General features: G+C 46.2%; 20 protein-coding genes and 2 long non-coding RNA genes across 43 annotated transcripts in view; 12 read left to right on the top strand and 10 right to left on the bottom strand.

Annotated features, from left to right (window-relative positions):
• camkmt (calmodulin-lysine N-methyltransferase) overlaps window positions 1-23,053 on the bottom strand; it is a 48,756-nt gene extending 25,703 nt beyond the window's left edge. Inside the window, exons 1-3 of the mRNA XM_037272768.1 lie at window positions 22,764-23,053; window positions 22,239-22,408; window positions 22,104-22,168 (exon numbers count right to left, since the gene is read on the bottom strand). Coding sequence (XP_037128663.1) covers window positions 22,104-22,168; window positions 22,239-22,408; window positions 22,764-22,859 — 331 coding nt within the window. The 5' untranslated portion in view covers window positions 22,860-23,053. The remainder of the gene's footprint in view (window positions 1-22,103; window positions 22,169-22,238; window positions 22,409-22,763) is intronic.
• Window positions 23,054-23,161: 108 nt separating this feature from the next.
• Window positions 23,162-29,326, top strand: prepl (prolyl endopeptidase like). The gene is made up of 15 exons (XM_037272739.1): window positions 23,162-23,358; window positions 23,456-23,575; window positions 23,655-23,721; window positions 24,066-24,213; window positions 24,294-24,355; window positions 24,424-24,550; window positions 24,637-24,853; window positions 24,953-25,144; window positions 25,211-25,414; window positions 26,309-26,478; window positions 26,539-26,755; window positions 26,860-27,009; window positions 27,327-27,453; window positions 28,131-28,213; window positions 28,670-29,326. Exons 1-15 carry the CDS (start codon window positions 23,203-23,205, stop codon window positions 28,760-28,762), a joined length of 2,133 nt encoding a protein of 710 aa, XP_037128634.1. The 5' UTR covers window positions 23,162-23,202; the 3' UTR covers window positions 28,763-29,326.
• On the bottom strand, window positions 28,786-32,795 carry slc3a1 (solute carrier family 3 member 1). Its single transcript, XM_037272740.1, has 10 exons — window positions 32,321-32,795; window positions 32,066-32,245; window positions 31,852-31,997; window positions 31,605-31,730; window positions 31,185-31,304; window positions 30,202-30,326; window positions 29,928-30,129; window positions 29,685-29,867; window positions 29,359-29,463; window positions 28,786-29,280 (listed from the first exon to the last, which is right to left on the bottom strand). The coding sequence occupies exons 1-10, from the start codon at window positions 32,781-32,783 to the stop codon at window positions 28,849-28,851; spliced, it is 2,082 nt and encodes a 693-aa protein (XP_037128635.1). The 5' UTR covers window positions 32,784-32,795; the 3' UTR covers window positions 28,786-28,848.
• Window positions 32,796-33,532: 737 nt separating this feature from the next.
• On the bottom strand, window positions 33,533-42,481 carry ppm1ba (protein phosphatase, Mg2+/Mn2+ dependent, 1Ba). 5 transcript variants are annotated; one of them, XM_037272756.1, is made up of 7 exons: window positions 42,102-42,481; window positions 39,019-39,947; window positions 38,816-38,933; window positions 38,156-38,270; window positions 36,815-36,872; window positions 36,099-36,115; window positions 33,533-35,565 (listed from the first exon to the last, which is right to left on the bottom strand). In XM_037272756.1, coding segments are annotated over exons 2-7 (1,209 nt in total). In that variant the 5' UTR covers window positions 39,919-39,947; window positions 42,102-42,481; the 3' UTR covers window positions 33,533-35,564. The 5 variants fall into 5 exon arrangements, 4 of the variants coding, with proteins under 4 accessions (XP_037128651.1, XP_037128650.1, XP_037128649.1 ...); XR_005100520.1 differs by having other exon boundaries at window positions 36,099-36,872; XM_037272755.1 differs by having other exon boundaries at window positions 33,533-36,115.
• Window positions 42,482-51,566: 9,085 nt separating this feature from the next.
• On the top strand, window positions 51,567-53,429 carry znhit2 (zinc finger, HIT-type containing 2). Its single transcript, XM_037272750.1, has 2 exons — window positions 51,567-51,619; window positions 51,802-53,429. Exon 2 carries the CDS (start codon window positions 51,834-51,836, stop codon window positions 53,385-53,387), a length of 1,554 nt encoding a protein of 517 aa, XP_037128645.1. The 5' UTR covers window positions 51,567-51,619; window positions 51,802-51,833; the 3' UTR covers window positions 53,388-53,429.
• Window positions 53,430-53,723: 294 nt separating this feature from the next.
• lrpprc (leucine-rich pentatricopeptide repeat containing) lies at window positions 53,724-87,079 on the top strand. Its single transcript, XM_037272735.1, has 38 exons — window positions 53,724-53,936; window positions 54,834-55,036; window positions 55,104-55,226; window positions 55,467-55,588; window positions 55,691-55,749; window positions 56,129-56,215; window positions 56,336-56,462; window positions 56,534-56,678; window positions 56,754-56,911; window positions 56,996-57,101; window positions 57,173-57,280; window positions 61,271-61,389; window positions 61,818-61,908; window positions 63,011-63,080; window positions 64,979-65,006; window positions 65,663-65,720; window positions 66,352-66,458; window positions 66,947-67,024; window positions 67,150-67,221; window positions 67,304-67,417; window positions 67,533-67,663; window positions 67,896-67,981; window positions 70,287-70,494; window positions 73,425-73,549; window positions 74,390-74,496; window positions 76,870-76,938; window positions 77,011-77,101; window positions 77,280-77,422; window positions 78,539-78,662; window positions 79,215-79,341; window positions 80,946-81,034; window positions 81,109-81,313; window positions 82,186-82,313; window positions 82,399-82,514; window positions 84,470-84,544; window positions 84,622-84,706; window positions 85,602-85,744; window positions 86,702-87,079. Exons 1-38 carry the CDS (start codon window positions 53,758-53,760, stop codon window positions 86,771-86,773), a joined length of 4,278 nt encoding a protein of 1,425 aa, XP_037128630.1. The 5' UTR covers window positions 53,724-53,757; the 3' UTR covers window positions 86,774-87,079.
• A 491-nt stretch (window positions 87,080-87,570) lies between these two features.
• abcg8 (ATP-binding cassette, sub-family G (WHITE), member 8) lies at window positions 87,571-91,592 on the bottom strand. The gene is made up of 12 exons (XM_037272741.1): window positions 91,393-91,592; window positions 91,164-91,250; window positions 90,926-91,073; window positions 90,615-90,853; window positions 90,413-90,545; window positions 90,084-90,353; window positions 89,856-90,006; window positions 89,284-89,585; window positions 88,917-88,993; window positions 88,277-88,544; window positions 88,073-88,200; window positions 87,571-87,811 (listed from the first exon to the last, which is right to left on the bottom strand). The coding sequence occupies exons 1-12, from the start codon at window positions 91,435-91,437 to the stop codon at window positions 87,674-87,676; spliced, it is 1,986 nt and encodes a 661-aa protein (XP_037128636.1). The 5' UTR covers window positions 91,438-91,592; the 3' UTR covers window positions 87,571-87,673.
• Window positions 91,591-97,405, top strand: abcg5 (ATP-binding cassette, sub-family G (WHITE), member 5). Its single transcript, XM_037272742.1, has 14 exons — window positions 91,591-91,910; window positions 92,251-92,372; window positions 92,477-92,613; window positions 93,243-93,341; window positions 93,584-93,716; window positions 94,106-94,245; window positions 94,509-94,638; window positions 94,714-94,927; window positions 95,202-95,407; window positions 96,164-96,302; window positions 96,391-96,464; window positions 96,525-96,636; window positions 96,798-96,910; window positions 96,989-97,405. Exons 1-14 carry the CDS (start codon window positions 91,753-91,755, stop codon window positions 97,171-97,173), a joined length of 1,962 nt encoding a protein of 653 aa, XP_037128637.1. The 5' UTR covers window positions 91,591-91,752; the 3' UTR covers window positions 97,174-97,405.
• Window positions 97,406-98,841: 1,436 nt separating this feature from the next.
• On the bottom strand, window positions 98,842-105,297 carry LOC119135267 (transmembrane protein 26-like). The gene is made up of 6 exons (XM_037272767.1): window positions 104,909-105,297; window positions 103,889-103,985; window positions 103,599-103,691; window positions 102,043-102,242; window positions 101,830-101,909; window positions 98,842-99,829 (listed from the first exon to the last, which is right to left on the bottom strand). Exons 1-6 carry the CDS (start codon window positions 105,103-105,105, stop codon window positions 99,534-99,536), a joined length of 963 nt encoding a protein of 320 aa, XP_037128662.1. The 5' UTR covers window positions 105,106-105,297; the 3' UTR covers window positions 98,842-99,533.
• A 3,989-nt stretch (window positions 105,298-109,286) lies between these two features.
• Window positions 109,287-164,763, top strand: arid5b (AT-rich interaction domain 5B). The gene is given in 11 exon segments (XM_037272776.1): window positions 109,287-109,401; window positions 109,688-109,945; window positions 121,678-121,912; window positions 141,247-141,477; window positions 150,206-150,315; window positions 150,891-150,911; window positions 150,914-151,265; window positions 154,438-154,490; window positions 154,950-155,047; window positions 161,062-161,260; window positions 161,793-164,763. Coding segments are annotated over 11 exon segments (3,345 nt in total). The 5' UTR covers window positions 109,287-109,380; the 3' UTR covers window positions 163,560-164,763.
• A 1,857-nt stretch (window positions 164,764-166,620) lies between these two features.
• rtkn2a (rhotekin 2a) lies at window positions 166,621-172,396 on the bottom strand. The gene is made up of 12 exons (XM_037272743.1): window positions 172,216-172,396; window positions 171,549-171,745; window positions 171,104-171,150; window positions 170,953-171,006; window positions 170,772-170,889; window positions 170,375-170,575; window positions 170,000-170,094; window positions 169,472-169,578; window positions 169,260-169,391; window positions 168,544-168,712; window positions 167,801-167,908; window positions 166,621-167,675 (listed from the first exon to the last, which is right to left on the bottom strand). Exons 1-12 carry the CDS (start codon window positions 172,348-172,350, stop codon window positions 167,089-167,091), a joined length of 1,950 nt encoding a protein of 649 aa, XP_037128638.1. The 5' UTR covers window positions 172,351-172,396; the 3' UTR covers window positions 166,621-167,088.
• Window positions 172,397-173,374: 978 nt separating this feature from the next.
• On the top strand, window positions 173,375-192,851 carry cep170aa (centrosomal protein 170Aa). 7 transcript variants are annotated; one of them, XM_037272729.1, is made up of 22 exons: window positions 173,375-173,487; window positions 177,714-177,851; window positions 178,991-179,080; window positions 179,591-179,669; window positions 179,785-179,843; window positions 179,919-180,135; window positions 180,978-181,100; window positions 182,412-182,561; window positions 182,639-182,938; window positions 184,820-185,179; window positions 185,389-185,669; window positions 186,021-186,098; window positions 186,663-186,783; window positions 186,878-188,377; window positions 188,461-188,511; window positions 189,157-189,436; window positions 189,754-189,964; window positions 190,171-190,338; window positions 190,421-190,509; window positions 190,590-190,683; window positions 190,752-190,803; window positions 190,991-192,851. In XM_037272729.1, exons 2-22 carry the CDS (start codon window positions 177,747-177,749, stop codon window positions 191,272-191,274), a joined length of 4,692 nt encoding a protein of 1,563 aa, XP_037128624.1. In that variant the 5' UTR covers window positions 173,375-173,487; window positions 177,714-177,746; the 3' UTR covers window positions 191,275-192,851. The 7 variants fall into 7 exon arrangements, with proteins under 7 accessions (XP_037128624.1, XP_037128625.1, XP_037128626.1 ...); XM_037272730.1 differs by having other exon boundaries at window positions 180,975-181,100; window positions 189,775-189,964; XM_037272731.1 differs by having other exon boundaries at window positions 180,975-181,100; window positions 189,754-189,922.
• Window positions 192,852-193,010: 159 nt separating this feature from the next.
• On the bottom strand, window positions 193,011-194,543 carry hint1 (histidine triad nucleotide binding protein 1). The gene is made up of 3 exons (XM_037272773.1): window positions 194,373-194,543; window positions 193,366-193,470; window positions 193,011-193,267 (listed from the first exon to the last, which is right to left on the bottom strand). Exons 1-3 carry the CDS (start codon window positions 194,481-194,483, stop codon window positions 193,103-193,105), a joined length of 381 nt encoding a protein of 126 aa, XP_037128668.1. The 5' UTR covers window positions 194,484-194,543; the 3' UTR covers window positions 193,011-193,102.
• On the top strand, window positions 194,530-195,419 carry lyrm7 (LYR motif containing 7). Its single transcript, XM_037272774.1, has 5 exons — window positions 194,530-194,668; window positions 194,790-194,862; window positions 195,022-195,092; window positions 195,162-195,243; window positions 195,334-195,419. The coding sequence occupies exons 1-5, from the start codon at window positions 194,651-194,653 to the stop codon at window positions 195,402-195,404; spliced, it is 315 nt and encodes a 104-aa protein (XP_037128669.1). The 5' UTR covers window positions 194,530-194,650; the 3' UTR covers window positions 195,405-195,419.
• Window positions 195,420-195,797: 378 nt separating this feature from the next.
• On the bottom strand, window positions 195,798-199,386 carry LOC119135256 (zinc finger protein OZF-like). Of its 4 annotated transcripts, none has more exons than XM_037272748.1 (4): window positions 199,264-199,386; window positions 198,078-198,187; window positions 197,524-197,909; window positions 195,798-197,478 (listed from the first exon to the last, which is right to left on the bottom strand). In XM_037272748.1, exons 2-4 carry the CDS (start codon window positions 198,178-198,180, stop codon window positions 196,414-196,416), a joined length of 1,554 nt encoding a protein of 517 aa, XP_037128643.1. In that variant the 5' UTR covers window positions 198,181-198,187; window positions 199,264-199,386; the 3' UTR covers window positions 195,798-196,413. The 4 variants fall into 4 exon arrangements, with proteins under 4 accessions (XP_037128643.1, XP_037128644.1, XP_037128641.1 ...); XM_037272749.1 differs by having other exon boundaries at window positions 195,798-197,637; window positions 197,728-197,909; XM_037272746.1 differs by having other exon boundaries at window positions 195,798-197,909.
• On the top strand, window positions 199,213-202,039 carry dync2li1 (dynein, cytoplasmic 2, light intermediate chain 1). Of its 3 annotated transcripts, none has more exons than XM_037272759.1 (13): window positions 199,213-199,241; window positions 199,576-199,705; window positions 199,827-199,861; window positions 199,932-200,001; window positions 200,118-200,206; window positions 200,282-200,480; window positions 200,678-200,746; window positions 200,823-200,900; window positions 200,994-201,073; window positions 201,211-201,281; window positions 201,413-201,510; window positions 201,576-201,668; window positions 201,819-202,039. In XM_037272759.1, exons 1-13 carry the CDS (start codon window positions 199,228-199,230, stop codon window positions 201,879-201,881), a joined length of 1,089 nt encoding a protein of 362 aa, XP_037128654.1. In that variant the 5' UTR covers window positions 199,213-199,227; the 3' UTR covers window positions 201,882-202,039. The 3 variants fall into 3 exon arrangements, with proteins under 3 accessions (XP_037128654.1, XP_037128653.1, XP_037128655.1); XM_037272758.1 differs by lacking the exon at window positions 199,213-199,241 and adding an exon at window positions 199,350-199,501; XM_037272760.1 differs by lacking the exon at window positions 199,213-199,241 and adding an exon at window positions 199,369-199,501 and having other exon boundaries at window positions 199,576-199,694.
• LOC119135279 lies at window positions 200,848-205,457 on the bottom strand. The gene is made up of 2 exons (XR_005100532.1): window positions 205,329-205,457; window positions 200,848-201,118 (listed from the first exon to the last, which is right to left on the bottom strand). It is a non-coding gene; the product is annotated as an uncharacterized LOC119135279 (long non-coding RNA).
• Window positions 205,458-205,561: 104 nt separating this feature from the next.
• LOC119135271 (p53 apoptosis effector related to pmp22) lies at window positions 205,562-210,847 on the top strand. The gene is made up of 3 exons (XM_037272771.1): window positions 205,562-205,912; window positions 207,745-207,885; window positions 209,255-210,847. The coding sequence occupies exons 1-3, from the start codon at window positions 205,705-205,707 to the stop codon at window positions 209,464-209,466; spliced, it is 561 nt and encodes a 186-aa protein (XP_037128666.1). The 5' UTR covers window positions 205,562-205,704; the 3' UTR covers window positions 209,467-210,847.
• A 1,803-nt stretch (window positions 210,848-212,650) lies between these two features.
• tnfaip3 (tumor necrosis factor, alpha-induced protein 3) lies at window positions 212,651-224,384 on the top strand. The gene is made up of 9 exons (XM_037271407.1): window positions 212,651-212,968; window positions 214,650-214,999; window positions 217,680-217,870; window positions 217,966-218,107; window positions 218,689-218,859; window positions 218,983-219,163; window positions 219,287-220,254; window positions 220,533-220,741; window positions 220,822-224,384. The coding sequence occupies exons 2-9, from the start codon at window positions 214,693-214,695 to the stop codon at window positions 221,116-221,118; spliced, it is 2,466 nt and encodes an 821-aa protein (XP_037127302.1). The 5' UTR covers window positions 212,651-212,968; window positions 214,650-214,692; the 3' UTR covers window positions 221,119-224,384.
• Window positions 224,385-225,347: 963 nt separating this feature from the next.
• sdccag8 (SHH signaling and ciliogenesis regulator sdccag8) lies at window positions 225,348-248,021 on the top strand. 2 transcript variants are annotated; one of them, XM_037272484.1, is made up of 17 exons: window positions 225,348-225,539; window positions 226,006-226,185; window positions 226,679-226,746; window positions 226,940-227,011; window positions 227,078-227,191; window positions 227,321-227,395; window positions 227,498-227,562; window positions 227,639-227,839; window positions 228,050-228,188; window positions 228,555-228,707; window positions 228,799-228,933; window positions 229,304-229,420; window positions 229,915-230,057; window positions 238,690-238,817; window positions 240,613-240,721; window positions 241,645-241,776; window positions 242,339-243,784. In XM_037272484.1, the coding sequence occupies exons 1-17, from the start codon at window positions 225,473-225,475 to the stop codon at window positions 242,556-242,558; spliced, it is 2,118 nt and encodes a 705-aa protein (XP_037128379.1). In that variant the 5' UTR covers window positions 225,348-225,472; the 3' UTR covers window positions 242,559-243,784. The 2 variants fall into 2 exon arrangements, with proteins under 2 accessions (XP_037128379.1, XP_037128380.1); XM_037272485.1 differs by lacking the exon at window positions 242,339-243,784 and adding an exon at window positions 247,732-248,021 and having other exon boundaries at window positions 225,350-225,539.
• Window positions 248,022-248,744: 723 nt separating this feature from the next.
• akt3a (v-akt murine thymoma viral oncogene homolog 3a) lies at window positions 248,745-279,061 on the bottom strand. 6 transcript variants are annotated; one of them, XM_037272492.1, is made up of 15 exons: window positions 278,903-279,061; window positions 276,273-276,666; window positions 265,520-265,636; window positions 263,393-263,518; window positions 261,505-261,616; window positions 259,379-259,532; window positions 258,953-259,084; window positions 258,594-258,659; window positions 257,952-258,020; window positions 256,069-256,191; window positions 255,858-255,986; window positions 252,084-252,298; window positions 251,905-251,992; window positions 251,722-251,824; window positions 248,745-251,440 (listed from the first exon to the last, which is right to left on the bottom strand). In XM_037272492.1, exons 2-15 carry the CDS (start codon window positions 276,316-276,318, stop codon window positions 251,355-251,357), a joined length of 1,566 nt encoding a protein of 521 aa, XP_037128387.1. In that variant the 5' UTR covers window positions 276,319-276,666; window positions 278,903-279,061; the 3' UTR covers window positions 248,745-251,354. The 6 variants fall into 6 exon arrangements, with proteins under 6 accessions (XP_037128387.1, XP_037128388.1, XP_037128386.1 ...); XM_037272493.1 differs by having other exon boundaries at window positions 259,388-259,532; window positions 265,520-265,639; window positions 278,903-279,060; XM_037272491.1 differs by lacking the exon at window positions 278,903-279,061 and adding an exon at window positions 278,575-278,770 and having other exon boundaries at window positions 265,520-265,639.
• LOC119135127 lies at window positions 271,980-274,435 on the top strand. The gene is made up of 2 exons (XR_005100494.1): window positions 271,980-272,719; window positions 272,842-274,435. It is a non-coding gene; the product is annotated as an uncharacterized LOC119135127 (long non-coding RNA).
• Window positions 279,062-280,141: the final 1,080 nt, after the last annotated feature.

Here is a 280,141-nt window from a genome sequence, read left to right as displayed (position 1 = left end):
GGAGACGCGCCGAGCAGCTTTGTGGCTCAACAGGCCGACGGCGGATCATTTGGAACGTTTGATCTGCCTATCATCCGCCGCCTCGTCGCTCGGCCCCTCGCCGCCCCATCCCGCATCTCCAAGAGCGTTCCTCTCCGGCTGATTATGCCGTCAATACGCTGCGGATGAGAAGAGCTGACAATTGACCAAGCTGGATCAATATCAGCTAATAAGCATGTCAGCAGAGAGGAGAAAAGAGCAAGGAATCGACTGAGCCCGAACGTGACGGCGGCAGAGAAGGGAAGGGGACGGGAGGCTTTGATCCAATTGGGCTGCCGGGTGTGCCGAGGTGTAAGTGGGATGATTGCTCTGTTATTGCCGGTTTAATGTTAGGCAATCAGAGGCCTAGTGGTGGAGATATCAACAAACATCCATCAAATTGCCCCTTCTTCGTCTTGATACCACCTCCTCCGCCTGACCCCGACAAACAATGCCAGACAACAAAGACGGCAGAGCCACGGCGGCGCCACGGGAAGAAAAAAAGCACAACTTGAATAGGCCGACATGCATTCGCAGCACGAGTCGAGAAAAAACACGCTTGTTTGGGTTTTGTTTGTGTTGCCCGCCGATGCTCTCTTATTTAATTTTCCTGCCTGCGTCCCGCCATGATCCCACCCCCCCTCCCCCACCGCGAGATGAGATGTTGTTGATGCTGATATAATAACACAGGCAGGTGTCGCTCTGCCAATTCCATGTCATTTGGATTTTTTGCGTAAATCACCATGTCGTTTTCTTTTCTTTGCTTTCCTAGAGCCTCTCTCATCTGCGCCGCTCCATTTTGCTTGCCGAACTCCCGGAGCTGTCATTTTCTCTCGCTCAAATTGCCTTCCCCCGTGGTCCCCGAAGCGCCACGATTGCCGGCGTCGGATGGATGCCGATAGAAGAGCAGACAGTCAGGCTAATGCTGCGCAGTATTGGAAGTGGAAGATGAAGCAGCCACGCACGACAAGTGCTGTGACAAACTGCCTCGTTTGACCGACTGACTGAGATCGACACCGCGTTCGCATTTCACTATGCCACCACACTGCAGAGACAGTTAACTCCGAGAAAGCAGCGTAAGATCCACCGTACGTGCGCCACTCAAAGCCAAGGGCGCCTCACGCGTTTCTTCCATCTTAATGAAATACCTCCCCATCACCGCGGCAACTGTGATGATTGACAGGACAGGGGAAAGGTTGCTGGAAAAGGAGAAGGGGAAACAAGTGCGGCGATAGCCTCCGGCAAATGCATCTTGTTAACCCCGGCCGGCGCCCGCACAACAGGAGATAAAGTACAACAATTCCCTCGCAGACGTCAAATAAATAAGCGGCAGAATATTAAAAACAAACAAACAGAGAAATGACTTGCGGAGGAGAATTACACAGGTGCTGATTACATCTGAGCCTTGACCTCTGCAGTCAAGAAGCACACACACACACACACACACACACACACACACACACACACACAAACACACACACGCACACACACACACATGCACACACACACACACACACATTGGTTCATGCCCACCCTCAAGCTCATTTTTGAACTTTGACAAACATCTTCATCTTTACCCATCTCGTTGAAGATGAAACAAGAGGAAACCGGTGAGAAAACAAATGTTTAATGTTGTGAGTCTTCAAAATTGGATTAACTGGCAAAAACACACACACACACAAACACACACTCACAAACATGGTATGTATGAGAGGACTGCACAGGAAGTGTAAACAAAAATGGGGTGTGCGATTAGCAGCGATGGCCGATAAGGTCCGGGCAGCCCCAATTGCGTCGCGCCGACTCGTTGACAGGTTGACGCCGCACGCTCTCATTCATTTGCGGGACTTTGTTTGTCTTTGATTCCGAGTGCAAATTTGACTAAATTTGCTGATGAATTTCCTGTCCAATAGCTTACACGCTTGCACTGCACGGTCATAACCCGAGAGGGCCTATGGAATTTCTTCAGCGGGTTCGCTCAAAGAAGCCGCGTAAGATTGCGCCTCCTGGTGGTAGCTCCAGGCTCTGGCGGAAGAGTCACAGTTAGTAAAGGGCCCATCTCATTGTCCTTTTTCCATGAAGCTGCTGCAGGTTTGCAATGGTAACAAAAGACACACTTGTCATCGATCCGGTAATATGTGGGCGGAGCCCTACTTTTACAATAACTTGGATTGGACGGGGCAGGCAGGCAGGCAGGCCCTAAGTCGGCGTGTCCTCTGTCAGATTGTCTTGCTCACGTCGCAGTGAGCCGAGGGAGTCCAGAAGAAGTGAGCCGGATCAGAAACGTATCGCTGCTGCTCACTCGTCCGAATCGTGCAGCCCGCTATCGCTAAGCCTGCCGGCCCATCCTCCACTTTTTGCGTGCACACACACACACACACACATCCACACACATCCACACACACAAATACACACTGCTTCTAATGACAGCAGTGAGACGGTTAACCGGTGCTGGAGCGGGGCTGCAGTACTTCGGCAGAAGGCTGATTTGGCCGGCCAGTCACAGCTGAAAGGCTTTTATCCCCAACGCTCCAAAGCACTGAGATGGACACACACACACACACGCACACACACACACACATGTGCACTTCAAGTGTTTGTCTGCTCTGAAAATAAGTAAGCGCGACATATAAAGACAACAGCATGACGCTATTTTTAGGAACTCAAGAGTGCTTCGCAGAAACAGCCAAGGTGCCCCCCAAAGTAGCACACGTTGGGTCACACAGGGTCACAAATCCTCAAGAAAGACCCTGTCCCAACTGCAACTCAAACAACAATGCTAATACTATTTCCTCCTACGAATCTGCGCCGGCGTGTCAATTCGACTCAAAAACAAAGAGCGGACTTTGAAATATCAAAGCACGTGCTCAAGCGTTATTATTGGATTTTAGTCGGGACTCGTCCGCACGCGACCTTTTAATCTGCGTGCAGAAAGAAAAACGATTTTGAGAGCGAATGTGGGCAATGCGAGGTGCCACAGTTATATGAACGCTGCTGGCAAGAAGCTTCAACAGTTGTTCAAGCGCTTGAACCATTTTTGGGCCAAAAAAATCAACTAGCTGGACGATTTTACAATAAAATTAGTATTTGCACACAAAATGATGTCGCAACTCCACTCAGCTCATCAGTACAGCACTAATAACCAGCGCCTAGTGGTAGAGTGTCCGCCCTGAGACTGGAAGGTTGTGGGTTCAAACCCCGGCCGGGTCATACCAAAGACTATAAAAATGGGACCCATTGCCTCCCTGCTTGGCACTCAGCATTAAGGGTTGGAATTGGGGGGTTAGATCACCAACTGATTCCCGAGCGCGGCACCGCTGCTGCTCACTGCTCCCCTCTCCCCCAGGGGATGGATTAAAATCACATGGGGATGGGTTAAATGCAGAGGACAAATTTCACCACACCCAGATGTGTGTGTGACGATCATTGGGACTTTAACTTTAATAGCTCCACGATTTCACAATAAAATTTGTATGTGCACACAAAATGATGTCGCAACGCCATTCAGCTCATCAGTACAGCACTAATATCTCCACAGAAGATTTGATTAAGCTTACATACAAGAACAAAAAATGTAGTTGCTGGTCAAAGGAGGACGTACGGTTGTGAGATGCAAGAATATTAATTCGCGGGTTTTCACCCCGGCGTTAAGGAAGACAGCTTTTCCTTTCCGACATTTGCTATTCACATGCGCTCCAGTGGCCTCAAACACAAACATACGCAGCGTTTCTTTCTCCCTGGCCGCTTCCGTCGGGCCACTTATCTGCCTACTGCGGAGAAAATAGAGACAGATAGCGGTGCGCAGATGAGCCCCACTGCCCGTGTGCATGTCCACGTATTCATACTGTACATGTGTGTGCGTTTGCCTCTCCTTTTCCACTTATCCTGACATGCAAACCCCCCGAGTGCCAAGGTGTGAGATGTGAGGAGTGGCGTCCGGCGGCGAGCAGATCTCGGAGGGATTAAGCCGAGGTGGGGTAGATCTGGCCCACCGACTATTGACAAATGCATCGGCGTGTATGATACAGTGTGAGCGCGTGCCACGTTGAGACCGGACCGTTATACGGATCGGGTATGCACTTCATGCTGGGACCTTTCGGTTTGGGGGCTGAGCAGACGCTTGATATTGCCACCAGATGGATTTGGCACTTTTTTTACATTCATTCAATTCCATAAAGTTCCCAGGTGTCTTAGCCTCACATTTTGTTGTTGAAATACAAAAACTGACACACACACACACACAGGTTCTAGACATCCATGTGTCGGAAGACCCATCCCACTTCCGTAAAATTGGAAAACGATGAACGGAAAATAAGCCTTTATCTGATGCTGTATTATGTGTTTGTCTAACATAAATCAGGAAATAAACTACAATCCTAATTTGTTTCCCTTGGACTTGCTTTGCCTGGACACAGAAGACCTTCTGCCACATGGAAGAAGGGCAAATAAATACCTGCTGTCACTTCAGAGACCAAAATTGCATGAAAATGGTCTTTCTGGCAAAATCCAGTTCGCTTTTGTGGAAACAACAAGGGACCAACCCTGATGTGTTACAGGCTAAATTAAATGTTTGTGCAACGCTTATTTATTAGTATCGGGAAAAAGAAATGATTGTTTTCATGTCACGTTTTGCGCGGGAGACAAAGTGGCCAAGCGCCATTATGCCAGGCGAGCATGTCCGCGAGAAAGCGGGACCGCCCCGGGTCAGCCGTCCACCTGTCCAGTCAACCGTCAGTCCAGAGCGTCAAAATAAAGCCATTGAGTCAGGCCCGCACAAAAAAACGTGCATTGAAACGCGCCGGCGGGTAGGCCCGAGTCCATTACGGCGACTGAATAGGCACGCCGAGGCATGAATGGCTGGAGAGGAAAACGGCAAAAATAGGTGCAGGAGAAGCAGCGCGGGGACAGGTGGAGGTTATCTTGCAATAGAGGGACAGAAAGAGGGTATTGTGCAATTTTATCTGGCAGTGGGGGGGGGAGTGGGGCTCATACATGCACAAACACAAGCAGCTTCAGCTCGTGCATTTACCTCGCAAAAGTACTTGAAATGGTGGCGCAAGGTCTCCTTAAAGTCACTTTGACATCACACAAGAGCGCATCGCTAATAATCTCGGCAGCTATTGTTTAACGAGCCCCGTTGGAGAATTCGATTGAGATTCAAAATAACAGCTCAGCACTCGAAGCTTCTTTTGGGAACAATTGTGAGTGGAGTACGCTCGCCACCTCACAGTGCTTGCATTTCGTGTCGGCTCTCGCAAGGCAAAGCATAAAACTTGGTCCGTAAGCAGCTCACACGTCGAAAAATATCAACCCGATTGACTTTATCGAGATGAAAAGCCTCAAAATTGAGGAGAACAATATATAACTGGAACGTGGTGAAAACTTTCCTCCAGCTTACATAAAACATGCGTAAATACAAACAGACAACCTTGTGTAAATTAAGCCCCGAGTTATGAAGGACTTAAAAATAAACTTCCCTTCTCTCACAGTTTACATTTCCCCTCCCTCATTTGCCTCGGCTCCTGCGGGCTGCTAACTCTTCATCTCTGTCATTTTTTTTTTTTTTTTTTTGCATCTCCCGCTCCCACCCCACCGCAGGGCCACTCCAGTCTAAATGGAGTGATTAGTCTAAAGTGGGTGCTGTCATTGAGATCATCCCAAGATACAGTCCGATCGGGAGTGACCCCAGCCGACAGCGGACCAGCTCGGCGCAAGGCGGAAAAGAGAGAGCGGGAGACGCTATTAAACCGAATGTTTGTGACAGCTGGCTCGGGGCTGTGGCAGTGGCGCCGCCGACGCGCAAGCCCGGCATCCAGGCTGCCGCGCCGTACGTGACGAGTGGGAGTTTATGCGAGGTGAAGCCAAGGAACAGCCGGCGCATTAACGGAATAAACGGACACATATGATCGTCAATAAATACAGCAGCTTAGGTAAGGAGGCTTTGGGGTGGCCCACCTGTCTGAGGCACGCACGGCACCGCACGGCACGGCAAACAATCCCAAAAGGCCGCAGAGGGGCTGACAAAAACCATTTCATCACAAAGCTAACCTCATTGACACGTTCATCTGCCACAATAGCTTCCTAATCGCATAATCCTAAGAAATTAGACGCCTTTAAATGATGATTGCACAGCTGCAGGGGAGGGGCGGGAGCATTTGGGCTTTTTGTATTAACGCTTACACTGCGAAACATAAACGAGCCTGTCGGAAGCGAAGCTTTGTATCCAGTTCTCAGTGAACAAAAGGACACTTGACGATCTGAATGAGGACTTCAGCTACCGGCATCACGGCGACGTTCAAGTGGACATGCGGCAAATGAACTGTGTGGAAAAATTCAACAAGCGAGGAATTTTATGGTGACTGGATCCAGAAAACCAAAGTTTGTGTTGCGAGCCCGAAGGCAGTTTCAACAGCCGAGGGCAGATGTAAGGCCAAAAAAGCCCCCCCCTCCCGAAGGATAAAAATGGATAGATTAATCTTCTTAAAATCGGTACAATAAACACAATATTAATCACAGTACCACGTTTAGACGAGGGGGGCACACGTTGAAAAAAAATGTTTTGCCCTTCTCGACCCGAGAATTGATTCTCTCAAAGGCAACTCAAGGATTTCGAACACGTGTTGACGTACACGCGAGCACTCCAACTCGCGCGGCCGGGGTAAAACGAGCCACTTTGCCTGCACTGATTTTTGCACGTATTGTTTGTCAAGTGATAGGAGCACTCGACGAGCACGCCGTGGGATGTGCATTGTGCGCAAACATGCTCCAAAAGCCATCCTGTTTACGCAATTAAAGTGACTCCTCCCCACTTGAGCGGCGCTAATGACAGCGCCGAAATAGCTCCACGCGTGCAACGCCGTCAAACGCAGCGCCACGGCAACACCGCGCCACGGACAATTCGAGTGTTTTGTTATACAGAAAGCCGGCTCGCATTAAGGTCGCGTTACAAACAGCAATCGACCTCGGAGTGTTTGCCCGTGCACGTCGCCGATGCGCGCGCGCGCCTGCAAGCGGACCCTTCAGTTGGACAAGGTGGGATTAAAAGCGCCGAGAGCGACGCTTCAGAGAGCCCATCACGTATGCATTGAAAAGAAGAAGAAGGGGGGGGGAAAAAATCCTCCTCACTGCAATTATTCAAGAGCTGCTGTTGGACAGGAAACGGTGAAGAGCCCGAGTGGAGTGGGAGGAGGATTAAAGCGAGGTGAGCTTGGCGAGGGTCGTCGCGTTGCCAGCTGACCGCCACCGATGAATAATAACGCCGCTGCGACACACCAAATGATGCACAATAGCCGAAAACAGGTGGCAGGGAAGAAAACAAAGACTCGCAGTGAGCATGCGCAAAAAAAATAAAAGTCAGATGCAGAGTTCGAAGTGACGTTGTGATTTTATTCCAAACAAATCCGTTTGTTCGGCCTCGGCGGAGATCTGCGTTTTCATTCTTTACCTCCCATCAAGAGGGTCAAAGGGTACTTTTTAGAGCAAGGAAGTGTTGTCGAGGCACAGCATTGTCAGCACGCGAGCGACAATGCGAGCGGAGAAAACCTTGAATGTATACGAGCCATTCAAAGGCTGGTACGGCGGAGAGAAGAAGCAAGGGACAAAGGTTTCATATCAGAAAATTGACAATCAAAATCAGTTCAGTCGAGATGCGGCACCTTTCACGAGCAAAATGTTTTCCTGCCAAAACGAGAGGCAAAAGGTTTCGTTTGCAGCTTCTATAGCGCCGTCTTTCAAAGAGACGACGATTATCCGGGCGAGTTTGAGGCCAGTTTTATTGGCGTGCCGCATTGTTGCCTCGCTGAGAGGGAATATTGTGCGAGAGAAGGGCGGTGTCACAGGTCGTCGCAACAAATACGTGTGCAAGGATGCACATCTTGAGAACGCGGCCCTCGTTGGAGCAAACATTCTCACGGAATGCGTGCCGGGTCACGCTTGATTTCCAAACACTTTTTGGTTCTTTCAGCGTCAAACATGCGGCTGAATTTTAAATCGGGGAAATATTGTGATGGTTTCGCTTGGAGGCAACTCCAACCGATTCTGACGTTTGAGAACCGCAAAGCTCGGCTCCGTGCTTGGATTAGTGCAGAACTGATGATGAAAAAAGGTCACTTGAGAATGTGAGTTCAATGCTGGATGAACATTCCAACGTGTCCTGCCATGTCGCAAAACACAACCTTTCAAGACCTTGGAAATGGAACAAGCACGCTTGAAGGCCTTTAATGGGGCATCTAAGGAACTTAGGAAGGCGAGTCTGGTACCAGCAGCCTCGCCAATTGCAGCTTGCATAAAAACCTTCAATAGCATGCAATGAACTAGCATGTGGTAAAAATAATTAAATAAAGCATTATCATCCAAATCTAAATTGTCTTGCCGTGGAATCTATCTCCTCAGAAAACCTTAAGGGCCCACCTCAGTGGTGGAAACGTCACTGCAGTCACTCATGGACCAAAATGTTGCTGTGATGTGGCCGTGACATCTCAAATGTCCGCAAAGAAGACTCGCCTGGAAACCTGAACAAATCTTCAGAAGGTCCCTGAAGAAAGAAGAACGTATGGCCCGGCAGCAGAACGTAAGTAACCATCAGGTTTGCTGACTTGTCTCCAGGCCAGCGAGACGGACGGACGGGCCCAGCAGCCTTCCTGACAGGTTCCTCTGTGACCAGACCATCATTACGATTCCTCTCAACTGTCAGTGGCTTTAAACTGTGGCTGTAATTTTTGCCCTGTTTCATCCGAAGATTCGCGTGGCGTCCTTCAAGGGCCACAAAAGCGCTCTTGAGCACAGGCGCGCGATCGAGAAAGCTCTCGCTTGTTAATCAGATTGTTCTTGCTGCGGGCGGGCCTCGCCTCGCAACCCTAAAAGCCTGACTTAGTCCTTGTGAATATTGCATGGCACTAATGTTTGACAGCCTGGCACAGATTGGCAACATATACCGACAGTCGTCTCCTGGGTGAGGCGTGCGATGGCGGGGGAAGGGACGTCACAAGATGACGACGTCTGTTTGCTGACATTCTGGAGAGCCGGTAAAGGAAGCCACAAAGCCGTCGTGCTCAAAGATGTACAGTCTAAATTCCTGTTGTCATTCGACTCCTTTCAAAGTCATAGCGTCAAATCGTGTGCCACCATCTAGTGGTTGCAAGTGGAATTACACCCAAAACAAACATGAGGCAGCACAAAACGAGTTCTAAACTGTAGAAGAATGTTCTCGCTCTGCTTTACGCGAACGGTGAGCCTTCCTAGAGCTTCGCCCTGATTTCTTCATATGTCAAGTGCACAAAGTGGCACACGCTCGTGCTCCAGGGTGTCAACCAAAACGCTTCGTCTTTGGATAAACAGGACAGCGGGATCTTGACAAGGTTAATTTGCAGGCCGCCGAATCAAACAGCTACCCCCGCGCGTACGCGCGGCGGGGGGGGGTCCCTCATCAGCGCAAGGTGCACTTGTTTTATCCACACAAAATCAAGTGATTAGGTGCCGCCGAGACACCTTTGGGGGACGCCAAAACAAGACGATAAGCGTCAGGAAATCACACAAGGCGGCAAATCGCGGATGCGCAAATGCCAGCACGCCGGGAAATCAGCAGCCAATCAGAATAATTTGACTGGGATGATGACAGGTCTGTCTACAGGACAATCTGAAGCCGCTGTCACCCGGAGGGCGTCGTGATCGCCCCGCGCACACACACGCTGGCCTGCCGTTGACATTAGCGTATATGCATCCTCGCTTCTCGCGGCAGCTCGATTGCGACTCCGGCGAGGCGACAGTCAAACAGGTCGGTCGCCTTGGCCGTTTGCGTTTGGGAGAGCTAATGTATAATAGGCCCTCCGAGGGGGGAGGGGCAAGAGCCTTAATTGAGATGGACCGAGGAGGGAGGTGACACAAAGCGATGCTTCCACGAGACGAGAGTGGACTCTAGTGGATGCTGTCACTCACACACACGCACACACAGAAAAAGTGCAGATGGGAAAGACGTGTCACAAAATTAACATTTGATGAACGCGCTAGAGTACAACTGCTGATTTGAGGATATTTACAACGTAAACAATACAGGGGGGAAAAATGAGAATGATATTTTTAAAATGTATTTACACGCACTATAAACTACCTGATGATAAAATGAGGAAAGCGCCTCTTATTTTCAATTAACTCATCTTGAAAAAAGATGAGTTGATTGAAAATATAAGTATGTATTTTTTTAAAATTTAGAATAGAATTAAAATAATTTGAAAAATTTAAAACAGATTACACGCAAAACTACAAGGCAAATAATAAATACAAATGTATAAACAAATGTAAATAACATGACATAAATATCAATAAAATCAAAATAAATGTATCTTAATATACGGTGCAATGTCAAATTAAACTTACTCAACTTTCTATGGTAGCATTTTGTCTATGTTTTGATATTGCTTATAATTAATAATTAGTTGTAATTGTGCTAACATATTTATTTATTTACTTATTTATTTATTTATTTAGCGGGTGTTTACAAATTTACGGTAGCACGTGCTTTGTCAAGTTTTCTGGAATGAATTATGAACAGTTCCGAAAAGCAGTATTTGTAAAGAAATTAATTCAGTCGTGTAAAAGTCACATTTATGGTGGTAAATGTTTTGAAATACATTATTTCTAGAATTTGAACGGGGGGGGGGGGGGGGGGGGGGGCTGACTATTAATATCCACCGAAATGCCTTGGCTGAAATAAAATCTTGCCGAGAACGCTTGCCATTTTTTGTCGTGGCGGAAAAGGCTTACGCTTTGCTCCGAGAGCACTTTGAAGCACTAAGATGCTGTCGAGCAGGAATGTTATTGACGTTTCTACGGCAACCCGGAGCAGAGGATTATGCCGCTGCGGAAAGACAGAAAAGCAGCCACGGAGGGAGAGCCAGAGGAAGGATGACGATCAAGATGCAAGGAGAAGGTAAATGCTCCTCAATCATTCCAAGGTGAGTGCCAAAAGATGGCGGCAAAGCACAACTTTTGTCCAACTGAATGCTATTGAGTGAGTTTTCCAAAAGACGACTTGGACGTTTCATTTGTGGGCCAGCCGCAACATCGCCGGTCCTGCCAGATGTTCTCCGGCCTGGCGAGTCTCTCTCAAACAAAAGCAAAGGGAGACCGAAAGCAAAAGGGCGTGTTCTCTCACTTCCTGTCCCACATCAATCAAATCTACTCCCCAAATGATCATCTGTTTAAAGCAGATTATCTGAGGCAAAGCAATCTATCGAATTACAATAGCACCACTTTATCCACCTCGCCAGACATCATCCCCAGCGTGTGCGCACGTGTGTGTTCCACAGAGCAATGTCCGGCACGTGGTTTGGCCAACGTGCACAAGGACACAAAAAGCAAAGCGTTGTCTCTCGTCAATAGTGTGAGCCAAATCGTTTGCGGTTGATTTTTGAGTGCCCATTTGCATCATCCAATTGTCCGTTTTGTCTCCATACACAGTACATGGATGGCATAGCTATTGTTTTTAGATTGATTGATTTATAAAATATTTTTATTTGCAAAATATATTTTTTAATATTTTTTTTATTTGTGCATTTTATTTTCTACCATATTACTTGTTTAGGTTTGCTAGCTTGGCTTTGCACTGTGTACTACAACAAACTCAAATTTGGCCCACAAATGAAATTAACATGAGGCCCAGCCTGCTTTTCCGAGTCATCACGTACGATCCATGAATCGTAAAATTATTTATTCCCGTTAAAATAAAGAACCCACAACAAAGTGGCGAATGCGGCGTCAAGTCTCAGGTCTCAAAATGGCTTCACGTGCCGGCGCAGGTCCTCGCAGAAAAGGCCGGCAGCTAATCTTGGCTGCAACAACATGACGCGTAAAGCTAGATTAGCCGCGCTGAGACATTAAGACGCGCACGAGACGAGTGTGCGTGCGCATTCGGTGTGAACAAACGAGCTGCCTGCCTTGCGCAGACACCGACTGACGAGTAATTAAAAGAATTTCCGCCGCTGTTGCCAACACCACTTAATAATAAAAATACACAGAGCTGCCCCCCCGCCCCATGTGTGTGTGTGCGTGTGTGTGTGTGCGTGTGTGTGCTCCTCAGCCGTGGGGTCTGCCATGTGCTGCAGGCACTCTCGCTGAACAATCAAAACAGCTCAATTTAGGCTTTATCTGCAGCTCAAGCATGCAAATAGCCATGCAAATAACCACGCACACACACACACATACACAATGAATGAGACAAAAAGGACAAAGTGACGAGAAGAAGGAGAGCAAGAGGATGAGGAGGAGAAGGAAAGCGACATCAGCAGTGCGTGTGCGCAGCTGATGATGGCAGCAGTTTGGAAGGTCGGGTAAGCTCGGCAACACGACAACACATGATCAATATCTTCCGCCTCTTAAACTGACACACACACACACAGGCCGCCTCTTTGCCACCTAGGAATTCTGAGGCCCGGTGGTATTGACTTGGAAATCCATGACGAGAGGTCAATCAATTAAGAGCGTGCGCAAATCACATGGCGAATGCATGGAGGGCGACAACGTCTAATCAAGTGTTCAGTCGCCTTTTTCACTTCACGCTTGTTACGTTCATTAGAGGAGACTTGAAGAGATCCAAAATGGAAGCCAGGTGAGAACCGAGGCCTGATCATGAAGTGGACGGTCAACCGGTGATGACATCACACTGCCAGTGTTGAGTCCGTCTTAAGAAAACGCAAGCTATGGCCTGCCGTCTTCCTCGACATTTGGGGAGTAGCAAACGGCAGCCGCCGTCGTCACCCGAAGGCCGCACGCAGCATTGCAGTCAAAAGGGCGGCCACTTTGCAAACAACTTTACAAAGAAAAAAAGATTTCTGAAGTCTTTTGGCGACGGAGGCCAGAAAGCACGGCAGCTGCGCATTTGGCTCTGATGTAAATTGCAATTTTCATTTCACTCGATTTCAGAGGCGGCGGCAATCTTTTGTCAAGTGCGCCCAATGTTCTCCGTAGCTCGCCTGGTGCCGCGCGACGCTCCCGATTTCATCAGCTCAGCTTGAGTCTTTTCAACAGGACTCTGTGAGAATGTTAATAACAAGGCAAGCGCTGTGGATGACTGGGAGAGGAAGGGGGGAGGGCTCGGGATCCCTTTTCTCATCTGCGGCAGCCACCCGCCGCCAATGCCTTCCCTCACGTGGCTGTTTGTGCCGCTCTTGACAAACGGCGGCGAGGTGGGCGAGTTCGCCCGTTGGCCAACGAGGGCTCGGCGACAAGTGGCCGCAACAATGGCGGCGTACAGTGGTGCTCGGCTGTCAGAGGCGCAAACAATAGCTGGCCTCTCTTCTCCTTTTTGGTAAACAAATCAAACGTGAGCTGGCTCTCAAAATGACACCAAGCACAAAAGGAGCCGACGCTAAAACGATTCGTTATTGTTGGGCTGTCGATCATGTGATCATCAAGGTAACGATGACGAGTCATTGTCGGAATAATGGAACCAAGTAAACAGCACAAAGCGTAATATTGTTTAATTTTTATTGGAACCAAATACACACCGTCCTTGGGTTACCGGGTTAATGTCGATCTACGTGTCAATCCACAAATTTGGGAGAAAAGGAACCTCTACGCAATTAAAACAACGAGGGACTGAGTTGTTGGGAGAATTGTTTGATTTGTTTGCTTTTGTTTCCTAAACACCGACTTTCTGTAGTCTTGCAAAAGCAAGTACAAAACGTCTTCAAAGCGCTCCATCTTTGGAGTTGACTAATCCACGCCGAGGGATACACATTAGCACACATGAAGGCGCGCACAAGCCAGTGGAACACGCAAACACACACAGGCGCGCACACACACACACACACATAATGGCTGCACGAGGCGGGTTGGATGACGGCTTCCTAACAATAGGCAGCGGGCGGAGCAGGCAGGCCGGCTATCTGCCTGTCACACGGCCGCTCAGGAGCCTGTCACCACCAATACATGCAAGCCGCGCCACCCAAAAATGATTATACACACACACACACACACACACACACACACACACACACACACACACACACACACAAACACAAACAGAAGTCATTGTGAGCGCTGCCATTTATGTGAAGAGTGCTCCGTTTTGCAGACTGTGAGTGGAAGTGAATTTGCTTTTTTCAGTCGAGTGCAAGTCAGCTTGGATTAAACAACACTTGATGGCTTATCACAGGCCGCATGTGTGTGTGCGTGCGTGTGTGTTTGTGGGGCGATGTGGCTATGTGATGATGCCCACAGGCGCCTGGGCGCGACTGCGGAAAAGGCGTAGACGGAGCGCTTCTTTCGCCGCTGTCAGGGCCCATCTCGCTCTCACTATTCCATTCAAGGTGTCCTCCTGTGCTCGCTCACTCATCCTCCTTCACTTTGCTTCCGTCTGCACTTTGTTGATGGCGACTATCGCGTCCTCCTTCAGCCCGCCTCGTTCTTTTGGACCAGATATTTGACTTTGGTTGGGTTAGAGGCTGTTTGTTAGTCGGGTTGTTTCAGTTATAGCTGTACATATATAATAGTACAATGTTCAATAATAGTACATATATATAGTAGCGCATATACAAAATCGCATTGCATTGTTTTGAATTAATCTGTCACAAGAGAAGTGTCCACCCACCCAAAAAAAAAATTTAAATTCTTACAGAACATATAGAAGATAATCAGATTTAAGGGGGTTCGCTACCCCCCCCCCCCCCCCCCCCAGAACTGCCACTTTCTCACAGACCAGTAAAGAATCATAATCCTTCAAATCCAATAAATCCCAATGACGTTGTTGGACAGGTATCAGCTGACTATGCGCAAAAAGAGGCAGAGGCAACACCACCTTGTGGCAAATACAAATGCAAAATACGAGTGTAGATGGAGGCCAATATATTAGGGACGCTTCAATCCATGGCAGAGAACTGAAGAAGGTTTGACTGCAGCGTCAGCACAGACAAAGACGGCTGAACAGACAAAGCCCGTCGCCGCACAACAAAAGATGGCAACATGTAAGCGGGATTCTTTCACATCACGTTGGTTGAGTCCAAACACCACCCGCGGCTTTGTTAGCGACACATTCCTTCATGTTATTATATTGCCATTGTTTCGCTGCGCTCTGGGGACTCGTTTTTTTTTCTTAAATACAGTACTCAATAAATCCAGTAAAACAAAGACTGCGTTGTGTGACTAATTAGCCGTCTAATGAGGGAATCACAGAAAATAAAGATAGGAGCATTGTTGGGCCCTGCTGACGAGCACCTTTGGATAGTTTCTTAAGCTGTAATTACTCAATGGCTCCAATTAAATTGCTACTCGCTTTTATGTTGGGCTCAGCAAAGCAACACAATGGGAGTCGCCCGCTGCCGTTTTCTCCCCTCATATCTTGACATAACAATCTGCTTGGATTATTTTGATGAGGTTCTTTTTTTTTTTTTCCAGATGTCAAAATTGATGGAAAAAATCCACTTTGAGAAACCTGAATATTTATGTTCTGCAGTCCACACGGCAACATGTGTCCGGTGTCTTCCCGTTTTAGTTTCACGCTCAATTGCACGCCTGCGTTCACCCCCCACAGGACACTCGGCCATATGGGACAACCATGTCCATATACACTGAACATGACTTTGTTAAAAGAGCTCGGAACCGAGGCCGGCGCTAAGTAGGCCAATGTGGTTCTGGCTGGACTTTGAAGCTCGATGAATCAAAACAAACGGATAGGAACGAATACGGAAGAGATGGATATGGTGAGATAGCAGTCGTTGATCAACTGTAATAATTAGCTGGCCGTGTGTGTGCGTGTGCCCCGGTGTGGCTAATGGTCCCTGGAGGCAGGCCAAGGCCATCAGCAGACAGCAGGCATTAGTGCCCTGCCAGAGTATCGATGGAGGGCCGGGGCTCGACAGCCCCCCCACTGCCGCCGAGCAGCATGGGCATATGCGCAATAGCTGTGTGTCCGTTTGAGTAAGGATTGTGCACAAAATGGCGAGTACATATATAAAAATAAAGAAAAACAGAACAATATCAAATTTTGCTTTGAGAGACAGTTTGCGTTACCTCTGACCCCAGGTTGCGCTACTTGTGGGACAAACTAGCATGTGTGTGCGTATGTGCGTATGTGGCTGGGTAGGGGTGTGGGGCCACGTGTGAAGGATAGCACGTCTGTCATCGATCTCACACACACCAGGCTAGCACTTAACACTTGGACTGTAGCAACTAATATACTCACACCCGCCATTACAGGCCCACTGGAGGCACAGCGTGTGCGTGTGCGTGTGTTAGCTACTAGCAGAGGCATGTCGCTGCTGTTCAGACAGACAGACAGACAAGAGAACACACATAAGAGCGTCATGATCTATATGAGTCTGTTGCAAGCTATTCGTGCTTGACACATTTGAATGCGGCGGCAGCTCGCTGGAGATGCTAACTGCTAGTTTAGCATCAAATGTGTGTCATTGCGGTATGCGAGCAAGACACACTTTGTATCAGCAGGGACACATCCCACTCTTCACCATAAGAGCTGCATTTAGACTCACATTTGTTACGACAACAACTTGAGCACGACGCAACAACTCCAAGACAAGCAAAAGTCACACAACCGTAATGCCGGGTCTTGGCCAAACAATTATTACACCGACTGACTGATGTGTGTCACACACACGTGGGCCAGTGTGGGAGTTGAAGGCAGACTCACAGCGCCCCCCACTGGGGCACGGACCACACACAAACGAACGCAGGTGCGCATTTCCATAAGGGAGCTGAGCTGGGAGGATGCTGATACCTTTCATTTTCATCATTATCACCATCGTCACGGAAACGTGCTCGTGCGCATCGTGGTGTGATTGCACACTTCACGTCAGCCCGTTTACATCCAAGCAAATGTTTTCCCACACACAGTGCAAAGGCCAGGTGATGCCCTCCACGTGCGCACATGTGCCACGGACAGTCTATTACCACACACACACACACACACACACACACACAAAGACACACACACACACACACGACGAAAGAGGTGCAATTAGAGCATCCCACTCCAATTAAGCAGCTCTCTAAACAAATCCGCATTAGGCCCTCCATTGTGGCTGCGCTCAAAAACAGCCACTTGGGAAAACCGCATAAAAGCTTAGAAAGTGTTTCTTCTCCACGATGTGTGTGTGTGTGTGCGTGCGTGCGTGCGTGTTATTAGACTGGCACACTATGCTGTTGTGGCGATTGTAGCGGTGATGGGAAGACTTCAGTGGCAATCAGCGGTGAGTGGCGCAGAGGGCTGCTGAAAGAGGCCAACAGGAGGCAGCAAAGACGAAAAGGGGAAAATGACAAGCTGGAGAATTCAACAGATAATCAACCTGATGGCCATTTGCCTCTCCCACAAAAGTTAGCCAGTCAATTAGCCAGTACGCGCATTGCTTGACTTTGACAAATTGTGCCAGAACTAGCGCAAGTCAAAAAAGAAGGCAAAGAAAGACGCACCTTGCTGGTTGAACAACAGTCTCAAGTAATAAGCTCAAGTCAAATATTTAAAAGCATCTTTTTCCAGGAAACATTTTTTTTGCCAAAAAAGGTAAATAATCGAAAAATCTAAATGCATGTTGCGCCACGGCCTGCTGTGGGTAGATGGAGACAAATACACACACACATATACAGACACACACACACACACACCTGGTCATGCTACCCATGCACAGGGCAGACGTCTTGGTCATTCGGTCTCCTTATTACTCGAGACTATTGTTCAACCAGCGAGGTGGTCTTTCTTTGGCGTCTGCCCTGTACATGGGTAGCATAACCAGGGGTGTGTGCGCGTGTGTATGTGTGTATTTGTTATTCAATCATAATAATGACGATAACTTCTTTGAATGCCCTCACAGAGCAAGTCCATTAATAGCACCGTTCTTAAAAGCTTTCACACCGTTCAGCAGCTTGCATGGCCGCAATCCAAACGAGTCCCAACAGGCCGAGCGCTAGCGCTAGTTAGCAATTAGCGGGCCCACTCGGGGGGCCACTTGAAAATCAGTTAGCCACCCCCCCTCCCTCCTCGGAAGGCCCACGCTAGATCACACTAGCATTTAGCGCAGGCCATTAGCACTTCCGCCTACAGTAGCGCAAGCGGCTGACAGGCAGTCAAGGACACCCGCGGGGGCCGTTCAGCAAAAGAGTTCGGAGCGCTTCGAGATGCAAGTCAAAGCTAGACCGCTCCTGAAACAACTGGTCGTGGGAACGATTCACAATTTACCGTTTGCCAACTCACCTACTGTAGAGTATCTGAAAAGGCCACAGAAAATCTGTTGGCATAGCACGGCACGGCCACGCACACTGTTTATGAAGACGTAGGCCATGCATAACAAGCACTCTGCCTAATTAGAAGCCAACAGGAAGGCGAGCAAGTGTGTGTGTGTGGGGGGGGGCGAGGTTGGCTGACTTAAATGGAGAAAAAGCCAATCATTGTATCCGTCCGGAGGGAGGGCGAGCTTTGCTTTCAAGAGACGCGGGAACCACCTGTTATTATTACTCTTGCTTTTCTCCTCCACCTAATTCCACGCTGAGTGGGCTTTCTATGGGCGAGCTGGAAGAAAAGGAAGGAGACATGCTTGCTGTTAAAGTATGTCCTTGTAATTAGCTGAGTATTAGGGGTGCTCACAATACAACGGCACTGAGAAGGGAAGAGAGGGGAAGGGAAGCCCCCCTTTAATGCTCTACTCATTTCCTGACCTTACTCCCTGTTGCTTGCTGGTAATAGTTTGCGCACACACACACACATTCTCTTCTCTCATGCACTCAACCCATGTATCCTATCAAGTCTAATGGGGATGGTGGAGGGGGGGGGGGCGGAACTCCAGGGCAAAGCTACGCCCAAGAGCTCACCTTCAATCCCTATTGTGCTCAAAGCTGCGTGGTGATTCACTGCAGGGACTTTTTAAGGTTGTGTGCGTGCATGTGTGCATGCATGCGTGCGTGCGTGTGTGGGGTAGCATGGCGTCAGGTTACATTCAGCGCTAAACCGCTAACATCCCCGAGTGTATGAGGACAACGCGGCGGCGACGTGTTTTTGGCCTCCGGTAAGGAGGAGGAAATCAATTACTTTCAATTAAGTCAACTGGGCCAACTGTTTCTCAATGTGCCCTGGAGCCGCCACGGCGCACTCCAGAGCCTCACTTCAAGTGCACAATGGCCGTTTCGTCCAAGTGTGCAACGTGCGCCAAACTGAGCCTTTTATTCTTGAATGACAAACTATTGCTTCCGAAACCTCTTAACTAAAAGTCGTCTTGCCAGACTTCCGTGCAAAACGGATGTCTCTCCTTGCCCTCTTGCAAGGGCATGAGGGCACCTACGCTCAGGACAAAGACGGCTGTTTGGACATAGCAGCTGCGGCGAGTACGGGTCTATTAGAATGCTTTCAGACGGAAAGACAAAACTAAATGAGCATAAAGGCATCAATGGATTACTGTGAGCGATTTCAACATGGCAACATTCATGCGTGTGATCTTTGACTGAAGTCACCCCAAAGCCCCGCTGAGGTCCTCTCCTCCAAAAGCCTCGCAGTGTCAACAAAGCTAACACCCTGCAAAAACACACCTCAGGTGTATTCTTAGTGTGCCGAAACCTCGGGTCCAGACAACTGTTTAGCAAAAACCCCGATCGCTCGCAGGAAATAAGCTCTCAAAAAACACCCAGGACAAATCCCCACCACTCATCACAACAACAAGCTCTCTCCGACGGGGGGTGGAGAAGCCAAGGGGAGACCGAGAGGTCAGAGTTCAAAAAGTTCAATGTGATAAATGCAGTGGAGAAAAAAAAAAACTCCAGCTGCTCACACGTAATGAGCTCCAAATGTAATTGCACATACGGCAGAGAAGTCACCAAGAATTCGAGAACAAGTGACGCATCTTACGGACCCGACCAACAGTTCTGAGTAGTTCTCGTGCCATCCAGTGATCCAGTGCAGTTCAAGTGTCAAGAAAAAAAAACCCACATGGATCGAAATGAATCACTACATTTAACACGCGGTAGCCGAGACAAGTCGGTCGTGTAAACAGTCAAAGCATCGGATATGGCAACTAAAGTGGAATTGAGCCGTCCCACTCGCCGTCGCCTTTGAATGCGACTCTTCGTCCCCTCGCCTATTGTCGCCTAAGACGTCACATATTGTTCGCATACACGCTTGGCGGCAGCGCAAACACAAAAGCGCAGAGGGGAGAGAAAGAGAGAGACCGGGTCATGTCGACAGGGGGTAGCAATTTAAAGCTGAGTCGGCGTTTTAGGGCTAGCGGGCTAATCCGGCCGGGCTTTTTAGTCAGCCATTGAACAGGACAAGGGACCCCTAAGGATGCGGGCTTGTCCACACCTCAGGGGTGAGGGATTAGCGAGATAGCGAGGGAAAGGTGGCCAAGGTACACCAGATGCACTGGCGGATGTGTAACACTTTTACGGGGGTCGAGTGGGGGAGGTAGCATGTCATTGGGAGGGTAGCGCATCAGTTGGTATGTGTGTACTTAGAAGGGATCCTCTCCCATTTGCAGCAGAAACACAAGCAGACCCCAGGGCTGTGACAGGGTCACCTCTGGTCCTTTCAGAGGCTCCTCTCAACCAGTCCTAATTGATCTCACGCATTGCTAGTCCCAAACATGGGATGGAGAGCAGCGGCGGAGGAGGGGGCGGCTCATTGTCTGAGGAACAAGATCTCCACGCAAATGCACACATGGGCAGTTAGGTGTGAGGAGCGTCCTTAGCATGGTGCATTACCTTCAGCGCAATCTAAGGGGGAGTGGCTTCAACATGGCCCCGTAAAAATGGCCCACTCTGCTTTCTCTCGTGGTATGATGCCGCAGAGGCAACCTCCTTTTTCACAGCGAATCCTCAAAGATTGTTGCCATGGAGAGAACATCTCGCCAATCTGCTACTATGCATACACGGACTTCAATTTCAAGTGTTTTGCGCAATAGGGGTGCTCTCAAGCAAATCACTTTTTAAGCTGATCTGTAAATGACTTGACTATAACGACGCGTCCATGCAGAGGTAAAGAAAGACAGGCAAATCACCTCTGCCATGACACCCCCCACCCGCCACGCCCCAGGACTTCCTCCCCCCTGCTCAATAGATGCTCTCATCTCCGGCTGTGCTAATCCACCAGTCGAGTCAGGAACTCACTTACCCATCTGGCCAAGCATGACTCCAGCTGAGAGGAAAGTACAAACACGGGGGAAGACTCCAAGCGAGACGATACTCTAAGAAGTCCCAACAACCGCTATGAGGCAAGGCAACTCTTGTCTTTTTATCCGATGCTAGCGTCTCCTTAGCGAAGTTTAGGCATACAAGAGCGAACTGTTGGTGTCGTCCGCATGGGTGAAGTCGCCTTTGGCCACGACCTTCACCCTTGACCCAGACTCCTGCCGTGCCATCTGTCTGGTGAACGCTAACCTATAATCTTTGACAGGGCATGGCTTTCAAGCGTGGCTGGGCACACATGGAGGCTCTTGATGAATGGATCGCGAGGACGGACGGGGAGGGAGTCTGTCAAGTGAACTTGCCCTTGGACGTCAATGGAAGTTCACCAAGGGTGCACCTTAAAGTACCAGAATTAACCTTCAAACTAGTCTGGATTTTTGTCAGATGCAATTCATACCTCATTCCAGTTCATGTGCTCTGTCTCCACAAGTCCAATTAGATCCACTGACTGGCCAATTCTGTTCCGCAGCTCGTACGTCTGACACGCCTGAACTAAAGAATGCCTCACGACATAAGTGCAGTATTAATCGCAAGTCGCGACACACTTAGACGATAACAGTAAACTAAATTGTAAGTATGAAAATCAAAGTGATTTTTTTCAGAAATGCCAAAAAGGACCCAGGTCTATAAACGGCGCTCTCACTCTTTGCAGTGCTTCTTTGTTTGCATCCAAATCATTCATCCTAACAGTGCACTCAAGCAATAAGAAGCAACTCCTGTCCACTTCCATGTGAAGGGCATTTGAAGGCGAGCACATGATATTCCAAACAACATCAAAGCGTCAATCATTTGCTTAGCTGAACTCAGCATGAGGCTCACTTAGCGTTGGGCTTTGGACAGTGTGTGTCAGGATGGATAATAGCATGTGAGAGCGCAACACACATTGTCAAGTAAGCAAGTCAAAGGGTACTCACAGACATTGCCGGTGTTGTCGAAACTGTTCAGCACTTCGTTAACTCGGAGAGGACCCATGTTGTCCCTAATAAACAAAACCGAAAAGAATGTCAGTGCGCTCACGGTTCAATTGAGATGTACGTTGACATGTGTACCTGAGAAAAGCACTGTACTCTGGAAAAAACACACTCCTGTACTCCACCCACTGCTCCTCTGCGGGGTCACCAGGCGCGGGCCTCGTCCGGTCAAAAAGGTCAAACGTGGCAAACCTACGGACTGACACCTGTTTGACCTCTGGGTTGTCCACCTGCTTCTGACGCAAAACCTGAGGCGGAAGAAAAAGTGAACGCCTTCTTCAAAATGAGCATTTTTAGCTTAGCTGAGAAGCACAATTACAAAGAATAAAACTATTCCAAAAAAAATTCAAAAATGCACGGTAAGTTGCTATAGGTATATAAGCTGTAATATCAGAAATTGAACATTTTATAACAAATGCACTTTTTATTGTTTGTACACTGAGTTTAAATCACACGCATACACACATAAAATAGTGAGCCCAGGTGCAAATGGTCACAATTGATGCACAAGGCAGGGAATTGTTTTCAATTAAGATGTCGACTATAATAATAAAATGTCCTCGTTGAGAGGGAATATGGCAGTGTTTGAAAGGTCGCCATTACCTGTCTGAGGAGGGTCCACCTGGCTCGGGCGACATCTGTATTAACACCGTCGTGAGACGTTTGGGAATTAGCAGCACAAGACTCGTCCTCGTTCATAGTTCTCCTCTCAAAGCGGCGTTGGAACGTTTCTAAATTAAGATGTACGATTGTCAGATAAAGGCAGCGGCGCAGTCATATAAAAAATAGGACTTGTTTATAAAAAATACACCGACGCGAATATACTAAGCTGCATTGGGGGGTCACCTGGTAAAGATTCAGAATCCACACCACTTCCGTACACTTTGCACATTTGAGACATATTAGTAGCTTTCGGAGCAGTCGACCTCGATTTCAATAAAGAAACAAGCTACCCATCAATTCTGGTTTCGATTAGTATTGTCTGGAAGTTTCCCTACTACGTCATCTCCAACCGGCTTTGTTTCAGGAAGCATGTCCGTCGATGAGTTTCCTGCAGGACAGAACGGCGGATAAATTGCAAAATAGTGCAATGGCTCTTCCTGCTGCACAACGTTTAGCTGCACGTTTTGGGACATTGCGCTCACATTTTCTGAATGTTTGTGTCACGAGGCGTGCCCGTTGTCGTTACTATACAAAAGTAAGTGTGGCGCAAAAGTGATGCTGCGTTTAAGGACCACTTGGAAGCTGGAACAAGACCAGCTTTGTTCTATTTTGAAGTTGTTTTCTGTTTTCAGGAAAGATCACTGGACCATCACTGTCGTGATCTCGAGCGCTACAGGGACTTGAAAGCGTGTTTCAAGAGACACCTGAAGGCAACTTACAGAAAGTTCTCAAACATACCGGACCACTCAGCGGTAATCATTGTACCTCACCTGAATGTCTTCCAAGAAAGTTCAACGTATCTCCAATGGCATGTGATCTGTCTTGACACAGGTGTACGGTCGTCACCATGTTTATTTTATGGAAGGAAACGCCATCTACAGAACGGAAAAGAAAAAAGGTATAATATTGACAATTGCAGCCAATTTATGCACAGCATTTTCGGGGGATCAAAAGTATCTACTTTTGTCTGTATTTTATGTATTATAATCTTTTGTCATGATTTAGAAAGACTCAAGTTTGTATTTTCGTTAATCGTTGTGTATTTTTTCTATACCTGTGCTTATGTTTTAGCATTACTGTCAGATGACGCAAGGCGTGTTTTGACTTTTGAGGCTCCAATTAGTAAATCCCCGACATGATTCCTGAAGCGATATCATGACAACGCTGTTAACTGTGACTATTTCACTCACTGATGTGAAATTCAATTCATCTCTATTGCTAATAAAATCAGCATTTTCTCAGGCGAGTCGGAACCAGAGCGAGTTCTCGACCTGGGATGCATCTGTGCGGGTGAGGAGGCACAAGAGTGGACTGTGCAGAGAATACGACTTTCCCCTCACGAGAAGCATCTTGCCGCCACTGTGAAGAAGCACAATACAGAAATAACAAGGTCATTAGCGGAAAGGAGAATACTGACACATTTGTTTGTTGTTCGAACGAATCCATGAGGTCACGTGACATCTAATCCAGGTGCGTGGTCGTGAACCTTGACCAAAGAAACATACTCACACTGGACGACGTCTTCAGCTTTGGTAACCAATTCGAACCGTTTTGATAACGATGGCAACACAAGTATAATGTGATGTTTGTGTCTTGTAAGAATGGGCCACAGATGAGGTGCTGTTTTACACCATCCAGGAAGGTCTGAAGTGCCAAAGTGTATATCGCATGGACCTGACACCAAATTCCAGCAAAATACGCTCTGTGTACGAGGAATCGCAGCCGGAGTGAGTATAAAGACTCCAGCAATTTTGACATTAAGGCTTTTGGTTCTCTTGAGGTAAATTAATATACATTTTTTTTCACACCTCAGTGTTTTTGTAGAGGTGTCCCTCTCGAGAGACGGCCACATGCTGAACATCACCTGCAGCAGCAGGAGCAGCTCTGAGGTGTCGCTCGTGGATGTCTCCGACCCCCATCTGGAGCCCGTCTTGGTTCAGGCGCGCCAGCCGGAGCTGCTGTACCACGTGGAACACTGGAGGCGCAACTTGATCATACTCGCCAACACGGGGCCTGGACAGGAATATCAGGTACCCAATCGATGAAAATGTGGATGATTTGAAGCTTGTGCCTCTGATGCGCGATAAAAGTTTGCAATTTCTCATGATAGTTTTTATTCATAAAAAAAGGTGGTGAAGGCCTCCCTCTCTGAGCCCTCCATGATGTCATGGGACGCCATATTCACCCCGTGTCCCGGCACTGTGCTCAAAGACATGGACGTGGTCGGGGACCACTGCATACTGGTTGCCTTGACGACGAGCAATGAGCTTGAGCTGATCGTCGTGCCGCTTTCCCGACCGAGGGAAGCTTACACCCTGCAGGTAAAAAAAAAAAAAAAAGTGGCGAATATTGGTGACCATGATCCATATGATGACTTACACGTGAAGCTGCCGTCCTGGGCGTGCGCCGTCGACACCGAGCGTCCGGGCCTTGCAGAGCAACGCAGCACACTGCAGCTCCTGATCTCCTCTCCGGTCAGCCCCCCAGTGTCCTACCGTCTTCACCCCGAGGGAGGTTTCCTTTCATCCAACACGGGAGACGGGCCCTCTCGGGAAAATTTTATCACTGCGCGATTGAAGGCCCGCAGCCAGGTACGGATAATTGAAGCCAAAAGCTCACAGTTAAAAATAAAGTTACGTTTTAATGCTCTACTGGAAAAATTCTATAAAGGTTCAGTTACAAACGCATTAAGTACACTTTGAGTTGTTTCTAATATTTTGATTACATCAACATTTCAGTATGACGTATTAAATAATTGTTTTTTTTGTAGTAGCACTTTTATTTGAATTCTATTGTATATTACAGTCAAACCTCAGTTTTCGACCACAAGCCGTTCCAGAAGGCAGTTCGAGAAATGAATCGTTCGAATTCCGAATCTATTTTTCCCATTACAAATAATGGAAAAAAATGTAATCCGTTCCAAGACGGAAAAAAACGGCTTTTCATTTTTTCATTTGCGCATTTTTGTCCGATCGTGCAACTGCACCGCGCTGGTCGCATTATTGTGACAGAGCCGTCGCTGAAATTTAGAAAATATTCTAAAGTCCTGATGTACTTTCCAACATTTTTGTGGACCTCAGTGTGCAGGGAGCTTAATTTGGTCCGATTGCGCAACTGCAGCGCGCCGGGCGCTCACTGTCGCATTGCTTTAAGAGCGTTTTTGTGTTTTCGGATGGCTTTACTGCTCCCACTTGCTTTCTTTGGAGGCATGATTAGGGGTTAATAAAATCCTCAAAGTGACGAAAATACAATAACAATGAACGGAGTCAGTCGGCATCCGGGTCGCGTGGTCAGGTTTTCTCGGGTCCTCTCGGCTCATCTCGCGAAGTTCGACCTCCAAATTTTTGTTCGACAACCGAAGCAAATAAATCTCGAATTTTTCGTTCAAATTCCGATTTGTTCGATAACCGGGACGTTCGAAAACCGAGGTTTGACTGTACTTGGTATTTTTTGTATTATAGTTTTTAAAATTGCCTCCACGGTAGGATGGCACCTTGGTGCCTGTTACACTTTTTCACGCCGGGGCATGTACAAAAGACATGCCTCTGCTGGCGCACGTCTACGGGGCTTACGGCCGGGACGTCGACATGCAATTCTGCCTGGAGAAAAGGTTTCTGCTGGAGCAGGGCTGGGCTCTGGCCTACTGCCATATAAGGTAACATCCACCGGCGTCACCAGTAGTAGAAACGTTCATAAGGACAGACGTGTGGCGCAGAGGCGGAGGAGAGCGCGGGCTGGCGTGGCAGAGGCAAGCTCGCGTCCAGGGAAAGCACAGAGGAGTGGAGGACCTTCAGGCCTGCCTCCATCACCTCTTCTCCTCGGGGGTCTCAAGCCCTCCAATGAGCGCACTCACCGCGCGCAGCGCCGGGGCCGTGCCAGTGGGGGCGCTGTGCAACACACGGCCAAACATGATGCGGGCGGTCGTGCTGCAGGTACGCAAACTTGAGATAGTCGCGCTGTACGGGGGTAGTGGACTCCACACGTCACAGCAATCTTGAATGACTCTTCCATCTGGTATTTCCCCACCATTTGACAGAGTCCTTTCCTGGATGTGCTGGGAACAATGGAGGACCCCAAAATGCCTCTCACGATGGAGGACAGGGAGGAGTGGGGAGACCCCCTGGGAAATCCCCAACATAGGCTCGCCATCGCCTCCTATTGCCCAGTTCACAACATCACTCCTCAGGTGGAGAAGCGCTGATGGGTTTGATTTATTTTTTTATTTTTTCTTGGACTGTACAATCTCTTGATAAGGAGCAAAAGAGAGGTGATGAACTTACTTGTCGAGTAGAGTTGCTAATCCTGCGTCAACGAGTTTCCACAAAGTCCGTGGCACTTGATTAGCGTTCCCGTCTCCTGCCTCTAATTGGTTATTTTTCAGGCAAAAAAAATCAAGATTGGAACTACAAAATGGGACCAGAGAGAGTTGACTGTGTTAACAGACCCGCTTTATGATGCAGTTTGTGTTTTAAAGCAGGTCCTCCTTTCCCAACTCTCTTATAGTGCTACCCGTCCATGCTGCTGACGGCTCAAGCCGACGACAACAGGGCGCCTTTGGCCGGTGTCCTCAAGTACACCGAAAAGCTCAAGGAAGCGGTGCAAAGTCACTTGAGCGTGGCAGCCATATTGGGTACATTCACACACAGAGATGCGACGCTAACGTGGTTATTGAGCCGTTGTGTACTTTGAATAGGGAGTTGTGCTCCTGTCAGAAACGGTTCCGTTCGGCGCCTGTCAGCCGTCCGTCACGTGAGAAATTGAAGTTCACCAGCGTCGTACAGTCAGGGTCACCTTGCAGTCCGGTTTGCGTGCGTGTGCTCGCTAATTGAGCTCATCTCCCCGCAGACAGGCTCTTTCCCCCTCTCGCTTCTAATCGGACCTCATCGCATCGCCCAGCTTCACTTGTTCATACGCCCACAGCGGCGCAAGGCAGGGTGGGTGGGGGTTGGGTTGTCTGTGTACGCGCGCATAATCTCAGCTCTCCGGAGTCTATTTGATAAAGTGCTGATGGCGCGGAGGGCGGGCGGCGGAGGCCCATTAGCATGGTAAAGAGATAGTGTATCAGAGTGGGAGATTAGACGCCACAGACTGGGAGCTGTCAAGGTCAAGACCGCGCTTGTGAAACAGGCGCAACCGCCGAGATGGCGAGGTGGGGGTCAGGGCACCGGGGGGAAAGATCATCTGAATTCAAAGCGGATGGACGAGCACAGCAGAGAGTGAGAGCTGGATAGAAGCTGAGATGGACAACCAGGGAGGAGAAACTTGTTAACATTGGCTTTTGCTTCCTTCCCCTTTACTTTCTTCCAGACCCTGAACCAAATCTAGTTGTGAATATTCAACCTGGAGCCAATCACGTGGGACCAGTTGACTGGGACTCCATGCTGGAGGAGGTAAAAACCAAATTGAGTGGGACAATAGAGGGATGGGCGTCTAACACCAGCCGTATTCTAAGGTGCGGGTACTTGTGGAGGCTGCTGATACCAGCCAACAACACTGAAGGCATGCATACATATCTAGATATATATATACTATATAATACTGTAGAGGTTTGACACATTGGCAAAATCATCATCTGCGACTTGGCTTTTGTTTATCCTTGTGTTAAATGACACATCCATCCACAATGTAAGCACTTTACAAAACGTACCCAAAACATTTTAGCTGTCTTGCCACCTAGAGCAGTCAAACCAACAACCTTCCTGCCCACTTGGACTCACTTCATTTTATTTTCCTTCTGGTTTTTATTTGTGACTGTCCCCACCACTTAGACTTTCATATCTGCTTAGGTTTTCACTGATCTCCAAAAAGGACTAAATGTGACAAACTGTCTTTCCTACCTGACCCAGGAAGCCTTCCAGATTGCGTTTCTCTACAAGGAGTTGGGCATGGAACCTCCTCATCCTCCACGCAGGAGGAAGAGAACAAACTTGTGTGGATGACAGCAGAAGACAAGACAAGAGGCCATGTGACTGCAGGGTTGATTTCTTTTTGCGTCATGCGCATGTGATGAGAAACAATATGCACGTTAGCATGTGTAGAGAATGTCCAAGGCGCTTAAATAACAGGCCTTCTCCGAGATGTAACACTGGCTCGGGTGGTTGGCATTAAAGCGAGCGTGCGCCGAAAACTCAATGGTCAAACCCTCTCCCGCCTCCGTAGCGATCGCCGTCTTGCTGACCGCCTTTCCGTCATTGGCCCGGTCGGTGCTCATCAGAATTCGCATCTGCTCGGGCAGCTCCGCCACCGCCGACAGGTCAGTGACGGCCGAGCTGCGGCCCACGTTGAGCACCAAGAGGAAGGCGCGCTCCATCCCGTCCAGCTCTCGCAGGTAGGCCAAGACATTGCGGTCAGCGTGGACGTGGCAGAACCAGCCCCGTTGGAGGGGCAGCTCCGACTGACGAAGCTCGCTCAGACGGTGGTACTGAAACAGCACCGAGTCTTCGTCTCGCCGCTGGACCTGGACGGCGACGTGCGGCATGGTCGAATCAATGTGCGGTTGATATAAAAAAAGTGATATTGGAGGGGCGCTGCGTACCTCCACGTTGACGTCGCTGTAATTGGGGTGCACGGGCAACCACGTCACATTACTCTTGTCGCTGAAGCCCGCGTTGGCGGCACCGCTCCACTGCATCGGAGAACGCTGAGGAAACAAAACAGACTTGAAGGGACAAGAACCTCCGGAGGTCATACAAAAATGATCAAGTGTGAATATTTGGAGCAACCTTAATTTGAGACTGTCCAACGTATTACTACCGTAAAAGCATTTATTTTATTTGACCTTAAAAGCATTTATTTTCTTCACCACCATTTCAAACGTGTTGGTAATGTACTGTAAAAAAAATACAATGAAATGTGTTTTACCGCACTACGTCCGCTCGCCGGATCATTAATGGCACTCTCGGTCATGTTGATGCTCTCCATGCCGATCTCCTCGCCGTAATATGTGGTCGGCGTACCGGGAAGCGTCAGCAGGAGCATGTTGATGACCCGTGTGTAGTGCCGACCCGCCCTCGAGGCCACACGAGGCGTGTTGTGGTTCCCGACCTGATCCGAGGACAATGGACAGTGAGTGTGGAACAATAGTAATGCAGCGATGCGACTCACCATCCAGTTGGGCCAGCGTCCGATGGGCATGTTGGCCATCCAGAGATGCACCAGATATCTGGCCCACAGGCCACTAGCATTGAGAGGCAAGTCCAGAAAGTACAAGTTGAAGGGCAGGTCGCTCTCTTTCACCAGAGATGTCCCGTAGTACATCATGGTCTTTTCCACCTCTGGCTTATCGTACGACTCGCTCACCATTAACCTAAAGCGCAGACACGACTCAAAATGGAACAGTTGCATTTCCAGTTGAACAGCAATATGGGGGAAACTGTACCTGTATCTGCCCGGTTCCCGGCTGAAGACCTCCATGTGAGCCCTCCACTCCCTCAGCAGATCATGCAGGCCAAGCTGCGTGGTGGTGAAATCGTGGTGGAGGTCCCGCTCGGAAGTCACGGACTCCTGGAATGAAATGGAGCATACTGTCAGCTACTGTGGTGTGTTGCGGAGGGAAGGACAATTGACTTTGCGGTGAGAGGTGCATGCTGGTCACCAGTCAATCCCAGAACACACTTACAAAATGCAGTTTTTATGAGGTAACAAATTACGCAGAGAGCCCAGGCAAGCATGTGGAGAAGATGTCATACTTTCAGACAAATAAATCTGTTTTGTTTTCCCACCTAAAAATCCTACAAGGTAAAGAGCTACACATCGAACCTTGGTAATGTTCCTTCTTTCCTCTTTGGTTCACAACAATTAGTTATTTCTGTTACATATTATAGACTTTATTATTATATTTAGTTTTACTTACTCTGTTATTACACAAATACGTATAATAAAATTCAGGGAAAGGCAGCAGGTAGTCATAAAGATAAAGGTCTTAAAGTTGTGTTGAGATTTTAGCAGGGACAATTTGTAATGTTTTATGTTTGTTTGATGAAGGTCTAGTATCGGATCACAATAAATGCGCGTTGCATGTGCGTGTGTCTGCAAAAAAATAAATCATTAAGGAAACTTGTTTGGGTTCTGCTGAAACCGCAATTGGAACGCTGTAGCTTAATTTGGCTCAGAATAAAGCAGCCTGCTATAAAGTGTGATGATAACAGATAATAGCCCGCCTCTGATTGGCTGGAAGACACACACATACTGCCTGTTGTGTTACACGCCACTGAAGTGCAGCTCAGCTCCAAATTTTCGTGACGTGAGTGAAATCCAGCAGTAGATAATAATAAAGTTTTTAGTGTAGAATAACAATATGCCCCAAAAACTGATTTGTTAGCTGAGAGCCAATGTTCTCACGCAGATGGTGTTCAAACTCACAGGTGGCTTGTCGGGGTCCACCTGGGGTTCGTCCCTCAAATGCGCGGCCTCAAGCAGGTGCTTCACCGCATCCATCCGGAAGCCGTCCACGCCCTTGTCCAGCCAGAATTGGATGATATCCTGTAATTAAAAAAAATGCAGAGGGACAATCTTCACTTGCACTTTGAGCTGCATGAAAGCAGTTAAAAGCCTACAAACTCAAGTTAATGTGTAATATCAAGTGGATGTCTCAGCAGTTGACAAAGGCCGTAAAGTGGTTTTGCCAGGAGAGACCTGGTGGTTTTTGACAATTCATGATGCCAAAAGTTGCTGAAAGTCACGGCAAAAAAAAATGTCTTTACAATATTTTCAAAAGTCCCTCATTATCAAAACGGGGGTCACCCCCACACACATACACGAGAGATTCACACGCCATCTTACAAGCATCTCCTGTCGGACAAGAGGGTTTCTGAAGTTCAGGTCAGGTTGTTCCTTGAGGAACTGGTGCAGGTAACACTGCCCTCGAACAGCATCGTACGTCCACGATGAGTTCCCAAAGACGCTCACCTGCCAAAAGTGGAGCAGGAACATTTAAAGGGACAAGAAAACATTTTGTGATAATGTGCATTGCTAATCTGGCGAACCACGGGTGACTGATGTTTGTAATGGGCCAACTAGACCAGCCTACCCAGTTGTTGGGTTTAGGTCCTGTCGCATTGCAGTCAGCCCACACGTAGTAGTCGTGGTAGTGCGGATCTCTGGCACGACTCAGGTTGAACCAGCGATGCTTGTCACTGGTGTGATTGGGAATAAAGTCCACGATGAGCTTCAAACCTGGGGGGAGCAAACACGGTCACATGCCGCCAAGCGGTCCACCGCCAAGAACTGCTTGATAGCTTCACCTAATTTGTGCATCTCAGCCAAAAGCTCATCAAAGTCCTGCATAGTCCCGAAAAGCGGGTCGACGGCTCGGAAATCTTCCACGTCGTAGCCCGAGTCCTTCATGGGAGAGAGGTAGAAGGTGCTGACCCAAACCGACTTGATGTTCAAGTACTCGAAATGGGCCAACTTCTCCCGAATGCCTGTCGAGGACGAACGTGCCAACGAGACATCAACATCCACACGTCCATCTCGGAATGAAATTGATGGGGACTCACCTTTGAGGTCTCCCACTCCATCCCCGTCGGAGTCCCTGAAGGAGCGGGTGTACACCTGGTAGATGGGGGAGACCTGCCACCAGCTGAGGCAGCGGGGCGACAGCACCACCACGCTGATGGTGAGGGCCACCAGCGTCAGCGTGCAAGCCACTATCAGCCAGAACAGGACCTCTCGCGGGACTCGGTAGCGGGCCTTCGACGAGTAAAGCAGCAGCACCTCCTTGGGCATGCCGGCGTACGGCTTGATTTGCGTGTACTCCTCATCGGGGGGGTCCGCTGCCAACTTGCCTTCTGGCTCCACGGCGCTGATGTCCTCCACGGGCTTGCTACCTTCCACATCCTGGAAGGCCGGATTGCGCTTCGACAGCTCCATGCTCGTCGCTAAACTTGGTTTAGGTGCTCCGTCTTTTATCAGTGTGGAGGTCGGCATGCTTTCCTTTGGTTTTATCTCTCCCACACACATGCGCAGATAGTCCAACCTGAGGAATGTCGGGGCAATAGTTAGAGATTAGCTTGGTCAATCCCTGCAGAAAAAGCTCATGGGAGGTTCTTGGCTTTTACGAATCCAAACTGAGCACTGATATAAAATTATTTTATGGAAGCCTGTTGCTGCCACAACAGGGATAAAAGTTCACGCTACAGCACGTGTCAATAAGACTATTTGATACAGAGCTCTCGATACATGGGTTACAATACGCAAACATTTTCAAGTGGAATGGTTCAATTTGGTTTATTCAGTAGGATTACAAAACCAAACTATTCAAATTGATTGAGAAATTGACGGAGAAAACCCACGCGGGCCCGGGGAGAACATGCAAACTCCACACATGGAGGGCCGGAGGTGGAATCGAACCCGCACCCTCCTAACTGTGAGGCGGACGTGCTACCCAGTGTGTAATTTCTAACAGCAAAAGAAATGGAGTAATTGTGTAAGATCAATGTTGTTCCATTTACCTGTCTCGTGCTTGTCTACTTGCCGTGGCGCCAACTGCGTGGTATGGTCTGTGACATCTGTGCACAGAGAACACAGCAAACAAGCAGCACACACAATTCTTGGCAATAAACTAAAGTCCTACTGGGTTTAAAATTACTTTTTTTTTTTTTTTTATATATATATTCACAGTCAAAATTGTTTTTACAGGACCATTGACAAAGGAGAACAGACCCCCCCCCCCCCCCCCCCCCCAAAACAAAAGGCAAAGGGCTCTTTCAAAGGGTTTAAACAACAAATTTTATTGATGTTTTCGGTCAAAAGTACAGGAGGATGCACTGGAACTTGTAAACTTGACTTCTGTGTTCAGACTAAACAACAAATGGTAACTATGGGCCATCATGTCCAAGATGGCGGCAACGCAAGTGTATTTTGTTACATTACAACAAACAAAGCGGTGGCTGCGCCGCTAGGTTTGAAATTCTTTTTATTAACGTATCCGGTCACAACGTATAGTACACTCGGACTCGGATGACCCGGCGTTGGATTGGCGTTGCGCAACCCAGACCCGCTGCTACTTATAAACCTTTCTTTTAGCATATAGCGTCCAATGTCAAATATGGGGGGGGTTGGTGGTCACATCGCTCGCTGATGAAAACCTTGTAATATTTAAACAAGCATGCATCTTTTGACCACCGGTCATCTCAGGATAATTGAAAGGGATGACGAGTGACTTTGAAAACAACATATCCCGAGATTCACGTCAACACAAATTTGGCGGTGAAAAGAAAGCAACCTGTACAGTACATATTGTGCTTCGTTTGCTTTTGTATTGGCATCATCGCCGCCTAAAACAAAAACTCTTCTAAGGACGAGAACATTTATTTTCACATTGCTCATAAATAACTCTTAGATAGGAAACAAAAACCAGTGCATTGTTAGGTGGGAATTTTTTGTTTTGTTTTTCGTAACTGTCCGTTGAAAAGCATGCGTCTCCAAATTTTGTGAGTTGTCTTCAACAAAGGTGAAAGTGAAAAAGACCACAAAAGTTTGAAATGCATGTTTTTCTTTGGACGACGGCATTACAGCATCTGAGCTCATTTCTGGGAATGTGTCAAGTACTCAAATGTAAAAAGTATTACTCGTTACAAGCAAGTTCTCTAAATGCAGTCTTGGATCCTAGTAAAACTGCTCAATGTCATGAGGTATATGCACCAGAACTTTAATAAAAAAAATTAAAAAAAACCTCTTCAGTTTAAAAAAGCATCCAGGCTTGAACTGGAAGTTCGCATTCAACTAATCAACAGCTTCCCATCAACCGTTTTCAACCTGTCATGTGACCTGCATCGCAGGACAATTAAAACAGGCTTTTAGAAAGTCAACTCATGTTCAACTAATTGTTTGTTTATTGATTTTACAAATCACAAAAGGGAAGTGGCAGCACAAGTGGGATCCAGTGTGTGTCAAAAAGGTGAGACTGGATCTTCCTTTTCGACAGACAGACACACACGCACACACACACAGACACACTCTTTGGAACATTATGGTTTTGGAATACTGAGCACGGCCTTGTGCGTTTGTGTTCTACCACCCAACTAGTGCAGCACGACGTATGCGCAAAGACAGATCACACTCCCGCACAGGTCAGATTCGGCCACAAGACTGGGTTTGAAGAAGAAGCAACTGAAAATATAAATATCTCTGCATATTATTCAGATATAAATTATTCTGGACAGTTTTTCTACATATGGCAACAAAGCGAGTTGGGTCCAATGACGATCAACCAAGTGGCAAGTTGAGGAAGCACGTGCAAAAAAAAAAAAAAAAAAAGGATTCGGCAGCATTTCAAACACACCTGCCCAATTGGGACTGCAGAGGAGGCTTTGAGGTGTGGCGGTCTTTGGACATCGCGGCAAAACAACAAAAAAATGATGAAGTGGCTTTGAGGCAAAACGACGTTGAGTGTTTCAAGCAAGTGGAGAGCATCAGACGAGTCGGGAGAACTCGGAAGCTTTGGAAATGGTTGAGCAACATGTGAGGTTCTCTCGTCTTTTATGGTCCTTGAGAAATGGGGGAAGGGAAGAGCGAGGCAGTTACGCAGCACAAAACAAGTGTGCTTTCTTTTTGCCTCCATCATAATCTTCCCAATTTCAACCACGAGTGAATTCTCAGTGGAGGAAAATGTAAAGAAATAGAAGATAGAGAAAAAAAAATGAAAGTTTCAATCCTGGATCTTTTTTAGTAAGAGTGTCTGTTTTAAGTCCTCCAGGCAGATCAGGAACTTCTACCAGTGACACTCCAAGTTGGCACCGCTCTGAAGGGAGGACAGCCATCCCGCCAAGAGAGAAGGAGGAGGAGGAGGAGGAGGAGGACAGGGTCACATTACGGACAGAGGGAGGAAAAGAGAAAGTGGTTATAATGTAAAGACGCTTCCAGTGAGCACCCTGAACACAAAATAAAAGTGAAAGCAAGCGGGACACAATTTCTATTCTCTCAGGGCTGCGCAAGAACTTGAAGGACTCTTGTTGACAGGAAGTGACGGACAGCAACTACTGCTGCTGTTGCGTGCGGTTGAAGAAGAGCCTGCCATGAGGGCGGGGTGTGGGGGAGGGGGGGGTCGTTGCATGCATGTTTGACATAAGGGGGTCAGTCCATTGTCGACACACAAGGCGCGCCTCCGCATGCTAGCGTCAAGTGGACGCGGAGGGGAGGTGGACAGAAAAGGTGGGCCGGCCCTTCGACATGCCTGCGAGACTACGTGAGGTCGTATGCGTAGAGGTGAGAGCAAATGGCGGGAAAAGAGGAAGTCGAGGGCCAGGCGGTGCGATTATTTAGGTCATCACTTACCAAATGAAACAGGAGGGCTGCGTTAATCAGAGGGTGAAGACAGTTAGACACGCGTTTTCCATCCTGCTATGGCTTCACGTGCACGGCAACTTCAAGCGCCAATTTGCATTTTATTTTTCCGTGGAGGTAATCCACACGTCACTCAACCGGGGATGGGTTAGCCTAGACCAACTTCAAATACTTCTATCAATTTATTTATTTATTGTGTTTCGTGTGCTGCCACTGCACACTGTTGACATTTGTGAAGCTACGGAAACCCAACTCGGGCATCTGCGCACGTGGCTCGTTTCATGTCTTCCACATTTGAAATGGATGAACAAAAGTATTATATTGGTTCTGCAGAAACAAACAAAACTTGTCAGAAGGGCAAAATTGTGGACCATAACATTTAGAAGTCCTTAAGTTTAATGTGGCAAGGGTGCAAATTCAATATTTTGACCTGGTTAGGGGTCCAAAGAGTGACACGTTGCCTGCAAGTATACACCCGGGAACTTAGTCCAATACGGCAACGTGCTCAAAGCCTGAGTATCAAAGAAAAGGTCTTCTGAAACAATGACATTACAATCATGGAGGCGCTGAACAAACAAACTGCTTCAAGCGACAACAGGACACTTGCAAAAACACACTCGGGAACACAGCGCCGCCCTCCGCAGCAATCATTTGGACTTGTCAAATGATGAAGACACAAACTCGTGGATAGCACGGCGGATACTGACCCCTTCTTCTTCTCTGTACGGATTTAGACTGTTGTAGATCGCTTCGATAACGCTTTGTCTGCAAGAAGAACAGTGCAATTAATTCAAACGACGAGCCAAAAGAGACACATTTTGAGTATTATAGTTAACAATTCCATAGAAACATCAAGGGAAGAAACTTTTAGGTTAGGCTCTTCTCAGGCTGCTTGGCAACGTCATTAAGATGTTAAAGGCACCAACAACTTAATTGACTAAGATGGCGTCCCAAAGAGTCTAACCATTGTTATGGAGAATGTCAGTTAATAATAGATTACCGTAATTTTCGGACTATAAGTCGCACCGGAGTATAAGTCGCACCAGCCATAAAATGCCCAAAAATGTGAAAAAAAACATATATAAGTCGCTCCGGAGTATAAGTCGCATTTTGGGGGGCAATTTATTCGACAAAATCCGACACCAAGAACAGACATGAACGAGCAACAACAGGCTAAACGATACGGTATGCTAACGTGACAAACACAAACGAGGAGCTGAGAATGGGCCTGATGTAACATTCAGTTATTTAAAAAAAACTATTACATAAATAACACGTTTATAAAACCATCTGTGTCACTCCAATTCATTAAATCCATCGATCGTCCTTTGTCAACAATGCCGTTTGCCGCGCCGCAGTTCAAATTGTTCCACAGGCCCATACAACGATATATAAACTATATTTTAAATAACTATCACATAAACAACAATATTATCAAACCATTTGTGTCACTCCAAATCATTAAATCCATCAATCAAATTTCTCGTCCTTTATGTCATCCTGGTGACTGAGGACATGTCCAGAGGATATGGCGCTTTAAAGTGTTAATTACTTTATTTGTTTTTTTCTCTCTATTTTTCATGTTTTTAATATGTTCAAGATAAAGATATCAAAGCATGTGAAGTGATCAACTATACTAAAAATAACATGTGAAGTGGTCAACTATACTTGTAAGTAAGTGATGTGTTAATGATCAAGTAAAAATTTGTGATAAAAACCATATACAAGTCGCTCCTGAGTATAAGTCGCCCCCCCACCCAAACTATGAAAAAAACCGCGACTTACAGTCCGAAAATTACGGTACTTGCGCCATCATTTAAAGACAACGCCCCCCCCAAACATTTCTAAAATAAAATAAAAAAATCCTACCTTAACTACTGAAGAATAACAGAATAATCTCAACTGTCCGTTTAAAGAAGACTTAACTCTTTGTAACCAAGCAATTCAAAAGTCACACTTTTCGCATGCTATGTCTCCTTTAAGTGTTGGCGTGTTGAGGTTAGCCCAAAGAGAAAACACCTTCTGGTGGCGGCGAGGGGGGCTCTTACTTGCTGGCAAGGCCTCCCCCTGGCGGCAGAGCCGGCATGCCGCCGTCAGCCGCCAGGTTCCGCATCACCGTCGCCAGGTCGGGAAAGCCCTCGTCGGCCGGCCCCGAAAGCATCGCTGAAAATAACGTGGAGAAAAGACGCACGCACGTCAGTTGACTGTGGTGGCAAGTTGCCAATCAAATGTTCAGCCAAAACATTCCTCTCCCTTTTTCTCTTTTGGGGTCTACCAGCAGGAAACTGCCGAATAAGCCAAAACATTTACATTAGCAAGCAATGCTAAAAGACTTCATTCCACTCCGAGACACCGATAAATCCATTCGGCGAACATCTATATGGATGATTTGACCATAATGTCAAACAGCTGGAGAGGCCTCGTTGCCGCGGAAAAGAGCAAACGAGCAAATTAAAAAGGCTTTATGGCCCTCGAGAGGGACGAGAGACAGAGGAGGCCGACGGGGGAGAGCAGAGAAGACGCTGCATGTCTGAGCGAGGGAGACGAGAAAACCATGTCGGAGGGTCGCGAGGGGGAAGAAAGATGTTTGCTGAAATGGAAAGGGAGGTCACTGGATTGAATGAGGTTTAACTCGGTTGGACAATAGAGGGCCAAAGACTGAAGAAAAAAAAAAAGACGGGGGGGGGGGGGCTTTGGGTCAAGCTCACCTTCCACGCGGGACTCCAGGTAGTGGTTGAGCTCGGCATCTCTGCTCACGGCTTCCGGTGACACTTTGGGAGCGTTGGGCAAACACACCAAGACGACGCTCATGTTATCCCGGCTCCCCTAAGGCAGACGGCGGGAAAGAGTAAACGGGTGTGAGCGCAGTCGGTGCCTTTGTGCCAAGATCTGCCCCCGCCTCCACGCAAACCTTGTGCAGACAGGTGTCCACCACTTCATTGCAAACTCTCTCCAGGTCGTCGGACACCTCCAGGCGGGATTTGACAAACTCGCACAGCTCCTCGTTGGACATGACGTCCCAGATTCCGTCGCAGGCCAGGATGACAAACTGATCCTGCTCGGGTGTCCGAAGCATCTCGACAACATCCGGCTCGGGGCTGACCAGCTGCTCGGTGGGGCCCCGGCCGACCACGCACTTGTAGTCATAGTCCCCCAAGGCCCGGGAGACGGCCAGCGACCCATTCACCCTCTGGATCATGACAGATCCGCCGGCGTTCTGGATACGCTCCCGCTCGCGCGGGTTGCACGGCTTGTGGTCGTGCGTGGAGAAGCACACTTGGGAATTGCGGTACAAGACGGCTCGTGAATCGCCGCAGTTCATGAAAAAGAAATGCTCGGGTGACAGGAGCACACCCACGGCCGTGGAGCCGCTCCGGTCCATGCCGTTGCGCAGGTCCGAGAAGCTGCGCATGTGCTCGTCGATCCTCAGGAAGCCTGCCCGGATGCCTGCCTTCACTGCCTCCACTGAACGGGGGAAGTCAGCCGGAGGGGCGTCGGAGGCGCTCTCCGAGGTGCCCGTCGAGGCGTCCGTCGAGCTCTGCTGCCCCACCACCCCGAAACTGGCGCTGATGATGTGTTCCAGGAGGTGCTTGGAGCAGTAGTTGGCCACCCTGGAGCCCGCGTGGCCGTCGTAGACGGCAAAAAAGGACCAGTCGCTCAGTCCGGGCACGGCCAGTCCCAGCGCGGCAGTGTGGGAGTCTTCCATCTCCACTCGCCAGCCCTGCATGGAGCTCAGCCCGTAGCGGATGCCGTTGCCTTCGCCGTGAGCATTGTGCTTCTCCGTTTTGGGCTTGTCCAGGAAGGCACCCATGACTCTGCTCTGCGGAGACCCGCGGCTGCCTGCAGGAGAGGACACGCAAGACAGTGAAACAACCTGAAGGTGAAACTCAAATTTAACCACGTATGCTACTTAAACGAAATCGGCATTCGTTTTTTAGAAAAGCTCAACTGTACTGACGACTTGCGGGTTTTTGTTCTTCCTCAACTTGGATAGACATTTCAAAGTAGCGCTAACGGCTTTAAAAGCACCGTTCCCAGATTCAGATTGCTTTAGCGACACATTTTTATTTTTTTTTTTAGCAGTTATTTTAACAACACCAAAGAAATAACAGAACACAGCCACGGCGCTAATTACTCTTCATGAGCAGAAACAGATGAGTCACTTTGGTTTACGCTCAAGCTTAAGAGCTTCCCTGGCACCGTTGGTTGCCAGAAATATTCAGTACCGAGCATTGGATTTCTCGTTGCTCCGTTCATTGCGTACCTGCATTAGCTGAATGAACGTCATCGGGTTGCCCAAAGCGAGGGAGACGCTTTGCTTTCTAACTGCGAGACCAGCAACTGTCCAAAAATAAAGCCGTCACTTTTTCACCTCAGTCTCTACTTCCAATATCGACTGAAGAGTTACGTAAGAAGTGTCCCGGCAGTCCGAGCCCAACGTCTCCATAGAAACGCAGGTTGGAGTGGCAGCTGAGAGGGATTACCGTGATTTGTTTCAGGTGGTCGCAGCATGCCGACATGTCGGAGTTGACTCTCGGCTAATCTCGGACAACCGTGCCCTTGTAAGCGCTGCAAGGTGTCATGAAAGGCCCAGCTTTGATTGAAAGTCGGGTGAGCCAGATCGAGAAGGGTCGGTGGATTCAGACGAGCGGGGTCCTTTTAACGAGCTAAGTCAATTTAGCGGTTAGCTGCTGATGGGATGCGCGCCGGCCGGGATCAGCCTGCCAAGCACACGGGCGTTCACTTGCACCAGCTCAGATCTCACTCATGTTTGCCGCCATTAAAAGTACAGTACATTAAAGTGCCGGCAAATTGGACTGGAGCCAGCTTTACATCTCGGCTTCGGCACATGACAAATAATCAAATCAATGTATATATTGAATGCTTTTACAAGCACGGAGAGCTCGCCAAGGATGTCTTAAACCATTCTTGGTTGATGACTCATCAGAAGTTCCATCAGAAGTTGTCAATTTCCTGAAAGAGCAGCACTTTGAACGGACATTGTCAGTCTTCCGTTAGCTCAGCGCTGTCGGAAACGTCAAATGCGGCGAGACGGGAGTCTAGCTGGCCATAGGAAGGGAGCGGCAAATGTGTTGTCCTCTTTTGGACCGGGGTGAGTGGTTAGCGACTGGATACTTCCTGCCTAGATACCCTGTGCACCAGCCATGTTTTTCTCCCAGAATTGCTTTACCGTGCGTGAATAAAATTGGCGGCAACAAGAAAACACTAAGCACAATAACTAAATTGCCTCAATATATGTATTTTAAAAAAATGGGAATCGATCACTAAGTCAAAAAAGTAAAGTAGTATTTGGCAGTTTAACATCACAGGTGTGATGTCCAATATTAGCAGATTCTTTTTTTATATCTGTGATTTACTTTCCCTAAACTTACGTGCCTTTTTCTTTTCTTTTTTAAATCATTCGCATTTGGCAGGACTTTGTTAAAACCACTTATTTGTGGTGTTTCAAAGTCATTTCTTTTCACTCTACAAGGGCTTTGATAGATGATTTCAATGGCCACCATTTCCAGTGGGAGCAGTATTAGAGGTTAGCCAGTTTTGCTGAATTGTCTTGTTGGTAGCTATCAACAAGCCCCCTTTCCTACTCTTGCCTTTGCCACTAATGACGTGAGTTTATAGGGACCACAGACGAAACCAAATGCAAATACATAAAAGGCCTTTTAAGACATGGCCACAGACTTTTACTACGGTTGCATGAATTTCACTTCAACGTGCCAACACTAACATGTATGAAAGAGACTGCCATAATTACTTTAACCACCCAATTTTTGGACAATTCTGTCAAGGGAGCGTTATAATAGGCGTAGCAATGGCTGTGGGCAAAGCTGTTATGATGTCAGGCTAATTAAGCCCTGGCTGAAACTGACACCAATTAAGACGTAGCTAACTTGACAGTTGTCAAATTGTACACAAAAATATTAACGAATGTTGCCTACAGTAATGTCGGGGAGTTTTCCCCGTCCGTGTACTTACTGATAAAGATGTGGGGTGTCTTCGAGTCCTTGTTCGTGTGACTTCGGCGACAGGTTGTGTTTAAGGAGCCGGGCTTGTTGTGATAGGCTTAGCGCTCTTGAAACATTAGCCTCTGTCGTCCATCGGCCGCTAGCCACCTAGCACGTATTGAAAGCTATCCTCTCAGTTTCCCTCTCCACCCGTCTCCGCGTCGGCGTAGGGCTTTCAAAGTCATGTTTGAAAGGAATGTCAGGTGAATGCAGACGAACTATCGGTTGACGGGAAACATAATTATTTGGACGCGACGTAAACTGTAAGCTAATGTTGGCTAAAGCTAAGTTAAATGTATGAAGCAGATGACGTTCTTTTTCAACGTCCAGAGGGGAGGCGTTGCCAGCTGCTTGGGCTGTGTCTCTGATTGCACAAGCACTGATTTGAGCTCGCGTTCTGATTGGCCGGTTGAGATGTCGCTCATTGGTCGTCTGACGTAGATACTGTAAACAAACACTCCACAGCTGGCGTGTTCGGCCGGCTGTCCAATTCATTAGGTACACGTACACAAACTACTGTAGATCAGATAAAAAAACGGTTTAAAAAGATATATTATAATTTTAAGTGGTAAGTCGTTTATATAGCACTTTTTACACTATGGACCCACAGTGTTTCAATATAGCTATAGGACACAGTCTAATCGGCCAATAGGCAAAATACAGGAGCGCAATATTTATTTTTTGACAGCAAATAGGATATACAGCAGGAATCAAACAGAATCAAGCAATATTGTTTATTTGTATATGCAGTATACCTGTATATTTGTGTGTATACAGATAGACAGGCAGGGAGGCACCCTCAATGTAAGGTCCTCATATAATTGTTGGGAATAATAAGCTCCTTTTATTGGACCTCATTGCGCAGGTGTACCTACTGTCGTGGGCAGTGCCTGTGTATAGCTAAATCGTGTTTCCCTAAATGCACATGTGTAAATGTTTCCTGCTGTTGCATTATTTAGATGACAGTATATTCCATTTTCTATTTCAGTCAGCCTGTAATACTTAGAAGATAAGTGAGATCCCTCATCTAAAGCCTTTGGAGCTATTCTCGGTCGACCGGGAAGGAAGGTATAAGTGGATCTCTCTGCGTGAGCGAGATGACTGACAGATAACAAGCGCACATAAAATAATGGTCCGCTCCAGCAATACAGTTATGCTCCCCATCGCGGTCATAAACCTTCACTTATGTGATGCTCAGATCGTTGACTGACATCAGAGTATACGGCCATCATCGGAGCGGATCTTCCTGTTGGCGCCTTTGTGTCTTGTTTGCAACACTAAGTAGAGCGAGCATCAATAATAGAAAACGGCGGTTCACTATATATTATATAGCGTAAATCTTCCAGCAAGTCACAAATGTGCCAGACATTGATTTCACAAATCATAACACAAGAATTTCAAAATAATTACACTGTTGTAGCGGTAACCAATCTGCTCTACTCATTGCGTTGCTTTGCTATAATGAACCGCCGTGTGCAGAAGCAGGCTGCAAAATGGCTGCCAGATCAATTTTCTTAATGATGTTTCTCTAAAACAATCGAGTGGCTCAACAGAGAGTCAAGTGGGGCTTCTTTGTTTATCATCCAGTTTGCCTGTGAGTGCGTGTGTGTGAGGAACACGCCATGGTGAGTCTTCCCTTCCTCCAGGGCCTAATCACCGAGCAATCACGCCGCCTCACCTTGCCCTTTCGCTCTTCAAGTACAAGAGCTCTTGAGAAGCTGATTTCCTGCCTCCTCGGAAGGCTCGCCTTGCTTTTGTCCGCCGAGGAGACGGGTCAAAACAATAATTGTTAACAAATTGTGCCCGCAAACGTACCACGTTCATTTCATTTGCATGCCATTTGTTTTCCTGTATGTATTGTTTTTTTGTTCTTGCTCTATTTGAGGACTCTTAACTGGTATTTTTCTGTGTGAGAGGGCAAATCTTTTATGTCTTGCTTATTTGCTTGAAAAAACAAAAAAAAACAAGGTAACATACATATTAGGGCATGTTATGTGAAGGGGCCAAGCTCCTCCCCCTTAATGGGATTAGAATCATTAACCAACTGTTTACTGAATAGAGGTCACCCCCCCCCTCTCTCTCTCTCTTTCTGTCTGTCTGTCTCTCTCGCTCTCTGATCCCTCATCAACGGGATGGCCTCAAAGTGCCTCAGGGGCGAACATGAATGAAGTGCAGCTGCTGTGTGGATTACTGCCTCTCTTTGCAGGCACGCCAATATTGTCTGTACAAGCGATGACCGACACCTGCACGTATTTACATGTTTGGCCTATCCGGACCGACCCCGCATTAATGACCCACCGACCTTGTATTTGACCCCCATGATATAACCTCATATATAAAGTACTGTTTTCTTCTCTGTAGTGATAACAAAACACCCTCAGCTTCTGTTAGAGAAATGACGGCAATAGCCTTCCTTTACCTACTTTGTCTTGTGCGTCAGCGCTTCTCCTTCCAAGATTTCACGCATCCTGGCAGAGCGTGCAGTGTCTTCAAGCCATCCTATCATAGGCAACCCCATACAGGTTCAAGTGCATTACACTGCTGCTATCAAATACACCGCCATAGAGAGGTCGCCCTGACTTGGTAAATAAACAGTCCTGCTTTCGTGCACCCACTGGGCAGGGGTCACAGGGTGGCCGCTTGCTTGGAAAAGTGGGGCCACACCACCCCCTAGTGTCAATAAACAGTACTGCAACTTGGCTTTTTCTGAGGCAGGAGTGCAGTTTTACTTGCCGTTTTTTGAACCAAGGCCACATTTGATTTTAAAACAGACAGATGAGCAAAGTAAAATATTTATGCAAAATATCAGTTGAAAGTGGGAAATACACAATCAATTTATGAGAATAGAAATTTTAAAATTCAACTATTAAAAGATCAATTAATTGCACAAGACTGTTGATCATTTTAATTTCAGTTAAGACTCTCACTGTACCAAGTGGCTTTTAATGTGTTTATTTTGATTCAAAGTCGAAGAGCGACTCAAGCCGTACTCTGCACAACCTCTTGTGACAGGAACAACCTGAATGGCAAGTCAGATGGCAATAAAGGGCATCGATTGGATGACTGCCCGGGCCCCGTAGGCCAAGGTGACCCGAGGAATACCGGTACAGTACAAGCAATCAGTCCCCAAACGATATCGGGGAGAAGAACGCTTCAGCCGGAAGAAATCCTTTAACCAAGCAAGGACGATCTTCTCCCTGAGCGGGCATGGAGAAGGCCAGCGTGTCTTCCTCTTGCTCGTGGTCTTGCTCTGTTCACTCACGCTTGAGCTGGTGGCGTGACCAGTCATACTCAAGGGAAAGAATGTTTGTTTTGCTTGCTAATGATGTGCTCCTAATGGAATGTTCAAGAGTGACATTCTTTTGCCTTAATAGTCCTTCAAAGTCCTGCTGGGGTCAAAGCTCGTCCATCCACCTATAACCTGGGCGACCAAACTTCCTTTCTGCTCACCTACCTACAGACCTTCTGACACAACTACAGTACTTGCCTATAACTACCGTCCAACCTTCTAATCTACCTACACAGCGACCTACCTGTGTGTGTGTGTGTGTGTGTGTGTGTGTGTGTGTGTGTGTGAGTGTGTGTGTGTGTGTGTGTGTGTGTGTGTGTGTGTGTGTGTGCAACTGTGCGTGTGTTGTGGTGTGAACCCAGTACACTGTAATCTAACTGCAGCTGACAGGCAGGTTTGAGGCCTCTCTCTTGAGTCCATTGTGTGTGTGTGTGTGTGTGTGTGTGTGTGTGTGTGTGTGTGTGTGTGTGTGTGTGTGTTTGTGTGTGTGTGCGTGCGTGCGTGCGTGTGTGTGTCTAATTAGAAGCTTAGTGTGAAAGGCAGCAGGTCTTCCATACACTATGCGCTTGTGCGCATGTCAAGCCAAACGAGCACTCAGTTGTGTTTTTTTTTTCCTCTCGACATACAACACGAGTCCAATACGCAGCCTCGTCACTTATTCATAGCTCCAGGTTTGTGCTCACCCAAAACGATAGCCGCGTCTGACCTGACGGAGACCCGCCATCCTGAAGGAAACAAGCGGGACAGAACGATACAAAACAAATCAATGATGTGATTTCAAATTTGGACTGGCAGTGAGAAAACACAACAAATGAGTCAATCCATAAACATACTTTTAATCTAAAATAACAATGATCATTTTAAATAATGATCTAAAAACAAAAAATGATGCCTTTGTGTGTATGGTATGAACAAGTGTATACACTACTGGGAAAAAGAAGGGAGGGGTGGGGGGAATAGTAGGATGCCAGTTTCTTTACAGCATGTCTGACAGCCATCATATGATCCTGAGACAGCGTGACAGCTGTCTTCACACCCCCTCCTCTTTTACACGCCCACACACGCACACACACACACACACACACGCACGCACACACACACACACACACACACACACACACACACACACACACACACACACACACAGATAGAGCGAATGTTTGTAGCCACACGCGTCGACAGCAGGCCAGAGGATGAAGACGAGAGCGACGGACAGATTGGAGTAGCAGACATAGGTTAGGGACGGAGCGACTTGAGGCCAGACAGGAGACAGATACGCAGATGGACAAGACACCAAAGGGCTGGTGGATGTCAAAAAAGTCAGCTGACAATCAGGAGGATGGAGTCCGAAAGGAAGGCAGAGGAGGTTGTGGAATGCGAATTAAACAAAGATGAACGGGCTCTCTTTCTGAAGTGGATCAAGGTCACAGAGGTCGTCAAAAAGTGCTCTACAAATAAAGCTTGATTGATGGATTGATTGATTTATTGACATAGCTAATTTTACATGGCAAAAAATGTAAAATGCAGGGGCGTCAAACAGGTGGGGAAAATTTCCCAAGGCCCTAAGCATGTGGTGGTGTTGTGGTTCAAGGAGTCAAACATTAAATGTTGTTTTCAATCTGGAAAGTAAGAAAATCTCATTCTTGGTTATGTTATCTTGGGGTCAGCATTATGAGGTAGTGCGTGGACCAATGTCTAATTTCCTCAAAGTTCAAACCTTTGCCCTGACTTATCGCGATAAAGGTGCCAAAGACTTTGAGGGGCAAAAATTATCGAGGCGCCTTCATCGAAGCGCAATGACAGGCGGTGTCCTCTAATAAGACTGGACATTCCACGCCCTGGCGCGCTAGCTGGCATATGATAACTAACAACGTGAGGTCTCACTTTATTGGCGTTAGCATGACGACTAATCATCTGCACTCTTATTTGTTTGGGTTTGGCCGTTGTCATCTGTTCATTCTGTCGTGGCAGATGTGTCGAATGTTTGGGGAGTTTCTGAAGCAACCCCCCCCCCCTACCCCCACCCACCCACACACACCTCTGCTTTGCACTGCGCTTGGAGAGGTTCAGTCTCACTGTAGGCCATTTTCCCAAAGCAGAGGTGATGTGTCCCCATGCACTAGCGTCAAGCTCACAGCCAGGACCGGAGCGCTGTCAAACACGCTAGCGCGCAACCTTTTTGAGGTGATGCTAACGCAGCAAGAGTGTGGGATTACTCCAACCAAAAACAAAAGGCGCGCCCGCCCCTCCTCTCTCCAAAATGCCAAAAGCTCCCCCGTTTCTCCTGAAAATGTGACATAGCTACACCGTGTGATCTTTTCACTTAGGATATGAGAAGTACTCTCCAAAGATGTTCTGCCATATTTCACCTTGCAGTCATTTTCTGTTTCACACCAGGCGCATCAGCTCATGCAGGGTCTGATTTCGTTTTTAAACGGACATATGGACCACATTATCTGAAAATAAGTTTTAAAAAAGTGACAATATGTGCATTTAAATACAAACAAATAATAATTCATCATCATTATATCTGATTAAATTGACACACCGTAGAAGCCGTCCTGATGTGTTACAGCAGACCTCCTACACTGGAGACAGCGCTGAGTCGAGGCAGGGAGCTTTTGGAGCGTGAAAAGGTTGTCCATGCTAATACGCGGACGTGTGTGTTGCCCGATCCGCTGGACATTTCTTCATGACGCACACCCTCTGTGAAAGAGTTCAAGATGAACGGAAGGAACGAGAGGAGGTGGATGACAAACAGGAGGAGACGACAGCGGGAGTAGCCGCTCGTTTGAACCTCCACGGCGTGGAAGGAGCGGGGGCGGTGAGCTGGCCTACTACTTGACAAGCATCACGCTCCGTGTGTGTCAGCATCGCAGTTATTCACCGATATTCAATAGCGCCACCTAGAAAGTTCTATAAAACTCCAGTTTTTAGATATGTACATCTTGAATCAACACAATGACAACTTTCTGTCTTTATGATCATTCGACGCCGCTGTGTAGCGCCACCTACTTGTTTTTGCCTCAAGTATCAGTGGCTGATATCGGCATCCTTCGCGAGTACCCAATACTGATTCTCATTGTTCCTGTGACAGTGACAAAAAGTTATCTTCTTTTTCTATTTTAAAGGTGGATAATAAAAGGTGGCTTCAGATCAAATGGGAAACGGTAGAAAGCTCAATGACATGAAAAATGGAAGTGTTGGGTTTGGGCACAAAATCAGAGTCGGCGCAGAAGCACATCCAGCCTATGTCAAGTCCCAGCAGACGCATAACATATCAAAGCACACTTGTCTGCGGCGTTTCAGCCATTTGGAGCATCAAGCCCGCTCGCCAGAAGCGCGAAGCTGTGATCTTCACACGCGTGACACCTCGGTTCACCGAGGGCCAGTGGGCCCACACGCGGAACCTAACGGCCTTCGCGCAGCCCCGCCGCCATCACATTCTCACTTCCTGATGCGGAAAGACAGACACCGATCCTATGGGACACGGACGCACTTCTCCGCCTTGCTTCCCGCTCCTCGCACGGATGCGGGGAGAGGGAGGGCCGGAGGTTAGCCGGGCGCTCGGAACTGCACCGACATGCTGGTGCTCTCAGGTCGGCTCCGGAGGGAATGCCGCGATGGTGGGAAGGCCGGGGAAGGATGTGAAGAGGGAGACGTGGAAGGCACTCACTCATGAGAAAATGTAGAGGTCACGCTTGTGAAAGAACGACGAGACAGATCATACAGAAGGGCATCTGATTGGTTGCTCTGTATTACATAGGATATTCCTATTAGAAGAAGCAAAGTGGCCTACAAATACAGTTAATGTGTTTACAGTTAAATTTTTATCATTATTTGCTTCTGAGAGCCTCTGAAGAAGAACCTCTTCTTTCCAAACAGCATAATGTGTGACAATTTTATCAAGTGCGTTGCTCGGGTCGGACGTGTTATTCCCAAAGGTTTCACAGGCTGCACCTGTGAAAAGTACAGCTCCTTCTTTGACAACTAACACGTCATTTGTGTTGTCTAACTAGTTACTAATGTGTCTGATGAAGCCGGGGTTCACGCAACCAAAAGGCAAATAAATCTTTGGACACATAAGCGTCAATCCCAACTGGATGATTTGGGCACATTTCTTCAAGGAGCTTCCTTCATCGTCTGCATCTTAAGGTCACCGAGAGGTCAGCGCTTTTTCCACCTGTGTTTCAGCACACCAAAGGCACAAAACACAGGCCGCACATGCGTTCAGACCACTTGTGCTGTTGCTTGTCAATGAAAGGAAAGAGGATGAGGAGGTTGTGCATGCGTGAAGGATCCTGTATTAAGTAAATAATGGATCCGGCTGTTTGAATTATTGACGGCGCGCATTGATGCTTTTGTGCCGGAGGGAGCTGAGACAACATTCCAGAGTTCATTCATGAAAAAAGGGGATAGAAATGGCAGTGAAAGGGGGTCGGTCGACTTCTGCATACTTTCCGCCAAATCAGCACCAGAACTCGGTGCCAAACGGAGGACAGCCCGACACACACACGCACTGTACAGTCTCCCTACTGGGTGCCCTACATACTACCACATTTTTTTCAGCTGACAGGTGACAGAACAGTCCACATCAAGTCTCTTTTGCTGAACACAAACACACACACACACACACATACACACGCACACCCCGCTGCTGTAGAGTAAACAGCAGCAGTCATGCCAAGACTGGACATGCCCAAAAGGCAGAGAGGCTGCTCCCCGTCACCTATCAGCTGGTGGCAGACAGAGGTGTGCGTGTGTGCGTGTGTGCGTGTGTGTGTGTGTGATGGGGGTTGTCTGTCAGTGTTGTGTCTTTGTACAAGCATTGTCAGTGTCTCTCTTTTTTTGTGGGGGCACACTCGGACATAAAAGTCAACATGACCCAGATTACTTTCTGGAAATATACGTATGGAAACGGCTCATTTTAATGTCCTGTCGGAGTGTGTTAAGAGGGGAACATGCGTTCTGATTTTTAACGTGACATATAAAATTTAGGGGTCGAGGGCACAACTTTGGTCTCGACCACACGCAAAACAATTCACATGTAACCTCAATGAAATGTGTTACCATTTGTGGTGGTATCTGCCAGTAACGAACCTTATGCATCCCAGCAAGATGCAACGTCACAGGGCTTGTCAGAGTGAGAGAAAGGAAACTGAAGAAGGCAGCGGTCTGCCCAGGAACGCTGGTACCGCAGCCAGGGGCAGTGTAAGGGGGGGGGATGAAGACAGCACGGCACACGTCAACCTTAGACCCCTTTGTCAAATTCCGTCTTCCGCCCACGGGGTATGTTAGGCATCACAGAGACCCGTTTGCCTGGCGAGGGGTGGACAGCGTGTGACAACTCCCCACCTGCGTGACCTTTACCGCGGTTGACTCCCCCGCAGGAGACCATCACCTTAAAGCAAACAGCCCCATGGGAGATGTGGACACACAGCAGAGTCACAGAGACACATATAAAAATAGACAGGGATAGAAATATGATTTGATTTCAAAGTGTGATCATTAGTTTAAATAAAGAGATCATGGTTTGACATGAACCTCTAATCAACCCCTGATGAGATGCATCCATCCATCCATCCATTTTCTGTACCGCTTAGTCCCCACGGGGGTCGCGGGAGCGCCGGAGCCTATCCCAGCCGTCAACGGGCAGTAGGCGGGGGACATCCTGAACCGGTTGCCAGCCGATCGCAGGGCACACAGAGACAAACAACCACTTGCACTCGCACTCACACCTAGGGACAATCTGGAGTCTTCAATCGGCCTACCAAGCATGTTTTTGGGATGTGGGAGGAAACCGGAGTGCCCGGAGAAAACCCACGCGGGCCCGGGGAGAACATGCAAACTCCACACAGGGAGGGCCGGAGGTGGAATCGAACCCGCACCCTCCTAACTGTGAGGCGGACGTGCTACCCAGTGCGCCACCGAGCCGCCTGATGAGATGCAAATAGTGAAAATCTACAAGTGATCAGCAGCCACACTGCATATATGTTTATAGTTTTCTATATAATTAGTTTGACCACCAAATAAACAACAAAATAACCCACTTTTCCTATTTTGGAACCTTTTTGGAAAGCTATTCTCTGATTTATTTCTGGCAACGCCAGAAAGAACATTTCTTCTTTAAGAATACGTCATCACAATCCAAGATGGCGGCGCGCTGATTCACTGCGACAACACAACCCGGACGTGTTTTGGTGAGTGAAAGATCCAATTTAACTTTCCCAAGTTGGTGTAGAAATTTCATAAATGTCACGCAACGTGTTTGTAACCAACTGAGAAGAACTCGCCGAGCCTACAACTGACGCTAATGATTTTTTATTTTTGTCTGTTATCGAGCACGTGCTACGAATACAAGTCTCCTTTGCTTCCATTGCAGACGCCGAGTTCTCCTGCGCTGATTCGACAATAATGAATCCAATAATGAGACGGACACTTCCTCCTTCAGTGAGGAATCTTCTGACAGACATCGGTCCAAAGGACGAGTGGTCGGATGAAGAAGAGAATGCTTCGGCGGTCAGCAGGGATGGGATCCTGCTCCCCGGCAGAGGAGCTTCTTCTGGACAAGAAGAGTTCATCACTCAGGCTTCAGCTGGTGGGAAGAACTCCAAAGTGTGCATGCTGTGCAAGTGCAAACCTGCGTGCTACACTTGCCCTCGGTGCAACTTGCATTACTGCGGTGTGGCTTGCTACCGCAGCCCGGATCACTCCATGTGTTCAGAGGAGTTCTACAAGGAGTCCGTTCTTGAGGAGTTGGGAAACATAGGGGAGGCAGACCAAGAGGGGAAGAAGAAAATGCATGAGATTCTGCTCAGACTGAGACAAAAAGCCCAAGTTACAAACGGAGGAATGGAAAGCGTGTTAAGAGAAGCCGGAATGGAGCAAGCCGGCAACATTGAGGCTATGGACCTGCTTTCCAGATTAGCTGAGCTTCAGGAATCGGGAGCGGATAGTGCGGGGGAGATGGAGGACATGTTGAGAACACTGGAAGAGATTGGAGGCCAAGAAGACGATGAGGAGCCGGCGGAAAGCGTGACCCGACATCTGTCCGAGCTTGATCTTGACAAGTTCTCCGAAGAGGAGCTGTGGGCGCTCCTTGACAACCGTGAGAAGGAGAAGTTTACTGGTCTGCTGAGGGAGGGCACTCTTGCCGGCTTGATCCCAGTGTGGAGGCCGTGGTGGGAGGAACACGACCAGGTAGGGAAAGCACTAGTGGAGGTACTGGAGGAGGAGGTTCAGAATTCACATCAAAAAGTGAAAAAGACTAAGAGCAAGAATGAAACGGCAAATTCGGTGGTCTCTGGTGTCCCTGCCATTTCTGCTAAGATCCCCAAACTAAGCTCCTTATGTTCCAATCCATCTCCATTGGTCTGCTACAGTGTGATCAACACTCTTTATTGCTATACTTTCACATTGCAGCTCTTCAACGGTGACGCCGATTCGCTCCTGTTTGAATTCTGTGACACGATGCTCACCTTGTCGGAGGCGCTGAGCTCCAGCAAGGTTTTTAACTCTGTCCAAGAGGCCGTACACAGCGGAGAGGCTATCATCTTAGGAGGAGGCTACCTCAACAAACAAGAATCCCGCGCCACCGACTTGGCAGTAGAAGCCACCGCTCACGTCCTGACAGGTAAAGACAAAGATAACGTCGCGGGATACATCCTGGCGGCCTTGAGTCAGCTACGGTCAGCGTTCTCCCAAGCCAGAGCCTCTCTCTCCAAGGGGGGAGAAGAAGGCGCAAGGAGACAGAAATACTTCCTGGCTTCCAAGAAGTGTGAATTCTTTCAAGCCTGGACGCTGGATCATTCGTGTGGCACACGCGGGCTGGCTCTGGAGCTGTGGAACGAGTACGGTCGACGAGAGAGCCGAAGGAAAAATGTGGAAGAAACAAAGACGCTCGTTGAGGAGACCTTTAAAAAAGGAAATAGGAAAAGCAATAGTATGTTGATCCAGGAATTAAAATAAATTTTTTTAAGGAAGTTTGTGATGCAACACATGAATAAACCAGTTGAACCCCTATTTGTTTTCATTTCACAAGAATCATTTTCATGGTTTATGTAATACGTACTAGATTCTAGTTTAATGAGATGGTGAATTGTGAGTTTTATCAAAAGTTATTAAAAAAAATTACATTTCAGAAAATGGATGGATCAAAATATGTCATTATGTACTTTAGTGAATCGTTAAAATATGGGTTGTTAGTTGCTAGTTCTGAAATAAAATAAAATCTCCATACTTTTCAATGGCCCGTTCAAGTTGCGTGCAAAGTCTCGCGGTCCTTTATTTACGCAACACGGAAGTCTCGCTCGTCATTGCTCCCTGCGAAACAGCAAACATGGCCGCGCTCTTGAGATCAGCCCGGTTCCTCAAATTTTCGCCTTCGGGCTTGCTCCAAATCGTGGGGACCGAAAGAATCGGACTGCCACTCAGTCGGTTGTATAGCGGAAGTGTCGGTGTTGGCACGACGGGAATTTTGACCCGACGGACGCGCCCGAGTGTGAGAAACGAGGCCGGGTAAGGCGCTAGCTTGGGTAGCCGCCATCCACGCGCTTTAGCCTGATGCGCAGATGTCATTGAGACTCAATGACAACCATGATTTGTACTTTTACACAAAAATATGTTTTTGTATCGCTGTTATGATAACATTCATTGTCCCTGGTGTTCGCTAGGCGTAATATCAAATAAATAAAAAGGCACACTGTTTGGTAATCAGGTTATAAAGCACATGTCGCAAGCTTTTTGGTCTATTGAAATCATTTTTTGGACTTTTACAATTGCATTGCAGTTATGAACATTGTTTTTAGGTCGTGTATAAAATGATGTATGAGGTTTAAGTTAATCATTTTCACAGAGTCATTATTATTGGTTAATTATTGTAACTTTAGAGTGTAATAGGAAGAGTTTGCATTGCAGCATCTTGCCATTAATCATATCCGACGTTAATGTCGGTTGAAGGGCACTGATGAGATGATCGCAATTATATTCAATTGTCACAATGAGAAGGGGGACGGAGGATAGGTTAAAGTCTCAAATGCGTGGGTCACTGTGTTCAGTGTGGCCTCGTGCCCACCACGTCTGCCTGAATGTACTCAAACATTTACTTACTTGCTGGGAAATGTGTGCCTGTTTGTACCTAACCTTTTATTCTGTTTATGAATGTCTGCATGTACAAGCATATGTTCCATAATTATACCATCTAGTGGAAAAGCATGTCATTATTCTGCTGGTCACTATGCTTCATAGACAGATGAAAGAAAAATGCATTGGTTGTAGTAATAAAAGATTTTGGACTAAGTAAGCTAAATTGAATAATTTTCCATTGCACAACTGACTAGGAAAGGCCATTCACCTAATCTCGACTGAATGTAAATATTGCTTTCCCTGCGTTGCTCTCTTCCTCACCCCTTCCAGTCATGTGTGGCCACATGCAGCGGGATGCGTCCGCAGCTACGCAGTAGCCACGGAGAAGAACGACGAACCCAGCACGGCAGTGCGCTCCAAGCAGGCCCAGCAGTTCGACTGGGCCTTGGCCAAGCTGGACACTTCGGTGAGGAGGACCGGCCGCGTCACCAAGACTTTGCTGCTGCGCATCTTCCACGACATCTGCAGGACAGGTCATTGCCGCTGACAAACACTCCAAATAGAAGGAAGTAGGAGTACAAAGTTGGGGTGTTGTTGCAGGTTACCCAAGTGGTAACCAGGCCCTGCTCCTGCTGCGGAGCTGTGGCTCTCTGCTGCCAGAAATGGGCCTGGAGGAGCGCACAGAGCTGGCTCACCGTGTCTGGGAGAAGCTGAAGGAATTGGGTGAGAGCTCTCACACAATGGCGCTTTTTGCTGATAATTACGGCCTGACCGACGAATGGGCAAGCCAATATATGTCATTTATATTATTTTTGTATTGTAGTTTTTTTTTTTTTATACAACATTCAAACATCCCCCATTGTCCACCAAAAATCGGAATCTTCACCATCCCTAAAAATGAACACATGACATACTGTAGACAAGCTGAATAGCAGCTAATTGTTGTTGTGTCCTCCCCCTTAGGTGCACAATACGACGTGAGTCACTACAACGCCTTGCTGAAGGTGTACCTGCAGAATGACTTCAAGTTCTCGCCCACCGACTTCCTGGCCAAGATGGAGGCCGCCAACGTCCTGCCAAACAGAGTAAGATGAAGAAAGCGTGTAAACAATGAAGATCATCATCATCTGGACCTTTATCTTGCTTCTTGCGCACGGTTCTGTTTGAGTTGTCATTTGTGTTTATAGGTTACCTACCAGAGACTCATCGCAGCCTACTGCCAAAATGGAGACATCGAAGGTGCCAGGTGAGCCTGTGGATATATTTTCTGAGCTTTAAAGGAGACGCATGCACTTGAATTGCATCTATGAAAATAGTGGAGTTCGTGGCTGCACATCAAATGGTGAAGTTCAGTAAACAGGTCAGACTATGGTTAAATGTGCACAAGCGAGCCCTCCTCATTTTTCCCTGGATTGTGACATCACAGTGGGTGAATTAATGTAATAACAAACCCTGACGTTAAACCTCTCCACCCATGATTTGGCAGCGAAACCAAGTGAAGATGTCAAGGTGTCCAAAATGTTTTCATGGTAAAGCCCAAAGTTAAACGCCTTTGTTAAATGCCTTTGTGATTGTTCAAGTTGTTTCTGAATCCCTGATTACGAGTTGTTGTGCTTCATTCCCAGCACCATTTTGGGTTTCATGAAGAGCAAAGACCTTCCCATCACCGAAGCTGTTTTTAACGCGCTGATAACAGGGCACGCGCGAGCAGGGTGAGCGCCGCCGCTTTTGCCCCTGAATCTGTTTCATAAACTTTTTTTGTTGACTTTAAATAGATCTGTCTGTCTCACAACGTTTTATGTCCATGGCTAAAAATGTTTTGTGTGTGGCAGGGACATAGAGAGCGCAAAGAACATCCTGTCCGTCATGCGGGGAGCTGGAATTGAGCCGGGTCCTGACACCTTTGTGTGTCTGCTGAACGCTTACGCCGACAAGGGAGACGCAGACGCCCTGAAGAAGGTTAGCATCTTTATGAAACTCCACCTGGCGTGCTCAAAATGTTTATATCTGTGATGCCTGGTCCACGTCAGACGCTGGAAGAGGCGGAGAGCGCCGACTGCAGTCTGATGGACCGAGATATCATGGAGGTGATCTACACGCTGGCCAAGGCTGGGCACAAGCAGCACGTCCCCGAAATGGTGGAGCGGCTGAGGCACGAGAGGGGCTACGTTCCAGGTGCGACTACACAGTGCACACTCCCGTCTTCCTTTCTGTGAGTTGTTTGTCTTGAAAGCGACACTCGTCTCACAGATGCCATGAACTTGTGCCTGAGCCTCATCACGCAAGGCCACCACGACACGGCTTTCCTCATCCTGAGAACCTTCCCCAGCCTGCAGTCGGACGACGTCACCGCCAACTCACCCAACTTTGGAAATTTCTTCCTGAGGCACTGCATCAACACGAACACGGTGCCTGTTCGAGTTCAAAGAGCATGAATTGAGTTTTGGGTCCATTCCAGTGCTTGTCTTTTGACCAACTGTTTTGAATGACAGCCAATCGAGAAGATTGGCCACTACTGCAAAGAACTGCAGGGCAGCCAGTTGCACACGTCGCCGCTCACCTTCGCTCTGTCATGCGCTCTGGAAGCCAAGAAGACCGGTACGCTACAGCAACGTTGCGCAACGCTAAACCGTGCTCACGGCATGAAGCGCTACTTTCTTCCCTTGCAGATGTGTCTTTGGAGCTGATGAAGATGATGAAAGAACAGAACTTACCCATCAGGCCCCATTACTTCTGGCCCTTGCTGACACAGCCCGTCAAGGACAACAACGCAAACGGTACACACACACGCACACACATTGAAATTGCGATTTTGTAGTAAAAAGCTATCGCTCGTGTTGCACTTGTAAAAGTGAGGCATCGTCTGATCGTAGTATCAGTAGAATTCAACTCCGGGCTGCCGTGAGACCCCAACAATGACAAAAATAGACAGCAAGCTGCCAAGCATCTGGCTGCAGGTCCCATGTGAACAGCGAGCATTTTGTGTTATTTTTGCATGTATTGGGTGGGGGGGGATTATGAGAGGTATTTTGCAGCAGAAAGAGCTTTTAAAAGGAGCGCTTCACCTCAAATATTAATGGCACCCCTCCCCAACTGGGACGGATTTCACCGGACCGGGGCAGCCAAGGGCGAAGAGGTCTGATCCCTCCCCGCGTGAGAGCGTTTGAGCGAGAGGGGATGAAGCAAACACGTGCTCTCTCTGGAGGGCCCGGCCAGGAGATGGCAAAGTTTTTAGACGCGCTCCCAACTTCCCTCTCGCAATCAAGAACACTCTCGACTTTGAGGAAATGTTGTTGAAGGTGAACGTTGAGTAGCTTGATTCCAGCCGGGCCCCCTCATGGCGTCCCAGACTTTACTGCCACCTTCAGGACATTAGATGGCCTTGTGAGTTTATGACTGTTGGATGGATATTTTTTTCTTTTTGAGAGTTTGACTGCTTTAAAATGCCTCTTGGGGAGCCACAACATGGCCACAAACAAATCATGAAGGCAGCACTTTAAAGCAAAAGAATAGTGCCAAGTTTTGACCGTCGTCACGAGGCAGTGGGTCTAAAGTATGGTGATTTATTTATTTATGTTTTTAATTTGAATGAAATTTGAGTGAAATGACTTCACTCTTCTTGATTGTGAGAAAGATTGTCACCGCGTCTTTTAAAATTCCTAATCCTTTGTTCTTTGTGACAGTTTTAATGGCTCGCTGCTTTTGGAGACGCTTGACGCTTTGTGTTTTTGTCCGGGATCAGCTTGAAGGAGAGGAGGAGCGCTGGAATCGTCTCAGTGACAGATAGCCGACATTGTCAGAATTCACCACTCGTTAACGGACTTGCTGTCAAACGCGGCGGCAGCGGCTAGGCTTTTAAGTGCTTTATTTTTGCCCAGTGCCGTCCTCCCCATCCTCTCTTTGGGGTTTTTTAGAGCGATTAATAAATGATGCATTTTCCCGCTGTCAGCTAATTGGCAGGGAGGAAGCGCTCGGTCCCGCGCAGGGTCGGCCCCTCTTGTGCGGTCGAAATGCCTCGTTGATGTGAGGCTTTGGCAGCGGTGGAGAAAAAAAAGGAGGCACGATTTGAAACCGCGCACGCACACAGCGGCCTAACCGCAGCTTCTTAGAACGCAGAGCGGCATCCATTTAGTCGGGACGGTGTAAGACGGAAGCAGGGAAAGTAGAGAAACTGCTCTTTCGCTCACTCGCTGGTCTGCCTTAACCCTCATGAATGATGCAGCCTCTTCCCCTTTGCTCGATCGTGTGCACGTGGACGGAAAGGGAGGGTGGCCTTACAGTGGGGGGTGGGGGGGCCGGGGGTCTTTGCAGGTGATGTGACTGATGCGGAGTGACTTGATTTCATGTAAATGCAAGCGCTCTGAGGGAATTCACTTTGGATTACGCGCCCCACTGTGCACGCCCCATGAAATATTAAGCGCCGTGTCACTTTTTGTCCACAGGTGTCACTAGCGGGCAGAGCTGCGGAATTGGGGGGGGGGGGGGTTGGTGCATTTTGATGAGGTGTGGATTTGGTGGATTTAGCGGAAGCATATGCCGGCCCGCACTGCCCACCTGCCGCCAGCTAGTCATCGCTTGTCAGCACTCGCCAAGTGCTGCACTTTTTATCACTTCTGACACGGTAGCGCAGGGGAAGGAGGGGCGGGGGGTGAGGATACTGCTGAGGAAAGAGTGTGTGTGTGTGGGGGGGGGTGTATTCTGCTCCTGTGTTGTCCCACCAGCACCTGCCTCCCCTTGCGACCTCACCTTGAACCTTCCTAAGCTGTCCATTGAAATTTCCACCAAGCGCTTCAATCTACCGCAGCTCGCAAGAAACGAGGTGCAAATGCTTCCTTATTCTATTTGAGCAGGTTTTATTTTTCCGGAGAAAACTTTAACAAAAATGCGGTGAACATGCCAACTCCACACGGGAAAGCCGAAGCAGGGGTTCAAACACAGAACATTGTGCCTTAATTAATGATCCGGCGCTACTGTTGTTTACCTTGCTGCAAAACAGAGTACCCCCGCGCAAGGGCAGGTTCTCGGGTAAGAAAAGGAGAAGTGACAGGTACTCGCATCCAAGGTCGGGGGTGGAGACGACAGCTACCGGTTGGCTCCACTCCACTCCGCCGTTGCTCTCAGCGCTCAGCGCTTGCTTCTCATCTTTTGACAGTCAACCTGCAGACATGAGGCTGACGATGATATCTTGTGACTGTTGCCTTCCTTAACTCACTACTTTGATACTTCTCGCCCAGATTTGTGTCAGCCTTCACGCTAACCGACCTGGAGAGGACCCCCCCCCGACTCACTTCCAAACCCTGCGCAAAAGTAAAAGTTGTTCAGACAAGGCCCAAAGCTGAGAGTATCACTTGGATGAGATGGAGATGCCACATGATATTGCGCGTTACATTTTGAGTTGAGTTTTTTTTTTCTTTTCTGTCACTCCAGGTCATGTTGTAACTTATTCTTTTGGAGTTATCTCGCTGATGGTCGCTGATGATCAGGTTTCTTGAGTGTCTGCCAACACGGCAAGTGTGAATTACACAACCGAGTAAATCTTTTAAAAAAGGAGAAATTTGCAAGATTGAAATGTCGCCCCACTCGGGGATCCAAACAGCGTCCCGTTAACTTTGCAATGAGCACAATGGCTTGTGTGCAGACTCTTGCCTTTTCCCCCTCGAGCGCCCCGGGTCTCCATTCACTTGTTTTTGTTTCGTCTGCCGCGGTGGAATTGATTCTAGATTATTCAGCAGGAACTGCTTCTCTTTCATAAAAAGAAAAAAGAAAAGCAGCGGGAAAAGCGATTAGAGGGGGGATAAGAATGGACGAGCCGACGGCTGAATGGATGGATAGTCCATTGAGAAGGAGGAAGATTGCTTTTTTTTTCTTGGAGAAAGCGAGGCAAGAGAGAAGAAGATGGATAGCAAGCGGGCTGGGTGAATGAGCGATATGGAGCGAGGGGTATAAATGGACGGAGCTGGCTCAGGTAGCCGTACCTGCTCTGAGGCGGCCACAGGTTTTAATGGCGTGTAAAAGCCTGGCACTCATCTATTATTCAGCTAAAGAGCCAGACTGCCAGGTGAGCACATACGTCCCGCGAGGATACGGAAACGGAGCTCTGCGTACGAGCGTGTTGTGAAACCTGATGGGGAGGGGAGCATAAATACACACGGCATGTTGAAGGGTGCCAACTCAAGCACTTTTAGGTAGTTTTCAGAAGGCCACGTGGGAGGGAGTGCTGGATGTGCTCATACACATGCGGGCTATTTCCGGTGCAAAACCGCACTTAAAGTGAATGTATGGATACGGCGTATGCAAAGTGCTGCCGCTCTCGCTGCCAACTGCATGCGTGTGTGTATACACACACAAACACACACACACTCACACACTTGGGGGCATCTTTGTGTGTGTGTGTGTGTGTGTGTGTGAGAGTGGCTGTTCCATATGCATCTGACTGTTTAGGCCTGACTTCCCCGGGGCAGGACCTCAGGGCTCTGCTGGAGAGCAGGGCAACGCTTGCTAGAGTCCACTCGGACCCAAGTGCGTGTCGATGTATTCCACCCTAGTCCAAGGTGGAGCGGTTGGCATCTACGAGCATTTATCTGGAAAAAAAAGTGTGCTGTTCACTCGAGGGCCAAGAGTGTGTTTGCTCATGGCTTAGCCGCACTTTCCTGCAGCTTCCACAACTCCGGCCTTGCACTTGAGTGGAGGCAGTAAAGTGCAGTAAATGGCTAAAACAAACTGTTTGTCAATAAAGTTCATTTAGGATTTGTGTGTGTGTTTTGAAGGCGTGGTGGAGGTGATGAAGGGCATGCAGGCACTCGACGTCACCCCGGACCTTGACACCATATGTGGCTACATCTATCCCGTCTTCCCCAGCGTTGAAGCAGCTCATCAGGCTCTCACGGTACTTTGGGGGAGGTTGCGCTTGTGATTTTTGAATCTTGGGTGCTTGTGTATGCATTTGGAACACATATTCATGCTTTTGGAACACAACACGCATACGAGAGGCAGAAAAAAATCTGACAAATGTATGTAATATATTTTATATAATATATTTTATTTTGTCTTTTATAACATATTTAGCATTGCACTCATGGAAAAGTAATTTAGTCAACTTACTTTACTATCATACGCTGGTACTTGGATTACGTTACCATTTACATTTTTAACAGGTACCTTGTATTGAATACATTTTTAAAGTACGCCTAACCCTAACCCATCTCCTTTTATTGTTATCCTAACTTTTATGTTAGCCTGTCGATGGCGTTTCACATGATACATTAGCATTAGCTAGTGTCTATATCACAGGACTTGAATGTTGTCATCTTTCAGGATGCAGGCATTTCAATGGAATCGGAGGGTTTCAGAGCTTCAGAGATTCGGTTTTTGGCTGCAAACAACCTGGCTCAACTCTATACCTTGTGTGGGTACACACACACACGTGCTCACACACACATTCTGCCACGTTACGATTCCACCCATTCGAGACAAGCTTGCCCTGCATCTCGAGCGCTCGTCACTGTAAAAACTGCTGCTACGCCTGCGGGCTAATTGGCTAACACACACACAAACACACACACACACACACACACACACACACACACACATGCTCACTCTTTGGCGCTCATCAGACCTTTTAAGAGATTAGTGTGTGTGAATATGTGAAGAGCGAAGGACGAGAGGCGCCTCAACCAAACCTGGGAGCGCCAAGGAAAGGGGGCCCGCTTAAATAATGGATGATATGAGCTGTATTTGTCTTTTACAGGAGCTGGTTTTAGTCTACTTTGCTCATTTTTGCATTTGCTGCTGCTTTTATGTATCTCAAGTTGATTATGACATTAAATAATTAGTGTATAGTAATAGTTTTATTTCCAGATGATTAGTGTCCCACTAACAAGACGTGATATGGGAAGACTTCACATTTGTAGGTTGTTGTCCGCTTTAAAGAAATGGTAAATCCTCATTGAAGGTAAATATTACGCAATGTACACTTTTTAATTTTGTCACAGTCCTACCGGTGAGAAAATAAGTGAATATCCATTGAAAACAACGAAACGGTCAATCATATATTTGACTCCGTAATTTTGTACCATGCACTCAAAACAAGAAATTGAGGGTCATTAAATGGGAAGTCAAGTCAAAAATTCAAAATAAAAATCAACAATTTTCTTTATTTCATTGCGTAACTTCAACATGGATAGCTGTGTTTTCGCTTCAGTGTTTGAACCAATTCGTTGCATATAAATAAATCCCTTTGAGATTTGAAAGCGGGCATCAAAGGAGAGTTAAGCCTAAAATTCAAAATAAAAATCAACAATTTTCTTTATTTCATTGCATAATTTCAACATGGATAGCTGTGTTTTCTCTTAAGTGTTCGAACCAATTCGTTGCATATAAATAAATCCCTTTGAGATTTGAAAGCGGGCATCAAAGGAGAGTTAAGTCGACTTTGAAACAAGTCGACAGTTCGGATGAAACAAACAGCCTTCTGCATTTATTCATCTCTCCTTTCCTCTCTTTTGCAGTGTCGGACCCCTCGCACCCCCCACTGGACCTTGGGCTTTTCCGCGGCAGCCTCATCCAGGGCTTCAGAAAGTGAGTCAATTAACCTGTTGTGTGCGTTGCCCGCGTGTCTCCAGCTTGCGTGTGTTCCTGCATTTCCATATTTTGCCACGCCACTCCCGACTAGTGTTTTAGGGAGGCCTGTAGCGCTATTGGAGGTCACAGCGGCATATGTTTTGCATACCACATGTGCTGCCTATCACACCATCTACAGAGCCTCGCTTTGTGTTAGTGTGTGTGTCCATGGAGTGTATCTGTGTGTGTGTGTATGTGTGTGTGTGTGCAGCTGCAGGGTGAAACGCAGCATACGCACACGGCTGCCTCATGCATATGGAGGCTTCATCCGCTGGCCCTCACCCCAAAGCACCGTGGGAGATATGCAAATAAGCAGATGCCCACCGCTGCCCTTACCCCCGAACCACCCCAACCCCACCCCCCAAATAGCCTGAACTAGCCTTGTGGTCTCCCTCTGTTTCATCCTAGCACGCACGCAAAGCGTCCCAGAGTTAGCCTCAGGACCCCCCAGTCGCACTCGGGGCTTCAATCGAAACGGGGTGTTTATGAATATTTAGCGTTTTAACACTACACAGTTGCACACCAACGGTGCGCCCCTGCCCTCTTTCCGACTGGCCGCCTCCCCTGAGCCAGGCTGGAGGCGAGTCACAGCAAAGTGCTGACTTGTCCGCTAGGACCCAAGCAACAAAAACACATAGAAAAAGCTCAAATGTACAAAGTGGAGCTGAATTTTGTTTTCAGACAGGGTAAAGAAATGTGTCAAAATAGATCAAAGATTAATAAATATTGTTTAAAAGGCCCATAACAAGGTAGCAAACTCAACTTAATTCACAAGTAGAAGTTTCGCAGATAGTAAACAATTCATCATAAAATATGCATAAAGCTGTTTTTTGCTGTCAAGCTAAAATGTAAAGGAACAAGAATTACACATTGCGAATTAAAAACACAGAATGAGAGATGCCATTGACGGCCAAATGAATTACATGGATGCCGCAGGAACAGACATTTGAACACAAATGGTGCAGCAACACATGTCGATCCTCAGAGGCAGCCATTTTCTTTTTTTATCTCTGCCACTTTGCTGAGTCATTTGTGAAACTCATCGTCTATTAAGTCAAGGCACTGCTGTGCGTGCATGTGTCTCTAAGCACTTTATATTAGTTCATTTTTATTTTCAGTCAGTCTCTGTTCCTCACCGCTTCTTCCGTTAAATCACGCACACACTCACCCGTGCACCCCGTGAGCCTCCGCGACAGGGTCATAATTGGACCCGTCACATGGGATGCGCACGTGTGTGTTTTCGTGTGTGCGCGCTTTTGTGATGCGGGGACCTGTCAAAGACAAGGTCAAGGGATAATTTAATCATTAAAGACCTCTCTTCTTCTCTCCGGCTCGCTGACAGCAGCCGAGATGTCACACGCCATCATTTAGCTTGTGTGTGTGTGTGTGTGTGTGCTTTTGTGCCTTGCCATGCTTTTGTCCCGCCGTCTCGTCTCTCTTGTCCTGTGGGCTGGAGGGCGTCAAGTCTTGTCGGCGCCTCGCGTGCGGTGTTTTGTGCCATACTTGTCACTTTTGTCGCCATGGCGATGTGACTGCATGCCTGCATTGTTGCGTGACTCGCGAGCCATCCAGTTAACAAATGGAGTCAATTAAAACATGACTAGTACGTTGCTTTTTAATTGTAGTCACGCCATAATTCCCGTCACAAGACACTTGTTTTCGCTCATTTCCGTTTATCGAGTTGGAAAATTAGTAAGCTTACAAATGTCAAGTCAAAACATCGAAGAACTAATTTTTGGCAAAAAAAAAAAAAAGTTTTTGTGGGCCAAATGGAAACTTGCTAGTTAGTGTGTTTGTGCATGTGCAATGTGTGGAATGGGAGCTGATACCTTGTCCTCTACTGCCCCCTACTGCAGGTCTGATGACACGGAGAATATGGTGAAGGTAAGAGCTCAATGTCACCGTTTATTAGGAAATATGTACACACACACACACACACATGCAAAGCGAAGGAGGATTTGGGGAAAAAAATCATTAAGGATTCAAAGTGAATCCAAGAAAGATGACAATAGCTGCCTATCACTTTACCGAGCCGCTGCTTCAACCGAAGTCACATCTAGTGAGAATATGTGAGATGACAGCGGCCATCTGCTGTCTTTTCCCTGTATTATGCACGCTGCAGAGCACATGCAAATGATTACATGCTGGCTGGCTTGCAACCGCAAAAAAAGTGCGAGTGAAACAATGTTGGTGAATAATATTGTCGTTTTGGTCCTCTAAGAGCTCCTTGACTGCATTGTCAAACAATTTGTCATTCCGTCAAGCATTTGTCGACGATTTCTATTTGTTGTATGCTGGCTCCCTCACTTAATTGAATATGAATGATTCTGACAACATTTTAACTTGAAAGACAGTAAAACACTAGAAATGTGACAGAATAGTAAAAAGAAGCCGTCAAAACTTTAACCTATTCAAGTACTGCAAAAATTTAAGCACAATACATTTGCTATTAATGTTTAAGCATTGGCGTCATGTTTGTTTTCTTTTTTTTTTTTTTGGTGCAATAGAGATCTAACAGCTATTTTTTTGTCTTCTCTCAGATCACCAAGCTCTTTTATGAAGACGAGCGATTCAGCAAAGCGCAAGACAAATCAGCAGGTTAGCCGTCATTGCCGTGCAGCAATCGTTCAATTGACATGAAAATAGTGCGCGTGTGTGGGTGCGCGCGTCTATGTGTGCAACCTCTAGTCTCAGTGGCACTGCTGACTGGGCCACTTCTCGCCATGAAGCCTGTGTCTGTTTATGTCCAAGTGTGTGTGTAAAAAAAATTTTCTTGTCCCCCATTTGCAGAAATGTAGCCTGGCCGCTGACACAGTGCTGAGTCGTTAACGTGTGTGTTGGCAGCGTGCGAAGAGTGTGAAATGTCTGCGCTAAGACGTGTGTTTGTGAGGCGCTAATGTCGCTCTGTCAGTGTGTGTCCTACACTGCTGAAACTGGTGTGTGTGCTGGTGCGGGCCATGGAGATTGTTGTCCGTGTCACATCCCGTTAGACGACATCTGCGAGACTTGCTCTGCTCCGCGTGTGTGCGTCTACGTTGAAGTTAGGCGCGGCTGTCAGCACCGGCCATCGCTCGCCCGCTCACAGCGTGTCCCCAAAGCAGCCTCGGTCAGCAGGACGGTGGCAAACGGGAACGTCGTCTAAACACTCAAATGGACGCGCTGACTGACGTGGTGGCAAATGAAACGTATTCCCGAGACTGCCGCTCACTGTCTTTGTTTGCTTTTCCAGACACGGTCGCTTACTTGCTGTACAATCTGATAGACGGCATGTCGGAGAGCGAAGTGCAAGCACAAGAAGACAAATTGCGGCGTTACTTCAACGAGCTGAAGGAGCGGGTACGCAAACACACACACGAGACAAAAATATCATCAACATATCCAATCATGTACAAATCCTTTGATACATCAGGAAAATATGATGATAAAAATATTGGAAAGAATCCTAAACGAATAGAAAATCCTCTAAAAAGCGCAATCCCGATAGGAAAACCAAAATCCCCACATTTCAAAGTCTGTCAAGATGCTGTGGAGCCAAAGCGCATGCTCATTTGAATTTTGTACTTTACCACTTAAGTTTTTTTTTTCCCCCCCCAGTCCATTTTCGGTTGCCCCAAGAGCAATTGAGTTGGCCTTTTAATTTCCATCCTCATTTAAGCACTAATTCAAATGGGAGCTCCGTGACAGCCCGCAATTGGCGGAGATGAATGAAGGCCATAACCGACTTCTGCGCCGCTTCTTCCATAATGTTCCACTTTTTTGCCCTCCACCGGGCGTGCAATGTCAACATGTTTAGCGCATGTGCCGTGCTTCTCTTTATTTTTCAGAATATCGTCATCCCTTCAAATATCTACAGAGGCATCAGGAACCTGCTGGAGGCTTGCCATGTTCCGGAGCTCATCAAGGTAGCTTACAAAAGATCTACACTTGGTAGAGAGCAATTTATTGAAAGAATTGAAGAGTCTATTTTCAGTATTTTAAGCACTAAAAAGAAATTTGGCCCGACTTTGCATGTTTGTCTTTGTGTCAGGATGTGATCGTGCTGGTGGACCCAAATGAGCGCGTGTCGAACGGCCCGACGTCAACTGCACCCCGCCTGAGTGTATGTAGGACGACGTTTTTTTGTTTTTTTTACCTGCACCTTTGAGGGGAGGTAACCTTTCTATTTGCTTACCGTCCTTCAGGGCCTCGAGGGGAAGGTGTCACTTCTGGAGGCGAAGCTGGCCGAGCTAAAAGCGGAAAACAAACCGCTGGCTTTCACGCTAAAGCAAGTCATCCAGGCTCTCTCGGCAGAGGAGGTGCGCTGCTTTTCTATCGCGTTTGGATGAAATCATGACATTGCACGGTGCAGTGAGGCTCTGCTGCATTTGGAATGTTTGGCCTCTCGTCTGAAGAGCTCTGGCCTCTTTGCAGAACCTGCAGCGGGCCCTGGAGCTGAAGCAGGAACACGAGGACGACATGAGCCTCGGGGCCTACGCTTTCCTCATCAACCTGTGCTGCCGCCACAACAATGTGGAGGAGGCGCTCAACCTCAAGAGGGAAATGTGCGTAGACACGCACAAATTGCGTTCTAACCTGTAGGATGCCATTAAAGTTGAACGTGATCGGTATTAGGAGAGACATTAATGCTAAATCCGAGCCGCTCCAACACGGGGAAGGCTCGGCCGTTTCCTTCAGCCGTCATCCGCTCCCCGCATCTGACAACAACAAGATGGCTTGCGTTACCGTGAGTGGTAGAATACATTAATTTACAATCTCTCTCGCTCTCCTCCACAGGAGTCGCCAGGACTCATCAGTGGGACTTGATGCCAACAAATATATCGCACTTGTCAAGGTGCTCGCCAAGAACGGCCGAGTGGAAGGTAAGCTCGGCGTGTGTTGACATTCAGCGTACTTTCACAATGTCAAGAACTTGGAAATGCCCGTTAATCAATATAATCTTTGATGATGAAAAATACCAAATTATAAGGAAAAATTATAAATATAGTCCGTATATAGCAATCTAAAAAAAAAAAAGGCTCACAAAAATCTGGAAATTCCAAAATATTACACAATATAAAGTACACACTAAAAACCCAGGAAATAAGTAGCTTGAATTTTTTTTTTGGGATCAACACAAAAAAATATATTCACTCACGGTCTTTGTAAGAATGTTAAGAATGAGCCGACCGCAATGCCACAGTGGATTCCCTTCAGCCCACCGAGGAGCCAATTACCATCAGTGTTGCCGCTTTGCTTTTTTTTTTTTGTCTCACAGTGACAGCCAAATGTTTCCCTTGTCTGTCCTTTCTGCTGTCCTCCCTCTTTGCGCTGCCTGTCGACATCCCCCGAGACACACACACATGATCGTGCATAAGTACACGCACCCCTGCATCAGCGAGAAATGAGAGGAGGAAAATTACAGGACTGTGTGTATTTTTGTGGAATTATTGAAATCCGCCTTGATGCTCCTGGCAGATCATGTCCAGCAAAGTGCCTGAGTGGTGCGCGGCGGCGCGCACACACATTTGCATGTGAATCCAAGCAAAAGGCATTCGTTGGCCCCGGACGACACTCGCCATGTCTGCCTTGCGCAGAGGCAGCGCGAGAGCGGTCGCCATTAGCCAGAGTGCGCGCATCGGGCGAGACGCTTGTCACCCGCATTAGCACACTTGGCTAACCTTGATGTTAGCCGAGCACCCCCACCCACCCCGCCGGCGGTCTTCCCAGCTTACGGCGCTCACCGGGCCCCAGATGAAGATCACGTTGGCTGGCGTTTTGTTTTTATCACAGCGCCTCTGTGAGTGGCTTGCGTTGTCTTTTCCTCGAGTTCAACTCATGACTGCTTACTTTTGTTGAGCATGAGTGAAGGTAGTCACCCCCTTCTAAACAAACAAACTACTCCAAGTAGTAAACATCTCACAAAACACGTGCTTCCTCCCTCAGTCATCCATCTCTTTTTGAAGACACCTCTCCATCTCCAATTGTCTCTCTGACCTGCCCTTGGCCTCCGCCGCATCCGTCTTCTCATTCACATAGCGTGCTGTGAGTTGCTACTCTTTGTACCTGCAGTCGAGTCACGGAGCATTAGATGAAGCACTGGGCTGTGATCATCATGTTTGTTTGCCTGTCCTCCCCGTTTCCCGATGCTTGCGAGTGAGTGGTCCGGCTCACTTTGCCGCTGCTCGGCTGAGCTGACTGCTACGCATCCCGGCTCGACGGACGGGTAAAAGCAGTCGTGGGTGCAAGGCGGCTGGAACGGTGGACGGAGCGCTCCATTTGGGCGGATCAACTCCGAGCCATTGGCCTGGCTGATTAGCGGGTGCGTCACGGGGTGATGGAGAGTGTAGGTAGGAGAACTGAGACTTTGGTAGCGGTGCTGGCAGCAATCCACACGTGGTCAGAAAATGAAAGGTGACATCCAAGGGTACACCCGAGGGAATGCCTTGGGTCAATTGCATGAGGAAATCTGTTCCGTTTGATATAAATCTTAGATTCCATGGTGATGGATTTAGTCAGCCGCAACTGCTGGCTAGAATCTTCCCATATATTCTGCGCACGTTCACGTTATGCACTCGGGTCGCGGCGTATAGATTAGTTTCTGTTTTGGAAAGCGGCTGTATCGCTATCAACCCATTAGCGGGTGTTTAAATAGATGCTAAATGCATCTTAATGACTTCGGCTCGCTAACACACACACGCATATGCGCGCATTCACCATTCCACCCCCTCCTGCGTCGGCCAGATGGGCGCCTGGCGAGGTAAATGGCGCCGCATTTCCATGAAAAATGGACGGGTCCTTCATTTCCGTTTAGCGAGGTCTGGTCGAGGCCATGGCCGGCCCTCGGCGCCACGCCGCGTGCCTATAATTTAGCCCGCCTCCACCCCCTCTCCGCTCGGCCTATGCAAAAAGATGGCCCTCGTTGTAGGGGTCCGCTAATTGTAGTCTCGCTTAGAAAAGCGCACGTAGCAATTAGAGCAGAGTTGCTATTATCCAGCCTTGCATTTGCATCCCCCGTTGGGAACAAAATGCTCTTTTAATACGGGTTTGTCGTCCCCACGTGGATTTAGCTAAAAGGCCCTTTTATTGAAACATTTGCTTTCTTTTTTTTCCCCATTTCCCTCGATGTTGGTTGTATGTGGGTCTTTGTTGATCTTTCTGGCAACTTTGCTTCCGCCTCCCATGCAGAGGCCGTGGACATCCTGAAGGAGATGAAGGAGAAGGACGTGATGCTGAACGACAGCCACAACACCATGTTCTTCCACACCCTCAACGCCGCAGTGGCCAAAGGCGGCGCCCCTGTGGTCCAGCGCCTCCAAGACACCATCTTCACGCTGGGACTGGCCAAGCCCAGCGCCAATCTCTGCGCGCCGCTTGTTAGCGCCTACTTGGACAGGTGAGGCTTATCGCCTCTTTGTTTGTGAGCACGTCGCATCCATTTGGCAGCTGTCGGGCCCGTTGTTCATCCCTCCCCGTGATCATAGCCGAGGTGACGTTCCGGTTCGGCGACTCTGACAGAGAGAGGATGTGGAAATTGCTCATTTGTGTGCGTTTGATGTGGTCCCCTCTGCATGTGGCTTTGTTGTTTTGGACTCAGCAGCTGCAACCTCTCCCAGGAGCCCCCTCCCCTTCCCTGCCTGCCCACCCACTGCTATTTTCCCAAGGTGTGCATGTGTGCGTGCGTGGTGTTTGTGGTTATTTGTCAACACAAAGTGCAGATCCGTGTTATCAAACATGGGCCACGGGGGTCACTGGTATTGGCCCGCCTTCTCAACGCCTGTGCGCCATTCACCTCCTCTGTGTGTGTGCTCTGTTTATCAGAGTAGCTTTTAAGTAGATCAACTCATTAGCATGTTAATTATGTACAGAGCACTAATTGCTAGATTTACTCCAGCCACGCCGTTCGGGGTCTCACAAACACACGCTGTGCTCATACTTTGACGCCGCGTTTACCTCGGAAGTCGTACTTTGCGCGCTTTGCAGGTGCTCCCCTGCCGCTGTTTGGTTTTGTCAGAATTTTGGCACAAGCCGTTGCCCGGTTCACTCGTTAATCGCTGCCTGGGCGAGATTAGTGGGCGAATTTACTCTTGGGTCATCAGCAGTAAGCCAAAACAAGCAGGTGCATTCAAAAGTCGTATTGCGCGCCAATTCGACACAAGTACGGTGTGGAACTGGAAATTCACTGAAGCCAATTCAAGGTAAGAAACTTTTGCGAAATTACTGGCGCATGTTCTGTGTAAAATGGTTGCTGATGCACTGTCCGATCGAGTGGCCAACTTTAGACTCGGCTTCCTCTGTTCGTGTGTTGTTTTCATTCCGTCACTCAGCGTAGTTGGGAGGAGGTGGGGGTAGAGCGCCGATACACGAGGACAAAGCCGGCATCCGTCTCTCATCCGCCGCGTCGCCACTTAATGACTTAATGAACACTTGTGCGGCGGATTAGCCCTTGACAGCCCATCATACGCGCCGCACCGTTCGCCTTCTCGCCCGTCCGCCCGCTCCGTATTGTCTGAGCTAACCCACGAGCGGCTGCCGCTGCTTCTCTAAGCGATTAGCCATAAAAATACCAATTGGACGGGGAGATGACGGCACAAGGAAGTGAATAATAATTTTGCAAGTGGTAAATACAGAGCGGAGATGCTTAGAGAAACAAAACAAACTTATTGTCTGGAACCGTTTCTTCCAGATTCCAAACACCGTCATAAAATTTCGTCCACCTGCACAGGCAAGAGTTTGAAGTCATGAATTCGGGCTTCTCAAAGGTCGCGTCCCTTGCGCTCTGTGGCGCTTGCTATTAGCATAGCTAAACGGCCTCCTTGTCCAGGCTGCTGGTGTCATGATCAGCGGCTCATTTGTGTCCTCCAGACATGTCCCGTCCTCCCCCGTAGTAGGACAGTGGCTTGATAACAGGCCTGCCCGTCTTCGTCACACAGCGAAGGAAGGACGGGGCACAATTAGCTTCCTTGTCTAATCCACCAGCGGAGCTCTGCTTATGCTTTCTTTTTTTTTTTCCAGGGCTTAATTGGCTGGAAAGTGGCTGACGTGCAAAGCTGGGGACATTAACGGAGCTGCGCGCGAGTAAATGGCAACGCAAAGTGACATTTAAATTGTAACAGGGGGAAATTATCTATCGTTTGACATCCTTAGCTCTTTTTTTCAGGAGGGGAGGGGGGAAGCGTAATTGCAATGCCAGGCCAAGTGATGGCTCCTTTTTAGATGTCTCGTATAGAATTGAAGTATGATAGTAGGTCGAGCTCTCGAGAAGAGAGAAAAGAAGTGGATAGCAAAAATGTTGACGCCGTATTGTTGGATGGCTCTTTAGTGGCGTTGCTAAATATACCTATCCTCCATCTTCCTCATCAGAAATTTACTAGGCAACACTCGTCGTTTCCTCTCTGGTGTCGCAGAAGGTGAATTCAAGGCCGGAGCTGGTCTGGTCTTTGCTGGGGTTGCTTATGAGACCACACACACACACAGACCCAAATCAACCTTGATCAGTTCCTCCTCACTCAGCATCCTCGCCCTTTCTGCTTTGACCTCTGTGTGATTGACATGGTAATTACCCAATCAAGGGATTGACAGCTGGGCTGTCACAACACCGCCAATTGAAGAGAAGCCGTCTCTTGTGTTGGTTCCCCGTTTCCTCCTTCAACTTGTCTTCGCGTTTGGGCTCTCTCTGTTCCTTTATCAAGCCGTCCGCGTTTCAGCCCTCCGTCAAATCTACTGGCTGCATGCGTGGAACTGAAGATTTTGAAACTGGCCTAAATTTTCATCATGTATGTAGGTTAATCCTGAAATTCGATCCAAAAGCCCTGAAAGTTCTTCACATTTTGAGATTGATTCATATTTTTGCTTTGAAATCTGATCATGCTCCGTTTAACTACCAGTTTTAAGATGGAACATCGAAACAGTATTACATTTTCTTGAGTTTTCTGGTGGAAGTCGTGTCTTGAATTCAGACAAACAAAAGGTGGCGAGGGCGAGAATGGACGTTTGAGTATTCAAGAGGTGAGGTGACGAGGAAACTGTGCTCGCAAGGATAAAAGAAGCGAAAAAGAAGTTGGATATGAGCGCCCAAGCTAAAGACCGGCCCTTTTGTCTGCCACCAGTGAAAGCCTGTCCAGAGACATTACCCCCCCCTTTTTTTACATGATTGTTTGAGAACGATGTATTGGGGCCAAAAGGCCTCATCACCTGCAGTCGTGCTGTCGGCAGCCGGCTCATTGTGCCTGAGCGCGAGGGCGCCGGGTTAACGCTCTGTATTCTCTCCCAACCGATTGCACATGTGACTCACTTGCTCTCTTTTCCTTTGTGTGTTTTGGACAGCGATGACCTGTCGGGAGCTCTCGACGCCGCGCTGGAATGTCAGAAGCGCTACGGCCACCTGCCGCGCCTCCACGACATCATTGTCAGCCTGGTGGAGAAGGGCGACACGGAGCTCCTGCAAAAAGGTCTCAAAAGCAGCGTTCTGTGCCCTTTTCGTGCATCTTCATTGTTCCTGCTAGAGCAAAGGCTGTCGTCCTACCTTTATAAATTGATGCCAATCAATCAAGTCAACGAGACGGCCAACTCTCGCGAGCGATGACAAATGCACAGACACCAGACAAAACAATCACAGCCGCACTCTTTGCTCTTTTGATCTTTTGTAAGGAGTCGGTCCTGCTTTCCATAATTGCGTTAGGTGGCTTTGTAAATGAAAGTCGTTTTTTTTCCCCCCCCTTCTTTTGTCGTCCTGTTTGCTGTGCATGAAATGTGCCGGAGGGGCAAGTGGTTCTGGAGTGCATCTCTTCACCCCCTCCCCAACTACCACCCAAAAAGCCCTCTTATGCGCTCTTGCATCCGCCAAAAACTCCTCCACCCTCACGTGACCTCAAAAAGAGGTGACTGACCCCACCGGAAATGAATGCGATGAAAAGCAGCAGACTTTAAAAAAAAAAAAAAAAACATAAAATGGCTCTTCAAATGTTCTTGACCCGTGTGGGCCTTTTTTGGAGCTGCTCATGTCGCAAAGGGCAGGCCAAACACTGCACGCCGTGAACTATTTGGACTTTTTGTCTGGCTTTTCCCCTCCCGAGTCCATTCAGAGTTTATTTGCGCGGTCCGAATATACAGAATCACGGGTTTTTCCCTTCTATCTCTGCTGAATACGCCGTCAGCTGCAGGCCAGAGATAGTGCGTGAAAAGCCCAGCAGCCGTTTTGCGAGAGGGCTTCATTCAGGCTTTCGTGCCCGCGTGCCAAATAGCAGAAAGAAAATGTCGTCTTTATATTTTTCTCTTCATCCCGCCTGCAGCCATGGACGTGGTGAGCCAAGAGCGCGGAGAGATGACCATGCTCTACGCCCTGTTCTTCGCCTTCTTGCAGACGGGCCGCTACCGCGAAGCTCGCAAGATCATTGAGGTAATCAAGTCCAAAAATACATCAGTTGAACAAATAGACCATTTTAATTCCCAAAATCGGTTTCTCTACTTTATTGCTGTCCCCACTATGACCTAAATATACACGATGAAGCCCGTAGACGAGTGTAAAAGTGAGGCGAGGCGGGCCGATAAGCGGTGAGTGACGCACGGATGAACTGCGTGCTCACAAGCTGGGTATCAGCACAGGGAGATTGACGAATAAACAGATCGGGACATGAGACATCGGAGGGAACAAGGCCACTAGGTTGGCCAAACAGATTGAAGAATGTCCCCCGGCCGCTAAAAGAGGGATTTGGGCCTCTTGAGGATTTCACGACCCTCCCAAGTGCTATCAACGTGTTATTGTGTCTGCGCTGCCCTTATCCGGTTTACAACAGTGCGGCTAAATGCCAACTCTGTGTGTGTGTGTGTGTGTGGGGGGGGGGGGGGGGGGGGCGGGGGAGCAAAGCCCCACTAAAGATTGCAGATGAACACACAAGCTATCAAGCATGTTGGTGTCAGACATGGGTTTGAACTGTCAGATGAGCTCACACGCTTACCATATGTCAGGCTGAAGGTTCATCACAGTCCCTCAGAGGGTATTGCCACATGCAGCACAGTAAATAATACAGTGGCTAGGCTCCGCCCACTTGAAGAGTCACCAGAGGGAGCCGTGTACTGTAGAACCTCGGATTTCGACGCTAATTCGTGACGACTTCTCGGTCCACTTCGATTGACGGGGTGATTAGTGGTTGCATTGTGTTCCCCACAGTCAAGCGCTTCCGGGTTTGAATCTCAGCTCAACTCCACAGGCTCCAGCTCCTCCGCCATGATGCTCTTTATATTTTTTCGTGTAATTTACAAATGAATTAACACACATCGGCACGTACCTACTCGCGATGAGGTTTCCAAATCTCTGGTCAGGCAACCGCACCGCTCTGCTGTCAACGATCTTATCGCTCCTACTCGAGGCGATAATGGAAAGTTGTGTTCCAGTCATTAAAGCAATAAAAGTCAGACGCACGCATAGAAGCACGCAAAAGCGAGCGCAGAGAAGGTGTTAAGTGGCCGTCCCCGTGAGTACCGGCTGGCCGGCCGGCTGGCTGGCCCTCTTTAGGCTGTGTTTGCTATAATTGGCAGCTGATTAATCACAGCTAATTAAATGTAATGATAGAGAAAGGTGGCCAATTTTGTGCTAAATGCTCCTGCTTATGTTGGACATTGTCATGTGGCCTGTTGTGTGTGTGTGTGTGGTCAAGGTTAGGTTGCATTGCTAGAGAGCAGTGAGTCATTACGTGTTAGCGAGACAGGTCCAGCCGTGCTCGTGTGTGTGTGTGCGTGGTTTAAGTGGTCAGGGTGATTAAAGGAATTAAAACATTACAGTGGGAAATGAGATGGTGCTTCACATGTCCTGGACACACATTGTCGCTCCACTTGTTTAGATCCGCAACTAAGACAAGTAAGGACAGGAATAAAATAAATAAATAAAAAGAAAACATGTTGCCTTTTCAAAGTGAATTACAGATTAGGGCTCCGAGGCCTGAGGGATTCCAAACGAAGCGTGTGTGTTTGCATGTGGAGACTGCCAAACAAAATAAAAAGGAATCGGAAGGGAGGAAAAGATGGGAACACTTGCACTGGGCTTTGCTCTCTAAGAAGATTAGAGCGGCTGAGGGAGAGAGTGAGTGCGACACATTTTAATTTGTCCCTTTGGCTGCTTGGGTAAGCGCATAATGCCTCGGCCTGCCTGGGAGGAAGAGAGAGGCGGGAGGGAAGGGGGGGATTTGTAGGAAAAGGCTGGGATTGAAAGAGATTGGCAGAGGGAGCAGCAGTTCAGGATGAAGCCTGCCAGTCTTTTCTTGACGGGGCTCCCGTCAAAAAGGCCAAGCGGGGATTGAGCGCCGTTCATCCCCTCCCTCTTTCAGATCAACTTTCTGGCTCACTTTTTTTTTTTTTCCACCCCGCTGCTCTCAGATTACCACCGAGCGAGAGGGACATTTCGCCATCCTAGTCTTATTGAGATTGTGTGCAGGCCCCAAGAGACGAACGGATGAAATCCTGATCTGTGTTCTTTGCTCATAATCACCTCATCACTCCACGGAGCAGACTAAATCTGCGCTATCAATTTATGTCAACCCGCATTTGACAACCCGTTGCAACATTTCAAGATCGTTTTGACCTGCCGATCCACTCCATAAAAAAGTGGACTCAAAACACGAATCGTAATGTGTGTCACTGTCTAACAAACAAAAATGTATTTTGTATACAAGATCATTGAAATCTTATTTGCTGGCAGCAGGAATGGAATTGCAGTTTGCGACAATGCCTTAACGGAAATTATTCCCAATTTTCTCCCGTTGTGTCGCCCTCCTAGACCCCGGGGCTGAGGGCCAGGCCGGGGCGTCTGCAGTGGTACGCTGACAAATGCATCGGCAACCATCATGTAAGCTCGTCGCCAACGCGCCCGCCGCACCACGCCTCCACAAGACAAAACGCACATTCTCCCTGCGCTTAGATGGAGGCCCTGGAGCAGATGGTGGACATGACCTCCAAGTTGTTTGAGTGCGACCGGGACGAGATGTACAGTTACCTCCTCCGTCTCTGTAGTGAGTCCCTCTTCTGTTGTTTATTTTTTTTGGGTGTGATTGCAACCGTGCTGATTGGGCCCATCAAAGCTGATTGTCAGTTCATTCCAAGTTCTTATGTGCATGATGGCGTCAGTTGATCGGACGAGTGTCTTGATTGCCCTCAAATGGAGTTGTCGCATTGCCGCCCCTCTACCAGAGGAGACCAACGACTGGCAGAAGGCCGAGGCCGTGTGGACCAAGATCCAGGAGGAGAACGTCATTCCCCGTGAGAGGACGCTGCGACTGCTGGCCGATGTCCTCAAGAGCAATGGCCAGGAAGTGCCCTTTGAGGTGCCCGAGGTAACGAAATAGCCCACGCATCCGGCTAACTGTTATTGCCAAGAATAACAGCCGGAAGGCTCCTGGTGGGGAAAGGAGTCGATGGAGCAGAGAAATCTTGACACTCCCAAGAGCACTGCAGTAACTTAAAAACGCCTGAGGTCCAATACCACACTAAAGCAGCCAAGTCCGACACTCATTTCAAAGGCAAAAGGAAACAAACAAGCCGAGCATCTCTATCGCCACATTCCCGTGCACGTCGCCATCACTCCAGTGTCAAGCCGTGTAGTTGAATAATTAGCAGCCGGCAAACTGGATCACTTAAAGAGCATGTTGACCTCGCCCCCTCTTGTATATATCAAGAGAGCCCCTTAAAATACGGCAGGGTAGCAGGGAGGGGTTGAAACCCTCTTATCAAGTGCTCTGTGTGCCCCCGCCACGCTCCACTTTTTTAAGCCTCTGTTCATTACATGAAGCAGAGCAAACAGGATTGCGCTGTGGTCAATCAGAGCGGCTGGATGCTGAAAGGAATTACAGTTGCCCCCGTGTGTGTGTGTGTGTGTGTGTGTGTTTGTTTGTGTGTGTGTGTGCAAATCTCTAATTAAGCCAGCAGTTAAATGCCACCATATGGCTTGCCCACTTGCTCTTGTATGTGCATGAAATCTGTCTTAAAAGACCAAATTAAGACGATTTGGGACAACAACCCGAGCCAGGGGAGGCTTTACCATTTGCTGAATATTTCTCCTCTTCCTCCTTGTGCACCAAGCTTTGACGAGACAAGAAGTGATCGCTGTTGCCCCAGGCAATGAACTAGGTGACCCAAGGGGCTCTCTGAGTTGACGTCCCCGCTCCCCGCACTTTTAACATGTACGCGTCTCTTTGACCCCCCACCCCCTAGTCTCTCCCCTCTGGTGCCAGCCCTAATTTGCCCCCAGCCAATACAGCTTAACCCCCTCCCCTCGCTGCTACACGGGTGAGCAAGCATCGGGGGGCCCTGGCCTGGCCTGGCCTGGCCACCCCACATCACACACACACACTATGTGCAGCAACTTGTTAGAGCCAGGAGAGCGTTTGCAGTGTTGTGATGGAAACATCAGCCTGGGTTTGAGATGGTGTGTGTGTGTTTGTGTCTTACAGACTTGGTTCCAACAAGCCGCCAACACACAGCAGGTCAAAGCAGAAGCGGCCCCCAGAAGTGTGGAAAGTGACGCCCAGTATCAAATGCGACTTCTGGCCCTCTGCAAGAAGGATAAAGCCAACGGTAAGACGCTGGAGGTCGAGACTTAATGAAGCCCGGAAGTTACTTTGATCCCAATGAGAGTGAAAATGGAAGGCTTTGCTTCATGACCAATTTCTTGAGATTTGATGACTGTTAATGGGAGAATGCTGGGTAGGCAAAAAAAAAAAAAAAAAGAAGTCTTAATAGGTCACTGTTTCTCAAATAGGTACGTGAGGCCACAACAGCACAAGCCATGCAATTCTAAAAAAAACAAATTTAACTTATTGAAGGTCTCAAAACTTTTAACCCCTCGCATTTTCAAGAAAGTCAAGAAGTTCAAACACGGTAGAAAAGTTCAAGTCAAAACTCTTGAGTAGATTCAATACAAATGTACAAAATTCAGATGGCCAATTCCTGCCTAATTTTTGTACGAAAAAAACGTTAATTGTTGCTTATTTAATGTACACTCAACAAAATTATGCCAAGTCAGAATCTTGAAATATAACACACTGTAGTTAAATTACATAATCAAATAGATGTTGAGGACTGAGTAGTGAGAATTCGCCACAAATCTGCTCTTGCTGTCACCGCCAGAGGCCTACAAACTGTTGATGGAAGCCGACAAACAGGGCGTGGCTTTGGGCCCCGCCTCCTACGACCACGTCATTCGCTCCCTGCTGGCCGGAGGAGCTCTGGAGGACGCCATGGCCGTCAAGGACGTGTAAGTGGCCTCGCCGCAGTGATGTCAAATGTGGCGCTTTCCTTTCTTTGAAGTCACCAAAGAGGTTTTGTTTGTGTTCCGCACAAGTTGTGGGACTTGAGCCAAGCCATTAAATTTTGGTGCACATCCAAGAGACTGTATGCTTATGAATAGGAGATGAGTCTTGATGACAAAATCCCAGCAAGGCCAAATCATCCGTCCAGTACCGTTGTTTGTTTCTTGCAGATTTCTTTCCACATGCAGAATCGAAAGCAGTGTCGCCCTGTCGCCGATATGGCCTATGGGTACTACCAAGCTGCTTTTTTTCCTTCTTTTTTTATTTTTTTATTTAAATCTGTCCTTCAGAGGAAACCAAAGAAGCACTTATCAGCTATTTTTATGGGCCTACATGATTCTTCCTCTCATGTTCTAAGAAATAATGGCAGCGCTTTAAGACCCGCCGGCGAGATAACACAGCTTCGCTCTCGTTGACGGGCTTCCTGGCACCGCGGGAAAGATTGCTTGTATTTTGTCTTATTTGATCCGCGCTCGCGCTGAGGAGCGAAATGAGCTGAGAGCATAGTCGGGCTGGGGAAGATGATAATGGTGAGATAAAAAGAGCTAAGTGGGGGGAAAAAAGAAAAGGCGAGCATGTCGAGATTTAATCGGCAAGGAGGTTAATGAAGACACTATAGGCATTCGTTCTTCTGCGTTTGTTTAGAGGCAATCTGGACAGAATTGAGTAGCGAGGGGGGGAGTCTTCCAGCCAGATTAAGGGATTGAGGCTGTCCTGATGAGGGAGATGATGGAGTCATTGGCTGAAGTGCAAATATGCCTGCAAGGCAAAGCGTGTGTGTGTCTGCGCGTGCGAGAGAGCCTCTTGAGGTGCTCTCACCTGATAAGAGTAATTCCGAGCCCAAGCACAGCGGCCCCGTTCCCGCTGCGGTCCCGGCCGCCGCGTGGCCCCTGGTGTCGCCGTGGCGATAACGACTGCCCGGCCCGATGCTCAATTGAGCGCACGGATTAATCTGCTTGTGGGCCTCTCATCATAAATCAGAGTCTGATTGAGGTTTTGGTGGCACGATGATTTGGCAGAGCCTTCATCTGCAAAACGACACCTGGACCACATACGCCGCTCGGCGCAAAACGTCTCGTTGGCGCTGCCGTCGCTCGAGCCCTTCGTGTCTGTATTATTGTCGTAAGAGGCTCAGACGTGCCCTCCATCATTGAGCTTGCATTCTCTCTACTTTGTCTTCAGGATTAGTTCTGTTGTTTTTTTTTTTCTTTCTAAATGCGATGCCGCCTAATGTTGCAAAGTTCAGAGACACCGCAGAGATATTAACCGGCTCGCTCCGGTTTAGAACAAAAAAAAAAAAGATTTGCTTTCAGTGGCGACAAATCCCTGTCCCTTGTCATGCTGAAAGCCAACGGGCATCTCGGTTTGGTCCACTTAAGAGCGATAAATCTCCATCTGGAGCACAGTTGTCAATATTTATGAGAATGTTGTTCTCGTATCCCGCTAGGGAAGACCTGAAGGTCAAAATGATCTAGTCATCTATGGCAGCTATGTCTTCAGTTCATAGAAATGCTCAAACATTGCAACCTATCCTCATTCTCTATTTTAGCGCCCAGTCTCGGGTGCCCAACTTCCAGCTGAGCGACACTGCCAACAGCTTGCTCGTGGTGACGCACAGCAAGCGCGGCCAGACTAAAGGTAGCGTGGATACGCACAACGCGTACACAAGGTCAAGCAGAACACAACGTGGGGTCTGCTTTCTCACCCCTCAGACGCCATGGAGACGTTCAAGCGGATGCTGCACCAGGACCACGTGCCCTCGCAGCTGGCCGTCACCAGGCTGGTGCAATCCCTCGGCAGCCAAGGTGACGTGGCGGCAATTAGCGAGGTGCAGTCGCTCATGGAGGGTCTCGGCACCAGCCTCAACGTGTCCGCCATGTTGTTCACCAACAACACGGCCCTGGCTCACATCAAGCGGTAAGCCCCGACATTGCGACTTTGAATTCACAAATGGGAGTCTACACGTTGAAAAAGTTCTGCAACTTATTTCGCCAAATGCGGCCCATCACACAAGGAGCAATAGTTTTAGCACGTTAGCGCCAGGCAAGTGCGTGACGAGACTCGTTATGACACACTCTTAGCATAAAAAGCTGACTTAGCAAGCAAGCAGAACGTCCAGAACAAATGGAGACGCGAGCATAATAGGATTATTCATGGCTTCCTTTTAATGTAGTGAAAACAGCCATCCTCCACCGCCCCCTCAAACAACAGCGGACAAAATAGAAAAGGCGTCGCGCATCAAAGTTTCATCACGCCACTTGCCGCATTAGCGCCAAGTCTGCAGCGCGGCAGAAAGTGAAAGAAACAACGAGACGGGCTCACGCCCGGGTGGCCATCGTTTGCGTGGCCCTGTCAGCTTGAACCTTGACCTCGGTGAGCGCCGCCCTGAGCCGCTCTGACACGCGCGGCCCCGCTGCGCCTGAGTCGAGCTGACTGCTTAAGAGCCCGGGTGGGGAAGCCGGAAAGCAGAGAGAACCGCATTTAGCGGGGCCCCCGCTGAATTATTCAGACGGTCCCGGTCGCAACAATCAGGGTGGATATGCTCAGCCACCTCTGGACACTTGCGCACGACGCTGCTGTTAAATATTCATTGCCATGGCGACTGCGGAAGAGGGGGGGGGGGGCACAGTTAAGTGTACTCGCCAGGCCAGGTTGCCAGATTGAGTTGGCCGATATCTGTAGAGCTTTGGATTTTCACGGTTTTGTGCACCAACGATTCACTGAGCTGCAGAAGTTAAGGGAAAAAAAGGCAATATCTTTCTGACGTGAATTCTTGTTTTTGTCCTCAGGGACGATTTGGAGTCAGCCGTTGAGATGCTGGAGGAACTTTACATCAGTCCGGACAGCAAAGGCCACAGCATGGCCTTTGTCTTCCGGAAGGTTTTGGAGGAAAACAATGACAAAGCCGTCGACAAGCGTAAGGCACACGACACCCGAGTGGCGTGCAATTAAAAAAAAAAAAAAAAAAGGGACTTTGACCAAAGGTGCCCGTTGTGTTGCAGTGAGCGCCATGGCTGAGCGGCTTGCCAACCACTTTGCCTGTTATAGACCGGCTTCAGATCTGTTCCTGACCCTTCTGGACTTGGGCAAAGTGGAAGATGCCAAGTTCATGCTTGCTGTAAGTGTTGCCACACGTATATCAAGTGCTATGTAAGCGGAGTACCTCAGGGCTTTTGTCATTCTCTCACCGTCTATGTCCTTTCCTATCATGACTGCCATTCGAACGACGTTATTTTTTAACTTCTTGACTCTTGTGGAGTCCCTCAGGGCTGTGTTCTGGGGCTCCAGTCGTTCGTTCTATTCGAGATCTCTTTCTACACTAGATTTCTAGGCCTCGCCTCCCCGCTTCGACACTCCACAGCCATGTGATGGCAATTAAAATTCACAGCAGAAGCAAAATGGAAAGAGCTAATGTTTTTAGTCCATCACAATTCCTTGGTGCCTCTGTCCAGTCATCAAAGTCTCGCGACGGCCGGATGCATTCAGCCGCCACAGGTTTTGACTAATTTATCCAGCCTTTTGCATTTGCGTCCCACGGCGTCTGCTTCTCCGTGGTCGACCGCCTCAGACTTCTACTTCACTTATTTAGGCGCAGTTCATGCCTTACAGCTCAATGGCTTCGCCGCGAGCTCTGGGAAATGAATATGTAGACGCTAGATGGCCGGAGCAGACGGTGACGGATGGCCGAGAAAGAGTCGATAAACGGGTGCTGAATTGAAGAGACTCACAGCAATTACTTCTCGCTCGCTCGCTTGCCGGAAGATCACCCCGCTCAGGCGTTTGCTTGCATGTGCGACTTAAGTGCCTGCTAATGAAAAGATGTTTCACGGAGCGCTGCACGTCATCACTATTTCAACAGAAATATACTACTTTTTATTTTTTTTTTTTATTATATATGCAACACTTTTTTCCTACAAATTTTACACGTAAAACTCAAGCGGTACATCTTGAAAATGAACGTTAAAATTATCTACTTCATTCAAGAAACTAGAAGGCACTCAAAATGAGGGTGATTTCATCACGTCTGCTCCTATTTTTTTTTTTGCACACATCTATCTGGGGTGCTATTCCTTTTCAATCATTGAACAGCTTCGTCTATCATGATGGGCTTTAATGAGCGCTCTCCCCCTTCATCACTAATTCAACCCAAACTATGGATGAGGTTCCATCCAGACCTTATATGTATCCCTGGACAGAGTTCCGATATGCAGCAGCGTGTGGTTTGACCCTCGATTGCAATTTCTCAACGTAATCATGTTATGTGAATGTTTGCAACAAAAACGGTTGTTTGCAATACAAAAATCCATCTTTACATTTTTAGCTCAATGCACTAAGGCCAATTACAAATTGGAATAGTACATTTTTACTTATTGGTCAGATGCTAACTATTGTAGCGGTGCTCACCGAGAATGGCGTAACGACATAACCTGTGTGAAAGTTTTTCATCCGCCGTCCCTCACGTATAACCTCTTAAGGCCTTGCCGGAGCAAAGCAAGCGCGCCCATCCCATCACACAGTGAAGCAAAAAACTCCGAAAAGCTTTTAAGTAGACGGGCACCACGCACAATACGAGCCTATCAAGAAAGGCGGCGTGCGGCCGCGTGGGGGGCAGGCGGCGAGTCGTTAAGAAGTACAAGCAGGAACATGTGTAAGTGGAGAGGAAGGGTGAGACGTTCCCCCGGAGCAGCTGCAGCTTTTAGGAGCGGTCGGGTCGCGCAGGGGACCGAGGACAAAATGAATAGATAAAGAAATCAAAGGCCAGGGATGGAACCCAAGTGCACCGCGTGGCTCTAATTGCCCGATTGTACTCTCGTTCAGAAGCACATACGCATGCAGACGTGAAATTCACGCAGAGCCGTGTTGTGTAAGAATGTTCGCATTTGACATGTCTCAGGATCCGTTCGGATTAAGAAAGAAGGATTTATGTCACACGTCTCATCTCTGTCCATGCACTTTAAGATTAATCCAAGGCTGGCAACTCAAGGCCTTTATTGATTATTTTGGATTTGTGTTAAAGGCATCACGAGTCTCCTCTTAAACGATATTTCCTTCATTTTCCATCTCTCGCTGCAGAGGGTGAACGCCTTGGCCGAGCAGAAGGAAACACTGGTATCCTTCCTGGCGCAAGTGTCTCGGCGGCCAGGACAGGTTCGGTCCCGTTTTGTTCTTTATTTCTTTTTGTCATTAGCCTGGAAATGGCGCTACCTGTCCCTTTCCGTTTTTAGGTTGGCAAAATCCAGACCCTGCTGAGTCTGATCCCCGACTTTACTGAGAAGGAAGTGCTGTACCCTTACTTAATGAAGTGTCACGGTAAGAGCCGCACCGTGGCGTATTTGTGCCCTATTTATGTTTGACGATATTGATTCATGACAGGGCTCAATGTTTGTAAATGTTTGCTTTAGCGTTATCCCGGTCGGTCCCCAACCCAGACAATAATGGATGTTCATTTAAATGTATGTGTGCCGAAGCACAGTAAAAAGACAAGCTGGGCTTCTTGAAGAACACATGTCGGCTAATGAGTTAGCCGTCCTGCTTAGCCTAGCGTGCTAATCGCTACACGAGCTGCCACTCAGCGCTTCTTTGTCTTACACGCCGAGTGTCCAAAGGCGAGCGGACATGACTATTTCATTAGCATTAGCCAGCTGCTCAAAGGGGCTGTGCGTTAGCGCACTTGCGTTAGCGCACTTGGGTTCCCTCTTCATTTCTCAGTAGACATAACCTGCTTATTTCTTCTTGGAAGGAAAGAAACGGAGGAAGATAAACGCTAAACATTTTTGGACATGACGTTTATTTTGATGCTGCTTATGGGGGACAAAATGAGCCCTTTGCTCGCTGAAGTGATATTTAATGTTGACTCTGATGTGCTTTACGCGGTTCCTCCATGCTTGCGATTCTTTCTCGTACTTAACTCAAGGTTCATAAAGTGCCGCAAATGTGGCTAAAGTGCTTTTGAAGTGCTTGAACTTGGAGCAAGCAAGGTCTGCTAATGGCTTTTGCTTCCAAGTTTCATTGAGAAATAGGTTTTTAATTCATTTTGATATAATACTTGAATTGCGACGACGTTCTTTTTAATTAATATCTCCGCAGCACAAATTTGAGTTGCTTGAAAGCTTGGAAATCCATCTTGAAAGTTGAATTTGACTTTAACAAGGTGTCAAAAGCCTTGTTAAGTAAATGTACGAGTCACGCTTTCTCCAAATGGCAGCCGCGGACAAAGACCTGGCGTCGGCCAAGGCGTTGCACGAGCGCATGCAGGAGGAGGGACTGGTCGTGGATGAGCTGTCACTCAAGCGGCTGGCTGTCTTATATCGTCAGGCGGGAGAAACGGCGCCCTTCCCTGAGCCCTCCGTGAGTCCCGCCGCTGCATCGCAACTCCACAGTCAACACCAAATCATTTGTTGATTAGAAAAAACAAAATACTCGGAAAGAATAATTTCATCCAAGTATTTTTGATTAATTGAATTTGAAATGACATTTACATGTTCAATGAAAATAATCCAAATGCCCATTCACCAAGCTACGTCAATGTAGAAAACAATCTCTTTAAAAATATTGAATTAGCAAAGCAGACAATGAAGTTTGTCTTCAAAACGCACTGAAAAGTTCTGCTTTAAAATGAGCCACGGAGCACTTTGAGCGCAAATGGGACGGCAGCAGAGTGACGACACGGGGCGCCTTTGGTATCAATGAGTGCTGTCTGGCTATTTCTGCTACTTTGGAGCCTTTTAGCACTTGACACATGATGTAAGTAGCTGAGGGCCTATTTTCGGAAACCGCGTTTTGTATATACGTACACTCAGTAGGCTCTCATGAGGCCCCCGGAGGCAGGTGGGCCGGCAGCCCGACTCACCTGTGGGATGAAGGTAAGAGAGGCTCTTGTATTATTCAACATCCGTCAGCAGAGTGAAGTGACGTGCTCGGCCTTCGGGAGGCAGAAAACGGCACGGTCATCCTGGTTTACAAATTTCAGTGCGGGGCATTGATTTGACATTTGCTCACGGAACAAATTAAGTTCAGAAAACTTCCATCCATCCATTCAGCCAAACAAGAACAAAACACATAACCATACCTGGTGTGGCTCAAAACACTGATTAATTAACAAGAGGTCGTCTATGTGTGTGTGTACTTGTGTCAAATCCTTTCTTAGTGTATTAATGGGGATTTAAAGATGAAAGGAGACAACCTGTTTAGAGAGTGGAAGCTATTTAAACGCACCCAGGAGGGCGCACTCACTCGCACGCACGCACGCACGTCACCTGAGTGCCATTTTGGGTTTAATGCCAACCTGTCTGTCTTCCTCCACAGGAGTCATTCAAGTTCTACGCCGACAAATTGAAAGAGAGGACGACAGTCAAAGCTCAACCCCACGACGACTAAAGCCCGAACCCTTTGTCGTCATCCTCCATTTAGATTTCTTTTTTTTTTTTTACTTAATGTAAGTGGTGTTCCGCTATCTTGCCCTCTGCTATCCACATGACTGTGATGACTGTGTACAGAAGTATTTATGCTAATAAATAATGTTAGGAACCCACATGTTGTGTTATCAGTGCTGTGTAGAGGGAGTGAGCGTGCAAAAAAAGACAAATTAGTTGCTCATTTTTATCATATCTAATAACTGGATACCACTTTTCCTTTATGTTTTGTATTTACCATAGTTAATAAAAGCTGATGTCATCATCCTGTGTTTGGAGTATTAGAAATCAAAAATAATTTTGATGATTAAAAATGATCATATGATATTACTGTGAATTGTAACTTGGCATTTAATATGAAATTTTGATTTTCCTACTCAAAATTAGATTTTAAAGTCTAAACATGACTAAAAATAAAAACAGATCAACTACACGATAGTAGTTATTTGACTGAATGCTTTACTATTTTGGCCTAATATGCAATGGATGCATTTACATGTGTCCTCTGCTTACAAAACCAATTTTATACAATATTCAACATACAATCTTTTTATTTTATGGCATTTCCCTTCATTTCTTTACACATATTTTATACTGACACATGCATACAGTACAAGCATTGTTAAGCTTAATAACATGCAAATATTACCCCCCTCCCCTCACCGCCTTCACGTCCACATTCCTGCGGTGCTCTGCTGCCATCCAGCAGCAGACTGCGGTACCCCACAATGACGGAAAAAACAAGGTAATCGTTTCATTTTGCTGTTTTCCATCATAATTGTTGTCTTTATTAAAAGCATTTTTGTGATTATTTTCCACAGGGGGGTCAAACTTTGCTGAGGTGAGGTGATAATGAGGATCACATTCACCAGTCTTGACTGGATTTCTGCTTGATGAATTTGAGGCAGATGTAGTAGAGCACCATGAAGACCAAGCACACGGCCAGCAGCACCAGGTAGCACGAGTACAGAGGGTACTGGTTCATGTTCATCATCTTTACCACCTGAGCACACACACGCACACACGATATTTCTTCCTCACTGTAAAATATTTGCAATTTATGAATGGTAAATTAACACTTGAATTATGATTGCAATGGGAGTTTATTTTACTTTATTTATTCAATAATTGTTGATTATTTTGTTCTCCCATGTTTCAACAATTGTGTCTCTCCTTTACCACGTGCGAGGGCATCACACCATTCATCATCTTTTGTGGTACAATAAATTATTTCTTTGTGCGATTGTAAATGTGTTTGACTTGCATTTATTCCATCCACGTCCAGGGTGAAGTTGCCGACGCTGATGGCGTATCTGTTTCCTCTGAACTGCACGAGCAGAAGCCCCTGGAAGCCCCAACGCATGAAAGAGGCGTGAGAGAGCCACGACGCCACTGCAACACGTGGGAAGCAATTTTACAAATGTCGTCCAACCCGGCCGAGTCGACCCGACACGGTGCGTCGGCTCACCCAGCCACATGTTCTCCAGGCTGATGACAAAGCCCCCTGTCAGGTAGAACACGGTGAAGAGCGAGTTGCCCATGAAGGCGGAGGTCTGCAGAGTAGGCAGCGCTGCGGCCACGAAGAGCGCCATGGCTCGGCTGCAGTAGACCATCAGCCAAACCAGCAGGAAATTGAGCAGGAAGCGCTCCGGGGCCTCATTCAGGCCCGCCAACCAGTAGATGGGCAGCGCGTACACCAGGGTGAACACGCAGTGCTCAGGTAACTCCCCCAACACCTGCAGCCACAAACCAGGCTCATCGAAATCCTGGCATAGTCGACTGCGGGCCCAATGCAAAATCCTTACGGAGCCACCTTTGCTTAGCAATTGATAGCAAAATATTTGAAAGTATCTTGAAAAATATTAAAGACAATCTACGAATTGGTGACTCCACAGGTATCTTGAAAAAGTAACAGTCACTTCAATGATGATATGATTTTGAACGTATCTTCGTTTCTTTACTGATTACTTGATTTTACAAGTTACTTTAGTAGTAAGTCAACGGTATCTCCTTGAGGTTACAATCATGCAACGCTTTAGCGGAGTACAGACACCGTGGAACCAACATGGAGCAAGGCTGCCCCTTTGTGGTGGTTTGATGCGCCATACCTTTGCAAAGAAGTAGGAAGTGACGGAGTACATGCCATCCTCCAGCTCGTGGTAGAGCATGGCCCTCTCTGCGTGACCTACAAAAAAACATTTGCTCAGAACTTGAAACGTGTTCGACTTGCGCTAGCACCGCCTATCAACTAGCTGAGCAACGTGATCTCTCAAAATCATGTCATTCGTGAAGCATTCAGAGATTTGATGATGGACTTTGGTTTCAAGTCGTGCTGGCTGTTTCAGTCATTATCTGTACACATAATCAACTTCATCTTTTGATTGAGCGTCATCATTGTTGATAACGTATATGACTTGCGTCGAATGGCCTTGAACCGTGAACTTAGTCGGGCGTTTGATAGAAAAGAACTCTCACATTTAGCTATGACGTCCAGCACCACAGCAAAGGGCGTGAGCGCTCCAATCATGTAGAGCAGGGCCACACTGTCCTGAATGGACAGAGGCTGCTCTCCAGCGCCGTAGTACAGGAAGCCCACCAGCAGGGACATGAGCAGGGCTTCCAGGCCGTGGACCAGCACGGTGACCAGGTCTCGGTAGTCGTTGTACATGTGGCGCCTGATGAGGATGGCAAACTGCTGGAGGCCCGGTAGTCTGTCTCTCACTTTAGAGATGACGACAACTCGGTCGTCTTCCGTCCTGCCGGGCTGCGAGGAGCTGCTGCAAACCGGGAACCAAAAAATTGATTATTTTAATATTATTTCATGCTGCTATGCTAACATACTGCAACCTAATTGCAAGATAGCAAAAACAGTGGGAAGCAAATTATTTGAAAATTCCCACCCTGAAGTCAGGTACCATTTCCAATCCTTGCTGATCAAATGCTAACATTTAGCATGTTAGCAGTTGCTACATAGCAACTTGTCCCCCTTATTTCTAATAGGAGCAATGAAGGTTGATAAATTGCTAACATGCTAAGTACAAAGCAACCTCTCAGAGTGCATCAGGGCCGTGCCGCTCTTCCACATGTGGTCGTCGGTGTCCCCAACCCGTTCCGAAAACTGCTCCGCCAACATCCGGGCCCGCTCCAGACACTGGGCTTCTCGCTCGGGACTACGGCGGTCTATACTGATCAGGTCCACTAGCGTGCAAAAAAACAACCTTGTCAGATATCTTCTACGTGCGTGGTAACAAGGCGGAGAACCCTTGAGGTCATACCGTAGAAATCGGAAGGATTGCAGTACCGAGGGCACGGGTGGCCCAGCGCTGTGAAGTAGGGCACCATTTCCCGGGCGGCACCGCAGTACACGGCCGAGCCTGACGACAGTAAGACCACCAGGTCGAAGAGCTGGAAGATGTCTGAGCGAGGCTGGTGGACTGACAGCAGAACAAGACGATTCCCCCGGGCCAGGCGGGACAGCGTGATGACCAGGTTGTGGGCCGTGAAGCTGTCCAGACCCGACGTGGGCTCATCCAGAATCAAAATACCTGGAACACGAAATAGTTGGTTTGGGGGTAACTGGAGAGGGTCCAGAGGGTGTTTTAACCTGGGTTCCAGAGGAGTTGGACCGCTATGCTGACCCGCCTCCGCTCCCCCCCAGAAATCCCTCTCACGTAGTCGTTTCCCACCCTGGTGTGGGCACACTGCCTCAGTCGCAGCTCAGCGATGACATCGTCCACCTGAGGAGAGGAACAACTTTTTGGAACCTGACGATCTAATGCAGGCCTTGGTCGACCCGGCGGCGTTACCCTCTGGTCCCGCTGGGCCTGCGTGAAGTGAGTGGGCAGCCTGAGTTTGGCCACAAAGGCGAGCGTCTCGCGCACGGTCAGGTGAGGAAGGAGGCGGTCGTCCTGCCGCACGTGAGCAATGCTCTTCTTTACCAGCTGAGGCGTGTTGGGGCGACCGTTGATCAGAATGTGGCCGGACGTCACGCCGCCGCTCTCGTCTCGACACGTGATGATGTCCAGCAGTGACGTTTTGCCGCAGCCTGCGTCGGCGCGACCGCATGTTGATCACGACTCACTTAAAAGTTGTCTCTGAATCTCTTAAGCGTTTTTACCCGAGCTCCCGATGACAGCTAGCATCTGGCCGCTGCGGACGCGCAGGCTCAGTTTGTTGATGGCCGTCTGCTTGTCACCTTTCACCTCCCACGGCAGCTTGAACTCTGACAGTTTCTCATACCAGGGAATCTGCGCCGCCGTGTCCACCTGGTGTCAACACACACACACACACAAACACACACACACTTGCTTGGAGGCTGCATGCTATGTGCTGGCCGTGTCCAAGTTGTCACCCACCTCATAGTGCAGGTTGTTGACTTCCAGCTGGTTGCAGTCCCCGCTGTACGTGAAGTAGAGGCTGCTGTCCTCCTCTGATGAGAACAACTGATTACAAAAAAGGTACCCTTAGTCCTACTCGCTGCTTCCAAGCCTACTTGAGTTTTGTGTCTTGCTGTCATGACTGAGTCAAATCCATGCAGCAGGTAAACCATTTTTAAAACTTCACAAGCATGAAACGAGAACTGACCTGCGGTGATCCATTAGTGTGAGTCAAGCTACTATTTGTGTCCATGATGACGCAAGACGACACTTGTCGGGTCAGATGGTCATCTCACCCCCGTGCGCACCTCCTCCTCTCTTCTTCTTGATGTTCTTTTTTCCAGCTTTCCTCTGCGTCTCCGTGTCCGCTCCGGGAAAAGTCTCCTATGAAATGATGTGCCGTCACATTAGCTGCTGCGTTCCAGGAGAAGCTGCCCGCCTCCCCGTCCGCTTTATGCGAGTCTGGATCAAAGTTCCCTGAGATAAGGCCACATGCCCCAGTCTCGTGTTTATGGCTCTCTCCTGTTAGTGTGCGGGGAGCTGGAGCTCATGTGGATGCGGGCTGAAGATGAGCGGACAGTACTCGATGAAGCCGGAGAGTCCCGGCCTGGACAGCGAGGTCCAAGAGTCCTTCAAGTTTGTGTCGGAAGTCGAGGAGGACGGCGGAGATGAGACTGCTGAGCCTCGGTGCAGCCTCAGTGCCAGCAATATCACCTACGCAGTCAGGTGGGAGCTTTGGAACCGTAGTCAAGTTCTAATACTGGTTGTCAAAGCCCTGGTGTGAATCCCGTTTTGCCCACAATGGGGTTGTTTGACTCCAGGTCTTGGTCTTGAGTCCTAATCCTTGTTGTAACCCTTGTTTTGCTTGTCTAACTCTGTGTTCACACCCACAACGGCGCAAATGCTGATTCCTAACCACGCACAACTGCAAAAATACCAAAAAAGAAGAAGGAAAAAAATGCGACACATGGGCACAGTTAGGCCTTTTAGGCTTTGTTTTAGACTTGGGCCAGGTTCCAAAATGTGTTGCATTATGTTCCTTGTGTGGACATTTGTTTCTTTGCAGCGAGCGCATCGGCCCCTGGTGGAACCTGCCCTCCTACAGGAAGCGACGAACTCGGCAGATCCTCAACAACGTCTCCTTCCATGTGGACAGCGGGCAGATTATGGGCATCCTGGGTAACTCAGGTAGGCTGCCAGCTGTTGTCTTGTTTTGGCGTCGGGTTCCCTGAAACTGCAACACTTACCCCCGAAGTGTGGCATTTTAGCTTGAGTGTGAGTATTTTGCACAGGTTCCGGAAAGACCACCTTGCTGGACGCCATCTCGGGAAGAATCGGCAACTCCGGAAGCCTGTCGGGTGACGTCTTCGTCAACGGCAGAAAACTGGCGAGAGAAGAGTACCAGGACTGCTTCTCCTACGTGCTGCAGGTGACACCCGCAATGCCAACAATTGTTGCTGTTTGCCTTGGCAAACTCCAGGAAGAAAGTCTTGCAAAAGCTTTGTCAGTACTTGGATAAACTTTTTTTTTTTTTTTTGCTGCTCCGTGGCCTCCTCATGCTCCTAATCCATCAGTGAGAGGTGCTCAAGTGTATCCGAAGCCTGAATTAAAAACAGTGGCTTAAAACAGCCCCTTTCAAATTATCTCCCCGCTGGCTGATAACACGCACATGCACACACATTTGTAGGTCCAGGCTAAGCCTTGCCATTAACTTTGTCTGCTAAGCTGCAGATGAGGAGCTGATATGGGCACCTGATATTCAAGTCATTCGCAGGAGAGACTCTGCCGAGGAATGCAATTGGACGGCGTGTTAATTGAGGTTCAAGCAGTGTCTGCGTGTGTGTCATTGTCAAGTGCGTTTCAGCGTGCGTTGGAAAGTTTCAGTCTTCCCGTGTTTTAACACGCTTGCATCAACACAGTCTTCACCGCGTGTCAACACAGTTGTCACCACACAGCCTTCATAGTCGCTACGTCTTTACTACGCATCAACATAGAGCCAAAAAAAAAAAAGATTGATATGTACGAGAAATATTCAATATGTTTTGTTTGCGCTACCAGAGCGACAACCTCCTGAGTTATCTGACGGTGGAGGAGACTTTGACCTACACGGCCCAACTGGCGCTCAGAAAGCACTCGGCCAAAGACATCCAAAACAAGGTGAGACCCAACATGAGCACATTTTGCATAGGCACATATTATAAAAAATGCTTCTAAAAAAATAAACATATTGCATGTTATTTATTTATTTAATTAACACAAACTTTGTATGATGCAATAAACGTGAATGCATTAAAACACTAAAATGATTTTTTTCAAATATGTCAATAAGCATGAGTAATTTGGTGATACAATTTTAAGTCATCATGATACTCCATTGTTGGTGTGCAACGCCTTTCAAGGTGTCAGCGGTGATGGCCGAGCTGAGTCTGAGCCACGTGGCCCGCAGTGTGATCGGCGGCCGCGTTTTCCCGGGAATCTCCGGAGGCGAGAGGAGGAGGGTCTCCATCGCCGGCCAGCTCCTTCAGGACCCCCGTAAGTCGACGGAGGATGATGGAGGAGAAAGTAACGTCTGCTGGTATCAAACCACCATGAGACCGAGAGTGACAGCTCATGGCTTGTTTTATCAGGTCTGCGCAACTCCGCTGAGGACTGAGGCTCTTGTCCTCATCATTCGGGATAGAATGACTGCACACACACACACACACACACACACACACACACACACAGACACACACGGACCTTGAGGAGTTCCCATTGGCTTCCTCTCCAATCAAGCAGAAAATGAATTAATCTCCGTTTAATTGCACTTTGAGAGACAATCTTTTAATTGTCCTCATTAGACTAATTAAGTCCTAAATAAGTGGGAGCTTATCTGCACTGAGTTTTCAAGTTTTAAGCGAGCACGATGTCCTCATCGGCAGGAGTGATCCTATTGGACGAGCCCACCACGGGGCTGGACAGCATGACGGCCAATCAGATCGTGGTACTGTTGGCCCAGCTGGCCCGCAGGAACCGTATCGTGATCGTCACCATCCACCAGCCTCGCTCCGAACTCTTCACGGTAAAAACACACTTGGCAAACGATTGCCAAGTTAATGGGAGAGGATTTCAATATCGAGGTTGCACGTTTGATTCCCTGCTCCCGCAAATATTAGTCCCATTTTGATTCATTCATAAGCCTTTAAGAGGTGGGGCCTGCTAGGATGGCGATGGCATCCCACTCACTTAGTACTCCAGCAGTTTGCCTGATGTGGCTGCCACTATGATTTATTATCATTTGGACTTGGAGGAGGTCATTTTCTTGGTTGTGTTTTGTTTTTGCAGGTGTTCAGCAGGATTGCACTGATGAGTCGTGGCGAGTTAGTTTTCTGCGGCCAACCTGACCAGATGGTGGACTTCTTCAGCTGCTGCGGGTACGAGTGTCCAGAATACTGCAACCCCTTCGACATCTACGGTACGCGTCCCACTCGGCGGCACGAGTCCAAAAAGCGAATGCCCCATCCGTGACGTGCCGCCCCTTCCGAAACAGTGGACTTGACGTCGGTGGACACGCGCAACAGCGAGCGCGAGGCGGCCACCTTCGGCCGCATGCGCGACATCACCTGCTCCTACCAAAAGTCGGCCATCTTCGGGTGCATGCTGGCCAGGACGCAGGAGAGCCTGGGCGCCCGCTGCAAGACCGCCATCCCCTTCAAGAGCAAAGAGTCTCCCACAGGCTCCGCCAAGCTGACCGTGCTCCTCAGGTCACCCAAATTTGCCTTGTGGGGTCATCACGTCAGCTAAACTAATAAAGATTAGCATGCTATGTTTCACGATTAATTGCAAAAGATTATCTGATTAATTAGTTCAAAAATGTAATCGGCACTAACAATGAAAAGGAATTCATGCAAATTTTAGAAACAATTAAATGTGAACAATAACTATAACTACAAATTTTTATCATAAAATAATTGGCAAAAAATAACTGGTGACAATGTATAATGTTCTTCTTTTTTTTTTTTTTTTATATTTCCTTAGGCGGACCATGCGTAACCTGTCGAGAGACCGAATGGGGGTCCTGATGCGGCTGTCTCAGAACCTGATCTACGGCCTCTTCGTGGCCTTCTTTGTCACGCGTTTGGACGACGACGTGGCGAAAGGCGCCGTGCAGGACCGCATCGGCATCATCTACCAGTGCGTCGGCGCCTCGCCCTACACCGGGATGCTCAACGCCGTTGCTCTCTGTGAGTAACGCCCCCAGAACAACATCCCTGGCCGTGACTTTTGTCACTTGTTCCTAGACAGAGTCTGAATCGAGCTCCATCCCTGATTCAGAAGCTGTGATTTTATGAATGCTGCTCTTGACGCTTTCTGAGCAGATGAGAGGCGTAACTTGAGATCAGCGACCACCCTCAGTTCCTTCCAATTAAGCTACAAACCGCCACTTGCTATACGGAAATGTTTCTCCACTGGCCGTTATCTGCGTGTGCGTTACGTGAGACGGTGTGCGCGCTACACAAAGTTCATTTTTTATGACAGGACGCGTGAACTGAAGTAACCTCAAATGTTCATGTCACAACACTGGGAAAGACACCTAGTCAGCGCTTTTTTAACACAATTTCAAAAGGCAAAAGTTACGTATTGTTAAAATAATGGCCTACATCCTTTTGTTTGTCAAAATGAGCCAATTACAGTAGTGATTGCCTTATATTTATTAATCATTTCATTTCAGGGGTTGAATTGATTGATCGGTTGAATGAAATCTTTTGTCAAAATATGACCAAGGCCAGAGTTTCCTGTGCTGGTGTCTGATCAATCCGATAAGAGTCAATAAAAGATGCTTTATAAACACCTAAACGGCCTGAGGAGAAGGGGGTGGACATGACACTGACCTTGGATCAGTGAGATAACAAGTGCCAGCACGGTCAATGACCCTTGTGTATAATAATAATTATAAGAATAATAATGAGAAGAAGGTGATGATCCGACGACGTTTGCAGTTCCCGCCCTGCGAGCCATCGGCGACCAGGAGAGTCAGGATGGCTTGTACAGCAAGTGGCAGATGTTTCTGGCCTATGTGTTCCACATCCTGCCCTTCAGCGTCGTCAGCGTGCTCATCTTCACCTCCTTTCTTTACTGGTACGCCATGTTGCTCGCTTCGCTCACTCCAAGAAAAAGACGCTCTATCGCCACCACTACGGGTTGCCGAATCCTTTTTTATTTTCAGGACGGTGGGAATGCACGCGGAGATATGGCGCTTCGCCTGCTTCACAGCGGTCGTGACGGTCCCTCACATCACAGGTGCTCAGGGCTCGGCTCGAGCGCGTTGTAACTTTGCCCTCATTGTTGTGCGTCTTCCAGGTGAACTGCTGACGGTGGTCCTGCTAGGGGTGGTCCAGGACCCCAACATGGTCAACACTGGAGTGGCCCTGCTCAACATCGCCGGGATCCTACTGGGCTCCGGATTCCTACGGTTGATAGTTACAATATGTTTGCTTCAAGCTTTCAAGCTTGGTTTCGTGTGTGTTTAGTTTAGATTAGTTTTGTTTTTTTAATTTGTGAGAGAGGTTTTTCTGGGGTAGATGAATTTATTTTCAGTCTGTGCAAATGTTGAGATACTATTGGTGTGAACAGAAGCACGGCGCAGATGCCGACGGTGTTCCAGTGGCTGAGCTACCTGACGTTCCAGAAGTACAGCTGCGAGCTGCTGATTGTCACTGAGTTCCACGGGCTTCACTTTACCTGCAGTAAGCTCCAGTTTGACATTTAACCCCAGTGGATGTCTCGCTCGCTCACGTGAAGTGGCGCTGCCCGTTTGTCTGCAGACAACTCCAGTTTTCTGCCGGGACGCTGCCTGATCACGCAGGGTGACCAAATTGTGGACGAAGGCTACCCTGGCGCCGTGGGGCGCTACACGCTTGACTTTGTGCTGCTCTACTCCTTCCTGCCCGCCCTCCTACTGCTGGGCATGGTCACATTCAAGATCCGAGACAGACTGGTGCTCCATTGACGTCGCTCGGCCACACCTGCTGAGCTTAATGCAACAATGCAGCCTACAAAAATAGTAGCATTCATGATTGATCAATTTTGACAGACTATATCAATAAGTGGTATTATAAGCAACGTAAGCTGTATGTACTGTCAAGAATTATTTGATGCCTGTTCATTATCCATATTCAAGGTCGAGTGCCCAAATGTTTTTTTAACAAAACTCAATCATTAAACGGAATATTTTTACCTAACACACTCACCATGTTTTTTAAATATGATTGCAGTAAACGATGGTTTGCAACCACAGCTCATTTATGTATTTACTTTAGTACTGTTTAACAAATTTGTGCTGTACTCAGTTTGATGTAATTTCTCTGTCAATCACTAGATGGCAGCAAACTTTTATCCTAGCTGTGGGGTTGCCCATCACCTAGCTTCGTCCTGGCATAAAACACGCACTAATATTACACACTGATAACTGTTTTTTGCACACTAGACGTCAGTAACCGTGGCTTTGACTTTATGACGTCATCAGACAAAAGTAAGGGATTAAGGAAAAGTGCCATTAAACTTAAGAATTTAACTTTCCAAAGAGGCCACATCTTTAAATAAATCGTACCGATGTCGCGTTTTGAAAATTCTTGCGATAACAACAAGAAGCCACTGGTGCATTCTGGGACGTGTAGTATCTGCGGTGTGTATATTTCCGTGGTTGCCTTGGCAACAAGAGTAAGCGGTATCTCATCACCTCGTGCCAAATAGCCTCAATGAGACTGTTAAGGGAACCATTAAACGTGTATTTCAACACCATCTGTCTTGAAATGACCTCTTAATGAGTAGAAGCCAATGAATTGTTTCACGTTCACGAAGGGTCATCATAACGTTGCAGCTGTCGTGGTGCATTCTGGGAGGTCTATTACCTGCTGCCATCGATCGTTTTTAATTAAATTTAATCTTCAGGGTCCAATACAATTATTCCGTATCTTTACTTTTTAGTAACAAAAAAATAATAATGATCAGTATTACAGTTTTCTTGACGGGGACCCTCTGATGGCATTTTGGCGGGTATTTGAGGTCAGAGTTTAAAAGTCAAGGCTTTTGTCACTTGGGATGGTCGCCAACAGCATGAGCTTGCCACAGTATGTATTAACGTTTTTTTTTTTTTAGCAACGTTAAGTTACCAAATTGTAAAGCTAATCAGGTGGTAATTATTGTCTTGTATAGTGTATACAATGTAATTATGTGCTCATAAAACTGTGAGGTATTGGCTCCCTATTCTAAAGAGCAGATTATGTGTAACGTCCACAGTGAGGCGATATTTGTCTGTTTTTGTACTGGAACTGACACTGACGTAATACAGTATCTCACAAAAGTGAGTACACTCCTCTCATTTCCGGAATGTTTTAATTATGTCTTCTCATGGGACAACACTGAAGAAATGACACTTTGATCCAATGTTAAGTAGTCACTGTAGAGCTTGGATAGCAAAGTAAATGTATTGTTACTTCAAAGTAAAAATGTCATGCTGGAAGGACTCATGTACAATCATAACAATTACTGTCATAACAGTAAGACTCAAATTTTGCTCATTCAAAGTTAAAACAACAACAATTAAACAAACAATAACACAAATGGAATGAAATGAATGTACATTTTTTTCTCAGAATAAATGCAGTAGATGATCTACTATGAATCACTTTCGGGAGATTTTTATTGTGCTATTTGTCTTTTTATAGCAGATATAAAAACAACCAATGCTTGACAATTGTGTTACTGTCTTGCTAAAAACAGGAATGAACCATCTGAGTCAGCATTAGATGAAATACTTTAATTAACCGGTGTTTACGCATGAGTATGATCTGTTTCACCTTCCTGACTGAGTTCAAACGCTTGGTCCAATCTCCCAAGGCCGTCAGCACTGACAAGACGCTTTCCCATGTCTTCTGACCTTCATGCTCAGACTGCAAGAATTGGAACGGAAAGTCTTATCTTATCAGGGCTTGACGACTATTTTTATTTTGCTTTTTCTGTTGTGCTGACACACTTTCAGAAGGATCCAGAAACCAACAGACACTCCTTTTTTTTCCTGTCCCGCTTCCTCTTTTCCAGTTGGTCTGCTGGTGTCTTCAGTTTTCACACCACCCCGGTTACTCCAGTCCAATCCTCGATGAGAATTTATCAATCTGTCCTAGTTTAGCAACAGAAGGATTAAGCATGGAGATTGAATGTGGCGTCAAATGCAGGAACATGGTTGAAAAGAGTTTCCGGGGAAGTGACTTTGAGAGACTCATGAAGACAACGCAAAAGTATTACCGTCCAATCAATACAGTCAAGAATCACTTGGTTTCCCTTTTGCCCTGGAGATTTGATTCCACCTAATTACGGGATGGTAGTGCCCAGGCCACTGCCACTCCGAGAAGGTCTGAAGTCCTGGCAGATGACGGCCAGCCTGTACACGTTCAAAATGACCACCAGGAAGTTCTTGATGGCGAAGAAGACCAGCATTTGGTGGAAGACGTCGAAGAAGGTCATGACAGTGAGTCGCACCATCAGGAAGGGGCCGTCGTGGATAAACAAGGCCTCCACAATACTCCAGATGTCCGTGCTGTGTTTGGTCAGAAGGGAAGCCTCTCGTACATCCTGCTCGTCCACCGAGTCTGACTTGGAGTTCACCACTGTTGGAAACAAGCAAGAAAAGTGTTTTAAATGTTAGCAGTTTTCGCCACCAGAGGGCAGTACAAATACAGCTTTCGTGTAATATTGTCATTGAGTAGGTCAAACTCATCTTTTATTAAATACAGCCAAACACTACTCAATTAACTTAACATGGCCATTTGTTTTTTGGAATGTAGGAGGGAACAGGAGAACCAGACTAAAATCCACACTGGTAGAAAGAGAACTCCACAAAAGGAAGGCCGTGTCCCGGATTTCAACCCACAACCTCTGAACTATGAGGCGGATGGACAGCACCTCAAGTGAGTGAGCGTTTTTACTCTACATCATCAGATTGTTTATTTTGATGCTTTAAAGTTTACATTGGGTACATCCAACCTTGAGTTTACTCACTTGATATCAAATAAGCATCAGATTTTATTCCCAATTCAAAAAAGGCGAGATTCTGATCTGAAGATATGAGCCCAGGAGCTTTTTTTTTTTCCTGTTAATGGCCTCATGAAACTCAAAAGTGCCTTTTTAATGGTTGCTAGCTCGAACAACACTTATGTTGAAATCATTAAAGTGTAATTATCCAATTTATCCATTAACACCACTTTGCAAATTCGCTCATGAAAACGCCGCCCAGCTGGTATGAAGAGGGAATTTTCATAAACCTAGGTAACTATTTGCTGTGCATTCAAAGGTGAAGCACCGAAGCATGTTTATAAACATGTTGCACAACGTTTTCTGTGTTAACAAGCTGCACAAACACAAAAGCCGCACCCTAACAAGTAGGACACGAGATAAACAACACAAAGAGCACCATTGAGTGTTTCGTCTAAGAGCTCTAAAGCGCCACATAAATATTAGGATCAAAGCTCCCTTGAAAGCACGTTATTAAAAGCATCTTAGATCATGACAATGTTTAACTTTACTATTTGTTTCATGACATTTTGCTGCTTTTGATCATGGTCTACTTTTCTTTCGAAAAGGGGAAGTCAGCTCCAAATTATCTGCGTCGTAAAATGTTCTGTGCGGCCCACACAGTGTTCTGATGAATGCTTCGTTTGTGGAATATGAATTAAAGTTTTCTGAAGCTTAGCCCTGATTGGTTGAGACCTGAGACCCGGCAACTGTGATGTCATTTTCACTCGACAGCAGATGGCAAAATGGCCGATTCCAATGGCGGTTCTGCATTATTAACAGCAAGTCAAGATGAGGTTTTTTTTTTTTTTTTTTTTCCAGAAATCACCTGTCTCTGCTTTTGGATGATTCTGACTTTTCTTTTTATGTGATGAGTATGTACACTACCATTCAAAAGTTTGGGGTCACAAAATTGTTTGGGTGACCCCAAACTTTTGAACGGTAGTGTAAATATTATTATAATAAAATATTATGAATTAAATATTATAAATTATATCTTATATTTGTATAAGATTATATATAATCTATGAATATAAATATACATATATATTATAAGATTTTTTACACAGAAGATTATATATATAATCTATAAATAATTATCTAAATAAATATATACACTACCGTTCAAAAGTTTGGGGTCACCCAAACAATTTTATGACCCCAAACTTTTGAACGGTAGTGTAGCTCAACAACCATAAATGTTTTGCATTCGGACTCAGCGCTAGGGATAAAATGAGCGCTGGTTTTCAACTTTTTCCTTATGTCAACAGCGGTGGGGGCAGTGACCGCAGGTCCTTGGTGCAAACATTCAACTGCCACTTTACGGCAAGGTGCCAACAAACACTAGTCGTGCGCCACTTTGTAGACAGAGGCACTTACAGTGACGTACGGGTGTTAAATTGGTGACCTCATGACTGAGCTCTGGTTTGGTTCTCTGCCAGTGAGAAACCAAACTGCTCTTTGAAGATCTGCAAGTTGACTCAAACCCGGGACTGGCATCAACTGCAGTGCCCACCCTACACCGGCACCAGCTCAATGTGAAAGGAGCGTCGATGTCTGTGTTATTAGTAGGAGATTTTTGTTGTTGTTTACTCACCAGCCAAATGTAAAGGAAACTGCAACATGCTCCACGTCCATACAGCTAAGATGATATAGACCAACTGAGGACTGTTCTCTCTGGAAAAGACAACACACAGCGAGAAATTTGTCTTTTGGTACTTGGTGCTGGTCATTTTCAATTGTACTTGTACTGATAAGCAGCAAAGCACCAGCGTAGGCCCGATGAGCAAACATGATAAGAGCCACCCACTTGACATCTGACAGCGTCTCACTCGTGAATTCAAGGATGTCCGCCGCCGTTCCGACAAAGATCAGAAGGAGCTGGGAGAGTTCGTCCCTGGTGACGCCGCCCCCCAGGGGCAGGAGCCACTTTCCCACGATGAGGAGAATGAGCAGGATCTGATGAAGAGCGAGGATCCACTCATTGGAGCACAACGCCTGGTTGATGTTCTGAAAAACCCAGAATTGATAAGAGGGAAAAAAAAAGGTTATTTCTTCGTTAATGGACATCTGGATGTGTTTACGCTTGGCTCGGACTGTTGTAGAATGCAGCTAACTGGGTTCGTGCGCTGTTACGAGACTCTGCTGGATGTTATTGAAGCCTACCCCCACCCTGAAAAGAAAAAGGGACCAAACATATGGTTTCTTTTTGGGGATAAAAGCTTTCAGAGGTGTATCCATGACTCACGGGGTACATGGGTGTAGTGGCAATCTCGCAATTGCTCCAATATTTACTTTTAAAATGTTCCCGTGTTGCAGTATCAATTTGATTATCTGGGCTAATAAAACAAAAGCGGATACATTTATCTGACTGGATTGTTTTCTTTGTGGAGTTCTCCAGAGATCGCTTCTAAGACCACACAAAATTTGGATTTTTGTCTTCAGATACAGTACAAGAAATCTTTTGTTTAACAGCATGCTCTGGTGTATAATATTGCACTTTCTGTCCACTAGTGGCTTAATTGCGGCGTTCAACCTTTCCTGACTTTTCCCAACGGATTCCGGCCAATGCTCTTGAGAAGGCTCTTTGTCTCACCCCTTCCAACAGTCGGTTGCGCCTGCGACTTTGAGACGTCTGCTGCTGCATGCATTACGTCAACACTCGCATCTTTGTGCAATGTTCCTCGTGTGTTTATTCTCTCCACACTGCGAACCCAATTTGTCTGAGATTCTAAAACTTCAATGCTCCTCGATCTCGCGTCAAGTCAGTGACTGTGTAATTAGCTAAAGATTTAGCTGTATTTTTTTTTTCTTTGGACTCAGGACTGATGATGTGTCAGCATGTTGTTGACTGTCTGTGTTAGTCTGACACAAAGTTGGGGGTGGCAGTGGCTCAGTCGGGAAGGTCTTGGCTCAAAGAATTTGGTTTCGGGACCAAAAGGTGGCTGCTTCTGCACTCTTAGTCCAGCATTGTGCTTTTATGGGTCAAGAGACTTGAGTCTTTTGAAACTTCACTTTACCAGCTTGTAAACATACACGTGTCTTTGTTCCCTTATTTCTGATGGTGTAAACGTACGGCAAATTGAAATCCACAGTATATGGTCAGTTTGGTTTACAAAATGCCAAAATTCTAAATGATTCAAAAAGTGAATGGGTGCACATAACTTTTTGGGGAACACTGACTCATGACACCAATCATGTACTAAAGAGTCTCATGATAAATCGGCTTTATTTTGGGCTACCGTCACTCCTCTGCATCCTGACATTGCTGAGTAGTTTCCCCCCCCAAAATAATCTTGACTGTGTCACTCATTGCACAGCACAACTCTGCAGGCTGATAAAACACGATCGTGAAGTCCTCTTTACCTCAAGGTAGTTCTGGTACGTGAGGTTTTCCCCCGTGGTCTCGTTCAGGGTGATCACTCGTTTCACGTTCTCCCACGAGTCGAGCTTCTTGCACTGCGACAGGGCATATTCTCCATTAAGACCTTCCTAAAGTACATCTTGTAGCAAATACACTTAGCAGCACTTTTATCGGCATTGCACTTAGAAACCTAAAAGTAGTCAAAGATTCAATTAAAATACTACAAGATATTTTATCCCGTCTGAAAGCTGATGTCAAACAAAGTAATTTGTGATAATTGTGAGATCTCCACCTGAGGGTCGCCGGCTTTGTCCTGCTGGTAGTGGAGCTCCAGGATCCAAATGGAGGGGATGATACTGATCAGAAAGAGAAAGATGGGAGGGGAAAACCTGAAAGAGAGTACGCAAAAACATCATGAGAAGGCACAGCGGTAACAGATGATGTCATGCAAATAAACCTTCAGCCACCATTTGAGATTCTTTCAAAGTTGCTTTCTTAGGATTTGTTGCAGATACAGTCAAGCAAATTCAAGGTTTCCTTCAGTGTTCCCGAGGATCAAAATAAAGCGTTTTGTTCATCCTGTCTTGGAATAGCTCAGGAGAAATTGCTCCAGGAAAAAGTCTTTCAAGTTCTCCTCTCCTGTTCCTAATATTTTGCTTTCCTCATTCAGCTACAAGAGGCTTTTAATGTCAATCATAAGAAAGAAGTGTCTATTTTTGGCATCCAAATATTTCATCTCTTACTTTTTGGGTATGTTTACTGAACAAATAGACTGAGTTCCTGCAAGGCTTTTTCCTGCATATATGTGGATGTCAGAGGAAGTCACAGCAGCTTGAAAAGTAGTTTGTTCCACCCAATCCCTTCCGTAGAGCTTCTACGCCATCCTAACGAGTCGCCTTGCCCCAGAAATTAGAAGGCTTACATACATCCAATCCATTTCTTTTCTGCTGTGGCTCAACTGATTTGAAGCTTTACATTTCTCAAAAGTGTTATGCTTGTCTGTCATAAATGTGGGAGCGAAATTTCTTAATAAAAATGTACAAAACTGAAATTTATCTCGGCTGGCCAGGAACTCTCCTAGAAAAGCTCCCGGCCTAATTATATATTTTTAAATAAACATCCGTGTTCATGTCCTGTTTCTCAACATCATGCTTTCATACATTGATAGACTCAACCCCCCCCCCCCCCCCCCCCCCCATTTCAGGACAGGGGGGACCACCCTGTCCTCATTGTCCCGTTAAACAATAGCAGCAGCCTGACAGAAGATTGAAGTGGGAATAGAAAAAGTGCCTCGAATGCGCTTCTTTTTTACCATTTGTAATCTTGACCTTTCCTCCTCTTCAGCGTGACGATCATCTCCAGCAGCAGCGGCACGAAGAGCAGCGTGAGCAGCCAGAAAATGTTGTCCCCCTTCACCCACGTCACCCGCCACACACCCGCCAGCGACACGAAGAGAAAGAGCGCCCTGGTCACAATGGCGCACGTAAACTTCAACACGCTCAGCATCATCTTTTTCCTTCGCCCCTCCTCGAGCCGGTACCGTGCACACACTCCTGACTGACAAACTCGACATGCACGATGAAGTTTGTGGCACTCGCACACACGCAAAAAAAAAAAAGAAAAGTGGGCTCAAAGCTGAAGCTCCACCCCCGAGTGGGAGTGAGAATGGGGGCTGCTGCATGAATCCACTCGCTTTAGAATAAAAGCTTGCCGAGTTGATGTTGAGGATTTATTTATTCATAGATGGCAGTTTAGGGACTCCGTTTGCTAAAGGGTGGCGTCCACAAGATGGCGCCAAAGATTTCTGCATGCTACTGTAAATGCTGCAGCAGCAACTGTAATGCTGAGTCAGTCATGATGGGTCACTTAAATACTGGAGGGGGCCACAAGGTGTCATCAATGCTACTAGGCGGCCACGCACATTCTAACCAGATGCACGACAAAAAATGCAACTTTAAATATAGACAAAATACATGCATGCGTGCTGTCATATTTTTCATACAGCTACCTTCAGGAATAATTGAAATAGAATAATGTTTTGGTTGTCAAGTATTTTACACCAAGTGCCACCTAAAAAATACTTTGCTACCAACATCATGACCAGCATTAAAACGTAGTAGGCTTGTTAATAGTAGTAGCAGGCTGTCTCATTTCTAAGTAGTGCGTATTTAATATTATTGAAAGCCATCGTAACATTTAGCACAATTTTAATTTATACACTGTACTGTAGGGAAAAAACATTACATTATGCTCAAGGGTTATTTAGGCAGTAACTCTTGTGCATACCACTAGAGGGAGCCAGCGTGGTTCTCTCAGTTTATACCGTGCAGCATGAAAATGACCTGCTTCTACTGCGTGTTATGTCATTTCCTCATTTACACGAAAACACATGAAATTGGTTACGTGTGCCTGTATTTTCAAAAAATATTCTCGTTTAGTTTGCATGAACCAATCAGCCCTTACATTGTCTCAGCAGTCACATTAAAACCTTATGAGTCATTTTAATCACATATCTCATTATCTCGTTTATGCAGGAAGTCACTCGCCACCCAGGGGCGCACAATGCTCATGCTGACTTGTATTGAAATAAGCGGGCCCAGCCAGGCTGCCAATGGTGGTGAGGGGAAGCCACAGGCCGGCCCGTGACCTCGGAGGGCAGGCAGACCTTTCCTGTCTTTGTTCCAATATGTCCGTCATCATCATGCTAATTTATGTTTCTCTCTCTGTTCTGTGCTACAAAGAGAGTCGGTGGCAACAATAGTGGAAAAAAGTTCAGTTTCTGTGTGACGAGGCGGATGATGATGTACTGTCTTGTTGTCCCAACAGGGGGCGCTCAACACCACGCAATGAAGTGGCGTAACCTCCCACGGATGTTCCAGACAAAAAAAGCTCAGGTTCCAAGTGGATCGATCCCAAGTGCCTGTTTATTTTGGGTGAGCACAAGTCACATTTTCCAAAAATGTGCCTTCTTTCTTTCTCTCTTTTTTTGCTTTCTTGAACATGAGGGACAACCACATCAAATAGTTTTCAATGAGTGTTTTGACTTTTTTTTTTTTTCTTCTTAATAGTTGCTGGGGTCAAAAGTGAAGCAGGTGCCCCAATAAGCGCGCACACATTCCCCATGCGCTTGTTCCCAAAACGCCGGGCCGGGTGTATGCAGTCACACATGTCAGGCATTTGCATTGTGAGAAATTGCACTCGAAATGGGTAACACATGACTCACTCTCTCTCTCTCTCTTTCTTTTTTTCTCATCTCTGTGTCGACAGCTGCAAGCGGCCAAGCGCTTATTAGACAAATATGATTCAGAGCAGCCAGGCAGCGAGGCTCATCAAAGCTTTCCCCGTGTGGAATCTCTGACAATAATGAGATTTGCTGTAAAACAATATTGCGTTACCTTCATTTTCCTTTCTATCGTTCCCGACCTTAAAGCTGGAAAACCGCTGCGAATTCTGCATTAGCAATCAAAACAAGAGGCTATTATGCGGCACTGAGCTTCACCCCCCCCCCCTTCCTAAACTCCCTCCACCTCCTCCTCTTAGCTCATGTTGCCTGTGCAGTAAACAGCCCACAGATGTTTTACATTGATATGAACAAGTTTTCATTTGTGCCCGGCAGAAGAAGCGCAGGGATTAACCTCGCCGCGCACGCCAATTTGGTCCCAAACAGCGAGCGACTTTTTGCATAAGGTCATTTTAGTTGTCTGAACCTGCCGTCGCCATAGCAACCCAGAGTGATGACTAAATTGCCTTATAAAAGGAGATAAATCGTTAATGTGCAGAGGAGATTACTTCTGCGATGCAGCCACTGAGTCATATTTGAAAAAAAAAGGATCGTTTTGATTCTCGCTCATTTCAACAATTCATTGTGATGTCTTTATGTGGCAGATGTGTTTTTGCTTTTCTCCTCTTTTCCCTCCATCTTCACAATCCAGGTTCCAACGAGTGTTGAATTTTTAGGGTTCCGTGTTAGGACTAGGCCTTATTGTGTCTTCAGTATATGAAAAAAAACACCAACATTTTTATTAATCTGTCCGACCCAATAAGCGTCTTTTATTGATGTTTCATTTGCTGCTCCTTTTTTTTTCAACAGACCAACCCCGCAAATCTATCAAAATAGAACAGCACAATAAAAGCAGGCTTGTTAGCAATGTATGAGCCTGAGGTAGGAGTCCCATGTGTGGTTGCATTTAAAGGCCGCTACTTTCACATTCACTTGGCAGGGGTTGTAGCTCCCTTTCCTCTTTCAAAATTCCCATACAACCCCCCCGCCCCCGGCGCACTTTGTCGTCAATATCCGCATAGAGATTTTCGACGCGTGACACGCGGAAAACGCTGGCGATAAGAACTGGAATGGTGCCATCGATTTAAGCAAGGGGGGACCTCATTATGGAGGCCGCCATTCAATTTGATGAAACCTCATTGATTAAAGCTGCTATGATGGCAGTGAGGGAAATCAAGAGCAGATAACGCAAAAAGGACGCACGCTCGGCAAGAATAGCAACATTGTTGTCCCACATATTTTACTACCCTCGTCTTCAACCACTGCTGCCAACTAACAAGTCGTTAGCCTAATTGTGTCAATGCCTAAGTCATTTATCCATCTATTCACCTATCTATCTGTCCATCCATTTGTCTATCCATCTTTGTATATAATCTGCCTGCCTAATTTGTCTGTCTGTCTGATCCACTCCTGCAAGTTACGTGAAGTGGGATGAAAAAAAACAACGTGTTGCATAATCCACATTGCCAGTGGCATGTATGTGCGTGTATGCGCGCACATCTCAGCGTGCGTGTAAATGACTTGTAAAGAAACGGCGCCGCCCCGTGGACACAGTAGTTAGCGCACGAATAAACATCAGCCAATACAGCATCCCGACTGATAAACATAATGTTCTCTCTTTATATAGATAGCTATATAGATACATATATAGATAAATAGATCGTAGATTAAACACGAGAAATTAGTAATAACAACCTCGTATATTTATATGGATGGACGGATCGGACTGGGAAATAGGTCTGATAAATTTTCATACGAGTTTTATTAGTCACCCAAGAGGTTGTTTAAGGTTTTCTGACTGACACAAATTGCTGTAAACATAAAGCTGTTTATTTCCTGCTAGGACAATTAAATCAAACTGGTTGCATTGGTGGGAAAAAAGCAAAGAAAAGGCGGAACATCACGAGTCTCTCATTGCCTTTTGAGGAACCATTTGATGGGCCTATTAACTTTGATGTAACATTGTTTCTTGTCGGCAGCCTGTGTGTGTATGTGTGCGTGTGTGTGTGTGTGTGTGCGCGTGTGTCATTATGTGAGAAATGGGCTTTCATACTCACTCGTTTTTACACCAGTCCTGGAAGGCACATACACAGGGGGCGCTTCAAAAAAGCCTACAATCGACGCCACTTAAGCTTTTCGAGGCGGATAAATTACGGTGGGTCATACGTAGTACTAATAAGCAGAGTAATATTAGAATTGGTAGGATGTATAATCAAATGTCTCGATTCGGCCGTGATATCGCGACTAAACTGCTTTTTAGGTTAATAGCGGGGATACAAAATAATGTTAACTCGCAAAGACACACTATGCAATAAGCCAGACATGTAAAACACGTCGAAACACATCACATGAACTCGAAACGACACATTTAAAATGGCTGTTTAAAGTCCAACGGATGCTATCTTGAAGTGGCTCACTGTGTGTACCTTCCAGGACCTGCGGCGATCCATTCAAGCCAGCAAGTTTGGAGAGCGTGTTGACTTGAATCAATTCAGAACGTCGCGATGGAGCCGAACTCACTCAAGGTAATAAAACCGCCGCCGCGAAGCCCTTCTGCTTTCCACCTCGCTTTTTACCTTAGCCCCCACCGCGTCTTTCCGCGAGGCTGTCCCGCGTCCGAAACGGCCGACCGCCGCCAAACTTTGACATTTATCGTACGTTCGGCGTCGGTCGCATCCGCATCCGTCCATTTAACGGCTATTAATAGCTTAGCATGCGGCCAAAATAAACACAAGACGAGCGTGAGTGACATGTTTGTTGAGCCACTCGTTGTATTCGCCTGTGTTCTTATTGTGTGTGTTTTCTCCACAGTGGGTGGGCTCGTCTTGCGGCTTACACGGACCGTATATTTTCTACAAAGCCTTCAAATTCGCGAGCCGGGACGCCGAGGCTCGGATCCTTTCGCTTGGGGACTTTTTCTTGGTGCGCTGCAAGCCGGACGAGCCCGTGTGCGTTGCCGAGCTGCAGCTTCTCTGGGAGGAGAGGACGAGCAGGCAACTTTTGTCCAGCTCAAAACTTTATTTCCTACCAGAGGACACTCCCCAGGGACGCGACGTCTCCCACGGAGAGGTAAGGGGGCGAATATATTTATTCATCAGCGGCTTTAATTGTTTCCACCGCCCCCCTCCTTCTCTCCCCTCCCTCCGTGCTTCATTCCGATCCCTGGCATATTTAGTGCATTAATTAGTTGACGTGACGATGTGTGCTTTGCTGTTTTTTCCTCGCCATTGTGCTGCGTGTGCACTTGCCTAGCGTTCGACGTGGGAATAAAACCCGTATTGCGCTCGGAAAGCATGCATAATGCATTGTTGTGGACGTTCGGTAGGCGGAAATTGCACAATAGATGAGAATGCGCTGCATGGTTTGCAGATGGTGTGGATACGTGTAAGCGACCGATGTACAGCTATGGTTTGGAATTTGTACGTAAGTCCGAACGAGTCTTCACGGTCACTAAGCAATGCGTGCAAAGTCAACGTACGTAGCGTAACGCAGGACGCCGACGTGGTAAACAAACGACTCCCCGTTTGTAACGTTGAACTTTACGTCTTATGTCGGGACCTTCGTAACAGAGGACCCCCGCCTCCCCTCTAGTGTTCTTTGGCACCATTCGTAACATTAAACATATGTGTCGTTTATTGGAATATTGACGTTGTATACTGAGGACACTTGGACTGTACAAAAGGGCAATTGTTCACTAAACAGTAGCTTTTCAGATTCACGTGTTATTTGTTTATTTATTTATTTATTTCTCGTCATTTTTTTTTTAAACAAACGACATCTTTATTTTGAAAATGTACCAATAAGTGCAAGTTTAAAAAGAAAAGGTTCCAAGGGTCAGCCGCACCGCCTATAAAGTTGAATGAAATTTTTAACAATTCAATAACTCCCTGAAGTTTTAGGAAGTACACAATGTTAATATTTTACACAATCTTGTTTAAAGTCCAAATACTAAGCGCAGCATCGCTTACTAAGTTAACCGAAAGTGAAAGTATCTAAATGTAAATGTTTTATCTTAACATGTGAAAACAAGGAGCCTGTCATTCAAAACTAAGATGCAACTACATTACTTATGCTTAATGTAACTATATTTGAAAAAAGTACAATAGCCACAGGAGAAACTATTAATCCCAGACCAACAACCAGCCATCCATCTCAATATCGAACATGCTTTCTGGTATCGGACATTGCCCGAGTCACTGGTAAAAACGTTTGATTTTTGGGTCAAATCTTCTGCCAAAATAAAAACTAATCTATTTAACAAGAAACAATGTTGGCACACTCAATTAGCTTTATTGGGCCACCAAAAATGACAGAGCGGGCCAGATATGGGCCTCGGGTTTGGCACCTGTCGAGTGTATTTGGCCAGCTGAAACAATTTGCGTTGGCACAATGTCAAAACATTGATGTTGGACCTCGTAAAACAATCCCTCCCCACCTCTGTACTGTACTGATGTTTTTGTTTTGGCTCTCATATTGCAACGGCACTTTAATGGACCTCTTCAGCATGCACATTCTTCATTCCCTCCTTCTTCGCTGATTCTCTTGTCTTGTTTATGTGCAGGAGCGTTGCACAAAGAAAGCCGTGTTTGTACTCGAAGTCTTCCGCTCAAGGTTTACTTGCATTCTTTCCTCTTGAGTAATAAGCGCGCCTATCACGTTTCCCTTTCATGAGAAACATGGCTATTTATGGCCCCCGACGCAGCTTACACAAGCCATCATCTTTGTCGCTCCGATGCCTATTATGAGCCGTGGGTATCAGCTCCACCAGAACAAGCTCACATTCCTCCCCTCCAAATGTCTTCTTGGCCTTTAACACGCTGCAATTATTTCGGAATCTCTTAAAGGCACGCTTGTGCAATATTAGCGCATTGAAAGCTGAAAGGTCCAACGCAGACATTTTCACCCGCCCTCAATAGGGAATTATGGAAATAATCTTTTCCACGGTCAGGCTGCCCCCATAGCGCCTTTCTTATGTGTACAGGCAAGTGTGAAAAGAATCAACTACTGTTTAGAGTTAAATGGAAAATCCAGCCGCAATTTTTGTCGCCATCATGGAGAATTATTATTTTTTTTGTATCAGCTGGAAGAGCCCGGCTAGTGAATAGAAAATCGATGAAATAGCTAAGGTTGCTTGTAAAAGAATTCACTGTTTTAAATGTAATGTTTATAGTGAAATAATTAAGCTAAATACCTGAAAGTTATTTGGATAGAATACGTTTATTTGACCCTTTTCATTTATTTACACGCAATGAATTTAAGTGCCTGACAAAAAAAAGACATTTCAATTCACCAGTTTTTGAAGAAAAATGGTGACTTTAGAGCAGGGGTCACCAACCTTTCTTAAACCGAGAGCTACTTCCTGGGTACTGATTAAGGCAAAGGGCTACCAGTTTGACACACACTTCTGAAATAGCCAATTTGCTCAATTTAGCTTTCACTATGTGTTATTATTGTCATTTCCAGTTCACATGTGTGATTTTAACAAGAATAGCAAAAATACAGTCAAACCTCGGTTTTCGACCACAATCCGTTCCAGAAGGCGGTTCGAGAAGCGAATCGGTCGAATTCCGTATCTATTTTTCCCATTACAAATAATGTAAAAAATTTTAGTCCGTTCCCAGACTAAAAAAAAACGCCTTTTATTTATTTATTTATTTATTTATTTATTTTTAGCATTTTTTCATTTGCGCATTATTGTCTGGTCGCTCAACTGCAGCGCACCGCCGAACGCGCAACCGTAGCGCGTCGCCCACCGCGCAACTGCACCACGCTGGTCGCATTATTGTGATAGAGCCGTCGCTGAAATTTAGAAAATATTTTTAAAGTCCTGATGTACTTTCCAAACTTTAAGTGGACCTAAGTGCGCAGGGAGCTTAATTTTGTCCGATCGCGCAACTGCAGCGCGTCGCCGACCGCGCAACCGTAGCGCGTCGCCGACCGCGCAACTGAACTGCGTCACCGACCGCGCAACTGCACCGCGCTGGTCACATTATTGTGACAGAGCCGTCGCTGAAATTTAGAAAATATTTTTAAAGTCCTGATGTACTTTCTAAAATTGAAGTGGACCTCAGTGCGCAGGGAGCTTAATTTAGTCCGATCGCGCAACTGCAGCGCGCCGGGCGCTCACTGTCGCATTGCTTTAAGAGCGTCTTTGTGTTTTCGGATGGCTTTACTGCTCCCACTTGCTTTCTTTGGAGGGACGATTAAGGGGTCCTCAAAGTAACGAAAATACAATAACAACGGAGTCAGTCGGCATCCGCGCCGCGCGGTCGGGTTTTCTCAGGTCCTCCCGGCTCATCTCGCGAGGTTCGACCTCCGAATTTTGTTCGTCAACCGTAGCAAAAAAATCTCGATTTTTTTTTTTGTTCGAATTCCGATTTGTTCGAGAACCGGGACGTTCGAAAACCGAGGTTTGACTTTAAAATAAATAGATGCAGCTCACTGACAAGTGCCGCTATTTCAGCTAATTTTAGAACAGTCCTGCGGGCGACTCATGTGGTCCTCACGGGCGACCTGGTGCCCGCGGGCACCGTGTTGGTGACCCCTGATTTAGAGCAACAAAAAAATACAATAAAAATAAAATAGAGATTTTAAATATTACCATGTTGTAATAATTAAGTCAAAGTACGGCAAGAACAACATTAAAAATATCACATTGCGAAAATAAAATTTTAGGTTTCTGAAGCAATGCGTGGTGACGTTTGGAACTGTGACAAGAACAACATCTCATCTATGAACAAAGCAAACCTTTTTCTGGCAATCCTTTAGATTGCATCCATTCCATTTCCTGCTGTACAAAAAACACAAATGACTGCACGTCTCTGGCATGACACATTTCCCCTGATTTGTGTCGTGTATATTAAGCTTAGCTTACATTCCTCTCTGTGTGCGTATGTCCGTAAACTATCTTATCAGCCCAGCCAGCAAATTTGATGTGAACCCAACAAAAGAGAAAAGAGTTCTCCTCTTTGAGGGGAAAAATGATGATGGGGCATTAAAAAAAAGACGATATGATACCAAAAAGCAATTTCCTCCCTCCTCTCGCTTTGCATGAATTATGCAGCATCTTGCATCACATGGCCTTAAAGCTTTGAAGAGCATTTTTGCGTGGGTGGGTGTTGGGGGGGGGGGGGTGCGTTCGAGTGCATCCAGCGAATGGGAGCTCTTTACTGTCCACCGTGTTACAACACAAAGAGGAAGTGGACCGGAGCCGACAAGCTGCGGAGGCCTTGGCGACCTTCGCCAAACGCCGACTTTGCCCCGTGATGCTAATCTGAGTCAGCGGCGAGCGTTTACAGATGCAACGTGTAATCCCAAAAACAAACATGAGCTGGGAGCGGAGGGGCGGGGGAGAGGGACGGCTGTTGAAATTTGCCACTGTGGGAAAATGTCAACACGGCAAGGGGGAATTACATTTTCAGCTATTTGAAAGCTCACATTACTCACCTTTTGGTGTTTATGAGGGGTGATCGTGGCTCAAAATTGACGAAAATGAAAAGTTGTCAAAAGTAAATGGACGTTCTCTGAAAAAAAACTAGTTAAAAAATGTAATATTGCAATAATAAGGCTTTCATTGTTAGGGTCCGACTATTCATCGCTCGGCATCTATTTGTGCGCATTTCCACCGTTTGTGGGCCGACGAGGTCCCTATCGTAAACTCGTTCACTCTAAAGTCATACGAGTATGAGGAACAGAAAAAAGTTGTACTTTTAATAATAGAAAATAAATATTCAAACTTGGTGTGGGATAATCTCACCGTTCTACTACAAAAAATGAAGTAAATGCATTAAGTTGCCAGTTGCCGAGAAATTAATTGTTGTATTTGAAAAATATGTCATGATTTACGCGATTTGGAAAAGAAAACTTGGTTTTCTTCTCAGTGTGCCCGTGTGGGAAAATGTAAGGACGTCAGTAGGAGGACTGACATTTTTAGTGTCCTCACGAGGGTTCGATTAATGGCCGACGAGTCGCTTACCCGTGTAAATCTGTAACTCGAAGCCGTCTGACATTCGCCCGCTGACCCCCGCGCGGATAGCAACTTGACAACGTTGCGTCTCACAGGAAGTGTGCTACATTTTTATTATTATTTTTTTTGATTGGCCTGTAATGAGCGCAATGAATGTGGCGCATGATGACAATGTAGCCACTTAGAATTCCATTTGTGTCATTTTGCACAGCAGACACATTTCAGATTTCAAAAGCTGCTGGCTTTGTTGCTTGTTGAATCACAAAGATTATTTTTATAATATGGCGAGGGAGGGGGGTGAAATGAGGAAATATTACAAGAATTGTGAGCATGCCATATTGTTGACGTATGTCATAAAATGGTCGGGTCAAAAAAGACATCTTGAATACAGATGAGATGTTGTTTTCAAAGTAACAGTTTGCTTTTGCGAGAATATAATGTCATGCTCGATCAGGGGGGAAAATGTCCTAATTTGATTGAAAAGTGAAACTTTGGGGTACCACATTAGTCTAAAAACAACTTGCTTTTGTCATGTGTCAATATTTGAACGAGGCTGTCATCAAGTGCAAGTGTTTCGGACAAATGTTTGTTTCTATTAGCACAGACCAAACAGCAGCAGCAGTGATGGTGGATGACAACTTGACTTTCATAAAATTTATGATGCCTTCTTATCAGCGTGGCCTCAATTTTCACTTTGTACGCCAACCACTAACGTCTTTAATACGAGCTCACCATAAAGTCCACTATGGGGGCGGGGGGTGTTATTCTTGTAATTCTTCATTGTATGCCGGGGGCCCAGCCAGCCTTGTTTTCCAGCCCCCCTACCCGCCACCACCAGCTGAGCCCCCCCTCCCGCCCTTTAAACAGCCTTTTGTGCCAAGCCGCTGGGCCGTTATGAGCAACCCTCGGTCGGGGCCCCTCCACGCAGGCGTTAACTGACGTGCACGCTCTTGCTAACGCAGCGCTAACCCAAGAGTGTCATTGCCCACGCAACTCCTTTACAACATCTTCCCAAATCAAGTCCAATTCAATTTGACCTTTGCTTATCGGCGTGACCCCGACGACTGAGAATCCCCACACGCAGAATGAAAATCGAGTGGCCGGCTAATAGTAAAAATAATTGATGCCCGTTATAATTGCATTGAAAAAGAAACAAAACATGGATTATTTTAACCCCAAATATTTTGGAACAATTGGGGATATACCTAAATATAATTTTTGAATTTTCATGAATAATACTTCATCAGTATTCATCCTTTCATGCATTTTTCTCCTTTGTCCAGAAACAATTTCAAGTTCTCAATGACAATGCAGATATTTAGATGTTTTTTGTTTTTGTTTTTTTAATTATAACCCCCCTCCCCCCAGCTCGGCCAATATTTCTGCATCGCATTATGTTAATGCACTTTCATAATCACCTTTGATTCCTTGTGACCTCTCGCTTCCTCCCAGCTGACGCTCACTCGCTTGCTTATATTGATTGTCGTGCCAAACGTTATGGCGCTATTCCACACACACGTGTCCCACACTGTATTTGTAGCAAAATGAGATTGTTTTCATTTGCTGCTCTTTTGATTTTTTTTTTTTTTCTTTTCCGAAAGGAGGGGGGGAGTAGGGAATAAAAGGAGCCCTGAATGGCTAATTCAGGCATGTGGGAAGCACTGGCTGAGCTAAGTGGCTTAGCCGTGCGGCATTTTGATGGATTGCGCGTTGAATGGGCGAGTGTAAATGTGAACCTCGGCGACGGCGCTTCCTCGTCCTGTGTGCAATTTACAAATTGCAAATTCCTCGTTGGCACAACAATGGCTGGAATTGAGGAGGTGGTACTGGTGCCTGCCCGCATAGCTAGTCATTAACTTGCAACACTTCCCTCAAGTGAATTCCTTGCCATTGCTGAAATAGCGTGTCAATTATTACCAGCTTTTTAGAATGGTGTCAGCAAAACGAAACAAAAAAAACGATGCCCAGTTTTCCTTGAAAAGACGATGGAAATAACTATGAATTCCTCCACTTTAGCAGCGTTCAACAAATTTTCATTCATTTTACCGAATAAATTTGTAAACTTAGAGGAAGAGTAATTACCAGGACAAAGTGATAATTTGAGGAGTTTTCGTTTCGTTTATTTCAAACATGGAAATAAAGTAAGATTACTGTACACAAATGAAAAGACAAAATACATGCATATACATATATATATATATATATATATATATATATATATATATATATATATATACACATAAACTAAAAGAGTAGCAATCAAGATATAACCACAAAGGAAACCATAAATCATATTCACATGCCTGAAAAGGAGTGGGAAGAAGTATAATTTATTTAATCCCACCCCCTTTTAATAATCCCTAAATACCCAGCCATAAATCATTTTGCCTCACTTATCCTAACAAAATACTAAATTACGAAATTATCTTCCACCTGCTGATCGCTAGAACACTAAACATATACCTACACAATATTAATACATACATATATCTCACACACAAACATTTAACATACATACATACCTCAAATACAACACAAAGATACCTGAATGATAAAAATAAACAAAATAAAAAACAAAAAACAGCATGAACAAAACAATGACAGACAAACAAAAACCAACAAAGAAACGTAAATAAATAAATACTAAGCACCCCGTGATACTCAAACACCCTCATGTCTGTACCTTGTAAAAATAATTTCTTCTTTATATCTTTTTTTAAACTGATTGAGTTTTAAATTTAAAAATAATCTATTATTTAGGGGCGATCAAATATTGTGGTTGCATTCGGCTTTCCTTTGTGTGAAGCTTTGGGCCCCGTTGTTGTCTCTCTTGGAAGCAGGATGTCAAACTGCAGGCTACAAAGCTGCAAAGATTCCAAAAGTGGCTGACCAAGCACTTTTGTTATTTTTTTTGTTTTTGTTTTTTTTGCAGCATCACCCTACAACTTCTGACACCTCACACACAAGCCTTTGAAAACTTGTTTGCTTTTGAAAACGACCTCATGGTATCTGTGGTGAAAGATGAGATCAAGCGGCATTTGAGTTACGCTTTGACAAGAGCGAGGGTCTGATTTGATAAGAATTCAATCGTCGTATGCCAAGAAAACAAGTCGATTGCGTAAAGTCCCAAGTTGATGTGAAGTAAATCGAGGACGTGGTAATAATCCTGGCTCTTCTCTTTTTTTTTAATTTATTTATTAATTCCCAGTAAAGTTTGTTTTGGGCTAGTCGGGCCAAGGTCAGTCATGTGGAGGAGGAGATAGATAATGAACTCGTATTGTGTTTCATACTCTCTCGCTCTGTCTCGCGCTACCCCCCCCCCCCCCCCACCCCCTCATTGTCGGTGTCACCATGTCCATTACTCAATTACTAATCTCCTCTGGCCTGCTAAATTCCTGAGCTGACCTCTCAGAAGTTCAGCAGGCTGAAACCTTTGCAGCGTGACAGCACCTCTGTGTGTGTGTGCGTGTGCGTGTGTGTGTGTGTGTGTGAAAGACGCCCACTCAGTGAGAGCCCCCAAAAGGCCCCTTCTGTGAATGTATTGTACTGTAGGCAGTAGCTGGCAATTAGTAGAATGCCTTATAGTCAAAGTGGACTTGTACCTTGACTTGCTGTTTTACTTAAAAAATGTCATCTGTTTGTGTGATGTAACTCACGGTATTTTCTGTGTGGCAGTTATTTTCCCTCCCTTTGAAATATTTCGAGGTGTCGCGTCATTTCTGAGGCGGGGATTTCAAGTCGGGCTATTCCGGAGAGTTTAATTCCAACGAAATGGCAGGCACCGGGAGGGTTTATTCATTTATTTACTGATTTATTTATTGATTTGATGAGATTTTTTAAAATCTATGCTTGAACAGCAAATGTCTGTTCAGTCCACTCCGAGTACATTATGCCCCATCAAAGCAATCAGGTTCCTGAGTAATGTTATGTTGCTGCAGTATTAACATGAATTATTCATGGCAGAAAGAACGCAGGCACAAAGTAAAGTCCGGCTAGTGCATCGGTGTCAAACCCGAGGCCCGGGGGCCAAATCCGGCCCGCAACATCATTTTATGTGGCCTGTGAAGGCAAATTATGTTTTCATGTTTCTTGCAAATTGTCTTCACTTTTAAAAACACTGAGACGAGATTGTCATGATTTTTTGTTACAGACCACTCCTTTAAATGAAATTGAAAAATAGTTGAAGAAAGAATTTACGCTTGAGCTTTACTGCCATGCAGGAAGCAAGCATTTGCATTTTGGAAGCTACTAAATATGGTTCCTTGCTCTGTTGCGCAATCTGTTGCTTTAAAGTCTTGTTGTTGTTCTTTTCGAGAATGTGCCTCGTCAATGATTTTCTGGAGCGTGACCAGGCATGCCTAACATTTATTTTCCAAATAAATCCTCTCTCTTTAAGATTTTATGCGACAGTAAATGCAGTTTCTTTTTGTTTTTGCGCTGATTTACAATGTCATCACAATGCCGCAGATGGTGAAAGTAATAAATTGTCCAGTTTTTTTTCCCCCCAAGTTCTGGCATTTTATTAGGGCGCCGCGGACTTGAGGCGTACAGTAACTTGACTCGCTGGTGGCTTTTTGGTGTCACTACTCTCTTACAGTCCAACTTCCTGACTACATCTCACACTTCATCGAAAAAAACGACAGCAAAAGTAATGGCGAGATTGACCTTCTTTTTCCAGATGGATTCTGTTGAGTTATGCACACTTGTGCAATTTGGCGAGAAAGCACAATTCACATCAGCACAAAGCCATGAGATGGTGAGACGAAAGTGTAAATTTGACAAGGAAATAATCTTTAGAGAAAAAGAATTGTAATTTGAAGATGCATTTGGCAAGCTCATTGTGATTATGAATCATCACCGCTACTCGAGCACAAAACAGCGAGATGTGTTAACACCGCTGCAACAACAGGATGATGATGATGAATATCCATGGAATGCAATATAGCAGAAATATACTATACGCTCCAACGTGCTTTTTAATTACACTGCCGTTTGGATGTTCAGAGTGAGTTATTATGACGCCGCCTGGCATCAAACTTGCTGATTTTGAGCACATGAAGCGGCTTTTGGCCGCGGGGCTGAATGCTATTTACTGCTAGCGACACGTTATTGCAACGGTCTTTTTTTCCCTCCGTCGGTTTGTCATCGCAAGGAAAAGTTGCTTACAGCCACCCGCCACCACTTGACAGCTCCAGACAGCTCATTATAAGATGAGCGAAAGAGGGGGAAAAAAAAAGCCCTGTTTGATGTTTTTACTTAGCGAGCGAGCGAGGGAGGCACAGCAGCTCTATCAAGCGTCCCTCGCAGGCCTTTTTTTTTCTATATAAGGCAATACCGGCTCGAAAACTGGCCGGGATTTGATACGGCCGCGCTGCGCAGCTTAATGTGAGAACTGAATATGGGTAATTGTTTGGACAGAGCACTCCGGGAGAACGCCGGGAAGTTTGTTTTGACAATGTGTTCTTTTTGCTTTTACGGAAATGTGACTGAAATGGAGAAGAGGGAGGGGAAGGAAGACAAAATGAGAGGTTTACATTTTTTTGCTCTAAACTCATCATTATCTGCTTTGGAAAGGCAACATGCTGCTCTTTGGAGTTTGCAAGTGTACCTAAACAAGTGTCCACTAAGTGCTGATGTGAAATTACTCACTCGGCACTGCTGAGAGTCTCAACTCTCGTGCTGTCCAAAGAACAACAACAACAATGACGTGACTAGTCTTTAGACAATCCTAATTTTGGCCATTGGTAAGCGTCCATCTTAAATGTGGCAGTACTTGAGTCCACATAATGTATTTGACGCACATTGGCCATAAATGGGTAAATTAAGCAGTGTTTTATGGAGCTGCGTTGACCTCCTGCTCGTATATCCCCGCTACCAGATTCGTCTTTTATAACTCAAATATATGATCCGTGTGTTTTTATTACATTATCCGTGGATATGACAACAGGGCATTGCTTGAGTTGAGAGATTGAGAGATTTGCTAGCTCAAGAAGGAAAAATGAAATTCGCCGCCATGGCCATAAAAGTGAATTGAGCCGCATTCATTCAGTTGCAGCTCGTACGTACGACAAAGGGCTCGAGCTTGTATATACTTTTGTGGTTATTATATTGTCATTGCTTTTGCCTAGCAGCCTCAATGGCTGTGATTCGTGTTGCCTGTCTGCAACCCCCCCCCCAGCACATCTGTCCTCCAGATTTTGGGTAATAGCTGTCTTCCGGTGCACTCTTTTGTCAGGAACAAGCGCGCCTGCCATTATTAGGCCTTCAAAAGAAACTGCACTACTTTGAATTATTAAACCAAATCAAACGGATTTGAGTCCTCACATCACGTCCACTTCTCATGCTGCGTATGAAACGCATCCCGCCAGGCATTTTGATATTCTTGTACAATGATTTGCAAACCGTTTAAACCAAGCACCGGAATAAATAAAAGAAAAACTCAGCGCCCTCCCCAAGTAATCACCAATCATACCCAACATGATACAAAACAGCTAAGCAGAGGTTATATTCCTAAAATGATTTTAAGTCTTCTAAGCCACTGCAATATTGTGCAGTTAAAACATGAATGCTATAGGACAATAAAAAAATTGTACTCATTGAATTCAATTCAAATGCATTCCACAGGAAAGTTCAGTACAAAGCGCTGTACCACTATGAACGTTATAAAAAAAAAAAAAATAATAATGTCAACGTTGTCCTTAGAAACAGTTTAATACAATTCAGCTGTACTTACCAAATGAATAAATATAAATCAAAGCAACTGTCAAATTATGCACATTTAGTTGTTAGAAGCCGCATAATTGCTTAAATGGCTTTTTTGTTTTTCCGCTCTAAGCACGAGGTGATCGCCGTGTCAGAGAAGGTGATCGTGCGTCTCCAGGACCTGGTCAAGTGGACGCTGCCAGACTTCTCGGGATGGGCCCACGGCCTGAAGGCGGAGCCCCTCAAGGCCTCGGTGCTCCGCGAGTTGGGTACCAACGGGCGCCGCGAGGCACTCCACCGCTACCGCGAGAGCACGCTCACCAGCGGACTCAACTTCAAGGATGTCCAGCGGGAGCGGGTACGACTCGGTGAGTGAACACTTGATGAAATCTTCAGTAGCATTTCATTGCTTTAATCAGGATGTGAACTTGCCATCTATATGATCTGTCTATTTGCACGTATTGCGGTTAAAAAAGCCCAAGTGGCTAATTGCTGCTAGTGCTAACAAGTAAGGGAAAGGGAATAAACACTATTTTGTGGTTATTCTTGTGTAATTGTACCAAAATGATTTTTCTATGCTATCAGAGGCTATAATAATGCTAAAAGTGCAACTCCGTTTCTAACTTTATTGTTTGTTTGTGATTATGTTTTAAGGTTGCCATTTTGGTGTTATTTAGTAAGTTTATTGTTATCTGGAAAGGGTACACGGCCACATTTTGTGATTCTACTTGGGATGATGTCAAGCAGCAAAGCTTACTAAACTCTGGTTGATTAGTGGATTGTTTGGAAGCATTTGGCAACTGTTAATCACACACGATGAGACACTTCTTGTCCTTTGGCTAAACTTTTGTTCTATAGTAGATTAATTGACAAGTGTTCTCATTGCGTGAAGCTATGCCAGCGATATGATAGCATTTTTCAGGACAATTCTACCAGCTTGTTGTCATGTAAGTCCCTGAGACCGTTTAGGAGTGGTGGCAGCGTGCCTCCTACCTACTCCTCATCCGCCCTATATTTTGTGCTCGAATGACCACGCGTGCGTTCATCGTGTCCACAATCGGATGTCACGCAGCGTTTCATCAATCAAAGCGCAACATAAAGCCTCGGCGACTCACGTTGAGAGGAAGCAATTTGCTCTAACAATGTAATCATTGCAAAGGACATGACATGTTGCAGTTAAGTAAATATACCCTGTCGTCATTTGGCCGGAATGGCACATCAAGCTCACCAAAACCGTTAAAAACACCATCAGTGCGTTACTCAGTGTATCCATCTTTGGCCATCCCATTAAAATCCATATCTCTGCTTTCATAATCCTTTGATGATTTTTAAATAGCTTCTTGAAAAACAAGGCTCTCTAACGGCTCTATTGATGAATTCCAAGGAGAACGCGCACGCCTCTCGGCGTGTGTTTAATGTCTACTGCGCTAATGCCCTTGATTGCTCCACATTGCTCTCATCTCAAATGCAAAAATAAAAATAAAAAATACCAAGAAGCAGGGCAGAATCAATAAGGGATGCTTTGTTGCAAAAAAAATCAATCCAGTTTAGATGTGTTTGTGAGCGCGGGATTTCTGGCATTTGAGAAAAGAACCGCATCGAGATACATTTGTGTCTCTGCTACATCCAAGTGTCAATATGACTGCAGTCTCTCTGGTGATGAAACTTGTTGTAAATCTTTATCCTTAATTTTGACCCCAAAATGTCAGATCTTCTATGAAGACATTGTCATTTTTTTTATTTTGCAGGAAAATGCTTTTTACATCTCCTTTAATCAAATAGTAGTTAGAGTTAAATGAAGCGCTCTGCCCTTGATCCATATCAAGAATCTCAGTTTGCAATGTCAAGAGATGCTTTTTTTGATGACCTACATTCAGATACGCTTGTAAATCATTTGTGTATAAAATCTCAAGAGACCCGTTCCGATGACACCAATTTAAGACTCTTGGATGCTTGAACATTTGTTTGTTGCCTCCAGCTTTGTAAGTGAGTCAGATTAAAAAAAAAAAAACACACTCACACATAAAGCGTTTGCATTGAAATATAACATTTAGGCCGCCGAAGAGGTCCAATGAAATATTGATGCTGTAAGAGCAGGAGTGTGTTGACCATGGCGACGTTTGACGACATCACCGACGATGATATACGGTGGTGGCTCAGCGTTATTACCTGAATGATGCATTTGCTGTTTATTATTCTCCACGAGAGGAACGAGATTGTCCCCCCCCCGCCACCCCCGCCACAGGATACTGCAGCGATATACCACCGCTCGCTCTGGCTGGGTTACAACTATCCCGCCGTTAAAAAGCAATAATGCCTGCCATTGTTGTTGAGGGAAAACGTTTTTTTCCCCCCTAACTTTCCCTGGCAAGCTGCCAGTGGGGACTTAAGTGAGCTGTTCTGTAGTTATATAGCAATGTTCAGTGCATGTAAAAAAAAAAACAACACGGTTTAACTAACACGCATGTGACATGTAAAACGCCTCCTCCGCCTTCTCTCTCAGTAAGAGCAGAAATGGTGCGATTCATTCTCGGGAGCGGGTGACTTTTAAACCTGCGAGGCGGATAATTGATTGGCGGCGTGATTCTGAAATTCAGCTTTGAATTCACAAGCGACGGGCTTAAAATAGACCCTGGCATCACCAGTGTAGCCATTATGTGGCAAATGATAGCTTTCATGTGGGATTTGCTTGCAAACCCGACATGGGTTTGAATAAATCAACTGAAATGGGGCACCAGAGGTGGCTAACAAAAGATAGCGTAGCCGCATTCATCGTATTAGCTAGGTGATTCCCAACCTTTGTTGAGCCCAGGCACATTTACATGAGAGAAATGGCAGAGTACCAAAACAAATTGTACACACACTATTCGATTGCAAGTTTCATTCCTTTTGGGACCAAACTTAATGTCATCGTATGTCAAATCAAAATTTCCCAGTGAAAAGAAGTGAAATGTCAATAATCCAAAAACAGCACCCTCATTTTTGTAACCTGTTTTTAATAAAGAACACAAAATAACAGTAATTAAAATGTAACTGAAAGAAATCGGCATAAACTGCCACCACTTTGTGTATATAAAACTTTGACTTTATTTAAAACTTTATTTGCCAAGTGTATTTTGTTGCATCTGCTTGAATGAGCCCTTGAAAAGAGCCAAGTACAATCCTCCAACAAGATGAAAAGAGTAAATGCTGCAGCGCTTACATCATCCACAATGCCGACTCGTTTAATCAAGTAATGCAAAATGACCCCCCCCCCCCCTCCCCTCGTCTTTCAGTTGACGTTGTATCGGAGTGCGCATTAAGGTTTCTTTTTACAGTGCAATCCGCCGGGGATGGCTTACCAGGCAAGTTTACATTCTGCCCCTTTATTTCTCCCCAGAGAACTGGCCTGATTCGCTCTTTTTTTCTTCCTTCCTTCTTTTTATTGCCGCCTGCCGAAATTGCTTTCTATTCGTATAGAGTGCAAGGCGGAACCTCAAGGAAGTTGTATCTGCTGAGACAGGCTGGCTGGCTGGCTGCCTGCCTGCCTGGCTGGCTAAAAAACTCAAAACAAAAACAAATAATGATAAAATGAGCTGCGGCCCTTTATGATACTTATAAGGTCTAAATATTTGGCCATGATTCGATACAATGTCGAAGAAAAATATTCGTAGTAAAAATGACTATTTTATACACGAGTTAATTGTAAATTATATGCGATAGTCATTTCTTTGAAGAGAAAAATGCTACTTTGCTGCTCTCATGTCCACGTTGACACCATGTAATTCACAGAAAAATGAATATTTTCATGATATTTTATGTTCCCACCCAAGGTAATATGAGTGAGCTATTATCATTCAAGGATGGAAGCGTTCCATGTTTGGGCAGCATCCGGTCCGAGATGGATGCATTCAATGCCTGCCCGTCCGCTAACTGTAGCGGCTCGCGACTTAACACCGCTTTGCATAATTGATGCTTTTGGTGCATTACGTTAATGTAGCACGCGGCTGCTTGTGCGCACGGGGACTTCTTCCATTAAAGAGGTAATTTCGGGTGAATTGAACTCAAGGACGTGCGCCGAGCTAATAACACTTAAAATGGCTGACCTTCGCGTTAGATGTAGGATTAAATGATGGATGCTCGCTGTCACGTACGGTGCATATGTTCCCTTTGTACAAATTGGAATGGAAAAATGGAAAAAGACAGAGATTTTTGGGATGACCAAACATTGTCTTTGTTATTAAAAAAAAAAAAAAAAAAAGAGAACCAAAAGCATCATTTGCAGGCATTTTTCCTGCTGCGGATGTCTCGGCCATCTGCTCCGGGCATAATAACATAGCAGATTGCTACACTGTTTCGACCTCATATGGGCAGCGACTCCATCTCGCTCGCTGTAGTTTCGCAATTTTTTCAATCCAACTATCTCAGCATGAATTTACTTAGCGGGGCCTTTGATTGACTGCGGGCGTAACTGGGCCAGTAACATAAAATACAAATGCGCATACGCCTGAAAAAGAAATGGAGGCAAATGAAAATGATCAGCAAACGGCGTCGACTAAACTGGCTGCCTTAATCAGCTCGTTGCTTGGAGCGATGTGGTACAGGAAGCGCGTCGTTACCCGTGTGGGCGGCAAGATGTACAGTAGATGTTTCCTTTTGCTTTTGAAACGGTTCTGTATGTTTTTTCAGAACAAAGACTTTTGTAAGATAAAAAAGTAAGGAACCACTGCTACAAAACAGTAAGTCGTGATTATTGTGGCTTTTGCGGTTTCCCATCCCGTCATATGCAGTTTTCTCAGGATTCCCCAGTGGAAATGTTGCATATGGAAATGATTCCCAAAACAGCTTTTTTAAGCACTATGACTTTATTTGGACACATTCGTGTTGCAGGAGAGCCACAACTCTGTGAGAAAAGATGGGGGGGAACAAAAACCCCAGCGCCATCTGCCCCATTCTTTCCATATAGAATAATAAAATGTCACAATTTCAAGCTTGTAATTTACCACGTTGGGAAAGGGAGGAATCATGACTTGGTTTGCTCACGAGTACAGAAGACTAATTGAGTATGAAGGCCCACAGTGATATCACCACATTCCATTTTTTTTCTTCAATGTTTTATCTGATCTGTGCGCCAGATGCACACACTTACACAAACGCGCACACATTGGCGCGGATATCCCAACAATATTTCAGTCGGAACGTTTCAATTTGATGCGGAGGCCAGATTGTGTCAGAGCGTTCGCACCGGTCGGCAATGGCGATAAGCTCGCCGGGCAGATGCCATCCTCTGTCTCGACGACAACGGCGACACCATATTTGCGAGCTTTTCGGGTCGTTATCGTGTGCGGACCGAGGAAGTAGCAAGGAGAAAAAAGATACGCAAGCAAGAGTAATGCTTTGTTGTGACGGAAACGCACTGTTCGTGAGCATCCGTACGCCACAAAAGCCAAAATCCAACCAAGATTAAAGAGCTCATATCGAACCATAATTTGCTTGTCTGCAGCCATGTTTCTTCCTAAAAATATAAACAAGGCATCATCACATTCAACAGCACCGCAAGCTCACTCACACTGGAGCTGCTGTCGGCCACAGCTCACAAGCAGATGCTCACCCACAGGCCACCCCACCAGGCCCCGCCTCTTAAAGGCACGTGCGCGGACACACGCGTACAATCCGTTTTATGTTAAGACTTTTGTTTACTTTGTGGGTTCAGATACTGTACAGCAGTGTTTTTCAACCGGGGTGCCGCGGCACACTGGTGTGCCGCAAAATATTGTCAGGGGTGCCGTGGGAAATTCTCCAATTTGTGCACCTGTGCGGTGTAGCGCCCGGCAGAGTAATCATATCTTCCATATCAGAAGGTGGCAGCAGCAGGTAGCGATTTGCCTCGTGCTTGCAGACGAGAAAATTGGTGTCGCGTGGATGCAGCGGCAGGTATATGGGATGCCCATGCAGGTAGCATTGACAGCGACGTTGTCATTGTGGAAAGCGAGACGAGTCGATAGTGACAGTGATGGAGAGGTTTTTGAAGAGAAGAAATGCTGACACTGTACTCAGCACACACTGGTGTGCCGTGAGAGACGTTCAGCTGTGCCGTGGGATTGTCCAATATTAATTACGAAGCGCATTGTAAACAGGATCGCCAAACCACTGGTCAGTTCGCGCAAGGCCTGGTCAGCCACTTGCTAATCGTGCATGCGTGGAGAATCTTGAGATTTCATATTGTGTCGGTCTGATTGTATTGCATCGGCACATATTCAGTTTATGTGTGTGTGTTGCTGTGTGCTTTTGCTAACAGTGACAGACACTATGACGGTTGTGGTGCGTTTGTGGTCCAATGGAAATCAGAGCATGCAGTTCAACCGGAGAACCTGGATTGGTTATTTTTCACATACATAAAATAAACAGTCAAGTCGAGACACCTCGACTGTGATAGCCACTCAGCTGCTGTCAGAACAGCAGAGCGTCTTTAAAAGTGACTTTGTTCTTATTGTTGCAATATTTATAGACCTAGTCTAAAACAGTAAACAAAATCACGTTGATTCTTTTATTTGAATCACAATCACTTTAAATAGTTTATTTCTCACACCGTCTAAAACCTTTTTAAAAAACTGTCACTTTTATTTAAAAAAAGGAATACAATTTAAAGAATATTTAGTATTTATTTCTATTGAATTATTCGACTCTCCATACATATATAGGAATAGGACTTTACGTCTTTCGTTGTAATATAACTGATTTTTATATAGGAGCTTAACAGATTTTTGTTGGCGGTGTGCCGCGAGATTTTTTCCAATGAAAAGGTGTGCCGTGAATGAAAAAAGGTTGGGAAACACTGCTGTACACTGTGTCAATAAAAATATTGATCATGTACCTTGCCGTCATTGATGTTACTGAGAGGCTGCCATTATCGCATGGCAGCATCTTCATTAGAATGTGGAGGAGAATCACAGGCTTCCCCCCTCCCCCACCCCTCTCATATCATTAATTCCGTTTTGACTGCTGGCCGGAAGCCAGCGAATTCTAAATCTGTAAGCAGTAAATTGTGTGCCGAGGTGGAAAAATCTATTAGATGTATGAGCATGCCTCGAATTTGAATATGGGTGGAGGGAGGGGGGCGGTAGAGGCGATAGAGCGAAAGAGATGTTTCCTCGCGTCCTAATCGCATTCAGCGTCGGCGCACTGCGACGTCAGTTAATAATTTGTGTTATTTTATTTCTGGAATGTGCCATAATGTGTTTTTCCACGGAAGATGAGGGAGGGAGGGGAGGGAGAGGGGCGGTTAAACAATGAGCGCGGGTGGCCTCGGAGGAAATGAAAAGCTCCGTCTCTCCATTAAGCCAGGCGAGGCCTCAAACAGCAGTTGTGCATCTCTCGTCTCTCCATTAGTCGGGTCTGAAACGACGCAGCGAGAGAGCGAAAGCCAGAGATGCTTATTGACGTGACCTCTGCCAAGGCTTCTTAAATAGACACTGGCCTCGATGATACACTTGTCTGCCGCTTGTGTGAATCCGCAACACATTCATACACTTTTTTTTTCCCTGATATTTGCAAGGAACATATTTATTTTTTCTACTCATTGCACAAATTGCCTGCCATTTTAGCTCTCACTCACACGCGCGGTCAAGTCTTTTCAGCGCTGTCAGAATGATCGTCCTTCCGAGTATGATGGCAGCATGAATATTTCAGCGGGCGACCGGCGCTTTCGATCCGTGCGATGTTTGGCATTCTGCGGGAGCCTGCCGATTTTGCTCGCTAAGACGGCGCAGATTGTACGCTTAATAACTCTGCATCTTTTATGAGCTCGCTCAGTCCATCTGCTTTGCGGGATTCCTGGGCCAGAGGCGACGAGAAGGACTCGCCGTGCTAATTGGCGCAAACGTGCGCAACAACGGATGCTCTCGTTTAAGTCATCGAACTGCGGTGGATTTATTTTGTGCAGATTTTATTTTGGTGCACCTGGCAATTTTAGAATATCTGATGTCTAACAGCATTCTGACTATGAAGTGCTCAGGAAACAACCCCCGAATCCGACTTTGATTGATCTTAATTTAAACATGCAGACCCTCCTTTTCTTTTTTTGTGGTGACTTAATGTCTCTCAGATGAATATCCGCTGCCAACGGATATTCTGTCTGAAATCCGCCCGACAACTGGTAGTGATTTCGCATACGGAGGCATAATAATCAAGTGAGAAGTGACATGAATCGCTAACAACATGAATCATCATTAGCATTTGGCTCGGGCTTCTGAGGAGAGCGCTTTGTTGTGTGCATCATCTGACGGCAAGAACTAAAAAAAAAAAAAGAAAAAGAAAAAAAACAATAGTATGGGATTGATTTACTGGAACATAAAGTCCACCTGCGCAACAGCACATTTAATCAAGTGAGTGAGGCGAGTGAGTTAGCTTTTTTTCCCCCCCTCTTTTCTTCAGCCGCTTTCATTTGAGTCATGGCTGAGGAGGACAGAAAGGGGCGGGGTGGGGTCTGCTGGGGAGGCGGGTGCTGGGGAGACTGGCTCAATGCCTTCTCGTCTGCCAATTGCTCCTCGGCCCAGTACATAACACGGAAATGGACTGACAGGTTGAGAAATCGGATCTTGCTGATGTATTGCCAATTGCCCTCTCCGGACGGCTCCGGCTGTCGGAATTTCGCGGAATACGACAAAATAAACAAGGTAATAACACTTTTTGAATTTGAATGTGAGACCTCATTTTTTGACAAACTCCTGCTTGGAGATGAGCCCAAAAAAGAGTGCCAATCCAAAGCAGGTATAGAGGACAGATGGCTAACGCTAACTTGTCAAGCTTATTTGCTGAAGTTATTGTGGGCGGAGCATCCCGCGCAAGTCACCAGCAACACTTGCACTTTAGTTTGAGTGAATTTGAATCAGATGCTGTATTAGCTCTGTATCCTTGACTGCTCCGAGTAACTCGTGTGGGCTCCACATCCTCCCCTGATCCCAACCCTATTGAGAACCAAAGGCTCTGAGGGTGGCAGGCCCCTTTCATACAGCAGCTCTGTTTTGACATTCAAACACAAACAAACTCACAAGCATAAAGGATCTTTTCAGTTAAAGTAACTTTTGATATCAGATGATGCGACCTCCTAAATGCTGACAATTCAACATCTTTTCAGCATTTACAACCCATCAAATGTTTTGAAATTATGTTGCGTGTAATAATTTGAACTAAGTTCATTTTGTTTTTACTTATTAATCACTTCACTGGTTCTTTTATCTCAAACAAATTATTCATCAGAGAAGGCGGAAGGAAGTACAAGCCGAAACATGTCAGGTAATGCAACCTAAAATAATTTGTTTGAGATAAAAGAACCAGTGAAGTGAGTAATAATTTGAAGTTTTAATTTTTGACAACTTTGAGAGGTTTGCTCAAAATCATGTACTAATTCTGCCTCATTTGCCTCGACTATTCAGCAAAAGCAGATAAAGATGTCATTTCCATAATCATTTGGAATGCAGTGTAATCTCATTTGAATCGGGAGCAGAGTGTGAACACACACACTCACAAATTACACAAGTCTGCTTTATCAACGCTGCCGCCACAATTAGCCTCAAAGCAAGAACATCCATGACCTTGTCTTCTGGAAAATGAGCACTGCCTTACTGGTCCAATGTCAATGTTGTGCAGTCCTCCAGTGCGGACTCTTACACATTCACAGGCGTGATATTGACTGGCCACCCTTTGGCTATTTATAGCCTGAATGTTGTTAGTCACTTAAATGTTGTAAAGAGACTGAGATCAACCGGAGTCAACTTCCTTGTTTGGCATGCACAAACTTGGCCAATAAAGCTGATTCTGATTCTGAAGACTTTGTCTGCATCCAGTTGCTACACAAACGAGTAGCGCAAAATGCAAGCTTTCCAAATGATTTAAAATGTAGCCCAAAAATCTCCTGAACCCATTGCGGGTCTGTATTCATATTCCCAGATTTTTCTTCAGTTCTCTGTATTGTCCTGCCACTTGTTTTTTTGGGGTGGAATTTCACTGTTGACCACTAGATGGTGGCCTTCCATGTAGGTTGACTGTGTAATTTAGACTAAAGAACATTGAAAACAGGAAGTAGAATATTATAGCTCAGAGGCTAGTGTGGAATGTAACTCCCACTTTAGTGGTGGTGGGCTGGGGGTATTACCACCAATAATGATACTCTTTTCTCCAGGCTCAAGTTTGCTATGTGTTTTACTGGTTACCGTGCCAAAAGAATTACAAATCAGTTGAGCCAAAACAATGAAGGCAGTGCAATGAGGCGCAGTTGAAAAGCAGGTCGTTCAGGCCCCCCCCCTCCCTCCTCCTTCTCAAGTGCCGACGTGTAATAGCCACACAAAGATACGCTATCATTTATATTTCTGGAATTTACTTTTGAATGCAAGACGGCGCGTGAACGGGAAAATTGACGAGCTGTGTTAAAGGCGTATTGTTGTGTAAAGTCGGCCCATTTGCCGTAGCGCGCTGCCAAGTCCTCCAGCTAAATAAACACACTTTAAATTGAGTGTTGCCGCTGAATGTCATTATGGAAAATGCTTCTCGTTGGGTTCACATTACAGCTTGTTTGTTTCCGCGCAAAACAGAGGGAGAGGCGCTTACATTCGTCATGGCGCTCTAATAGTCCACTTCGTATCAAACTGAGAATTGCTATGCTGCATTCAAATATTAAGTAAGGATAACAGCGCTTGTCTAGATACTCCGACATTTATTACTACTTGAAAAAAATTAATAAACGCAAATGGGAAATGCTTGCAAAAATGAAACTGTTCAGTCATTATTTTAAAAATTTGTGTTTTAAAAATTCACAACATTTGGAGTTACATGCAACCAAGTTTGTTTTCTTTGTATGTATTGTTTATTATCAAAATATCAACACAATTAAGAAATGAACAATTAACAATGGTCATTTCCTCTCAAAATTAGATGTTTTGTTTTAATGATGCAGATATGGCAGCTTGTGATATCAGAGCCATCTGATTGGATGCTTGGATCATGCTAGAAACTCCCCAAGATTCCACCCATGACATCATGGAAGATCTTCTTCAGGAAAATATCGAACATTTCCGACCCGTCGGGTTGCCAACCCAACTCCAAACCGGCGACTGAAGCATTTTCACTTTTTTAGCATTTCCCACAAATCATAAAGCAAATTCCTCGCCCTCTCGCTTTCTCATTCCAGTTAACGCTGGGAAAGAAGCCAGTCTCATAGCCTCAAGTGTTATTCTTCCTCCTGTTTTTTTTTTTCTCCTTGTCATGTTTCCTCTCGCGCGCCCGTCGAAATAGGCCTGCGCTGGTAATGAGGGGGGCCCCCTCTTCGAGGTAACACACACGGCAACTTTGATCTCCGATGGCATGTCGTTCCTCATCTGACCTAATTCCTAACCTCCCGATAAGAGATTCTTTCTCTTAACAGTACTCGAATGGGAACTTGCTGTCCTGTTGAACAAGCGTTTTCAAGGCGAACATGTCTGATATTCTGGTTGGGGGGGAGGCAAGAGATAATTTGCCAAGCCGAGCGGGGAATCTCCTCGCCATGCTGACAAGCTTCCGAGATGTCCGATCACAGCTGCTCAATTGAGTTTGTGCGCGACAAATGAGAGATCCGATATCGTCACCTGCACGGAAAGACGAGGACAGACTGTCTCCTTGAGGGGTGTTTGTACAAGACCAACCAAAGTTTGAAGGGGAACTCAAGAAGTGTTTTCTTTGCAGCAAAATATTCAATGTGCCCCCACTAGTCTAAATACGCTCTTGTTATTAATATCGCATTTCTGGAATAGGAATGAAGTTTAATAATTCATCCGTGTCAGAGCATTGCCCTTTCGTCCTATAGAGCTGTTGACTGAAAGTAATGCCGTCGGGCTCGCATTGCAAAAATCGCATCACGATGTTTGCGCTACTTGTTGCCGTCTGCTACCTGTTATCAGAGTCCAATCAGGGGTCGACCGATTAATCGTCCGGCACATCCGATTGGCCGACATTTGCGTTTTGAAATGGGTAAGACATGTTTCTTGTGAGTTCTTCCCCTGACGTTTTTTTTGCGAGGCTGTCAGGATACATAGCAGCGAAAATGATAATTATGTGCATATTTGAAACATTACACGTTAAATATGTTGAAAGTAAAGTAGATTTTGTAGGATTTGTTTCATTCTTGACTTAGCGTATTTGAAAAAGTGCCAAATATGTCAAACGTGTGAGTGCCGATGTAGCGCCCTCTGTGGGATGTGGGCGGTCTGCTCCGAAAGCGTCGCTCAAGAAAGTTAATTACAGTTTGCGCCCTGTGGTATTTTAGCACATATTCAGGCCAGCTTGTTTTTACTCTGGCACAAGTGAGCGTGCTATAAGCGGATTGACCCCTTCCAAACTCAGCAGTCGTTCTGCCCCAGCCAGGAGGCGACAAAAAAAAACACATGGTCCTCGCCATTACTACACAAAAGCCGACAACAAAGAAGCGATTTCATCCCCCTTGAGCTTGTCCAAAACAACATCTCTTCCGCTGACGCAGCTGTGTTTTCATTTTAGGTTTTCTTTTTCCCCTCCCTGCCAAAAAAAGAAGCTATTTCTGTTTTGATTTTTAATTTATTCTTCCTTGTATCTGACAGGCGAAGAAGCCTTGCTGAATAACTCCTGTGTGTATTACAGGGCCTATTAAATGCAAACTTTTCAATGTGGCAATCAATAAGACGAGGCGGCGTTGGGCTGGCCCAGCGCCAGACACATTAGAGCCAGCGCCAGCGCCGGTTGCTAGGGAGCCCAGCCCGCTCGGGGGAAAGAATGTTTAATGTAATAGAATCACATAAATCAACTGGAGGAAAAGTACTCGTGTCTTTTCTTCCTTTCTCCTCTGCTGACATGCAACCTTTCATGCCTGTGTTTTTCCTCTGCCATCAAATCAAGTTCAATTTTCTTCATTTGCCGCAATCAAACATTATAGATTATTTCTTGTTTGTTCTTGTTCTACTCCCTGTGCTGAAACAAACGGGATAACTTTAGCGCTATGCTGTAATTAAGAACAGGAACCTACATGCGTGGAGGGCTCTTGCTGCCTCGCTTAAACACACTCGTTATCGGCATGAGTGCATTTTTGCATGTCTGGTGGCGCATCACGTTCAATAGAAGCCCCCCCACCCCCTCCCCCCACCCACAGATGCTGGCGCCTTAATTCACACAAATGTGTGTGGAGTGTTAATAATGACCACTTTTGGCTTCAGTTAAAAATAAAATGGGGAACGGAAATCAACAACATGCAGGAATTGAATTTGTTTTAAATAACCCAATAAAAATACGCACCTTTGCCGTCACTTGTTACTTCTTTCCTATTATTCAAATCACAGAACACCCTTTCCCCATTGAAATGTTCTCTACAACTGTACAAATGTCCATTGTACAAATAATCCGTTCTAGAACACAAATGATTGTTTCAAATCCATAAAAGTCACCTTGTACAAACCGAAAACTTTTGATGTTGTTTAATTTCTCACACGCACGCACACACACGTTTGAGAGACTCCGCTAATTTGTAAGTCAATCTTCCATACTATGTCCCCTTTAACAAATTTGAGAAACCTTCGGGCTCCTGGCAACGAGACAAGGGAGGAGGGCAAAAGTCTTTACGAGTAGAGGGAAGCATAACGTACGACACGTCAAGGCGCATTGCGGGAGCTTACGGATGACAGGCTTTTTTTTTTTTAAGCTTGACCCGCACTAACCTGCACTAAAAACGGAGGGCTGAGGGGACACCCGAGGCTTCTGCTGCCTCAGCTTTGCCGCCGCCATCGTAAACCTGTCCCGGACAAGCGCAAACGTGTTACAGCTTCTTTTTCCTGACAATTTGTTTGTCACTAGGATGACACAAAAACTCCTTTTAAAATGTACAAATGTTTTTTTTTTTTAATTATGATTATTTTATTGGGGTGGCTCGGTGGGGCACTGGTTAGCACGTCCGCCTTACAGTTAGGAGGGTGCCGGTTCGATTCCACCTCCGACCCTCCCTGTGTGGAGTTTGCATGTTCTCCCCGAGCCCGCGTGGGTTTCCTCCGGGCACTCCGGTTTCCTCCCACATCCCAAAAAACATGCTTGGTAGGCCGATTAAACACTCCAATTTGCCTCTATGTGTGAGTGCGAGTGCGGATGGTTGTTCGTCTCTGTGTGCCCTGCGATTGGCCGGCAACCAGTTCAGGGTGTCCCCCGCCTACTGCCCGATGACAGCTGGGATAGGCTCCAGCATGCCCGCGATCCCCGTGGGGACAAAGCGGTACAGAAAATGGTTGGATGGATGGATTATTTTATTGAATTTAATTTATAGTTCATGATTGTTTTGGCAATAGTAAACCTGCGTACAAATATCTAACTCTACCTCTTGAGCTTGTTTTTTGTTGAGTTCCCACTGCTTGTTTTGAACATAAATATAGTTAAATAAATCTGTTATTTGCACAGAATTAACGGGTGTAAAGGTACAAACTTGTTTCATTTTCCTGGAAAAAAAAATCTATGATATATTGTTTTCTAACATACAACAAAACCACTCGCTGGCGTGTCATTACAGCCCTTGCACAAATATTGAAGCGCTGCATTGACGGGGCTCTGCAAATAGCCATTTCAAAATTCCACCCACGAGGAACTAACATTAGCATAATAATAGTCAGACGTTTTGTCTTGTCAGTTCTTTGAAGGTCGACTTAAATAAAAAGTCTCTTAAACTCGTCTGAGCGAGCGGGATGCGTTAAGACCACGTCGACTTGGCAGCCTGAGCAACCAAGCAGCGCTTGTTTTGCTCGCCAACCATTGCAGCGCTGGCGTAAGGAGGTCAAATCAATCGATGACAGGCACATCAGGGAGGAAAAATAGCTTTCGACACAGCCTGCAGCATAGAATAACCCCACGGGATAATAGGAGAGAGACACACACAAGCTCAAATTTGGGAGTATAATCGGTTTGCGAAAAGACATTCGAACAGTTGGTCACAATAAGAGTTTGATCAGAAGAGAGAAAATTTGGGCCCAGTTCTCATTGTGTGGTATCAAGCTGCAGGGATTCACCAGCTCGCAAACCCCAAAAACCCGCAGTATGGATGAGACGTTGTTTTAAAGCATTGTGACAGGCGCAGCGTTTGATGGCGCTCTGCTTCCTTGTCATCGGCCTGACAACATATTGGGCCGCGTTATATCGCTTTTCAAAGAAACATCTTGATTCTTCTCACTAACACTTCTGAATGCGTCAAAAAAGGCTTTTCCCTTCCAAAACAAATACGTGTTGTTTTTTCTCTTATGGGGTGGCAAGGTCAAGGAAATGAGAACACCGTGACAGCAACCAATTGATCCACGCTCCCTCATTCGTACAATGCACGCAGACTGACTTGTGTGGTCGACAACAAACTAACAAACTAAGTTGGACTACTTGTCCAAAGCATTTACAACTGATGGCTTAACTACTTCATTAATTACATAAATTTAGATTGGTCACCATTTTTTATGTGACAACATTGTTTTACTTCACATCTTGTACCTACACAATGAATTTGTCCAGTTAGCCATGCAGTGTCAAGTTCGGCTAGCCGGGACACCTCTTGACTAACTGGGTCTATCTGGTAATCCTCATTCTGCTCTGACAATTCAGTCTTACTAAATTAATCTCAAGGCCTGATTCATGCTTACATAAGTTTCTTTTGATCAAACATTTGACATTAGCGTATTTACCACGCCGCTTGGTCACATTCCATTGAAACAGCATAGCGCCTCTCATTAGCCACATTAGCTTCTACGAGACAGAACGTTAGCGCACATTTCGAGCTTATGTAATTGGCAGCATGACATAAAAGCGGCACGCTCATAAACACAACTAAATGAGCCCGTCATAGCTTATGGAACATACAAGACATATTCGAGCATGTAAAGATGTTAGGTAATCACATTGAAGTCCAGTCTGCAATCAAAGCAAACGTTTCTGCTCTTCTTTTAAGCATGCAATGACCAATTTTTCCTCATAATCAAAACCTCCTGAAAGTCATTAGCTACAGACGTCAGTATGTTGTGGCAGAAGTACACAATTCAATCAAACCGTAGTGCTTTGGTGTGTAACTGATTTATTTAAAAAACAAGTCCCTTTGGCGTGGTCCCAAAGAAAGTTACGTTATGTGAAAGCAAACGAGTCCCGTCTCGATTGTGCTAGCAATTCAAACGTGACCCTCTCGTGTCACACTGGCAGACGTGCTTTTTTTCTCTCCTCTCCTGAAGTCGCAATCGGGATCGCTGGACAAATCGCATTGGAACAATATGGCTCGAAAGTGCCAACAACAAAATGAGTGAAAGCGATGCATGCGGCTGCTGTGATTTGCATTCACGCCATCTTCAAAATATTCTCCTGGTGGTTCCTCTCGAAGATTGCTAAAGAAAAAAAAATACTTTGCCCTCTTTGTTTCTTTGGTATGCCACAAACACGCTTGGGTCAGTGCGACCCACTGCGTGTTTAACCACAAGAATAAAGCAATCGTTTTGAAGTATTTGTTTTGTGGGGAAAAGAAAAATCCCAGAAAAAAACCCAAGTCTATTAATGGGACAATTGGGCCCTTCTTTTAAGCCTCTTATGTCACTGCCGGGTCATCAGTTCTGTACCAGATCAAATTGACCTGTTTTAAACTCTTGAAAGATGTCAACTGAATCATCTTGCGGGTCAGATTGGCTTGGATAACAAATGTAACAAAATATGTTTGAAACCAAATATTTCTTTTTGTTCTTTTGGATGAGAAACATCCAAGTATCCTTTGGTTGACATGTTTTTCCAAAAATTGTTCCTGTCAGTGATCTCGCCCGCTTTCCATTTAGCCTCCTCTCATAATATCGAACACGTGTGTGACTCAGCGTCCTCCTCCTCCTCCTCCTCCTCTCCCTCACACGTATGGACACGACATGGCGACATAATTTCTGCCTTTTTGGCTTTGCAGTCATCAAAAGCGGACCAAAGGAAAGGATGGAGGGGGTGCATCTGTCAGCATGCAAGTAGAAAAGAGAGGCCCAGGGGCCGGTAATGACAATTTCTCCTACGAAGGCGTCGTTACATAAGCAATGAAATAAATTCATTAAATTTGCATGAGTCATAGCTTGTACAATCTGGCATGAGACAAAATGTACCAGAACGTTGGGCTAATTGAGAGCGACTCGGCGCTGTAAACAAAACAGCATCAATCAGAGAGTGTGTGCCGTCAATAAATAACAATACTGACGTGCCTGTGTGCGTACAAGTGTGTGCGTCACACAAAAAAAGCCCAATGTGTGTTGCTTATGCACGCGCACAATTTCTTTAAGCACATTTGAATATTTTTAATATCTATTTTAATAGGAGCTCCTCACACAGGGATCCTCAGCGTGTACAGTTAAGCCTCCAAATTATTCATAACCTCCCCAAAGTGAATTTTCATTGCTGGGACTTGCCATAGGAAAGCGACAGAAAGCGCTCGGAGGTATTCATGCAAAATGTTCGTCCTCTTCATTGTTGGAAATGATTTCCAGCCTGGGAAATGTGGAGCGAAGGCAATCTTTTGCGCCAAAGAAAAAATCTTTGAGCAATCTAGAGAAGTTGTCACAAACATTGGGCTTGTAATTTGGGGTTGAACTTTGTATGGCTGACGTCAGGCCCAATCCTTCTACCCCCAAAATCTGAGCTGTTAGTACCCCGATGGCAGCGCCGTTTACAAGGTCATGTTGGCAAAATAGGCCGCGACCAATTAGAACGCTTAGAGAAACACGTGGGGCTTTTAATTGGGGAAGGTCACGCCGGAAGAACAAAGAGGGAAATTTCAAAAGTGCGCACAAATGCGCGGGCCTCGGCAAATGCCTTTGTATGCTTATTAAAGCCCTGCGGCGCGCTCTGCAAATTGAATGTAATCAAGTGCAATGCGGGACAAAGAGAGCGAGCGAGAGAGAGAGAGAGAGAGAGAAACACACACACAATCCAAATGGTGACATTTGAAAACAAAGCAGCTGTCGTACCTGCGAGCAAAAACTGTGTCAGAAGCGCAATATGTGAGGCTTAGACGATGCATGTTTGCAATAATGCGCCATAAATCCGCCTTCTGCGCGGTGTCATTGCAAATTGGAACATGATTTAAACAAAGCTTCATTTAGACAAAAGTAGTCATTTGCCACGCACTTATGGCAACCCTAGCCAATTTGTACGACTGGCTTTTAAGGCGGGCTGTCAGTTAAGAGTTTTGCTTGTGGCGGTTGTCATGCAAGTAGGCAGAAAGGCACGGATGCATCTGCTGCAAATGTCCAAAAACCAACAAAAAAAATTTCAGTCACATGTTCATCAGCCTTCTAACATTAAGAAAGACTCGGCTGCCGAAATACAAGTCTGCCGCGGAAATCCCCCCCTGAATGTCATGTCCAAGGGCGACATATATTTATATATAAAAGCGGGGCCGGGTGCCGGTGAATTATTCATATTTGCGTTCCCGAGCGCCCGCCTCGACCTCGCCAAGCCACTCGTCGGGCTTTTGCACGCTGGGGCAAAACGAGCAGAGCAAGCCTTAAAACCGACAAACAATTGGACCTGCATTTGTACGCATATTTGGTGCGTTCTGATCCTATGCCAGCATTTTAACAAAAGCAACAGAGTATGTTTTTTAAAAGACCCTTGTCCTTATTTTCAACACGTGCTGATGGATTCCATTATGTAGGAAACGTCCATTTAACGTTTGCATGCTAATGACATGCGTGTTGGCCGGGCAACGCAGATACAGCTAAGCATGTAATTATATATTTAAATATACATATATTCACATGTGATCCGATTTTAATTATATTTGCATTTGTCGTGTGGGCGTTTCGAGATGAGTTCTTTCATGGTGAGGCGTAAAGCGTCCTTTCTCATTAGCATTAGCGGTGTGACTAATAATGCGCATGCATGGCGAGGCACAAAAGGGAACAGAGTAAAAAAAAAAAAATGCTGGACTAAATACACCACACGCATGAATCTCTTTTTTTGACTGAAATCCACTTTGTGCTTCCTCGCACCATTATCGTGTTTTCATCGTGCCGGATTCTATTTCACAGAAAATGACTCAAGCGGCACACCTTGCGTGTCTGCTGTTCTTTCATTAATGGCGCGTTCATAGTAGGTCACAGACGCTTTGGATGATAGTCTTGGTCAGATTGGGTTCAAATCTCTTAATTTTGGCTATGGTGACAAGGTTGGCACTTTTTATCTCGTCTAAATGGCAACGCCTTCGTTGATGGAGCCTGTCAGTCAGTTGTTATATGCGCTGCAATATTTGTGTGACTCGTATCTTTTTTTTTCTTTTTTTTTTATCCAGGCCATATGGTGATAAATTTGAATTGAAGGACTTGAACCGTGTCGTGTCAAGTCGGCCCAAGTTTCAATGACTCATATTGAAAATGAACACTTTTCTTCATACTGGATGGCCATTTGTGTGTTTAAATCATTAAGGCAGAAACATTTTTTTCTTCAGTTGGAAAAAAAACATAATTTGGTGTTGGATTTTCTTTCTCCCCATAATTTCAAACACTTTCCAGATGTCTTTGTGGCTTACGTCACAACACCCCAAGGAGCAGAAATTACAGCACACTTTACACCAGGATGTAGCAAATATTGCAGATCACAGGTCGTACTAAGAATGTGAAAGTACAGAGGACTACGGATTCGAACCTGAGCCTGCCCACTGCGAGCCGGACCTGCTAACCCTTTTTACTCGTTTGTGTAGGTCAGGAAGAGGACGGCAGGAAGGTGCTGGTCCTGAGCTACCCGCAGTACTGCCGCTACCGCTCGGTGCTGGCGCGTCTGCGGGAGCAGCCCGGCTCGCTTCTGCTCAACCACACGGTGCTGGCGCTGGGCGGCATCGCGACGCTGGGCGCCCACACGCGCATCCTCTACTGCCGCGACACCTTTGAGCATCCCACGCTGCTGCTTAACGAAAGCGTCTGCGACCACTATGGTGAGTTGGTGCTGGACACGCACTCTCAAACTTTGCTCATTGTTCCAAAGACTTTGACAAATTTTCTTTAAATTTCCAATTTATTATTAAATTTGTAATTATTTTCTATATTTATTATTATTACTAAACACGTATTTGTATTTCCTTTTAATTCTGTAAACATTTCAGTGTAAGTTATAATTCACACAAGTGAGGCTTCGGATGTATTTCATCTGAAAGGCAAGGGGGCGGGCGGGGTGAGCAGCGACCTCCATTTGAACAGCCTCACCTATCCTAAAGCGTTGTGCTCTGGAATTTTTCGGAGTGCCGGAACATGTCTGAACTTCTGCACGCAGTAACAATTTGATTGTGTGATTCGTGGCTGCACGAGGGCACTTTCAAAATAACAGCTTCAGCTCCTGTAAAGTCACCGCTGTGTAGCAATCGCATGTGACGTCAAACTGAAATACTAGATGGAAGTGGAAATTTTGGTTATGTTGAACATTTTTGAAGTTGGAATGATTTGAATCAGTGGAGAATTGTGGAACGTGAGGGCAGTTTATTAAATTTCTCCATAATTTGGCTTATTTTTTCAAGGCAAATATGTTTTTGGAACAGCCAACATCCCGTGGCCGCTGTTTGGCTCGATGCCGCTAAAGCTGTATTTCCAGCCGCCGTTTTTTTTTTCTTCTAACCTCCAATGCGCACGCCATCTATATTTTCTTTAGTCACTTGTTTGTGCTTGACAAGCAACACAATTTCCATCAGGCTGCCAAGGGCCCCCGAGGGCATCCGGCTTATTATTTTAAGCACATTTGTGAGCTTTGCACAATCACAAGCCGCCATTTCCTGGCTCTGTATCTGCGTTTATACGGATAAATACCAGCGCCGGCGTAATGGCGTCCAGCTGTGACATAATCAACTTTTCTCTTTTCTGCAGCAAGGCTTGTGCGCGTCAGCTGGTCAGCCAGATGAAACAAAAAAAAAAAAAAAAAAGCGCAATGTGAAATACAGTCAACAGAAGAAAGAAAGACGATGCGATTGAGTTTATTCCTGGCGGGCTCGCTTTTAGATTCATCACAGTGGCGCAGGAGGTGTACAGGCGACGCATTGATTATATAAGCGATGGCGGTGGCGGCTCACTCTTGATTTCTATTTACACGCCGTGATTCATTCCCATTTGTCAAAGTGAATTTGGAGCGATCATCCGAGTGCTACTGCGGTGTTAAACGCTCGCCGCTGTAGCTAGCGTACTGTAGCGTGTTGGCGCTGGAGGGGTGATGCGAGGGCTGCTCATCAGGCTTTTTATCCGACATGATCTGCTCTTCAGGCTTTTAAAGCACTCGAAGCGGGAAGTCCTGAGAGCCACCACGCAAACACACACACAGACACACACACACGAGATTGTTTGAAAAGTGACTTGTTTCAAGCCTGTGTTTTCCAACCATTGTTAAGCAAAGCGTGTTCTGGTTCTGTCTTTGTGTGTTGGACTGCAACTGCAACTTGTTTGCTGGATCTTTGTGCACAAGACCGCTTGCTGCTAATGTGCCTTTTCCGAGGAAGTGACTTTCTTCCATCCAGGCTTAAAGAGCTTTGCGCTTGAGTTTGCCTCCTTCGGCTCCCTCCCAAAGTCCAGTCAATTTCCTAAATTTAAGTGCGAATGCTTGTTTTGTGGACAAGAACTCTGGCAGGCATCCAATCGAAGGTGTACCCACTTCTGATGCCCAAAGTCATCTGGGATAGCTCTTGGCCAGCTTGACAGTCAGTGGAGGCCCAGTGTATTTTATTTTTTCGCAATCTCACCCCTTGCACTTGAGGACACGAGTGACAGTTATTGTTTATAATGTATAATTCTAAGCACACATTCTTTGCCTGCTTGAATTTGACAGCACCCGCGCTGGCTCACGCCGGAGGGCAAGTTTTCAATTGGGTGGTCGTGTGTGGGAAAAGAAAAGTGGCGTAAAGGCTATGTTGCAACAACAGAAATAGGTGGAGTGGGCCTGGTGTGCGCCAAGCTTAAGTGCAGAAATACTGGAGTAAAAAAGACAAAGCAACTGTCAGTTAAGTACTGTGCGATAGTATTTTTTTTTTTTTATGTCGTCATCTGCGGAAGTTGTAAAGGCAACCAGCATGTTTTGACAAAGTACAGATGTTAGTTTTCAATTGTAGGGAGTACAAGTAAAAAGTTGTTGGAAATATAGTCAAATGTTTGAAATATCAGCTAAAGAAAATGAAATCAACAAAGTATTTGTAGTACGCGGCCAAGGGACGGTGCGGTCAGTGGAGGCAAATGGAAAGCATTTCAAGCACGCATGCGGCGGAGACCGCCTGGATTTTGCTTGTCGCCGACTCTCAGGGGAAATATTATGAGCTAGACTTTTCCCCATTCTCCCACCTCCTTCAATTCCTGGAGTTGTGCTGACCCTTCGTTCCCCTCTTGTGTCAGAAACCCAACTCTCCTGCGGGCTTAAGTCAACACATGCGAGCCAGGCAATCACAACCAGGAGGGGAGGGGAAGAGAAGAGGGGAGTACAACTTGCCGTTGTACGTAAGCTCTAATATAGTTGTCGGCGGCCGCATACAACTTCTATATTTCAAATGTGTTTGTTTGTTGGAAAACTCTGTCATCGCCGCTCGGCTTTTATTAAGCAGGGATCTCCGGTCTAATCTTTGCACGGGGGGTGGGGTGAGCGTAAAGGCCTTTTATTGCCTTAAAGATTAATATTGTCGCCATTCGCTGGATGAAAAACAACCTGCGCACGCTTTGGCTTCATAAATCTTCCTGCACTAGAATGTGCCAGGAGGAGGCGAAGGGGAAAAAACACACAGAAATGGGCCATGTTTCACTCTGTGAGATCACCCCCCCCTCTTAGAAAAACCCCAAAACAAAACATTGACTCCTGCTCAACATGAACTTGCAGGATGATGTCACTCTTTCCATCCACAACATGAGCCGTGAAATGAAATCTGCGAGTTTGTCGGCGGATCGGATTCTTGCAACTGCGTCGGAAGATTTTATTTTGCATCAACGGTCATTGAACGAGCCGCCATTGCCAAAACGACAACAAACGTGTCATTGTGTTTCCTCTTCAGCAAACAATTATGAGTGCACTCGTGGCCAAAATTTGTTGGCAGTGACTCATGTTTTGTGTTTCCGCTCACTTTTCTGCTTCATTTTTCATGTTTGGGTTTCACTTTGTTCTATTATCAAAATGTAACAAGCTACATTTAAATGAGGCTATATTGGGTCAGTGTAAAAATAGTGACTGCAAGAATATTAGAAAATGAATAGAAAGGATTGAAAATGCCACAAGGAAACATTAGTTAAACATAGAATATTAATTTCTGTTTTATTTTTTTTTTAAATGTAAAATATTCAAATATGGCGGGCCAATATTAGAAAATGAATAGAAAGGATTGAAAATGCCACAAGGAAACATTAGTTAAACATAGAATATTAATTTATGTTTTATTTATTTTTTAAATGTAAAATATTCAAATATAATTAACACATTTTCAACCCCTCCTAAACACTCGTCAGCCATTTCACTTAAAAACAATGTTCGGTTTGCACCGTGAGCCGTTTCTAATATTTTGCACCTCGGTGTGCTCAATATCCTTTCATCACTACAGCTGTGCGATGATCATCTTTGTCATCAGTGTAGACGACACTATCGAATGTAAGACACCTTCTGTTATGTCCTGACGTCATCGCTGTCACATGTTGTTGCAGCTGTGGCCTCCCTCGTGGTGTCTTCACGGACTCTCTGGAAGCAAAAGTTCTGGCACGCGGCACTGTCACTTTCGCTCAAATCTTAATAAACATTTTTTACGTGTCCGATTTGGAGTGGCGTCCACTTAAACAGAAACAAAATGCGTATGTGGTGACTTGAGACGGACGCAATTGTTGGTGGTGATATGAAAAAGAGATAACTATTGGTCATGAGAGTCTGAAATTTTGAAAAACAAGCTAACAGAAAATGATTAAAAAAAAAAAAACATTCTCAGAAAGTTCCTTCCGAAAGGGCCAAATCATGAGACAGAAGAAGAGTCAACTTCAAAACGTCAAGTCTTCCTGGATTCCGACACACACGTTCCGCAATGTTCACCGTGTTTGTCATGGAGTAACCCATACAACTTCCAAGAATTAAAAAAAAAAAAAGATGATCAGCAGGCCTACTTAAAATCAGGGTTCTTGGCGACGTGATTCTTTCACATACAGTTTTTGAGGTCACATTTGCCTCATATTTAAATTTAATAAAAAAACAATTTGGCATGCTCGATCACAATTTTTCATGGCCTTTAGCAATTCCTGTAAAAGGAAACGGGGCGAGTCTTCCTTTTGCAATAATCAAAGTGACGCAATCTCCCAAATAACCCCCTGCCCGCCTTTCTTGAAGATAAATACCAGACGAGCCTGTAGCAGCTTGAAGTGACTGACTCACTAAAGACGAGCTTGCGGCGTGCAGGTGGAGGCTCGCTCTCTCGCAGGTACTTCCGGCGTCGCCGTCCGACGTGTTTTACATGACAGCGGAAAAATCACTCCCGGTGTTTTACGGCTTTTTAAGAAGTGCTCGCAAACGCGCCAGTCATTACAAGATGAGCTTGTTTTGCCGTAAAAAAAAATGGCTCCTTTCTAATGAATTATAAATAAGCTCCCCTACAGAGTCCAATAAATTGGCGCGTAAAGAGACAAACATGATGACGGGAGATGCTGTGGCCTATTTTATGGAGCCAATGATTGTTATTTATAGGCGCCGCCGCTTCAGCCTTTTCCCGCAATGATGGCGTCGCCGTGATTGGGCTCATTGGGTCGCCTCCATCCCATCAAGCGTAACTAGAGCGTGATCTATTAGAATACGTACATATGTTTTATTGATGTGTTTATCCCACCATTCATTTATTTATAGGTCGATGCTGAGATTTCTCTCCCCCCTCCCCTCTCTCTTTCTCCTCCAGTAATGAATAGGATAAGCCTTGAAGCTTATCCACCGCTCCCTTTCATAGCTCCCCCTTCCCCTCCCCTCTCTCTCGGAAAGCCAAATTGAAATCTTTCCTTCCAGCTCGCAGTCCTAGTGAGCGAGCGAGCGTTCGCCGCAGTCTGTCGGCATCAATGATGTGCGAGCGCTTTTGAAGGTGATCCCGTTTTAGCAAATGCCGCGCGTTACGCAACGTTTTAACGCTGCCGGAGTTTGTTTATTCTTGTCAGGAGCTCCTCGGCTGACACCTTCACATATTTACTTGTTGTTGTTGAGCAGCAGATGTAGCAATAAATAAAAGTCCTCTAATATTAGGGCAATGCGGTAACAATAGAAGCGGTGAAAACGTGACAAAACTCATCCGTTTATGACGGAGTTACATTCCTACACCGGTTATGCAACACAAATATGTAAATTGGAACGCTTTGCAGTCTACTTTGTAAGTTTGCTGGTTTGTTAGCTTGCTGTTAAAATAAGTTTTAGGTTAAATAAAAGAGTGATCTTTATCACTATGAAAATAAACTCTCTTTGACGAAGCATTCGTTGCAGAAATCTTTTTTGCTGGTATCCCGTGAGATGCGAGTTTTGTTTGCTTTATGAGATGTTTTATTTTTTCCAGGACCTCTGGGTTTAATGCCATATTGTAGCACTTTTTTTCAGCGCTCTGTTGTCCCAATTCCATTGGAAATAATCTTTTGTCATGTTTCCTAGCTTGAGCCTTCACAAGACACCCCCCCCCCCCCCCCACACACACACACACACATGCACACACTCACGGAGCGCCAATGAATCAGATGAGAATGATTTTTTAATCCTTGGCAATAATAAACTTCTTTGAGGGGCTTAATTGGCTCTTCCTGGAACAGCAGAGTTTTGCTTCATTTGCAGTGATGAAAGCATAATGTTGCCTCTCTCTCGCTCTCTCTCTCGCTCCCCCCGGCCCATTGGGAGCACACACAACAGCGCACAACTAATGAATTAAGAACACAACTCCTTTTTTCATCGTTTGTTTTTTTCATTATTTTCTCTGGCTCGCCTTCCCAAATGACTTTCCCTAATAAGGCAGAGAAATTCACGCTGAAGCGCTGTCTGCTAAATTGCTTTCATTTGATCTGCTGTGTGTGCGTGTGTGTGTGTATGTGTGTGTGTTTTCCTGAACTCCTAAATTTTATTTTGAAATTTTAGTTGGCTAGCTAGTTGTCCAGCTAGAAGGATGCTAGCTAGTATGTTTAGTTATTAAGTTTAATCATTAAGTTATTTAGTAGCAACGGAGAGGGGAGAGGGGTGCCATGGCAACAGCTGTGACGCTCTTGTCCTCGTTACAAGCTAGCACATCATCAACATGAAGTGGAAGCGGTTATTTTTGGCTCAAGTTGGCAATTTGCATGGCATGTGTGACGAGGGCGAATTTGGATGCAAAGGCGTCTGGTGTGTTTGTAACGGCGGTCGATGCCGAGCGTGAGTGGGAAGAACCACTGAGTCACAACAAGTGTGGGAGACAGCGTGCAGATGAGAGGACTATTTACTCCTCTTCATAGACCAGCATGGAAGGGCCATTAGGCACGCCTGCACAAGACTTAATCATCCTCATCATAATTTGAATTTAATTTTGGACACTCTTCACACCAATATTCATATTATTATTATTGTTTGATCATCATAGTTATAGTAATTGATAGCAGTCAAGTCGGCTATATTTATATATTGCATTTCATCCACCAGGCTAACTGATTGCTGGGATGTGGGCTCATCACCATGGCAATGGTGGCAATGGTTGCCTTCTGACGCTGATTGATAATTGTCAGCTGACAGAATGTTTGCGATAATAGCGTGTGAATACAACCGTGCGTAGTAATGAGCTGCTAGTGTGTGTGTGTGTGGGGGGGGGGGGGGGGGGCTGCCCCGCCTTTTCCTAATCACAAATACGACTGCAATTCCCACAGCCCGTACACTAAAGACAAATAGATGTGCAAAATACGCTTCAAATTGATGTCTTTTTCCTGACATGAAAATGTGAGAAATAATCCCGATGAAGACAAATAAGCAGGCATTATTTTTTCCTCTCTCGAATGCTACACAACCAAGTCAGAAAATAATGTGAGCATAATGGCCGACGCAGCTGGCACTAAAGTCAAGAAGGCATTGTTATGATGCAGCGTGTTTGAGTACGTAATGCTCATGTTTGGGAGCCATCTTGATATATTCACAGCAGACTTCCAGAAATGGGAGTTGTTATTTTTGTGTGTCAATCAAATAAAAAAACATTTAATTTTAGTATCCAAGTGTGACTAGGCAGTTAGGTGATTAGTTAGTTGGCTAAAATCACTCAGATAGTTGGCTACTCACGTAGCTAGCTTGTTAGCAAGCATCTCCAAACCAACCAACATGATGACCACACTCTTGTTTTTGTGCTATTTTGTGTTTGTTTTAAATTATATCCCAATGTACCTTTTATAACCTGTTGTAAAACACCTTTTTGTGGGCGCGTCCCATTTCATTGACAAATCTCCATGAACCTTATCGACTGAGCTGAGTCACTCGTATGTTTTACAATGTAAATAAACACGCACAAAGGCAATCTTCCAGTTGCTTTCATAACATATATGTGGGTCACTTGTTCGTTAGCTGTGCTTTAAGGCCACCTGCTTGAAAGCATGTCGTCAAACATGCGCTCGGAAACTGAAATATTAGCGAGGTGAGCATATAGTAGGCATAAAATCTGTCAGTGCTCAAACATTTTCGTGTTTCTGGTGGTGTGTGTTAATTTTGGCAAATCTCCAGAATGTTGCTGAGAGGCGATGAAACGGCCACCTCAGTAAATCCCTTTCGCTGTTTGACGGCGACACTCGTACGTTGCGGTTTTACTGCGAAATTCTTCGCGCTCGTGTTTCTGTGTTCACCTTTGGCCCGTTTGGCTCACGGCGGCCACACGGATTGTTTGTCAAAAGCGACAGGCAGGTTTACAATTGTGTTGAACAAGTACAGCTGGCGGGGTGTGTCGCAAACGCCGGGTCACAGTGTTACGACACCGCCGCCACCTTTGGCAAAACATGACAAAAGGCCTCAGTTTACTACGCCGTTACACACCTACACTGTTAATGGAACAGAAATGTGCGAATTGGAATGCTTCGTAGCATGTTTTATTTTGGTTATTGCGCCTTTTTACGGATTTTTTCTGGCTTCTGATAGGTCGGACATGTCCTCCTTGGCAGTGTCACACATGAACATGTAATAAGTCATCGTCTTGTGGTCAGGTCAGTGAGGCATAAAAAGCGCAGACGGAGACATAGGAAGTGGTGAGTGTGCAAAACAAATTCTGCTTCTGCCGTTTAGTGGTAGATGTCAACAACCCTTTGAAGGAAAATAAAACATCCGGTGGCAGGAAAAAAAAAACCCCATCTCGAGGTGCTTTAAAACCTTTGCTATGTTCCTGGCGCGCTCTTAATGTGGGTGTGAATCAATAGGACGGCCGCTGGCCTTACGTAACCCAGCACTTGTTGGCCACACAACACGGCGGCCTCGTTTTTGGAGTTGTTGTTGTATAGCTCAATCAATGCCTCGCTCGCCGTGTTACGTGGCGTAATTGTGCGCTTACGTGGTGCGTGGCGGGGGAAGAAAATGGGGACAGGCCCGCTTACGCAATGCGGGTCAATGGGGGTTAAGACACACACCGTCATAAGGCACAATTACGCATTTTATATGTTCATGACGCAACTTATGACTGAGAGACTTTTGAGGTTGAACCCTTGATGTGGTCTTTTTGTCCTCAGCTCCCAACTTAAAGGGGCGTCCCCGCAAGAAAAAGTTGTCCATCTCACAGAGGAGGGACTCCGCGGGCTGTGCGCTGGTCACGGCTCAGGACCCCAAGGTAGACGCACCACTTTTCATCTCATTTCAATGCACGCATCATTATGACATTCAGAAACACAAGAAACGACGTTTGTGTGTGTTTTTTTCCTCTTCCGCCGTTATCCTGCCGACCTTGAGCGGTTAAATTGATAGCAGCAATGGTGTCTATCCAGCTAATCTGCGCTTCATCTGCGCTGGCCCAAAATCGGTGCGGAGGAAAACACCGCATGAAAATACAACAAAGAAATTAAGCGACTCGTTTTTAAGGGTCACCTCGTCACAATGGCCGTGGATCGGATATAAAATATATAATTTTTTTATTTTAACAAAAAAATAAATAAATTCTACATTTTTGTATTATTTGTAGTAGATTTATTTTTAATTTTCTTTATTAAATGCATTTTTTTATTTGGTCAATATGTTTATGCTGCCAAATATTTTTAAAAAATAACCACATTTTCAGTGTATGGTTTACAAAATAGTATATTATATTACTAATATTTTTTTATTACTTATAATAAATCAATTAAAATTACCAACATTGTTCATTGTTTGACATAATAACTCCCGAACTTGCGACCTGACCGCTGTCCTTGTCGCCCTTTTAGATTAAAGCGAGCTGTCGAGCATTAGCCAATGGCAAGTTGAGCTCCGTCAATCTTAGCTCCGCCCCCAAACACAAAGCCGGCGGCGGCCTCGGCAGGAAGGCGCCGCCCGAGGAGAAGGAGCAACCGAAGGAAATGGTGGAGGAGAGGAGTGAGAAGGAAGAGGTTAGGGATTCGTCCTCCTCGCTGGAGGACGATGAGGAGGAAGCGGCGGCGGCGGCCGACATGGCGGCGGCTGACATGGCGGCGGCGGAGGCGATGGCCTCAAGTGAGGAGAATCGAGAGGACGAGCAGGCCTTCCTGGTGGAGCTCTACAAGTACATGAAGAAGAGGGACACACCCATCGAGAGGATCCCCTTCTTGGGGTTCAAACAGAGTGAGTCACTCACGTGCTTGTATTGGTTGCTTCACTTCATCACCTCATCGTACTCCATTTCTTGATTGCTCCTGGCATTTTTTTCATTTTATTTGTCAGATGGTTACTTGACGTCCTCTTCCCCTTTCTTTACTTTACTTCACTTCCATACTGAACGTTAGCTCCAAAATACAGTATTCACAAAAACGTTACCCAGGTCACAAACATTTTTGTTGTAGCAAAGGAGGCCCACTTCATTTTCAAGGTGAGACGAAGCGGCGGCCGCAGTTCACCTTGGTACGACAGTCACGAGTCGAAAGACTCAAAAGCGCTCGATTCGGTGCACGCCTCACGAAACGAATGCAAATGTGGTACGAAAGCTGACAAAGGAGGCGAGGAGCTCTCTCTGGAGCCTCCCCATCAAACGGCCCGCAAAACAAACGCGAGACTGTTGCCACCCGCATGATGGACCAAAATATAGATTAGACGTCTTCTCATCAGCGCCACATGTACGCCTCGTCGTCTTTGTGTTCTTCCGACGCTGTTAGAGGACGTTCGCCAGATGAGTCGAGTTGCATTTAGAGGGCGGTAACGACTGCATTTGTACCAAAAAAAAAAATATCTTTGTGACACTCAAAGTGGAGTTTGACAAAAAAAACTGGAGTTATTTCCAGGTTGAGGACGTTTGTTCAAGTTTGAACTGGCATCCAAGTTTGATGATCGGCTCTGTAGAAAGAAGCCTGATATTGTTCCCGATCTTGAGCACAAGATTTGGCCACCAGTCGGATTGTCAAGTGAGATGATCTTTTCTGATTAATGCTGCCAATCTTTGTGTGGTTTCAGAGTTACACGTTGAGGTTTTGAAGCAAAGGAATCCCATGTCAATGAATGCCAATGATTACGTCGCAACCTTTGTAGCCACAATCTTCCCTCTAGACGCGCGCCGCAAAGACGTGCAGCTGCCGCTGATCACAAGAAACTATTGCTTGTATGGAAGCGAGCTCGGCGACAGATGGCTGAGTGATGTCGGCCTTGTTGGCGTCTTCCCCGTCCGTGATTTACCTCCAAAGAATCCCAACGCGCATCGTTTGTCATTCCGCCTCGTCCGCGCTAAAGTCAACCGTTGCTATGTTATTTTAAAAAAAAAATAATTTCGCGTCTACGGGTCTCTCGCGCATTCGGAAATGCATTCAACATGTCGGCCGCTGATCTCTTATTTTCCAGCGCAGCGAGACGAGAACGAATTCCGTCTATTTGAGACTTGATGGCTGCCGTCGCATCTTTTTTTGTTCTTGAGCTTTTGAAATGGTTTTGTTTTGTCCTTCAAAACTGATCATCATGTCGGGCTTTCATTTTCATCATTTTCATTCATTTTATGAATGAAAGGTGAGATTCAGCAACAGGTGCAATTTTGTTCATAAACTTCATTGCTATAAATGAAGACTGCTACCCTATATCGGGCGATCGCACCGCCAACACGGGTACCAATTTGTGTTGCCCCGACGACGCATTGTGTTGCTGTTTAATTGGCGAGGGAATCAAGAGAAGCGATTGCTAATGACGCGACACCAAAGAGAGACGCGTGTGCCTTGACACACACAGCAGATGGAGCCGACCGTGGGTCCAACGTGGTCATTACAGATGCTGCATAACAAGCTGCTTAAAGAATCCATCATGCAGTCAGTCGCACAAGACAATATGATGACGGAAACGTTCCAGTCAGCCTTTGTTATTCCAACCGGCGCGGCGACAAGGAAAGAAGGAAGAAAAAAAATCAATGCTGTCAAAGGCGTAGATAGGAAAATGTCATTTTGACAAATGCAAGGCTTTTTGTAAGCACAGATTGAATTTTGATGGATTTCTCCTCCCAGCGAAGCCTCAGTTTTTTCATCGTGATACTCAATTTTTTGGGGCAGGGGGTGTATTTATTGGCTCCACAAATAAAAATGTTAAGTGGTGTTATTGTTGCAGCGAGCAAATACAAATATTTAGTGGAGAAATTGTGGCCGAATTTTTTCAAAGACAAGCCACCATTGAGGCCATTTTTAGACATGTTGCGCAATACTTGTAATGTGATATCACGCATTAGCTTGTTTGTGCTTGCAAATCAATCATGTTCCAAACAGGAAAGAGGCCAGACCAGAATGGCCAAGCACTTTTAGCAGCAGCCTTTCAGAAGTCCTGTTTTGTTTTCTTTAGTGCATTATTTTGTTCTACAAACTGCCATTCCAACTTGTGTAAAATGTAAATACAAACGTAATATGATGATTTACAAAACATTCACTCTGAAAATTCCCTGAAAGCACTTTGACTTCAATTTCAGTTGACACTCGGGGGCGCTGCAGCATAAAACATGAAACAGGAAAACTTTCGCCAAATAAAATTTTGATCAGAGAATGGCGGCCACAATATTTGAATTGATAATTGACTTGAATAACTGATCACACACACTTTGATGTCCTCTCAGCGCATGGTACGCATCGCGCTCAGGCTCCAATATTGCTGCTTTTCATTTGGCCCGAGCAGGAATATGTCATCCGCACATTCCTTCGGCGTGTTCCAATAAAGTCAACACCCATCATGCGCGCGGCCGCTTCTTCTACTTTCTCGCTTGGCCTCGTTTCAAAGGGAAATCTCCCCCTGCAATTAGATCCAGACAGCGCACGGCATCATTTGACTTGATTTGACAAGTTGAAAGGAAAGCGGCACACACAATCAAGTCGACGAGCGGCGGGAAGTAAAAGCATTGTTCTGGCCTTAAATTGCCCACATGGTTACAAGTTTCGTAAGTTTTTTTTTTTTCTTCCCGCAGTGTTAACAGTCTTAGAAGTGAAAGAAGGTTAAATGCATTCAAATGAGGGGAAAAAAAAGGCTGTAAAACTGCCATCTTGTTTGGAATATTCTTCCGTTTGGCTTTGAAGAATGTTCATTTTTTTGTCAAGGTCATAGAAACGTGAATCACGACAAAAGTCTTAATATTTTATGAAGCTATTTAAATGTGAAACGTTTAAATATGAGACGTATAACATGACACCTTGAATATATAACGAGAACCTTTTTTTTTTTTTTTTTACCGAATTATTGTCCTTTCTACATTTAGTGATGTTGAGATTCTCTGTTTTTGTGGAACTTCATCTCCCCGCTTTGCTGACTTGTCCTTGTTTGTCTGCCTCCCCCCCAACCCCGTCCGCAGTCAACCTTTGGACCATGTTCGAGGCCGCTCAGAAGCTAGGAGGATACGAGCTGGTAAGTGCTCACATATGTGCTTGTAGACTCACCCCTAGCCAAGCCCGCATTTCATGATATGACGCAAACGTTTACACACACTACAACTTGAATGCGATATTGAACTTTTTTTGTTTCCTCTGGCATGGCAGCAATTTGCTTCATACATGGAAAACTTTTTTAAACTGCCTTGTTTTATTGGCACCGGTCCCCACACGGAGCGACGTGACTTTTTAAATGATGTGTACGTAATTTAATAATTCCAAATGATTTCATCAGCCCCCAAACCGCGGCCCCGGACCGCAATTCATGCAGCACTACCTACCAAGTGCATGTGCGTGTTATGTAATAAGAATTGGAGCCCATCGGGGAAAAAGTGACATGATGAGATGAGGAGTTGCCGATCGAATGAGTCAGCAATTCCCCGTGCGCTGATCGTATTTTCCTCCTGACATGATGATGTCACGTGTGGCCCCACAGATCACCGTCCGCAGGCAGTGGAAGCACGTGTACGACGAACTAGGCGGCAACCCCAGCAGCACCAGCGCCGCCACCTGCACGCGCCGCCACTACGAGAGGTGAGTTGGCAAAGTACCCCGTGCAAGTCCGCCATCGATGTTCATCTCATCACACCATTAAGACATTGCAGCATCTCCTCCTACTCATCATCAGAGATGCTATTACAAAATTAAAACAAGCATATGGGCATGAGCCGGAGGGAGGGCGTGCGCGCACACGCTCACTTGCGCAAGGTTAAAGAAAAGCAAGTTCCCAACAAAGTGATGCCAGGGTCACCCATGAGGCAGTCGGTCGTCTTGCCCTCCAGCGAACACTAAGTGTTGTTGCGTCAACACAACGTAAACGTGAACAGAAACACACACCTGTCAGTAATACCATATGGGGTTAGGCGGGGGCGGGGGGAGTGTGAAGATCACACAGTCAAGAGTGAGTTTATTAGGAAATGTCAGACTGCTGCTTAAACAGAAGAAGCGAAGGAAGGGAAAAAGTTCATTTGGGACTGTGCTTTATGCAACTTGGCCTTTTATTTGGCAAAATCTGGATTTTTTTTAAGGGATTTTGTCAGGAATTAATTTATCGTTTGGTGGTGAAATAACTTGAAAGCATTTGATTTGGGGAATAGTTGTCAGAGTTTTGTTCCCTGACAACTTTATTTGACCCGTTCCCAAACTGTACTGCACTGGAAAGTTTTGCCATTGTGCTTCTGAGGTCACGGACGACATCTGGGAAGAAAATACGGCTGAATCGATACAAAGCTATAACATCGGCAAGATGCGCTCGCTCTCTGCTCGGAGGGCAATTAGCCGCCTTGTATTAGCTGAGCAAACGTTGCGGGCGGCGTGATGAATGAGGTTGTTTGCCGGCGTGGCCGAGCGCACGTTTGCTCCCCGGAGGTGTCTTTCGTTCCACCTTTCATCATTGGTCAACGCACAAAAGATGAGTCAGCTGCACAAAGCAACAATTTTGCGCTGCATAAAATTTCACCCAACTATGTTATAGGTAGACCAAATATTAATTCCACAATTGAAATTAGTTTCCAGGTGTTTTAATAACATTTCTATGATATGCTTTAAAGTACCCTGCAAATTGCTTGAAAATTGCAATCTGCAGAAACGCAGAAGGGTCTGGCGAATTGAAGCTTTTTGCTAATAGATTGACTTGTCCGCTCAATTTGACACTTGATGGGCACTCGAGAGAACCCATCGTTTGTAGACGTCCATCTGACATCACATCTGCCCTTTGACACCAGTCAATTGTTTGAACTAGTTCCCGACACGGCCAACGACGTAATGAGCATACTTACGCTGTCCGTCCGTAATGGCGGTAACGTACGAGCTGAACAGCAGATAACCTCGACTAATTGTACCTTAACACCCCCCCACACACACACACACACACACTTGTTCATTAGAAACTAAATCAATAAGTCGAGCGTCTGCTGCAGCGGCTGGCGAGGCTTTAATGATATTTATTCAGAAAAAAAAAAAAAACACTTGTACGAGACGGGCCGTCAGGCGGGGCTGCGGCACTCGGAATTAAAAATGAGGTCATGAAAAAGATGGCATCAATAACCTTGAAATAGACTGGCCTTTTTTCTGCGTGTGTGTGTGCGCGCGCGCGCCTCCACCGCCTGTGATACAGGTCAGCGCCTTTTAACAGCTCCTACATTTTTAATCTCTCGCTCTCTTTCTCCCTCTCTCGTGTCATTGGGCGGAGATGCGGTGTTGCCGTAGCGACGCGCAAAGCCAACGCAAGTAATTTATTTATTTCAAAAGCGGTGCAAGGTCAAACAAAACAAACAGCTGAGTGTATCAAATGTTTTCCGATATGCTGATTTTTTTTATTGACTGAGTCCTTGGTGTAGGGATGTAGCAAAAGCATCGCTCTTTGCGGGCCAAACTATATTTGAGCCTCACGCTGGGAATCGTAACAGAGGGTACAGTGTGTGTGCGTGTATGTGTGCCTGCCTGCAAGTGCAGATGTTATTCAGCACTATCTTGCACTTGTCAGCATCTCTTTGCTTCGTCCTTGCCGTACTGCAGATCCATCAGTTTGTGTGTGTGCGCGTGTGTGTTTCTTGCAGGAAAAGCGTATTAGAGGCAATTTTACTTGCCATTTTGGTTCTGTCAGCCAGCGGCGAGGCGGAGAAAGACACAGCCAGGCAAGACGTGATTTAATGGCTGTCGTCGCTTAAAGTAACACCGCGTAATAGTTTGACCTGAAAAAGCAGCAGCTTCAGCATTACGGCGCACGTTGGGCAACCGACCTTCGTGACCTGAAATAACCCGCCACCGCGTTAGCAGCCGTGGTGACATCGCTTTCAGATTTTGTTTCATTCACGAGACGTTGGTCATATTTTTACAAGATATATTTTGTCTTGAAATAATAAAAAAGAAAAAGGCTAATAATCATTTTAGAAACTACAATAAAACCGAAGACGGCAAATTTGCAGATGCAGCAACAGATGGCGAAGCAATTGCTTGCTTATCACCGCCCAGTCAAGTTGATTCAACTTAACAGCACAGTTGGGGCTTTTTAAAAATCATCCTCATGTTCCTAAACAACAAGATTGGCTCGTTTCCCTCATGTGTGGAAAAAAAACGCCTCAACCAAAGTTCAACCAACGCATTGCTCCCCGCCAAGATTAATAAATCGTTGGGCGTAGCTAATGGAATTAATGACGTTCTGTCACACATATGCTGCATGTCTGCATTTTTTTTTTGGGAGGGGAGGGCATGTGGTGAGGAGGCCATTTTGAAATTGCTTAGTTTCTTATTGTCAGGACAAAAAAATATAATAGTTACATCAATTATAAATTACTATAATACATTATTATATAAATAGAAATGACATCTTCAAGAATTTAGGAGCGTGTTCAGCACCACTTGCGGCTTTTCACGTCATTATTACACGAGACTTGGCAAGCTCGCGTCCACCTGCCACAGTGGAGGAGCGGCGGCTAATGAGAGCAGGGGGGAGGATGGAACAGTAGAGGTCATTTTAAATCTGCTGTTTTCAGATGTGACAAAGGGCTTAGGTTTTTTTCTACATTCTTTGGCTGCCCTCTGCTTTTAAGTGCATGAATGAGGGTCACCTCGAGTGGTTTGGCTTTGAGACAAAAAGTAGCTTTGAGGCATGCATCCAAAGCAGAGAGAGAGAAGGGGGGGGGGCTGTATTTCATGGGCTCCCGGGCCTGTAAAATACAATAAAACAAATCATTTTCTCTGTTCCTAATCTGTGTTGGCTCCGCTCGCCCTTTAAATTGTCCTCTTTTTCTTTTCTTTTTTTAGTCTCCCTCCTTTCTTTTTTTGTCTGTTCCTGTGATCTTAACGCGCAGCAGCGGCTAAAATTAATTTGGGGCGCAGATGGCGGCAGGAGGTTGTGCAAGTGGAACAGCCTGCGGGCTTTTTCCACAAATTTGGTGACTTCGGGCCTCCGTTTGTTGGATTCTGACACGCCGCCGCTTGTTCCTGTAAAACCAAACGCAAAGCAGGGCAGCACATTGCTGGTAAAGTTGCCTTGTTTTTGCCAACTGCTGTGTGTATATGTGTGTGTGTGTGTGTGTGTCTGTGTGTGTCTGTGTGTGTCTGTGTGTGATTTATTAAGATCAGGCCGACATGCATAATATCCTTTTATCAGCGCTCATCTCGTTCCCAGATTAGCTCGCGCCTGATATTTCTATATTTATTCAACATTTAGAGCTCCCCCCTCTCTCAAGCGACCCCCCTCCTCTGCGCCGCATGTATTAGTCACTTGTTATCGACGCGGAAAAAGCGGGCGCTCAAACAAGAAGCGGCTGATAAATTGGCATGAGAGGAAGTTAAGTGTTTATTGACCTCATAAAAATGTTGCTGGTGCTGCCTTAATGAAATTCTCCACTGCCGGCAAACCGCCCCCTGCCCCCCACCTCACCCCTCCCTCGCCTGGCAGCCACCCGAGCCCCTACAAAAGCAAGATGCGCCTCCATGTGGCCCCTGGTGCTTACGACACCTTTTTATTTTCCTGTTTTATGGCTGGAGAAGTCCTCCAAGGAAGTAGTTAGTTGCTACATTAAAATAAATGGAGAAAAAAACCCAACAATCAATCCTGTACTCACCTTTAACTTTGTTGACGTGTTGCCAAGGGCAAGTTAGTAACTTTCCGCTTCTGTAACCGCTCAGACAAGTGCAAAGAAGAATTTAACCACTACAATGAATGAAAATGTTCAAAAGTAATCGTCACTGCGACTGTTGACAAAAGATTGGTGAGATAATGTTGACATCATGCTTCTTTAAATGTCATGAAAAACAGGAAGTGAAGCACATTATCACAATGTGGAAAAACCAAATTGCGTACTCACCTTTATCTTGATGACCTATTTTCACAGGCGAGTTGATTCTACGACTCTGTAACTGTCAGACGAGTTTCAAGAAGAAATTGGTCCCAATTGGAAATTGTAAAAAATAACAAATTGTGTTCTCAGCCTTGCTGTTGACCTTTTAACCATCGAGCAAATCTAAAATAAGGTTAACATCTGAAAAAGAAGCAAAGGTGTACTCACCTTGACCTGGAATGAGCCAATTGGAAGCAGCCATCCAAGACGCCAAGCTTTTTTGGGGCACGTGGTCAAAAGTTGGACAATCTTTTTGAGGGCTACTTTGTGTTTAGGTTTGAACACAAAAAATCCTTCCCACAATGTTGGGAACTTCCTGCCACACACTTCGTGGGGGCTTTTTTCTGACCAGAATAGCTTGTTAGGCTTTTCCATTTGCAAGTATTTATACACAAGAAGCCAGTCATTTCTCTCTTAGCTCGTACATAATCCCCCCCACCGATCCCATTCTGACATTCCTTCACAGTTGAGCCGGCCGGCATCATTCTCACACACAAATACTTAGAGTACAAATGCGTGTGTGTTGTTTTCTGCCGTGGTTGCTGCTCTTCGTGAAGGTGTCATTATGCCTTCCAATGAGTCGCATTTAATGGTACATTTCCTTTCTTGGCCGGCGGCTTGCCAGTTCAGCTGGAGGAAATGTTGTTTGGCTGCCTTTTTTTTCTTTCCTTGTTCAAAGAGCGAAATAACACAACAAAAAAATTCCCACATTGCCTCTTGAAGTCTTTTGGAGGATTTTTATGAGGAGCAAGCAAAACATCTCTTCCGGACTGCAAAAGTATGTTGTGGGTGTTAAAAATAAAAAAGCGGTAGAAAATAATAGATATATCTTTTCAATTGAAATAATATGGTCCTGCTTTTTCTGCCTCTTTTTCATGGCCTCAAAACATCTCTCAAGTTGCGACTTTGCGCACGAGCCCTAGTTAAAGTTACAACTTGACTGTGAACTCTTGGAATGTCGGGATGAGGACTAGCAGAGCCCCGCAATGTTCCCACTGGCTTCACGTGGCCTTTGTTGGCTGCGAGCATCTGCATGTAATGCCGTCAGCTGTGCTGCTGCGGTTCAAGCGCACACACGCACACACCAGCTGAAGTGATGAATCATATTGCCAATGGTAAATTTCCCAAAATTTGCTACGGTGTAATCATGGCCAGGAAAAGCCCAGCATTTATTCTTCTCCTCTCAAGGTTCAAATAATAAGCGGTGTGATGTGTCTCAGCAGGAGCTAACACACACACACACCACACACACACACACACACGCACACTTGTCTGGCATTCATGTGTGAGTGGATTTCCCCTAACATTGTGTCATGACAATAGGATTAGTTATTGCATGCCAAGTATGAAATTTAGAGCCAACACCGCCCTCCAAAGCATGTTTTGTTTTTATAGGATCTATAATTACGTTACTGTCTTAATATTATGATGAGTCCATATCGTGCTTTTTTTCCCCACAACCACATCAATCCACATAATTTTATTTTATTTTTTTACACATGCAAGACTGCTGCTCGTACTCAGTTTTTCTTCTCTCCACTTAGCGGCTATAAAACTGCAATTTTCCCTTCGTGTGACTAATCAAGGTTTATTCTGTTGAACAATAGAGTTTGCGCGCAACAAGACACTGAACATGTCCAAAGTTGCCATTGTGTTGGCCAAGCCTTCTGTGACATAACAGCGTGGACAACCCTCTTGCAGGCTTCTCCTCCCGTACGAGAGGCATCTGAAAGGAGAGCAGGACAAGCCCCTCCCCCTGGCCAAACCCCGCAGCCAGGAGAAGCCGCCGTCAACCAAGGCCAAAGGCGTCGGGGCCAAGAAAGCCAAGGGCCCGAGCACTGCCAAGCAGGCGGCCAAGAAGGAGTGCGGCGAGGCGGCCAAGGACCAGCAACAATCACAGGTTGGTGGCCACCGTCTTCCACCATCTTGACATGCACGCATACATTTTGAGGAGCGACTTTAAGGTTGCAAGATTTTCAAGGCCAACTTAAAGTTAAAGTTAAGTTAAAGTCCCAATGATCGTCACACACACATCTGGGTGTGGTGAAATTTGTCCTCTGCATTTAACCCATCCCCGTGTGATTTTAATCCATCCCCTGGGGGAGAGGGGAGCAGTGAGCAGCAGCGGTGCCGCGCTCGGGAATCAGTTGGTGATCTGGCCCCCCAATTCCAACCCTTAATGCTGAGTGCCAAGCAGGGAGGCAATGGGTCCCATTTTTATAGTCTTTGGTATGACCCGGCCGGGGTTTGAACCCACAACCTTCCAGTCTCAGGGCGGACACTCTACCACTAGGCCACTGAACTTGGTCTACTTTATGACATATTAATTCAGGTCATGTTTTTTTAGAGGCGAGACGATTAATCGACAATGAATCCAATGAATCGATAATTAATCTTGATCCTCTAATCATTTCGATGCATGCCATTTGCAGGATTCCAAGGTGAAAGGGGAAGCGGCCACAAAGCTGGAAGGGCCCGCTGCGGAGGAAGCCATCGTCATCGAGGAGGAGGAGGAGCTTCACGTGACGCTGAAGAAAGAGGAATCGTTGGCCGACAAAGAGGCCGACTCGGGCAGAGCGCCGTTCGCCTTGTGCTCCCAGCCTGAGTGGAGGCAGATCGGCGAGGCCCTTCAAGCCGCCAAGACCGAAGTCCACCCGGTCGCCAAAAGCACCTACCTGCCTCACCGCTGGGACCAAAACAAACCCGTCGGACACGTGGCGCTGCCCGAGTCCTCCTTGGAGAGCCACGGCGGGAGGGTGGGCAAGGTCTTACCCATTTGTAAACAGGAGAGGCAGTCCATAGACTTGAGCGCAGATCCCTTCCCGGAGAAGGAAGATTACGGGGTGATTCGGAAGGAGAGTCCCGTGCAGATGGGCGCCTACTGCAAAGGCGGCCAAGGCGTCATGTCTCCTCTGGCCAAAAAGAAGCTCCTTTCACAAGTGTGCGAGTCCGTGTCCTTCTCGTATGCGTCGTCTCTCCAGCCGTGTCTCGCAACTGAGAGAGACGCGGACAAGAGGGAAGGCGAGGACGAAAGTCAGAGGCGGCACGTGTCCGACAGCGTCCCGGAGGCGACGCCAATGTTCCGGCCGTCCGTCATTCAGCATGCGCAGAGCATCAAGCCGCCACAAGAGAGGAGCAGCGGCCATATCCTGCAGCCTCACGTCAGTGCCCCGTGGCAGCCGTATCTCCCCAGGACTCTGGACCGGGACGCTACTGAGAACACCTCGGACAAACTCCTCCCGGCTGCCCGCAGCTTTGCCGCGGACCGCTACTCGTCGCCGCACCTGCACAGTCTGTACAGGCAAACGGAGAGCTGCCTGACTCAGGACAGGATGGCCGCATACGCTAACGGGGAGCGACGGGGTGGGCAGGCTTTTGTTTGCGGAGGCCCGGAGCAGGAAGGCCTGGCTTACAGGTCGCAATACAGCGACGACGCGCAAACCCGAGGCGAGAGCAGAGAGCCCGAGGACGAGCCCAGAGATTTCACCGTGTCCAAACCGCTCTCTCAGCGGGTGTCCGCCTTCTCCAAAGCCTCCTTCTGCGGCCTCCCCTACCCCGTCGTGCACCAGGGCTTGGACTCTCACCCCAAGGCGTGCCGAGTTCCCCCCATGACTGTCTCGCCTCCCAAGCAAGACCCGTCGCCACCCTTTCCCAGTCCCAAATCCTCATCCGACTCGTCCCTCAACAGCCCTGTGCGGCCCGGTAAACGGACCCTCGGGGAACCGCCGGAGGGCGAGGAGTTGGCAGAGAGGAAGGTCCGCGTGGTGACGCCCATTCATCCGGCGGCCACCATCCGCCGCAGCGACCCGGAGGAGCTGAAAGCCGCCGAGCCGGCCCACGCCGTCCACCTCAACAACCGGCTCCCCGAGGGCCACCCCGCCTACCCACTGCCTCACGCCGCGGCCCTCTACGCCAGCATGTACCCGCCCGGCAGCCTGGTGGCGCAGGACGCCCTCCAGCAGCACCCGGGCCTGCAGTACCTGAAGAGCCAGTCGGCCGTGTCCCCCCTCGTGCCCCCCTTAGCCTTCCACTCCATGCTGCTCCACAGGCAGCTTTTCGCCTCTGCCCCCAGCCCACACCACTTCTTCAGACATCCGGGCGGAACGGCCCTCTATGGGGACCTGCTGCACCACCTGTACCCGCTCTCCACCTTGCCCCCGCCGCAGCTCTCCTCGGTACACCCCAGCACTAGACTGTGAGGGACGCCCGGCTTGCCCCGGCCCCGCTTTTTTCCCTTGCCAAGCAAAGACAGCGGCTCAGTCGTCAGATGGGCCCGGATGGAAGGCTGGTGACTGATTGTAAAACTCTTCTGCGAGACAGACTAAAAATTCAATTTTTTCTGTATTAGTTGATACATTTCATATCCTTTGCACTGTTCTGTATGTTATCACCACTTACTGTATCTTTTTGTTTGTACCCTTATTTGCACAATTCTGACGTGGATGTGCTCCCTTTTGTCGGCGGGAGTCAGCGGGCAGTCGCGCCGTTTTTGTTTACTGCGTCCGAGGGCTAAAACCGTGTGGCTTCAAACACTACAGCAGCAGGCACCTGCGTACCCACCACTCGCCAAAATGTATCGGCACCGTCGTCACTGGCGTTCAGTGGCTCCGCTTTTTTGACGCAGTGGAGTGCACTGACAAATGTAACCTGTAGAGGTGCTGTGGGACAGAACATGTCCAAATCCATTTCACGTGAATGAATGTGGTTTTGGGATTGGAGATCTTTTTTTCAATAATCCATCAAGCATCTTGGGACTGTAGCGGCCCGTCGCACGAGCGTAATGAAGCAGTCGCCCGCTGCAGAACGCTCGCCCCATTTCACTGCCTTTATTATTCATGACTTGAAAATGAGTTCTTACAGTCCAAACACGCTGAAAAAAAATATCCGCTGTATGATTTTTCTTTTTAAGTAAGAATGTGGTCACTTAGAACGCTTTGAAAATATTTGTGCCTTTTTCCCGTCTGGCGATCTTGTTCGTAGCACTAAATGTTGGGAGGTAGCAGGCATTTGGAATGAGTTATTTTTCTCTCGAGAATGATTGATGAGGTGCAAAGTTTGTTTAGAAATCTCTTTCTGCTTGTGATTACCTGTGCTGAGATCCATCTTTTTTTTTTTTTTAGTGACAGGTGCTCATATACACTTTAAAGGGGACATAAAGAAAATAATACACTAATTGACATCATGTTACTGGACCAGCAAAATGCTCCACGAATTGGCAACTATGTGCTACTAGTTAACATCAAGCACTTCACAAGCAGTACTAGTAGCGTGCAGATGTCAACTAGTGCTGAGCTGTGTTACTTGTGAGTAGAAAAAACATACCAGTACACTGTCCTGAAACAATATTGAATATGTTCATGTTGCTTTCCCTGAGCAACGAGCACTGTCTTATCTGAGGGGGGGGGGGGAAATCAATACACGGGATCAATTTGACCTTTTTCCTTCTCTTCTATCTTCGTCATCTCCTCATGGGTGAGTGTGCGTGCACGTGTGTGTTTGTGTGTCCGTGTAAATAAAAATAAATAGCACTGTAGATAGCGCACCGCGCTCACGCGAGAGTGGTGGTTATCCTATTCAAACTGTTATAACCTGTAAATAGCATCAAAGGCAGTATACTATATCTGTAAGTATGAGTGAAAGAGAAAAAAAGTACACACATCTAGCCTCTAACGAAACACTATGTTTTGGAATTAAGGATTAGTTGTTATTTTATGTTCACTTTTATCTTTTTTTTGGTGCATCCTCAAAAAGTGTGTTTTGATACAGTAGCCATGTGTTTACCAATCAGCCAGCTGGCAGAGACAAAAAAATTAGACTTTTTTTTAATGCTATGACCTGTATATTTAATTAAAATATTTTACTATCTAAAAAGGTCTGCGTGTGTGTGTTGATGCTCAGGTGTGAATAGGCTGCATTCATGATTCTTAATTGCGTGGCCTGTGAGACAGACTTTTTTTTGTCAAATTTAGTGTCCAACTAGTGTGCTGCCGTCTCGTGGTCAACATTGTAATTACACCCAAAATAAACAGGCGTCAGAACAAATACGTTCTGACAAGGACAGAAAGAAAATCCACCAAGTCAGTATGACATTAATTCTCGTGTTTACTGATTCAGCTGGGCAAAATTCCACTGATGGTGATGTCAAAGCAGAAATTCAGGACATTGTCCGGAAAGCTGCTAATATAGTCAATCGATCAATACAACTAAAGCAGAAATAAGAGAATCAGCTGCTCGGCCAAAATCCCTAAAGATACGTGACAAACTTGAAAACACGCACCCACATACGTAATCGGATAAATTTGCCTGAGCTCAAAGTCCCATGATTGTTCTTTTGCAAGTCAGATGTTGCTTTGAGGGATGTCAAACTAATTGAAGTGATTCCATTCATAAAAAGGGCATAAAATAAAAAAAATTATATTGCCACGACCGCGGATGAACTCTTGTTTATGTGGCCGATCCGTCTAATGAATAATTGCCAACGCGTACTCTGCAAAGCGAGCGTTATATGCAACACAACAGGACTATTAAATTGCACTCGCGCTCCTCCCGAGCTCAACACCCACTAGCAATCTGTTTTCGCTCCTTTCAAGGCTTTTGCGAACTCCTCTCACGCACACTCAAAGGTATTCATCACATTAGCTTCACATTCATTCGGTCTTGGATCAGTATTTGCTGCCTTTTTGCCTGCTTGGATAAAATACCACACAAAGTAATAAAATACCAAATAATTTTACTTTTTCTATTTAGCAAGATTAATCATAGTTAGTAATAATACAGATTTGAAATGAAAATCATTTACCGTTTTTTCCATGTATAATGCGTAAAATTTAACTAATTTATTGTCCTAAAATCTGGGGTGTGCATTATACATGGGTACAATTTTTTTTTTTTTATCCGGATATCATACGGAGGCTGCATTACAGATGCGCTTTCTTCTCTGCTGTTCACTTCAAACACGCTCCATACGAACACAATGCTCTCATATCAGACGCTTGCTCGATCACCTGCTCGTTTGCTGTCACAATGTACCCTACACAAATCCGAAACATTTCTTCGCTATCGAGTTTGCTAGCGCATGCGCAGTGATACTGACCGGCAGAATAACATCCGGTTGTTCCCAAAGATGATCTTTTTTCTGAAATAATTTTACGTTTACGGACTTAAGTAGGAGTCAAAATTTGGGTGCGTATTATACATGGGTACAGGCTTTTTTCCAGCATCAACATGCCATTTTTAGGGTGCGTATTATACATGGGGGCGCATTATACATGAAAAAAAACGGTACTATTATTAAGAAATTAATGAATGAAAAAGAAAATTACTACAGTGGACCCCCACATACTTGCAGCTCGGATTTATTCATCTATTTGCTGATTTTATTCATCTTTTTTGGGTGGGGTGCCTACCCTTTTTCCTGTTTTTATTGAGTTTGTCCATATATTTTTGGAGGGGGGGTAAAAATGATTTTCAATGCATTTATAGTGGCCATCAATCCTATACAAATGTTGGCTATTCACAGTAGCTGGGGTCCACTGCATTTCTATTCCTCTATTAAAAATGAAATGTGGCCCCGTCTTGAGCACAAAAGTTTGCACACCCATGCTGGGGCTAGTAAGTAGTGTCATGTTTGTGTGAAATGTCTCCCTTCAGTCATCTCTTTCACAGTAGAGAATGTCAAATGTCATCCCACTCATCTGTATTCATTTCAATTTCGTGTTCCGTGTTGTCTTAGAAGTTCATCTTCTCTCGGCAGGACTTCCTCAGATTGCTCCTCAGTGCGGGACCATCATCGCCTTGTCTGTCGACCTGAGCGAAAGCGAGCGGCGCGTTCTTGCGGCTCAGTGCTGGAGCGCCCCCGCTATATTTGTTGTTGTGCTGCTGCAGCTGCTGGATGATGGCGGAAAATTTGGCATCCAGAGACGGCCTTCCCGTTTTGGATTTGACCCGCGAAGTGTTTTCCTTCTGCGGGTGCGAGAGAGGAGGACGAGGAGGTCTGTCAGGGCGAGGAGCGTGACAAGGAGGCGGAGCATCGGGGGTGGCGGGAGGAAGCGGGGCACGCCGTTTCTTGCCACTATTGGGCGTGGAGTTGGAGCAAGGCTTGGGGCTTGAATACGGCATGCAGCTTTGACTTGGTGAGAGAACTTTAGTAGCTGCCGTCTCCTGCAATACAAGTGAGCGGGAGCCGCCGAAAAGAGCCGACCAATTGGGAGGCTCTCTGGCTTCCTGCTGACCAATCAGGAAGTGGCCGTCAGTCTCCTGAATCTTGTTGTGGATGATGTCAGTGATGCTCTCAATCTTGGCTGGAGAATTGATGCCTGCAAGGACCACATACGGTGAAGCCTTGAGAAATGGAGGTTGTGAGGAGATTTTTCCAATTTTTGCTCACTTTAAAAGAGCTAATTGTCAATTAATCGGTCTTTCTATACGGCACAAAACTCACTCAGTTCGTTGTAAACAGAGTCGGCTTGCTTAGTGAGGAAGAGGGATGGTTTCCGTGGCGACGCCGCCTCGATTTTCATGAGCTGCTCGCAGCAGTGCAGCCACTGACCTGCAGAGGACAACAACTTGACTCTTCCAACAAATGGACATGGACACACTCAACAAAATGATCCCACCCACAGTTGGTTTTCTTTTTACATCAAACATAGTGAATAGTGTAAAAATGGAACTGTTTGCATGGGTTATGAAGCAAGCACACTTTGCCTCTTATTTAGAGAACTGCTAACGAGTATTTCTGTTCTTTTTGTTTCCTCAAATTATGTTATTGGCAGGTCAAACTGAAGTTTGATGAAGTGCTACTCAAAGAACTACAAACATGGCGGGAGCATTACGGGAGCCCGTCAGGACATAATGGCACACATCAGCAGTAGCAGGCTTACGCTTCCCTCCAACTTGAAAAACAAACCTCGCCCGAACAGCCGGTAAGATTATGTCACCAAACACTCTTGTTCAATTCAAATTTAGTGTTGGTGCTAGCTTAGCCACAGGCTTCTTGTTTTTTCATTACCATACGTGCTAATCGTTTGTAGTGTCTGCCTGAGCAGATGAAATGTAATGAAATTGTCATATGTGAAATAGGTGGTGATTACATTGCACTTTAATCTTCTCATTTGACAAATTTGAAAATGCAAATACACCATTACCCTCCCAATATTCGGGGTTGACTGCAAGTGGAGGACTCACTCTGATCAAAGAGGTGCTGATGCAGCGCTTCCTGCCACTGGTCCAGTTGCTCGCTGGTGTCTGCTGTGAAGACTTGAGTCTGGTTTTCCTCTGGCCAAGGGTTGATGATGGACAGACTGCGAAACTTCTTCCCTCCCGACTCCTTTCCCATCACCTGGATGCGAGTGTCCTGCAAGGAAGCACCCAAACAACAGCTTCTTTGGGCACGAAAAGTCGACGAGTAGCTAGCAAACTTTGGAGCTGACTCGAAGCGATTTGATTTTGTTGAGGAGCCGCACACATGGCTCTTACGGCCCACTTATAACAGAAGACTGCTTTTCCATCTGCTTTTGAAGAAACATTTTTACGATCTCCAGACTTTCGAACCTCTTTCATGAACTTGAAAAAAAAAGTCACTCTGCCATCCAAAGATCCCGTTTTGACTCTGCTCAAAGTAAAGCGTAAATGACAGCCTGACACGCAGCATGAAAACAGCACATTGTGTGTGGCAAATGTTCACTAGAAGAGGAAGCAGGTGCAAGTCCTTCAAGCACCTCTAAGTAAATCAACGTTGAATGATTTTTATTCATTCCTAATTGTGCCATCTTGCCCCTCTCTCCCTCATTGCCGAGCGCACCGTTTTAGTGGCAATGCGGCATTGTCATTTTTAATCAACAAGCTTAAGCGAGCGTGAAATGAAGAGAGGCGTGTCCGATTGCGAAGGTGACTGGCCCCACCTTGTTGACGGCCAGCTGCAGCGCCGGCTGCAATTTGGCGTCCGCCTCCTCCGGGCTGAAGTAGCAACACAAGGTGGCGGCGCTCAGCACGCAGTAGAGGCTGCAGCGGCGCTCCAGGCCCTCTACGCTTTGCTACCGGGACACACATGTCAGTTACATCGTTTTGACTTTGACCAGCTCTGGCTTGGAAGAACAAATGCAGTAGACGTTACCTTGTGGTCGAGATAGCCGGCCATCACGATTTGCGTCATACACGCAGGCTGGGCCACCAAGCGGCAGCACAAGTTGCCGTAAAGTGGAAGCCAGGACGAACAATCAGCTGACAGGGAGGAAAGCAGCCCAAAACTCTTGACATTAGGTTTACATTTAACAGATGAAGGCAATGTATGTGAGCTATAAGAGGCAGAGCTACAATCATTTGCTGTCAATATTTTTTGCTTCAAAACTAGAATACTTGTCAAACCACATTTGCGATGCCCGCAACCATGTCTAGCCTCTTCTGTGTTTTTACCAGAGTAATTGATGGGATAATCAATTCTACATATATTTCTCAGTGAATTCCCCCAAGGAGATGATATTTTTATCTGTAGCTACAACTGGACTCATAAGCGCATAACACTAGAAGGGAAAATATTTGCATTATTGGTTTAAAAAAAAAAAAAAAAAGAAGAAGTTGTGCCTGACAAAGTCAGAATACATAAAATAGTCTGCAAACCCCCAGATGTGTTTGGATTTCTTACAATTTTGGAGGACCACCAGCGAATGGGACTGGAAGGTGCCTTCAGCCTCAGGCAGTCTCATGGTGGAGTAGGCCAGCAGATTGAACGTGGCTCCTCTGGAACAAGAACACACAATACAGAGCACTTCACTATACAAGCACAGTGTGCTACAGACTTCAAAAAGTGCATTCAAAGGCATCTCCCCTCTATTATTCTTATTTTTGTGACAAATCCCCCTTGTGATCACATTAAATCAACGTCCCATTTCAGCACTCACTTGGTGTTGAAAAACTTACAAGGAGACATGACAAAGGCTGCATGGTTCAGCCAGTGGCGATGTGGGCTGCTCACACACAAAAAAAACAAAAAAACAAAAAAACACGAACGACAACATACGGCGGCAGCGGGTTGTGCTGGAGGAAGGTGTCGGGGTCTGGAGTATCCAGCAGAGGGCAGAGTTTCTTCCCGGCGGTCTTCCCCAAGGAATTCCGCAGCTTCTTTGCCAGCTTCTTCGGTGTGTTGACCAGGGTGAGCTCGTCCTCCGCAGCGCAGCTCCACAGCTCCACCCGCAGCTTAAAATCGGGAACTGCATCTTTGCTGCCATATTTGGAAACGCGTGATCGATATTATCATTATTAAAGATCATAGAGATCTTAAACCGCACCGCATTTGGGAATCACTGTTGCATGACTCAAGCAAATGATGCAAAATATGTACGGAGATAGAATATTAAAAGAATAATTGGTAATAAAACAAAACGTCCATTTGTATGTGGCGTGCAGCAGGTGCTTACAAGATGGCGACTTCTTCAAAGCAGACGTCCGTAATGGATCTGTCCACCACTGCCATCTTGGTGTCAAATACCTGGCAGCCCATCTGCATCACGCAGAAGATGGCCACCCGCCGTGAGCCTATAAAAATACAAGGTTAAGAATAAAAAGGGAGTAATGACAATCTTAGAAGGAGAAACTCACTTCCTCTGTTGTTGAAGTGGTCCTCATCCTTCCACATCAATGGAATACGAAGCCCTGCAACAGAGCAAAGTGGCAACTTCTGAATTGAGTGGCTCATCTTTAGCTTTTTCTCAGTTCTGAGGCATGACAAAAGAACAAGATGGCAACTCACCAGACAGAGCAATTGTTCCTCTACATGGCACACGCTCCTCTGACTTGCTGCAACAATCACAGTTTGAAAATGATATTTACAATCGTTGCAACAAAACAGCTCAGTGAGTGAAGAGTAAGTTGGAAAAGGGGGCGAGTTCAACTTAAGGGAGTAGAAAAAAAATACACCAGTTAATTGTTCATTCTGCTTCTTGTTAACCAAGATGAAATGTAGTACATTACAAATTAATATTTTATTACAAAATATAGATTATGAATAAATGTAAATATGTATGTAATTGCTGCTGAATGTGTGCTATTTTGCTATGTAACTATTTCATTTTTAAGCTTTTTATCCTAATTAAAATGACAAATATGAAAAGGTCCACGTGAAATCTGAACCCCAATATTGACCTATAATCCCCCATATTTCAAAATTAATGTTTGAGTGGATTTTGACACATTACCTGCTGACTTCTGTCAAATTGTGCCCTTCCTTTGTCGTCTGCATGTGACCTATGTAGGCCTTGATCCTGGCGTTGCAGGTCAACAGGTTCCTGGAGGCGCTGAGGATCTGTTCTCTCTTACTGCAGGCCTGCAGCAGCTTGTAGGCTCCCTCTCGCATCCGCACCTCAAAGTCCAGCTTCTCTTGAAGGTTTGTGTTCTTGCAGGAGAATTGTTTACACATTAGATGGGAAGAGATGGCTTCTCTTTGAATGTTGTTCATTGTGCAGAACATCATTCTGAGAGCTTTTCTCACTTTTGTCAAACTAAACAAGGTAACCAAAAACATTTGTAATAACTCGCATTGCAGTTTATAGCATGCATATTGTACTAACTTGTTTGATATGAATAGTACGAGGTTAAAGTTGCCATATTTTTGCATTTCTGTGTCCATTTTACATTGGCCATTTTGTTACAAAACACGACTATCAAACATAAAGCTACGAGTATTAAGCAAACTAAATTCGAAGTTATTTGAGGTTTTAGGAGTTATTTCATGTAATAGCAATGTCGTTAGCAAGCTATTATCTTTTCCTTTTTTACGGTGTGTTTGGATCCAATCGGGCGTCAACCGAGTTGTCAACTTGACTCAACGCAAACAGCAGAATCTGGGCAAGACTGTATTCTTACCTCCGTTTGCTGGAATAATGCACTCTTTCGTATTTTCTTCCTTTTTATCTCCATGGCCACGGCAGAGCTACCAGAGATGGCGATGCTTGAGTTCTTGTTTCGTTTAGAATTTTGAAAATCCCGCTGGTCGTCCATGTTTTATTATTTTTTTTTCATTCGCTGCTTGGAGAGCGCGTGCACGTGTCTGCTCCAACTTCAAATAAATGGGGATGTTCGATTTGTTAATAATGTCAACCGGCATTAAATAATTTTATCAAACAAAAGTATTTCTTTCAATATATAAACAGGATGACACGGTTAATTTCAGCTACTAATAGTTAGCTGTTAATATTATAATATATTAATATAATACATAAGTTTTTGTATTCACATATTGCATTTGTTGATTCGTAATATAGGTGTCGACGCAATCATCATGATAATTATATATATGTACTGTAATGAAGACACGGGTGTGCAAGTAGTTTGGTAACACTTTTGTAAAACAGTGTACTATCAAACAAAATATCCAAAAAGAGGTATTCATTGTGATTTATTGAATATAACAAACCACTCCGCCCTCGGGCCGGCACGTACATGATTTTACACCAAGCGCCGTTGCACTGACAATAGGCTACGTCACCGCGTCACCTTGAAACAAAGCAGACGTGATTTGAGTTTCACTTTTTGACATGTCACTTTGGATATACTCAATAGCAACAATTTTTTGCAAAATTAAAATGTCATGTTTTAATTGCATTGTTCATTATAATGTTTAGTGGATAGCTCCTGATATGTTATCTGTTTTTGTTATTTTGATGAAAATAGAAAATAGAGATATTTATTTGGGGCCTGCAAGTCGCAGTTGGATTACCATAGAGCAAATGACAAGGGGATTTGAGACGTGACCAATGCGACCAGGAAACCCGCCCACTCGGTGTTGGTTAACGGAACTTCTGGCCAAGTTGGAAGCGTCCACGACTGTAGTGTCGACACAAGCGCTTGGGAGGGCGATGGAAAATCAGTATCAAGACGAACGTAATGTACAGAAAACTACAAAAGTCATGTTTTCACAATAAAACAGAACAATCGTGAACCAAATGGGCTACGATGACCGGATCCTTTGTGCTGTTTCACTCATGTCTTTTTTAATTTGAAACGCCAAACCGGAATGTGTCGAAACTGGTCGACATCTCCAAGACGACCCTGTGTGGCTGCTGCCGGCTAACCAGCGGCAGCGAGTAGGAACCGCGGGAGAGAAGGCCGGAGCCAGACGTTACTGCGGCAGCAACGGTAGGGCTGGGCTCCATCCACTCTCGCACTTAAACACATAGCGGGACAGCAAGCCACGTCACGAACGGAAACATCACACTTTTGCTCATTAGATAAAACCAAACCGGCGTCGTATTATTTGGGGGAAGGAGTCGACCAGTGAGGCGCACGTGAAGTTGACGGTAGCAAAAATGAGGAGAGGAGGACAAGGAAAGTCGCCTCGCTGATGCTCATCTCTTGACGTCAGTTGAATTAGCAGGGCTACCACGTCACGGGTTTTCAAGTAATATTTTAACTTAATAGCAGAAATAGAAAATGACGTAAAATGACGGTTTTTATCTTGCTGGGAAAAAAACAAACAATGGGTTGGTTAGCCAAACATGGAGCCCCGTGCGATGGCCGACCCCAGCCGCACTGTTGTGTTGCGTTGTGTCGATGGCGAAACCAAAAGAAAGCATCGCCTCTCACTACTCGTCACATCTTCACGCAAAACGCCGGCTTTTATTTGCATTGAAGATTTGCCGGCGAAAAGTCAGTTCTGGTCACGCGTGGATGCACCAAAAAGACGAGTTCTGTCCAATGGTGCACGCTTTGTCTCATTTGACACGCGATAGCATCTCAAATGTCACATATTATTCTATTATTCTATTAGAATAGGAAGCTACTGTATGATGATACCCCCCTTCTTTCATATGGGGGGGGGGGGGGACTTTGTTTTGATGAAGCAGATGTGAGCTGGAGTGACCCTTCATCTCTGCTCACATTTGCTGTCACTATAACAGAAAAAGTGTGGTTGGTTATGAGGTCTTTGTTGTGCTGTGTTTATTTACCTTGATTTTTTTTTTTTTTTGTAGTGTGATAAAACCACATTGTACATCCCAGAAAAATGCATTGTATGCATTGCATTTCTCTCATCATACTGAGCCGAAATGTTTTTGTACGCATTTATGTTGTTGCTGGTCACTGGCTCCTCCTCCTCAGCTGCAAGATTGTTTGGGCATGCAGCCATAGAATGTTAAGATAATACCATCCACTTCAGTTTTCGTCCCTCTTTCTCCATCCCTCTGCCATTTATTTCTCTTCGTTTCCTCTCTGCAAATGTGGCCTGTGGTAGGCTGGGTGGCTCCCACATAAACTGGATCACTATCACAGTTCTTCCAGCTTTTGTGTGTAAATCTGATCTCAGACCAGTGGAAGTGATTGCTGGGAAGACCAGTAGTAGCCTGAGCTCATGTGTAGAAGTCAGTTTAGCACATTTTGTCACTTCCATGGTCAGAAAATGTTTTCTGTACTGAGTTGAGGACTTTGTTGTTGTGTGGCTTGGCCACAGCCAGCCATTGTGTACCAAAGGAAGTTTAGGAAGTGACTTCTGCTTTCTTCTGTGATTATGTGATGTTTGAGTGTCACGTTACAGCGAGACCCCTAAAATTGAGCGCAATTTGAAAAATGCTTACTGGGCTGAAATCCCCTCTTACTCACACAATGACTGTTTGTAGCTGCAGGTTCCGTTTGACTTTTTGAGGCATAAAAAAAAATGTTGGTTTGACTTCAGAGCGTTCCACTTTGTATGCTAATGTCATTTAGTAGAACCGATGGCATTGATAAGCGTCACCTTGAGTAAAAATAGCAACAGCGGCTCTCACTTTTGCCCGAGTCGAAATGTCCAAGAAGGTCATGTAGCTTTTCCGCGATGATGAACTGGAAAGTCAGTGGTGTCGAATGTTTTCAGCTCCCTCGTTGTGGAACATGATGGGCGTTCCTCCACTTAGTTTTCCTGCATTTAACTACACATCAAAAACACACACACACAAGTGACTCTCACATCTGTCTCTGGGTGTGACAGACGCCTTCCTACTTTGTTTTGTGCTTCAGATATGGATGTCTTATTTGTGCAGCGGTTCTGGTTTCATTCTGATTGTTGTTACGCTGATATAGACGTTTTGCAGTTCCCATAGACGTTTTGCAGTTCCCTGTTTTTTTCTTGTGCTCTGCTGCCGGCTTTCACACCAGCATAGCATCAACTTTGGAGAAGTGATCACATGTTCTGCTTAAGGGCTTGCGTCCTGCTGTCAGATGAGCATTGAGATATTTTGACTGTTGTGTTCGTTGGTGCCAAAATTGGCAGCTTTTTGGGTGACTTGTATTTTTTTTTGTCAGCCCTAACACTTGACCTCAGTAGTAAAGAAAATGTATTGTAGTGGATTGCTGCACAGTTCATAATGTCCATGAAGCTGCATGATATTTCCAAATGTGGGTCATAAGGTGCACAGAGGTCACTGAGCATGTGGGCGCATTGTGTCCGACAGCCTGCAGTGTGTGTTTTTGTGGGTGTGTGTGCCAATAACAATGCAACAAGGGAAACGGGTGCTGGCTAAATAGAGGTGTGCTTGTTTGTTCCTTTCGCCAACTGCTTGTGCGATTCCCTTTTTAGTGCCATATGCTCACGTATGGGACAAGCCCCGCCCACCCTCATGCTACATTAGCAAGCCACAATAACACACATTAACGTACAGAAAGCTACGTCGTCATTGTTTCACAAGGAGCATGCTCCATTTTGTCTGCTGGAAGAGAAGCTATTGATTGTACGGATGCTTTGTTTGTGTGTGTGTTTATCTTCAATGGCCTCAAGTGATGACAATAGAGCCCCCTCTGTCTGTCTGACTGACTGACCACAGATTGTTCAGTCGTTTAGTCTTTACATGCCGCCTTAGTTTTTGGTCTGCGGGCCCTCGGGGTCCAGGCTAGTCTTTTTGTGCTCTCGGAACATCTCAAAGCTCACAAAGACAATGACTTTGTTTGTTGTTACTCATCTTGATCCCAGGTCAGCATTTTCAACACTTTACCTTTGAATTGCTTTTTACTCATGCCTTGAGGCGGCTTCCATCCTTTTGTTGTCACCTGATGAACTTAAACAGACAAAGCACTTTTTCAACCATGCTTGTTCTTGTGCCGCGGACAACCGCGCCCTTCTACGAGGGACGAGTTTGGCGAGTGTGTCCGCGGCGTGAGTCGGTTGGCCTTTCTTCCCCAAACAGCTCCCACTTCAACTATCTGTTCCGCTTACGTTAGTGCGTGTGTGTTATGGGTCAAGCGTGTGAGTCAACCCATCATCATGCTCAGCCAGATGTTGTATCAACTCAACATGCCGCACACCCGGCGGAAGCCGAACGAACGTTGTACTGGCAACAACCTACTAAGTTATTGCAGCAGATAAACTATGTTACAGTGTTGACATGAACGGTTTGCCATTCATTTTTGATTTCAAAAGCTCGACAAGGACGAGTGCCCTCCTCTGCAGGAAGCGCTCTTCTTCCTGACTCCTCCGCACAAAGCACTCTGTCATTTCAGAATAAGCCCACCCTTTCACTCCCCAGGCTGTTTGTGTGTGTGTGTGTGTGTGTGTGCGTGTGTGTGTGTGTCGAGGTCTATGGGTTGGGGAATTCCTGCTAAAAGCATGAGATGGCCATTCCTCTTCATTTACTGCAGCATGACTGTTGCTTGACACTTTTAGAAAATAGAGGCAAAGCGCTACGGCACAACGAATGATGGCGAATATTGTTGATTAAAATTTCTACCCGAGGGATGATTGAGTTGGTGTACTACCAAGTACTTACAAGGTCAAGTAGAGACGCGCTTAATTCCCTCTTTGGCAAACTTTTCTTCCTTTTTGCACGTGCCTATTTCAGTGCCTCCTTCAAAAAGGTGAGAAATGTTTAAGGAGCAAGACCGAAACGAAGATGTAACTCGTGCTCGTTTCGCCATCCAGTCGCAAGTCAAAATTGTTGTACCTTCATCTTGTGACAACGCGGCGGAAAATTCAATGACGAAAATGACCTCTCGTGCTGTGATTTACAGCCAGTCAGACGACTTCAATTCTGCTCACGTTGTTTTCGTCTCTGGCCAGAGCCAGAATAACTTCACTTCACGGGGCTATTGCAACTTGCCAGTCAGCGTGTTTTTGTTTGACCTCCTTTCCAGCTCATGCGAAGGAAGGCGAGCGAGGGCGGTGGTAAGGGTGGGGCGGGGGAGAGCTAACTGTCCTGCTGGGAAGGCCGGCCAACATTCCGACATCACTTCCTCCTCCGACATCTGGTAATGATCAGTGCGAGAGGAGGAGAAAACGTGCCGATGTGTCATAAGATTCAGCCGGGCGTCATATTGCGGCGCTGAGCAACCTCATTCCACCTACCGGCGAGCAGAATGGACACCAGAACGTGTTTTGATGTGATCTCCGTTGACCCCTGTAGGTGTGTAACACAAGCAGCCGCAGCGGTACAGACATGAGCGTCACCTCCTGGTTCCTGGTCAGCAGCGGGGGGACTCGCCACCGGCTGCCCCGCGAGATGATCTTTGTCGGGCGGGACGACTGCGAGCTCATGCTACAGGTGAGGTCAATGTGCACTAAGTGCAAGGAAGTTTCATTTTGTGGCGTGCGTGCTCCACCTGCGTTGGCAAAACATGTTTACATGCACGTTGAGTCAGTGTCCATGTGGCCCTTAGAGACTTTCTTGCCTGCCAGCTTGTGAATACTTGAGGTCATTGCGCTATTAATAGAAAGTGGGGCAGATATTTGGATGACATTTATTTTCTCTTTTGGCTGCAGCACTCTCTGCCTTCTTCATTTGAAAATGGAAATTCACACATTTTGCTCAATGACAGGGGGAGGTGGAGTGTCTGCATTCACATCTTTATCGCACATTTTTCAAAAATCGGTTGAGTAGTTTGTGCAATCTTGCAGAAGCGAGGCCCGTGACAACAGAACCTTTTGGGCAGAGGTAAAAGTAGCTTGTCGAGTTTCTTTTCCCAGATGGTGCGAATGCTGTCACAGTTTGTTTCTGCCATAATCTGTCTTCGTTTCTGATGCAATGCCACGTAAAAAGTTCATCTCACTGTCTAGTGCCCGTTTTTTTTTTTAACATTCATTTGTCTGGAAGCTTTTGCAAATCACGTGACCGCTTCAACCACCCAAACGCATCATCTATTTATTGTGTCACGCAGCAAGTAAATCCGAAAAGACAAGTTAACTGGCTTTAAGCACTGCCATCTTCATGAGCTGCAACTTGGCAGTCATCACCACTGTTTGTGTTCCTGAGCGTGTGGCGCCAAAAATCACATGTGAGGTCAAACAAGCCGCTCAGTCCCTCGCGATCCCCTTTGATCCAGCCTAATCTCGCTAAGGTAATCTGTGTTACGCTCAACCCGCTGGAGGAGCTTCTCAAGGCTTTTGTGTGCATTTCAGCGCTTATCGACACATTTCAATCTCAGGAGAACAGATTAGAGAGGGCAATTCCTTACGCCGTGCCAGCGAGGCGAAGCAAATCTCAAACTGGCCTGAAAGCATTTCTCCATCTGACCCTGACATGCTCGGAGGATTTATACTCGCATTCTTCATACTTTTCGGCAGAAAAGCAGCCTTCAAATAGTTTGTCTGACATGGTTTCCATTCTTCAGTCATGTGAACAGGAAGTGATGAACAGTTTGCACTCGGTGACCTGAATGAAATGTGCCACGTGTTGCTTTACAGTCGCGCAGTGTGGACAAGCAGCACGCCGTCATCAACTACGAGCCTGGTTCAGACCAACACAAGGTCAAGGACCTCGGCAGCCTCAATGGGGTGAGTGCTTCGAACCAAACATGTGGAGGACTTCAGAAAACAAAGGCAGATGACAAATATTCAGGAGAGGTGAACTTTTTTGGTGGTTCACTCATGTGCAGTGATTAACACATGCACACACACACACAAACACTTGGAACGCATACGCAGCAAGTCACTCACATCCTTTGCAGATCTTCAACAGGAAGTCCGAGTCAGAGACGCTTCCCGCTGTGTCACCCACAATTCGCTTGTTTAGATGGATCCAAGGGAACTTTGTGGCTGGTGACTCAGCAGATTGCTCGCAGAGTCCGATTGGGTCATTTTCTGACTGATGCGCTTCCTGCACTGCCGTGCTGAGCACATTGATGTCGGTCTACGGGTATTTTAGCCCGTTGGTTGTGGTATTTAGGGATTGACTTTTCCCTCTAGTTTCCATTTCCAATGACTTTCTGGAATGTAAATAAATCAATAAGGCGATGCAAAATAATGGATTGTCCAGCTCTGATTTTCAGCTTCTTCTCCCCACAGACCTTTGTAAATGATGTCCGCATTCAAGAGCAGATGTACATCACCCTCAAGTTGGAGGACAAACTGAGGTTCGGATACGATATCCTTCACATCCACCCACGGCTTTGCCGTCTCGTTACTGCCGGTGTTCCTCAGGGAAACGTTGCATGCATCTGGTGCGGCTGTCGCGTGTGTTTCCTTAATTTGGCTCTCACATACTAACTGGTTCACGGTGGAGAGAGGCGAGCTCACCGTGCCCGAGGAGGCTCTCAAGGTGAGATGGCAGCACAGCACCAGCTGCTTGAAAGAGTCGTCGCGGTCTTCACCTCCATCCGTCTTCTGTTTGCAGCATGAAAAATTCACCAGTGGCCTCCAGCTGAGCCAGAAGCCGTCCAAAGGTGAAAGCACCACCACCACCAGCAAGTCCCCCCTGAAGACCCCATCAAAGACACAAAAGGCTACCAGTGGCGGCACCCCCAGGCCAAGCCAAACAACCACAGATGGGGTCTCTCCCTGCAAAGAGCCTCCACCCAATACTGCAGACAAGGCTGAAGAAAGAACTGGAGGTGAGAGCAAATGTGGAACAAACAAATTCATTTATCAAAAGAGAAATTTAAGACTTAAGTCTGTATCTTTTGGGTGGATTGTACTGTCCAGTTTTTTACGGAGCCTTTCTTCTTTCAGAAAACTCGCTTTTTCTGGGGGTTTATCTTGGTGGGGGGCGGCTGGGGGTGTTGGAGCTCCCTTGGCAACATGCACTTACTTGGTTTCAAAATGCGTATTTTCCTTCCTAATCACAGACATCGTTCATCGGCAGGGGTCCCCTTTAAGCTCCAGATGTTGAAATAAGGCCACGTGGAGCTTGTGCGTTATTATTCGAGATTAGGCCATCGCGTTTCATCATCATACAAAGCCGCCATATGCCAGCATCACTTTTTATTCGCGATCGTCAGCAATCGCAGATGTGTCCAAACTCCAAAGAATGTACGGAAGTGTATGAAGGCAATTTTCTACGCTTGTGCAAGGCATAGATTTCATTTGCTCCACATATGGCACGCAATTTGCCAGGCAACAGCCATAATTATCCCGCTGTACTGTTCTGCGATTAAGGCTGGACGAGGGGCACATGGGTGAAAAGAAGGTGAAGGACGAGGCTTTGTTTTTACAACGAATCTAATTAGGGACACACTTTGGCTGCTTGTTTTCTTTCACATGATATGTGTTTCAAATAGATGCTCATAAAATGTCTTCTTTTATCCTCAACTGCTAATTCAAGGGGTTATTTTCTTCCACAATTATATCACCCCCCCCCCCCCCCCAAATTTCCTTTGTGGGTGGCCCTATTTAAAGCACAGAGAAGCACATTCCACAGTGTATGCATGAAGTTCGCCTGTGTTGTCTCCAGCAGATGCTGCAGCTCTGCCCCGCGGCACCCCCCTGTACGGCCAGCCGGCGTGGTGGGGCTACGCCGACAACGGCAACTCCCTCAAGCAGGAAAACAAGACGACTGGCAAGAAGCATGAGCTCGCAGGTAGGACGCGTCCACATTTGTAGCCTACGCTCACGTTTAAGTTCACAACTGACATCACAGTCGTTAAAATGCCACATATGGAGCATTAGGAGCAGGACACACCGCCTCGTTATACCCGCCGTTGTTTGTGTCTGAACAGGCAGTACATTTGTGTGCGCATTGGTGATGTACATTCAAGCGCACACAAAGAGACTTTTTCACAGAACGAACTGTATATGTGAGTGTGCGCGCGTGTGTGTGCGGCTGGTCGTCTGACAGCAGGGTCGTGTCAACTGATGCTGTGTAGAGTAACAAGATTAAGGACTGCAGCAATGGTCAAAGAGCTTAGCAATATCAAATCAGTTTGGCCCAGACTGCTTTAGACTGTAGCGTTCTCAAATCTCTCGTCACATCTGGATGGAGACTGGGCCAGGCTCTTCAGCTGCCGGATTGATCGCATTGCCCATCATGCAGATTCCACATGGACTCTAGCTATATTTGGTGGTGTTGATTTTTTTTAAACGAGTCGTGCAGACGAATGGGGTCGGCGACGTCTGCCGTGGACGTAGGTAAGTGTAGCTGACTGTGTTGTGGCGTATTACTGTGGGGGGGAGGAGGTCAAGAAAGATCTTGAGCCCATACTTGTTTGAAAACTGTCAGAACTTGCTCAGTCTTAAGTATGTGTGAGGCCAAATGAAGTGAAGATGGGGAGACAGATTGAGGGCAGATTCTCAGTGTGAATGTGGCTGTGTTTTGTTGTTTTTGTGTGCGTTCTTTTCTTTTTTTCCCCTCAGTGAATAGCCCAAGCTAACAACCCCCTCCTGTGCTTCCTCCCTGTGCATTATACCTTTGCCCGATTGGGTTACACCATAGCACAAGCAGCTCCCCCGTTTCTGCCATCAGACATGCACACACACAGAATTCAAATGGACCTCTCTCAGTCATTAGCTTAGCATGTGCTAATTCTCTTCCGAACTTTCAGCGCACCATAAACGTGCATCACATTTGCCTGACTATTTCTTCTCTTCCATTTCAGTTTGTTTTCTTCTTAGTCACAAAGCTGTAGACTGCTACAAATGCCCCTTGAGGTGAAGCAGATGGCCCTTCTGATTTTGTGAAAGCATCATTTATCATATTTAGGACCCCACTGAGCTTTCCTTTGTTCTTACCAACAAACTGATGTGCTTGGCGAAGCAAATTTGTAACATGTCCACTCGCATATCTTTTACCGTTCGCATAACTTGAGCCAAAAAGGGACAGCAGGCAAAGGCTGCTTTTCTTATCTTGTTACACTTGCTCATGTTTTTAGCTTTTGGGTGGTTTAATCCACAGAGGGCAAAGAAGCTCGTCGTGGAGAGGACTGCCACAACGCAGGCTACACGGACATCCCGACTAAGGAACATCATCGTCACGTGGCCACCAACGGCATCCATGAGATCCCCACCAAGGACACGGAGGGGGCCGGCTCTCCCGGCAGTGCAGGTGACGAAGTCGATGCGGTCATTCGGATTCGACAAATATACAAGTCCATGCTAACCAAAATTGCACGTCATCCACAGCTCAAGGCCACGCCTCCTTCACGATAGAGTTTGACAACCCTTCCCCCGGGAGGGTCACCATCAAAGACCACGTCTCCAAGCTCACGCCCGGCCAGCACAGGTCTCGGGCCAAGAGGAGCGGCAGCGGAGGGGCGGGAAGCAAGGAGCTGAGCACGTTGCAGGCAGCCATGATGGCGTCGGAGAGCAAGGTGGCCGATTGGCTGGCGCAGAACGACCCCACCCTCATCCGCGGAGAGTCCACAGAGGACGACAGCAAGAGCAACAAGAGTGATGTGCCGGTGCATCTCAAAAGGCTGAAAGGTGAGCAACTGCACTCCGCTTCTCGTCCGAGTAACTGCGGAGTGCTCGCTTAATTAAATGGAGGCCAATTTATGATGATGTATAAGGGGGGAGGGTTCGCCTGACAGACAGGCGGCTGATGAAAATGGCTGGAGTGGAAAGTAGGGATGCTCATTTGGCATGGGAAGGGGGGGTGTTGCCGGCGTGTCTCGTCTACTTGGCGATTCCGTCTACAAGATGTCTCAACATTTGGAAGCTGCTCAAGTGGAGGCAGCACACAAACAGTGTGATCGGACTCTTAAAGACGGAGAAGCTTGTTCTGAGAACACTGCTGACTATGGGTGTCAAGGAGGAGGTGGGCGGCAAACGGACCTCCCCGTCATGCTGACCGCTGCATGAAGGCCAGCTCCGATTGGACAAAGACAGCAAGTAGAGCGAGCCAGCCAGCGAGCCAGCTTAGTCGCCCCGGCTGCCATGTGGTGGAGAGAAAGCCCATGATGTAGCCATTGGACAAGGTTTAAGGGGCAAAGAAGCAGCGGATGGCAAGGAACCAAAGAACCAGGACTGCAGCTAAACCGTCACGGATGCGGGAACGTGCAAATGTAAGTCATTCAGGAGCTGATTTAGGGCAGCTGTCAATCATTTCTCACGTGAATGCTGCGTGTGCACAAACTTAACAGAGGCAGGGGAAATGTAAGATTTGACTTAATATTTGTCTAGTAATGATGTGGTGACTCCGAGTACGTATATTTGTTGCTTGTTAGTAAGAAATTTCGATTGTCAGGTGAATGTGAGAATAGCTGAGCAGCAAGTAGCTCAAGGCACGTCTGTTAGATTCACAAAGTGCGAAGGCTCAAATAGTCCTCGTTAACCAAAAATAATTTAAGAGCAGCAGATGAACAGCCACCAATCCAGAAAAAGCAAGTTTGCTACGACAGTTTGCTACTCAGCACCGCAGATGACCTCTGGAGTGCCGGGATGAGCCCACGCACAGCTCAAGTCTTTCTGGGTCAGTCCTGGGAGTGGCTGGTGAGATGTCCGGACACAAGAAAAACATGTTGTCTGACAGCTCATGAAAAACTGCGGTGGTGTCGAATGCTCATTGTGTGTCGGTGTCTGTGTGTATTTGCATGTGTGAGACTCGTGGTGGCAAGCAGTGCAGAGCGCCCCTGTCTCCTAAGTGGCACCTCTGTTCTCAACTAGCAGCTTCTTTGTCTGAGCTGGCGGACAGAAGAATAAAGGCATTTGTTTATCCCACTTGATGCCTTTTAAATTAAAGACACACATTTTTCAAAACGTCTGACATTCTTAGACAATCTAGATGCTAACTCGGCAGATCCTTTTTTGCTCCAACTGTAATGTCCCCCTCCCCTCATCACCGTTTTCTTCTTTGCCTTAAAAGCAGACAGATCCTCTTTTCCTACACCCCCACAAGATTTCTAATTCTCAAATCTCCTTTCAGCACCCCCTCCTCTCTTTTCATCCCCGAAGCTTTTCCTCCCCCCCTTACTGCAACCTCCTCATTGTCATCTTCTTCCCGTGCCCCCCCTTCCCCCAATTCTTTCTTTGAGCCAGGGGGCATGTGCTGGGCCAGCCTGGCACCATGTCCACTATGGCACACCCAAATGGGACATGGCAGGAATGTAAATTATAGAAGAAAAATCTTGGTTTTCAAATGCCAAACAATGTTCTCTTCTACCTCCAGAGGATGTGCTTTGATTGAGTTATAATTATATTTCTAATCGTTTTATTCACGCAAACACACATTTGCACTCCATCGATCCACCACGTGCTTGCAGTTTACGTTTGACTATGAATACAGACCAGGCAATCGCAAACATTTGTCGGCGTGGTGTGAATTAGCATGAGCTGATGTTTACTTGTGACTTGTCATCCTTGTAGGCAGCAAACATGAAGATGGCACGCAGAGCGACTCTGAGAATGGCCTGGGCCTGCGCTTCGCCAGCCGGCGCCACGCCCTCGAGGAGCGTCTAAACGCTGCACACGCCCGCTCTGGGTCAGGAGGAGGAGCGGGCTCAGCCGTCCAGAACGCGGCGAGTGGCTCTCGAGGAGGCGGCGGTCGCACGGCCTTCATGATCGAGTTCTACGACGAGGAGAACCCCCGCAAGCGGCGCTCGTATTCCTTTTCCCAAACTGCGCCGCTGCTGAGCGCAGCCGGCGGCGAGGGGCTGTCTCCGCAGCCCCCCTCTCAGCCCAAGGTGTTTAGCATCTCCACCTCAGCTAGCGCCGCCTTGGACTCAGGTAACGACACAACACAGGCTGTTCCGAGAATTGGACATGATTTGGAATACGCGTGCTGTCCTACAGCTAGCTAAATTCAATCAGTTATAGTTTGCTGCTGCTTTGAGGTGATGCTATGGCATCATTGTTTCATGGCTGCTTTTCTTTGCATGATCTTGTATTGGATCTCCTTCAAAATATCAGACCAATATTGTTTGGATCCCCTCTAGGTAAAGTCCAAGCCCCAATCTCTGCAACAGTGGCTGCGGGCGCCCCCACGGCGGCCCGCGTGCTCCTCAAGCAGAGGTCGGAAGACCCGAGCGTGGGCCGCAGCTCGGTGGGCACGGGGCTGGCGACGGGCAGCCCCACCAGCCCCAGCGAGGACATCTCGAGCACGGGGCGAGCGGCCGCCAGAGAGGCTGGGGACGACCGCAGCGATAACGGGACCTACACCATTGAGCTGGAAAACAGCAACCTGGAGGAAGAGGAGGCCCGGCGCATGATTGACAAGGTAGGGAGGCTATAAAGGAGACACTTGTGCTGAAAAGCCAACGGGTGTGTTACGACACGATGTCGTTTACAAGGAGTGATGTAATTATTGGCTTGTGGAGCCAAAACAGCAAGTGTTCTGTTAATTGCTGTCATCAAGTGGCACTAATTGCAGGGCAGCTCCTGCTACTTTTTGTGACCAGTTGGCTTGATGTGTCCTTGTTGCTATGGTGGCAACTGCCTCTTAACTAAAAGGAATCTTTTGTTGGCCTCCTATTGACATTAGGTGTGTTTGTGGGGGATATCATACAGCCCACTGAGCAAGAATGTGATCTGATTGGCTGAGCATTGAGAGTTAGACGCTTCTTTGTAGGTGTTTGGGCTGCAGCAGAACCAGGACGCAGACCTCCAAGGGGAGGGAAGAGGAAAGGAAACAGCGACAGCAAAAGAGGTAATCATTGTTTTTGCTTGATTGACAGTCTGTTTGTGTGGTGTCGCTTGTGGTCATGCTGAGAACCGCGTCTTGCTGTCATAGCTCACAGCAAACCACACATATTGTTTTGATGCCGCTCTTGTGTTCTCAATGAGCACCTCAAAGACTTCTAGTGGAGCCTAGAAACAGGAGTCGCAGTCCTACCCAAGGCTGGACGGCTCCTCTTCTCGCCAGTCAGTGGGAGTAGACGTTCCCTTCCCAAGAGTGACCCAGATCGGACACACTGCCCTGCAGGCAGTTGCATGGAAAAAGAAAAAGGCCAGTGTGCAGAAGCTGCAGCAAGTCTTTCTGCTTTTCCACGTTTGGCTCTCTTTTTCTGCCCCCTCCCAAGAAGAATACCAAACCATGTCATACTGTGCTTCCACGTACCCCAGAGGTGAAGTTGTGGCAAGAGTAAAGTCTTGTTTACATGAGCTGGGATTTGTGTTCCACTTCAGGCTAACCGTCCGCCCGATTGTGTGCAATCACATATTGCAAGCTCCTCTCCGCATTTTCACTTGACGATCGCTCTTGTCTCAACAGTCGCTTCCGGCGGATTCCAACTGGGTCTCTCAGTGGGCCAGTTTAGCTGCCAACCACACCCGAACCGATCCCGAAGGTTCTGGAGCTGAGACGACGACAACATTCCTGGACAAAGAAAGAGGTATACACCTACGCGGTCACCACACGGGGTACTCGAGTTACACAGCTTGGCTCGGGTCTCACTAAGTGATTGGGTTCACCAATTTTCAACTTAGGATGCGATGCCGCAGCCCTCAACCGAGGCGAATCCGCGTCAAGTCTGACAGACCGCAAGCGCAGGAGCCTCCCCCCTCTCCCCGCGGATGACCGTGCCAAAGCGCCGACCCAGAGGTCTGAGATCGGAGAGAAACAGGACACAGAAGCCCAGGAAAAGGAGAACAAGGGCGACGGGGAATCGCCGCCGCCTCCCATGGAGAACGGCGATGTGAGCGGCCGACGCCAAGCGAGCGCCGCCTCTTCTCCGCGCAAGACCGCCGTGCGAAGCTCTGCTAGTGTGGAGCGCAGGAAGAAAAAGGAGGAGGAGGAGGAGGGCGCCGGGGACAAATCCGGGAAGCCTCTGGTGCGTCAAGGCAGCTTCACCATCGAGAAGCCCAGCGAAAGCGTCCCCGCCGAGCTCATTCCACGCATCAACAGGGGCGGAGCGGGAAGCCGGGAGCGCAGCGACTCTGCGGGAAGCATGGACACGGCCACGCTCCTCAAAGACACCGAGGCCGTCATGGCGTTCCTAGAGGCCAAACTGAGGGACGAAAACAAGCTTGAGCCGAAAACCACTAAAACCAGCAGCAGCATCAGCAGTCAGGTCTCGGGCTACGGCTACCACCCTCGCACCGACTCCATCTCGCCGGAGTCAGACGTGGACACAGCCAGCACCGCCAGTCACGTGGCCGCCGAGGCGAAGGCCAGCAGCGCGCAGAAGCGACGCTCGCTCAGCAGCATGCACCGGGAGAAGAGCGGCGTGAACGCGGCCTCCAAGTCCGCCGTCTCCACCGGTGCGCGGGACCGCTTGGAGAGGAAGGCCAAAAGCAGAACCGCCGACGCAGCTGGTCGGACTGAAGCGCGCCGCTCGGTTCAGCCGTCTGCTTCCAGGGCACGCCAACCCTCCCTCGATCTCACCGACGACGACCAGACTTCTTCCTTCCCCATTTCCGACATCCTCTCGTCGGATCAGGAGACCTACTCCAGCTACGGCTTGGACGGCAAACAGGACGGGAGGTCCGCCAAAAACGCCAGCGCCGGTTCTTCCAAAAGCAACCGGAATCTCCAAACCGCTGCTTCGTCCTCTCTGAGCAAGCCGGCCGCGCTGCCCAAACCACGGCCCACCCGAGCCTCCCTGCTCCGCCGAGCCCGACTGGGTGACACCTCGGACACGGATCTGGCCGACGCTGACCGAGTGTCAGTGGCGTCTGAGGTGTCTACCACAAGCTCCACGTCCAGACCACCATCGGGCCGTGCGGCGTTGTCGCGTCTGGACATGCTGGCGCAGCCGCGTCGCAACCGGGTGGGCTCCATCTCGGCGCGCAGCGACTCGGAGTGCACCGCGGCGCGCGGCTCTGCCGCCGCGTCGCGCCTTTCGGCTGAGACGGCTCTGCGTCTGGGCTTGCGCTCGTCCACGCCCACCGAGAGCAAGCTGACCCCCAGGATGAGGGCCAACAGCGTGTCCAAGCTGAACGAGGCCAGAACCAAGACGGCTACGACTGGCTACTGCTCTCCCACAGGTGAGCAAGTGAAACAGACCTTTGTTGTCTCGGCCTGTTGTCGTTGTGTTGTGACAATGTTCACGCTGGTTTTCATCGTCCAGAGCGCTCTCATCCAGAGCCTGGTGCCGCTGACACAGATGGAGAACTTGTTGGTACTGTACTGGCTCTGTAGAATCCAGTTAGGAGTGTGTGTGTTTGCGTGTGTGCACACGTGTCCAAGACCTGGGTTGCATCCACAGAAACAGCTTCTGAAACAACCTTTCAAGAGAAATGTAGAAGAAACTTGTGAGCAATAGTTGACCAGTGAGAAGAATTTTTGGATTGCCATTTTGTGTCCAGATGCTGACCCAGGTCTTGCAATGTGTTGCAGTGAGTTGTCCTTGTAATCCATGACTCAAAACTGTGATGACGACTCAAATGCTCGACTGAACGTTGAAGTAAAAATAGTAATTGGGTTTGGAACATGGCTCCCCCTTGCCACAGAGTGTTCATGTCTCATCACGTCATGGTGCAGGAAGCTGCATTCATGCAGTTTTTTGCTGTTGCCGGACTTATTTTTTGCTGCAATGTGTGATTATTTTGTATTTAATAACACGTTGCTTCACTCGATTTTTATTTATTTATTTATTTTTTTTCCTTCCCGAAGAGGAAATAATACATACTCGAGTAGGATCCTAGTTGTGCAGATGCGTAACACTCTGACAGCTGACTTATTTCTTAACTTGCCAAAGAGGTCTTATTTTGGGGCGATAAATTGCCGTAAGTGAAACTAAAGCGTCCTGTTTGCGCCTTCCCAGTGTCCAGCAGCAACCGGTGGAGACGCCTGCCGCCCGAGTACGCATCCACCTCGGAGGAAGAGTTTGGCTCAGCCCGTCACGCTTCTAAGTACGGAGGGCGCCCCCACACACGGCCGCATCACCCCACACCCCCCCGCGGTTCCCGACCCGGTGCCACTGCGACACCTGCCTCGGGCTCCGGCACGCTGCCCGGGGTGGGCACAGCGGTGCTGAAACACCGCATGAAGGAGCAGGACGAGTACATCAGAGACTGGACGGCGCACAGTGAGGAGATAGCCAGGTATTGAGTCACTCCGATCATGCTCAAAAAGTAGGGCTGAGCCATTTGGAGAAATCTCATTGCTTTATTTTTATTTCCTTCAATATTGCAATTAAATGTTAGGACTTTTTTCAAGGTTACCTTTCAATGTACTTTTTTCACGCATAAAAAACAACGAATCAGTCTGCATCACACAAAACTATTTTGATGTTCTAGATTAAAGGGCTAATGAAGGATGGGATGTAGATTTGAATTGGATGAATTGTTCAGCCCTACTGAAATGTGACTGCCGCATGTTTTTGGTCATGTTCTAAATCGCCTTGTCTGATGGTTAACAGGTTGTTCCCATGTGTGCGCAGGATCAGCCAGGACCTGGCTAAGGACCTGGCCACCTTGGCGCGCGAGATCCACGACGTGGCGGGCAAGATCGATTCTGTCAGCTCGTCCGACACACCGCCCAGCACGGCCGCCACCACCCCGAGCTCAGCCGTCGACACGCGCCAAGAGGTAGGCCCGGCGCGGCCCGACTTGCAGGAGAGCATGAGACAGGTGCCCGCTCCATTTGCTCTTCTTCTCGCTTTGCCTGCTATGCTGTGCCTGTCACGTCACATTCACGTATAAAAACCTTTTGACACCATTTCGCACAACTTGAAATTTGATTTGCCCTTTTATGGGTCACATTTTTGTATTTGTCTACTAATCTACAGTTTTTTGTTTTTTCATCTAAATTTGTTTTCTGTTCTTCACTTTGCCAGCTCGTCGACCGCGTTTTTGACGAGAGCCTGAAATTCCGCAAGATCCCTCCCGTCATTGAGGGCGCCAAGACGCCGGAGATCAACGGCAAGCCGGTGGAGCTCCGCCCCCGGGCCCCCGATGGCCACGAGCCTCGGGCGCTCAGGAGACGCACGTGGAACCGAGAGGAGGTGAGCACATGCACGCATGCAGCGCCACCATGAGGCAGACACGCTGGGCACGTTGACGCATTGCATTCTTTTGTCCTTCTAGGCAGTTTTGGACAGCCTTTTGATCCATTCAGTCGCTCAGCTGTCCACCAAGATCAAACAGTCAACTGATAAAACCGCTGGAAAAATCCGGTTAGTATACCCTCATTATTGTTAAAATTCATGAAGCATGGTCGATTCCATTTCATCTTGATGCTGCTGTCACTGTCCAGGATATTGTTTAAGGATCAGAACAGGAACTGGGAGGATATCGACAGGAAACTGAAATCCGAAAGCGACATCCCGCTCTTGACGTCCTCCAACAAGGTACTCGAGCATCTTCAACTTTTTTAACTTATCTGAGTGCAGTATTTGAGTGATTGCTCATTTTGCAGGAGATCTCCTCCGTGTTACTTGAGCTCAGAAGAGTCGAGAAGCAGCTGGAAGGTGAATAACACGCTTGGACTTCTCACATGCTCTTGACAACATGCCACCTCTTGCTGTCATGCGTCCATTTTATGCGCTCACTCAAGTTGAAAATGTCCACATGAATGTTGCATGTCACGTACCGAATATTATGTCCTGCACTTGGTCATAAGCCAGTTCACACTCATTGTGTGTGCGTGTGTCCCAGTGATCAATCTGATGCTGGACCCGGACGGCACGTTGGACGCGGCAGCCAGCCCCATCTCGCCCACCAAGCCTCAGGTTGCCAAACCGGCGGCCCAGTCCTCCGCCGGCGCGGGTCCCCAGCATCTCCCGGCTAAAGAGCTGCTACCCGAAATCCGTCCGGTGTCCGGAGAGCCCGCCAGGCTTCCGTCGTCCGACGGCTCCGTAGGTCTCGGTTCAGCCTCTGTCGGCGCGCTGCCTTTCACTCGCATGCGGCCCAGCGGCAAGGAGGCCCTTGTACAGAAGTGAGACAAAATCGTCCAGCTATTGTTCGTTTAAATAAGTTACAATTGGCAATCGAAAAGCAATAAAAAAATCTGTTTGAGTTTTACTAAGATTTGCCACTTGATCCTGATCATTTTTTTAAAAAAAAGTTAAAATCCTGTAAATTAAAGAAAAAAAGCAGACAGAAAACCTGCCAGTTTAAATACGAAGGTTTTTCCATTTTTGTATTTTTGATCTGACAAAAGGGCATTTTAGTTATTTTTTTGATTGTCAACTGAAAACTTAAAAAAAATGAATGATACGATGGAGCCACAAATGAACACGAGCAGTTCATCCGGCACGTGAACAAACACTTTGCCATTAAGGTCTTGCCTTAAAAGCATCGTCCCTCCAACAAGAGTCTCCATCAAACTTCTCAGACCAACAGAATGCATATTTTACAGCCTTTTTTTGCACTTGAGTATTAAAAGCAGCTGCCGCCTTAATGTGACATTGAAAAACAGACACTTTGTACTGGAAATGGTCCCGTTATTTCACAAGTCAACCGATGCAGTTTTATACACAATTCAACACTTGACAGTCCGCCCAATAAGTCTTTCATTTTTGTCAATATATAAATAAACCTTTTACTTGCCCAGTAGTAGCATGTGAAAAACTGAGACTTGTCATCCTACTAGTTACATATTGTGTGTGTGGCTATTTACCATAAAAATCCAAAACAATAGCCACTTACCAAAGTTGATGACTCTAACGTGCAGCTCAGCTCATTAACTTATGTCTTTGCTGCCTTATCTTGATTTGGCCTGTTGGATGCGATGCCATGAAGCTTGTAGCAGCACTTGACGTGTCCTATGATTTGCAATTAGACTTTTTATACTTCAATTTCAATTTTGGAGGAGGAAAAAAAAATGTATTAACTTGCTGTTTTATAATATTTCAATACTGATGTTGTTTTGTAGTCATTTTGTTAATTTGTGTCACTTTGCGCTTTAAGAAGCTGCTGAACATCTCAGCTCCGTCCCTCTTTTTCTGATTGTAGCGTGTGGCTTCATGTTATGTACGTTGTGCTCAAGGAGCCGAGCAAAAATCCTGCGGCTTTGTCCGCGTGTATCCACTAAACGTCTTAAACCACTTCCCCAATGGCTTTTCATCTTCAAAACTCTTGACGTTCAATGGTCGTACTTAGGCTAATGAGATCTGATGCTGAAAGTGAAGAACAAAAGATGTTGGGGAAAGAAATCTTTTGTAAATTGTTTTATTTTTTTGTGCCCCAGGGTTTTACTTTCAAATCCATCCATTTTCTATACCGCTTGTACCCACGGGGGTCGCGGGCGTGGGACACCCTGAACCGGTTGCCAACCAAGGGCAGGGCACATACTATTTTTTTTTTTTTAGATTAAGTAAAACATTTGAAGTTAATATTTGGTACCAGTAGGTTTTCATTTGTTTCCAAGTCTCAGTGTTGTCTGATCAGTTATTTTGTTTGTAAAGAGAAAACAAAGCCAATTTTTATTTATTTTTTAATATTTTGTGGATGTTTTATGTATTTTATATTTGTTCAAACTGCAAATTTACTGTCAATAAATCAAGAGACATCCACTCTTCAATGTTTGGCTTGACTTTTAGATTGTGAAAATGTTGCTCATTGTAGTTTTTTTTGGGGGGGTGGGTTCCTCCCTAGGTCACTTGCATAATCTTTAGTAGAAGACCACCAAAACTGTTGTATGTACAGCTACAAAAAATATATGTTTCAAGAAGACTGAGTTTTGAGTGCTCTCAACCAATTTTATTACCACAGTTAAACAAGCACATTCACTTCAACCACAGGAAAAGACATTGTGGCGCGGAGGTGTCAGCCGGGGGGCCACTTCATGACACGGCCCCCCAAGACGTGAATGTGGATGTGGTAGACCGACTGGCCGCCGTCAGGCCCATCGTTGATGACGATCCTGTAGCCTTTGGCTAAGCCCGCCTGCTCGGCGCACTTCTTGGCCACGATCAGCAAGTGGCCCAGAAGCTGCCAGGGAGGGAGAGAAAGGGGTGAGGGCACTAGTCAAACAACAATACAAGCATTCAATCAAGTCATAACATGCTCTGCATCTAATCCATCCTTACTGCAGCATCACCATCCTCCGCTTTTGACAGCTGGACGATTGGCTTTTTGGGGACCACCAGGATGTGAGTTGGCGCCTGGGGGGAAATGTCAGGAAAGGCCACGCACTGAAACAGAACAAATAAACACAGACGATTTTAATTTATAGAAAACAAAAAACTGTACAGGCGGCTCGGTGGCGCACTGGGTAGCACGTCCGCCTCACAGTTGGGAGGGTGCGGGTTCGATTCCACCTCCGGCCCTCCCTGTGTGGAGTTTGCATGTTCTCCCCGGCCCGCGTGGGTTTTCTCCGGGCACTCCGGTTTCCTCCCACATCCCAAAAAAAAAAACATGCTTGGTAGGCCGATTGAAGACTCCAAATTGTCCCTAGGTGTGAGTGCGAGTGCAAATGGTTGTTTGTCTCTGTGTGCCCTGCGATCGGCTGGCAACCGGTTCAGGGTGTCCCCCGCCTACTGCCCGTTGACGGCTGGGATAGGCTCCAGCACTCCCGCGACCCCCGTGGGGACTAAGCGGTTCAGAAAATGGATGGATGGATGGAAAAAACTGTACATAAATTACATGAAAAATACAAAAAGACTTTTTTATTTTTTTTTTTTAGAAGAAAAAAAAAAAGATTAGATGGGGAAAAATAACTTAGGGAATTTATGAAAATATTTTTGCAGAAAAATAATAGGATAAATAACAACGTTAACACTTGTACATTTTCTTAGTTTTTATTTTCATATCTGAAAATATAAATGCAAACTATTTGACTTAAACAAGGATCAAATGTTCTTAGACGTCTTTGAGCTTCAATTTATATAACATCTGTGTGTGTAAATAATTGTATTAGGCATGCGGTGTATGGTTTTATTGCAGCCATATTTAATACTGAATATTCAGTCGAAAAAATGATCACAGGCAGTTATGAGTGCAGAACCTGCACTAGCATTAGCACTCATTTAGCTTGAGCCTCGCTGCAGTAAAAGTGCAGCGAGTGCGCGTTGGAGCATACTCAATGAAAGCCTACCCGGTCGTCCTCGTAGAGGAGTTTCGCAGGGATTTCTTTGCGTATGATTTTCCCAAATATTGTGTCTCCGCCAGGCTGGGCCACCTGCGCTTTTGCTGTTTCGTCAGCCATGGTCGCAAACTTGGCGCAGTCGCACACTGACTATAGACAAGGGCGGTATCGCTTCTGAGAGGCGGAGCTCGCTGACAGCTGATTGGTTGCTTTCTAACGTCACTGCAAAATTTGCTCTGATTGGTCTTTGACATATCGAAGGCGGAAGTAAACGCCAATAAGTCAAAATGGGTACTCGCGTGAAGGTGAGCAGCAAACCTTAATACAATTAAATACGATTATTTTACCATTTTTGACTTTGCTTAATGCAAGAATGAAGTGGTAGAGGTTTAATTTAGCCAACACGCATGTTTGATGTTCGTGCAGGTCTTACGCGTGTTCAAGTCTTTGCACAGAACGAGGATGGCTGTGTTCAAAGATGACGAGAGAGCACTGACAGGTCAGTTTTTCACTTGTCACTTGATAGCAACACTTAAAAAAAATAGTTGAGTAAAAATAGGAGTGCTGACTTGACTCGATTACGGAAGTGAAAGTAAACTAAAAAAAGACTGCTTTTACAGTAACTATCAGGTATATTAACTTTTTTTCTTTCAAACAGCTGCAAAGTCAAAAATCAACGAGGAGTTCTGTAAAAATAAACATGAATCGTCAGAAGAAAACATTGAGAAGGTAAACAAAGTATAGTAAGCCATTTTGTTGGAGGACTTTTGAGACCATTAAACGTGTGTTCTGTTCCAGATGATCCAAATGGCCTCAGATGTGGAAACAGTCCTACGCCAGGGCGTCCTTCAAATGGAGCACGTTGACAACGGAAGACTCTGTGAGTCCATGTCTTCACACAGTTATAAAATATTGTAGTCTTAGCCTTTTCAAGGATTTTGGGGGTGTTTTATTGGTCCTTTTCTCACAGTGCTTCGACCCAGAGAGGATCTTCTATTAGAAAATGTTCCCTATTGTGACCAGCCCAGAAAAAAGTCATGACAGGACAACTGATAACAAAACAAGGAAAGGGACTCGTACGGAGACATATCTGTCACATTTCATTTGGATCAAGAGCTGCCAAATAAGGTCATGGCCACTACATGGAAAAAAAGTTGTTTTTGCTGGAGGCATCGTTAAGTTAATAGAATAGAATAGATCTTTATTAATGTCATAATTCATTTGTATTGTGCAATTATATTATATTAAATTGATTTTTGTCTGCTTTAATTAGTATTCAACTCTGAGAACCATTGGAGTAAACTATTGACTGATGAAAATACACAAATATTACAGTAGACAAATTGGAAAATTACAAAAGAAATGTAAGAACAAAACCAAAAATCGAAAGAATTTGAAATATTAGCCAAAACCGTCATTAAAAATACACCTACATGATTCCATCGTTCGTCATTGTCTAATATTCGACATAATTCCATATGATTCAATACTTCACATGATTCCACATTGATCAATGTCTTTTGCTATAATTCACTCATTTTATTTCATGATTCCAAGGCATTCCACTTGCTTTCATATTTTGTCATTCAGTATTTCTACACAAATTGCTTAATCTATTTTCATTGCAAAATGAAAAGAATTAATCATTATGCATCTGAGCTTTCTTTTCTCCCTGTAGTTGTCCCACTTCGCTTCAGATATGGTGTGAGGCCCCTTCTTGATTGGCTAGCTTTTTCCAGTGCAGAGAGCAGGGCTAAATCGCCACACAAGAAAAAAAAGTGTCTTGCTTGCTTCTGATTTTTCTTCTTAACAAGTCTTGACAAATATGGGGGCAAAAACCTTAACATGAACATGAAAAGCCGAACAAAACTAAACCCTAAACACTAATAGAAACTAAGCAACTTGCCCTGAATATGAATTAAATTTATTTACTGTTAAATACCTTAACTAAAACCAAAATAACACCAAGTATAACGAAAACAACAAAACTATTATCACCCCGAGGCCAGTTAACTACATCATTATTGATGCAAAAACTCATGAAGTCTACTCAAATAGAAGGTGAAAACTTCACCAATCTGCTCATCTCGCCAACACACGGAATTCTCAATGAAACTATTTGGAAAGTGACTGAGCAGGCAACAGGGTTCTCACCAGTGTGGATTCTTGTAGTATGACTTTTTAAGGACTTCTCCACTGAAAATCTTTTGCCACAAACTAAGCATGAAAAAGGTTTCTCGCCAGTGTGGATTCTTGTATGAATTGTTAGACTTCCCTTGTCAGAGAATTTTTGGCTACAAACTGAGCATGAAAAAGGTTTCTCACCAGTGTGGATTATTGTATGAATTATTAGACTTCCCTTGTCAGTGAATTTTTGGCCACAAACTGAGCATGAAAAAGGTTTCTCGCCAGTGTGGATTCTTGTGTGCACTTTTAGATTTCCACTCTGAGAGAATTTTTTGCCACAAACTGAGCATGGATAAGGTTTCTCGCCAGTGTGGATTCTTGTGTGCTCTTTTAAATGTCCACTTCGAGAGAATTTTTGGCCACAAACTGAGCATGAAAAAGGTTTCTCACCAGTGTGGATTCTTGTATGAATTATTAGACTTCCCTTGTCAGTGAATTTTCGGCCACAAACTGAGCATGAAAAAGGTTTCTCGCCAGTGTGGATTCTTGTGTGCACTTTTAGATTTCCACTCAGAGAGAATCTTTTGCCACAAACTGAGCATGAAAAAGGTTTCTCACCAGTGTGGATTCTTGTATGACTTTTTAAATATTCCCTTTGAGAGAATGTTTTGCCACAATCTGAGCAGGAAAAGTGTTTCTCGCCACCAGTGTGGATTCTTGTGTGCCTTTTTAAATATTCCCTTCGAGAGAATTTTTGGCCAGAATCTGAGCAGGAAACGTTTTCCTTTCTTGGGTGTATTCTCATGTGTTGTTTCAAACCACTGTTATTAGCAAAACGTTTCCCACACTGAGAACATTGCCTGTGTTTGTTTTGAGACTCATCATCATCATCAGCAGGAGCAGGAACATGTGATGACACGTTATCGCTATCTGATGGTGGACCTGCTTGTGATCCTCCACAGTGGTCTTCATCACCTTCTCTGGTCATTTGTTGACTTGAGCTGCAGCTTGGAAGCTCCGCCCGTTTGCTCACCTCATGTTGACCCTCATCTAAACTCTTCAAAGGGACACCAGTCAATGGCATCTTGCAGGCATCTTCCTCCTCTTCCTTTTTAATGTCATAGAAGTCTTCTCCCTCCTCTTTAATGTCGAAGGAGTCCTCTCCCTCCTCTTTAATGTTGCAGGAGTCCTCTCCCTCCTCTTTAATGTCGCAGGAGGCCTCTCCCTCCTCTTTAATGTCGCAGGAGTCCTCTCCCTCCTCTTTATTACAATCCCGCTCCGGCTCTTCCTCCTCTTTTATGGTGCAAAGAAACTTCTGCTCCGTTTGTTCATTGAAGTGCTGGACCTCAATGTCTACATCCTCCTCTTTAATGTGAGTGCGCTCTGGCTCCTGCTGCTTCGGACAAATAGCTTCACTTTCTGCAAAACAAGACAAACACATTAACAATGAAAGTTACAGTTGAAGAGTAACTGGTCAAACCTATACAAGGACTTCGTCAATCTGCCTATGACACATGATTTTGATAGAATTCTACTTCAAATAAACACTGGGAGAGAATTCATAGTAGAAAATAGACATGTACTAACCTGCTCTGCGCAACACAACATAAGGCTGCAGCCATAGATCTTCCAGTCGTTGACGACTACGGTACTTTTCCTCCATATACTCTGCTGTGGTCCTTGCAAACATTTTCACACTGTAATCACAACACTTGTTCAGCGATGTTTGGCTAACAAACAAACAAACAAACGTAAACTCAAAGCGATCCTATACACAAAACGACTTCATGTAGATCGGACCTGTTTTAGCAAACGTGATTATGCGTTATCATCTGGTAGAGTGCATGAAGGCATTAAGATTTAAAATCGGGGGCATGCCTGCAATCAACATTGCTAATACTCAATCTTGAGTAAGTTCCACGGTACAGGCAAGAACCAGCATGTGATGATGGCTCATTTGCGATCGAACATTCGTCGAGGACGCTGTTCAGAGTAGCCTTTGCAGCTACTTGACAAAAGACAGTTGTAAATCGACGATAATGCCAATTATCAAGCTAAATATCATTAAGTTATCCTTGTGGTAGCTACCATGCTAATGGAAGCGGCCCGCACTTCTGTCCTGCAACCAAGGAGTACTACGAATTACACCAATGCGTCGGCGCATGTGTCGAGCTCATAGAGCGGAAACCCCGTGTCGGTGGGCGTATCGCTTTAAAAAAAAAAAAAAAAAAAAAAAAAAAAAAGGTCACGTGACCGAAGGAGCAGCAGTGTCGTCTGTCAAGGAAGCGCGCCAAAGCTCTGTTAAAGGAAGCGCATTGTCAACGGGATGGATCTGCTAAAACAATGACTGATCTTTTGCGGTTCATCCTCGAAGTTATTAAGAATTATGGAGCAGCCCCAAGTCAGATACTGGTAAATCAAAAGACCCACTACACTGCACTCCAGCCTCATCTGTGCCGTGTGAGTGGGTGTTTTCAACGGCGGGAGAAATTGTGTCCAAAAAGCCCAACAGGCTCAATTTCAAAACATTGGGAAAACTTATTGTTTTAAATTAATTAATGTATATACTAGGTCATCAAATCAGTGTCAGTTGAGTCTGTCAACTAGGGTAGCCTGTAGTATTTTTAAGGTCCAGCGGGTGTCAGCATTCAGCGACACAGTTTAGCAATGTATTGAAACGATACACGACGCCTCATAGACCCATCACTATGCGTCGATATGCAACAACAGTGAGATTATGCTTCTCTTTGGGTAATCTTCATTTTATACTTACAGTAGTTTTCAAATAGCATGTGTATGCATATATTTTATGATAATCACCTCTTGGTCTGGTGATTTTCGGCCGTCAGAGGACGACACGGTGAACGGTGATCTTTCTTTGTGGTTTCTCGCCGAAGCGTTAGCGGAAGTTCGTCATCAATGTGCGCCCGTTGTCTTGGCAACGCTTCCGTGTGCCGCAATGTCACTGTTTAGGGACATGTTATCTTTTGACCGATGATGCCAAAAACATGGTAAGGCCAAGTGTTTTCACGATACAACGGAGTGGACATAAAGTGACGCGATGTTTGTTTGTGTCATATACCAGCACCGACAAGTTGTGGGACTTGGCCGCCGCCGAGGTCCAAAGTCGGGAGAGCGATGCTGGAGAGGACGCCGATGGTCGAGGAGAAGCAGTGGGGGAGAGGACCGTCTTTCTCATGGGAAGTAAGGCTGGGGTATGTTTATTTTTTGTTTTTTTTACTGTTGATTTATTTCCTCTGCTTACTTTCCATTTATGTCAAGCCCTGTTTAATTGTGATTGGCGAAATGCAACATGTTTATCTGTCTTTACGACAGGGTAAAACGTCTCTTCTGCTTCGATGCCTGGACAGGCGAGTATTCAAATTGAGTAATTATAAACACATTTAAATAGTCATAGTGCTTACGTGTTATACACAGCAGGGATGAACCAGCTAAGCCCACTCTGGCTCTGGAGTACACGTTTGGCAGGAGAGCCACAGGACATAATACGGTGAGTATTATAGGATAATGTGCCTGCTAGTGTCTGTCAAATCAGAAGTAGCTACTATGTGAAAACCTTTGTTTCCTCTCCGCTGTTACGTGTCCAATGTCACGTAACATGTCCAGCCCAAAGACATAGCCCACCTGTGGGAGCTGGGCGGTGGGACTTCCTTGTCAGATCTCGTGCAGATCCCCATCACTGCTGCTAGCATCAGGTAACTCACATATACAATGCGCAGCTAAATCCACCTGGATGGAGTGTGTTTATTAATTCAATCTATGCCACACAGGTCCCTGTCCATCATCCTGGTGTTGGATCTGTCTGCTCCGTCTACTCTGTGGGCTACGATGGAGACATTGCTGCAGGTGGCGCAGACCCACGTGGAGCAGGCTGCTTCTCAGGCCCGACAAGTTGACAAGAAACGAGCGCAGTCCAAACAATCAGCGACCGCGCTTTTTGCTGCACGTGTCCTGCCCAAGGACTTTCCCGTAAGCACACGCATCTTACAACATGGTTTGTCCTGCAGAAGACTAAGAATGTGAAAAATGGGAAATAGTTGATGGAGATGTGCCTTTTTAAATCTTCAATCCTGTTCAACACTTGGCCTTTCTTTTTTTCCCAAGTTTGTACATACTTTTGCCAGCTATCGATTGAGACACCATGATGATAGTTTTTGCTTGAACAGGACAGAGAGCTGATTAGCCCCTTTCCAGTTCCTCTGCTCATCATCGGCAGCAAGTATGACCTCTTTCAGGTAAAGCACACACAAAAATACTTGGCACCATAAAATGGGATCTAGTCACGGTTTAAAAAAGCTCGTACCTTTGCAGGAATTGGCGTCGGACAAGAGGAAAGTGGTTTGCAAGACGTTGCGTTTTGTTGCTCACTACTACGCCGCCTCGCTTATTGTAAGATGACTCGTCTCACGCACGACGACACATTTGCATCGTTGTCATGTTTCACTTGTCCTTTCTTCTTCTGTGTTTTTTATCGGTTGTCAGTTCAGCAGCATCAAGTCGGAGAGCCTCGTGTCCAAGACCAAAAGCTTCTTCTCCCATCTGGCCTTCAATGCGGACACAGGGTGAACACGGCACACAGAACTCTCTCTCTCTCCATAGTGTCATATCTGTAATAATGAAAAATCAACAAATAAAACGTTATATAAAAATGTAAACATTATTATCATATTCTAGAATTCATTGTGCTGTTTATTTGTAGGAAAACAATGTCATGTGACTCCAGTAAGCCCCTCATCATTCCAGTTGGCTCTGACTCTTTCAGCCAAATCGGTGAGTACAGCGTCCTCCGGTGGCCGATATTAACCACGCACTTCCACATCATCACACCTTATGAAATTGTACTGTCTGCATCTACACGTTGTCGAGCTACATTTGTCTAATTTTACACATAAACGCGATAGGCTCTCCGCCTACAACAGAAATAGACATCACTTCTCTGCACGCCAAGAACCCCAAAGACCTCTGGAAGAAAGTCTACGAGCGCATCTTCCCCCCTGAGGTCAGCTTTCAATATAAGTCATATTCCAGACAATAGTTTGATCCAATTAATTTCCATGTTTTCAGAACACCAGCGAGAAGAAGGAAGAGAAAGATCCAGCCAAGGACCCGCAGTACAGCGAGCCGCAGATTGACGCAATGCGGGCGCAGAAAGACCAGGTAACGGCACTTTCCATTTAAAACAACCACAACAACAAAACACTCCTAAAAATGCTAAAATGTACAAAAAAGTGCAAAGTAATACCCGGATTTAGTTGTATAATAATCTCTGAGTGGATACAACTATAAAAACGTATTTTCTGCCTGCAGGAATTGGAAGAGTACAAGAAGAATGCAGCCAAGTCCTGGAAAGGCCTGCAACTGGACACATAGCAACGCCACTCGAAAAGTGTATTTGTAAATTTCTCAATTTTTTTCCAATAGAAAAATAAACTCATTGGATTTTTACTCTGAGGAATTACTGAGAGGATTAGGTGAAAAATAAATTTAATAGTATAAAAAATGGAAATCATTGTTACATTTTAGTAGTAGAAAGAAGGTAAAACGAGTACAGGAAGTGCTCACTACAAACAAAAAAAATTGCAATTCCTAAAAAAGAGTAACAATTTAAATTTGAGTGAACAGTGCAAACAGATGGCAAGATATTTCTCGGTACCGTTTGTTTATAAACGCGATTCGTGCTCTACATCAGTGTTTCCCAACCACACTGGTGTGCCGTGAGAGATGTTCAGCTGTGCCGTGGGAAATTGTCCAACATTAAATACCGAGCGCATTGTAAACAGGATCGCCAAACCACAGGTCAGTTAGCGCAAGGCCTGGTCAGCCACTTGCTAATCGTGCATGCGTGGCAAATCGGAGAATCCTGAGATTTCATGTTGTGGCATCGGCACATACTCAGTTTATGTGTTGCTGTTAGTGTTGGCTCGTGAGTGAACGATTCGTTCAAAAGAACGATGTTGTTTTCAGTAAACGAGAGTGAACGAATCACCTCCTAAAGTGATTCGTTCTTTTTTCAACCAGTAGGTGCCGGTAATGCGCATTGAAGCTGGTGCCACCTCGCCGTAAAACAAAACGAAGAAGAAAATGACGTAACTTCCCGTTCACGAACGAGTCGTGAATTGCATTTCCCGTTCACAACGAACGGATCTGTGAGTGAACGGATCTGTGAGTGAACGAATCTGTGAGTGAACGAATCTGTGAGTGAACGATTTGCATTTCCAGTTCATCGCGAGAACGGATCAGTGAGGGAACGAATCCTGAGACTTTCCTGTTCGCGAACGAGTCAATGGGTCAACTGTAGGGGTGTAACGATTCATCGATACACATCGATTAATCGATATAATGCTCTACGATTTGTTGGCATCGATGCTAAACATCGATCTATATCGCCCGTTTTTGACCTCGGACATTAGACACGACTTTATTTTGAAATCCAGTTCATTGTTGCTTGCTTCCTCTTTCCGGGAGCAGTGCGCGGCGTGTTGTGTTGTGAGCAGAGCAGGCACGTGAAAGGGGAGCCGACAACTGCGCGGCTCCTGGGCTGGTGCTATGGCTAGTGTCCAAGAAGACGAGGAAATTCGCTCTCCTTTGGGCTTCAAGTCATTCGTTTGGAAGCACTTTGTAATTTCCTAAATAAAGAGTTTGCAGTACGTTGTTGATTTTGCGTATGAATTGTTATAAATCAGGATATTGTTCTATATCGATCGTAGAGCACTATATCGTGATGTATCGTGAATGAATCACAGCAAGCTTTAAGATATCGGCAAATATCGTATCGTGGTTCTTTGTATCGATATGATATCGTATCGTGACAAAACCCGCGATTTACACCCCTAGTATGCATATATACGCCTAAATATTGTTATCCAATATATCTACTGCAATTTCACATTGGATTGCTGGTTTGAAATTTACTTTTATTATTATTTTAATAAACATTTATGTTAAAACTTGTCTGGTGTTTTATTCCTTGTTTTTATATTCGCCAATTAAAACATAAAAATCAGACATTTGGTTAACTGCTTTAAATGACAACATGTGTAGGTACACCTCATCGACACTTCAATAGGTACACTACACGAGGTAAAAAAAAAAAAAAGAATAAATAAATAAAGGGTTAATTGCACAATAAGAACGCATTCATGCATTTGCTCTCACCTGGGATCGAACCACGATCTCACCGAGCAAGAGCCCGCATCACTAACCTGTCAGCTGTTTGAACATGACAGTCTATGGTTGAATGCACTGTTTTGTACTAGTGATGTGCATCACAGGCCAATAGGGAAAAAGCTTTAGTGAAAGTGAAAAGTGCCACACCCTCCCTCACCCCCACGTCCTGATTGGCTGTTTAAGCTGTGACGTCACTTGGACACTCCATTAGGTACACCGCCATTTTCAAGTGTACCTAATAACAGGCCACTTTATTAGGGAAATATCATGGTCAAAGGTCACAGGTGTCAAGCTCTCGTCCTCAGGGCCGCGTTCCAACATGTTTTCCAAGTGACCGTCGTTAAGCGCACCTGCGTGAAAAGTTTTTGGTCACTTTCACGTTCCGCAGGAGCTAAAACTTTTCACGCAGGTGCACTTAACGAGGGAATCACACGGACACTCCATTAGGTACACCGCCATCCCTGCGCCCCGGTTGAAAAAAATCTAGAGCTTTTTCGATTCTTCATTTTCATGCCGTTTTTTTCTTTCGGTCTTGCGCGAATGTGCTTGCGCTATTCTATGTGCGCGATGTTATCCATTCACCGTTTGCCTCCCGGACCCGGATGTTGTTTTAGCGATCAGCGAACGGCGTGGGTGATGTTCGATTTTTTTTCCTGTGGGCGTGCGCCCCTACTGGAAAAATTCCTGGCTACGCCTCTGGATCCGTTGATGCACGTCCTTGCAGTTCACCCATTATCTCGCTCGCGAACGGGAAAGTCAGGATTCGTTCCCTCACTGATCCGTTCACGTGATGAACTGGAAATGCAAATCACTCACTGACTCGTTCACTCCGTTCAGTTGGTGAACGGGAAATGCAATTCACGACTCGTTCGTGAACGGGAAGTTACGTCATTTTCTTCTTCGTTTTGATTTACGGAGTGGTGGCACCAGCTTCAATGCGCATTACCGACACCTACTGGTTGAAGTCATATGAACTGAAAAAAGAACGAATCACTTTAGGAGCCCAAATGGCTTGGATATTTCACCAACGTAAAATATACAGTCAAGTCGAGACACCTCGACTGTGATAGCCATTCAGCCGCTGTCAGAACAGCAGAGCGTCTTTAAAAGTGACTTTGTTCTTAATGTCGCAATATTTTATAGAGCTAGTCTAAAACAGTAAACAAAGCCATATTGATTCTTTTGGATTTTGATCACAATCACTTTCAATAGTTTATTCCTTACACTGTCTAAAACCTTTTTTCAAAATCTGTCACTTTCAATTACAAAAGAAAGACAATTTAAAGAATATTTAGTATTATTTTTATTCAATTATTCGACTCTCCATACATATATAGGAATAGAACTTTACGTCTTTTGTTGTAATATAACTGATTGTAATATAGAGGCTGGTGTAACACTTAACAGATTCTTGTTGGTGGTGTGCCTCGAGATTTTTTCCAATGAAAAGGTGTGCCGTGAATGAAAAAAGGTTGGGAAACACTGCTCTACGTTATTATAATTCAAGACGTAGTATTCAAGCAATGCAGATAAACAGCCAGTAGGTGGCAGCATTGCCCGACGGTGTTTTCGTGCAGCGTTTTGGCCGCCATCGTGCGGTGAAAAGGCGTCACCCCAACAACATTTCATTTTATCTCAGCGCTTCCGCACCTTCCGTTTTCGTTCGGTACAGCTGGTTGCTACTTGGACGTCGACCTCCGAGATTATTTACCACCGCCACCACCCAAGGATCGACCAGTAGCGCTGACATTTTTTTGCGAGGGTGTAACATGACCCATTCCCTTCAACTGAACTGAAGTGGGCTGGGCTTATTTTGCAAGGCAGACAAGTCCAACCCTGTAAGTCCCAAACCAGGTTGACGGCTGCATTGCACACTCGGGTGTGGCTTCCCCCCTCCCTCTCACTCCTCTTTCTCTCACCAAAACACTAAAAAGCCAGGCAGCCAGCGCCGCACACCACCACCAGCAGGCAAGCAGACAAGAGCTTTCGTTTCGTCCTTGCTTCCTTGAGTCCTCCGAAGCTCGCCATGTTCCGCTGCGGAATCGCCTACCCACGCTGCAGGTGGATCGTGCCCCTGCTGCTGCTCTTCGCCATCATCTTCGACATCATCGCCATCGCCGCCACTTCGGGCTGGGTGACGGATGAGGAGGGCAAGACGCACTACGCCAGCATGTGGGAGCAGTACCACGGACGCAACGACAAGTGGGAGGAGGGCAAGTCCCTCATGGAGTTCTGTAAGTGACCCGCAACTACTATACACGAGCGTTAACCGTGGCGACGTGAAAACATCACTTGGAGTCGTCATTCATGCGCACTTCGGTAGAAAATGCAACACCTCGCTGTATTCAGTTCAAACTGAGGATGGGGGGAGGGAGGCTTAAACTTTAGAATTCTCTCCCCCCCCCCTCTTTCCCCTCTCTTATCATATCCTGCCTGGGAACACAAACAGACAAAAACTACAATGCCTGCTTGAGCCCAGACCTCCAAGCAAAGCGACAAGCCTTGGCCTTAAAAAACTAAAAGGAGACCCTAAAAATTAGAACGTCAGGATGGAGCTTCCGCCAAATTACTGACAGTTCAGGTAGTCGTTATGAGGTGTGTCAGAAAGGTTGCAGGATTTTCAAAAGAGATTTTCAAATTCATCCCTTCGATCATAAGCCTCAAGCTCAACAAGCACGTATACAGAGAGAGCCTGTGGTTTTTGTCTTGTTTGTTGTTGTTGCTGCTCATCACCGTGTCAACACACTTGTTTACAATGACCTGATTATCATCCAAAAGGAGTGTGTCAGGCTGGGCTTATGGTATCAGTGCATATTTACAAATTTGAGTGTAGCAAAATGGCCTTTGCCCCCTAGGATCAAAGCAGAAAATGGCTACCATATTTTTACTGTCGAATCAGCGTAAAAAAGTATCAATTGTTTAATTGGTGGATTTTTTTTCCCACCTTCAGTATGTCCTCCTCCAAGAAACTTTCCTCAACTTGCCCTTGGATTGCTCCACTGCTTTGCACCCTTCACCACGACAACACTGCTGTATAACAGAGGACGCTTTTGTCTAGTAGTACCAGCGCCGGTGTGGTCGTTCGACCGTAAATATCACTCCTGACGTCTCAGTGAAGCGCGGGGGGGGGGGGACACGGGCGGCACAGCCCACGTCCCGTTGAGTTGTTTAGACCCACTTCTTCTTTGCTTTACACACACAATTCCCGGATGGCCAATCAATTCTCGTCCGCTGTATCTGATTCTCTAAAGATGACATACATAGCTAAGCTAATTCATGCAAAATAGAATGACAAGCATCTGGAGAAGCTCACATCCTTGTCTGACCCAAACGTTTTTGATTGTCAGCCAAACGGGATCGTTGAGGTTTGAGAGAAGAGCGCCAACCTGTCGAACACGTCCGTTGTGTGTGTCTGTGTGTGCGTGAGTGCGTGTGTGTGTCAGTCATGCCTCAGGCCAGGTAGCTAGGCATCAGATGCACACACACACACACACACACACACACACACACACACACACACACACACACACACACACACAGGTATGAATAATTGAAGGTGTTGGCTGACTCACACGTTAACGACAAAGCGTAGAGAACACAAAAGGCTTGCATGGTATGACTGTGTGGTGCAGAATTTTTCTATGTATACGTATTTTGTAATAGTACAAAAACATCAACAAATTCTGTTTGGTAGCGACATAATAATTAAAAATTGTCAACAAAGCTAAATGTGTACAAAATGCAATGCTTAAAAAAATTGAGTTTAAAAAAAGTCTGTCCTCAAGGAAATGAACACGCAAGCTCCTATAAAGCGTGCGAGGAGGTTGCTGTGGTTGTATTCTGTGGCACTTTTATCTAGAGGGCGTCACGTGGCGCCGCAGAAGGCGAACGTGCTTTTGCGGGCCGCCGCGGACCTTGCTTTATATCGGCTTGGGCTGTAAATCCGCGTCACGGTTATCATCATAATCATTTCAGTCCCACCAAGCAACCACGTTGCATTGTACTGAAGTGAGGCCGCCATCTTTGTTTTTCCTGATCAATGTGTGTTTGTGTGTTGCACGAGCAGCATGGGCGCAGGCAGTGGCCGCCCTGATGATCCTCGGCCTCCTCATCCTCATTGGCGCCTTCATCCTGTCCTGCGTGGCGCTGTGCTGCACGCTCAACGTCACGCTGCTGCCCATCATCGGAGTCATGCTTATTATTGTTGGTAAGAAACACACACGCATGTGCACGTATGAACGTAAATAACCGAATGTGGTTGTGTGTTATGTACTACGTCTAATGGTATAGGAACCACATTGGCCAAACTTAATTTGGGCCTTTACAACATGGTGGCGAATATATTCAGTTTGTTTGTTCATCAACGTTTGAGCCACGTTACCACAGAAACAGCTTTCTACTGTAAAAAGTGGCACTTTTCGACGTATTTCTGCGCTGGGTGCCGTTAACGAGGGCGACCAGAGCATTATGTTTCGTGGACGGTAGAGGCTTTGGCCTGCAAACCGCTGCTCCTCTTTGTTTCCTCGCTCCGATGAACGCTTTACAAAAGGCTTCCCCCGAGCGGTCGTTCACTTGCTCGCTCTTGTTGGGTTTTGCCAGGGAACAAAAGGTCACACAGAGGAGTGAAAGCAGTGAGCAGTAAATGGTGACGTTCTTTCTAAGTTGCTGGGAGGGATCCAGTACCAAAGAAAAAGGGATGAACAACATGATGACGTGTTTTAGGAGGGGAAGTAAGTGAGAGAGCAAAGGAGGGAGCGAGCGAGCCAGGGTAGGGCTCGGCAAAAGTCGGGTGTGTCGACATTGGTGGAATGTTGGAAAGTACTTTTACCCCACGTGGACTTGTTTGTATATGCGATTAGGAAAGAAAGAAAAGATAAGTTTCTGTTTTAAGACTACACGACGATAAAAAAAGAATCAGCCTTCGAGTGCACATTCCCAAGCATGAAACTTTTAGAAAAGGAGCTAATGCGGCATCCAAGTGTGAAATTGAATTTGTACCAAGTACAAAGATGCTTAACACACAAAGTGTTGACTTGTATTCAAGTGACGGCTACCAATCATCCGTCCGTCAGTCAACTTGCCGCTTTTACTGGCACTCGTCATCCATTTTGTGCAGTGATTGTTTTTTGACAGGAAGTGAAGCAGCTGCTTTGCTTATTTTCTGACTCACAAATTTATCAGTGACTCTCGTGTCTGTCCTGGAAGGGAACACCCCAAAATATAAGTGTATAGTCCCCCCCGCCACTTTAGAATTCCTGAGTGTCTGGTTTAAAAAAAAAAAAAAAAAGAAAAAAAAGTATTATTGCATCACAATTCATCACCGAATCGCCTTTTTTCTCGAGTAGACGCAACGGGCGGTGCCAGATTTGATTGCTTAATTGTGACTCAACACTTTGTTGCTGGCGTAGAGTATTTTCCTCCAATAGTGTCTCGCGTTGGTGTGAAAGTATTTTTCTCACACTCTAGTTAGCTCGGCTGTCATCCATCCTCGACCGGAATGAAATATGGTCACGAGTTTCGATCGCCAGCGAAACAAAATGAGAAATGCTAAAAGGAGTGTGGCATTTCCTTTGCAGTGGTGCTGCAGGTGATCGCCCTGATCATCTACCCGGTCAAGTTCAACGAGCTGATATTCGAGGGCCACTATTACTACACGTGGGCGTACGGCTTCGCCTGGGGCGCCACCCTGCTGTGCATCGGCTGTGCCGTGCTCTTCTGCTGCCTTCCCCGCTACGAGGACGAGCTCACCGGCCTGGCCAAGACCAAGTACCTCTACACGTCCGCCTAAAGCTCCCCCTCGACCCCAACTACCAGCAGCATGTCCTCCTCCTCCGTCTTGGAACATGTGTACACTTTTGCTCCAATTCAAGATGGAGGTCGCATCAGCATCGTCAGTAGCAACCGTTTTGTCCCTCAGTGCTTCGACTTACAAAACGTCACCAAAGTGCCTACTCGCTTGTTCAGAACCGTTTGAGCTGAAGAAATTTGATGAATCCAGCTCGCCATGCAATTTGAACTAACAAAAGGGATCAATTGATCTGGAATTTATTGTTCCGAAAAGATTGATGTAAAGTGTTGATCAGGCGCAATTGTTCTAGACTCGATGATCTGGAGCATTCATTCCAGTGCAAGTGACCCAGTGTGATTGATCCGCAGCAATTGATCTAGCTCTCTAACAACAAATGCGATAAAAAATACTTGGTATTTTTTTGGGGCAAATTGCATGCTATTTTTTCATACTTTTAGAAAATAGGATAAAAGGTTTGCCACCCTGCCATTGAAGATTCGGGCAGCAATTTCACACACTGGAATTCTGGTGTTTTCCTTTTTTTTCCTTGCTTTCTTTTCCCCCATTGCATATAAAATGTGGTTTCATGTCATCTCTGCACCTTTTTTTTCCTTGGCATTTGTAATCTTCATTTCGTCATCTTTTTTGCCTGCACGATCTTCATTTGTATTTGTCACAAAGAGGTACGAGGTGGATTAATTTTGCTTCGCATTAGATGCTGTGTGATGTAATAGCGCTAAAATAGAAACTCTTTTGTGATATATCATCTTTTAGAGAAATTAGGATTTTAAAAAGATGTCAGAATGTGTGTAAACCGCTTTGATTGTGATATTAAGTTTTTTTGTTGTTGGTGGTTTAAAGGAAGCAGTAAGTACCCAAATGTGTGTTTTTTTTTCACAAACTATCGTGTTGTGTTTGGGTTTTATTTGAACCAGTAAAGGAGCAAACTAACATAATATAGTATGCAAAACACCAAAATCCATTTGTCTGATGTGCCTTAGCTGCTCAAATGTGAGAACTTTGCATCTAAATAATCCCTGTTTGATTTATTAAGTGTGCAAAACAAAAAAGAGCATATTTTAGTTAGCAATTCATGTAGATAAAAAGATACTATGTGAATCGATACTGACAGACTAAACCAAATGCAAATTATTTGAATATGGGGATGAATCGTGGCAGGTTGCATGTGCGTTGATGAGCAGTAGGAGAAAGACGACTACTGTGCTACTACTGTATTAACGCTCTTTGTCTTTCCGGTGGGTGCGTCACGTGTTTTTATTAACTCTTTGCCTCTTATTGTTCTCCTGCTGTAGTGTCAACTGATTCTCTTTTATTGGTAGTTTTTATTTTTTATGCAATAAACGGTTTCATTTTGACAAAATTGATTTGTTTCTTCAGTGAATTAAAAAAAGTACTCCTCTGTACTTGTCACTATGACTAATAGCGCCGCAGACGACTTTGCTGCCATGCGTCCCGCCTACATAGGTGTGGCATCTGTAAAGCTGACGGTTACAGGGATGAGTTTCAAGAGAAAGTGTGAGGCATGCAATATTCCAGGTAAAGAAAGAAACATTTGTACCGTAGCAGAACCCTAAACACAATTTGTACTATTATAGTAGTTTATTTTAAGACTTATATAGTAATATTTTCATCTTTATTTATTTTAAGACTTATATAGTAATATGTTTATCTTGTGTTTTATTTTATTTGTGTCGTCAAAGATTTTATAACAATTTTATTACAACAGCAGTAAACAGGAATGCTAAGCTAAGTGCTAAACCGCATTACTAGTGGCAGTGAAAATGTGTTGTGTGCAAACAGTTTGCTGAACTTTGTCCTCGACTTGCCAACACGCACGCGGACACACAGCCGTGGTGATAAGCGACCAGTGACTCACAACCACTGGACCCCACCCTGGGAAGGGCCTCCTTGAGGAATCTAACTTGTTCCCAGCCTAGTGTGTGTATGCACGTGTTTGCGTGGGGTTCGCGTCAACATTGACAAGTCCTGTTTTAAAGAAGTGACATTTCCGCCATCTGTTGGCCGGAAGCATGTTGCACTCAACACGAATTAAATCTAATGAGCTTCTTTTCATAAAATAAAATAAAATTCCTTCATAAATATGATGTTCGTTTCTTAATGGACACTGCAGAGTGTGTAATTGATGATTGTAGTACAAAAAATGGCTTGTAAAAGTCATTTAAAAAATTCACCTGTTCAACAATTGGGTCAAGAATGACATTTTAAGTTATTATTCTTATGTTGTAATTCCAATGTGTTTTTGTACGTTTTATTTTTGTTTACAAATGTATTTGATTGATTGATTGATTGATTGAATATTTATTGATCCCCAGGGGTGGGGAAATTCAGGCCCCAGCAGTACCCATACCACAGAGCGGGTATACAAAGACACACAGATGGCATGAGCGCAACTCAATAGGCTCTCATAAGGCTGCCACACAACGGCGCCACAAAGAAAGTCAGAAAGTGCTCAAGATAAAAGCCATCAAAGCAAATCAAAGCTAAAAGACAAAGGAAAAAAAGTAACAGCGGCCAACCAGCACCCCTCAATACAAGAGAACACACCAAAACACACAAAATAGCCTCCACGGGGTCCATAGACAGGTGTAAGGAAAGTCCAGTTCAACGGCGCCCAATGGACCGTGGTCGTGAATCGGTGAAAACATCACAAAGCAGGCAAACGTGTGAGCAGCGTCCTGGGCACCCAGTCGGGGCACGTGCAGATGGTCACCACGGGGCTAGCATGGCGAAAGCCGTTGGTTCCGACGAGCACGAGGGAGCGGACTCCCCACAGGGGTTGCGGCTGCAAGGCCAAGGCGAGGGACCCGGTCATCACTGGCCGGATATATTGTTTATTTATTATTTATTGTTATATGTTTATTTTTGCATTCATGTGTTTGATTTTTTTTTTTTTGCATTATTCATCGTTTGCAGCCTTTCTTACTTGGAGTGTTTTAGTTTTGCAGTTGTTTTGAGTGTATTTTATTTTGCATATGTGTTTTTGCTTTGTTTTCTTTAAAAGAAAATAAATCCTTACAGCATTCCTGCGTTCGCCCATGTCGGCCACCGTACAAGGCAGCTCCGCCTGTGAGCTCCCCCTGGCGGCGCCCAGCGTAACAGCCCCCAAGGGTTGATGAGGGAGGGAGGGGGTGGGGGGAGACTTGACTTGAGTGAGGGAGGGAAGTAAATTGGGTGGACGGAAAGTCCCTGTGTGGAAATCCCCTTGACTTGGGCTTTTTAACCCCCACACTCTTGCTATCTCTTCTTTCATGGTTTAAACGCTATCGTCGGCGTCCACGCGTGTACTCGTGAACGCGGGGACTCGTCAAAGTGCGAGCTCCCCCCCTCACCTCTCCCCTCCCCCCCAAAAAAATCGCCGCGCCGAGAGGAGAAGCTCGAATGGCGCCGAGCGAGAGGATGAGGCTGCCGAGCATCCGGCGGCCTTTGTTGTAGCACCAGCCCTCCGGCGCACGTCGGACAGGTAAGCCCGTCCCAGCGACGCGTCGGCTCGGCTCGCCAGGCGAGTCCGAGGAGGCGGTGGCCATGGAGGGCCTTCTCGAGTCGGTTTTGGAAGCGAGCGGCTCACGACAGCCATTGTTTACAAAGACGTCATCCTCCTCCTGTCAGCGGGCTGTCGCGGAAGCCGTTTAGCCGGGCTACGGTCGTCTCTGCGCGAACGCTTTTGGGGGAAGGGGGGTGGGGGAAGGTTGGACCCTATTGTTGTCGTTGGGGATTACGTCAGCCTCGTTGGCTAGAACAAGTACGAATAATGTGTGTTGTATGTCTGCGTGCACCTGCCACTCGTGGAGAGGTGAAGCATCCGTGGCACAGGTGTCAAACTCAAGGCCCAGGGGCCAAACTGTAGCCTTCGGAAGCGGTGTTTCTTTTTTAAATTGAGACAAGGCACCCACTTTACATTGGAGATATCAAAAAGTACTATAGTAATGATGAGTCTTGACTTACAAGTTGACTGACATTGTGAAATCCGGGCCTGTTTGAACACAAGGCTCTTATTCTGTTGGACGTTTGGCAACAGGTGACAACAGGGTCAGGGGTGTGCAGAAGGGTGGCTGGCACCAGACATGGAGGTGGTGGTGGTGCCAGGTTGACGTAAACTCTCAATCATAGTCTGCTGGTGCAAATATTGGTCAGCTTTTTCTTCTAGAACGTGCATCTGCTTTTGATCAAGGAGTATGAAGCTAAAAAAAAATATTCTACCCTAAAATCGTCTATCCGCAGGCCTTTATATTTTTCACAAACAAATGTTTTAATGAGAATGATGCTGTAGTCAAGACGTATTGAAATGGAGACAAAACTGCAATAAATGGAGTCGGGGTAAAAGTTGTAACTTTGGTAAATGACATTTTAATCTCACAAATAAAATAAAATTCGTAATGTTGCCAGAAGAAAATTGTTATAAAAAGCTCACTGCGGCCTTTGTTGTTGCCGGATGCTCGGCAGCCTCATCCTCTCGCTCGGCGCCGTAAAATATGAACCACTGAGCAGGCTTCTCTGATGACAAGCAAAAAAGTAGTAACAAAATAAAAGTTCTGATAATAATGGGAAGATGAATTATGGCACTTAGATGCAGTGTGAAAATAGCTAATGTTACGTAAAAACGTTTTTTTTAGTGTCAGTGCAGCGTGTGGGAAGTTGCAGATGATGAGTCAAACAAAGTTTGGCAGACTTTTGGACATTTTAGCAACAGGTTTTTGTTTGTCGTCCCGTCAGCGAATTTAAATCTGACGGGATGCCCGACTCGTCACCTGACCCGCGACCGCCAACTTCCTGTGTACTTTTTTGTTGTTGTAATGCTGTTGGCAGCTCATGTGAGTGAAACGTGCGTTTCAATGACCATAAGATGATCACTTCCAGAAAATGTACCTTAAGTGCTTGCGTTGTCATACTTGTCAGCAGAGTGAGCGCATTGTGGGATTACCGCCCCTCAAGCACAGCGGCACACTGGAGCATTGTGTTTACTCAAACCAGAATACAAGGATGTCTTTGTGGATTTTTGTTGATTTAGTGGACTGATGATTGTGTTTGAGGTGCTTTCCCAAGCCAGCTATAAATTAACCGTCCAATAAAAAAATAAAAGAGGGGAATCTCTGGCTGTAGTTTCCTGGCAGACTAACTGACTCCGCCGTCTCCCTCCATTGCAGTTTCCGCCTTCTACCCCCTCGCCCGATCCCGTTCCTCGCCATCATGTCGCAGGGCCAGAACTTCCTCCCCAAGTTCCTTTTTGTGTCCAACCTGCTGAAGGCAGTGAAGATCCGCCAGCGGGTGCCCAACGACGTGTTGAAGCCAGCAGCCAGCGGTGGTCTCATGCACCACCTGCGTGGCATGCACCGCTACACGCTGGAGATGATCGCCATGAACCACTTCCCACAGGCCTTCCGCGAAGTGGTGCAGGCCGCCATCTTGGACCGGGTCATGCAGGCCTCACTGGAGCAGGAGAAGAAGCTCAACTGGTGCCGGGAAGTTAAGAAGATGGTTCCCCTGCGCACCAACGGTAAGAGATGGTCGTTGCTCTTATGGTGCCTTTCCCCCAAATGAACTTCTTTGCGTGTCTTGTCGAGAAATTACTTTCTTTAAGTTTCTGACTGACTGGAATCAGGTTTCGGGTTAGACCTGTTGCTTCTCCGCATAGTCAACCAACTGTTGCTTGGTCTCCATGTCTCGCCATGGATCTCCTCATCCCTAAGAAAATGGCTCGTGTTGCCTTCGATCGGCTAGAAATCCACTGATTCGCCATAGTTGTTGCAAATGTAAATTTCTGAGGGTTTCGTGATAAAGGAGCTCAATGAGAACGCCAGTGAGTCAACTTCATTTCACGTTTGCTGCTGCGGTTACTGCAAGTGACAGCAGCGAGACCTTCTTGGGTTCCACTTTACTCATTTAGTCACCCCGGATAAGGTTTTCGAATGTTGCAGTCATGTTTTGGTCAAAGGCGCGGAACATCCCAGCGCCCGCACACCCGTTCTGAAGCACGATGGGGAAACTCTGTGGTTTCGCACCCTTTTATTTACAACTCGGGGGTCTGCCCCTTCTTTTTCGCCTTGTGCGCAGGAGGGCTATAAATCTGGCAGGCTCCTAAATAGATTTACATGGCCGGGAAGATTTACAGCGTCCCTCGTGCCGTCAGGTGTGTCACAGGGCCTCGTTAAATCAAACGTGACCACGCTCTTTTAGCGCAGTAAACCAAGCGCAGCTGTCAAGCGCCGTACACAGGACTCTATTTTTAGAGCGGTCCTCAAAGTAGTGCAGGGGAATCATTTTCAGAACGGCCTTTGTATATGTTAAAGGGAAGCATCAGATCAGCCCAAAGTGGAGAAGGAGGAAGCAAAAAAAAGAGATTACTTTTATTGCAAGCATCACCATGACTGCATAGATGAGGAACTTGTCCCGTGTGTTGACTCAAAAACGACTGGAGCACACTCGCTCTCACAAGCTCGCTTCCTCATCAGAAAGCACCCTGAAGTTGACAAAACTTTGCCGGTAATAGACACATAGAACGCCCTGGTGCGCAGTGATGATGATATCATCAGAGTGAGACTCACAGTCGCGAACTCCGAAGCACCCAGACGTGACATTCAGCAGAGGACACATTCACACACACATTGAGTGTCTGCTGCTGAGTCACTGGAGCGCCACACAGACACACACACACAACAGAAGTCCATCAATGAAGAGCCAGCTTGAGAAGGTCATAACAATCACGGCTCTTTGCGGCGGCCAATACTAATTTACATTTACCTGCTACTCTAAAAATAGCTCTAACAATTAAAGCTGCAAGCGACGTATCAAATGTCAACGGCATGCTGTGCCCACATTAGAAGGTGTAGCGCTTGACAATTTAGCATGTTTGCACGCTAAGCAATGTCGCTCCTGCCTGGAGTTCACACAATTTTGACGCTTCAGACCAAAATGTCCTACTTCCCACTTGACTTGGCTTTGCATGAAGCACACCTTTATCCGCTCTGCTGCTTGGTGGGTCTCGATGATATGCAATATCGCAGGGGTGGGCAATTAATTTTAGAAAGAGCGCCATGCGAGAAACTGGAACAGTTGTCAAGTGCCCGCCAACATGATGACCTTCATTTTGTTTTATATTAATTTTGCATCTTTCTGTGAAGTATTAATTTGTATAGTTGTTTTTATGTAAAATCCTTTTCAGCTGCTCTTTTGTACTTAGGAGTGTTTTTTATGTATCAGCTACCAACTGATAAAATGAGTGAATGACTGCTCTCACTTTCATTCTGACCATACACACGTTGGTGTGTTTCGCAAACGCACACTCATTCATACTTGATGTGAGTGGCGGTCACAGTGGCGCTTGCTGTTTCAAGATAACGCGCCAGCATTCCTCCCCTCCCCTCCCCTCCCCTGCCCTGCCCTGCCCTGCCCTCTTTTCCTTTCCCCTCCTTCCGCGGAAAGTCCGGGACTGGTTAAGTGCTGCGTTTGACGTGCCGGGATGAACAAGATGAAGAGCACAAGCTGGGAAATTCCTGTGTTTAGTGCGGCAACAAGGCTCTCTGCACAATCTTTCACAATGACAGAAAGACCCAAAGAGGCTCTTTAGTCAGCGCAATAAATTAGTTTGGTTGCACCTTGGAGAGAAAAAAAGTAACACTACAAATAAGGTGCTGCTGTGGGGTAACAAGCTAACGTGGCTCTCGGCTATGGAGCTACCTTGACTCCTCAGCATTTGGTCCAAATGAGAGCTGCTACCATTTTGTTTTGTACTTTTGGCTTGTTTTTTAAAAGATGCTATCTATTTTGCGAGCGTGACAACTGACAACACTTCCTGGGCGATAAGCTTGCAATGGAGATTTATTTATTTTCACATAGTTTCTCATGGTTGACCTCTTAAGGAGAAGCTTTGCTCACTTTGTGCTTTCAGACATGTGAGCGTCATATCATCGCACAATCTAGCCCACAGCGCGGAAAATCCCCACGCTTCTCCTTTCCTTTGTGTGTGTCTGTGTGTGTGTGTGTGCGTTCGTGTGTGTGTGGTTGTGTGTGTGTGTGTGTGTGTGTGTGTGGGTGTGTGGGTGTATCATCTACACGCATTATAGTGTAATTATCTCCAGTCACACGGTGGCTCCAATGCGCCTTCGGCCCAGTTGTCGTTTCTAAACTTTTTGTCTCCGGCTCAAATATAACATGAGATTTGTTTCTTGTTTGTAAAGGAGATGGCAACTGCTTGCTGCACGCTGCCTCCCAGTACATGCTGGGTGTCCAGGACACGGACCTGGTTCTCCGCAAAGCCCTCCACGGAGTTTTGAAAGAGACGGACACTGGCGTCTTTCGGGCGCGTTTCCAGGCCGAGCTTCTGCACTCTCAGGAGTTCACTCAGACGGGCCTCCGGTACACCACCACGGTAAGAAGCGAACTCGCCGTGTTAAAAACACGCGACCTTCATTTAATGTGTTCAGTCAAACAACAAATTGCCTTCATGTGGTGCACGGCTTCCAGAACTGGGAGGACGAGTGGGAGAAGATCGTAAAGATGGCGTCCCCGGTCTCCAGTAGCAACGGCCTCCAGTTTGACTCACTGGAGGACATCCATATCTTCGTCCTGTCCAACATCCTCCGCAGGCCCATCATCGTTATCGCAGGTGCGTGCAACAAACAAGAAGAGTTAACGTGTCTTGCGGAGGATTACCATGACCGAGATTCGACTCTGACATCATTTATGCTATTAGAACGACATGCAACAATTGTTTCAGTCAAAATATTTCATCTCAAATATAGATTAAGACTAAACAATTTCACTCCAAGAAGAAAAATAGATTAATTTACATTACAAGCCAAAGAAATATGTCAAAATAGGAGAACAACAATGCTGAAGTAAGTAGAAATATTATATTATATTTTGGGGAAAAGGTTATATTTTGGTAGTAAAATCTAAATTTACTCTGTCTAAAAAAAGGCAAAATTTTTAGCTGAAATATTTCAATCGTAAAGTTATCAAAATATTTTGAAAGAAGAAAGGAACTGTTGACTTAAAAAACAAATGCTACTTATTGTAGGACATAGCAGAGTTGACTTTCATTATGTTGCCAGAAGAAATGTAATCAGATTAATTGCGAGTGGCTTTTTTTTTGTGTGTGCAAAGACAGCCCAATTTAGCTCGTTCTGAAGTTGTAGCAGGACTCTTTCTGTTCCTTTACTGAAAAGTGCTTTCCTTTACCAACAGACCAGGTGCTGAGGAGCATGAAATCGGGGTCGTCCATCTCGCCCCTCAACGTGGGCGGGATTTATCTCCCGCTGCACTGGCCCCCGGCCGAGTGCTACAAATACCCCATCGTGCTGGGCTATGACTCGCAGCACTTTGCACCCCTCATCACCATTAAAGACAGCGGTCCTGGTAAGCAATTAAGGAACAAATCCGTTGCGTGTTGCTGTCCCCCAATCCTATCTACGTTCCCTATTTTTAAAGGAAAACTTCAATTTTTCAAGTCTGTATTGCCATTCTTTTTTCTTGCCTAAGAAATCCGAGCCGTGCCACTGATCAATCCCGGCCGAGGAGGCTTTGAGGAGCTGAAGGTGCACTTCCTGATGGAGAAGGAGCAGCAAGTAAAGGAGAGGCTCCTCAAAGACTACTTGCTGCTCATCGAGATCCCCGTCATCGGTTTGGGATACGATACCACGCGCATCATCAACGCGGCACGGTACGTTTTATTTAGGGGATGTATAGCTGGGGCGGGGGGGGGGGGGCATGACACACCGTTTGACTTGACTGAGCAAGGTCCTTGGTAGAGGTAATAAGCACGGCGCTGTCTGTGGTCCAAAAGGTTGGATGAGGGCAACTTGCCGGAGGACATGAACCTGATGGAGGACTACCTGCAGCTGGTCAACCACGAGTACCAGCGCTGGCAGGAGGACAAGGAGCAGGCGTGGGCGGCCCAGCCTCAGCGCCCGCCGCCCTTCTCCGTCTCACAGCTCTCGCTCATCGAGATCCGCTGTGCCACGCCACGCTGCACCTTCTACGTGTCGGTGGACACGCAGCCGCACTGCCACGAGTGCTTTGAGAAACGCCAGGCCACCACCGCCGCCTCCACCGGAACCAGGATAGAAGGCCTGGTGCACACCAAGGGCGGCGGCAGCAGCGGCGGCGGCTCGGACAGCAGCGAGGGCAGCTCCAGAGGGGGCCGAAGCAGCAGCCCGCCGTCCTCCTCATCTAGCCGGGTGGTGCTGCTGTCCAGCCCACGCTCGGCCCCTCCGCCCACCGCACCCAGCCTCAGCCTGTACAGCGAAACACACGCCATGAAGTGCAAAAGCCCCGGCTGCCTCTTCACCCTCAGCGTGGAGCACGCCGGACTGTGCGAGCGCTGCTTCAACTCCAGGCAGTACCAGGCGCCGCCTGCGGCCGGAACTGGACCGGACGCCGTTGCCCCTCACGCGCCGCAGGCTCCCGGCTGGAACCAGTGGGGGCCACCCCGCGAGGCGGAGACGGAGCGCTGCGGCATGTGCAGACAGGAAGCCTTTCGGATATTCAACGGGCTGTGTCCGCCCTGCATGCAGAGGCAGCAGGCTCCGGAAGCGGGCGATCCGCAGCCCGGCAAGCCCGGGACCGAGGCCTCGTCTTCGGCCTGGAGCCAGCCGAAGGAGCGGCCGTGCCTCACCCTGACGCCGGGCCACGCCTCCGCCTGGCAAGTACCGCTCGCCCGGCCCTGTAAACGGTCCGGTTGCCAGTTCTTTGGGACGCCGGAGAAGTTGGGCTTCTGCACTATTTGCTACGTAGACTATCAGACCAACCACCGTAAGTTCTTTCATCATTGGTCGTTCCTTCTGTCCATTTTCAGTCGACAATTGAAAATCAGCAAAGTACAAGATAATTTGAATATGAGAAGATGCAGTTTATAAAAAAATCTACAATATTTTTGTCTAGAATAATGCCTAAATAACAAGTAACAATAATATAAATAACAGTAACAGTCACTTTTTATATTTGCCAATTGAAAATGGAATGTTTGAACGTTGCCCATATTCTCATTTGCCTTTCACACCATTCATGAAGTTTGCGCATTTCCGTTCCAGACCTGACACCTCCTCCCCCAGCCCCGACACAGGGCCGGCCCGGCGCGGAGGCCGGCTTCCAGAATGCGGCGCGCTGTCGCGGGCCGGGCTGCGGCGCGCTGGGCAAGGCCATGCTGGAGGGCTACTGCGACAAATGCTACGTCAAAGAGCAAAGCGCACGGCTCAACCAGGTGGCACATCGTACGCCGCACTCCCCTCCCCCTGTCGTGGTAGGTTCCACTTCCTCTGCCTTAGGAAAAAATCTAACAATACGATTGTTTATATTATATTGCACCTTTTGTCCCAATAGCGCGAGCGAACCACCAAACCCCGCTCCACGCAGCAGTCGCAGACTCAGACGCAGACTCAGACGCAGACGCAGTGCCGGCGGAGCGGCTGCAGCAACGTGTCTCCCGGCTGCACGGACCTCTGCCCCGAGTGTCACACACGGGGGGGCCAGGCCCGGGACGCGGGTCGCCGGGCGCAGGCGCCCAAGGAGAAGTCCAAGCAGCGGTGCCGGACGCAAGGCTGCGACCACTACGCCAACCAGGAGAAACAGGGCTACTGCAACGAGTGCGACCACTTCAAACAGATCTACCGCGGATGAACCCCAACGACACTCTCCTACTAACCAACCAACAAACCAACTAACTAGCAAGTGACTAACTAGTAACCTTATGGCCTGAAAATCATCACCCTGCCCCGTAACGCCCTTTCCTCTCCCGTGTAGAATGTGAAGAGAAAGTGCGAGTGTGCACGTGGGGGGATAAGCAAACGTGCGTGCGCGTGTGTGTGTGTGTGTGCGCGCGCGTGTGAGTGCGTGTTTGCGCGCGCACAGTAGACATGGCCTCCACAATACCTCTTTGTGCAATTATGACCATCCGACGAGCTGCGGCCGCACGTGTACAAAATGTATTTCGAGGTACCTGCCCACTCGTGCCGGACGCAATGATTGTACGTCAACCGGAAGCATCCGACTTTTTCATTTTTTTTTTTTTTGATTTGACCGGTGATTCCCAAGATTTCCAGAGAGATGAATGCTCCAAGATATTTGTAGTAAACCAAATTCTGTGAAATTGGATGAAAGCCAAATGTCTTGTGGTGGCACAGTGGTTGGGAATCACCGGTCTAGATCACAGCCAAGGATTTCGAGCCCTCGTCTCTCTGGATGCATTTGTGCTTGTTCGTCTAGCTTCGTGTTTGTTCTCCAGGGTATGAGCGTGAGAGTTGTGACCGATCAAAAAGTTCCCCACCTACCTTGATCCAAATCATTCAATGTTATTGCCAAAAAAAAAAACACAAAAGAAAAGAAGAGATGCTCTTACAATCAATATGTATGATGTGATCACATCTTCCACAAGTTATTTGAGGGAAATCCACCTTTGTAGATGTAACTGCCGCTTTTGCTAAACAATTTCATGGCTGTCCAGACGTACATGGGAATTTTCTCGGAAAAGTATATTTTCCAGCGATTGAGGTTTTGAAAATGCACTTTTTTAAGGAAACGCTGACCAGGGTAGAGACTTGCCAAAAAGTGGCTTGTCTTCTTTGTATGATGTCACATTTCAGAGACAGGCATCTCAATTAATTTACATCTTTCAATTCATCCTTGATTTTCTTTTTGAATGCTTTAAATTTGTCTCCCAGCTCAGTTTCTCAGATCCTCATCTCAATTCAGCTCATTGCTTCAAGACACAGTCATCTTATTTGTGGTATTTGTTTGGTAATCAGGATACGAACAGACCGGTGACAAAATAAATTTTTCTTAGACTGTTCTACGGAATGATAAAAATTAATAGCAAATTTCTTTAAAATCAAATTTTTCCTCACATTCCAACTTTCACTTTTTTTTTTTTAATGTTGCTCGACTCCAATACTTTGCCCTTTCTTCCCTCATCTCACGATGGATTCAACTTTCTTTCATCTTTTATGTTGTGCCGTGCCATCTACGGTACTTTCCCCTCTATCAAGTTTCATGCTGACAGAGATTTAACCCAAATCCCTTAGCGTAAATATACTTTTTTTGTGATCTCCATGTACGTGTGGACTAAAGTCTCTGTTTGCTATCCAAGAGTGCAAGACAGACAGGGCGGGCCCCTGCTGGTTGTAGTGCTACACGCACAGAAAGCGTCTCCATTGTTGCCAGTGGAGGCGCCGTTCAGCATTTACCTTCTTTTACCTTTTGCAAACCCCATTTAGAACAGATCAGTTGCCTTGGATCTTGTTTTTTTGCCTGTTTACGGACCACTGGAGCACCTATACGCAGACCATATGCACACACACATGCGCACACGCACACACACCGTTTGATTGCCTACTTGGTCCGACACAATGTATCTGAATGTGTTTGTGCTGCTGCTGTAACGGCACAGTATTGTATTGGGGCTCATCCTCCACAAGTTTTGCCTTTAAGATGGACCACAGGAGCCTGATGCCAGCATCAGCGCTCCCCATTATTATTATTATTATTATTATTATTATATCAACCCTCCTGTGAGTGTCATGTCATGGGTCATTTAAGCAAAGCACTAAAAATGGATTTTAATTGTTCATTTTTTTCCAAAACAAATCTGCTGCTGCACCAGAAAAATAAAAATTTTCGCTGTACAAGGTGATTATTTTCACTTTGACAAAAGTTTTTTATTTTTCTTATTTTTTAAACGGTTACTCATGCCCATGTTGAGCCTGGAAGAAACGAGCTTGCTTTTTTCCCCGAGTCTCGCACCAAACAGGAGGGTTGAAATGCATTTGTGAATATGGATCTGGGTCCGTGCTGTTGGACCTTCCGACTTGATGCCTCATCTTTAAAACACACATACACGCAATCCAAACACACGTGTGCGTCTCAAAACTGACATTCCTCTTTTATTTTTTATGAGGGGATTTTTTTTTCTTACTTCCAGATGTATTTTAATACTAGCTTTGGTTTTCTTTTTTGGTGTTGTTTCTTTGCCAAAATAATGTACTTGTGCCATCAAGCGCCAAACGGTTATTGTTATACCTCCTTAAAAATGGCCGCCTCGGACTAGCTAGACATGGCAAGCGCTCTTTGTTTGATACAGTGGAACGCCCCAACGTCAAACGCCTCAAAAGTCGAATGCCTGTAATTCTAAGTTTTTTTTAAAGAGATTGGCTTACCTTCCTGTAAATTTTTTAAATATTTGTAAATGCTAATGTGACTAATACATAGCCAAAGGTATGATGGCTAGGAAAGACCTGCCCACCCAAAAGAGTGTGAATAAAGAATTGTTTTCATAATTTGTTAAAATGGCCCTAAAACTGTTGAATTTGACTCCCCCTAGTAAATGACATCAGTTACATTCACAATAATTTACTAAGATAGTGGAGGCGAGGAGGCATAGTGGCTTATTGTTTCTACTTTTGAGTTCAAAAATGTTAAACATTAACATCTTCTAGGTTGTTTGATTGCCACAGGAATTAATTGGCTTCACCTTATTTTGATGGGAGGAAAACATTACTGGGCTACTTTGCGTTCGACTTTGAAGGTTGCATTGTATCGCCGAGTGCACCGTACGGTATGTTCTTCCGTGTGCGGGCCGAGTTTGCCTTCACGTTCAAGTGTAGTGTGCGTACACTATAGATCTCCGTGTGCTTTAATGCCCTCCTCACCCACTTTGATCCAACCAGTGTGAGAAAAAGGACTAACGTTTTGGGACGTGTAATAAAGGTGTAACAAATCATGCAAGTTTTCTTTGTGGGACCTGTCCGCAATGGAGTACTGTATGAAGAGTTTAGAAAAAAGCTTCGTTTCATTTGTTAAGTATTTATTCTTATCAAGATATGTGTATTGTGTGATTCAACAATTATTTATATGTTGTCCTGAAATGAATTATTTTTACTAAGAAATCAGAATTATGTCTACTGTGATTTTTTTATGTGTGGCCTCATTGTTGTTCTCTTTTTGCATCAAGCTTTTAATAAATAATACACATGACTAAAACATCAATACCAAAATGGGCATTGTAAGAAACTAACTTGCCATTGAATATTGCTCGGTTCTTCAGGTATTTACACCTAGAGCCACCTCAAATAATTCTTAGCTCTCCAAGTAGTACCATGATAAAAAGACTAAACGTAGCATTGTGTAGTAGGTCCAGATGGTCATTAAAAAAAAAAAACATCTAGTAATCTCTCCACCCGCAAAGAAGTGGAAGGAAGTGGATGCTGCAGGGGGAGGTGACATTTTGGAAAGGTTCATGAGGTCATGGGCAGAAGTCGCAATGTCACCATTAAAAGGCTGTCGGTAAATCAACAACGCCGTGAGTCACTCTTTCTTCTACTTCAGGTATCAGTATGATGCAAAAGCCAAAAGTACAGCACAGTTGGACAGGAAGCTGCCATTGTACAATCGAAAGAGGGCGTTTCCATCGTTACCTTTGTTTGAGCAATAAGTCAGCTGTTGACTTGTTTCATGAAACTTCCCCTAATGTTCTCAGTGACATTTACTTTAACTTTAAAAATGATTGGGTGATAAAATACACAAGTGACTCACTGGCTAACAACCGCTCTAATTCCTTCCATAGATTTTTTTATTTTTTTTTTTACTTATTTTGTACATAGCTAACAGTAGATTTGATATATTTTTCAATAAAATTGACAATTTAAAGTTTAAAAAAAACAACTTAAATGAACATCGATACATGTGACCCTCACTCGAGCTCTACGTTCTGGTTTTTGCACTATGATTGTTGACTACAACTCCCAGGCTTCGCTTGAAGCCGTTCCATTGAGGGGTTGACTCGTTTTGTTCACAAGTCTGGCTTTGAATTATCCTAGGCCCGGGCCGTGACACCGACTTAATTAACACCGCCTCTCCGGTACGGTGGAGTCGCAACAACAAGCACCCCAACTTGACGGTTGCTACGCGTTTCTTACGGGTTGCTAGTAGCAAGCATGGCTAATCGCCGCATTTACTCCCTGAGCGTCATTTAAGTGCTATAATGAAACCTTTCGAATCGGACGAGGAGGAAGCGGAGCATCTGAATGTTTACCAGAAACAATTGAGACGTGAGTGGACGTTGTTTTGTGTTTTCGCTCGCGTGGCTCGGTAGCCTTCGCTTAAGCAACGCGTCTCAGACAGCCAACATCTTGAGAAGTTTGCTATGACTACTGTGCTCCCCACTCGCCCTTTTAGTGGAGTCTAATTAAAACGTCAATTATATAAGAGACTCATATTCAGTCTCAGTTAAAAGTTAAAGCCACCTGTTACCTTTTAAGACCCCCTGGATTAACCCCTGGACCTAAGAATAGACTGGTCACGAGTCACATAACATTAGGCACACCTACATCACATTTTAAATAGGACGCAGTACACTCAAGTACCAATATTCAACCCTCATTACAATAATAATAATGCTTTCTTGATTGTATAACTATGTTTATCATAGTAGTTTGCAGTAAAGCCATTCCCAAAGACAAGCACTATGGAAAATGTAAGGATGGATCATAATACTAATATACTTGTGTTTACCAGAGCCACCCAACCAAAGCCTACAGCAGCTCAGCGACGCTCTGGAACATTTCCACCACGATGACAATGAGGAGGAAGATCCTGTCAGATGTGAGGATGGGGACGGTCGCAGCGGTGGCACCCTGGCCTCGACAATGGAGAAAAAACGGCCTCGGTGGAGCCACAAGAAACAGAGCGAAGCAGGTGACAAACGTATAATGGTGACAAAGCACACTTTTTTAATTATATAAGACTATGGCCTGACTATATGAAGTTTATCACTTCACATTTCCGTGACACAAAGATGCCTTAAGATGGCGCCAAAGCAATATTTAATGGTTTTAGCCTCAGCACAAAAACGTTGAAGTTTACTGTAAAACTGACACACAACATTTTTAAGTTATTAGTGTTAGTATGTATATATATATTTTTAACAAATGTTTCATTACTAATACTAACTTCTAAAGCCAGACACCATAGACAGGCTAATGGAAATTACCATAGATATTACGGTAATTAAATATTCATTTAAACATATTATGTGAACCGCCAAAGATGTGATAACAGTAATTAGCATCAATGTTATGGCAATCATAAAGCTTCTACTACCTGCACATTTAAAATTCCACGAGGTGGTAATATGATATGAAATGGAAAGTTCAAGGCATGTGTAAGTTTTTTGTGCCTGTGTGTACAGTCAATCAACTGAAGAGTCTCCTGTTAAAGCAGGGCAGGGAGATGCCTGCTCCTCTCTCGCCTCCAAAGGTAAACATGTCACACCGGATATGTCTCGTTATCTTTTTGATCGTGCAAGTCCACTTAGTTACTCAATTATTGTTTCAAAAAGATAATTGATTAAAAAATGATAGTGACATCTATTATATAATGCATGTACGTACATTGTAAAAATAATATAAAATAGTAGCATATATCCATAAATGCCCTAATCCATTTTCAGGACTTGGTCCCGGTGACTCACAACCCGCCAGACTACATCCAGCACCTGGAGGCTGAGGTCCAACTCTGCAAGGTTTGTTTGAAGTTCCCCTTGTGTGTTCAGCTGGTTTGGCTTGATGAGTAAAAGTGTGTGAGACAGGAGGAGCAGCAGGGGCTCAAACAGCGCATCCGAGTGGTGGTGGTGGAGAACGAGAAACTGCGCGCCGAGCTCAAAGCCACACATGCGGATGCGTCTCCCAAGGACCATCACACGGTAAAAAAATAACTATGTTGCAATCAAAACACAAATGAATGTGACTCATTCTAATTGATGTCATGTAAAAAATGCCCATTTTGCTGTGATGCATATTACGTAATTTTATATGCTGTCTTGTGTTTTTAGGTGAACGAAACTATGGCAGGCGACAGTTACGTGGCCAAGCATGGGGAAAGCTACACAGCGTGGAAGCATGAGCTGGTTTGTCCTGTCATGATAATTGTTTGTCTCTACAGTTGAGTCAATAAACGCAAAAGAATTTTTTGCACTACGCGCACTCAATGTTGTGTGTGTGCACGTCAGGAGCAATTGAAGTCGATGCATCAGGCCCAGATTGAAAGACTGGAGGCTCAGGTCCTCTCCCTCAGGTTGGCCTCGGACTTTTTATCGCCGCTTAAATTGTCCGCCTTCCCTTTACCTTCGTGTGGCTCTTCCACCCTCCAGGAGGGATCTGTCTCTCAGTCAGAATGAGTGCCGGGTGCTGACCGGCCGTCTGAGACGCAGCGAGCAGGAGGTGGCGGCGGCGCTGCAGGCCGGCGGCGCGCAGCGTGTGGCCGGCTTGTGTCTGCAGTGCGCGCAGAAGGAGGCGCTATTGGCTTGCACGCCCGACAACGTGCACGTCCAGATTGTTGACCGACTCACCAAGTGAGTAGATACAACACAGTGTGGTGTATTTTTATTTTCCAAACATGTCTATAAAGCATATGGGAGGGACAAAACTTTAAATAAGAAAATTAACCTGCATATATTGCTATTCTAGATTATGAGTGGCTTCCTGTGATAAATGGGAGCTTCGGTGTGGGTGTATGTGTACAATGTCTGTTTGAAAGCATTTTGGGGCCTGTTCACTCGCAGGGAGCGTGACGAGCTACTGACGGCTCTGAGTGCGGCACGGTCCGCTCAGCAGGAGATGCAGCACCGGGAGTGGTCGGCTTGTTTGCAAGTCAAAGGCGCCGTTGAGATGGCCGAGGAGGCCCACCTGCACAGAGCTGAGGTTGGATTTTTGCTTTTGACTACGGCTAACCATCATGAAACCACAAATTAGACAAAACGCACATAATCTCTAACTCATTTTACAACAAATGGTTTACAGATTAACCATGGTTATGACGCCATCTGTTGGCATGTTTGAACTTAGAAAAACGAATCTTTTGGAATTTGTGTGGAAAATGTTCAGTCTTGAAACATCATTTTTTGCGAGCATTAACCTCCATCAGCTACCATATAATAGTTTTTACTATTATTTTCTTCATCCCAATAAAACAAGAAGAACATAGACAAAAATTTGAAGTGAAAATCAAGTAAATGTACTCAACTGGATTTACAATGAGCCATCAACTCAACCGACTGTCGTCTGCAGGTAGAGGTGCAGTGCCAGCAGCTGTCCAGGGAACTCGCCCGGCAGACGACACAGCGAGAACATGACGCGCAAGCCCTGAAGGACAGACTCGCCGAGGCCAGAGAGGAAGGACGCAGCGAGGGCCGTAGGCAGAAGGAAGAGCTGGCAAATACGGTAAATGCAACTTATCTTGCCTGCACTTCCTCATTTGCTACCGTCCCTTTTACTGACTGAGTTTGTGGTGTGTCCGCGCACGGTGCATCAGGTGGCCTGGCTGTCCCAACGTTCCGCCGAGCTGGAGGGGCACCTCGACAGACTCCACGGCGACAAGAGCTCGATGACCAATCAGCTGGAAGATGCGCAGCGACATCTCGCCAGTGTGGAGCAAGAGAACAGCAAAGTATGCACCTTGATTCACATAGGCATATGTTCTGTTTTTGTAATGCAAGATGACCACAAACTCAATACAATTCTCAACTCTTTTTTTTTTTTTTTTTTTTTGTACCAAAAAGGCATGTATTGTAATTCTCCTTAATTCCACTGGGGGGCAGCAAACCTCTAGCTATGGTCTTCTCTGTATTCTGTCAAACCTTAAACCTCCAAAATATATTTCAACCACTTCAAATGTAGTATCATGCGAGTTTGAGCTATTTGTCTTGATAAATTACCTTACTAATAGTAGCACACGACTATAATGTATATTCGGGAATAAGGGAACACATTTTCATGAAATTCAAGTAAATATTAATCGTCTCTTGTGTGGGCTTCAGGTCTGTGCGGAGCTCCAGTATCAACTCAGCAATGCTCAACTCAAGAAAGAGGAGGCTGAGCGAGAACTGCAGGACCTCAAGTCCAAGAGCAGCAGGCAGCTGGAGAAATCCACACAGGTTGGTTACATTGTCATATACAGAAGCATGGTAATCAATTTGAAAAACATGGGAAAATTTGAAAATAAGTACATCCATGAACCATACACACATTATATTCCCCCCAAAATTATTTGCTAAAATTTTATAAAAATGATTTAGTTTACATTTTATCCATACAGTTGTACATATGTAAATAGTAGATAGTTACGTCAACCCTCTAAAAAATCATTTATTAAAGGATGTCACATTTTTGGCCAAAATGTTCGTTATGAAATGAAAATGTTATTATTTTGGTAGAGGTTAGGGAGCAGCTATAGGAATCGACACAGGTAACTACTGCATTAAAATAAACTTTTCAACCGTATTCTGATTTACTGAGCTGACATTTATTTACAGAGTTGCGAATAGGCAAGAATAAAGCCTAACCCGTTTGACACGAGGTCACACGAGTTGTGTTTGAACGCGGCGCTGTGTGAGCGCGCTTGTTTTCAACATGTCTCTCCACGGGACAGGAAGTGGAAAAGCTGAGCTCTGAGCTGGTTGGCTGCCGGCAGCGTCTGGAGGCTGTCCAAAGGGACGGCGGCCAATGGCAGGCCGAAGCCCTGAGCCTGGCCGAACAGCTGGCGAGCGCCCAGCGCCAACTGCACCTCACCAGGTGAGCGCCTAATCCCGTTCCGCATGCCAGCAACGCGCTCGCGGCGTCGCCCTCTGCCTCGGCCTCGGTCCGCTTCGGACCCCGCGCACCAACTGTAGCGGCACCAGGTAGCAGCTAATCCTATTAAACGGAAGCGCGTGCGCGTGGGCAGCCGCTGCGCCGTGGTCCCGGGACCAACTGGACCCCACCAGGTCACCTCTAATCCTGTTAGGCATGCCACAACATAACACACACACACACACTGGCTCGCTCACTTGCCGGCGCCAGCAGCGCCAAACTGCTACTTGAGCCTTTCCACTTGTCCCTGGCGCGCGCACGCACACACACACACGCACGCACACACACACGCGCAACCATGCACATGCAGGACAGCGTGGCCTCAGTGGCTCTCTCTCCAGGCTCCACCCTCCTTCCTCCTCTTACTTGGATCCACTGCTCTTTCTCATCTATTTTTTTCTTAGCTCAAATTGAAACAGAGGTGGCATATTTGAAATATTTCAATGATTTATTTTCTCTTCGGTGTTTTGTTTTTCTTGACTCATGTCTGAATAAATGCTAAATAAAAAGACAGCACTAGTTGTCAGCTCGTTGTCAAATTAAGTTCGCTTGTAAGGCTACAGCGTAGTTTATCCTGAAATGTAATTTGAAAACCCAATACTGCTTTTTTTAGGAGTAGTTTCATACCATGTTTCATGATGTCAGTTATTAGTGCTGGAGGCATCCGGAAATTAGATGGAGCCTGTGTTTCTATTTCATCCATCTTGTCCCCCTCCTGTCATCTGTTGCCCGACGACCCGCCGCCACCGGTGTCGTCCGCCCCGACCCGTGCCAGCCGCTGGGGGCGCGTTGTCAACCCTGTCACCCCGCCACCGAGATGTTTGAGATGGGCACAGATGTGACCGTGCTGCCCTGTGTGTGCGTGTGTGTGTTCGTTCACTCTGATCTGTGTTTAAGTGTGTTTGTCTGTCAGCTGGCCAACACTAACACTCACACTGGCTGCATGTCGTGTGTGTGTGTGTGTGTGTGTGTGTGTGTGTGTGTGTGTGTGTGTGTGAGTGTGTGTGTGTGTGTGTGTGTGTGTGTTTGGTAAGCGGTTCTGTGCACGGTGACACAGAGACATTGACCTGGACCAGAGTAACTATTGGCGCAAATGCTCACGTCACTGTGTGATGTAGTTTTATGGCACCGCAGATGTGCGCTGTGATGTTGGACAGCTGCTGGCGCGGCCGAGGAGACAGCAGCCATTGGAATTCAATTTTGCTCATTAGCATTGAAAGGCACTCGGGATTTATTGCTCTGGCTCGTTAATGTTTACAATATCAGAAACATTTCACCCGAGACATACAGGTGCTTTTCAATTTATTGGAATATGGCAAAAACATTCCTTCATTTCAATACTAGAGCAATGAAGAAAAGTTTGTGTCCATCCGCAGGCCCATCAGAGGTCACGCTGCTCTGCTCGAGGCTCGTTCAGCGGATGTGGCCCTTGGCTTTTTTGTCCTCTTGGCTCCCATTTGACCCCCTTGATAGAGGGGAAAGGAGCTCTTTGATTGCCTCTCCGCTTTTATTCTGTCCGCCTTGAGGTGCAAGTGATCACAGCAGATTCAGAGCCTGTTTGATTCCCACCGATTAATGCGTACAAAAAGTGTTTGTTTGTTTTGGTCTGTCGGCAAAATTCACATCACTCGTGGTAGCACGTGTCTATACGCACATACACACACACACACACACACACAGGCAATGGTGGGTCCCCTGGCAGCTGGTGCGCTCCAGGATTGGATCATCAGCCAGCTGTGAGTTGGACAGCCCAGGATCTGTCCTAATCCCCGTCACTCTGTTCACATCCACACACACGCGCCGGCCCCAGCCCAACAGAGGACTTTACTGAGTTTGGATTGATTGTTTGCTCCTTTCCTTACTTCTCTCTCTCTCGTTCCTCCTCCTCCTCTTCTTTCTTCACTTTGTCGCTCCCAAAGGCAAACAGAATGGAAAATCGGCCTTAGTGGTCATCTCAAGCCAGGCACGCATGTGATGGTAGAGTACGCCCCATGCTTGGTTTTTTGGGACAATGTCTGCAAGGCCTCCCGCTAAAAAAAGTCCATCATCTCTGTGAAATCAGGAATACATAGTCATGAACATGTTTGCTTGGGGAACAGCAAGTTTACTCATTGGACACTTTGTCCAACAAATTCGACTTTTTGCAGAAGATTTGAAAAGCCAGTCAGGGAAAGAGTAAAAAAAGTTTCATTAAAGCCTCAAGCGTATTCCAGCCCAGTGAAAACAGTAGAAACCGGAAGGGTACACATTGTATCGAGGCAAAATACAAAAAAAGATTGACTGGGGAAATAAAACAAAATCGAGTTTGATATTTACGCTTCTGCCTTTTAAAATGAGTTAGTTAAACTTGTAAATTTGCTTCAGTCAAGTCTGCCATTTTCTCTAACCTTCACATGTTTGTCCAGTGAGTCTCAAATTTCTACATCTCTCCACGCTGTACCCAAAAGTACATTCCTTACACAAGTAACAGAAAAATAAAATCGCTTAATCTGGTCCCACCAAAAAACATTTTGTGCAGAAGCCCCCCCAGAGCTCACACAGAGACTCAACAAGGTCACAAGCGACCCCACCAGGCCCCGCCTCTAAAAGGCACACAGACAGTACAATATGGACATATACTTCCCGTACATTATTTTCCACCATTTTGAATTATGATGTAAAATTTAGAGACGCAATTGTAGTTTTTTTGCTTTGTCAAAAATGCGCTTCCTTTTTCTATATACGGTGATTGTTTTGTCCTTTCCATGTGCATTTATTGTCGCATTGTTTATTGAGTAAGATCACAAACAAGATGGCGACACTGAGCTGCTCGCTGTGTTTTTCCTCGACCTTGAGCGCACGGCGAGACAGCGAGACTTTCCCCAAACTCCATTAAACATGTCACGCTGCTGCTGCTCTCTCTCTCCGCGCTCCTCCGCCTCATCTGTCGCGGCACGGCGGCGGCGAGGTCTGCGTAGGCGGAGACGAGAGAGCGGCACGGGTGAGCGTGAGAGGGCGGAGAAGTGTAAATGAGGAAGGTGAAGGCAGCAGATGCCGCGTCCCGCCAGAGGCTGGCTCCGAGCAGGCCCCGGCCAAATTCAGCATCCGACAAAACTGCTGCAAAGCAAACTCGGCGGGGGGCTCTTGTCCAATCACAGCCCGGCATAATAGTGCTGCAGCGGCGCCGGCAGCGCAAACGCACACTGGACCGCGGCTTTGGCGTTCTTACCTGTAAGCACACGCTCAGATTTTTGTCAATTTTAGAAATGTTAGTGTGAGCATTGGACTAATGAGACTTTGCTGATTTTAATCGGCAAGGTGAGTGAGGAAAAAAAATGACACGCCCAAGATCGGACCTTTGCTGACTTTAGTGTCAAGGGAGGGAAAGCACTCAAAGTTGACCCAATTTTTGGTTTGTTGTTTTTTTATGAGTGTGTTGGATGCAAGTATGTGGCCTCTGAGTGCCTCATTTCCAGAAGGTGAGCTGGAGTGGAGTGCAGCAATGTGTGCGTCTTTCCTTTGTGTAAATGTTAAGTGTCGATACCTCGGGGCGACACCTGTGTCTGCGGAGTTTGATGCGTAGGTCTCTGCGTGACGGCGGCCGAGCCGTGCCAGGTAGAAGGCCCCGCTGCGCGCGTGCGCGTCTGGTCGGCAGCCATGTTGTTGGGGAGCAGATGGCACCGTGGTTGGCAGGGGAGGGGCTGCTTAGCACAACTAATCAGACAGTTACGGATAGGGCAGCTGGGAGGGCTCTCGGCCAGCCCTCCGTGTGTGTGTGTGTGTGTGTGTGTGCGTGTGTGTGTGTGTGTGTGTGTGTGTGTGTGTGTGTGCGTGTGTGTGTGTTAGCGAGAAGGCGTATGCGCTCTGATGTTGACAGTGGTGGGCCCGTCGGCCTTGTGATGACGCCTCGCGGCGCTGCTCTCGCCTCCTCGCTGCCATGGTGCCCTTGTGTGTGCACCTCGCGCTTCCTATCTTCAGTCTTATTGTCTGCTACTCTTGATTTTTTTTCTTTGTCACGCTTTTAGAAGCACAAATTGACTGTATTGACTCAATTAGTAGTCGATATTAGTTGTTCCGCTTATGCTTTTAAATCCATCCCTCCAATATATTTTTTTAAAAAGTATCTTTGAAATAATGTTTCTGAAAATCTTTGGGTAATTTTAGTCAGCTCTTTTTTTTTTTTTCTTTGCTTTTAAATTCTTTGCTTTGGACTGGTTGGTCACCCCCGTCCAACTGAATGTTCTGGATCCCATCTGTAATATCTTCAAAATCTTTACCCTCGGCGGGGGCCATTGGTGCCTGTAAAATTACATCAATCGATCCAAAAAAATTTGTTCTTTTTCATCTAGCAGCTTTCATACCTAAATAGACAAGACAGAGTGCTTCACAAAACAAGTCAGCAAAGAGAACAGCACCGCTACACCCCGGCCCGCTGATTATTGAAGTACTTGACATAGCTGAGGAGAAATTAAACTTTGCACTTGCCACTTACTTTACACTGAAACCAGTTTGAATTTCAGGAGGATTTTATCGAGCTCAGCGCAGAGTTAAATATTATTATTGATTTATTTATTTAAATAGCATACTTCATACACACCTAAGGTAGGTTTTACTGTACGTGACGTTAATTGACACAGTCGTAGAAGACTCTCCTCGCGCAGCCTTCCGTGATTATCAAACAGCGCCGTAATCTGTTCGTCCTTTGCAAAAATAGACGCAATCGACAGATCCCTGACTGGGAGACCTCGGGCAAGATGGAGGCAAATCTGTCGGCGACAACTGTTCTCTGAGCAGCCAAGTGTGCCCCGGGACACTGGCCTACATAGGCGCACTTCTGTCGCGCCACCCACAAGCGAGCGAACCGGCCCCTCCGCCTTCTATCCACCATCCGTCCACCTCCGCGCTTCGCCCGTGCCATCCCGCAGCGCTGCGCACGAGGCCTCATACAACTTTCTGTCAATTGTCCACACTTGCTCATGTGAGTGTGAATGGTTGGTTTTATGTGCTCGGGTCCTGTGGACCCTGCATGACCAAAGTCAGCCGACATAGGCTTGAGTGTGATGTAGAAAACATCCTGGTCAAATGTAGGATTCCCCTCAGAGGACATTTTTGTCCAAGGGTAGCTTTTGAGATGTCTTAAACATACTTGCAGGCTCGGACCAGAGCTCTAACGGTATTCCGACGTGTCTCGGCGAGAAGAGGGTTGGCGATTGGGGGGGGCGCATCTCCTTGATAAGAAAAGAGGCTCGGGCCGCCGCCTGTAAACAAAGTTGACTCGCCGACAGATGGATTGAATGACAGAGCGCCAAGCCGCGCCAGGGAACGAGGCTGGCAGCGCTGCGGCGAGTGAAGGAGGGAGGGATGGATGGAGAGATAAAGGGAGGAGGTGGCCAACAGGAGAGGAGGTGTGAACAGGTGCATGGCCGCTGAAGGAAGAACCAGCAGATGGAGAGACACACAGCCAGTTTAGTTACAGAAAAAAAGAGAGTGGGAGGGGGAGGAGGCATGAGGGGATGGGATGGAGGATAGAGCGATGCAGAGAAAGCGAGAGAGACAGATGAAGAGGGGTGGCAGGCTGCATCAGGCCGCCTCTGTGTGTCATATGTCGGCGTGACCCGGAGGCGTGCTAAAAAACCAAACACAAAGCCATTTGTTACACGTGGCGTCAATAAATGATGTTCAATATGTCATTTTCATTTGACGCTCTTTTTCCCTCTCTGTCGTATTCTTTTCAAGGGCTTGGCAGAGAGAGCCCTCCGCACACACTCGCAGGCAAAGTTTGCATATTAATGTTGACGCTGTGCCTGTCCGTCGTCATATTTAGCTGCTGCGTCTGGTGGAATAAGTCCACCTGCAATGAATTGAACAAGTGGATGGAAAAACAGAAATAGGCAACGGCTAGTAGAGTACAGGATGCAAAACTATCTTTTTAAGAATACTAATTTCACTTCAGCAATTACATGGTGCTAGCCAAACAGTGGCGCATAGCGACATGTACAGTGACTGTGAAGCTACATTTTAGTACCTGCTGATACTGAGTCCCGATACTTGATGATACCATAACATAGCACAGCTTGTATCCATCGTATTTGTTTTTACGTCATTATACATTTTTCCAGGTTGCATATATTACACATTGTTACACATTTTTAGCACTTCAAAGAATGTATGTATGTCGTGAAATAAGATGAGAAATCGTAAAATTGCCAACGCAATCATCCAGAATGAGTGACACATTTTGTTCTTTGGAGTGGGATTAAGCCAATGTCGCTTTGACAAACAATGGCATCAGTGTGACTGCTGGTCTCCTCGCACAAACTTGCTGCATGTTAGTGTGACTTTGTGTGATGTATTCGAAAAGCGTCATTGTGCTTGTCGCTCTTTGTACAAACATCAGTGTCTCCTCCAAGTCCACCATCTGACTCCAATTTGTGCCGCTCCTCTAATAAAGCAGCATTTGGCGCTGCTGGCGCCGGACGTCGCCGGCACCGCGGGGCGCCGCAAACTCTGGGTCGGGCCGGGCCGGGCTGCCCCCCCTCGTCTAATGGCCGACAGCTTGAATAGTGCCCACTTACGTCGGTTCTGCCCAGTAAGCCCCCCCCAGCTCTCTCTTTACCCAGCAGCCACTGCACCTGGCTGCTCAGCCACAAACATCCCAGCTTTGGCCTTTGGCCCGACTGCTAACTGACGCTTGTCCAGAGCTGCGTGTGTTCATATGCGTGTGTGTGTGTGTCCGCCCGCATCAGGGCTTGCCACATTATGGAGCCGACACACTGGTTCCTGTCCAGCCCCCAAACTGGAGGCCCTTTGATGGTTCTATGCTAATGGCCTGCTGCTTGGATCTGATCAAATTGAACTCAAGCAGATGAAGACGGTCCAGTTGGTGACCTCACTTGTCCTCCAGCTACTTTCTGTTGAACAGCGGGACCTCAAGGTCCAACACAATCCATTGTAGACAACTGTCACCATCATAAAAGCTTTAGCTAGCTAAAAACTAACCGAGTTTCTGTGTGCTGTGCTCTCTTTTGGAATGATAGATGTTTAGAATCACAAAATGGCACGATTGTCAAAGTGCTGTCGGCATATTTCTTCCTCGGTGTAGAATGCTGAGGGCTTGACTTACTCGAGGAGGTACCGAAAAAACGAGAACAAATTTGAAGTGATGAAGAAGCAATAACCGTGTCTTCTCTAATGTCTTTCTACTTCTTGTTTGTTGAGTTCTATCCTTCTTTCCCCGAATTCTCGGGGTCCTACTACATTGAATATTGTTTGTCACTTTCAGGTCTTGACACAAACACGCTCGCATAAAGGTGTCAGATTGTTGTTCTGAAGTTGTTTTGCGACAAAGAGGCGGCGGCGGCGGCGCTCCGTTTGCTAGCTTGCTTGCTTGCTTTTGTGGGCCCGCCATTGCCGACTGCTGCAACTTTCTGGCGTGGCGTGGGATGCTAATTGGTGGGTAAACAGGTTTGGTGCAAGCGCCCCGTCCTCCTCCTCATCCTGCTCTTCAATGGCGCGCGTATGGACAGAAACACAAAAGTAGACGCAGCCCCCCTGGAACCTCTTGCAGGACCAAATGGCTGGCAATGCCTGGCCGCCATCTCCCGCTGAGCCCTGGTGTGCGCTTTGGTGGCTCAGGCTGCTGTTCAAACCCAGCGGGTGTCCCGCTCACCCACACACACACACTCGGTCTCCCTGCGTCCCCTGCACGGCAACGCCACCCGCTTTCACACCCCAGACAGCAGGACAGCAGGAGAACGCACACACACAAACACGCAGGAAGGCAGGCAGGATGGAACCGACAGACGCGGTCACTTTAGAGATGCAGGCCAAGCGCTGCAGGGGAGAAAAGTTTTCACTTGAACTGGAGAATTCTCTCTTCATTAGCGCCTCTTTGGACTTCAGGAAGAGTTGTATTTATTTGTCATCGCTCTCGCTCTCTCCCCGTCTTTGTAGTTTCTCTCGTTCTTTTGTGTGCGTCTGTTGTTGGCACGCGGCTGGACTTGGAAAGTTTGTCTCCGACAGACGGCCGGCCGGCTGCGATGCGCGCACCTTTTTTGTGACGGCCCTACCTGCGTCGGAGGGAGGAATTAAAAGTGATGCGATGGTGTGTCACCGTGCGTTTATGTAGACACACGACATTCTCGACCCGCTATTTCCTGCTTGTGCTGCAAATGTGACAGCCCTGTCGTTGAGCAGGAAGAAGGAGAGTGCAGTTCTAATACTTTAATCTTGGGGCCTTCATCTAATCTTTGTTTTATTTTGCCATTTTTTAAATGAAGTTTGACTAAATTCTCTTTTAGTTTTCATTGTTTTTGATTTATTGCCTTAGTTTTGGTTATCGATATTAACCCTGACCGCCCTGCAAGCTGTCTCTGATGTCACTTATTTGGCCACGCCCCTCAAAGGCACACACTGCAGTTTGCACTTCCTACTTTAGTATTTTCCATTATCTTTTGTTTTGTTTTCCAAAGACATTGTGATTGATGTCAGTGGAAGGGCTTAATGCAATTTGAGTCATTCCAGTGGCTGTTTGACTCTCATGATGTGAATTCCACTTGTACTGAGCATCCTTGTGTTTGTGTATCGGCGCCTCCAGAGAAGCCAGCGAGGCGGCGGCGAGAGCTCACGAGGACGAAATGGCGTGCGCTGCCCGTGCCTGGCGCCAGCGTGAGGGCGAGATGGCGGCGCTGCTGCAGCAAACAGAGACGCAGCACCTGCAGAGAGGTCAGTGACTCCAAAACGAGGACTAAGCCTGGATAGGCTGTCGCTCCCTGTGACCCTGTGACAAGGGTAAGCGCCATGGAAAATGGATGGTCGTCGCAGCAAAGCGCCTCTGAGGTGGATGTGGCGGTGTGGAAGGTGACCTGGACGGACGGGTCAGAGTGCCCGCTGCGTCCCAGCGTCAGACCATCTGGCTCCTTCTCCTCCTTCTCCTTACCTGCATCGACTCTCTTTTTACAAATAGTCCTGGATTTGTCACAAGTTCATGCAGAGCTGTTGTTGTGATTTGATTTTCCATAGGGAATCAAATTGACAGAATTGACATTTCAGAATGGAAAATGTGTAATTCATGAAAAAAGAAAAGCTCAATTGTACCAAGGCAAACAACCAATTTTAAGAGTTGTAAAGTGCACATCGGAGCTACCGCTGCTCGCACATCTGTGGCACCATCTGGCTCCTCGCCCCCTCTCCTCTTCCGCCACCTTTCCTTTCCTTACCTGCGCTTTTCCTTTGCAACTCGGAGGCCCGCTGCAAAGAAAAAAAGGAGGCCAGTGGAGTGAGTTAGGAGAAGGAGGGAGCTTTGGCGGGAAGAGGAGGCATAAACAAAGGCTTGCTTTCCTGGCATGTGGCAGTGCCACACATGTTGTCTAAAGAGAGCTGACATCAGAGCACAGCAGGAAACGCCGAGGGAGGGGGGAGGCGGAGGGGCACGGTGGCCATCCTTTAGTCACTCGCATCACTTCCTCTCGCCGCTCTCACAGACGAGCGCCATAATGAGCTTTCTTTTTTTTTGCTCTCCTTCCATCCACCACCTTTTTTTTTTTTATATTCCTATTTTTTTTAAATGCATGCATACAGAGTTGCCTCGAGATGACATCAGATATTTCTCCCCCTCCCTCGTCCCCCCATGGCTTTGGCTGTTGTTTGTTTCCAGTGCCAGTTCTGCCGGGCTTTCTGTGTCCCAGGGTTCTTTTTGGCCTACGCGCGGCCAGACATATTCAAAGCCCGCTCGCCTAATTAGCATTCTTCATCCCAACTTTCTCGCACTATGGCCAAGACTGCGTGTGTGCGTGTGCGCGCGCGCCCACCAGATGAAGCTCGTCAAAGTTAGGCAAGCATCATTACAGACTTGCCATGTTTGGCATGTGGAACATTTTTGGGATGGAAGTCGAATAGAAGTATTAATACATATTCAACACTAATAAACAACTATGGGAATAAAGTCATTGAAAAATGCTAAAATATTGCAAGATGAAAAGAAAAATATTTAAGTTTTTTTTTATTATTGTGACAATATATTTTACGGAAGGCATAGGCCCAAATTTTACGTTGACTGAAAAAACTTCAACAGAAAAAAATTAATTGTGAGAATAAAGTTTGAAATTCCGATGATGGAATGGCCCAACTTTTCAAAGACGTGGCCTTGTCCTCCTTTTTATTTGATTGTTGCCAGTGCCTGATGGTGCGCCGATGCGAGAGCAGGTGGGGGCGTCATCGGTGGCGTCCAAAAACGACGCCATTGTTAGGATTTGTTTGTTTCCCAAGGAGAGCAAACATATGCTGGTATGCGCGCAATTTCAAAGGCGGGATGAAAGCCTGCTCGGAAAGAGGACAAGACGGCAAAGGGCATAGCACCAGACAACGTTGTATTTTAACGTTCAATGCGGTACATATGTACTTTTGCTGCAGCTTTTGTGTGCATTTCATCTCTACACGGGCGCCAGGAGGCACTTTTTAATTTTTTTTTTTCAAATTCTTTAGTGGAGTGCAGCAAAGTGTTTGCTTTGTGTGTCCGCAGCCGGCGAGCTGGACAAACTCCTGTCTTCCCAGAATTCCCTCATCAAGAAGCTGAAGGAGGAGTGTCGCACGCTGGGAGCCACGTTGGAGGAGCTGACGGGAAACAGAAGGTCAATGCCATAAATCGTCTTGATGAATCGTCGTATGGTTGACATTTTTATATCGCACTGCAGACTAGAGTGTTGTATTTGTTCCGTGACTAGCTTACATGCTACATGTTCCCTTCCTGCCTGACCTGTTTTCTTGTTCAACCTGATGCAAGTGGAGTCACAGCAGGCCTGCCTGCCCCTCCATCTGCCATGTGTACGTGTCTGCCTGTTGTTGTTTGTGTGTGTGTGTGTTGCATATACATGTGTGTGAGTACGTGTACGACAGTGACCCTGGGCCCAGCGTTCTGTCAGCTGTTGGAGCTGTGCTGCGCATTAGTCACATGACGGCCTCCAATCTGGCCCTGACAGACAGCCCGCGCTGGCTTCACCAGCCACAACACACGCACACACACAGACTGAAGAAGGCTCCGAAATGATAAACGCCGTTCCCCTTAGATGCCCATTCAGTCGGTAGGTGATCCGCAAAACAGTGGCGTCACTATATATGTGTGTGTGTGCGCGCATGTGTGTGTGTGTGCGCATGTGTGTGTGTGCGCATGTGTGTGTGGGCCTCTGGCTGTTTGAGCTCCTGGAGTCCAAGCCAAGTGTAGCGGTTAAAGTCCTGCTGGACCACCACAGTGACAATACACACAAACTCATGCTGGGGCTGACGAGCTCCGCTCTGTGCTGTTGAAGCAGAAAATGGGCTACGGGTGCCCTCAAGGTTCATGTGCACCTCACGCATTTGGGACACTTTTCACCTTGCATGTCAAGCCGTGCTATTACAGGAAAACAAAAAGTACTTTGGATAAAGATTTTTTTTTTCTTATTTTTAAAAGTTGTTGAAGGAGTAGCAGTACATCTTTATTTGTGTAAAATGGAGCTTTTTTTATTGACTTGTAACATTTAAAATGGCTTTTTTTTGTTGTTGTTGTTGTTTGTAGGCGGGAAGTGGAGCAGCTGGCTGTGGTGAATCACCACCTTCAGGACACAGTGAAGAATATGAGAGCACGCTGCTCCGACATGGAGAAACAGTGTGTTCAGCACGGACGCGTGCACCACACCATGAAGAACAGGTGCGCACACACGCAAAATCAACACGTAGCTCGTTTCACCAGACTAGTCATGGAGAATAAAGTTGTCGTTTTAAGAGCAAAAAGAGAAAATATTTGTCGCACGAGTAAAGTTGAAATATGTTGAGAATCAATGTGGCATTCTTGGAAAATACAACTAAACCAAGTCATAATTAAGAGAACATAAATAACAAATGACCAGGATAAAATTATACTTTTTACTTGAAAAGATGTAATGATGTAGATTGCAATATTACAAGAAAAAAAAGATAATTTTATTAATCGAAAAAAACTTTTAAAAAAAATACATACTATTACAAGCTAGCTAAAATTATGTGTTTATGCTCTTTTTTTCTCGCTAACGAGAAGGTGTTATTTTGTGACATCACGCACAATGCCCCCCCCCCCCCCCCCAAAGAGAAAGAAAAGAAACATGTAAATGGCACGGCTGCTGATGCTTAAACTATGGTGGAGTTCATAGACAATTCTGGAACGGCATAAAGTGCTTCCAGATTTGCCTTTGGCTGCAGTGCTCGAGTCTTTGTGTGCGCGTGTGTCTCCGCAGGGGCACTTGGCCAGTCGCCTGCCTCTGCCCATGTGGCCCAGAGTGTGTGTGGGTGTCGTCATCCCACTCTGTAGGAGCTCTGCATCAGCACCTCACTGAGACGCACGCACACGTCACCACATTTTCCTCCCACCCGCCTGTGAACTTGTGGCCAAGCAGACAAACAGAAGCAAAAGTCAAGCGCGCGGCAGCTGCATGCAAAAACAATCTCGCTTGGTGAGAAGGTATCGTTCTTGCGTGCGTCCTCGGGAGGTTCGCTTGAGCACGGCTGCCAAGCGCGGATGGGCCGGGAAGCTGGCGCCCAAACTTGGCGCCGCCTTCCACGGTCGAACGATGATAATCAGCGTTGGCATTTAGCAAATTCTGTTTTGTGCTTTGACACTTTGCTCAGTGGATGAATCCTCCTGCGAGTTGCCGTGCGTGTCAACATATTTTTTTTTCTTCTGCTTTTGGACATGCCTGACCACAGTTTTTCTTTTAGCTTTGCTGTTGTGGATGGATTTGCTTAGTGTTGAGTGTTTGCTGCTTGTGGGCCTTTAAATGCTAATTAAAACCGCTTGAAAAGATTTTTAGGGTTACAACAATATTTTTAAAAAACTTGTTTGGGGTGTGGCTTGATTTTGAACGTGGGTACACGAAGGCAGTGTCTGCCAACGTTTGTTCTGCCATGGCACATATTTTGAGAAATGTGGAGGCACATTACCAAATCAAAATAACTCACCTTTGTGTGAAATTTGAGCCTGTTTAGTTGAATGCAAAATGATCATTTGGTATGAATGGCAACAGGTGGATGCACAGATTTATGGACGGAATTGACACTCTGCTCTTTTGTACTCCCAAAAGTGGAAAGAAAGAAACAAAGAACGACTCAATGTCCAAGTTGAGTTGGCTTTGATTTCACTTTTCAGTACAAAAGGTGAACACTTAAGGTTAGCCATCAACAACCGTTGCGGAACAGGAATGAAGCAGCAAATCCAGCCGCAATGACACATTGAACGACAGCAGTGTGTGCGCTTGTCTCAGTCTTGGAGTCTCTGAATGTTACTGCATGTTACCCCCCCAAGGGCTCTTGAACGCATCACAGCGTGCTCCATCGCAGCGCCCCGAGGCCTTTCGAGATGTAACCCGCTAACAAGGCGAGTGAGCGGACTTGTCGCCATCCAGCCCCCCCCGTTTTTCTTTCCTCCCCTCGCTGCAATCTGTGCCGGGAAGAGCAAAACATTTGGAAAATCAGCTTGATGTATTTTTACTGGGCCAAGCCTGCTGCCAAACGACACAGGGGTTTCTTAACACACACTTCATTATTTATTTGACTATTTCTGTGTTGTTTACGTCGTGAGCAGGAGGGGGGGGGGGGCATTGACGGAGTGGCCAAGAGTGGTTACAAACCAACATGGAACATATTAGAACACATTGCTCAATAAATAGTGTTAATGTTCTCAATTATATTTGTTTGATGCCCATCATTAGCTGTTACGTTCTGTAGCTAATGGAATGTCTTACGTCAAACTCGGAAATTTCCACCTGAAATATTTTATCGTAGTCACCAGGGAGTTCATATGAAGATTCAAAATTGTAGGATACACATCAAGCTATTTTTGTTATTGTTTTTTTTTTTAAGTTGAGTTTCAAAATTTGTTCTACATTTAAATGATATGATATGATATATAAGGCCTTTACACTTGTTATCCCTGTTCTTTATTATCCAACCTTTTCCGAACACTTTTTTACACTTAACTACTTCCACTAAATTCATCTGATTCACCTCATTCCAATTTCAACATATTCCAAGTACTCACGTGAGGGGTGCGTCCATTTTTTTTCCATTCCATTTTCACCTTAAAAACATGCACAAAATTTTACTAAATTTAGTTTTCCCCTTCTACATTTTTTGAACAATTCAACCCCTTCCAACTTTAAACAGTTCATCGTATGCCTACCTATTCCAAAACCTCCCATTTACCAAAAATTAACACATTTTCAACTTTAAAATTGGCACAAAGCTTCGCAAAATTTTGCAAAATTCATTTTTCCCATCTAATTTCTACATTTTTGGACCGATTCAACCCGTTCCAACTTTAAACGGTAATGTTTTTTGTCACTTACTGTTTTTTTCACTCACTGCTTTTCTCGCTCACTGTTTTTCTTGCTTAAGTTATTTCTTGCTTAAGTTTTTCCTTGCTCACAGTTTTTCTCGCTTATAGTTTTTTCCTGCTTACGTTTTTTCCCGCTTACGGTTTTCCCCGCTTACGGTTGTTCCCGCCTACGGTTTTTCCCCCTACATTTTTTTCTCGCTTGCGTTTTTTTTTTTTTTTGCTTACTAATTGTCCTCGCTTACTGGTTTTCTCACGTACTGTTTTTTCTCGCTTTCTGGTCTTTCTAAATACTTATATATTCACCTGCAGTTTCCAAAGTTTTTACCAATTTGTACTGTTCGAACTTAACATTTTCAGTCACTGTATAACATTTCCTGTCAGTATCATTTGACATCATTCTGAAGCATTCCCCAAGTTTTTATTCAGCCTCTTCGACTTCACACGCAATTTCTTCAGAAATTGAATCTCTAGCTGTTACAAAATATTGCACCATTTTTATAAAGATAATTGGCATTTAATTTGAAAAAAGTGTTGTTTCTTTCAAAACAAGTGCTGAATGTTAAGCAGTGTGAAACATTGCAAAGAGCAGTATTGCACAAAATTAAAGTATAAAACATTTTATGTTACAATTAAAATTTGTAGAACATTAAAAGGTGGTTCATATTATTTTGTATGGTAGCCGTGGCTCAGTCAGTAGAGTGGCTTGTTTAAAAACGGTAGGCGGTTCAAACCGAGCTCTGTCTGAGCCATATGATTATTGTCCTTGGGCAAGACAATTCACACACCTTGCCTCATTACCCCTTGGCCAATTTTGATGCATCTACAGAAATATACATTGATTCACACTGTCCCTGTGAAATAAAGAAATAAAATAATAAAAATATTTTCCATCACTCACACATTGCTTTTACATTTGAAATGAAGTTGCAACATTTGAATTGCTTTCAAAAATAAATGAATAATCTAACTGTGTAATTAGTTAATTAGTATTTAATGAGTGATTTAAAAAATAATCTAAAAGGACAAAGCAGGCAAAAGACATTACACAAATATGAAACCTGAGCAATCGCATCTTTCCAAAGCTGAAATTGAAATCTCTTTTCCTTTTGTCCATTTTTGTTTCCAAGGGTGCAACACTTACGTCGGCCCTCTCTTCATCTTCCTCCTCCTCTCCTTCGTCTCCTTCTGTCACGCGTCTTCTCGGCGTTGATTCGCTGTCCTCTTTGCGGCAGCGAAAACCACGCAAACCTTTAGTTAGCGCACAGCTGCTCGCCGGCCGCCTCACCAATTATCACCACGCACACACGCTTAGGTCACACACAATCATCCACTATGCGTGTGTGTGCGAAGTGTATGGGTGGCGCAACATACAGAATATGCGCAGATGTGTGTGCGGATACACAGGCTTGACTGAGCCATATGGCCTCCGTGAACAAGGATGGTGCGTGCGTCTGGAGGAGGGATGGCGGCCCATGTGCGCCATGAGCTGTGCAAGCAGTTGTTCAAGTGTGTGTGTGTGTGTGTGTGTACGTGTATGCGCGCACCAGAGGCTCCAGGAGATTGCTTAATGGAACAAATGGTCGCGACAGGCCGCGGGAAGAAGGAACAGGCTTGCTGCTACCGCCGGCGCGCTACGAGCCCTGGGGTGCGAAGGCTGCTTCATCTGGGCGCCTGCCACACATACGTACACACACACACAGTGGCCCAGAAGCTAGAGGGACACCACTTCTTACAAAAACTTTTCATTTGCAAATGAAGTTGGCAAGGAGTCAAGGTGTGTGAAAAGTCTTGCCCAAGACACAATGACGTGCCTCAGACAGAGCTGGATTCTAACGACCATCCTTCCGGTTTCCGAATGATCTGCTCTACTGCCTGAGCCCTGGCCGCCAGCCAAATTCACTTCTGACTCTCAGATACAGGATGTCAGCGGCCGGAAAAGGCTACTGTGGAGACTGCAGCGAGTTAGTATTAAACCAACTTGGTCAAATATCTTGAAGGATTCTCGTCGTCGGCGCACTTCCTCCCCATCTTAGCATACAAGTGCAAAAAAAACTCAATTTGGGTTAAAAATTGGATCAACTCAGGAAGCTGGGTCAAACTTACCCATTTCGTCCTTGTCCATTTCTGCCTACATTGCATTTCTCGAGTGAGCACTGCTGTCCTCACCTCTAGGCGTCTCTCATCCTCTCTCGTGGTCCAGGCGGGCTCGTGCAGTCTGGGTGGTGGTGCGCAGCTTTTTCGGCTTGCAGCAGTGCGGCGGCAGAAGTGGCCAGAGGCCTCGCAAGCTGCACCCTTTGCAAGTGTGCAACGTCAGCGAGGATGCCTCATAAAGGACAACATGCTGCCGTTTCAACAGCAGTAGTGTAACATTTTAATACGTGCTGTTAACACGCCTGCAGCACACGCGCACGGATCACAGATGAAGGCCTGTTGGTTGACATCTAACAGTACTAAACCAAAAGTGGGGATAAGTGCTTCAGATAATGGTTTGAAATTAGGGTTTCCAACTTGGGTTAGGGTTTTAATTAGGGTTTGCAACAAGGGTTGGCGTTTCAAATTAGCTTTTGCAACATGGGTAACAAATTAGGGTTTGCAATTAGGGTTAGGGCAGTGGTTCTTAACCTTGTTCGAAGTACTGAACCCCACCAGCTTCATATGCGCCTTCACCTTTTTAGTGAAAATTGTTATTTTTTTCAAATTCAAATTTTTTACTGGTGCACCAAATGAGCCATGTATGAACATCACCTTGTTCAAAGAACAAAACCAACACAATGCATGAACTAGCAATTGAACCCAGGTTAAGAACCACTGGGTTAGGGTTTCAAACTCGGGTAAGGGTTTTAAATTAGGGTTTGCAACAACACTTGAACCACCTTCAATTCCTTTCTGATGTTGTCTGACATGTCAGCATATTAATGTCACCTTGAAATACATTTGAGGCTTTTGAACAGCACAAATCTAACCCTAACCCCCGGAGGACATGTTGCACTCCCACCTGTAAATAAACACAACCACAAACAAACATTTTATATCGACACTAGCTGTGGGCTACTACTCACGTGTGCCACTGAGTGTGTGCGGGTGTCATTATCAAGACTGTCAGGGGAAATTACTGCTGAGTGCCCCCCAGCTAAACTTGCTTGGATTTTTGACTGCTATCACACCAACACACGCATGCTCGCACGCACACACACAGTCCAGCAGGTGGGGTCCTTTCACAGGTCAAAATGTCCCTACAATAACAAATTATATTGTATAATGCAGTAATAAATAAATTGTGTGTGTGTGTTTATGTAGGCTTCAACAGTTGGACCGCCACTGCCAGAGCAGCGCCCAGCAGGTGTGTGAGCTGCTGGCGAAACAGAACCACATGATGATCAACCACACACAACCACTAAACAACTAACACGATGTGTGCGTGTGACTAACTGAATTTCTGAGTGCGTGTCAAGTAGCAATATCAGTTATTTTTTACTCTTTTTAAATTTTTACTTCAGAAATGGGCATTTGTTCCTCGTTTAAGCAGGATTGCAATAAAGCTGGAATAGAAGAATAGTAACTTAAATAAAACTGCTTTTTAACATCGATTTGTTTATTTTCATGTTCAAACACATTTCTCAAACTTTTAGTAGTACTGAATGAGAAACATTAAACTGTTTAGAATCAGACTCTTTTGATGCAAGATATTTTTAATGAAATTGATTTATATTGCGATTTTTAAAAGAATATTCAGCCAGGTTTCTAGTTGCTGCAAGTGTTTTTTGGAGTTCTTTCTCTATTTTTACAACAAAAGCTATTGAGAAAGCGCTACAAATAATAAAGAGCTATTATGTTGTATTTTAATGCCAGTAAAAAGTAATTCATAACATTTAAAAAAAAAATCTATTTCCCTTGTGCATATTTAATTTTTTAACCCCAAACTGAAGGGAAATTGAATTAAAATATAATTGATTGAATCACATTAATATATATATTTTTTATTGATGACTGTATTGTAAATATGAATTCTAGTTCAAACGTTAAAACGGTTCTTAATTTTGGGTCAAATTGTGCGCGTGTAAAAAAAATAAAAGAAATCACCACTAGAGGGCACAAGTCGAACAAACATTTCTGTTTCTGATCTTATTTTAGTGTTTTCTATTTAATCCTAAATTTGAAGATTTGATTAAGATTCCTTCGTTTTTAATTTAATTTTGAATACTTGGGGGACGGAAGAAATAGTCGCTTTTGAACTATCAGGTAGGTGACTCGACAAAGAAGGATTCCTTTTGGCTTCATGTCCGTTGTGCATGTCGTCTATGAGACGTGGAAAGAATAAAAGGGATGCATTTATTTTTTTCAAAAGAAGTCTGACTGCAGAATGAACACAAAGACATCCAATAAATTAATTAGAAAACAAATTCAAGTGATAGTAACACAGTGACATTCAAATGATAATAAATAGCATGACATACATTTTGTCTATTTCAACTGCATCGTACGTTAAATGCATCAAAAGATGTTGTAGTTTTTTTTTTTTTTTCGTTTTTACTGAAATGAATCAAACCTTTTCCGTCATTGTTTTGGAGGGAAAGCGTAAGGCTTTGGTGGCGTGTGACGAAGACAAACAAACACGGAAGGACCGGCCGGCTGCAACGTTGGAAGACGCGACCGCTTCAACCAACGACTGACGTGACAAAACGTGGTTCTGCAGCTGGAGCCCACCCCAGCTGACTTGGACCCTGTACTGGCCACCCGCAGTCCATCGCATACAGATAAATGAACATTCTCACTCGCGTTTAAAAAATGTAAAGTCCTCAACAGGCAAGCCGGATCGGAACTGGGATCGGCCGATAATCACGACGGCATGGTGCTTTCAAACTTACAATGTCGCTGGTGATTCTTTCTCCAGCCTTCTTCAGTGCTGACTTGCCTTCACTTTTCTTCCACTTCCGCTTGTCCTCTTTCACAGTCGTCCTCTGCATTTCTACTTGCGCCTCACTTTTCCTGTCCAACTCACACAAACATTTCAAGTGCTTATCAGTAAAGTTGCCGCGTATCCGGTATCCGGTCGTCTGCGCTCGTCACAGTTTGATCGCAATACACAAAGAAGACCTCGAAAAAACAAAACAAGAGAAAACAACAACAGAAGAGCTCCAAAAACTCAGACCTCCACCAAGGTAACTCTAGCTTTGAACAAAGAGACATACAGACAAAATTACTATTTGTCATTCATATCTGAATTCACGTTTATAGTGAAACAAAACAAAACATAAAAATTATAAATAATTCACAGATTATTTTGGGGGGGGGGGGTGAAAAGTGCATATAGTCATCTACAGTGGAATCTTCTATGAAGTCATGAATATGGGTCCCAATAAAATATAAAAAGCCCTTGGTGGAGGTCTGTGCTCTCCAGCAACCTCTCACGGCCACAAGGCCTCCGCCAGGCAAGGCGTTGGTCCTGCACACAAGCGGCCTAACAAACAAAGTAATAAATACACAAATAATGCTTGGCGGAGGTAATAAGCGACAGAACCGGGTCCCCCTCCTACATTCTTCGGCCATTTTGTTTTCTCAGCCCTAACGCACAAAGACTCGTCCGGTAGAATCGCCTGTCGGTTAATAGAAAAAAGTCAAATAGAAAAAGGGGACGATGAGCGGGATAATAAATAAGCCAGAAGTACTTCCACCAAGGAAAGATCCTCATTATAAATACGTTTGCATCCACGGCGGCGTTGCGTGGCGCCGGCCTCCAGTCTTAAATTGACGGGCGAGCGTTGCATTGTGGGTCGTAAAGCTATAAAGGGGCGTGGTTGGGGAACTGCTGCGCTTGAACGTGAACCTCCTCGCGTGCCAAGGTGACATCCTCGATCGGTTATGTCGTTTGTCGGCTAGATCCGCATGGATGCGACCTAGCGACCACGGTAGCAGCGAGTTAGCAAGCTGAGGCATAGATGTGTCGCTAGCTAGCAGTTAGGGCTGGGCCATACTTCCATTCTATTGATTATGTCCCGTTTATTGCTCAGGACAACTTTTATTTTCAGCGAGGATCCTTGTTGACATGCACTGCGTACACTGACAACATGGTTGTAAATGAAAAGGGGATTGTGATGAAATTGTAAATCTGAAAAAAAGTGACTCTCATGGATTAGGTGGATTTACATGATTTCCTATGGGAAATATTGCTTTGGTTTTTGGACAGTTTGATTTTGTTCAGACTTTTTGAGTGCTCAATAATGAGACCAATAGCAATGTATCTGCAAAAATGTAGCTTTTTATTCCTACTATTTCTGTCGAAGTTGATGCAAATTAATGTTGGGCAAAGAGAACTGTTTCCAAGCTTGTTTTGGTATCAGGAGCAAAAAAGTCAAGCTTGTTTCAAATATTGTCATGAGGAAAATTAGGTTTTATTTGAAGGTTATATGACCCAGTCCTACTAGCGATAGATCTGTTTAGCAGTAGTCCGGTTGAAGAGACGCATAGAGTATGCGTCCTAGAGGCGGAAGTTGGAATAGCAGCAACGACGAGTGGGAAATTGCACCTGAGTCAACTCCTGCCTACCAGACCCGCTCAGTCGATCCCAGAATGGTTCACGTGTGCAAGAAAAGCCTGAGTTTACAACCGAGTCACGCGTGTGTGTGTGTGTATGTGTATGTGTGCATGGCCAGCGAGGAACGAACCAGTCAAAGCGCAGCAGTCGTACCGGGGCCCGTCACATTAGCGGCTAACCGCCTTCGTACCTTTCGCTCCCTTCGTAAACCATGAATGAGACAAAAATGGCTGACAAAAAGGAAAAAGGATGGCAAAATCCTTCCTTGGGTAGATTCTCCCGGGTCCGAAAGCTGTGGTTTCCTCTTTTGAGTGTCCCACGCTGATGATCTCATAGACCAGCTGTAATGATGTCACAGCAGGGGGCGGGGTTAGAGGGGGCGTGTGGTTCATTCCCGCCCGCTGGCCGAGTAGGAGAACTGCGGGAAGTGCGGTCGTCTCTCGTTGTCCAAACAGTCCATGCCGTCCTCGTCGACTGGTGTGTGCAAGACAATACCCACAGAAGCAGCAAGTTACTCGTTGGGAGGCCATCATTTGTACAGTTAAGTCAACACAATTGTTTTTAAAGTGCTCTATTCATCAAGTTAGCCTGAGTTGGGACATGTCATGGTTTTTAAGAATTGATTTTTGATAGTCTTGCCTTAGTCTCAACTCCCAAATGTCTTGTGTCTTGGTCTCTATGAGTTCTGGTCTTGGTCAGTCTCATTCAGGGTGGCCACAAAAAACGGCAACTACGTAGACGCGAGGAAGACTCACATTTCTCCGGCGGCGTCACGGTGATGGTCTGCGCCGTGAACTCCTCGTCAAAGTACCTGGTGTCCGTCTCCGACGTCACTTGAGGCTTGAACGGAGGAACCATCTGGAGCAGACGGCGGGCCGAGAGGATGCGGTGAAAAACTCAAGAGTACAGTACTGAATATTTGGTACGTGCATCCGCACCTTTTTGTCATACACATGCTGCCAGTCGACTCCGGTAAAGAAACTGTGCCTCATTATTTCTTTGGCGTCATCTGGTCCACCGCCGAGCCTAGTTTAGCAAAGACAAAAAAAAAACCATGTACGTGCTTTGAAGCTACATATGATCAGAGAGTAGGAAAAGAAAACTTTCCAACACGCACCGTTTGTTCGGGTCCTTGATGAGGAGTCCCGAAAGCAGTGACTTGGCGTCGGCCGAGAGCGTGCGCGGGAACTTGATGTCCTCCATCAGGATGAGCTCAAAGAGCTTCTCGTGGTCCTGGTTGTAGAAGGGCAGGCGGCCGCACATCATCTCGTACGTCACCACGCCCAGGCCCCACCAGTCCACCGCCCGCCCGTAGTCGTTGTCCTCCAGCACCTGACAGCAGATATCAATTTTTTTCTTGGCCTCAAATTTACTTTGGGAGCAGTACCAAAGTGCGTCCAGCACAAAGGATCAAATGACAACAACAAATCATAAAAAAAAAAAAGAGTTATTGTCCATGTGAAGAGTGTGGCGGCGACTGAGCTAACCGGTTAAACTGAATAAATGTAGTGAGAAATAAGGCAAAACGTGACTTTAAACAACATTTTGTTTGTCTTTCTTACGAGACATCTGCTTGCATTCTGCGTGTGTGCATTTCTTTTACTAGCACCAAAGCGCCCACGGTGGTGAAGAAAAAGACGAAGTAGCGGACAGATGAGCCAGGAGATAAAGCGCAGCCGAGTCAATATGGCGCCGAGGAAGGCGGCTGCAGGGAAGCATTAAAAAAAAAAAGCAGAGATGGCAAACATCAGCGGGTGGCGGGTCTTCAGAGGCCCCGCTCGTCCCCGGATGGAGAAGGCGGGCCGAGCCGGGGCGGGCCGCGAGCACGGGCGGGTCACGGCAACTCGGCGACGCTATCAAAGTGGTCTCGCGCACCTGGCCCACTCTTGCCTCGTCCATCTGGTTCGCCTTCATCCCGTCGCGAGCGAGGCAGAGCTACTTCAGGTGCTCATTAACATCACAAGCTGATTAACATGTGACGCTATGATGAGTGTGCGAGTGCGGGTGTGCCTATGTGTATGTGTGTGTGTGTGGTGACGGACAGACTGGCAGGGTTGGAGAGCGTCCAGAGCGGCATATGCCGTACATTTCGCCAATAATAATAGCATCTTCTCACTGTTAAGAATAATGGAGCAGGCCGGCCGGCCAGGCGGGCAGGCGAGCGAGCAGGAGCGAGCCAACCCGCACCAACAAACCTAACGAGCGAAACACAGGCATTGTCTTTTGACGCTCGCAGTGCATACGCGGCAGACCTTTAGCTCATTAAATGCCAAGATCAACTTAAGAAGTCCATTAGAATCAAAACATTCGGTGCCAAGATCGAGTAAAGTTGTTTGAGACATTTTGTTTTCATTGGGCGGGGTTGATGAAATGAATGACGGTAGTGCTGCATGCCAGACAAAACGAAATACTTGCGGCTGTAATCAATAAGGCAAGCGCAAGCAGCTGTGACAAGGATGCAAAACAAAACATTGTCATCAATTGTTGAGTTTGGGAAGCAAAACAACTATGGAAGTGGTTGTATGGTGATAGATATTTCATGTGTGATGTTTGCACGCTGCTGGCAAGTCACAAGAAGAAGGAGAAGCTTGCTGGAGGAAGATGGGCCACTGCCAGCGCCGCACACTACAACTGGAGAGCGAACATGGCGGCTAACACCAGATGCAATATTAAGCCGCTTGAGTTTTTAAAGTACGCTAAACAAGGAGATGTTGAAGAGCATGCAAGAACAACCCCAAAAATATTAAACTGATTAAATTTGGAAAATGTATTTTCTACTTTAAAAATTTGTGTGACATCCTAACAGAACCTTTTTTTCACTTTAAACCAAATTATTAGGTTGTAAGAGTAACACAACTATTTAAATGCTTAAATAAAATGAAATAAAAAGGGTTATCTTAAGGCCAGCAGCACTTGACAGACAGATGGAATATTTAGCCCGCAACTTTTCCAACTGCCGAAAACAAGGAGAGACAAAATTGAGAGGGGGGGGAAAAAGAGGTGGCAGCTCGGTCGCAGGCAGGGAGCAGATTAATCCTCGCGCAGCCAGATCGCCGCCCCACAGCCGCCGGCGAGTGTGTGTGCACGTTTGGACTTGTTTTTTGAGGCAGCACAGCTGACCTCACGACTTCAAAAGACGTGCGCATGTTTAAGCGAAGGGAAAAACGGGATGAGACAAAAGAGAGGCAGAGGAGGGGCTGGGGGATGGATTTCGGAAGCGGCGAGATGATGGCATGGGTCGGGGGGGCTTTGGCAGCCAAGACAGGGATCAAGGACGGGAACGCGCGGCTCGCCCGGGGCAGCTAGCGGCCCGTATCGCCAGCGGGCGTACACGTGATCACAGTAAACACACACACTCGAACACATGTTGCCAGTGTCAAAGGGGAGACATTTTGTACATGTTGACACAAAAAGGTGCAGCGATGGCGATTTGAGGTGGACTGATTGATGCTGATGTGTTGAATCACAACGCAAGTTTGATGGTTTCATTGTTCGGTTGACGTGTGAGCCTCTGCTAAAACACGTTGAAGCGTCACAATGAAAAAAAAATAAGAATAAAATTGTGAAACATTTTTTTTATTTTTAAATAAAGAAATGCCTAGTATCCTGTAACATTTTAAAAATATTAAGTAATTTTTGAAAAAAATATATATATATTGGTTTTTGTGACATTCGACTTTTAAATGTGTATTCCTTTTAACTTGTTTGTTTTCTAGTAAAAGAAATGTGTGATATTTGGTAAAATAATTCTACATTTATTTACAATTTCACATATTAGGTTTGTTTTGAAATGAACAGTATCTTGCAACACTTAACAGTATTTTTCAAAGACATCTTCAAATATTCAAAATTGAGTGTTGTCTTGCAACATTCTGCTTTGTATGATTTTGTTTAATTAATGCTGTTAACCACATTTTTTGATGCCTCAATTGGACAAAACCAAGACCTGCACGCCACCATGCTGCATTTTTTCCAAAAGATTCTGATTATTATTGCGTCATGTCGCACTTTCTAATCCAATACCTAATGACACAAGCCCACATTGGGTGGCCTTTGCACACACAGGAAGCATCAAAATTACCATCAGCTAACCCTGAAATATTTCCTCTGCCATCTCATCGCTGTCTGCGTTCAAGACCCCACCAGCGAACCCCCCCTCTCCCCTCCTCTGTTTGATCCCAGCTACTTTGCATCTCTGGAACTTGGCTGGGAGCACACTGTGTTATTTTTACACGCGGGCGGCAAGCAGAGCGTGCGGGCGGGCGGACGAGCGGCGGCGGTGTAGATTTCCAGGTTTTTTCCGAGCACCTTCCTCCAACCTCGCCCATCTGCCGCCATCTGCCTCACTTTAGCCCGCACTTTCTACTGCAACACACACACGGGTGCATAAACGCACATCCTGTGAAAAATAACTAGCAGCCTCCAATCAGCTTTTGGCACGCAAGAAAGGCACTTGAACAAAACAAAAAAAAACAAAAAAAAAGATGAAAATGCTGCGCCAAATTGTCCTCGCTACTTTTTTCAAGTGGGATGTACGACGCCATGACGCTCCCCTGCTGCCTTAGTCCCCACGTCGCCACCCACAGGCCCGCACGCTCGCCAGTTGATCTCCTGGCCTTGGAGCTGGATGCACGCTGGCTTAAATCAACCATTAGAAGTTCAAGCTCGTTCTAATTTAGCTGCTGTGTTTAACTAACTCTTTTGTAGCCCAAGAGGTTGTGTTTTATAGATGGAAAATATTCGTACATCTATTACATCAGACTACTAAACAAACCCAGTAATCAAACTAATGTCGTGTGTATCTTTTTCAAATTTGCTCTTGTGTCGGCTTTCATGAGAGACCGGGTTGGGGCCTGCTTTGACATAAACGTGCGAGTGGTGCCAAGGTTACCTCGGGTGCGAGGTACTCGGGCGTGCCGCAGAAGGTCTTCATGGTGGCGGCGTCCGTGATGCCTTCCTTGCACAGGCCGAAGTCGGTTATCTTGATGTGGCCATCTTTATCCAGCATCAAGTTCTCCAGCTGGGAGGGAGAGCATCAATAATCAGTTAGCCAAGTCGCTTGTGGTAAATTAGCCACCTGAGCATCCAGTGCCGGTGTTTACCTTGAGGTCGCGGTACACGATCTTGGCCGAGTGCAGGTAATCCAGCGCCGAGACGATCTCGGCGCCGTAGAATCGCGTGCGCTCCTCGGAGAACACCCGCTCTCTGGACAAGTGGAAAAACAGCTGCGGGGGAAAGGCGGAGGGAGGGTATAGGGAGACAGCAGGGACGGCGCAGCAATAATTACTGATTTATTGGAGGAAATTAGCACAACACAAACTGGCTGCCTGCACACCATATTGAGATGATAGATGGCGGAGGGGAGGGCGAAAAGACGGAGGGGGGGGTATGGAGGCACTCAGCAGCTGGCACCTCATCTACAAGCGCACACCCCCATTCGGCGCGCACCAACCTCAGGCGAGGCTGACGAGGCGCTGGCGTGGAGTTGGGCGACGAGGGCCAAACTCTTAATCAATACGCCAGTCCAGTTAAAGGGAGGCGGCATGGAGCGCCACGCCCCTCCCCCAAGCCTCCGGCGTGACACTCATTAGTGCACTATCTGCCCCCCTCCCAGCCTCCATTTTCATTCACACCAACCTGCTTCCTTGCTGGCAAAAAAAATTAACTCGCATCATTAATGCAAAGGCATTAATACATTATTTTCTTTTTCCTAAAAAATACAACTTTTTTAAAATTAAAATATGACTTTATTCTCATACCATAAGTTTTCATACCATAAGGGGGGGGGGGGGGGAGGTGGTGTTGTTATTCTAATAGAACTTTTCTGGAGCACAAAGACTTTGTACTCCTGGGACGATGCTTTTTTTGTTAATCAAATACTGATGTACTTAAGTCTAACAAACAATCTTTATCTAAAAAAAAATGAAGACAACTATATTCCTAAAAAAATTGAAAAAATACAAGTGTTCAAGTGTTTTGTTTGTGTCACAGTTGGCGTGAACCCCCAGCCCCCCCACTACACAACGCTTTTCCGTGTTGGCCTCATAGTTTCACTCTCTGCTGTCACTTGTCACACGCACGGCCCACAGCAGAGTGGTACAAATTACCCACGCGGCCACGGGGCACACATCTCCCCATTAATTGCTCAGGGAGGTTTGCATATGGCCGCTGGAGTGATGCTCACGGATGGATCACCTTGCTGTGTGTGTGCGTGCACGCTCTAACACGACAGGTGGGCCTTGATCAGCGCGCTGGCAGCTGCGACTGTGGCAGCTTTGTAATTGGCGGCACCCGTGCAGTACGCGCGCTCACAATTTGTCCGACGAGGGTCTGTCTATTTGCGGCGTGTGTTTGCCGCCGTCTCGGGCGAGCGTTGGCCCAGGCCTGGCGCCGAGCGCCGCGATGCGCCTTGCTCGCTGGAAGGCGGGCAGCAGGTGATGGCCACACTAAGGGAATGAGGCAAGATTGCAAATGGTGCCGATTAAAAGGCTGAGAAATGGGGAAAAGTGGGGGGGATCCAAACTCATTTTGTCTCCGACTGTCATTCTGGCTGCTGGAGGCCCACAGGTGAGTCGACAGTCGACAAGCAGCCGGAGGATGAGGAGGAGACGCGTGACGAGCCAATTGGCTGGCAAATTGACTCAACAGTCCCCTTAAGTGGCTCACTGTTAGCACATCTCTGCATTGTATACAGTAAAGCTCGGCTACTTCATTTGTGATTAACTGACGCCTACTCAATTGCATAGAAGAAAAGACACATTTTTCCCGTGAAATTTCTTAAATACGCAGGGATAGACGACCAATTGACTTTTTGTGGCTTTTGAAAATTGCATTGTACTACTTAGCAATTCAATTTGAAATAAATGAATTAATTTGAATTGAATTACAAAAAAGTCAGAAAACGAATGCTTAAACAAACAAGTGAAGGGTGATATAGTGGGGGAATACTGAAATACTATAGTATGTCGAGTGTCTCACGTCTTACCTCTCCGCCGTTCACATACTCCATGACAAAACAGAGGCGGTCTTTTGTCTGGAACGAATACTTCAATGACTGAAACAAACACAACAAACGCGTGTTTAATTTGCACATGCACTCAAAGGACAACATTGTATCACTGCAAGAAATACAAGGCGTACAGGTGACTTTCACCATCTTGAATGTCATTGCCATCGTTCGAGAATGAAAACAGCAGGCGCAACAAACAAAACCAGACTAGCATCCGTAGCTTTAGATGGTTCATCTCCGTATGCGCTTCGGCAAACAATCATGCGAGAAGTGTTTACTTTGAAGGATAGAGGAACTAAACAAAAGAACAGTTGGTCTTTGCGTCGCTTTGTGGCTGCAGATGTGACAGTGGTATAAAGGAAAAAAAAGTATTTGGAGCAGACGGAAGTTAGCGGGAGCTGATGTGTCTGCGCAAACAGCAAACGGCTAACAGATGCGTCCATTATTGTCCCACAATTTGATGCCTGGCGCGTAATTAGCCTCCAGAGACGCAGGTACGTATAGGATCAATGTGCCGCCTCGTGTGAGAGTAAGTGCAGATGTAGCACATTTGCATGTGTGCATACAGTACGTGTGAACCCCCCCGTCGTGTGTGTGTGTGGCACGTATGTGACTTACGGTGAGAAAGGGGTGTCTGGTGTTTTTTAGCACTCGGCTCTCTGTGAGTGTGTGTGCCACTTCATCCTGTACACAACAACACAACAACAGCATGTCAAACCATCACAAAGATTCACTAAACAGGTCGATAAATTCATCAGAAATTCAGTATTCATCTGGTGTTTGGGTACACTACATTTCATGTTAGCTTAGCTGTTAGCTTGGCTTCTCCATCTTGTCCTGTTACTTATCCTTGTTTTACTTTTGTGATAACAAGACCTCTCAGAGGCAAGCATGTTATTCAAACTCTAAGCTCCGCCCCCGAAAACAAGTTTCAAGAGGCTAAAATAATGCAGTTTAAAAGTCAATTGAGGAAAGACCTTGGCGATGATGACTTCCTTTTTTAGAATCTTCATGGCATAGTATTTCCCGCTGGCCTTCTCCCGGACAAGAATCACTTTCCCAAACGTTCCCTTTCCGAGCAGCTTCAGGTAGTCGAAGTCGCTCATTGTCTGGGTGGACAAAAAACCAAAGTTTAACACTGCACAATTTTAGGAGGTTACAAAAGGTGTATCAACAATTTGCAGAAGTTGGTCCAAGTTCAGTGCCCGTACAATTTGGAATTCAGCATATTTCTGAAGAATATGCATTTAGAGTCAAAGAAAAATTTTCATTGCCTCAAAATGGCTGCTTCTAATCGAAATGGCTGACTTCCTGTACATTTTAGGGCAATTGAAATAACCAGATGTAAAAAAGATTTCCCTCCCTATGAAGCTTGACAACACGAGTCATGTTTCCATACGTACGTTAGCTACCTTGCGTTTGTGATGCGTGGTGGAGATGTCCATCTCCTCCTCCACCATGTTGTCGATGTTGGAGGTGGGACTACACTGGATCCTCTCCTCCTCTTGCTTCTGCAGCTTGTCTGCCACCATCTGGATGGCCTCCGTCCACTCATCTCTACCAGGAGACCACAGACTGGATAATGACACCGGCGTACGACGGACGCTACATGTCGCTACGGCTAACGCGGGTTATCTGCAAAAACGGCAGCTTGGCTTGAACACCCTTTAAATTGACACAAACGCTCGTTTGTTTAACAGAGAGGAAAATGGCCGCCAAGAGAATCAAGCCAATGAACAATGATCACGGAGCAGAACTAATGCCTGCTGGTGCGTGCATGCCTGCGTGTGCGTGTGTGTGTTACACGCCCCTGTGTTACAGCGAACAATGCAATGTTGTTTGCAAACATTGTTCCCCCCCATTGGCTTTTCATTAGCAGACTTGTTCAACATCTGCTGGGACAAAGTTGGTCAATTAGGAGGTGTGTGTGTGTGGTTATTGTTTATAACAATGATAAATATAATGACAGGGGTTATGAGCGTTTTCCATGGTATTAAGAGCAACACAAAATATGCAATAATTTCATATTTTTATGTATACTTGAAAATACATATTGTCTTTATTTTATTTTATGGATGAGTAACTGGAAAACAATCAAAGCTTGCTAACCTTTACATAACAATCACCTGTTAATGTAATCCTTTTTATTTATTTTCAATTTTTAAAATATTTTTTAATTGATTTCATTTTTATTTTGGGGGGGTTCAGTTTTTGATTTTCAGATGCTGAGGAATCATTTTATCCACTCAACAGAAGTATTTTTAAATATATATAAATATATTTTTTTATTGATTTGATGTAGTTGTTAGTGGAATGTGACTTTGAGACTCTCTCTCTCAGATGATCTTTGCTCAAACAGACTTAACGCCACGGCACATTGCGGGGTTACACCAGAGCAGCGAGTGAAGTGAGGTGAGCCCTTCAAAGACGGCGTTCAAATTTTGCAAAAATCTTTGGCGCTCGCGAGCAAGCAAGCAGGGATTTGCGGTGGGAATAATGAAACCTGTTTGACTCCCAAATGATGAGCGCTGGGTGTTTTGCTTGGCGTTCCATGCCCATATGTTTCCCGCGAGGATTTGGAAGAACATCTATCTCAACCTAAACGCCGCTCCCGACTTTATTTCAAGATCTGAATCCCTTTTTGAGTGCAAAGACTTGTGAGCGTAGCGTACGCGCTCCGCAACAAGGGCAAACTCTGCTTCCCGCTCGACTACAATGGCGCTCTCGGTCGGCCGTGTTGCGCGCGGTGACATGAAAAGCAACGGGAACTCTCTCAAGGTCACCAAGCAGATACGTAAATGCTCTCGCTCTCTCTTAGTATGAGTGTTTTGACTATAATGAGGGTTTTTTTTTTGCTAATGAGAGATAATGGGCCTGTCTACAGTCGGGCGTCGCGCCAGCATGTGAGCGGCTGGACCGCTGCCAGTACAATGCCGCGGATACAGTAAAAACAAAACAAAAAAGAAAGAAAAGAAACCCACCTTGGAGGACACTTTTAGCATTGCACATCTGGTTTACACCTGACTTTTAGCAAGACCATCAATGTAAAGATATTCTTTTGTGTTAATTACCCCATGGTTATTTGACTGACTAGGCACCAATATATTAGAAACACACACACGCAGATAGTGTAGTGAGAAGGATGCACAGGAGCATCTGTGGTCTTCTGGGCAAAGCTGTTCATTTTCTGGAGATAAACACCTCAGCTCCTCAGAAAGCAAGCGAGCAGCTGGAGAATTTATGCCGACGCTACTTGAAAGGTCTCCTCTCCCGCCTCACTCACTCACACGCACACACGCGCGCACACACACACACACACACACACACACACACACACACACACACGCGTGCACACGCTTACTGTACATACACACCAAGTCCTACCCGTGCCCTTGATGAAATGGATGCAACATCATAAATAACGTACTTTAGTCATGGAAAATTGTGGGCAACTTTTTTTTGGAAACTTTTGCGTGTGTGCTTTCAGGATAAAGTGAAAAGTTGTCTTTTGGCGTTGGGGCTCACTAACCTCTCATCGGGGGATTCCACATGGAAGGTCCTCTCGATGACGGTGGTCCACTGGAGGCAGCGAATGATGAAGGTGTTGGGCTTGGGCCTCTCCGTCTTCATCAGCTGGCATTCTGCCAACGGGACATTTGGCTTGTTACAGCGTTCTTAGAAAAGTCTGCTAAAAATCTGTCCATATAGCACTCACTTCTGACTTTGATCATGTTTACATTCAAAGGTCATTTCACTTTTAAATGAGAAACTAAAAAGATCAAGATCATGGATGGCTGTCTTGAGCACACATATAGAGGCAGAATAACAACTGTGTCATAATAGTGTTAGCGGAACCCTCTGACTTTTAGGCAAGCGTGTTCCATTAGCACAGATGCAGCTGGTCTTTGAATCGCTTTAAAAAGGAGAGAAAAAAAAGGTAATAACATCCATTGCCTAGGATTCCAAATGCAGCCGCTTGGCCGTGCCAAAGGATAATATGTGCTGCGGCACATGCGCATCTGGTGAATATCTGAAGAATCGCGCGGCGGCGAAAAAATGGGCAGCGCATTAGGCCATTTGTACACAAAGGCAGAAACGTGCGCACACAGAGCCAGATGGGGCCGCGAGTCGAGCTGGCTGCGGGCGCAGACGGGGAAGAAGGCCTCGTGATGTCCTCGGCTCGCTCGCTAGCACAGTTTTGTGTTTGAGTCTGGTGCGGCGCAGGGTGTCTCGGTGCCGCCCAAAATTTAGACAAGAAGGTTAATGGCGATGCCACGCGGGTCCAGCGCATGTGTGCAAAGTTTGTACCTGACCTGCTGCGCTGGCTGAAAACAAGGTCAGCGGCCGCCCCATGCCAAAAAAGCACTCACACCTCCACACATGCGTTTCCAATCAAAATTGAGTTTGCCACAGCAGGCGGCTGCAAAATCTCAAGCAGTTTAGTGAGTGGGTGGATGTGTGTGTGCGTGTGTGTGTGTGCGTGCGTGTGTGTGTGTGTGTCACTCTGCGGGGAACAGGCCTGTACTGTCTCTGCTCCATCTGACCACTTCTGTTGTTCGCTTGCACACAGATAAACAAACACGCACACGCGCTCGCGCACACACGCGCCACCTGGCCTCGCAGCTTTGGGCAACAGATGTGGCGGTGCCAGCGCAGTGCCAAGCAGCCGGGGCCGGATGTATGGCCCGGCTTGTCCTCGGCACAAACTCCTTTTGCCTCCGCCTTCCCCGATCCCGTCTCCTCCTCGCTGTCTGTTCGGGATGCTTCCACTTGCAGTGCATCCCTCCATCGTTCATCTGTTCACAATCAGCCCTCCGTGCTGGTGCTCGCACGTTTCCTCCTCCGTCCGTCTCATGAACAATCGAGGACTGCTTGACTTTATAATACAATTGCTTAGAGCATTGAGAGAAATTCGAGGTGGCGTTATTCCTTCATTCATCTTTTTTTAGCAATAATATTCAGACCTTAAAGGAGAACTCCATCCATCCGTCCGTCTCTCCTTTCATTTTCTAAACCACTTGTCTTAATTAGGGTCACTACGAGGTGAGCTGGACCCCATCCCACTCGCCTTTAGGTGAGACAGTGTCGCCAGCCAATCACAGGCCACATGAGGTTGACAAGCATTCAAGCTCACTCACTGTCACTGCGCTGAGCAGATGACTTTCCATGAATGACAACTACAGCCATTTGTTTATTAGGAGACATATGCCTGCTGTATGACATACTCCACAGATGTCTAATCGTATTTAATCCATTAGAATCATGGCCGGAAATCGACCAAATGACCACATTTTATTTCGGAAATCAAACAAGATAATCCTTAAACCCTCACAAATCACAGCGCAGTCGTCATGTGGCACAGAGAGGAACGTTTGTTTGATTCTTTGTGTTGTTTCTCACAAATATTTACTACGTACTTGCTACGGAGAAGTTGTTTAGCGGGTAGGGCAGGTCGGCGTCCTGAGGTTTCTCCTTGTAGCCGATGAACGAGCCGTCCGTCTTGAGCAGGAAGTAACGCGGCCGCCAGTTCTTTATGTATTCACCTGCAGGCAAGGAAGTAAAGCGAGTGTTAATGTGAATCGTAATCACGGAGCCTAACGATTCATCAGTCCCAAAAAAAAAAAAAAAAAAAAAAAAAACACTGCGGAGTCTTTCGCATAGCACATGACCGCCTGCCGGACTCCGATCGGATTATCATGTAACATATGACAAAAACATGTTTACTTGCACTCGACTCAAAGTGACTATGCCAGCGGCATCATCTGGCTAATACATGGCCAGGTGTCGAGGTCGCCACCCTGCTCAGATTCACGCACACATGCAAGCACATTTCAGAACCACAGCGAATAAAAACCCTCGGACGAGAAGACGGCCTAGACTCAAAAGATTTGGTCCCAATTCAAATAAACAAAGATTGAGATGATGAATGAACATTACAACACACCTGAATGAGCATTATTGGAGTTCACAGGAACCTCCAAGAAAACTCACCAGCTTGACACTTTCGAGCAGCAGCCGCTCACTGGCAGCAATGCTCGCCTCCTTCTCAAGGCTGTTTTTTTTAATTAAGCATTCCTCCAGAACACACCTGGTGAAAATAGACAAATGGCATCTGTGCGAGCAACAGCTCCGATCACCTTTTTTGGGCTGATTTGCCGCAAGAGGAGAATAGGCGGCGTGTGTGCGTGTGCGTTTGATGGTGTCTGTTCTATTTGCGACATCCATTTAAAGCTGGAATGACAGCAGGCCACGCTCATTAGCACGTTGCCGAAAAACACCTGCTCCGCCGAAGGGACTGTGTGACTGCGGGCCCTGCCGGTACCTCCGAGTTCTATCGGCGATGGAGGCGTGCGCGTGTGTGTTGCGGCTGATTTGAGCCACGGCGCAGTTAAGAATATGCAGACGGGTGCCAATGTGTGGTTGTGATTACCAAATCACACCTTTCCCCCCCCCCACGATTGGTCTTTATTTTTCTCTTTGATAACAACTCCGCCCACTCGGTCCCCCCACGCACATTTCCTCCGCCTGTCCTTTACAGAAGCGAAGCATATTCTTTGGATCGCTTGCTACCGATAAACAGAACAGGAAAGAAAACAGAAAAGGTGGGAAAGAGAGAGTGTGATTCTTGTAAAGTGTGATCATTCAAAGCGCACCATACTGTATTATGAAAGTGGAAATAAGGCTTAATAAGAATTGTTCGAACCCTTCTGTTAAATAACGAAAAAAAAGCAATGGTCAGCAGATGAGTGGAATTTGCCAGAATACAGACTGACATGCCTAAAAAATAAAAACTTCCTCACTATTTAAAACTCATCTTTGATTGATATCACTACCTAATTACTATGAACAAGAAACAATTTTGAAGATTTGGAGTCAAAGTGGATCAAGAAATTCCACCCTTATACATGTTGGGTTAAAAACAAACCAATTTGGGTTAAAAATTGGACAATTGAACAAAACAACCTGACCCAACTTCCTGGGTCGGTCCAATTTTTAACCAAGCAGTTTGAAGTTTTAAGGTGTACAATGCCATATGTACGCACATCCGTACATAAATAGCACAAAAGTGCAATAATAGCCTCTTGCCCTTTCTGTGTTTGGTGTAAACTCTGACCTGATCTTCTGCTTTGTCTCACAAGCGCTAATTTGCGTGAAAGGGGCCTCAATTTGCCATCCAAGAGGATGAGGATGGAGAGAAAAGTTGAAGTGCTTCAAAGTATAATAAAACTGGCAGTGACGAGAGGCTGGCTGGTCCGAGTCCAGTCATTTCTCTGAGTCACTTTGGAGATGCGAGTGTCCAAGCGACGATCGCTGGCCGCTTCGTCGCTCAGCTGTCCAGCACCACTGAAAACATTTCGGCAACGCTTCTGGCCCGGACCCACGGGCGAGTGCGTACATGTGTGTGGTCGTGCGTGCGTGCGTGGGTGGGTGCGGATAATGAGAGGAGGAGGTGGGGGGGGCAGCCAGGGGTGGCACAGACGGCGAGGGGAGATGGACAGTTGTCCACGCGAGGCTTCCAAAAGCGACGGCGGCGGCACACGCACGATCCAACGATGTTCTGTCGAAGCAATCCCATCTTGGCCCGGCTCGTGACGGGCCCGGCAAAGCGCTTTCGCTCTGGACAGCTTGTCTGGGGAGCCACATGTCTCTGGTTTGGACCGCTGCTGAAAAAAAGACAACAGCCGGTTTGCTTCCCACACCATCTCCGCGCTTCGCTTCCATTTAGTTTTAGCCGCACAAGCTCCTTTCTCCCGCAAGACCAATTAGTCGGCACTAAACTATACGGCAGCGGAGACAACAGGAGTCTTTTGTTTCTTGGAACAGCGGGAGATCGGCGATACGGGAGAGCGCTGTGATCTGACGGATCCAAGGAAGGAAAGGAGAGCGGGAAAAGAGGCTCTTTTGTAAAGTCTTTCAAGACTTAATTGGCACTGGAAAAGACGCAAATTGTAGTGTAAATACTTTGCCGCACGAAACCTTGACAGCATTTGACTCAAATTCACCTTTAAGAGGCGGGGCCTGGCATTTTTTTCTAAGCAAGAATCTTATTTAAAAGAACAATAAATTGATTATTTAATGTATTATTTTTTTAGTAGTAGAGCATGGGTGAAGAAGTGGATTTAATGGTTTGACCTTAAATCATTAGCACACAATACCACTTTTTTATAGACCAATACCGTTACAAGTACTCTGTTCTTGCGTAGGGACCGATACCAAGAAACAAAACCAAGTAACGATATTATGAGTATTGTTTCCGGGAAACAAGTTCTCCACTGCACTGGCTCTAAAAACATGTTGCTCATGGAAAGAAGCGTTTAAAAAAAGTCAACTTGACTCTCGGCAGAAATACGAAGGAGGCGAAAGTCTCGCTGTCATGTCGGTCTCCGGCGGTGGCAGCTTGCCGTCTCCGCATTCGGAGATGGATCAGATGCGACTGTGTCCGTTCCAAGCTTTCTGATTGGACAATTAGGACAACACAGTGAGTAAATGTCACTCAATTAGCGGGGCTGATTAAGCATTCCTCTCGGCGCGGATAGGGGGGGAAAGCAAAGCCAAGCAGCAGACAGGTACAAGCGACAAAGCTGAACTTGAGCCAGCAGAAGAGAAACAAGTGGCGCAAAGTGTTCCTTCCTTTCCATGTCACACTCCTTCAGGACCAGGAAAAAACCTTGACGGCAAGCTAAATGAGCGAACGCCGCAAAACTATGTGAGCTCAGCAGCCATTTGTTAATCATCCCGAACAGGGATTTAATTTAATGCCTTGGCCGAGGCCGAGGCTGATATGCAGATGGCGCAGAGGCAGCGCTGGCGGCGGCGGGGATGTGCCACGTTCCTGTGTACGCACACACAATCACATATTTTGGTCCTAGACAGTATTTTGTGTTGTCTAATTTTTTTCATTTTCTTTTTCATCATCTTTTTGTTAGTTTAAGGGTTTTCTGTCTCATACCTTTCCTTTTTGTCTGTTTTTTAATAATAGTCACATCAATGTTTGCAGATTTCTTTTATTTTGTCCAATATTCGTATTTGAATGATTTTGATCTACATAGTCAGTCTGTCGGATTTTATTGTAAGTTTTGTCTTGTTTTTGTGGCTCTGAAGTTTCCATTTTGTTGTATCGTGTGTAAAAGGTGCTCTCGATCGTCAACGCCTCCAGGCGGTCGGGTAAACAAGCGTCAGAGGAAGTGAGGTGTACCTGCCGTGGATTAAAAGTGTGAGATTGCGCAACAAGTCCTGCTGTGGCACCTCACTGGTGGACACGTGCTGCAAGCACGGGAACAAAACATGCACCTTTTCCTTGCAGGTGTGTTTGTGTGTGTGTATTTATACTACTGTAAGTGTGTGACCCCGACAACCCCACCTCCACCAGCGCAGCAGTTCTAACTCCAGTCTGCTCAGACATCTTAAGGCGAATCTGGGCTCTTGGACGCAAATCCACTTAGAGTGCATTAGCGTCATTAGCACATCGGGGCCACTGTAAAGGACGCTCGTCGTCGCTTCAGCGCAACAAACCCATCTTTTTCAGAGTTATTGCCGCAGCTGGGTTGCGCTCACATGACTCGAGCAAGCAGGGCCCTGCACTGAGAGGAATACCCCCCCAGTCCCTTGTGGGAACGTGGTGTTCCCTCAGGGGCGCTTAAGAGATTTTCACCCAGCCAGCTGCATTTCCTGGTACGCTGGGCTGGAAGGACGCAACGCCCTGGTGCCCCTTTGCTCACCCCTTCCTCAGCTGGTAGTCATATAGCACGCTTGACATATTAAACCGTCATTTTCAGATGAGCAATCTCTTGCAGTACAGCAAGAGTCCAGTAGATGGCAGTGGCTCCCTTGAGCATGGCATCTACCCAGTGATGCTCTACTGGTAGTAATCCCACAAGACATATATTGCTGGGTGTGTGTGGTGGGTCAGCAGAGTCCGGGCACTTCCTAAAACACATTTAGGATTAGTGCAGGGTTAGCATATTAGCATCTTAGCCACAGGAGGGGCTGTCAGCTTGGCGCCACCTGTGCCACTTTTGGCCCCCGCATGTCCGAGTTGGATTGACTGCATTGTGGTGGTCTAACTAGGGATCAAACGCTTTACGGATTAACAAGAAACACTGAGAAGAAGACATCAGGCCATTTGGAATGCCATTTATATTTTGAAATTGATATAAATAATAAAAGCTTTCCAAAGATATATATAATTTTTTTAACTTCCTATTACGGCATTTGTCATTTTTTTGTAATATTTTTGGTTCGTTAAAATCGAGTCTGGTATTGACGTAATATTTTGCAGAAATACTTTTGTCTCATACTTTCATTTCTGGGGAAGGGCCATTGGTGTTTTTATGTAGTCTAATATTCCCATTTAATATTTTTGTAGTTTAATTAATATTTTGTAGTTTAATATTTTTGTATTTGGACTAATATGTGGGTATTTTGACATAATCTTATGTAATTTACTTACACTACTTTTGCTAGATTCTTTTACATTTTTCATCAGCTTCTACTTTTGTCTATATCTATTTTGGTATCTAATAGTTTTGTATTTTGTTTGTTTAATTTTTGTAATTATATATATATTTTTTTCATTTTTAAGTCTTAACATCAGAAAAAAACCACACTGTGAACATCATTGGTGTAGGAATAAAAACAGGCACCTGCTAAAAAAACAAAGTGCAGGTTTAATGGTGCGTGAAAACATGCGGTAAAATGGCAAATGTCACGCTGCTTGTGTTCATAATGTGTGTGTGTGTCTAATGTGATTAGTGCTTGTCCACACACACACACACACACACACACACACACACACACACACACACACACACACACACACACACACACACACACACACACACACACACACACACACACACACACACACACACACACACACACACACACACACACACACACACGCACACGCACGCCCGCACGCACGTATTTTCCACACTCAATCTTTTTCCTGAATTCCTCTCACTGGTTTTCAGTCCAATGATAGGGCAACACTTGTACACAAATAATATAACACTCACAAACATACATTCCCTAATATTACAGCATCTTCGAGGGTAACTTCCAGTAGTAGAAAAAAAAGTACAATTCTTCCTCAATTGTGCCTGCGTGAATGCATTGTACTGGCTCCAAGTGGGCAAGAAGAAGCCGCACGATGAATTGTATTGCAGCATCAAATCATAATGCACAAATTGTTTAATTATTTTACATTATAGAGGATGAGCAGACAACAGTTCATTTAAATACCAAAACTTTGCAGCTAGCATGATAGCCTTAGCACATTGGCCTCACAATTTTGAGGTTCTGGACTTCAAACTACGAAGCTGGGAGAGGCTCAAGTCCACTTGATCATTTCCCTAATGAGGTCAAGCACTATTGAAGGATTACTACACTGAACGTGAGACGGGAAGGCGTCATCAGAACTTGACAAGGCATCATTGGGAGGCTAACACAGCTGTCCAACTGTTGCCTACAACTGTGTGTGCGTGCGTTCATTCATCTTCAAAAGAGTCCCTGGGTGGACCTTAACCAGGCTGGTCGGCCCTTGCCAATTGAGCAGCGGTGAACAGGTGCAAAGCTTTGTGCATGTGTGTGTGTGTGTGTGTGTGTGTGTGTGTGTGTGTGTGTGTGTGTGTGTGTGTGTGTGTGTGTGTGTGTGTGTGTGTGTGTGTGTTGCTATTATTGCAGAGTGGCTGGCTCTGTATTATTCATTCAGAAATGCCGAGCTGGGGGCCGTGGGCAGCAGCTGGCGTTACGCGTGCATGCGTGTGCGCAACTTAAGACCCACTGATCTTTTGTAAAGCCCCCCCTCCACCCTCTTAATGCACCCCTTCTTTCTAAAAGCATTGTGCTGCTCGTCTCCATGTCTGCCTGTAAACCTATACACACGCACAACATACCTCTCTGTACACACACACACCACACACACACACACTTGAGCAGAAAAGCCAAGCGCAGCGGGCCAGAATAAACAATTAACTACTATTAAAACACACACACACCAGCCCAGCCAATTGATGTCGTATTATAGACGCGACAGCAAGTGCTCTCCAGCTCACTAACTGCTGCTTTCCCTCCTTTTTGTCCGAGCGTGATGTCTGTCTAACTCTCTACCTGTCTGTCTGACCAGTGTATTATAATATTAACAATAATAAGAAGAAGTGGTTTCCGTCAAGCGCAATCTCCACACAACAGGTTTTAAGAAAGAACACGACGAAGAAATACGGGCAAAACACCGCCGCCTTTTTTTCTTACAGTCATCAGTCACGCTCCATTATGCATAACTAATAAGCCACAGAGGCCAGATTCATATTTGTTGTGCTTCATCTGCTGCCAAAACAAATGTAAACATATTAAACAAGAACTCTTGTTACGCCACTTGCTGTAACATTAACTGCAATTGTTTGGCCATCAGCAACACCAAGTCACGAATCATCTGTTCCAGTCAAAGCATCAAAATTCAGTTGAACAATAACTCAATATGCCAGATGTTTGACCCGTCTTCTACTCCCACACAACACTCACGCAGGCAGGTTCCCGCCCGCGCACACACGCTCGCAGGAACGTGAACTTCGTGTTTGAGCGGCTACATCACCACTTTCCTTTTGTCTCCACTATAGCTGCTATGTAAACAGATTAGTTTCATAAATGACAGATGCACAACCAGTAGTAGAGTACTACTTGTTTTTAGGCAACATTTGGATTTTTTCTTTTTTTTAAAAGTACGTTTTGTGATTCCATTGTATGATCTGGATCATATGCACAGTGGAAGTGAATGCTCTGGATGGTTCACAATTTTACTTGGTGATTTAATAACAATCAGCACTCGGGCACAGAAGGCTCAAACTAGCGGCTCGGCTAATCCCGTCAAGAGACAGATTACAGGTGGGAGGGCTATAAATAGACGGGATGTCCCTTTAACCTGGCCGCTGTGACATCAGCACTGCCAGCTCAACCGTGAAGTCGGACGTAACGTCGGACCGCAACGACGGAAGCAAACACGACAGCCGAGAGCAGCCGGTTATCTCCTCAAACTTAAACGATGCGATCAAAATCACCACTAAGCCGCGAACAATATGGCCCCGAAATTCTTCTGACATTTACAATTGCTGTAAACCAGCATGCGGTAATCTGCTGGCCTAAATCAGACGGAGCGAATGGAGTGAGTGACTCCGACCTGCCTCCTCTAATCAGTCCAAAGCCTCAGCGAAGCGACCAACAATACTGCTGCCTGCCATCATGTTGGACGACACACTGTCCTTTTTGCTCTAATCGCTGGGATGGCTTAAGTGGTCAAAAGCAGCGATGGGGTTTACAATGAGCTTTTCCTAATATAGTTGAGTGTGAACAAGGGGCAACGTCAGTTGGGCTGGGCTCCAGTTCAACTCTGATCCGAATGAAGGATGGTTGCTGTATTCACAATTGCCCCAAAGCAGGAGTGATGCATTAGCATACGTGCATCCAGAGTGACTGATCAAACGTCAGCACTTTGATGATTGGGAGCTACCAACTAATCCCATTACTCAACATCCTCCATTGAACATCCTCAGTAGCCATCAGCACTCCATTCATTGATCCTCTTCATTCATTTATACAAGACTCCACAATAGCTCATTCACTCTCCTGGGCCATTAATCCATCTCGATGTTTGTGTGGCCTTTGCAAAGATTCTTCTTGCAAACGATTGCAACGACGAGCCGAGTGTTCCCAGCAGGAACTCTGCGTTGCTAACTCGCTAACGCTTCACAGGCAAATCATGGGGAAGAACAATTGAGGTACAAAACCCCATCCTAACTTTGTTGTCCGGCCCAAGTAGCCAGCCTGCGTTTCAAGTGTGTTTGTACTCGTGGCGGGTCTTTGGTGCATTGGAAAATATCCTCAGCCTGTCTGTCTGTCTGCGTTGTTTGTCTGTCTGTCTGTCTGTCTGTGTGTCTGTCTGCCTGCCTGCCTGCCAGCCTGCCTGCCTGCCTGCCAGCCATTCTCCTCTGCAGTGTGGAGTGAGTCATTCTAAGGACAATAGAAACAGTTTGTAAAACCACACTGGAGCGTACACTTCCTCCGGATGTGTAAGAGGATGCCATGCATAACAAAGCCCGCAGTGTCTGCCTGTCTGCTGCCTGCCCCGTACGTTCACATCGGCCGGAGAGGAGACAGAAAAGCGCTACAACAGGAGAGAGGGAGTGTTGTTGACAGAGGAGGGCAACAGCGTAGAGTCGCCGCCGTCTGGTGATTGATGTCAGAGACCTGGCACCGCCACCTGATCTGGCTGGCCAGCGAGAGCGAACCCGCTGAACTGGCCCGGCCAAAATGGCCGCCTCGCTGCAATGCACCCGCTGAACCTCCCCACAGCGCAGTCTGATATTTACAACTGCGACGGTACAGCTCCCCAAGGGATGAAACCACCCAGGGAGAGGGAGAAGGATGCGGCAAGGGTACGCAATGGTGGATTGAACGCTTTGTATACATCCAAGGGTGAATCCAGGGAAGAATAGTCTCGGTAACGGCGGCTGACTGCGAACCCGGATGTCTCGTTCGGCCCCACAGAAGGTATACTCGACAGCCGGGGCGGACATGAACCTGAGCTTCGGACTTCTCCACCGGGCCAAAGTAGCTTTGTAACTTGCGTTGGCGGAGAGCAGGGGGCAACATCTCTGCGGCGTCCTTTACGAGCAGGACTTGTGGCTCGCCGCCCGCCGTCCTTCAGACTTTACAGCATCCATCCGTCCAAGTTCTCATAAAGGTCACAGGTATGCTGGCGTCTATCACGCCAAGTGCCTTTATAATCACCCGGCCTTTATGCCTCATATGAGAAGTGGATTCTGAGCACTGGTTATGTTGCCTTGAAAATGCTGATTTATTCCAAATGCAGAGCTCTTTCTTTGAAGCAATGCATCCCACTCAGCTTGAATGACGAGAGGAAGGAAGGAAGTCAACAGCGGGCTCTGAAAAGCTCGGTCGTCTGAGGACACGCTGTACTGTGTACCCTGCCTGGGGCGATGTTCCTCACCACTTCTTTGTTTCCGGGAGGGATTTTAATGTGATGGATGAGGACTTTTTACACAATCATCCAAGAAAAAAAAGATAATCAAAGTGATGTCATTTTTCCAACGTTTCTAGCAAATCATTTTTGATTGGCATAGCAGAAGGGTATATGTTAGTTGTGATGAGAGGAAGAAATGTTGACATTAAGGCAAGGATGTTCGTTACATGACAAGCTGGCATTTACACAAATGCTCAATAAAAGCTATTTCAAAACGAATCAATGTGTTTCTGAAAATGACATGGATACCCCAAGCGCCCCAAGCGTCAGCACAAATCATGGCTGACATTTTTTTACATTGAACGGGAATCACTTGGTTTCAATCAATTAGGTCCTCGCACCCAAAGTCATCAGTCATACTACACGACGACGTCAACTCAACTTAACTCAACTTTATTTATCAAGCACAAACGTAGCTGGAGCAGAGATGAAATTGACCTCATTACTGGTGACGCAAAGCCAACACGACCAGCACTTGATCAAAGTGGCTGCATGTTCAATGAAGCTTTGCAAAACACAAGACATCAAAACTGTCTACGCTCGCTTGAAGGAGGTTAAAGGAGAAGACACAGAAGGACTTTGAAACAGCAAGCCGTGCCTTCATCACATCTTGGCTGGATTAGTGTCAGCCGGTCCTCCCTCAAACATCTCCATGGAGCTCCACCCTATTTATTAAGTGGCTCTGGCTGGACTAAATGTAAACAATGATATGAGTCACAGGAAGGTGATAGAGATAGTTAAGACCAGCAGCGTAAGCAGTAACTCATCCTAAAACGGCTTTGTGTGGACTTGGCAAAAACGCAACTGCCTCGGTATGACAACAACCAGCGGGCTCCCTCGCCACCCAAGTGAGAAACGTCAAGTGTGCAACCTCGGCCGACTGTCTGCTGGAGTGACAGCCGTGGGACGCCCCACAGGAAAAATATTTCGACCCGACTCGGACGACTGTCACAGCCGCTGCCCGCCGTGTATGCGGACGACGGGAGCTTAGAGCGCATCAGAGGCATAGGCATCGTGAACATTGTTTGCTAGGAAAAAATGAACCATAATAAAATGAATGTGAGCTATAGTTGGGGAAAATTGAGCTATTTAAGTGACAGTTGTTTTTGTAAAATAAAGGCTTACTCGACCACACCAAACCAGTGAAGAAACCGGTCATGGTTTCAGCATTGGGGAAATTTATCGGTGCCCTCTGCATGAAATTTACGATGATGTCATTATAAATCTCTGCGGGTCGTAAATGGTCTCTATAAAATGATGATTAAGATGTGTGACCTGCAACTTTAACACTGTCTCTGGAAAAAAAGAAAGCAGAGTGCAAAATTGTCACTAGATCTGTTTAACGTCAACACAAGTGTCAACATGGTTGCTGCTTGATGAAAACAAATGCCGTCTATGTTTTAATAAACAAGCTGCCGGGCAATCTTGGAATATGAAAAGATGAGCATTATTTGCAGGAAGAAAGACGAGAGCCTTCCGCACTGTGGAACAAAAGCTAAAAGGCGACTGAAAGTCATCTTTGAATGGTCTGTGGCAGGGGTCCGTAGGTGTCTACATCATCAAATGACTAAGACTGCAGTCTTTGCTGTATCACGACCCGGAGAGTGAGTCAGCACCCTGACCCAGCAGCACCCACGGAGAATTGAGCATATGATGCAGTCCAACATTCATATTCCTAACACGGAAAAACACCCCCTCAGCCCCACAACCTGGATCCCCTTCTCTCTCTCTCTCTCCCTCCCTTTCAGTCAAACACCGCGTCGTGACTGGAGGCGGTGTGTTCCTTTTAATATGCACAGACGAGTGTCGGTGGATCACAGCAGGATGCTGGCACAGACAGCTAAAGAGTGTGTGCCCCATTTCAACGTGCCGTCTACGTGTGTCTATGGGAGTATCTGGCTCATGCGCTAAGAGGCACTTTGATGCCCAACAGGTCCTGTCCCCCCCGTGCAACTGCGCTGGCCTACATTACCCACAAGCCTGCTGTGCCATCACTTCCTGTGCAACAGTTTGGCTCACACATTCCAAGGGGCTCCCGTCACATAGCAGGAGGATGACGCTCATGGAAATCCCCGCATCAGAACCACTGCAGCCCAACATCAAATGTGGTACAGTGTGGAATTTAACCAAAAAGGAATATGCCTGAAAAGTCTAATTAACGTGCGAGTCTAAAAACGTGGTCCGTGTGTTTGCTTTTTGGGTTGTTGTGATGCGGCCAAAAAGATGCAATGATGAAAAGTGAGAGCAGGAAACGGAATTCTCCAGACGCTCAAGGCCACATGAGCAACACTGCAAGTGAGGCGATTGACCACATAGCAGATGCTAAGCTAAGGGAACTTCTTGCACACCACACAACACGTACTTAGTCGAAAAAGATAGGAAAAGGGTCACTGAAGTTATAGTAGGAGTACTGTGTGTAGTTTTGTTGGCTTTGTTTTAGTTTCCATAGTAAGCTTTCAAGCAAAACTTGAAAATTGAAATTTTATTTGAAAGAGTTCCATGACAGTCATGCTCAGTGTTAGGGCTTAAATGAAACTAACATTCTTTTTAATGTAGGACGAAGCACACCTGGAAAAACAACAAAAACATGCAAGCACCGTGAGAAGACAAACTTTACACGGCAAAGCTGGAGACCAGATGCGAACTTGACATTGGACACTTTGGAGGTTGTCAAAAGGAGAAGTCACATCTTTGCAACACAGCCTCACACTCTCCCTGCACTTTAGTCATTTCCCTTCTGTTTGTATTCAGTGAGGCTGTAAACAGGATGTGTTGTCACTGCCCCCCACACCACCATCACCACCACCATGCGCCCCCCCCTTGCACCCATCTCAACCTTTTGTCATATGACTCTTTTGTGACATTCAGCGCTACAGAGCAGCTCTGTGAATGAATCCTGACAGAACTAACTTGATGTCACAGTCTGTACATGATGGCCGCCCCTGACAGATGCAGCAAGCAGTGTGACCGTAGGCTAACACGGGCGCACACGCACGCATATATACATACATACATACATACATACATACACGTACATAAACATTCCCATACACGGCCAGCCGAGCCCATAGTCATAAAGAGACGCGGCAAAAACAGGCACACACACAAGCTACCGCGAGCTGCAGACATCCATGTGCTCGCACGCGCCAATCACAAACCGGCACATGTGGCGGCACCGGCGAGGCCAGGCCGGAGAGGAGACACAACGAAGATAACGAGCAAGCGCGAGAAAAAGGAGGGATGTCGGCGGAAGCACTCACCCCGTTTCTGAAGCCATCCCTCCCTGACGATGGTGACATCGCTCATGGTTCCTTCACGCCGAGTGCGTTGCCGCTACACGCCTGCTCCACAGAGAGCGCCGGGCAGCAGCAGCAGGAGGAGGATGAGGAGGGGGAGGAGGGGGGGTGGCTCTCCCAGCCTCGCGTCACTCTCCCTCCCTTCCTTCCTTGCTTCGCAGTTCACGTAGTCAGTCGCTCACTCCACGACACGCCAAATACTCAGGGTGTGCGCGTGTCGCGATGCTTCCTGTTGTGGCTTATCTTCCTCCTTCCCTCCCTCCCTCCTCGCTTCTTCTTCTTCTTCTCGTCCTCCGCCACTGCCGCCTCCTCCTTTCCTGTTCCCTCTCCAGACCTTTTTCACCGGCAGTGACTCAGCCTGGAAGGAAATGAAATGAGGGAGGGAGAAAATGAAATAAAATGATTTATTTGTTCATATCCTCTGCTATTTGATCACTAAGGAACTGAGAATTATTGTTAATCATATGCCGACCAATTTCACTTCCAAATATGCCAAGTTGGTCATTCGTCACCCAAGAAAATTACAAAAGTGAAATGTTCGCCCTTGTCCTGGCTCCCAGTATAAAATCATCAAGAATAATTCAAGCTAAAGCTGTGTAGTTTTTTATTTATTATCACAACTCTCTGACAGTCAAAGTCAGCACTAAACACAAAAGAATTCAATTAATATTCTCCTGCAACTCTAATTAAGGTAGCGCCGTATTTCCTTTGAGGACATAGTCGTCCACCTGCTGTGCCGGTCGCACGACTGACGACAAAGTCTCCGGCGCCAGCCAGAACGTGACCTTGCTTGCCAGACAAATACGTCGTCTGCTTCCTTCATTCATCTTGATCTAGCACGCTATGTTATTCCCGCATGACGAATGATGTGTGTAGGCTGCTGTGTCTGCACGTGTGGGAGGTGCCAGAGCATTTTGGGACTGTGGAATAGTAGAGCATGCTATGGGCTATAAATAGCAGGAAAATAAAATAAATAAATAAAAAACACAGTTACAGTCCCTCTCTGCCCAAAAGCTCTGCACCAGCTCTCGCCCGCATTGCTGGCATGCTCACCTCAAATGCACCCTGCTACACTACACTGTATTACACAACAACAGCGCCCCGCCGCCGCCTCAATTGGGGATTAGCGCCACGGCGGCTGAGCTAACACTTTGGGCTACCTCGCGGCGGGCAGAGTGAATCAGTATTCGGATCAGCTTGCGTCTGCGCCGCCACCGCCGTCGCCACACAAGGGCGGGAGGGACTGCGGCGTCATGGTTTAAACCGGGAACACACCCTGGCACATACGCACACGAATTGCACACACTAAACCACACGCAATAAAAATATCTCCTTTCATTCGCTCGTCTCGCTAGAGAGAACAAGAAAACCAAGTCCAAACTGGGCTTTGGAGAGAGGCTAAAACAAGAGACGATGACTGAGATGAAGTGCGAGGAGAACCCCCTGTCACTAGGCTGGTGGTTGCCATGGTGATATGCACTGTCGGGATGCACCAGCTATGCCAGGGGAAGCACATGCCAGGCGCAAAGGAAATTCTGTTCTCTGACAAATTGAAGGGGACATAATATGGATGATGTATTGGACCTGGCTGGCCCAAAACTTTTTTCCTTTAAACCCCCTCCAAAAATGCTGATAAACTGAGAGAAATGAGGGATTTTTTTTACTTTGAAAAGAGTGAAAAAAAATGGAGGGAAAAAATCTGCACACTCACATATAGAGAACCGTGCATATGCGAAAGCCAAGTGGTTACTAATAAAGTAAACCCCCACCAATTTTTTCTGTGGAATCTAATTAGAATTATTCGCGAGAAAGCTCTCTTTGGATTTTGCGTAAGGAAACAAATAGCGACATCAGACCAATGTGAGAAAACACTCTGGATAGTGAGGATAGCCAAACTTACCTTTTAAATGTTAAGAAGACTTGCCATACAATCTCTATTGAAATTTCATTTTTGAATAGGGAAAATTGCCAGTACAGTTAAAAAGCTCAGTTAAGACTTGTTTGGCAAACATGATGATGTACAAATCTTCATCATCATCATCAACATCATCGTCGTCATTTACGTCACTGGCTGCCAAGCTGACGCACGTTACCCCCTTCCACTGTCACCATAATAAACAGTGTATGTATGTCATGGCACTAATATGAACGTGACATTGGAAAATATCTGGACTGCAACGAAACGTCACTTGGCCGGCATAACATGAAAACAGCCATGTTGTTATGCTAACAACACCGTCGCTACCTACCGGGCTAGCTAGTTTACCTGAAGCAGCAGGTGCAGTCTCGATACAACTTGTGTTTTTTTCGTGGCTTGTCTCGTCTTAATGAAGTCTTCTTCGTTTATTATTTTGTGTGCTTTACAGTCCGCAGCCCCGAAAGTAGAGGTCTCTGACTCTGTTCATCCTCTCGGATTCCCTCACAGCGTTGCGCATCAACGTCTTGTTTTGACTTTAAGGGAAGCTCCTGACGTCACGCGGAGACACCCCCCCTCACCACCAACACTCCCGCCTTTTCCCTTTCCTCCTCTTTCTCCCTCTTATTCCCGTCGTTCAGTCACTCAAATGGCAGTATATGACAGTCCCGCGTCTTACCTTGGGCAATTCGGAGTTCTTATTAAGGCGTCTGGGGAGGTCTTCTCGTATTTTCACGAGAGCTGGCTCACCAGTGACCACCCGTGCGCATCATCATCATCATTATCATCATCTCATACCATCATCCCGCACGGCCTCCTGGGGCCACGGAGCCAGATCTCGCGAGATCTCATGGTGCTACTTAGCCAAACGGCTTAGCAGCACTTTGCTAATGAGCTCACCTGTGTCAACTGTCAACACGGTTGTTTTCAGTTTGAAAAAGATGTGAAATATTACGCATACATATTGCACACACTTGGGGGTTCTTCATGTGTCTGTCTGTCCTGTATGTATGTGGTGTTCAAATGTATACATTTACATGTGATATTATAATTAATATTATATCTTTCGTATTATTTCCATGTATTTAAAGACAAAAACAATACATTTCATTTTGAAAAATGACTAAATGGCTTTGATAAGATTTCTTTCATGCATGTTTGATAAATCAAGGCCAAGGAGAACATAATACATACAAATAAGAGCGGAAACTAGGTGTCTGTTTATAGATGTTCTACTCTGACTGAGTAGTGTATCACATGGCTCACTGAATAGTGACCTAGTTTTGTGTGAAAAATCTTCGGAGTTCCCCATAATACGTTATATGGGCAACAAGGTTATCGCTGGCGGAAAAGTGCACCGCATTTGCCATTTCATTCCAAGCGACCGGAGATATGATCTCAGCGTTTGATGACGTATTAATTGTGTATTGATGATACAACACAGGTGTTTTTGATAACCTCACACAATGCTTTGGTTTTTGATAGTTGCGCTAGGCAGCTGCGGATCATCTGACTGTGTTCAAAAAATGAATGCGGGGTGGACATTTTGAGGTCAAATTGGGTATATGGGACATTTTTTCAGCACACGCTTTTATTTCACATTTCACATTTTGTTAGATTACCACACACACGCACACAATCACACACACACGTACACTCATAACACACACACACACTCACAGATGACACAGAAGGGTGAACTCAGGCCAACCCAGTCAAACTAAACTTCGACCTCTTGTCTACTATAACACCCCCTACCCTTCATTGCCAAACCTCCTGTCTTTGCCCCACGGCCACACACACACACGCACGCATGCACACGCACGCACACACACACCATATTTGCGCCTGCATCCCCACACACACATCCCTTCCTCAACTCCAGCCCCAGCTCCCAAAGCTCAAGGAAGCAGAAGCT

Source organism: Syngnathus acus, chromosome 15, assembly GCF_901709675.1.
Source record: "Syngnathus acus chromosome 15, fSynAcu1.2, whole genome shotgun sequence".
NCBI classification, from domain to species: domain Eukaryota; kingdom Metazoa; phylum Chordata; class Actinopteri; order Syngnathiformes; family Syngnathidae; genus Syngnathus; species Syngnathus acus.
Note: the sequence above shows the minus strand (reverse complement) of the source record. Positions and strands in the feature narration are given on the sequence as shown.

Coding starts and splice junctions, on each gene's coding strand:
- lyrm7 (XM_037272774.1), top strand. Junction 194,863..195,021: donor TGACGAGAGAGCACTGACAG/GTCAGTTTTTCA, acceptor TCTTTCAAACAG/CTGCAAAGTCAAAAATCAAC. Junction 195,244..195,333: donor CGTTGACAACGGAAGACTCT/GTGAGTCCATGT, acceptor CTTTTCTCACAG/TGCTTCGACCCAGAGAGGAT.
- lrpprc (XM_037272735.1), top strand. CDS start 53,758: ATGGCCGCGCTCTTGAGATCAGCCCGGTTCCTCAAATTTTCGCCTTCG. Junction 56,216..56,335: donor ACAGGGCACGCGCGAGCAGG/GTGAGCGCCGCC, acceptor TGTGTGTGGCAG/GGACATAGAGAGCGCAAAGA. Junction 82,314..82,398: donor TGACAAAGCCGTCGACAAGC/GTAAGGCACACG, acceptor GTTGTGTTGCAG/TGAGCGCCATGGCTGAGCGG.
- dync2li1 (XM_037272758.1), top strand. Junction 200,481..200,677: donor TCCTGCCCAAGGACTTTCCC/GTAAGCACACGC, acceptor TTGCTTGAACAG/GACAGAGAGCTGATTAGCCC. Junction 201,074..201,210: donor GCCTTCAATGCGGACACAGG/GTGAACACGGCA, acceptor GTTTATTTGTAG/GAAAACAATGTCATGTGACT.
- hint1 (XM_037272773.1), bottom strand. CDS start 194,483: ATGGCTGACGAAACAGCAAAAGCGCAGGTGGCCCAGCCTGGCGGAGAC. Junction 193,471..194,372: donor TCCTCTACGAGGACGACCGG/GTAGGCTTTCAT, acceptor GTTCTGTTTCAG/TGCGTGGCCTTTCCTGACAT. Junction 193,268..193,365: donor CGGAGGATGGTGATGCTGCA/GTAAGGATGGAT, acceptor CCTCCCTGGCAG/CTTCTGGGCCACTTGCTGAT.
- LOC119135267 (XM_037272767.1), bottom strand. CDS start 105,105: ATGATGCTGAGCGTGTTGAAGTTTACGTGCGCCATTGTGACCAGGGCG. Junction 103,986..104,908: donor AAAGGTCAAGATTACAAATG/GTAAAAAAGAAG, acceptor ACTCTCTTTCAG/GTTTTCCCCTCCCATCTTTC. Junction 102,243..103,598: donor CGTACCAGAACTACCTTGAG/GTAAAGAGGACT, acceptor TGGGTTTTTCAG/AACATCAACCAGGCGTTGTG.
- cep170aa (XM_037272728.1), top strand. CDS start 177,747: ATGAGCGTCACCTCCTGGTTCCTGGTCAGCAGCGGGGGGACTCGCCAC. Junction 190,339..190,420: donor GCACGTGGAACCGAGAGGAG/GTGAGCACATGC, acceptor TTGTCCTTCTAG/GCAGTTTTGGACAGCCTTTT. Junction 190,804..190,990: donor AGTCGAGAAGCAGCTGGAAG/GTGAATAACACG, acceptor CGTGTGTCCCAG/TGATCAATCTGATGCTGGAC.
- slc3a1 (XM_037272740.1), bottom strand. CDS start 32,783: ATGTGTGTGGGAGAGATAAAACCAAAGGAAAGCATGCCGACCTCCACA. Junction 29,868..29,927: donor GACGCTGGCCCAACTGGATG/GTGAGTCGCATC, acceptor TCCTCGGATCAG/GTCGGGAACCACAACACGCC. Junction 29,281..29,358: donor ACAGCGACGTCAACGTGGAG/GTACGCAGCGCC, acceptor GTCGCCGTCCAG/GTCCAGCGGCGAGACGAAGA.
- abcg5 (XM_037272742.1), top strand. CDS start 91,753: ATGAGCGGACAGTACTCGATGAAGCCGGAGAGTCCCGGCCTGGACAGC. Junction 92,614..93,242: donor GCTTCTCCTACGTGCTGCAG/GTGACACCCGCA, acceptor TTGCGCTACCAG/AGCGACAACCTCCTGAGTTA. Junction 95,408..96,163: donor GCTCAACGCCGTTGCTCTCT/GTGAGTAACGCC, acceptor CGACGTTTGCAG/TTCCCGCCCTGCGAGCCATC.
- prepl (XM_037272739.1), top strand. CDS start 23,203: ATGAGTTTCCTGCAGGACAGAACGGCGGATAAATTGCAAAATAGTGCA. Junction 24,551..24,636: donor TACGAGGAATCGCAGCCGGA/GTGAGTATAAAG, acceptor TTCACACCTCAG/TGTTTTTGTAGAGGTGTCCC. Junction 27,454..28,130: donor GAGCGTGGCAGCCATATTGG/GTACATTCACAC, acceptor ACTTTCTTCCAG/ACCCTGAACCAAATCTAGTT.
- abcg8 (XM_037272741.1), bottom strand. CDS start 91,437: ATGGACACAAATAGTAGCTTGACTCACACTAATGGATCACCGCAG. Junction 89,586..89,855: donor GCCCTGATGCACTCTGAGAG/GTTGCTTTGTAC, acceptor CCCGGTTTGCAG/CAGCTCCTCGCAGCCCGGCA. Junction 88,545..88,916: donor CTTCCTACTTCTTTGCAAAG/GTATGGCGCATC, acceptor TTGTGGCTGCAG/GTGTTGGGGGAGTTACCTGA.
- LOC119135256 (XM_037272746.1), bottom strand. CDS start 198,180: ATGTTTGCAAGGACCACAGCAGAGTATATGGAGGAAAAGTACCGTAGT. Junction 197,910..198,077: donor TGTTGTGTTGCGCAGAGCAG/GTTAGTACATGT, acceptor CTTGTTTTGCAG/AAAGTGAAGCTATTTGTCCG.
- znhit2 (XM_037272750.1), top strand. CDS start 51,834: ATGAATCCAATAATGAGACGGACACTTCCTCCTTCAGTGAGGAATCTT.
- LOC119135271 (XM_037272771.1), top strand. CDS start 205,705: ATGTTCCGCTGCGGAATCGCCTACCCACGCTGCAGGTGGATCGTGCCC. Junction 205,913..207,744: donor CAAGTCCCTCATGGAGTTCT/GTAAGTGACCCG, acceptor TTGCACGAGCAG/CATGGGCGCAGGCAGTGGCC. Junction 207,886..209,254: donor AGTCATGCTTATTATTGTTG/GTAAGAAACACA, acceptor TTTCCTTTGCAG/TGGTGCTGCAGGTGATCGCC.
- ppm1ba (XM_037272753.1), bottom strand. CDS start 39,918: ATGGGTGCCTTCCTGGACAAGCCCAAAACGGAGAAGCACAATGCTCAC. Junction 38,271..38,815: donor CCTGGAGTCCCGCGTGGAAG/GTGAGCTTGACC, acceptor CGTTATTTTCAG/CGATGCTTTCGGGGCCGGCC. Junction 36,873..38,155: donor GGGGGAGGCCTTGCCAGCAA/GTAAGAGCCCCC, acceptor TTCTTCTTGCAG/ACAAAGCGTTATCGAAGCGA.
- akt3a (XM_037272491.1), bottom strand. CDS start 276,318: ATGAGCGATGTCACCATCGTCAGGGAGGGATGGCTTCAGAAACGGG. Junction 258,021..258,593: donor CCAGACACCCCTTTCTCACC/GTAAGTCACATA, acceptor TGTTTGTTTCAG/TCATTGAAGTATTCGTTCCA. Junction 256,192..257,951: donor AGTATGTGAACGGCGGAGAG/GTAAGACGTGAG, acceptor TTTCCCCCGCAG/CTGTTTTTCCACTTGTCCAG.
- rtkn2a (XM_037272743.1), bottom strand. CDS start 172,350: ATGGACGACCAGCGGGATTTTCAAAATTCTAAACGAAACAAGAACTCA. Junction 169,392..169,471: donor CCGGCTATCTCGACCACAAG/GTAACGTCTACT, acceptor GTGTCCCGGTAG/CAAAGCGTAGAGGGCCTGGA. Junction 167,909..168,543: donor TCAGCACCTCTTTGATCAGA/GTGAGTCCTCCA, acceptor TGTCCTCTGCAG/GTCAGTGGCTGCACTGCTGC.
- tnfaip3 (XM_037271407.1), top strand. CDS start 214,693: ATGTCGCAGGGCCAGAACTTCCTCCCCAAGTTCCTTTTTGTGTCCAAC. Junction 215,000..217,679: donor GGTTCCCCTGCGCACCAACG/GTAAGAGATGGT, acceptor TTGTTTGTAAAG/GAGATGGCAACTGCTTGCTG. Junction 218,860..218,982: donor CATTAAAGACAGCGGTCCTG/GTAAGCAATTAA, acceptor TTCTTGCCTAAG/AAATCCGAGCCGTGCCACTG.
- sdccag8 (XM_037272484.1), top strand. CDS start 225,473: ATGAAACCTTTCGAATCGGACGAGGAGGAAGCGGAGCATCTGAATGTT. Junction 227,563..227,638: donor GCTCAGGTCCTCTCCCTCAG/GTTGGCCTCGGA, acceptor TCCACCCTCCAG/GAGGGATCTGTCTCTCAGTC. Junction 240,722..241,644: donor GAGCTGACGGGAAACAGAAG/GTCAATGCCATA, acceptor TGTTGTTTGTAG/GCGGGAAGTGGAGCAGCTGG.